The sequence below is a fragment of the Gasterosteus aculeatus genome, chromosome 15, assembly GCF_964276395.1.
Source record: "Gasterosteus aculeatus chromosome 15, fGasAcu3.hap1.1, whole genome shotgun sequence".
Classification (NCBI taxonomy): domain Eukaryota; kingdom Metazoa; phylum Chordata; class Actinopteri; order Perciformes; family Gasterosteidae; genus Gasterosteus; species Gasterosteus aculeatus.
Window position 1 is genome coordinate 12872828 of NC_135703.1, and position 245260 is coordinate 13118087.

A 245260-nucleotide genomic window follows, 5' to 3' on the forward strand; every position below is an offset into this window, starting at 1 on the left:
GTACATCTCAATATTAATGTGTATATGTGTACATCTCAATATTAATGATCTATGTGTACATCTCAATATTAATGTGTCTATGTGTACATCTCAATATTAATGATCTATGTGTACATCTCAATATTAATGTGTCTATGTGTACATCTCAATATTAATTATCTATGTGTACATCTCAATATTAATGTGTCTATGTGTACATCTCAATATTAATGATCTATGTGTACATCTAAATGTTAATGTGTGTATGTGTACATCTCAATATTAATGTGTCTGTGTACATCTAAATATTAATGATCTATGCGTACATCTCAATATTAATGTGTCTATGTGTACATCTCAATATTAATGATCTATGTGTACATCTCAATATTAATGTGTCTATGTGTACATCTCAATATTAATGATCTATGTGTACATCTCAATATTAATGTGTCTATGCGTACATCTCAATATTAATGTGTCTATGTGTACATCTCAATATTAATGATCTATGCGTACATCTCAATATTAATGTGTCTATGCGTAAACCTCAATATTAATGATCTATGTGTACATCTCAATATTAATGTGTCTATGTGTACATCTCAATACTAATGATCTATGTGTACATCTCAATATTAATGTGTCTATGTGTACATCTAAATATTAATGTGTCTATGTGTACATCTCAATATTAATGATCTATGTGTACATCTAAATATTAATGATCTATGTGTACATCTCAATATTAATAATCTTTGTGTATCTAAATATTAATGTGTTTATGTGTACATCTCAATATTATTGTGGCTATGTGTACATCTCAATATTAATGATCTATGTGTACATCTCAATATTAATGTGTGTATGTGTACATCTCAATATGAATGTGTCTATGCGTACATCTCAATATTAATGATCTATGTGTACATCTCAATATTAATCATCTATGTGTACATCTCAATATTAATGTGTCTATGCGTACATCTCAATATTAATGTGTCTATGCGTACATCTCAATATTAATGATCTATGTGTACATCTCAATATTAATGTGTCTATGTGTACATCTAAATATTAATGATCTATGTGTACATCTCAATATTAATAATCTTTGTGTATCTAAATATTAATGTGTTTATGTGTACATCTCAATATTATTGTCTCAATATAACATACTTCCAAAACTTATTTCTTAAAGTGCATTTCTCAACACATCTCATTTATCTATTTAATCACTCCTCTCTCTCCCCCTCCACACTCCAATGTATCCATGATGTATGGTAAACGTGTAACAGGACTAATATTGGAAAATAAGTGGACTTGTTTACAACACACAAAGGCTACAGGACTCTCATTCATCCGTCATGAGACAACAGCGGCGCGTCAATGAGGGTTTCCGGAAAAAATGCCTCAGTGGCTTAAAGCGTTTGCTTAGTTTCTACGTTCAAAGTCAAAACTGATTTTCTTATACCGGCTAGAAACACCTGCCGAGCCCCCAAAGGTTCCTACCCTATATAGGCTGACCCGCCCATCAATCAGATGCTGCCATACATCATAAATCGGCTCTTACAGGTAGTGTGTCTATGTATACATCTCAATATTAATGTGTCTATGTGTACATCTCAATATTAATGTGTCTATGTGTACATCTCAATATTAATGTGTATATGTGTACATCTCAATATTAATGATCTATGTGTACATCTCAATATTAATGTGTCTATGTGTACATCTCAATATTAATGATCTATGTGTACATCTCAATATTAATGTGTCTATGTGTACATCTCAATATTAATTATCTATGTGTACATCTCAATATTAATGTGTCTATGCGTACATCTCAATATTAATGTGTCTATGTATACATCTCAATATTAATGATCTATGTGTACATCTCAATATTAATGTGTCTATGTGTACATCTCAATATTAATTATCTATGCGTACATCTCAATATTAATGTGTCTATGCGTACATCTCAATATTAATGTGTCTATGTATACATCTCAATATTAATGATCTATGCGTACATCTCAATATTAATGTGTCTATGTGTACATCTCAATATTAATGATCTATGTGTACATCTCAATATTAATGTTTCTATGTGTAAATCTCAATATTAATGATCTATGCGTACATCTCAATATTAATGATTTATGCGTACATCTCAATATTAATGATCTATGTGTACATCTAAATGTTAATGTGTCTATGTGTACATCTCAATATGAATGTGTCTATGTGTACATCTCAATATTAATGTGTCTATGCGTACATCTCAATATTAATGTGTCTGTGTGTACATCTCAATATTAATGATCTATGCGTACATTTCAATATTAATGTGTATATGTGTACATCTCAATATTAATGATCTATGTGTACATCTCAATATTAATGATCTATGTGTACATCACAATATGAATGTGTCTATGTGTACATCTCAATATTAATGTGTCTATGTGTACATCTCAATATTAATGATCTATGTGTACATCTCAATATTAATGATCTATGCGTACATCTCAATATTAATGTGTCTATGCGTATATCTCAATATTAATGATCTATGTGTACATCTTAATATTAATGATCTATGTGTACATCACAATATGAATGTGTCTATGTGTACATCTCAATATTAATGATCTATGTGTACATCTCAATATTAATGATCTATGTGTACATCTCAATATTAATGTGTCTATGTGTACATCTCAATATTAATGATCTATGTGTACATCTCAATATTAATGATCTATGTGTACATCTCAATATTAATGTGTCTATGTGTACATCTCAATATTAATGATTTATGTGTACATCTCAATATTAATAATCTTTGTGTATCTAAATATTAATGATCTATGTGTACATCTCAATATTAATGTGTCTATGCGTACATCTCAATATTAATGATCTATGTGTACATCTCAATATTAATGATCTATGTGTACATCTAAATGTTAATGTGTCTATGTGTACATCTCAATATTAATGATTTATGTGTACATCTCAATATTAATAATCTTTGTGTATCTAAATATTAATGATCTATGTGTACATCTCAATATTAATGTGTCTATGTGTACATCTCAATATTAATGATCTATGTGTACATCTCAATATTAATGTGTCTATGTGTACATCTCAATATTAATGATCTATGTGTACATCTCAATATTAATGTGTCTATGTGTACATCTCAATAATAATGTGTCTATGTGTACATCTCAATATTAATGATTTATGTGTACATCTCAATATTAATAATCTTTGTGTATCTAAATATTAATAATCTTTGTGTATCTAAATATTAATGTGTCTATGTGTACATCTCAATATTAATGTGTCTATGTGTACATCTCAATATTAATGTGTCTATGCGTACATCTCAATATTAATGATCTATGTGTACATCTCAATATTAATGATCTATGTGTACATCTAAATGTTAATGTGTGTATGTGTACATCTAAATGTTAATGTGTGTATGTGTACATCTCAATATTAATGTGTCTATGTGTACATCTCAATATTAATAATCTTTGTGTATCTAAATATTAATGATCTATGTGTACATCTCAATATTAATGTGTCTATGTGTACATCTCAATATTAATGATCTATGTGTACATCTCAATATTAATGTGTCTATGTGTACATCTCAATATTAATGATCTATGTGTACATCTCAATATTAATGTGTCTATGTGTACATCTCAATAATAATGTGTCTATGTGTACATCTCAATATTAATGATTTATGTGTACATCTCAATATTAATAATCTTTGTGTATCTAAATATTAATAATCTTTGTGTATCTAAATATTAATGTGTCTATGTGTACATCTCAATATTAATGTGTCTATGTGTACATCTCAATATTAATGTGTCTATGCGTACATCTCAATATTAATGATCTATGTGTACATCTCAATATTAATGATCTATGTGTACATCTAAATGTTAATGTGTGTATGTGTACATCTCAATATTAATGTGTCTATGCGTACATCTCAATATTAATGATCTATGTGTACATCACAATATGAATGTGTCTATGTGTACATCTCAATATTAATGATCTATGTGTACATCTCAATATTAATGATCTATGTGTACATCTCAATATTAATGATCTATGCGTACATCTCAATATTAATGTGTCTATGCGTACATCTCAATATTAATGATCTATGTGTACATCTAAATATAAATGTTTCTATGCGTACATCTCAATATTAATGATCTATGTGTACATCTAAATATAAATGTTTCTATGCGTACATCTCAATATTAATGATCTATGTGTACATCTCAATATTAATGATCTATGTGTACATCTCAATATTAATGTGTATATGTGTACATCTCAATATTAATTATCTATGTGTACATCTCAATATTAATGTGTCTATGTGTACATCTCAATATTAATGTGTCTATGTGTACATCTCAATATTAATTATCTATGTGTACATCTCAATATTAATGTGTCTATGTGTACATCTCAATATTAATGTGTCTATGTGTACATCTCAATATTAATGATCCATGTGTACATCTCAATATTAATGATCTATGTGTACATCTCAATATTAATGTGTATATGTGTACATCTCAATATTAATTATCTATGTGTACATCTCAATATTAATGTGTCTATGTGTACATCTCAATATTAATGTGTCTATGTGTACATCTCAATATTAATGATCTATGTGTACATCTCAATATTAATGATCTATGTGTACATCTCAATATTAATGTGTATATGTGTACATCTCAATATTAATTATCTATGTGTACATCTCAATATTAATGTGTCTATGTGTACATCTCAATATTAATGTGTCTATGTGTACATCTCAATATTAATGATCTATGTGTACATCTAAATGTTAATGTGTCTATGTATACATCTCAATATTAATGTGTCTATGTGTACATCTCAATATTAATGATCTATGCGTACATCTCAATATTAATGATCTATGTGTACATCTCAATATTAATGATCTATGTGTACATCTCAATATTAATGATCTATGCGTACATCTCAATATTAATGTGTCTATGCGTACATCTCAATATTAATGTGTCTATGTATACATCTCAATATTAATGATCTATGTGTACATCTAAATGTTAATGTGTGTATGTGTACATCTCAATATTAATGTGTCTATGTGTACATCTCAATATTAATGATCTATGTGTACATCTCAATATTAATGTGTCTATGTGTACATCTAAATGTTAATGTGTCTATGTGTACATCTCAATATTAATGATCTATGTGTACATCTCAATATTAATGTGTATATGTGTACATCTCAATATTAATTATCTATGTGTGCATCTCAATATTAATGTGTCTATGTGTACATCTCAATATTAATGATCTATGTGTACATCTCAATATTAATTATCTATGTGTACATCTCAATATTAATGTGTCTATGTGTACATCTCAATATTAATGTGTCTATGTGTACATCTCAATATTAATGATCTATGTGTACATCTAAATGTTAATGTGTCTATGTGTACATCTCAATATTAATGATCTATGTGTACATCTCAATATTAATGATCTATGCGTACATCTCAATATTAATGATCTATGTGTACATCTCAATATTAATGTGTCTATGTATACATCTCAATATTAATGATCTATGTGTACATCTAAATGTTAATGTGTACATCTCAATATTAATTTGTCTATGTGTACATCTCAATATTAATGATCTATGTGTACATCTCAATATTAATGTGTCTATGTGTACATCTAAATGTTAATGTGTCTATGTGTACATCTCAATATTAATGATCTATGTGTACATCTCAATATTAATGATCTATATGTACATCTCAATATTAATGTGTATATGTGTACATCTCAATATTAATTATCTATGTGTACATCTCAATAATAATGTGTCTATGTGTACATCTCAATATTAATGATCTATGTGTACATCTCAATATTAATGTGTCTATGTGTACATCTCAATATTAATGATCTATGTGTACATCTCAATATTAATGATCTATGCGTACATCTCAATATTAATGTGTCTATGCGTAAACCTCAATATTAATGATCTATGTGTACATCTCAATATTAATGTGTCTATGTGTACATCTCAATATTAATGATCTATGTGTACATCTCAATATTAATGATCTATGCGTACATCTCAATATTAATGTGTCCATGCGTACATCTCAATAGTAATGTGTCTATGTATACATCTCAATATTAATGATCTATGTGTACATCTCAATATTAATGTGTATATGTGTACATCTCAATATTAATGATCTATGCGTACATCTCAATATTAATGTGTTTATGTGTACATCTCAATATTATTGTCTCAATATAACATACTTCCAAAACTTATTTCTTAAAGTGCATTTCTCAACACATCTCATTTATCTATTTAATTACTCCTCTCTCTCCCCCTCCACACTCCTATGTATCCCATGATGTATGGTAAACGTGTGACAGGACTAAAATTGGCAAATAATTGGACTTGTTTACAACAACAAAAAGGCTACAGGACTCTCATTCATCCGTCATGAGACAACAGCGGCGCGTCAATGAGGGTTTCCGGAAAAAATGCCTCAGTGGCTTAAAGCGTTTGCTTAGTCTCTACGTTCAAAGTCAAAACTGATTTTCTTATACCGGCTAGAAACACCTGCCGAGCCCCCAAAGGTTCCTACCCTATATAGGCTGACCCGCCCATCAATCAGATGCTGCCATACATCATCAATCGGCTCTTACAGGTAGTGTGTCTATGTGTACATCTCAATATTGATGATCTATGTGTACATCACAATATGAATGTGTCTATGTGTACATCTCAATATTAATGTGTCTATGTTTACATCTCAATATTAATGATCTATGTGTACATCTCAATATTAATAATCTTTGTGTATCTAAATATTAATAATCTATGTGTACATCTCAATATTAATGTGTCTATGCGTACATCTCAATATTAATGATCAATGCGTACATCTCAATATTAACGATCTATGCGTACATCTCAATATTAACGATCTATGCGTACATCTAAATATTAACGATCTATGTGTACATCTCAATATTAATGATCTATGTGTACATCTCAATATTAATGTGTCTATGTGTACATCTCAATATTAATGATCTATGTGTACATCTCAATATTAATGATCTATGTGTACATCTCAATATTAACGATCTATGCGTACATCTAAATATTAACGATCTATGTGTACATCTCAATATTAATGATCTATGTGTACATCTCAATATTAATGTGTCTATGTGTACATATAAATATTAATGATCTTTGTGTATCTAAATGTTAATGTGTGTCTAAATATTTATGATCTAAGGCCGGCTCCCAGCCGCCGTCCTCCTCTTCTTCATCAAATTCACCTTCCATTTAACAACAGTCAACCAGTTCGTATGTATTTTACCCGGGCAGACAGCTATGTTCTGAAAGTTTATACTAACCTTTCAGAGAAAATGTTTGTGTCCACGAGCTTATGTTAGCCTCGCAGAATTAATTTATGCTGAAAGTTTATACTAACCTTCCAGAGAAAATGTTTGTGTCCACGAGCTTATGTTAGCCTCGCAGAATTAATTTATGCCGAAAGTTTATACTAACCTTCCGGAGTCAATGCGTCTGTGAGTTTATGTTAACCTCTCAGACTCAATTATTAGGTCTGTCTGCCCTCCTTAGAACATACTTCCAAAACTTATTTCTCAAAGTGCATTTCTCAACACATCTCATTTATCTATTTAATCACTCCTCTCTCTCCCCCTCCACACTCCCATGTATCCCATGATGTATGGTAAACGTGTGACAGGACTAAAATTGGCAAATAAGTGGACTTGTTTACAACAACAAAAAGGCTACAGGACTCTCATTCATCCGTCATGAGACAACAGCGGCGCGTCAATGAGGGTTTCCGGAAAAAATGCCTCAGTGGCTTAAAGCGTTTGGTTAGTCTCTACGTTCAAAGTCAAAACTGATTTTCTTATACCGGCTAGAAACACCTGCCGAGCCCCCAAAGGTTCCTATCGTATATAGGCTGACCCGCCCATCAATCAGATGCTGCCATACATCATAAATCGGCTCTTACAGGTAGTGTGTCTATGTATACATCTCAATATTAATGTGTCTATGTGTACATCTCAATATTAATGTGTATATGTGTACATCTCAATATTAATGATCTATGTGTACATCTCAATATTAATGATCTATGTGTACATCTCAATATTAATGTGTCTATGTGTACATCTAAATATTAATCTGTATATGTGTACATATGTATATATATGTATGTATACATATGTGTAAAATTGGCAAATAAGTGGACTTGTTTACAACAACACAAAGGCTACAGGACTCTCATTCATCCGTCATGAGACAACAGCGGCGCGTCAACGAGGGTTTCTGGACAAAATGCCTCAGTGGCTTAAAGCGTTTGCTTAGCATCTACAGATTAGTGTGTCTTTGTGTACATCTACATGTTAGTTTGTCTCTGAGTACGTGTGTGTGTGTGTGTGTGTGTGTGTGTTGTCCGCTTATCTGAGTCATGCGTAGATCTGGAGCTGCTCCTGAGGGGGCGACTCTCAGCACGTCCTGATGGCGTCCTGATGGCGTCCTGATGACATGGCGTCCTGATGGCGTCCTGATGACGTCCTGATGGCGTCCTGATGGCGTCCTGATGGCGTCCTGATGGCGCCCTGATGGCGTCCTGATGACATGGCGTCCTGATGGCGTCCTGATGGCGTCCTGATGACATGGCGTCCTGATGGCGTCCTGGTGACGTCCTGATGGCGTCCTGATGGCGTCCTGATGGCGTCCTGTTGGTCTACAGAGACAAGGAGAAGAGACGTGAGGAGGAGCATCAGGATGTGAGACAACATTCATGAATCCAATTATTTTAATTTGATAAACCTTTTCAAAATTCTTTCATGTTTGTATTTGTGTGTGTAAGTGTACATTATATATTTGTGGTTTTTAAGGTGTATTTCTGTGTATGCTTTTCATGTTTAGTGAGTCAATACCAACACAGTGTAAGTGTGTTATATGTACTTTTGTATGTGTGTGCGTCTCTTAGTAAGTACTTTTATATGGTAAATGGTAAATGGACTGTACTTGTATAGCGCTTTTCTAGTCTTCTGACCACTCAAAGCGCTTTAACACTACATGACATCATTCACCCATTCACACCCATCATACACTGATGACAGGAGAACCACACACAGTGACACCTGCCATCAGTAACTAACATTCACACACTGTAGTCGCAGCTACAGGAGCAATGTTGGGTTAAGTGTCTTGCTCAAGGACACAACGACATGCGGGTTAGCCGGGCCTGGGATCGAACCGACAACCCTGTGTGTGTGTCTCTGTGTAAGTACTTTTATATGTGAGTGTGTGTCTCTGTGTAAGTACTTTTATATATGTGTGTGTGTGTGTCTCTGTGTAAGTACTTTTATATATGTGTGTGTGTGTCTCTGTGTAAGTACTTTTAAACGTGAGTGTCTCTGTGTAAGTACTTTTAAACGTGAGTGTCTCTGTGTAAGTACCTTTATACGTGAGTGTCTCTGTGTAAGTACTTTTAAACGTTAGTGTCTGTGTAAGTACCTTTATACGCTAGTGTCTCTGTGTAAGTCCCTTTATACGCTAGTGTCTCTGTGTAAGTACTTTTATACGCTAGTGTCTCTGTGTAAGTCCTTTTATACGCTAGTGTCTCTGTGTAAGTACTTTTATACGTGAGTGTCTCTGTGTAAATACCTTTATACGCTAGTGTCTCTGTGTAAGTACCATTATACGCTAGTGTCTCTGTGTACATGTACATGATAACAGCAGGAATCAGAGGTTTATCTGGAGGTACTAACTCTACGTCACAGCTTCCGTTAACCGATAGTACAAACACATGATTCACAGCAGTACGGCTGCAGTCTGTCTGGATTCCTCACTTACCTCGAGCTCTGTTGAGTGCAGCAGAACGCGTCTTCATCTCCTCTTCAGACTCCTGAGGCGTCACGATCGCTTTCTGCAGGTTTCTGTCCGGAAAACTTCAGTGTGTGTAGATGTGAAGTTTGAAACTAACTGACTAAATGTGCCTCAGACTGTGTTTCTAATGCTGTGGTGAATGGAGCATAGAACACGGAACATGGAGCATAGAACACGGAACATGGAGCATGGAACATGGAGCATGGAACATGGAACACGGAACATGGAACACGGAACATGGAGAAATCCTGATGTCACCTGTCTATGTTTACAGTGAAGCTATCTAGAATATAGAAATGAGCCTTTAAAGTAAACGTGTGTGTGGACGGTGTATTTGTATTGATGGAGCTCATCCACTTCACATGGTGCATAAAACACTTTGCTGTACCGTTTCTTTTTCTATGACCCGTTCATCTTGATCTTGAAAGCGAAGCTTTAAAGAATGAATAAAGAACGATTTTTGATTCTTGTCCATTGTTTCATCAAGTCAGAAATGTGTAAACTCTTTAATCTGAATTTTTAACACCTCTTTTGAGACCTGTTGCCTCCAGTTTTTAAGCTAAGCTAACCAGCTACCTGTAGTGGTGCTCAAGCACCTGCACTTTCGCCCTGGAAAGAAAAGTGCCCCTTCTGCTGGAGCACAATTGTTTCTTCATTCATCTTTAAGAATAACCATTACTCTCTCTGCCATCAATTACCCCCAAATATGTTTTGATATCTGACCGGCATTTATTTGAGTTCTTAATTTGCGGACATGCTCCGCGGCGCTCACAAGCCCCGCCCCTCCTCCTCCTCCTCCTCCCCAGTGCTGAGCGCCAAACGGCCGCAGCATCGGACACACGTGATGACGGTGTTTGTGCAAAACCCCGACGTTGTTTAGTGATAAATTAACCACAACATTTGCGCCGCTGAAAACATTACGTTGCAACTGTCCGACGTGTCCTAAAAAATAAACAAACCAAAAAGTCACCAAATCCGTGATTTTAAAGCCTTATTGTCCAGCTGTTTACTGACGTTTATCATGTTTAATGAAGAGAGAGATGCAGACAGACAGGCAGATAATATAAAGACAGTTTTACTGTTCTACAGATTAGACACAGTCACTAGTTCACTAGTTTTGTTTACAACTGTTGAAATGAAAGGTAGGTCTTAAGTTGAGCTACATGACCGTCTGGTGAGGGATGTTGTGGTATAGTATTAGTGTAATGCTGCTTATGCTTCAACAGAAAACAGTGCACACAGTGTGTGTGTGTGTGTGTGTGTGTGTGTGTGTTGTCAGCTTTTGATTATTATGCACAACATAAAACATTTGCAGCACCACCCACAGGCTTCTGGATGGTGGTTCTATCTGATGGTGGTGGTCCCTGCACCTGCTGCTTACTTCTCACAATTATTTGAATCATGTCTGTTATAGGAATTGAATGTGTTATACATCTTTTACATTGTTCATTCTGTACAGATGACCTCCATTGTAGTCTGTCCCCCCCGGGGGAGGAATCCTCCTCTGACGTTCTCACTAAAGCTTCTGCCCTTTTTCCCCCCATGGCAGGGTTTTCATTTCCTGGGCCGCTGTGAGCGTTTCGGGACAGAGGATGTCGTATGTGTACAGACGGTAAAGCACTGCAATTTTGGGCGCTACAAAATAAAATTAGTTGAATTGAAAGAAAAGAGAGACTCCAAAAGAAGGACAGGTAAAATATCCTGTGTTTTATTTATTTTACTAATTAGTATTTTTAATTTTATGAATAATTTTGGCGATGGGAGCCCTTTTGTTTTGGTTCGAGCAACTGCCCCCCAAAATGTCTGTGCACATGCCTGCATGTATAAAACTATAATGCATATTTTTTTGTGATAAATCTACACCATAATTTATTTTACTCGTTCGGTTATTTGTAATTAATTTAAATGTATTACCAACTAATTGGTCTTTCTAATTAGTTGATTCTGTATATGAGAATATGCTGAACACGGGTACATTCCTTCACAATTATGTCAGCCTTTAATTTGAAGATAGAATGTCAACATCCGGTTTTATGTTATCATTAGCTAACTTTGTAGATTTAGACGGATCTACATCAATGACATCATTTTTAGTATTCATTTTGACTTTATTAATGTATCAATTAACAATTAACGTTGAGAGCATACTTTATTGTAAAAAGAACCATGACGAATACCTCGAGTTTGACAGTTACAAATTAGACAAATTATAATAGTTTAAAAAACATTTGAACCTTTTTAATAATTTTTTGACCGTATCACTGAGTATATGTATTCTTTATATTTCCTGAATTTTCATCCATTTGATCATGGATTAGTTTTAGAGATTCAGCGGAAAGACGTCTCATTGTCTATAAATACAAATAAAAAAAAAGCATACAGCAGGTAGATCAAAATGCATTTTTAATACAGTAGGTGCTTGGATGTAAAACCCACAATATTTTACATCATTTATTAGTGCCTCTGATCTGCATTCTCTGGCACCCTGCACATATTCAGTCCCATTCAGCAACATGAACTGTATTTACAGAGCCACATACGGTCCCACACGGAGACGACTGCATGATAGAAGCACTGCAGACTGACAAATGTGAACACACACACACACACTTATTCATCCGTTCTATGGAAGTTAGGAGTTCCATGGTTGTGGCTAGTGCAAAAAACAAAAACATTGTCAACAACAACTCATTTGTCTAAAGAAAAACAACGTTTCATAACATTGAGCTTGCTCAAATAGATTTTCTGTATAAAGCTGTTGATTCTTCACACAAATTAACTGAATCATAACACAAATCAATTCATCGGCAGAAGGTGCAATGGGACTATTAGTACTGGCCTCATGAAACATTAGAACAATATCTGAAATGGCTGTGACATACAACAAAAATATTGCCGCATCTCTCAGAGTCAACGAGCTGCTCACCACATGTAATTTATCCAAGGAATGATTGAAACGAGTTACTCCTCCCCAGCGACCACATGACTTAAAATAAACCCTTAAAAAAGAAAAGACTTGGTGATACTTAAAAGCATATTTGGCTTTTTTCAAGAGGTCTGATAGTGTTTTTCTTACTTTAAGAGAATCCCATTTAAAGATCCATACCAACAAATTCATTAGTATTGTCCGACATATATTTGTGCAACGGAGTTCCACTGCTTTCCAAAAAGGGATAAAAAAATGCATCACTGAGCAGCACTGTTACACTGATTGACATGTTTCTAACACTGACGTTTATTTGGACTCAGTCACACTCGCCCTCACTCACCCTCCTGCTGCCCAGAGTACTGATTACAGCACAAAGTATGTATTATCCACAGCTGTAAATAGTCCCTCCCCACAATAATGCACAATTTACTGGTGTTTAAGCAACTTATAATTAGTTACAGTGCCCAACGGTTTCAGGAGACATTTTATAAAGTAAAACTAAATATTGTGTTTAGTGTATTTTTTCTTCATGTGTGCATTACGGTGGGTAAAGTTTTAATAAACAGAGGAACTAACTGTTGGTTTTGGCATTTTTAATGGCATTTGTTGACAATAAGAGAGAAAGATTATTGCCAGCAACATCCTTTAATTGAATGCGTTAATGGACGTATTGGGTTGATTTTCATTTTGATCCTCACGACCAAACACTGCTTTTAATAGACAGAAAAAAAAGGCACTCAGGTCATTTCCAAGACAGTGCATCACGTGAACTACCGGCCTCTTTCAGCACAGCAGGTTTGCCGCTCCTCTCACCACTGCAAGAGGTTGCAAAACGAAAAAAAACAAACTGTCGCCTCATACTTTTTCTTCTTCTCAAAAACACTGACGGACTGAACGTGCAGCAGGTTTCTGTCATGTTGACGCTCGGACAGATGTTCCACTCGGAGCCAGAGGTGCACAGAGGCCTGCGAAGGACTGAACACAGCGCGGCCTTTCAGCTCGCAAACGGACCCCGGAGTTGGAACAAGTCCCACTTGACCAAAGGGGATTCATTGTATTCTGTGTCCGGGGCCACCGTTTGCTTTCTGCCTGGGCAGCAGGAATAGATATAGAACCCTCCTCGTCCTCCGCACGGTCACAGGGTTAACGATGAAAAGGGAACCGTTGTGGTAAGAGATTCCTTTTGCAGAGGAAGGGTGTCGAGGAGCTACCGTTAAATCACGACATACACATGAACATGGGAAACTCATCAGCGACACGTTCCCCTACAAATTAAAAAAAGAAAATAACAGCGTTGATTGTTTGATCCCCCCCCTTTTCTTTTCTTTGGCCTTCAGCAAAGTTTTTGATCCTAAAACAGACGTTGGCTTTGTTAAAAGTGCTTCTTACGGAGCCGCATGAAGAGAACGGCACAGACAGCTACCACTGCGCCTAAAGCGACCAGTACTTCCAGAGAAGACACGGGAGGATTGGGCTCGGGTCGTGAGCCCGTCGGTCCATTGACGTGATTAGGAAACTGCAAGACACAGATATGAGAACAAGAAAGTTGGAGGTGATATTTATGTAGAAATACACTTGTAATCTTTTACAAATCCCAGTTGCAGGCGGAGTGGCGTCACCCATCCGTTTGGTTTATTACATTCTGGTGGAACTTAAATGTCGGACACGTTTTGGTTTCAATAGATCTCAGTATTCAGGCGGAGTGGATTCAAGTGGAGCTGAACGATGCGTGAACATGACCGTGCGCTCGATTTATTCTCAGCTTTATCATAGTGACTTTAATTATCTCTCATTGTTGTGAAATGTAATTGATGGCATTTCCTTAGTGTTTGTTTCACATCCGCATGTTGGTTCACTGCTTTTATGTTTTGGTGACAATTTTACATTGTGGTGCAAAATAAGGTAATATAATTTTTTTTTAAACCTCCCAATTGCTTAATAATGAATACAAAAGCACAGACAACAAACCACTCAATCATTTAAAAACAAGAGGAGGTATTTTTAAAGCATCACGCCTCCCACCTTTTTCAGAACTCGGAGCTCCACGTGCTCCCCGGCGGTCCTGAAGAGATCCACCGTGGCTCGGTGCGTCAGATTCTCAAGGGCCACTCCATTGATCTACACAAGACACGAAAAACAATGGATAAAAAAAAAAGAAGACAACGTGGATGTGCTTTGTCATTCACAGTCGCTTTAAATGAAATTACTTTTTTAAAGTGTTAAAGTTTAGAACATCGTGGGAAAAAGGCCCAGGGTCGTGAAGTCGAAGCGTTTGTTTGGTCTAAACTCAAGTCAAAACAACCGTTTCGCTTCACGACGGAGACAAAACAAGGGAACGGCAGGGACGTTCTCTGGGAAGATGACTGTCAAAAACGCTCATAATTTACTGTACTGTATCGGGCTACAATGCTGAGGTACTCTTACTTTTCTATCTTTTTTGGGGGGTAGCTTGAGTGTATCCCACATTATTGGCAGTATTATGTATTCACCCCTTTCTTCACTTTGTTTGAACTAAACTAAACAGGGTTGTGTTTTCACAGTCACTCGCACAGCCTCCTCCTCTGCACCCTCAGCAAGTCCACATTTACCGCGAGGATCTTGTCCCCCTCTTGGAGTCTCCCGTCCAGCGCCGCCGCTCCGTCCTCCTTCAGTTTGCTGACGTAGATGCCGTTGTCGTTCACGACGTACTGCTGGTCCACGCCCCCCACGATGTTAAACCCCAAACCTACAAACACACAGCGGCGTGACACGCAGGTATCAGGTGAATAGTCGATGGGTTGCAACTCACAACGGTTCACCTGGACAGAAGTTGCTGATTCGATCAGAACATGTGGGAGATTATCACAAAGGTCCAAAGTGCGCCATCAATCACGCCAACGCCGCACTGCCACTCGGACGGTTCGTACAATGTCGCATAACAGGTTTAAATTACATGTTGGGATGTCAAATAAAGCGAAATGAACTTCCATAACTATCCAGCTCCATCTGCTCCGATGGCATCCGACAGGCCCAAAGATATAAACACCGGCAAAGAGCGCAAACATTTCATAATAACGTGGCTTCCCAGAGCTCAGCGGGCCTCTAACGCCCACGTACCCTCCAAGTACCACACGAAAAGAACGAGGGGATGCGGCGAAGTTCCTTTATATCCGTGAATTAGCCATTAGCTTCGGGATACGCGCCAGCTTGACAGCGCAGCATTCTCTCGCGCCTGCTGCGCAGCTAAAGCAGCTAGCCGCTACGTGCTAACCGCGTCCCCCCGGCGCCGCTTACCCGCAGAGCCGCGCTTCAGCTTTATGTCCACCGTGCCGGGCGAAGGGTGCGCCGAGCCGTTCATTTTGCCAAGAACGTCTTCCGCGAAGAACGGACAAACTATTTATCCGAAGGTGAACTCATTGAGGAGTTTCGATTTGCTTCCTTCGGTTGCGGCCGGCGGTCTGTGGCCGTGCTGCCCCCTGCAGGGCCGAGGCGGAACCGCAGGCCGACCTCAGAGACGTAGAATAACTAAAGTTACAATAAGTTGGTCCCACGTCGATGTCGCGTTAAACCGTCCGTTCTACGTGTCGTGTGTGTTTCTAGACTAGAAACTGGGTCGCAAAGTTCCCTTGGGGACTCCGTGAGGGTTTGAGGCTCTCATGCAGCCTTCTTGGTCCTTTCCGCATTGGATGCAGACTTTGTCCAGGGGAATTACCCACAATTCATTGCAATGTGACGTTGAAAACCGGAAAAAAACGTGACAGCATGGAGACGTAACATGGTAAACAAGGAGGAGGGCACATATGTGTTCAGACATATTGAAATATAAACATTGACAGTAAGACAGAGTGGTGGCTTTCCCCGTGACGCCAGTCAAGTCCCGCGGGCTCGTTGTGATTGAGCAGTCAAGAGAAGTTACTTCTTTTGAAGGCCCGGGTTTTGATCAAGTGTATAACACATGCCTTTATCCATCTGGTTTATCTTTAATTATTAGTCTTATTTCAGTTTGAAATCAATTTTAAGTCAACTATACCTTTATCTAATGTTAGTTAGTATTTTTCTTACAAGCAATTTGGCAACGAATCCATTTCAATTTGGGATTAGGCTCAAATGCATAGAAGTGTATCCTTTAAATGAGGATAAGCTTTCTCCACTTTGGGGTAAAGTAAAGAACGGGAACAGGGAAACTAGTATTTATTATGTGCACAAGCAGAAAAGGGTACAATATTCTGAATCAAACAGCATTTTCAGTCATTACTTGTTTGTTGGCCTTTATTTCTAAGCATATCATTTCAAAATATTGTATCTTTGGCAACAAATCAGAAATCCCATCCCTCTCTTTTCCAAAGATCTATTTAATATTGAGCCTGACTTTTTACCATTACATTAGACTTCAACATGAAATCACACTTCGTAAAACACGACCCTCTCGTCAAAGAGCTCCAGAGGATTTATACTGAAGAAAGGAGGCGCTCAGAGTCTAGTCAAGTATATAAATACATTTTTGGAAACTCCATCATTAGCCTACAAAGGGTAACAGAGCAGTGAGCCGTGGGGCCTCAGCCGCCCTGAAGTGAGAAGGGGAAAAGGAGACCAAGTTGATATTCAGCATCACACTCCCATGCATTACGTAGGCTTATCAAGATGATGCTATAAAAAGCACAGGATAACACACATACCGTAAACGAGTTACAGCAAACTTGCAGATAATATATTCCACTTGGCCTTTAATGTTTTCATTAGGGATAAATCAGTATTTCCTTAAAACGCTTTTTCTCATTCACTATTGTTATGTTGTTAAATAGATTGGATTGTAAGGGGCAAAAAAAAAAGAGACTGATTAAATTGTGCAGACCTGGGTTAATCTGCCATTTGTTCTGTGATAGATAACAAAGGCAAGAGTTGCACCTTACGGACTATTGTGCCTCAAAAACACCATAAAAGGTATTTGAAAGGATTTCAAACGCGTGGGTCGAGTGTGACGGCGCGTCTCCAGCACAGCATGTGGTTGAGTGGCTGAGATTCAGATCATGTTTGGGGCTACGCTGTATAGGATGATGTCTCCAGTCACCCGCAGCAGGTTCACGTCCTCCAGCCCGCCGTCTCTGTGCTCGTACTCCAGCAGGTGGTTGCCGTCTACCGCCACTTTAAACGAGTCCTCCTCCACGAGGATCTTCAGCTGCATGCGGGGAGGGGAATCGGATGTTTATGTGTCGAGTCCCAACAAGGGAATCGGACTGCACAGTTCGATAACAAGTTGACCTGACTGAAAGGAACGCAAACAACGACTGGTTTTATAATGACAGTACGACTCCTGGAACATTTTACCTCAAAGCGGCGTCCGGGAGCAAATGGGAATGCTGCCTCCCGCTCCTCAGGCCCCCAACAGCCACCCAGGTTGGAGTTTCTGACAACTGCTTGCTCATGAAATCGAGGATTTAAATGAAAGACGACATCTTGACCTCTGATGAAGTCAACTTGGAATCTGAAAGAAAAAGATCAGGTCCGACAGCTCGTCATTTGTCTTCTGTCCACTTAACAGAATAAATATATGGCTTGACATGGTCTGGAGGATTAGAATGGATGCAAAGCGATGTTCCTCTAACAGGAAGCGTCACTCGCCGTAAGAATTAGAGGACGGATGTACCTGTCTGCACCGGGAACAGGCTCCGCCTCTATCGTGATTACAAGTCGTGGCATAATTCCAGCATGAAGTGGGAGATCATACGGCAACATCTGTGAGAAATATGCACATTTTTTAATTGTGACAGTACGTTTAGCACGCGGTCTTGAAATAAAGTTTAAAAGATGCATAATGACAAATCAGGATTTACTGTGTTTATTAAGGGAAAATACACAAAACAAATCATTGTCTAGGATATCCCCAGGAACAGAAATAGATTTGTTCACATTTTATCACCAATTGATTGATTAACAGCAAAGTACTAAATATCACAAACTAGCGAGATTTTTAGTTAAACATTATTCAAAACTTTGACCCTTGCCACATTCCAAATGAAACACCCCATTGAGTCATCATCCCCTTGACTCCTCCCAGTTAGTTAGACGCTTTTATGCCGCTCACAATGACTAGTCGAAACAAGAACCAAGTAAAAACACTTTAGCAGTTTTGAACACAGCAAAGGCATCAACAGTACAAACATTGACTTCTGAGAAAACCGACAGAAGACAAAAATAGACTTGAGTTATAAACATGTACAGAAGTGTGAATTCAGAGAATATAAATGTGTCTTCATTCATTTCATATGACTGCTGGGTAAATACGTCCTTGTAAATCATATTGCACTTAATTCAATGAATACACAGCTCAGGCAGTTTGAACACCTATCATAACTATATACTGCGTTTTTCCACACGCTCAGTCGCTCGCTTGATTCTGGAAGTGATGTCCTTGTCCGACTGAAAAGTTGAGTTCATGCTTTCAATTATATGGTGGATTATATCTGGGCTGAAAGACAAGAATACATTTTTGATGACTACTTCTGAAGAATTCTCAAGTCTGCGTTATGCTTTGCACCCCAGCAGAGCCCAAGACACAGAAGGAGATGCAGCACACAATCAAAATGTCCCATCATGCAGTAAATCCCAGCGAGGTGGCAAACTAGCAGTCTTTTCCACCGTCAGCAGTAACAGGAACACACCAAATATAACCCAACGCATTGAATATTCTAGAAGAAACCCTGTGCAAGAGTAGAACTCAATATCCACGTAAAGTTCGCCGGAGACCATCTAAAAAAAAAAAGGGGGGGGCCTGCAGTAATTTCCAGAACCTAAACCCCAAAGACACAACGATATAGACGCCCCCCTGCCCCCGAGAGCAAAAACTCATCAGCAAAGAAATGCAGAAAGCAAGCAACGTGTTATTTTTAAACAGGGTTAGTACTCACCAGCATGCCTCCTGGAGCGGCAGGCCCACCGTACGGACCCATAGGCCCGGGGCCAGGACCAAATGGGCCAGGGGCGGCAGGGAAGCCTCCACCTGCAGGTGGTCCCCATGACCCAGTGGGCAATGGGGGGAAGCCTCCAGTAGGGAATGCAGGGAAAGAACCAGGGCCAGCTGGAGGGGGGAATGCACCTGGACCACCAGGTCCGTACATGCCATTTCCTCCTCCTGGCTGACTTCCTGGGTAAGGCACATTCGGATAAGGCCCAGGGGGAGCTCCCGGGCCAGAAGGAAATGGACCAGGGCCTCCAGGTAGCTGTCCTGGAGCTCCTTCAGGGGGGAACTGCCCAGGGTACTGCCCAGGGTGTTGCCCGGGGTGCTGCTCGGGGAACTGGCCGGGGAACTGGCCGGGGAACTGCCCAGGGTGCTGCCCGGGTTGCTGCCCGGGGTGCTGCCCGGGGAACTGCCCGGGGAACTGCCCGGGGAACTGCCCGGGCGCTCCTGGGCTGGAGGGAAACTGCCCTGGAGCTCCTGGGGCGGGTGGGTATTGTGCAGATGGGTACTGTCCAGGTATCCCAGGACCAGGGGCGAAGCCACCAGGTGCTGAAGGAGGTCCCGGGTATTGCCCTGGTGCTCCAGGGCCAGAGGGATATGGGAACTGCCCTGGCGCCCCTGGGCCAGATGATCCACCAGCAAAGTTACCCGGGGCGGAGGGCTGGGTGGGGGCTCCTGGGGCCGCACCAGGCCATCCTGGATTTGCAGACGGTGGATGGTTACTGGCAGGGGCGGTTGGGTTAGTGTTTCCTATTTTATTTGCCTTGCCCGCAGAGTCGTCTCCTAAGGCATCTGACAGCTGGAGTAGAAGAGGAAGGCAGAGTGAGTCTCTAACCCAAGTGAAGCTCTGCTTTAACCACAAAAAACGTCTCGATCCGTTGTACTTACCGAGAAATCTGCCATGATCTAAACAAATAAACAAAAAAGTAAAACACAACTTTCATTAGTTTTATGAGGTAAAGTTGGTTCTAACGACAGATTGTTGCGAGCTGTCAAACACCGAGGGCATGACACACACACACACACAACAGTCATTGTTTCCATCCACGACTGGTAAACAACAAAACCCATTCGAGTCCACACATCTTGAATACCATTACACGACAAGCTGTACAGATGCTACGCTGAGACTAATATAGTAGTTGGCTGATGTTACATAGTTGGCTACCGAACTAGCTAACAGTAGCTAACTGTTAGCTGACGCTCAGCTGGTTAACTTAGCCTGTGTGGTTATTTTAGTTGCCCTGTGTCAAAGGAGAACAAGTACCGGTAGCAAAAAATGACATTTCATGCTACCTCAGCAGACGATAAACTCCTCTCAAACGATACGTGTGTTACAGCGATATTTTATCCGGTAGTTGATGCCAGTTAGCCAGCTAATTTAGCCCGCCGAGGAACACAACTACAAGCTAACGGCGAATCCGCTCTGTCTTAACTACAACTCCGGGCAGGGAGAGCAGGAAGCGCGGACACGCCCCTCAGTGATGACGCGTGTGCAAGTGTTCCGGAAGTGCAGGCAGACACACGAACACACACACAACCTAAAATGTGATGGGCCAGAAACAAAGAAGAAACATGAGTATTTGTGTTATTATCGGTGTGTTCACAGGTCTGTAAGAAGTAGATCAACAGACTGCAGCTGGAGTCCTCGAAGCCTCGTTGTTGAAAATGTAATAAACTTGCTTTTCCCTTCATACCTGTGACACCAATGTGCGTGACTTTAACATGGATGCGTGACAATGGGCTTCAGCCTCTGAGTGGCCCCTGTCTGTAGGATACGGGGCCGTTGGAACAAGAGAGGCCTACTGCTGAAATGACCAACGTGCACCAGCACCATGTTGTATATTATCAACTAATGTATTAAAATCAAAATCAAAAACAAACTTTCCAGTATTTGTCTTTATAACAATACATGTAGTACAGAAAAGGTGTACTTTCTAGTCTAGTTCATAGCCTACATATCAATATAGAGTGAGTTAGTAAACCTGAATTAGTAATTTGATAATTGGACTAAACAAAACATAACGCTAAACAACACAGTAAAAAGTTGAAGGTATTGAGCATTGATTCTTAGATATAAATGGAATTGAAGTTTTGCCTTTTGTACCGCTGGTATAGTTAGATAGTGATCCATGTACAAATCTAACATGTTCGGTTTTGTGGTCTTAACTTACCTTTTTCAGAAGTGTTAATATTCAGTAATAGAAAACGTTTACGAAATTCCTCTCTTTATTAGACTGAAAAAAAAGTTGTCAAGTTGCTCGTTACTTCGCTGCGTAGATGTATATTTACTAAATTATTTTGTATAATGACATACAAAATGATTTTTCCTGGCGCAAACAGTAACTTTAATATGGCTGAATTCTTAATAAAGTGATAACACAATGAGGCTGTGGGGCAGTAGACAGGAGAGGTTTATGACCCATGTTTTGGACAAAGGAGGCGCTTGTTTGATTGGTCCAACCAGTCACAAGATGATGTGAAGTAAGCAAAAAAAAACATTGTTGGCGTCTCTTCCATCCAGTGCAGCGGCTGCAGCTTCGGGCTCCTCTTTCTCACGATGGTAAGTTACTGGTGCAACAGAGCTGTGCTTCTCTACTGTTCTGCTTTTTAACTGTGTGCTCTTAACAAACGTGGAGCTCCGGACACCATGGAGGCAAAGTGAGGGCGCGGATGGATCGGCAGCAATAGCCCGCTAGCATAGCACGGGATCCATCCTCTGTCCGCTGGGTTACTGTCAATTTAACCAAAATAGAAACTTTGCTTATCCGGTTATGGATTTCACAATATAACGTCGCAAGGAGGAAATAAATGAGTGTGGTAAAAAACCCGTACCATTATCGTATTTGCTTTATTTATTTGCTCTGTATCACAACGTCTAGTGTATTTATATTGTGATATGATGTCAGTTTAGAAATATATTACACACAATTAGATAATGTGAAAGCATCTATGATATTTCAGGTAATGTCCATATGTTATTAGATGTCCGCATTCCAGTCAAAAGCAGTCCTGCTTTTTGAGAAAATAATAATTAAATAATGCTGTTTGTCGGGAAATAATTTAAAATGACATACTGTTCAAAGAAGAGTATGTCATTTCCCAATTGGGGAGAATAAGGCAACTAGAAAAATTGAATTCACTTAAAATACAGTTTTCAAAATACTTACTGACTAACTGTTATGATAAACATAGGTAGAAATCTAGAGTCTGACCTCACACACTACTTCAAAACAATGGTTTTTATGATCTTATATTGTATTTCAGTAGGCTAGTTTGTATATTTGTCAAAAAACTATTTTTTCTTGTGTGGTGATAGAAAAGATGGAAGAATTCTGAAAATGAGTCGCTGATTTCTCCTGATCGATCGATAATTCCGAGTATGATCCTCGCTCTACTTTTTTAGACGTCCCGTAGTGTGTGCTTTTATATTGAAGCCCATGCTGGAGGACGTCCGGTACCAGTGTAACGAAGCCTGGTTATCTTGTTGCCGCAGCAGTGACGTATTTCTTCTGGGGTTGGGGAGCTGCATCAATTTTAGCTCAATAGTTTATTGTGATGGACAATGATTTTATTTATTTTTGGCCAATCTAACATCAATGTCGAATAAGGGCTTGTTATTGTCGTATCTTCCCTTGCATCCTTTCGCCCAACTGTCTCGGCCCCCACCGCAAACACTGCAGCCTCCCCTTAATCTGTGCAGATCTCTCTCTGAGCTCAGTGCAAGCCAGACTCCCACCAGCCATCTGCTCAGGAAGGTGTAATTATAGAATCCAGAGACTCTTGAGGAGTTTGTGAGTCTGTGTGTGTGTGTGTGTGTGTGTGTGTGTGTGTGTGTGTGTGTGTGTGTGTGTGTGTGTGTGGATGGGACAGAGGTTCAGAACAAAGCGATTACTGGATTACAGCCAAATCTGTGGGTCAGATTAGTTTTCTGAAGAAATTATTCTTTTCTTTTTACTTTTGCAAAAGCAGAATACCAACATATTTCTTTACACTGAAGCAATAAAATGCATGAAAATCCCTTGAAGCTACAAGCTGTGACTCTGCAGCTGTCCGCCGTACACCTAAACCCTCTGCAAATATCCTCAAAAACATGCAGTTTACATACCATTTAAAATCTAAGATGACTAAATATTTATATTTTTCTAATTATGAGCAATAACAGCAGTTGAAATGCTCATTAGGTCCATCAGTTTGTATTGAATGTCTTGGGGCCTTATTACGTCTTGCTCCAGTTCTAATTGATCAGTTTATTCTTCAAGCAAGTCATGCATACTGAAATAAGATTTCTCCTGGGTTTCTTAGTTAAAGATAGTGCCAGAATTTATGTTGCATTAAGTTTCTTTTTTTTTTAGTAAACATGTGGATTGACTTGAGGGAATCTGAACCGTTTTAACATGGATCACATCCCGGCTCCTACAGGCCATGATCAATAAATTAAGGTTATTAATTAATAACGACCACAGAGAAATGGCTACGCCTCTCGGAAGCGGGTCGGTCAGTAACATCAGTTATGTAACCGTGGATTTGTGGGTTAGGAAGTGTGGGAATAACCAGGCAGCAGCATTAATACACACATTCTGTGTGTAGTAGATTCATACATTTTAAAGGGTGATTATGAGGACAAAACCTACTCAATAAATTACTCTTAAAACTAAACATTTGCTGAATCTGTGTACTAAGGTTTTTGTTCCTGAGTTTGACATATTAGTCCTTCCCGTCTTTTTCCAGAGTGAATCCCTGGTGGTGTGCGACGTGGACGAGGAGCTGGTTAAAAAGGTGAAGCAGTTCCGTTTGCGGAAGGAGACCGATAATGCGGCCATCGTCAGTGAGTATCTCAATTGGTTCTCAGGCCTGTTTCTTCATAATGTGTTACGATCCAACAGGAATGAATCCTCATCTCAAAATCAATGTTTATTATTTTTCAACGTCAACGATATTTTAACATTTTATTCACCGATTTGCAATACGTCAGTCAATACCCGTCCCTTAAATTCGAAAGCTTTTATGTGTCTTCAGGGCAGGGGTTAAAGAAGTGGCTAATTGAGACTTTCAAACGCGATATACAAATGTTCCGGTTCTTTGTGTCTGCAGGAAACTCTCGGCAGAATGCAGAGTTGTCAAAAGTTGTCACTTTCACTGTAACTCATTAGGTTAGGGAGCGACAGTATTTATCAGAGTTGCATCTTGATGCAGCAGCTGCTGAGCGAGTGTGGACTTGCATTTCTTTTAGAGTATCAAGCTAAGCTCCAGCTCCATCCTCCACTCACTGGATCAAAATGTCATTGCTGTTGCAGTTGGATTAACAGTGTGCCTGCATGCCGTGGAATCCAGCATACACACCGTTTGAACAAGTACATTTGCGATAGGAACTATGAGCTGAAATATCATACGACATGTTTGTTTCAGTATGCTTTCTTTCATTTCATTATTTTTCTATAAAAATATCTTCGAATACGTTACCTTTGTCCCTAACCTTCCCGACTAAACTCACTTAATGTTTTTTTGCCCCTCAGTGAAGATCGATGAAAAAAAGCAGCTGGTTATTCTTGAAGAGGAACATGTGGTAAAGTAGTTCTTTTAATGCGTCGCTTAATTGAACTGACTTTATTCTTGTGTCCGCGGATGATGCAGAACAAGTTAATGTCCAACGTTCACTTAAACAAACAATTCTGTGATGATAAATCGCGTTTTAAGTTCTTACAGTCAAATGTGTCTGTTGGCGTACAGCTGTTGAATATGAATTAATAATTGCTTTTCTTCATGAGACAACGTGTCTCAATGAACTGCTTATTGCGAATGTGTCTTTTTTTTCAGGATATTTCTCTTGATGATCTGAGGGATATCGTGCCCGAGAGACAGCCCAGATATCCTTTTGATTAAGGGACCATTCTTACTTAAATCCTACTAAAGTGCTTTTTCTATTGGATAATATCATACGTTTCGTTCAACATAGTATTTAAGCTGGATGTCTACTTGATACAGACCACTTAGTTTAAAATGTCTTGTAATCTAGTCCGTCTCACTAGAGCAGGCCGACGGTAAATACGTCCTTATCACCAGGAACATTTATCGTCTACAGTTATAAAAACCACCACGGTGACGGACGCATTTCCTACCCGCTGTGCTTCATCTTCTCCAGTCCAGTGGGTAAGAGCTCCTCCAGGGTCATCGCCTAATGAACGCTACGCAGCTCTTCTCTCGTCGCAGACGTACATGTTCATGTTGAGTGTTTGGGTTCACCAGGATGCAGACCAGATCAGCAGATGATGTACGCAGGAAGCAAAAACAAACTGGTGCAAACTGTCGGAATGTCCAAGGTTAGTGAGCTGGAACGCCGATGGGCGGCCGACTTGTAAATAATGAACTAACGCGACACTGTAATCAGGTCTGACGAAGTCTGCCAGACGAGTGCGCAAACATCTAATGACGTTCCCATCAGCTGTATATTGTGTTTAGTGCTGATTAGCAGCTGTTAGCACGCCAACATGCTAACTAACATTATACCTGCTGATGTGTCACTTTTTTCATAGGTGTATTGTGGAATTTTACTCAGATTTTTCTGATGGATTTATTTGTTTAGTGTTTTTGTGTATTTAGGTTCTGGGCTTTGTTCATGAATTGTGTGTATGTGCAGAGCTGCTCGCTTGGCTGTAGACTGTCAGCTGGTAACATCTAATGCGTCATCAACTCGTTCCAGAATTACACTGAACTGCATCATAAGACTGTCCACTTTTTGCCTTTGCTCCTTTTGTATGTTTTTACAGGTGTTTGAGATAAGAAACACGGAGGACCTCACGGAGGAATGGCTGAAAGAGAAACTCGGGATCTTTGGCTGAAGTGATCCGGTGGTCTGGGATGAGATGAGGACCCAGATTGCACAATCTCTGTTAATGTTTCCCTCCTCCCTGTACCGGACTGCTATAAGTAGTGTTTTGAAAATGCCTTCTGTACTTTTGGCCCCTTCATTAGAGTTCATGTAATGTATTACAATTCAGTGTGCAACTAACTAAACCTCACCCATCTGGCAGACGAAAACTTTAACCACTATTTGACGCGGGTCTGCTTCAGCTGCCCGTGAAAGCAACCAATGTGCCAGTCATGCATTCAATACTCCAGTAGCTCTTAAAGAGGACATACAGTGATAGTTCTCACTTCCTCAGCATGTTCTTCCAGGAGAAGGTAAAAGCATTGTATCCATCATTTCTGCTACCTTCAGTAGTTCACACTCTGTGTCTTTTGTAACTCTGAACCACTTTAGTTTCATATTTTTATGTTGTGGGAGTCTTACTTTTTTCCTTATGTGTTTAGGTTAAAGAATATACTTTATAGTAGTAATATCCTTTTTGTTGAGGAAAAAACAGACAACCATAGTTCCACCACAACCACAGAGAACAACATAGAGTTCAGTATTAATTTGTTAGGATATAATTTGGGGGGAAAACTGTAATCAGTCAATAACACTAAAACCAGTCCTGAAGGCTTCTATTTGACGTGGTGGACCTTCTCAAGGGCAGAAGCCCTCATGCTGCTTTTCACCCTACAGGCCCGACCGTCTTGAAAACACAGCACACATGAGAGGGGAGGGGGGGGGGGCACTTTGACCTATTGGGCTACATTGTTTAAGTGGGTAACTATCCTTATGGACATAGTTGATTACATGTTGGAGGTGGCAGCTTGGCAATGAGGTCTTGTGACTTCTCCAAATGTCAGTTGTGCTCAACATTTTGAGTTGGTATGTCATCTCCATCTTCCATGCAGAGGAGGGTTAGACCAGTGCACCTTTTGTGAAGGATAATATAACATATTTACGTATTGAATGTGCTCGCTGCTCGTATCTAACATCGGTTTATACAATTAACACAGACTGAGGTTAACAATGCACGTTTTAGCTCTTCATATTTGGAATCCAATGGGTTGGAGAAGAGTTGAAACAACAAGAAATGTCAATTTACAAGCTTTTGCGGCATCTACTGTGTGTACTTGAATATTTGTTGTGTCCGAAATAAACCGCTCTTAAATGTTTTCCACTGATGAGAAGAAGAAATAGCATTTAAAACAATAGAATGAACTAAAAGGTCAAAACAGTTGCTCTTAAACAGGGCAAGCGCTACAAAAAATAAAATCTGCAAAGAACTAATTGTACATTTGGTTCTCTAGGCAGATATTTGTGTGAGAGTGCAATTGGCCCTGTCTGTAACTAGTCTGACTCATAAAGAATAATAGGAACAAATGATGTCCACAAATTGCCCCTTGATGTCAGCTCTTATTGTGAAACTACTCCTTTGTAAAGTAGATGATAGTGTGTTCTGGCTAGTTTAATTGTGGAAAGCTTCTATAAAAGAAATGCATGCTTTGAGGTAAATCTGAACAGTTTTCCTAATGCTGCCCTATATTTTCGTTAATTGGATTTGACTGAATATATTTCCACACAAAATCTTTAAAAAGGGCTACATTTTTAACCTCCGGTCTCAACTGTGCTCTATGATGTTTTAATACCCATACTTCATTATTATCGAGCTGTGCTACTGCCGTTTTCTATAGAAATGGGTTTAAATGAACTGTTATGTATCAAATCAATCAAAAGCAATCCCCTCATTAAATGGTCTACTTAACTAAGGGTTCCTTTTAGAGCGTTGTAATGGTTGCGTCCCGTGGAGCCCAGTGTCCCTCCTGGTGAACCGGTTGTATATTTGGCTTCTTAAAGTATTTTACTTCGAACTTGCAAACATGTCGTTCGTCTCTTGGTGTCCTCTATAATCGAATGCTTACTATTTTATTTGCTTTCCTTTTTAATGAAAACACATCTGAGACGTGTATTTTTACCAGCTGCCTCATGGCATCAGTGAATCTTGAGATATTTGTATTTTACCATACTTTATAAAGTGTCTATTGTCCTATTGTTGAAATAAAATGGCAGTGGTGTTTACCCTTCACCAGTGGTTTGTGTTTATATGCATTGATCAAATGTTTCCAAAGCAACATTTTTCAGAATAAATAAATGAATGATAATGCATGCACATCAATGTGTAAATAGTAGATATTTTGCAAAAAGAGTGAGAAAATCGAATATGCATTCTGCAGCAGTGGTAGTAGTTTATTAGTAGTCATAAGGGTTCAATGATTGAACTGTCAAGGAACAGGAAAGTAAAGATGTGAAGATGACTAAATTAAAGAATATCTAAATAAATAAAATGAAATAGAAGATTGGATCATTGTCATTGTTTACAACTTTCCAAATAGAATGCACACAAAAATAAATATAGAACAAATTGATTTTAAAACGTGTAATCTGTGTTGTATGCTATTTTACTTGGTAAATAAATGTGATTGTAATTATCTGAGCAGCTTTAAGATCTTTTATTATTATTCATCACCATTTTCAAAGCAAACAGTCGACGTGAACCGAACATAGCCGTGTAAATATTACTATTTAAACCCAGTATAAGGCAGAGTTGGTGTAGTTGGTGTAATAAGGAGACTGAAGGACACGCGTTACTCCAGAAGGTGGCGGTAATGCGACGAAGCGGATCCCGGCCAGCGAGGAGGAGGAGAAGAAGAAGAAGACGAGCCGACAATCTCTAAACGGTTGCGAAGCTTCCCGCATCCTCTGCCGACCGAGCCAGGAACCGACGAGCGGAACCCGAGAAAAAATGGCGTTCACATTCGCGGCCTTTTGTTACATGCTCGCTCTGCTGCTCACGGCCGCGCTCATCTTCTTCGCTATCTGGCACGTAAGTACACGTCGCAGACCCCCGGGCCCGCCGCTCCAACGTTACATGGAGGAGAACGAGCGGTGAAGCTAACGCTAGGCCAGCTTTGTGGCTACATAGCGGGGACGTGTTGGGGGGGCGAGCGGAGGGGGTCGGAGGGGATAACGTCTGGACAGGACGTATCCATGCCAACTGCTCAGCACACGTACCGCGCAACGCATCCGTGCTACAAGGCATAACACACACACACACACACACACAACCGTCGGCTAGCAGATAAAGCTAGCTAACAACGCACCACAGTCACTAAAACACGTAACGCGTTGTCGTGTTATCGTCACCCTCCTCCATTGTTGATCGTTTTCGTTGGTCGTAGTCTGACTGTCGCAGATGTCAAATAATCTTATCGGGCTTGTCAAGCGAGAGGAGCGCAGCTACAAGCCGACCAGCGTGTTAGCAACTTTAGCTAACGTCCGATCCCGAAACGACAAGCCGCTCCGTTTTACGGCTTCCCCTCATTTCCCGACATGCATCATATCAACACATCCCGTTCATTACAAAGTGCAGAATGTAAACTATTATGAACCGCATTCATGTTTACCCCATAGGAAAACCCCTGGGCGCTATAGTTTTTGTATCATTCAGAATATTAGATTTTCTGACCATCTTTTCCAAGCACTCTTTGCGATGTGGGGACTTGCTGCTTGTGGTGTTTTATGTTCTGTTAGTCAAACAAAACATACCGTTTAAACGTCATTCTTGGATGTGGGAAATTATATTAAACATATCTTTTGTCCATTACAATTGTATGTTTTGCATGTTCATAAATTGAACATCAGCATTGCTGCTCTTTGTAGATGTTTTTAAATGGTGATCATCTTACCCCCCCCCCAGATAATAGCTTTTGATGAGCTGAAGACTGATTACAAGAATCCTATAGATCAGTGCAACACTTTAAATCCGGTAAGTGACCCCGCCAAACCTGACGCACCTTCCTTGCCTCTGACTGCATGCAGAAATGCTCTATCGAAAGGTCTCATTTATTTCAGGATAATTTTGTCCGCCTATCTGTCTTTTTCAAATCATTTCTCTGCACTGTTATGCTAAATAACCTGCCTGTTATTAATTCAGATATCTTGTTAGCTGTCAAACTCTAACGCTTTTTGTTTTGCTTTTTCCTAATCTGCTTTTTTTTGTGTACACTTGGTTAATGGGAAAAAGACAGTTGAAAAGGTCAAAAAGATTAAAAGAATCAAAATTGCAATAAAGGTTTGTACCAATCTTTAAAATGCCCGCTCAGTCCAACTCAGTTTGCAGTCTTGTCATTTTGCACGGAGAAGTGTTTGCAAACGTCTTTTCAGTTAACTAATCTCAGGAGTTGAAGGCAGTTTAATTTGGGATTGGAGAACATGCCACCTACGCCTCGGGTCATATAGTGTATTGTTTTTATACTTTTGCGAGCCTTCTGACTGTTGTGGATTTTTTTTATATATCCTATACCTTTTTTATAGTGCAGCCTGCAACTGGAATATAAATTTACCGCCTTGTGTCCTTTTTATAGCGTTCAGTAAAGGAGCCACGTTGCATCCAGTAGTGGACAGTATCAGCTGAGATGAGAAACCCAATGTTACTGAGTATTGGTGAAGTGTAGTCAACTGAAAAGACTTGCAAATGCTCAAAACATGCATGATCTTTATTAGAGCCTACCCCTTTGTTTGCAAATGGTGTCAAAGTTACTGGTACATTAAATTCCCAGTTAACTCAGTGGGAAAACATGGCTTAAGTATTAGACAACAGAAACATGACACCAGGCACATCAACACAACAGTATTCAGAGTAATTATGTAAAGTCCGATCAGGTACTTTAAGCTGTGGATCGTGGTTACGGAGGACTTTTTAAATTGACGTTTTCAAATTTTATTATTACGCAATTTCCCCCTTTTTTTCCTATGGACGCACAAGCTGCAGTTTCATATTCAGCAGTTAGCAGAACTGAGTCAGAGTGCATTAGCTCAGCGTTGGCGCTGACCCACGTCACCCGTGGTTTAGACCAGATGGCTGCAGAACCCGCACAATCCCGCTCAGCGATATTTGGGGAGCCTGGTTGGTTAGTGATACCAGGGGTAGGAGGAGTTATGATACAGCAGAGATTCTCCATCATGCACTTCACTGTATTACCTGTCAGGTTTAACTGTGGACATTCTTCTTACGTTTTTTTGTGCTGTGACCAGTTGTTTTATTTGGCAGCACAGTGCAGGGAGTCGACACATTATAGCCCCTCCTCCTAAACGCCACTCACCTTTCCATCTGTGGGCTGCCCCCCCACCCCTTCCCACGTCGCCAAAACCATTCCGCCCACTGCTCTTTTTTTTTTTTTTTGAATGCATGGCTTCCATGTGGTGCCTCCATCTGCCCCCGACCCCCGCCCCCCCCAACCCTCGTACCACACCGAGCCCTGTCAACCCGAGGCAGGCTGCTGCACCGACACTGCTCGTGGTCACAGCATGGTCGCACTCCGCCGTGGCTCACTTTGTCAGACTGGTATGATCTGTAAGTTTGCCCTCACTGCAAATGTGTTGAGACTTGCAGCTATTGTCCAGAGCAAGCCCCCCCCCCTCCCCCTCTTTTTATGATGATGCATGACTCACAACCAACGTGGGAAATTAACCTGCTTTAGACACAATGTGTAGTAAATTTCAACATCAATTCGCATGATTTACAGCAATAATAAGTTGGTGTTAAAAGCTCAATGGGACACATGATTTGACTACACGTTTTGCCGCGTTAGAGGACATCTCAAGGGACATTGGGACATTTAAGTGGGTCTTTCGCTCCTCAGTTTAGGAATCTTGGTGATGTAATCACTAGTTAATTATTCATCCTGTGTATTGTTCCATTGTGTCCGACCGGTGCACGATTACGGCTCATAGGGGGACATTTTACTGCACATGTCATAATGTGCAGCAATTGGACTTTAAACTGGGCCTGATAGTGTGCAACTGTTAATATTTGTATTTAGTAAATGCGCTGTAACGAGAAGAATCTCACTGTAGCTAATTAGTACTTCACTCCTGTCTTGGACTCCCATCGGAGCCAATGGCAATTTTGTGAGGTCGCTTTTTTAAATAGCTCAGATTTCTTTGCAAAGAGGCCGAATTGTCTGCTACTTGATGCTGTTTTTTTATTGTGAGCAGCTTAACTTTTACATGTACTCCATGTGGCTCCTTAAGTATTTTGTGTGGGCAGTTAAAGAATTATTCTGCAAACAGGCGTTAGACGGACCCGTGACTATTCTGATGCTCTCTATGCATTTTGTTCTTTTCAGCTGGTCCTCCCAGAATATCTCATCCATTTCTTCTTCTGTGTGATGTTCTTCTGTGCGGCCGAGTGGCTCACCCTGTGTCTCAACTTGCCACTGCTGGCTTATCACGTGTGGAGGTGAGTCGCTCACGTACACTCACAGTCCATGGGTGGAAATCTGTGTCGTGCGGAGTGATTTGAGTGAACGCGTTGCTGCTGTGATGCAGGTATATGAGCCGACCCGTGATGAGCTGCCCAGGACTCTACGACCCAACAACCATCATGAACGCCGACATCCTGGCGTTCTGTCAAAAAGAAGGCTGGTGCAAACTGGCTTTCTACCTGCTGTCATTCTTCTACTATCTCTATGGGTACAGACTCTTTATTTTTATTATAAGCAATCTAGTGTTAGTTGTAGGGGAAAAGGATTAAGTGGTAATAACCACTTGCCTCGGTTCTGCCAAAAGGGAACAAAATCCATCTGCTAGCATCCATTATGCTCACTTAATAACACATTCAATTTTATAACCAGTCAAGTGGATTTGAGAACTGTGTAACATCCGGTTTGCATCTAAACTATGCTGAGCCAACTGTCCCTTGGCTGTAACTTCTTTATTTACACGTGAAATATTGGCAAGAAAGTAAATAAGTGTTTCCTTCAAAATGCAGAACTTTTATTGAACTGTACTATGCGTTTTTATTACTGAAATTATTTAACCCGTCCTGCTTTCTGGTCCCGTTTCAAACAGGATGATTTATGTTCTGGTGAGCTCTTAAGCTGGAGATGAAGGAACGGGACCTGCGTGTACAGTCGACAACCAGACACTATGATCTTGGTACTGGGCCGGCTGGAGACCACCAATAAGCAACACGAGACGCCATCTCATGCGGACGAACACTAAACCCCCCCCCACCCCACACTTTGGAAACATTTAAGAGAATCTCAGCCTCTGCGGTCCTCAGCACTATTGTTTAAATTTGATAGAAAATGAGGAAAACTCTGAACGGACATTTTTTTTCTTCTTTTTTGCCTAATATTGTGATTTCAGATGCTTTGGATCTTTTCATCTTGACTCCCAAACTTGTGTTTACAATTTTCCGGTCTGCTTGATCTACAAGACTGAGTTGTGTGCTGAACTGCATTAGTTTTCCCTGTGAAGTAGATTCTGGGCTTTAAAGCTAGATCATTACCTGCAGCGTGTTTCATTATCACCAAAACTAGACTTCTGTTTTTGCCCACAGATTTAAAGGGTCTTTTAATGGATGGGTTGTTAGTGAAACGCGTTGCACAGGAACAATCGCTACCTGGTTTTAGAACTGATGGATTCTTTCCATACTTTTATCCATCGCATTTACTTGATGTAATCCTTGTTAAATCAAATATTTAAGTGTGAATCCAGAGTAGCCGTGTGTTTCTGTAGAATCAATAAATTAGACTCAACAGAAAATATCTTTAAGCTTAAAGGAAGCTTGTTATCCCTGTTGGTGAATATTGGGAGGAAAACGGTGACTGTCGAATGTACCTTTTAAAATGTAACTCCTTTGTGCATCTTGTCGTCTCCAAACCAAATATTCTGCAGCGATAGGAACTTTGTTTTATTCAATGATTTTGCATTTTTACTCCAGTCTCCAAGACAAACACTCCGTGTCGGCTCATTTCAACAGACAACTAGAGTATTTATTGCTATTTTAGAGTGTAGAAAGATCAGGGAAAGCTGTATAGTTATTTCCTCAGATAACAAGTTTAATGTATTAAATCATGTCACATCTAGGTAAAAAAACAACTTGATTATTGGAATCAAAATAAAAACTAACCCCCTCTTATTGACTAGAACGTTTTAACTCAACCTTTTTCAAAAGGTTTTTATTAGCCATGTAGCGAAGTGGCTAATGACATTTAAAAAATAAGGTGGAGCGGGAAAGGAGACTCATTTAACATCCTCAACCAGAACACCGCCATTATTCTTAAATGTAATATCAATGCTAACATGTGAGCTTGCTAATAAACATCCCACAAGAAAAAGCAATATACCAGAGTATTCTGTTAAAGTGCAATCATTGGAGAATACAATTACATATCACACACAATCAGGAGAGAAGCGCTGACTAATTACAATTAATATTTTCTGGGCTGACTGGTTGGGAGAGAAGTCACCGGGACACTGAGCGCTCGGCGGAAACCGCCACGCTCTCTTGGAAGGTCGTGTACTTTTCCCGGAACTCATGGAGGAAGTTGTATTGCTACGGAGAAAGTGAAATTAAAAAGCTTTAGCTTAGCAATCTCCTTAAAGTATCCACTATAACATATGAAAAAGAAAAGATGCTACTTCATTTACAATCTCTCAAATACCAGACTAAGATTTTGTTTTATAACAAAAGTATAAAGTAACAAGAACCACTCTAAAACGGTGCAGGATGCAGACTGTCAGACAGCAACGCTTCTCTCTGCAAGAGCTCAGGCAACGTGAACCAGAGCGTCTGGTTTGTCCCTTCTGGGCTGCTGTACAAACCTCGTGGTGTGTGTGTGTGTGAGAAAGGCTCATCAGTTTCTGGTGAATTTACACTTTGAAATATAATCTGTTATATTCCATTTCTTCTAATACAAACCCCACACGCTGGTCCGTTAATCAATGCATTCGATTAAAGGACCAGCGTGCACATAGAATTAAGGACATTTTACAGTTCCAACATGTTCACACTTTCCTGTGGCACAACTATGGAACACGGATACCATTTTCTAAATGACAGCAAAAAGCATTTGTATTCATTTATCAGCAGACCGTTACAGCATTTCAGATTCATCTGTGATAAAAGTTTCTCTTGAGTTCCATTTTCTAACAAATAAAAAAGAAACTAACTGCCGTTAGCTGGCTGGTGATCTAATGGAGGGTTTGATCCATGATTTGGATTTTGATGGTGGACCAGATTTATTATCGTGAAGAACAAACTGACAATCCAAATCGTTCAATAAATATCTCAATCCCCTGTTGAGTAAGGGAACAAGTATTCAGTTAAGTACAAGTAGAGTGCAGCCTAGTGCAGAGGAGCAGAAGTGAGCTCTCACCTTCACGGTTTGTATCGCTCCTCCTCCTCGGTGCTCCCTGAGGATTTCGATGGCTTTGTTCGCCGTCATTGTCAGAGAGAGCTGAAGCAGCAGACAGGCAGCGACTGCAGGACACATGCATGAGGTCAGAGCGGGGAGCGAAAGGGATCCGACTGTTCCCATCTCGCTCTTTCTAAAGGGTAAACTTTAACATAAACTGACGTATTGGAGAAAGAAAACATTGATATTGGTTGACGTGACAAAGTACACGAAGCACCACTTTCAAAGTTAAAGGAAAAGATAAATATTCTTACTCAATCCAGAGCGTCCCAGGCCTCCGTAACAGCTGAAGGGGGAAGGGAGAAAAACAACAGTATTAAAAGCGTAAAGCTGCACACGAGGGCTTCGTGGCGAGCGGTGCTCCGATCAACTGCTTCGCATTTACAGAGCCTCATACACGAGAGTCCAGTTCAACCAGTTTGTTCCTGTTGCCTGACGAGCAGCTTCTTCAGCTCCCTCTGGGATTCAAGAGCCTCCCGGGGGCCACGGCTCGTTTTACAAAGGGACGCTGAAGCAGCAGCTTTCCCGTGGAGGCTGCGGTCATGTATTTGAGGAGCGGGTGTTGTTGCCAACACGACACAACATTTGTTTGCATTAAGTCTGAATAGATAGAGTTAGAAATGTCACTCTTTTGCATTACTTTCTACTGCAAGGATCCTCTTCTCCATGTAGGTCGGCTGACTTGTGTTCGTGGTGTATGAATGCGATCTCTCAACAACAGTGACCTAAACACGCTTTGATTACCTTGATGACAGAAGCCAAGTGAATAGTTTCACAATGCAACTTTCTGAGACCTTCTTTGGATTCAGAACGTCCACAGGTGACTTACTGGATCACCGTCCTCCTGTTGTTCTGGAGGCTGACCTGCAGCTCGTCCAGGATCTGGCAGCACTGCTCCAGCTCGGGAGCGTCTCCGTCTGGAAAGGGCGTGTGGTGAACCGCGAAGCCCCGCTGCCGGTAGACCTCCAGCAGGGAGGGGACCCGGTACTTGTTGAGCTCCCCCCTGGTGCAGAAAATAAACACCTCCTGCACGCCCTGGTTCTGGAGCTCCTCTGTTGACGGGGAGGAAGCGAAGACGGACAACGGGAAGTCAAGGTTCTGGCATTTTTCTCTGACGAGGCGGGTTTCAAAGAGCGCTTTAAACGTCTCGTTTCTTGCAAACATGGCCTCGGACTGAGAAAAATACTTCCAGTAATTCTCTGTTTTATTTGCATCTTATTAAACACATACGGCATATTTTATGTCTGGAACTTAATCTGAAGCAGGTCAGACTAAAAAGCAGCTATTTGGTTTGACAATTACGGTTTTATTAAATCTTCCCACAAAAAACAAACGGTTTCTGGTTGTTGCTTCTTATTAAAGGACTTTTGTCTTATGTGACGGCAAAATAGTTTCCTTTGAATTGTAGACAAAACAAGCGATTGGTAGGAGCTAAAGGGCCTTTAGAGGTTTTGACAAATTTCCATTTTTCTAGAGATCAAATGATTCAACAACTAAAAGTGAATTGACAATCAAAATGAGTATCAGTTGCAGTATCAGCCGGCACAGTATGTTATTCTCTGAAATCTTACATTACATTCCCTGAATCCACTGGAATTGGCTTTTTCAAAAGAAAAGAAAAGGGTCAACTTACCAACATCTCTTTCTAGACTCCTGCGGGTGTCTTTGTATTTGCAACCTGAAGTTAGATGAGGAAACATATTTTAGTTTGCACAACATTACAATCAAGTAAAAACAGCAACATGCACGTATACGAAAGATAAAGTAGGACTTTACCTGGTAGTGCGCATATCCCAAGAAACTGCGAACACTCGACCATGGACAGAGGTAACCTAAAAGGCAATCAAAATATATAAACGTTTACATGTCACCATTTACAAGCTAACTGACTTTCACTGATGCACAAACCTTTTGGTGGCTCAACACCAAAGGAAAACTGCGAAAATCTCACCAGGAGATGTGGAAGGGCGTCAGCTGCTCGTCTCCAGCATCCTCCTCCTCAGATGAAGAGTCAAACTCGCTTGTCCTCATGGCTTCGGCCCAAAAGACTGTTGAGACACTGGGACGGTACAAAATGTTTGTTTATTATTTTCAAGTCTCTGTTGATTCTAAGTGAAAGACAGTGGAAGGCAACACAAACTACTGTACATGAAATCACAATGCAAAACATGTGAATCCTCCTGTCGTGAAGATGATAATGGTCAGTTCTTGTTGATTTACCTCTCGAAGTAGTGACGTTTTTTTGATTACTTAAAGCTTTTCCCCGGAAATGCACACAGTCTTTGTATGAGTTTCTACGTGTAATGAACCGCTGGAAGTACCTCGGCTATACACCTGTAAACTAACACACATGCTACGTTTAGCAGCCAGCTAAACGCCCTTTAACCAGCCATTTAACCAGCCATTAACTGAGGTATTACGATTCAGATTAAGGAAACATTTCATTCTAAATAATACATTTAGTGTGATGTTGCAAAGAGAGACCTTTGCTGCAGATAGCGATTAGCTAACGCTAGCTGTGCAACTTATCTGAGCGGATCAGCGACACGGAGAACAATGACCTGAAATCCTTGTTTAACCATTATTAGAAAACAAGATGGAGAGGTGTTTAGTATTACACAACTGTTCACGCGTGACTGCATTTACGATGTGTCTTTGTGTTATTTCTCACCAGTCACGGTCTCCTCCTGTCGGCTGTTTTGACAGCTCCGTCAGCTGCTGCTCCGATTTTAAAAACTCACTGAGACCAGCGACCAATCACATTTACGTACCGGCCGTTAGCCACGCCCCCCACTAAACAGATTACGCACGTGTGCGCTTGGTTTACTCTGCCGAATGACATGCAGGGGCGGAGTGATCGGCGACAGCATCTATTTGTAAAAGTAAGAAACAGATTTTGTATTGGGTTTTATTATGATATCTGATTGATTTGAACATTGAACACATGTATGAGGCCTAAATTCAAAATCAAATACATATAAAAAAGTATATGTATACATGTACTACATACACATATATATGTGTATACATGTATTCACGTCCACATGTTATTATATATTTAAAGTTGATATTTTATGCACGAGTCATTCATACATTGATTTGCATGAGACACTTCAATGCTAATGGCTACTGAATCAATGCAGTACTTTATTTTTCCCTTATCATTCATGTAATCACGGTATTGCAGTGTTTCAAATGTCATCTCTTATTTATTGTTTCTTTAAACTTGTAAATATTTCACTCCACAAGAAATGTTTGTAGAAAATCAAAAATCTTTTTAAAATGTTATGTCAACTAATTAAATAAATAAAAGAAAAACAATGTGTAAAATTACAGTGAAGCAGAATATCATTATAATGCAATCCTAAAGTTCTATAGAATTACTACAAATAGACCGTATACTTCCATTGGGGGGGCATGTGGTTTGTGTTGTTGGTCACAGAGCTGCTCACTGAGCGTCGTGCGGGACATCTGGTGTCCCCACAGAGCGGAGAGACACCACACACACGTCTCCAGGCACAGCGAATGAGTGGAATGAATGAAGTTTCTCCTCAGCAAAAGAAATACTGGAAATTTTAAGTCTTTTTGAATTGACTGGATCTTTTCAGATGTCCGACGCGCAACATTAAAGAGCTGCATCTGAGGTAAGGGGGGTCGTCGTGGCGCAGGGGTAGAGATTGGTTGGTGGTTCAGTGTCCCTGAGCAAGTCGCCTAACCCCTAATTGCTCCCCAGGCAAAAATGTAAAAAGCCACGGGTTAAAAATGTAATGCAAGTCGCTTTGGATAAAAGCGTCAGCTAAATGACCTGTAATGTAATGTAATGTAATGTAAGTGTCCTTCCTTTTCCTCCCTTTGCTACAGCACTCAAGGCTTTTCATGTTTTGTGTTTAACTCTTTCATAATCAGGAAACCGCTGAAAACATGATTTTACTTTGGAGATATTAATGCTTATGATCAAAAATGTATTTCATAATCTACAATAGAGATGCGATTTATTCTCATTTCTTGAGTGTTATAAAATGCTCTACAGATAACTGCTTTTAGTGGCTTCTGAACTGATTTTATATAATATATATTTGTAGTTTAAAAGCCCTCACACATTGTTTTATTTTATTTATCCTTTTGCTGATCCGTGCCTTCTGTCAGCACACTTAAAAGGAGGGATCTTGGCTGCTGCAGCCTTTTCCCCTGCAGGGCTGAGCTCTTTGGCTGGCTTGCCACTTCCTTAGCAGAGGGGCTGCTGGCAGGGGCAACATCTGAGCAGGTACCACGAACAAACAAGAATACGACACAAAAAACATTACATCTGGTTAAGAATGTTATTGCATCTCGTCTAGTAGCTAATCGTAAAGGCTTTAGGAAGAACAAATACGGTGCATTTGGTCAAGAAGATGTGAAAGATTCACAGAACAAAGACGCGGTGACCTTCCTGCTTCGTCTCGTTGTGTGAATGCTGATCTTTTTTCTCTGCATGGGGTCAATAACAAACTCAGCTGTGCTCGTCACAGTTCATACACAAACACGTAACTGTTTGTGAAGATATTATCGACTGGGTGTTTGCAAACAGCCTTGTTTGTGTGTCTCTCTGATCAGGTCATGAAGCCTCAAGAGGCCGAGCTCGTCACTGAAATCTCCAAGGTACCCTTCCCTCATCGAGCAGCCCGGCTCTGTTAAAGGGACAGTTAACGTGTTTTAACAGCTCTTATCATCCCAAAAGTATTAAGCTTCACCTCTGAAGCACAACCCTGCAATCCAGAATCCAAATAGTCTCGACCTTAACGTGACATGTCTCATATTCATATCCCTCTAGACGTGCAAACGGCAACAATGTCGTGGTCTTGTTAATGAACCTGATTGCTGTCCCCTCAGTTGCAATGCATGGTCTCGGAGCTGAAGACGGGGTTCACCAGCGCCCTGCAAGAGCTCAGCCAGATCCAACACGGAGACGCGTACCTGAGGGAGGAGCTGCAGGAGAACAGGAGGAGCTGCCAGAAGAAAGCTCTCCGGCTGGAGGCGCTGGTCGAGTCTCTGAGGGTGAGGCCTCAGGTCGGCTTCACTGGTGAGAGGATCTCATGGGAGAAGTTTGGTTGCACTTCCTTTGCGTCTTGTCGTCCTGCAGGAAGAACTGGGAGACATGAGGTGTCAGATCCTGCAGCTGTACAGCAGAAGGGAGACGCCTCAGCAGGACGGAAAGAGCTGCGCATCCAAACACAGAGAAAGGTGAAAAGCAAACATGTGTACAATACGCAGCTTTACACATAAGAAAATCAGGTATATGGTGTATTAAAAAAAAACATAGTTCAGAAGACAGGGAACAAACCTTTCTCTCAAAATGTTGTTAAATCTAACTTTTCCCCCTTTTTAATTCATAAGGGAAGGAAAACAGGCTCCCATTGGTTTTGTCGTTAGACTTCACTTCATTTGGTTGAGGCTGAAAGCTTTTGGCTCCTGTTAATTTCCCAGATGAAAAAGAAATATTGGAAATAACTAAATGCACGCGAGGGGGACAGCTCACACGTTAAGGACAAAAAGCAAATTAAATCAACTAATTTGCATTTCCTATGAACATTGCTCTCATACATCAGCACAACTCTCTGCTGGTTTGTGCTGCAAACTTCAGTCAAATCAGAGAATAGGACACAAAGGCCTTCTTCATGTTTGAATGTTCATATTGATGTCGTCACCGTTTTAAGTGGCGGACAGCAAACAACCGCTGTTCAGACGTCCTCCCGTCCGTCCACCGTGGCGCACTGCAGCGAGCCAGCAGGAGCAGCCTGTGGGCGGCGGTCCGCTCTGTCCAGAGGGAAGCTGCTCCTGCACTGTTTCCTGCAGGGCCTGAAAGCGGGGCTGAGCGAAGGCACAGGTGAGCCGCTGCAACACACCGGGAACGCAGCCGAATGAGAAGGAGCCTCACGAGATGTTTTCAAAGGCCACATTTGAAGCAAAGACTTGAGCGAGTTCTTTCGATTTGTGAGTTCAGCAGTCAGGAGATGCACGAATCATTTGCATCAATCGTGGTGCTATAAATATATTCATATTGCAATACTTGTTACTGTTTTAGACATGGATAGTAAACAGATTATCTGTATTTATATGAAAATCACTTTGCTTCAACTTCCGTTCAGAAACTGTCACATTATTTGCTGAAGCATGAACATTGAGGCGCGTCTTCTTTCTCGTACAGATGCACGACATCAGGTGGCGATGCAGCTTTTACATTCAGAGTGGGAGTACGTGTCAACCTTAAACCAGCTGTACGATAAATACAAGACACCACAAGCCCACCAGATGACCCTGGAGCTGTAGTAAGTGCAGAAAAAGCAGAGTCTTCAGACAGTTGAGCTGCAGAGATCGTTACTGGTTGCTTACACACGTTATTTGAACCAGGCTTTGAATATTTGGGCTTTGCCTTAAACTTGTATTTGCAATCAAAATCCTTGTTTTATTTGTGTCGTGATTCAGTCAGACATATCTGAAGTTTGTGGAGCAGCTGTTACAGCGACATCTGCTCTTCAGAAACACCCTGCAGGAGCGATTAACTGCTGAGCACTGGAAATCTGTGGTTGGCGACATCCTGGTGCAGCTCATCGGACAAAACGATGTAAGTTGGTGCGCTTTTAAAAGGAAACGCCGGGTGTCCATTTAACTGGAGAAAAAAAATCAAAGGTGCTGCTCACCGACTGCTTTGACTCGTCCAGACAGCGTTTTCGGATATGTACCTCGGATACACGACCACCCTGGCATCCTTCCTCTCGATGGAGTTCAACAGACTAAACCACTGTGAGAAAATGCAGGTATTTGAAGTCAAAAGCGGCAACAATATTCAGTCAGAAAGTCCCCGAGAGAGCAGACACGCTGATCTCCTGTCACCATTCAACAGACGGGCCAGATGGACAGGGAGGAAATGAGGCTGCTCTACCTGCTGCTGGCGCCGGTCTCTCGCATCCATGGATACCTGAGCCACATTCAGGTGAGTCAGCGGCTCGACGAGGTGCCACACTGCAGCCAGGAAGCTCTCAAAACGAGAAACACACCAGAACTGTGATCCAGAGCGGAACATAAACCACGGAGGATGTTCGCTGAAGGACAGTTGAAGGCCAGAGATTATTATAACATAAACTAAACCGTCAGAAAAATTAAAAGGCATATTTAGAAACGATCTAGTCAACAGTATTTATTTGAAATTAATTAAACTCACACTTGTTTCTTTATTATTTTCCTTCTCCAGAACCTGCTGCAGTGGACCGTTAAAGAGCATCCGGATTGCAGCCTCCTGCTGGGGGCCGAGCGAGCGCTGAGGAGCATTTTGTCCCGTTGTCATGTGATCCTGGAGGAAGACGTCCAGTGGGACGAGGGAGAAGGAGGAGGACAAAGGTCAGGGCATCAACAAAAGCAGTAGCAGATTCCGTAATAATTCACTATTTTATGTAGATTTGTATTGCTTTGGTTTCTGGCTCATTAATACATTCATATGGACATGACAGCAGCTGCCCCGATGCCGCTGCTGGTACTTCTTCTGCAAAGTGCTGCACGGGGAGCCCACGGACCAGAGAGTCTCTGTGTCGGCCCAACGCTGCAGCTCATGGGTGAGTGTCGCCCCCTGCTGGCTTCGGTCCGCACAGCCAGCAAGAGAATGTGGAAGGAGCACTCGATCAAAAGAGTTGGCATTTATGTCAAAGAACATCCTGCTACGATGACCCCCCACCCTCCTCCCCACAGAGAGGACCAGCGGGCCGTCAGTAATGGGGTCACCGGGGGTCACTCCATGCGCCTGGAGTGCTGGTCCTGCAGCCCGGTGAGGAGGAAGGACCTGAGCCTCCTGAACCAGCCGGCCCGAGACTGCGGACACGCCTGCTGCTCCCTCCTCACCCCCGACGCCGCAGCGTGGGGCGACAACAGCGACTCGGGCCAGGGCACCTACAGCCAGCTCACGGGCCAGGCCCCCAACGGGCCGGAGGCCCCTCAGGCCCACCGCGGCCCCGAGGACCGCGACACGGACCAGGACGACACCTCGGCCTTCGACTACTCCTCCGTCACCTCCTGCAGCCCGGACGCCACCCTGCGCAGGGAGACGACGGGCAGCGACACTGGCGAGGACGAGGAGGAGGAGGAGGAGGAGGACAGCGAGGTGCCGGTGCTGCTGAGGCCTTCGTACGGCCAGCAGCAGCAGCCCAAGGAGAGGACGGTGTGTCTGCGCTGGCAGATTCCCAGATTAACGCCTCACCCTCCTCTGAGAAACGCCGCGGGGGGGCGCGTGGACGGGCCGGCGCCGTGCCTCGGCAGCACCCGCGGGAAGAGGGTGGTCAATGTCAGGACGGGGTCACCTCCTTTACATCCAAAAAGTGCCTTCAGGCCCATCTGGGATGACCCCTCCAAGCAGGTATCGGTCTCCTTGTTACAGCGAGCTGTGCGCGTGTCACCGTCCCAGCATCCTTTGTGGCACCGTGAGAACATCACCCAGAAAGCAGAAGCGCCAGAGCTACTCAGACCTCCTAAATGTCTTAAATTAAAACCTTACTTCGGTCCTCGAAGCAGACCTGCACAGTAAAAAGCATTTTCAGAAACAAAGCACGGCGCGTCAGGGCATGAGAAAGATATCGGCATTAAAAGAAATCAGCAGTTTATTTTTATGAAAGCAACTAAACTGCAGCCGTCAACGGAGTTCAACATGCTTAATGTGAATTTGTTTTAGCGGTGAAGCCGATGTCTTCCTGTCAAATGGGTGCAGTGGTGTTAAATCCATTTGAAGCGGCTCTTGATTCATTGACTCCATGTAACAGGCCGATGCAGCTCCAGAGAAAGACAACAGACAGGGCTTCATACCGATTCAAACCCCCGTGAGGCAAAGACCGCCCAACTTCAACCCCAGTAGAGACAATCTGAGGTGAGGACCGTCGTGGAATTGCGACAGAGCTGGAGGGGCTTGCATCAATGCAGATACAATATACTCGTGAAGAGGACTTGATGAGCTAAATCTACTTTTACCCATTTCCTCTGTCATCTCTTTAGACCGGGCCCGTCCCAGCACAGAGGGAACCTCGCAGCAGGACTGTGGGAGGACAGTGAGGACAGCGAGGGTCCCTGCAGCACCGTTTGACCCCTGCAGACTCCAGACCATCGACGAAACGCAAACAAACGTTGAGGTTTCAAACAGGAGCCTGAATTTAGATAAAAGGGGCGATTGTGTGTATAAATGCAGCTATTTCTCCACTGAACGAACGTTAAGCTAACCAAATGCTAGTTGCATATGAATACACAGACAGCAAATACTTTATTTCACTTTATACTCAAACTACTGCTTTCAACTTACGAACAAAAGCTCTTGCAAAATGCGGAATTTTCAGTAAAATAAAAAACGAGGAGAGAAATGAGTAGTTCAGTACAAAATAAGACTGGGTGATTTATTAATCTCATGAAGACCATTAATACAAAGCAGTTAAAAGGCCACATACCATCAAATAAACCGACTGCTGGATCAAGCGGTTACAGTGCCACTGGAGGAAAACCAATGTGTTATTCTGTCGGGGCTGGGGTTAAAAACAACGACAATGACAAACAAACACAGTAAACAAAAAGATGAATTTGGCAAAAGGAACCCGACCACCAGTACTGGCTTGGGAGACTTGGAAAATGGACAGAACACGAGTGGAGACAGTGAAGTTATTTGAATTCAGCTGTCGAATGAAGTCATCCAACACTCCCCCTTTAACTGGAGTCAGATCAGACGTTTAATGATCCACCATTGTGCACAAAATACAGCGAGACAAAGAGGTAAAAGGGCACAAGATTATCTTCTAAATTTTGTGGAGTTCCTGTTTGCGGTTGTCTGATCCTCAGCCGTTTGCGTCTTGTGGATAAAAGAGAGGTGGTCGACGTGCTCGTGGAAAGGGAGTTTGAACAGTTGCATAGGACCATTTACAAACATGACCTATCAACTGTGGCTCTTCAACAGTACAGCCTAAAGTGCACAAAGTGTGTTTCCCAGAAAAGGAAAAAAAAAAAAGTCCAATTCTTCACTTTACTCAAATACTTGCAGCTGAATACAAGCATTTGTGTATTCAGCTGCAGGTTTAATACGATCCCAACCTGTTTACTGGACGTTGGCATTAACAAACCGTTCAAAAGGAGAAAAGGCAATTAGTAGGATGTACAAAGTGAAGCACACGTCTAAGTAAGTGCTTGGCATACTGAACTGTAGGTTTTTTTCATTGCTTTAAAACAGCTAAGGGGCGGGGGAGAAAATGGCTTTCCTCAGTTAATACTCCCAGTGTTTCAACTGGAGATTGTCTGTAAGTAAGTTAGTGACAGTGACCTGTTTTTTTCTGGTTTTGTTTTTTTTGTTTTTTTTATCCGACTGTAGCAGCATTGGATTATTAGGCAATATTTGACTGAACAGATGCGGATGAGGGTACAATACAACGGGGAAAAAACTTGCCACTTTATACAAATTATTTAGTTAGTGTATACATGTTATATATACACAGTATCCACAAACATGTACAATTTCATAGTGTATAGCTTTGTTCTAAACATTACAAAGGCAACTTTATTTTTTAGCATTTTAGACACCATTTGCTTATTTCTGTAAAGTAGAAAATAAAATAAAAAGGCACATCTGAGCATGATGCATGGATTATTTCAGTCTTTCCAAAGTGAAACAAAACGTTTTCAAGCAGAAAAAGAGACAGAAAGAAGAAGTTGGGTTAAAAAGTTCCTCTTTTTCATGTTTTTTTCAGTTTTTTTTCTTTAGGTATTTCGATGGGCCACTGGGGGGCGCTGCGCCAGCTCTGACAGGAGACTGCGTGCGTCCAGTGCCGAGTTGGTCAAGGGGGGCGTGGGGGGGGGTTTCGGAGAAGAGCACAGTGTCAAGACCGCAGCGCACGTCTGCAAGGGGATCGGTTAAGACATCAGCTCTGGAGGGCTGGAGGGAGACGGGCGTCCTCCCCGCTGAAGGACGGTTTCAATAGTCTGATCGAAACCTGCCGACTCGGCCCAAACTCGATGTGCAAATGGAGTGTTCTCGGCTCTCGCCGTCCCAGCCCCGGGGTCAGAGGTCACCGCTGTTGGATTCGTAAAGGCAAGAATTTGTGCCCGCGGGAGAGGCCGGTCTTCAGATTTAAAAACAAAAACTAAGAGTGGAGACAGTTGACCTGCGTCTATACAGTCACAGTGTACAGTGGAGATGCAAGGTGGGGGGGTTCAATGTCGCCTCCGCCTTGAGCTTCTTTTAATGTCACATTTGTTTAAAAAAAAAAAAAAAAATCCCTTTTCCCCCTGCATAAAATAAAGACTTTGGCAACTGTTTATTTATCAGTTCGTAGGAAAAACATATCAATGAAAACGGCCGAGTGACTCGTTGAGGAGACGGGCCGTAAACCTGTGAGCTGCAGCACGACTCACCACAGATGGTGTCAATGCCCAAAGAAACAAAGCATGACGTTTGACGCTACAAAGCCAAAAGCCCCCCCAAGCGCCGCCCCCACCCCCCCCTCACACACACACACACTGACAGAAGAGTGGGACGTGAGGTGCAAGTTAAGTGTGTGAAGGGTGAGAACTTCCAACAGGAGCAACAGTCCCGCTCCACAGGGAAGAAAAAGACACAAACACTCCACTCCTTGTTGTTTATTAGCTGGCACACCGGTGAGGGTTTCTCATTGGCACAGAGGGTTCATGATGAAGGCGGAGCTACTGATCCCCTGAGAGGCACAGCGGGGACTGGTGGATGCGGGTGGAGTAAAGAGCGCGTGGAGCAGTTATTCTTTCTGATCAGTAGCTTGAAGTCCACTGTGTTTGCATTTCAAGATTGTTTAAAAAAACAAAACAACGCAGACTCATTGGCTGCCGTCGGTGTTCTCCACCAATGAGAGGCCTTGGAGCGGCGGCGGCGGCTGCAGCAGCATCTCCCTTTTGTATGTCTTTGGAGGGAGTTTGGGGAGTTGGGGGCTGCAGTTGTGGCGCGGGGGGACCGGCGGGGCCATGAAGGAGACGGGCAGCGGGTACAGGCTGTTCTGGCTGGCGCTCAGCGGGCAGCTCCGCCGGGGGATGCGGGGCGACGGCGTGCTGGGCGGCGTGTTGGGCGAGCTGGGGGAGCTGCTGAAGTCCCAGTGGTATCGGCCCACGGGGGAAGGCTGCATGTTGAGGGGGTAGTTGATGAAGATCTCGGGGGGCCGCTGGGGCACCGGGGGAGGCGTGTCGGGCAGAGGGTCGCGGGGCGGCGGGGGCGGAGGAGGGGGGCTGGGCAGGGGGCCGTCCATGGGGGGGCCGTTGTAGACCAGCGGTCGAGGTTGGGTCCTCGGCAGATGGGGGGGCAGCCGGGGCGGGATGGCGGGGGGGCTGTCGGACCTGGAGCTCAGCTGAGGCAGAGAGACGGATGCAGATTAGCGTGGTGTCCAGAGAAAGACAACGCAGCATCATTCAACGCGTCTCCGCGCTCAGCGAAGGTTAACGCATCGTGCACGGCGGAGGACATTTATACAAACATTAATACCCGTTTCCTTCAGACTGAGGTGTCTAATTACGGGTATGACTGGTGGGGAGCGATTCCCCGATCTTACTTTGGCTTCAGACATGGCGTCCTTCCTTCGCGGCGGCAGAGGTGGAGGCTTCTGCGGCTCCTCCCCGAGATGGTGGAGGCTGCCACAGGACATAGACTGGAACTCTGAGAACAAGAGAGTTAAACAAGAAAAAAATAAATAAAAACGGTATGTATAAGGCCTTTAAGCTCTCTGTCACGGCACATTGATCACAAAGTGAGTGTAGGACAGATTCTCGGGAAAGAAAGCAATCAGGAAAAAAATAAAAAAATAATTCATTGACAACAGAAAAGCCACAACTCACTTGAAGGCGGAAGAAGGACAGGAGCAAATATGGAGTTGCTACCTGTAAAATTTAAAGACGGAGAAGATGATTGATTTCTGAAGAAAGGGGCCTGCTCTCAGGCAGAAACAGAACTGTCCATTTAGCCACAGTTAAACGTTCATTCTTTGCAATGCTAAAAACAGCCACGCCTCCATCACGCAGCCCACCGCAGCTAGAAGTCACGCAATGCATTCGGTCTGAAGCCAACGCTCAACTCACCGCCATACGAGCTGCTGAGGTCGTGATCAATGAAGACCGAGCTGAGGTCGGAGGAGGCCGACTGTGGGGGGGTCGGCGTGTTCGGGGAGGTGGGCACCGAGGCCGACGCCGGCAGCTCCGGCTCCGTCTCGGCGATGCTGCGGAAGGTGATCTTATGCGGGGGCTCCCTCTCCAGGGGGACGGGGTGGCACTTCAGGGTGCCGGAGGTAGACGTTCGCACGGGCCGGATCCCGGGGGACTTCAGTGGGTACACGGTCTTCCTGGGCTGCAGGACGAGGACACGGGGACGATTAGACGGCCGATGCAACGGACTCTCTTCCTCTTGCAAACTGCCCACTATAACCTTTGCCATTCTAAATGTCTCCTTGCGTCAAGCCAAATTGTTAAGACTGCAGCGGGCAAAAAAACAATGTACTCCGGGATGCCTGGTTTTATCACAAAGGAGTATCCTGTAGTCAGAGTGGTCAAACTAGAGAAACCAGAGCGGATTCTACCGCAAGTATTGAGTCTGAACAGCCTTTTGCATCACAAAGTGAAGCTTGATAATTCCTCATTTCAGCTCCGACAAATGATAATGCTGACGAATGTGTCAACAACACAGTACCAGTCAAACGTCTGTTTGACAAATTTGTCGTTTTTTTCCTTCTCCTCTCTGCGGTGACTGTGTATTCGGGACTCACTTCAGGGCACAGAAAAAATGCAGTATGGACACTTACAAATCGAGGAGCCTGCCTGCAATTCCGTGGCTCAATATCCAGAGACATTTTGAACAGGTAGTCGGAAAACTCCTTCTCGCTCCTGTTGTCCATCGGGTTCAGGTTCTCAAAGAACCTCTGTGCAAGAAAACGACAACATCAGAGAGGAGGATGTTTTAAGTTAAGGATTGGCGAGACCTTTTGGAGAGGGAAGATGACGGTAGCGAGCGCTCACCCTGATGTCGTGCTCCACCTTCAGACAGTAGGGCTGGTTCTGATACTGCTGGATCTCTCCTGTGATTTCGGCCACTTTCCTCCTCTTGCTGAAATTGATCAGCTCCTTGCCGTGGCGCTTGAGGAAGTCTGGGTTGCCCTCCTCCGTCTTCAGGATGTTGGTTAAATATATACCTAGACGAGTTATATGGTAGAACATGGTTCAAAATACAGGCATGAAGAAACCGGAGCCGCTTACAGGGGTGAACATAAATAAGGGTGACACTACTGTAGAAGACTTACCAAAAAAAGGCACACAGGGTGGGTTTATTGACTTGAGTTTAAGCAAGTATTTCTTAAAGTGGTCCTGGCTCAGTTCCACAGCCTCTTCCAGGATTTTCCTTTTCCTCTCTGGTATCGCCTGCGGGACAGAAGGGAGTAAAGGTCCCATGAATGATGGTCTGAGCAAGTTAACAGTTAAAATGCATGCCAAAACTATAAAGAGATATTTCTCAATAGCTAATTGAATAAGGTTGATATAAGGCGAAACAACAGCATCTCAACACAGCCAACAGTGTGCATGTTGTCAATAAACCCCCCCCCCCCCCAATAAAAACAAAGGCCGTTCTAAATGACTAAAAAAAAATGTGTGTTTCCTTTAAAAAGCCTCAGTAAATACAGATTATTATCCCTTTTGATTTAGGCTAAACATGGACTTTCCCATGTCCAAAAGGTCAAATGTTGTTTGTTTTTTGTCGTACCAGTCCCAAAGTAAAGATCTAAAAAAAGCTCATTGGTGGGATTTTATTATTCATCTCCAGCGGTTTAAAAGTATTAGTTAAATACATGTTTCTCCTGATGGCTCCAACAGTTTCCCTCACCTCGAAGGTGTGATCCAGCCTGTAGACTGGGACGGAGTTGATGGCACTGACCACCTCCAGCACGCCGTTAAAGTTGTTGAGCTCCTGGAAAACCTGCAGAATCTCAATGACGCGCGATAACACGGCCACCCGCTCTTCCAGGTTCATCGTCTCTACGATGCACCTGACAACGACACACACAGGTAGACAACACAAACGTTGTTTGACTTTAAAAACCAATTCGGCATGTGATCGTAAACAGGATGTTTGGATCCTGAGACTCACTTCTCGAACCACAGTGTGAGGTTGGTGGTGTGGCGGATCATGCGCAGCAGGTTCGGCGAGTTCTTCTCTTTGTCCTCTTTGGTCCAAACGCTGCCGACCAGCTCCGACGGCCGGACGGCTCTGATGAGGAACACAAATATTATTAAATTATCTAAGACGAGGAAACTATTTTGATCCAAAGATCAAACAAATATCTCATCTCCAGCAGAAGAAAACGCAAAAGTACAAGACCTAATTATGCCCACCTGTAAAGCTCGGACTCGAGCAGAGTCAGCTGCCGTGCGATCTCTATGGGATGAAGGGTCATGAGGTCAAACGTGTCCACGTGACCCACTCTGCAGATGTGCCACTCGATGGGAGGAGGCGGGCTCTCGAAGGTGATGTTGTGGCTAACGCCATTTGACTGCGTCTGCAGCTTCCTCCTGATGATCTTATTGATCGACTCCACCCACTTTCTCATGGACTTGCCTAAAAAGAAAACAAAGGGTTAAAATCTTGTCGAAGCAGGTGTTAACAAACCCAAATGAAGGTTGCTTAATTAATGTTGCATTCATTTTTTTCAAATTGAATAATGATTGGGGAGATTACCTCAAGCGTACAACACTTTATTGACACTCTAAATTGAGCAAAGTTAGTTAAGTAAGGTGTGTAGTTGTGACCTCTCAGCTGAATCTTGGTGGAGATGTACTCCTCCAGTCGACTTCTCAGCTCTGGATCGTTCTCAAAGTCGTAGAAGTGATGTTCGACCCACTGACGGAAAACGTTGAGAACCCTGCACGACAACACAATTACAGTATTAATGTATAAATTAATTAATATTAATATATATATATATATATATATATATATATATATATATATATATATATAATGTCCTCCTCCCCACGTGCAGTATGTCACACCTTCAGTTTGTAAAAGTAGTAGTTGTAAAAACTGTCGACGCCACAATATTTTCTGTAAAACTAAACGTAAATAAACATCCCCACCCCAAACGTTTTGTTGCAAAATTAGTTGTTCTCTCTTTTTGCCTTTATTGGACAGTTGGTGGGGAAAAGAATGAGGGATAAAAACATGTCATTGGCTGAGATTTTCAACATAGTTTAAAAACAAAACAAACAAACAACTAACTTCATAATGATTGTGAAACACACACACGCAGGATCAAAATGCCAACCGTGTGCCAGGTGCATCCACGGCAACCATTGCACATGCAGCGGAGCTCGAGCAACTGAATTGTTACTTTAGATTAATCAAAGAGTAGATGAGTGACAGAGCGCTTGGTGGAATTGACACAATTTGCAGACCTTGCAGTCCTTCATTTAACAGTTTTTGGCTGCTGGCCAGTGTTTACTCTTCACGCTGTCAGTTCACCATTTTACAGAGTGGGTATTTAAAAATAGAAACTTTATTTAAGAGGGCGAAAGCTTTGTCTGAAGAGTTATTTTCATGTGTGTTTAGTCTCCTGTATTTAAAGTAGACTGCTGAACCTCATTGTAACTGTTTGAATACAGAAAGATTATTATTATCAGAGTTATAGTGTCTGTTCTGAACGCAGCCTTATCACCGACTGCTATCTTTGGATGTGTTACAAAACCCGGGATGAAGAATACATGCAGACTTCACAATGTGAAACTGCTGTCTCGTGCTTCAACCGTTTCTATGACTAAAGTTGAAAGGAGTTTATTGCGTCTGCTCTCAATTGCAGCAGCGGTCTGATACCGAGAAGCTCGGAGTTTTTAATGGTACTTACGGGACTATTCCCGACGGTCGCTCCTTATAAGGACACAGAGCCTAATGCAAAAGTAATTCTGTGGCTCACTGAGAAGGTTCAGGCCTTAACAGGAGAATGTGAAAGAGCCAAACAACAACAGGAGACAAAAGAGAAACAAGCTCTTTTGTGCATTTTGAAAGGCCTTACCGGAAAATAGGAAGAAAGCAGCTGAGAACAACTTTTTACATTTAGTCTACACGTTTAGCGACGGGAATAGACTCGAGACAAAAACATTATTATGTAACAAATTGTGTAACTCCACCTGCAAAAGTAACTTTTCAAAACAAAACGCAATTCAAGTTGATCCCTGCAGATTTAAGATGAGGTGAGAAATAAACCCAACTCTACCACAGCCTTATTTTTCCTTGTCTCATGGCCCCCATTCGTTCTAAATATGCCTAACTTCTTCTTTACTTTCATATAATAAGTGGCCATTTCATAGGATTTATGAAATGTATCTTCAGAAATCTAATATAAAACTGAGAAGAAATGTTTTTATTAGTGTAAAAACCACAATCTTGGTCTTTTTCATTGCTTAGTCATCATATCTTCACCGGCGTCCGCCATGTTTAACCAAACACCAGCTCAAGTGGGCTCTCGTTAGATTAGCCAAATGTAAAAACCGCAGAGAAGTCAGCCACCGTCTGCGTTTTGTTGCCCCTGGGGTAGGCGAGCCAACGGTCCTGCTGATCAGTTATCACGTTTCTGCACTTGGCGGATCTCGTTTAGTTTGGGTTGGTTGCAATCCGCCTCCTAAATCCTACGCACCTGCCCTTCAATTAGCGACGAGGTATTTACAAATTCTATTCACTGCGCTTCTCGAAGTGGTTTTGTCTGACAATCAGCTGGGATCAGACGGTCGCCGTACCTGAGTTGGACTGGCTGCACGTACTCCTTGCGAAATCTCTGGAGCTCGGCCGCCATTGGCTGGTCGCCGTTCCAGAGAGCCTGGCGGTCCTCCTCAGTCGGTTCTGGCTCAGGGATCTCAATCCTAAAAAGGAAAAGAACCATCAGACGTGTGATATTTCAAGATGTCAGGGCACCCACACCACCACCTCTTTGACGGATACACTGTGCAGAAAGAGACAGTTTGACATATTCCTCTCTCAACAATAACAACAAACATCCACCGCAGTGAGCAGCGCACTGGTTAAATCATACCTGTCTATCAGCAGGGTGAGAAGCCCTTGTGGTTTGCAGAATGATCGGTATGTTGTAAGAAACGTGCGCACAAAGTTAGGATCTACAAACAGATGAAACAGATTAGATAGCAGACAAATGAAAACAACACAATTTATCCTTGCATAATTAAACATCCGAGTTGACAAAGTGTAAATATCTCAAATGACTGGGTGGTCTATTGCAGCAGCTTACCTGCATACATATGGTAGGTGAGTCTCTCTATAAGCTTGACCACCGTGCCGGCCTTAATGATGGGGATGCCCGTTTTGCTCTGCACTTTGTCCTCAAACACAATATTCTCCTCAGAGTCCTGCACGGCAAAGCGGTAAACCTCCGGCGAGGGCAGTCTTAAAGGGTGCGCCTGCTCCTCGTGCTGCAGCACCGTGTCCAACATGCGATCCAAAGTGGAGCGGTACTGCAGAGTCACCAGCCCCGCCATCCACGCCGCCTTGTCCTCCGCCGTCCGTGCGCAGAAAACGGCGCAGTTCTCATCCTTTCCTATCAGTTCAAAGGCGTGCCGCTGATCCCCAGAGTCCTCGCGATCCACGATGCGGATCTTCCTCAGCACAAACTTCTCCTTTAGGCGGTACTCCGCCCCGCTGCCCGAACCCGGAAGCCGTGAGCTCTGGTTGGCCTTGCAGCTTATCATCAGGCCGTCGAACAGGAAGTTGTGCCTCTCGTGCTTGGCGCCGGCTCGTACGAGCGGCCCCTCCAGGATGAACTCGCTGCAGCACTGACCGATGTCTTTCCCCTCCCAGCCGTCGATGCTCTTCTGGATCTCGTTCATGCGTTTGATGGCGAGCTGTTTGCTACGGACCTGCCTGCTGTACAGGCGGTACATGGGCTCCCTGTGAGGGATGAGCGAAGACCAAAAAGATCAATGCAAACATCAAACCACTGGAATATCACAGCTCTGTCTGAGGCCCTGCTGCTGCTTTCATGCGAGAACAGGTTTGCGATACAGCTGCTGAACTACAAAATCTACTTTCTGCCATTTGGTCATCGGCACATTCAATACCCGGTGGACAGAATGGATGGTGAGGCGTACCCGGGTTTGCGGCGAGGCTGGTGCTTGGCATATATGCGCTCCACGCTACATTGGAGATTAAGCAGCGCTGTGATCGCCTGTTTCAGACATTCGCGGTCATCTTGGTCTTGACTGCGCTCCTGAAGTTGCTGCAAAAATGCCAGACACACATAAAAAAAACCCACATAAGACATGTTGCTGCATTTTCATGATGCATCTAAAGGTGGGTCACAGCAGCGACTGCACGCGTGTTACTGATATTATCAGCAACGGACAACTTGGCTCAGCTAAATATCTTCTGGTTGAGAAAATGTGTCTGTGTGACATTCTTAACAGAGTTGGTAATTAGATTTTCTTTTGTTTTTAGCTTTGTTTATGGCTGGATCCTTGAGCAAACGCTTTGAATCAGGCATGATTATGCCACAAAATGTCCATCCAGAATGTTTACCATTAAAAGCTAAGCAGCATAATAATTAGCGAAAAAAAAAGAATGTATTGAAAACTAAAACAGCGAAAAGTAAAAATCTCCTGTTTGCGCAGCGCGAGTACCTGTAGCAGCTCAAAGTAGTGCATGCAGTGGTATACTGGGACCATCATCAGCTGTGGAAGGACGTACTGGACTGCCTCTTTGAAGCCATCTGCAACTGACTGGAGACACAGAAGAACTGTTAGTGATGGACACGGACATATTTGAACCAACCAGCATGCGGCAGAGAGTTTACTCGGTTAAAGGTCATGTTTTCGGTTCGATACGTTAGTCAACTTCTACTTCTGGTTGGATTATAATGAAGACTGTTGAGGGCTGCGGAAAATCCCATTTCAACGAGATTATGGATTATAATTACAGTCATATGAAATAATTCATTATTATTACTATATTATATAGAAAATGTAAAAAAGAATAACAATATTAACAATATCAGCCTGTACCTTTGTTTATTGTGCATTTTATCTCTGGTTTGCTAGATTAATTATCCTTGAAATGTTAATGTAGCGCAGTAGAAAGAGGGAGAATGTAAACAAAATTGTATACATATACAAAACATTATAATTAACACACACTATATATATATATATATATATATATATATATATATATATATATCCCTCTATATTATATCAGAACACCCCAAATCCAAAATCCTTGATTCGCACTCAAAAATGTTACGAATATACAAAATAAATCCAATCTATATGAAACGTCTCATGTTAAATCAGTGTATTTCCACCTGTGTCAGGTATTTGTGGCCTGTGAAGAAGCCATTACAGAGTTTGTTTTATTTACACGTTCACATGGTGCACAATGATGCCGCGACTAAGATGTGACCACAATGATAAAAAAAATAACCACAAAATACAGCTCCTCTTGATAGAATAAAAGAAATGTTGCAATACAGTAGTCCAACACACTGCACATGATAAAAGCAGAGCTGTGCACACAAGGTTATTGAAATGTGCACGTTTCATAACGTAAGAGAGTGAAGGAGGCTGCGGGGTGGCGAGCAAGGACGAGGGAGAGGCGGCTTCAGGGTAACCGGAGAGGAGGCCGTCACAGTATCCATTTAAACCTCCCGTTCCCCTGATAGACGACTCAGAATCAATACGCTGCCGCTACTCAGACGCCACAGCAGCGGCCGCGGGAGGGAATGAACAGAGGCCGTGTGCACGGAAAACAAAAGACAGACATCAGCTGGCCGACGCAGGCTGATGGACAGCCGGGGGAACAATGACCTAAGTTTAGAGGCGTTTTGATACATCAGCAACCTGCAGCTTCACAGACGGCATGCATGCTTTAGAGCGCCACAAGGTTTTTATATAGTTATACACTCAAGGAACTTGCGATTCACCTTAAATGTGAGACACAGGACATGTTGCTTCTAGCGTTTTCGCTAAGCTAACTGGCTTCTAGCTGTAGCTAAAATCAATAGTATTATTGACAATGGTGTTGATCTTCTCATCTGAATTAAACAAAAATGAATTTTCAAAAATGTCCGACTCTAGTTGGGATTGATTGAACAATGAATGAAAGTTTTGGTAGTAAAAAAAGATGAATTATTAGTATTATTATATAAAGTGTAGTGGGAAAGTCATGGTGGGTTTTTCTCCACAAAAATAGTCCAAAAAATGATATGCAGTGAAATATTAATGTGATATAAGTCACATTGTAAGCTTATTCTAAGCCACTTTGTATTAAATCATCTTTTTTCTTATAGGTTTTAACAGCTAAACTTAAAATGTATCCTTGACAAAAATGCTATTTGAGTACAAAATGCTTGATGAGCCAATGTAGCTTCTCAACCCAACACACGCATTTCAAAATGTCAAGACTGAGGGACCTCTGATCCGAGCAGATAGACTGGAAATGAAGTCGATACTGTGTTGGGTAACGTGTTGAGACGAGTCTCTGCAGGAGCACGCGTCACCGCGTCGGCAGCCCGACTACGAACACAAAGCGCGGTAAGAATACGGCGCAGAGCCACTCGGAGAACAACGCGTCCACGTCTCGCTCACGCCGCTGGTCTTTTGCCGTCTTAATCCACAGCTTATTTTCAACATGAAAAGCGCTGCGAGCCACCAGCCCCCTCCCCTCCTCTTCTTCTTCTTCTTCCACTTCTCCCTCCCCAGGAGAGAAATGGCCTGCAGTGTGGCAGCCTGTTCTATTTTTATAAAGGCGATGTAATTTACCCACAATGCCAGACGCTGTGGAGTTCAGGGGCTGAGTGCTCGACAGACACATCCATCTGACGGAGGGCCGGGGGGGGGGGGGCGGGGGGGGTCAGGAAGGATGGAGTGAGGAAGACGGAGCACACGCAATGAGACAAAAGCTGGAGAGGCCGAGCACAGGAGCCGAGGGTGATGCCACCCGGGGGTTCGATCTGAACCACCGCGTACGTGGGGATGTATGGGAGCAGTTACACCGGGTGGCGAGGAGGACAACGCGCATGAGACAATAGTATTTTCCGCACTATAAGGCGCATTTAAAAGCCTATAATTTTCTCAAAAAAACGACCCTGCGCCTTTATAATCCAGAGCGCCTTATATATATATATATATGGATCAATTGGTTAATGGGTTGATCCATGCTGGTTGTACACGGCGCGCAAGGCGCTCTGCCAAACATGCCAAAGCTCGGTCTACGACGGCGAGATGCTGAGCGGCGCTCAAGCGCGTGAGATATGGAGCTTGTTTCAGGGCGCGTCGGAGAAACAAAGCTGTCGTTCTCGTCGAGCACTTCATGAGATTAAAGAGCGAGAGACGGCGCCCTTTTCTCTACAGTAACTGAACCATCTTAACTTTATTCTAAAGGCTGGCGCATGTTTCTGCGTCGTTGCGTCGACGCACTTGTTTCAATTCATGGTTCTAAAAGTCTTGCGTGTGTTGCAGAGCGATTCACCGCCAGAACAACAGGTGGAGTAACGTGTTTTGTTGAAGACGACCTAGAGAGTCACGTCTTTGTGTGTGGAAGTCGATAGTTTGTTTATTTATTTATCATAGACTTTCGACCATCGAGCCAGAACGCAGAGTGAGAGGTGCTTAGGTAAGATGAACCAATCAGTGGGTGCAGCTTCTCAAATGTGGCGACTTGACGGCTTTCTCTGGTTTGCACGATAGTACATCGACCTTTGACCGGTTATACATTTCTAAAGGTTTCCTACAGAGATGATGTCATTGGTCAGTCCGCTGAAATCGATCGGCCCGTATCATGATGGCAGTGAATGAAGGTTTGATTTATGGATTGTCGTCCAGACGAAATAACCTTTTTGAAGATGAAGTCACTTTGGAAAATATGATGGCGTTTTTTTCTTTATTAATGGAGAAAACAATCAGCTTAGCAATCGCAATGATTGATGGTTAATTAAAGATACCAAGTTAATTAATATCTTCAAATAAGAAATGAATTCTACCATCATATGATTCAAAAGGAAACAACAGTCATAGGAAATTAATGTGAATTACCAAACAAATAATGTTTGGTAATTGTACCACCACCTAAAATAAGAGTACTATTGCCAATTACTTTTTTTCCAATAGATTAAGCTTTATAATCAGAGCTGAAACATTAATTTGCTGAAATACAAAATATTTTCATTATTAATTGTTTTTTCTGAGCAGGAACTTGGCGTATGAATCAATAAATGTTTTGCTTAAAAAAAACTGACTGTCCCACTTTCATAACTGTTGTTTTGATTATTTTCTGTCCATTAACTAATAAATTTATGATCCGTATCTAGAATAAGCATCGGTACTCAGACAACCCTGTGTGCAAGATAAGCGGTGTGAAGATGGATGAATGGACTCAAAGACGCGTTTCAGGTCACACGCTGTTCATAGAAAAACACCAAGTGAAACAATGTAAGGTGTTTTTAAACGAAAACCGCAGCGCAAAAATAAAGCTGTATTTTTAACTCCTGCGGCCTCCTCCCCCCCCCACTCGCGTACAATGAGTGTATGAAAATAAACAGTGGGCGTTGGCAATCGGAGGACAGTGCCATTGGCGTGTAGACTAGTGGTCCGAGGAGTGAGCGGCGAGACGCTCCATCGCCGGCAGCGCTTCTGCCGTGACCGGCACACGGCTAACCCCAACCCTAAGGTAAGACCAGGAACAGAAGAACTTAATATCCATCCGATAAAGTAGAAGATTGTTGTTGAGAAACTCGAGGAATGGCAACGGCAACGGCACCCCCCCCACTCGCACAATAAACGCAGTCTGAAACGGCGGCCCATGTGAACGGTGCGACTCGCTGGGCTCCGGCCTGAGAAAACACCAGAAAATATTTCATCTTCAAAAGGCGGCCGAGCTGCACCCCATTGAGCATAATTCAATGCTATTCTTGTGAAGAATGTCCAAATAAAACAATGCGGCAGCAGTGAATAAAGTGTACACAGGACGCTGGATATGTCATGACTTGCTCTCAGACGATTCCAGCAGGTCCCCTTCACAGCAAAACAGGAACATGTATTCACGCACCGTTTGAACACATGAATGACCCACTTTATATGATACGCCTTTATATTTAAAAAGGAAACTTCTCTTTTCAGGTTTATGGCATTTTGTTTGTTTTGTCTTTATAGAAAAGTTTGTGTTTGAGAATGACAGCAGCTGGACTCACAACGGCTGTAAAGGCTGGAAATTACAAGTCGTTGACATCGAAAAATAACTTAAAATATGTTTCAGTAACGCTGTTAACACTAAAATATGATGTACTATTTATAATACCAACCATTTATTAAAGTGTTAATTCCTTCCAACCACACATTAGAAAAGGATTCCTGTTACTACTTTCAAAATTGTGACATGCCGTAGTACATTATAGTCATTATTTGAATACTAATGAAACTTTTCTGCGTTGCGTTTGCTAGAAGAGTCCAGACCACCGAACACCTTACCTGGAAGTAGAGGCCGGCGGTTGACCGTGCCATCAGGTTGTTGAAGTGCTCGTGGAAATCCTTACTGAGGATATCCTGCGACAGGGTCTCGTAGGGGTCAAACGCCTGCTCCTATCGACGAGAAGGCAATGAGTCACCAGTTAGCGTCCACACCTGACGGTATTATTACGCTACGATGAGGAGGCCTCGATGCGAGCGCTACGTCAGATACCAGCGTGCATCACGTGCTCAACATTAGCTGCCTGTATTTGAACACGTATTAGTTATTAAGCTGCTAATTTACAGCAAGGCATTTTGCTTTTGATGGAACAAACAGTGAAGATGTTTTAAATCAGAAATGCAACTCTTAACACTTTTTTGTTTTTTTTAGCATCACAAACAGAACAAGTCCAACGGTTTTCAGGTCAGAAAAGGGTCGTACCTCTGCTAGATCCTCGAAGCAGCTTCCCACCAGCGGATGAGGGCTGCCATCCGCCGTCATCTCCACGGCGTCCTCGATCAGTCCGAGCAGCTTCACCGTCAGCTCGTGGATGTCCAGGATGTTGCTGAAGATCACCTCCACATCCTACACGACGAGCGGAAAGGTGATGAACAGGTTGGAGGGAAGAGAAAGGTCTGAATCTTTAAACCGGCTCGGAAAGTCTGCGGCTGGATTAATTACCCTACTTAAAAAGGGCATCTCCACTGATTTTACACATCAACGACTGTTTACAGGCAGATTTGAGTTGCATTGTGGGTAGTGTAGGTGCCAGGTTAAGGAATACATGAATTGGTATTTATCTATAAATCCGTTGGGATGGGGCGGGTGTCATCTTGCAATGGGTCATTGACCTTTGTTTTTTGCGTTAATAGCAATATTCTCCATTAAATCAATTAAATGTGCTCATTATTTATTAAGTGCAGCATTATTGTCAGTAACTTCACTTAAAGCTATCGCAGTAATTGGGCTGCTATTCTATCAAATAAGGCAAAATGATGCCTGGAGGTTGAGGTGGAACCACATCATGAATAATGAATGAATGAATGAATCTGTGAGACTGTAAATATACTCTTTGTACTAAATAAACTCTGACATCTGTGTATTACAAACCAACCCACATGCAGTCGCCTGGTGGCTTTAGTAGTCAATGAAAGGAATGTGTGTCAAAGAGGATGGCCATGATTCAAGTCTAGTCTTTTTAATTGAGTGTGCCGGTCTTCCTCACCTGAGGCGTAAAGATTTTGGGGTTGGAGAGGAAGTGCTGGCGGAACACCTTGATGATCAGGTCGAGCTCTCGCAGGTATTGCCGCTCCTCTGCGATTTCGAGCCTCACCAGGTCGTCGTACGTGAACTCCCCGGAGGACGACGGCTCCTCGGTGCACTGGGACATCAAGCCGATGTCCTCCTCCTGGTCGAACATGTCCATCAACACCTGGAAACGAAGACTCGAGAGTCAAAGCCATTTGTCCCACGTGAGGTTTCGCACGGGCCCAAAACCAGCATCCATCAGACTCTGCGTCAGCTGCTCTCCTCCTCGCATGTTCTCACCTTGTCTGCACACATGGACACCTTGATGTCCTGCTGGCTGATTTCATAGTGCCGAATGTTGCCCACGTAGTTTCCCGCCAGTTTCAGTATGTCTGCCGATATGTATTCAAGCACAGCCACGATGTACAGGGACACATTGTAGTCCACTTTATAGCCCAAAACCTCCTGTTGGGGAGAAACAACATAGTTAACAATATCAATGGAATTATTTTGCATGTATGGCGACAAAGACTTCAACATGCCGGCAGACCACATCCACACAGGGAATTTAGTTTAGTGCCGTGGATCTTGTGTTGGGTTGCAGAACTAATTGGTCATAAGAGCAGGCGGCTCGGTGGAGGTTGCGTTTTGCGGTGCTCAGACAATGCAGGACTGAAACGAGCCGCCAACACGAGTAAGGTAAAAATATTTCACAACAACTGGCGTCTAACAAGATGGTGAACCCGGATACTGTCCAGACTCCGTCTACTGAAATGTGCCTTTCAACCTAAACAGTTCCCTGAATGAGAAAAAAGTAGCAATGGGAATGCTTCATTTTGGAGTTGGGCGGAATCTTTACCCTGAGCAGAGGGTGAATCTTCTCCACAGGCAGAAGTAAAGGGTTTCTCCTCTTGCGTTTCTCAATCGCTGACTGGGCGTCGGCAATCGCCCACTTATCTATCGGATGGGGAAAGGTTTTCTGGACCCGTTCCTGAAAGAGAAAGTATATGACCAACTTGGAAGCTTACGGCGCTTGAAAGCTGCAAGTATTCAATTGGCTGAGTGGGATGCTGCCGTGGTAGCACGTGTTCTCCAAAATGGCCTTACATTTAGTCAATTTGCAACACTCTGAATATGCATTTAGACGCCCTCTTACTTCTACGTCATGCACGGAGCGAGGCTGGGCCACACACAGCATGTTGAGCAGCTGCAGGATCAGCTCCTCGATGTGCTGCAGGGCATCCTCCTTTGCCGTGAGGTTTGGGTGGACCTGCTTCTGCACCTGAGTGATAAGACACGTGAGGAGAGGTGAGACGTGAGCTCCTTTGACTTCGGAGGATAAGAACCTTTTCTGCACCGCTGACGTGTCCTCCACTGAAACTGTGTACTATGGCAACACCTGGCACGATGCACCTAAACGAGGCCAGGGTCACATTTAATGACGTCAAAGCAGCAAGTACAGGCAAAGACGGATGGAAAACTAACACTGCATATATTTGTTTCAGCTGCAACTACAAGTCATGCATCATTTTCATCACAGCTGGTCATTTTTTAGTGAGTAATAGCGGCTGCTTGGAATGCAGCAAAATAGAGAACATATGAAAGTTTTACGCTGCAATGTCGTAATATTAAGATTTCCACCTGCATCTTTGTGTAAAATCTGGCTGCACGCAACAGATGAATCTACTCAAAGCAATTATTCAAGCTCAAATTAAGCTGAAAGACACGTCAAATATCATCTGTGCATAAATGGAATGACATGCGCCTTTAAAATGGTCTCTTGTAGTGATTTCTCGAGGGGGACTCCTGAGGGTGGAACTGGTCGCACAGAAGATGTGGCTTTAGGTGGGAGAAAGTGGAGAGGGTGTGGCTTCACCAGGTCTACGAGAGGAGGACAAAAAACCACCCCCTCCCTCAGGCCGTGCCCTCCTGCAGGAATGCTGTCAGTTGGGACACTATTATAGCACCCAGAGCAGACTTGGAGGGGGAGAAAAAGAAAACGTCTGGGCGGGAAGGAGAGGAGGAGCGGTGGACAGAAGCACAGCCTAATATTTACTCTGCCGGCACAAACGCCAGGCCTGTTCACATGAGAGTGATGGAATTACGCTGGCGTATAGTAAAGTGGGGCAGTATGATGGCAGAACGTTGCCCCCTCCCGCCCCATGGTTTAGGAATGTAAGGAGAGTTAAAAGGTCAGCGCAGGCAGAGCTTTATGCATTCTTGTGCTCTGACACAACAGAGATGCAGAGACAGGCAGGATGTCCCCTCCGTCTCAAGTTTAAGTCCACTGGTTGAATTTGAAAGTGAAATTCTTCCCTGGGGGGATTATAAAATACCCCCTAGTTCTGCCAGATCTGTTTTGGATTCAAATTGCGATTCATTAACAACATTCAGATGCCCGTAGATTAAAAAAAAAGAGAAGAAAAAGCAGTAGCTGGAAAATGTGAAACCCCGGCTCTGGTCTCGTGCACGTCATTTCTGTTTTGATGCACACTCACAAGACCTAAGAGTTATAAATAAGCCGCATTGAATAAACCCTACATGGAAGGAAAACAAATTGCACATCAAAGCAGAAGTAGATTGCGGTCGAGAGAATATGCATCTCACAAATAGGCACTTGACCAAATTCCACAGGACACCAGGAGCGGTGAGTCACCACGCTGAAAGTACGGGGGTTTCCCTCGACTCCGTCTGCCAAATAGTTGGCCCGTTTGCGAGCGGCCCACATGCAACAAGTGTCGTCCCTCTGCAACAATGTCAGGATGAGACACAGAGAGAGACACTCATCTGAATGCCGTTTGAACCACAGGACCAATTGAAAGCGATTTCAAATACAACGCATGCAACCGTTCTAAGGGAACCAGGCGAGCTGCTGGATAGCAGCTGAGCCACAACCCAAGACGTGCTGGTGGAGCTGGAACATTAGTGGATTCATACGAGAACAATTATTTCCCGTTGCCTGAGGTCAATATTTTCCTTTGTTCCAGCTTCCAACGCGGCAATAAACTGAAAAGCTTCGGGATTCTGATTAAATAGACAGAGAAATTGAAGAGGGTAATGCAAATGCTGTACGGTTGTCTCAGACAACTTTTTTTTTCTGAAGAAAACAAATGATTGTCAAACTAAATCAAATACTCATTAGCTGTGTCCTCGTCCGCGCGGATCATAAATGAGTTAAACTTCCATAGGAGAAACATAATAAATCTATTTGACCGAGGGACGTTTGGAGAAGAGAAGATGCTGCCAGTGAATCTGAGTTCTGCTCGACGGAGGACTGAATGCGCAGCATGTGCAGGTGTGACTACGGCTCAGAGTATTTACAGTGCCACTGAAACCCGACTCTAATGGCCGATGGATGCAGCGTGGTCGGTACAGTTGGCGTCAGAGACTGAAGTAAGCGCTGGCAAAGTGAAAGCAACGGAGTGGAAAAAAAAAAAAAAGGGAATCACCATCACTGTGATTGTGCACCGACGGACGCTCGAGAGAACGGATTCACCGACACAAACACAGATTCATTTTACTTAGAATAAGAACACAAAGATTACAGCTGCTGGGAAACTCTCCAACAACAAGTCATGAATGGACTGCCAACGTTACCGCTAAAAGACAAAGCTTATTTTCTATTCTTATCATCCGGTAACTGAGTAACAATTGGTTACCGTTCCGGTTTACAATAGAAGGCAAATTCTGATGCAAATAGACTGTATATTTTCAAATTGTAACACAGGAAAAATCAATTAAGAAATAATTGTCAATTTGAAGTGCATATTTTGGCTAATCCAGCTAATGTCATTAATTAGTGCTCGTCGTTGTCTTTTTTGAGCACACAAGTTATATCCAAATATTTTCTAGCTTCTCAGTTTAAAAGATTTAGTGGTTGTTCTATTTAACAAGTAATGATGAACTGAATGTAGAATATTTAAAAACTTTGACATTTTACCAAAGATACGTTTTAAATCAAAAAACCTTCTGACCAAAGTTATTAATAATTAAAATGGTTGTTATTTGCTGATCATAATCGTTCAGTATTGACTTATTTATATTTGTATGTATGTAAAATTATCCCATGGTATAAATAATCAGCGGACGCCCAATTGTGAATTTAGTATTTCGATTTTTAGACAGACAAAAAAAACATTTCTAGAAATCATCTTGGGCTCTTTGGAAATTCTCTAGATGAAACAATTGATCAATCAAGCTGGATTTATATCTAACGCTTCCCGCTCTGCTACTGCACAGATTCGATTAGAACAAGCAGTATCTCGATCACATGTAAGCGTTCATGCACATGCTCCTGTTCCATGTTAAAGTGTTCAGTTTCATGGGTCAGCTCCATTAGGAAGAGAAAGGCTAGTGTACAGGAAGTTCCATTGCCCCCCCCCCGCTCTCTCCCCACATAGAGCAAAGCCCCCAGGGGGGAGTGGAGGGATCATAGCAGCAGACTGAGAGGTATCGATGTGCGTGTACGGGGAGGCGGACTGGAGCAGAGACAAAACCAAAGGAGGGAAAACCAGGATTCACCGTCAGACAAAAACAAGGTTGTAATCCGCATAGAGGCCGTAGGATATGCTGCATAAAGCGTCTGCAGAGAGGAGACCACCCAGCGGGCAGAAACTGATCCATCAATTACACTAACTGCCATTGTAATAGTTAAATTACACGCAAATGTCCCATAAAAAGAAATGGACCATCAGTAGTTAAACCAGTGCTGAAACAATGAGCTCATTAATTGATCTGCTGAGCTGGCGACGTCGGATAATTCACCATGTATGTAGTTGTTTGTTGTATTGTCTCTATTAAAGTATCAGTGGGCTGTATTTTGTGTTTTACGCCTGAAAATGTCTTAAATGCATATTGGCTACAGCTACCTGTCCTCGTTACCATCAGTTGCCTTTTATTTGAATGAAACATTGTCATTGTGCATCATCCCTCTCAAATAAATGATCTGATTAAAGATTAAAAAAAACTTTGTTCATTGTTGGCATAATCAAATAATTGTTGCAGCTTAAATTTTAAAAATTTCGGTTTTACATTTTTTTAACAAAGATCAGACAAAACGAGCATTTAAGAAATTAGTAGCACATTGATCTATATATAGAACAAAAAGAAAGCGGTCAACCAGGTTGCTGATATTTATCAGTTAAATTGCGGCTCAAAACGAGTGTCTCCATTTGAATGTCGTTTTCTAAAACTGATCCAAGAACTGAATAAAACCTTTAAAAAAAAAAGTTTAAAAAAAGTAAAACTAGTGTTGTTGCACCATCTAACCACGTATTAAACATAATATCACGCACATATTAACCTTCTTTGTGTTTTTATTGTTAGCGCTTACCAGTTTCATCATGTAGCACTTTGGGATTTGCTTAAATATAAAGTGCATTACAAATTCAATGTATTATTATTCTTATTTAATAAAAAGATATTTTAAAAAGTGTTTAAACTGATCTAAAGAACATCATTGTATTAGTTACATACCGTCTGTTCACTACGCTGAAACAATGAGCCCACAGAAAACAATGGAGCTCACAAGTGAGAGTTATGGGGCAAAACCTAGTCGTTCAAACGGAAAAAGCACACACAGCATTTCTCCAAATCTCCGAACCGTGGTCATTTGCCTCAGAAGAAGATTTTATTACCCCAAAAGTCCAACCTCATCAGAAGGGTTGGGCTAGTCATGGAAACTGTAGCAAAGAGCTGCTACGTGCACACGGAGATATGAACGAGTAGCTTAGAAACAGTGTCACTCATTGCGTTACTGCAGTGAAGAGATGCAGGTCACCGTCTTCACACACACACACACGGCGGCAAAGGAACAGAAAAGTTGGAGGTAATAATAGAGGCCGGGCGGTGTTGGTGCAGGGTTAACAATTCTAATTCAATTGATCATTCTCCGGGCGGTGTACGAGGGGCTGCATCAGGCTCAGGTTGCAGGTAATGTGGCTTTGTCGAGAGTATGTGCGTGTGCATTGTAAAGGTGGGGGTGGGGCTTGTTATTATACCCGAGCATGTGTCACTGTTTGTGATTCATGCCATGACATCATCTGCCATTACAACCAGACTGTCTGGGGAAGCATAGGCCAGCCAGAGATCAACGCTGAGACAACAGGCACACGCACAAACACACAAAGACAAAAGCCACATAAACATAGGTAATCTTTGGACACACACAAACAGGTACACACAAGTGGCAAGACATACAGCGGATGACAAAACTCGCATAACCACAACCAGGAAATTAAAAATCGGAACATTTAGACACAGGTGCACACATTTCACATCACACCATGAAGACAATGGCTGGTGGACGTGCCGTCGGCAGCACGTGGCCTGGTCGTGACCCCGGTGGCCTCTGCCTGCCTTCATCCACCCATCCTCCGTCTGAGGACAAACTGACGTCTGCAGACTTGATTCAATATTCTAGGAAGGGTGGAGAACACACGCACACATGTGCGTGTGTGTGTGATAATCGGCCTGACTGTGTAGCCGGCCCGGTGCACAGGAAGTGAAACCTGTTACCGCGAGCGTCTTGTCCAACACACACACATCTCATCTGAAGGACGTGACGCTGCACGAGACCGGCGAGCTGCCGTTAACGGCGCTTCCACGTTATTTAAAAGGAGGCGCTCGAGTCCTCACAGCAAAGCACCAACTGTCTCCCGCTGCTCTGCTTTCTAGTTGTTGTGTGTTCAGAATCTTAGCTGTGGTTTTTTTCTTCTTCAGAAAAGCCAGAGAAACACGTCACTGCGCCTTCATCGGGCGGAAAAAACACATCACCAATAAACCGGTGAAACGCAAAGGTCACTCTGACAATCACCTGTCTGAAGGCTGTATTTGGGCATCACATCAGGCCTGATGTCTTCATCCCGTCATTTCCTGCTACCTCTCATCAATGCAGAACAATGAAATGCAAATAAAACATTAAATACTACTGTGCTCAAAACACGCATTCAGTAAAAGGTGAACTGAAAGTCGCTGCGGAAATGTGGAAGGGTTCCCAACTATTATAACAGCCCCCCCCCCCCCCTCTAAAAATGTCTAATAAAAAAGGAAGAAAAAAAGCACGGCAGTTCCGCCACGACACGTGCGTGTCATGAATACACTTCAAGCTCTTGCTGCAGAACCTCATACGGTGGAGAGCCACAGCAGAGGCTTGTAATAAGTCCACCCGTCTAATTGTGAAGTGACAACAGCTCGGTGCAGCCTGGATGAAAGTGGAGGCGAGACCGACTGACTAAAATAAAACAAGACCTCAGCAGGAAGCTTCGGCCTGTTGTGGATTCACCCGGTCAGAATTTTAAGCAACTACTCCAAAGATGAAAGAAAGAACGCGCCCGCTTGTAACCCGACCAATCTCGGCTTTAAAAGTTGGCCAGTGAGGCCCTGTGAACTCTGCAGCTAACTGGACATGCAACGGGATGAAACGGTCGCTGGCAAAGCCTCGGCCCTCCTCCTCCTCCTCCTCGCCAGTGGAACAGCAGACCAGGGGAATGCTCAGTGATTGTCGCCACGGGCGCGTCAGCAGGTCGCGGGCGGAGCGATGCTCCTGCGTGTCGCCCAGCGCGAGCCGCAGCGATCAGGAACAGCAGAGGAAAACATCGAAATGTTGCGTCCCTTAATAGGCACAAAGATACCGGAGATGACAGCAAACAAGCACGGACATTGTGGTTAACGGTCAATGAATTAGCCGACTACACCTTCTAGTCTCAGGTGCTTCACATCTAGAGACGACTACGACCTGTTCCGATAGCTGCTACGAGGACTAAACGTGCTTGTGAATCAGACAGCGATCGATGTCTACGATCAGATTTCTCATCAACAAGTTCATCATTCCAGATGTGCCGTTAAGGTCACCTTTATCAAAACGTAAAGATATGACAGCGCTAACGGCGTGTCGTCCGATTTCAGCGATAATGCTGTGTAATTTATGCTGCAATTCTTGGTGACCCCACCGTCAGCTGAAGGTTTCACCTCTTAAATTATCAGCCTGGGTGATCAAAGTTACTCCCCTAATCCGCCTCTCCGGAGCAGCCGCTTATCAACAGGTGCCTCCTTAATCTTGCCTCTAAACAATAATCCAAAATCAGTTTCAGGGACAGAGTCACCCACTGATGATTCCTTCAAACAAGGACCCCCTCCCCCCCGGCTGTCCCCCCACCAGTGGACAGCTGTGAAAAACAGCGAGTCACAGTCTGTCAAAACCATAACAAACCTCTCTTGCGTCATCCTGACAGGCTTTCCCTGCGGCAGTTGTGTAACAAGTTGAGACAATGAAAGCGCGGCACCTCGGCCCACCACTTGCTGGCTCAGTTTCACCTGGTTCACCACCTCTACAGGAGGTACGGACAACGGGCCGAGAAAAGGAAATTAAAACTAAATGCATCAACGGTTATGTGTTGTAATTGACTACGAAGGAGGAGAAGATCGTCAGCACCAAAACGTGACCTCAGAGCAAAAGTCGAAAGTCAACATTCAAGTTCCATAGTACTGCATAAAGAGCCATATGTAGTATAAGCAACTTACAGGTAAAACCGTGCTAAATAAACATTGCATGTTCTGGTGTTTTCTTTTTTACTCCAAGAGAGTTTTAGACATAAAATGATGCATCATAAATGGAGAAACGTGAATGTCTACGTGAACATATGATGGAATCTTGTGAGTTTACGTACAGGCCGATTTCAACATGCAGAGTCTCTAAACAGTGATGCTCTCGGCATTTAACGTATGGAACAGCCAAACAAACACATTTAAAATGAAACAAAAATGGCGCTTTTTTGCGTTCAGTTGGCAGAGACAGAAAATGAACCTGGTCATGACAGGGAGAAGCCAAGATGATGCAAGAAGAGAGAAAAACGCTTAAGTCCCGCTGACCAAGGACATCAAAATATTTCATGTGCTGAAAGTTGTAATTCGATTCATGAGAATTAAATGCCATGTCTTTGTAAAAACCAAAAAGGAAATTTGAAATGTAAGCAGCATAAAAAAAATTGTCTGAAGTCTGTTCGCAGCAAGAATGTGAAAATGAGGAACAAATAAAAGGGTTTGACAAAGACTTCCAGTTAGAGGCAGCGGTTTCAAGGAAGTTTCGGTTCTTTTGAACTTAGAGGTAACATCAGCATCCTGACGTCTGTTTACCCTCAAAACTATGAAACACAAACACATATAAACACTATGCAAACTGATCAAGTTCATTCAAACGCATCATTAAAACCCCACAACAACGACATTGTCTGCTTATTGCACCAATAGATGGTTGAATTGCTCGTCATACTACCAACGACATGAACATTTACACTTTGTAGGGCTGTTGATCGGACCAGGTTAGAAACGTGGGACCAAAGTTGGATCCAGTGAGGAAACAGCAACGTCGCCTGCACAACGCAAGTGAACGTGGATGTATGGAAACGCGTGTTTGGAAAAGGCATCTGCGGGACTTTGTGAGGACTAGTACGCGTAGTAATCGCGTCGTTACCTTCCGCAGCGCTTGCACGAAGAGGCCTCTCCATTTGTGACTGTTCTCGTCACTCGAAAAGTCGTATATCTGCTGGGGCTGCATCGCTGTAGCGGCTCCTGGCGTTGCCGTGGTCCGGGCTGAACTGTCAGCATCGGCCCCGGGTAGATAGTCCTTGTGGGTGGGTCAGTCCGGGGCAGGAACGGCGGAGGGAAAAACAAGTCGAACCGTCTCGCTTGCAAAAATACGTAAGAGTCTCGCTGGACCGCGCTGGAGGTCCGCGGTCGAGTCGAGTCAAACAGCGAATAACGAGCCACAACGTTAAAATAAGCACATGTAGCTTGCAAAGTTAACTCGCTAGCTCGGTGGCTAGCGGGGCTAGCCTAGCCGCGGCTGTAAACACGGGACAGCGGCTAACTAAAAAGCTAGCGGCTAACAACAAGCTTGCTAAGTGTCATACCTGCTACTTGGCGTTTGCTAAAAAGCTTATAACGCGCACGTCGAGTTCAGCGGTGAGTCGCGACCCGCGGGCTCGGCGTGTTGCCAGCTAACTGCAGGTGCGACTTATGTTTGGTTATTTGCTGCCCAAACACCTGTGACGTTAGCAGGCTAGCGTTAGCCGGCTAGCTAACTGTCGCTACAGGCTGCTACTGGCCTTTGATGCGCTCCGAGTTTTCTGTCGGGGCGCACGACCCGTTCCGCTCAAAACAAGGCACACTTTCTCCTACGCGGTTTACTTCTCGCTCGGGCGTCTTCGTCCGCGGGGATCGGACGCTAAATCCAACGCGAGCCGCCTCTCCGAAGGGCAGCGACGAGTCCGGGCCATTTCTGTGGAGCGGCGCAGCTGAGGAGCAGTCGAGGTGTTTTTGGTTTGAGAAGTCGAAGATGTTCGTACCAACTCCACTGCCTGTGTGTCTGTCTGACTGCCTGTCTGTCTGTCTGTCCGTCTGTCTGCTGCTCTCTGTGCGTCCGCTGTCATACACGCACGCTGCGTAATTTCACATTTTATTGGACCGAAGGAAAAAACAAAAACAGGCCGGACTTCTTATGACACATCGAGATAGTGTTAAGAATATAGATATATTTATATAGAGATAATATGATAAACTATGGCAACTGTCCTAGTGTAACAGACTAAACAAAAGCGTGTTATAAAACCAGTTGATGCAAAAAATATCCGCTATTCGTATAACTTCTCTATATTTTCAGGAGAAACAATTAGCGTAGGCAATACCATTAAATTAATACATGTTTTGATGACACTGAGGCTCGCAGTGCGTTTGTTGTAGTGATTCTGCCTCCTTGTGGACAGACGGAATAAGTGCTTCTTGCAGGAATTAATGCAACTGCTCAGTCAGTCCCCAAAAGGTACAAAGGTGAGGTACACAGGAATCTCAATAAGGTTTTCTTTGCACCATTTAACTAAAAAGTGTAATGACAAATCCCCTCTCTGGTAATATTAGAAAATCAAAAATTATAAGGTGAGTAAAACATTCACAAGTGCATTATTTAGAGCCAATATGTGAAGCCTCTGAAGCAGTTAAAAAGAGCAGCAGAATTAGATCAAAGAAACAACTTATTAACATCGGTGTTCTGTTTACTTCCATGTTCGCGTGGGACAAACATCAGCTGTTGATTTTATTTTTTGAATGCTCAAATGATTTGGCAGACAAGTCTGTCCAAAGTAAAAAAAATAATTAAAAAAACACTTCATAAACTACATACTTTGAGTTTCAAAAATGTTGTAGGAAAAAAATTAAATAAAAATAACACCCAGTCTTCTCAGATGGATTCATGCATAGACAATCAATTCACTTTCTTTTGGTCACATACATTCAGGGGATAGATTTCATTTTGTAGATTTATTTCTCAAAAGATTGTGACACATTGAACTGAAACCAGGAGACGTTACAATACTCAAACAAAAAAGACAAATTTCTCTCATATAGTTGAAAAAGAGACAATGGATTCCAAAGTACAAAGGACCAAGGCACTTAACCCGCTAATGTCTCCTTGCTGGTAAGAAGTCAGAGTCCTGATTGTGTCCCGTCATCACTGTAAGAAATAGTATGAATGATGACATGTCGTGTTAAAGCGCTCAGAGTGGTTGGAAGACTAGAAAATACAGGTCCATTTATTATAAAATCTCTCATTTAAAAAGAAAATCTTTAAGTTTGCTTAAATTACAACCAGTGTGTCCAAAATATAACGGTAGCTGAACCTTTTTGTCCACAACAATTTCACTAGTAACATGGGAGTTTTTTTAAACATGTAGACAAAAAAAAAAACATTACTTGAAATTTGGCATTATAGAAACAAGTAAAATAAAACTGTAAAATGTAATCGAGCCAAAGATGTTGCTTTTACCCCCCTAATTTAATGCTGGACCTGAAATAAAAAGTCCCCATGACGACGGTGATGCGGAGGAAGTGACAGTTTAACAGCACATTCACCCAGCCACCTCCAGCTGCAATATTTGGAGTTACTCTCTTGCTTTCTGCGTTGCCATGTTGCTCTACAGCGCGAAGCGACTCTCCACCTCGTCTGCAACCATTTCAGCGATGGCGAGCGAGGAGGTGGCCGCTGGCGAGGGAGCGTTACGCACGTGGAGCACCCGACTTCCCACGTCCCCGACGCCGCCGTCGAACACAAAGTCGTCCACGAGGTTTCCGTCGCGGTCCAGAGCCTGAGCTCGAACTCCTGCAGGACCCCTGCAGAGGAAACAGCCAGGATTACAGAAAAACTGCATCGAACCTTTTAATTCTTCCTCTTATCTGATGCACCCAGTGTAATGTTGATGCACTTTTGGGGTCTTGCATTGTTGCACTACCTGAGCACGTCGCTCAGCGAGAGTTCAGGGATGTACTTCTGCAGGATTTTAACTTGCGCACCAATGAAAAACCCTCTATACATTTCTCCAATCCCATAGGTCACGTTCTTCATTACCAGCTTCTGAAGGCCCCTGCAGATAGAAAACACAGATTGAACACTCATACATCACCCATTGCTGCACTTTAATTGGAAGATCTCACAAATATCGGTGTCTTTGAAATTAAAAAACAAACAAAACAGTTGCAGGACAATACACAAAGAAGATCAGATCAAGCGCTCTGTGGTACCTGAATGAGAGTGCATCTGCAAAGTCTCGAACATTGAAGTCGTACACTTTGTAGCCCTCCCTCTTGAAGGCGAGTACTGCGTTCGGGCCAAGCCAAACACTTCCATCCATCCTCGGGGTGAAGTGAACTCCGAGGAAGGGGAAACGAGGGTCGGGGACCTAAACAGTTTACAGAAGCAAAACGAAGCATCTATGCATTATTTATTCAGTCCAATGACAGCGTCTTGTTTCTACATTATAATACGGGTAGATTAAATCCGGCGCTCTGATTGGTTGAGTGTGAGTCACGGGGTGTGCGTTACTCAGCAATAATGTATAGTTGCTGTTCACATTGACCCCAGCGCTCCATATCACTGCGCACTCAAAGTGACCGGTTAGATTTTGCGTGACCGTTAGTTACAGCTTTTAGCTCAGTGGCGACTCCCGAAAAAGGACGGGAAATCCCACAAATGATCGGTCTGGGGCAATGCGAGCTTTCGGAACCGGACAATTCAGGTGGACGTCATGAGCGATGTGAATGAATGAGATGGTGACAGATCTTGCAAGGAGACCCAATGCCGTTTACATGGACGTACGGGGACTATTTTTCTCCAGACTATTGAAATGCGATACACAACGTTTGGTGGCTGATACTATTTTGTGCTGAAGGGCAGCGATTTACTTACTATTTATAATTTTTCTGGTGACCATATTATGAAAGCAATAAAAAGGTACTTGAGGCAGTACTTTATCGAACACTTTGAACACATGCTCTCAATGTCATTTAGACCGAAGTTCTTGATTCCCTGACTGTGGTTTTAAACTATGAGCTTTTTTGATAAGAGCAATATCATCTCATACTTTTTAAATCTCTGGGGGAAGTTCTTTGTCTGAGCTTGCTGCGAGGTCAGAGGTCTGAATTTGTGGAGTTCTTGAATTCTGTCAACGCTTTTAAAAAGAACAGCTCAAATAATAATTTAGGCACTGGAGGCTTCAACAATTTGAGGTCACGTAGCACAGCTGGAATGTTATGAGAAACATCTGCAGGTCACATGATTTATGCGGGGGGGTTACACTGATTTTGACCTGCGTTTCTTCAGCAGACTCACAGGATAGATATTCCCCTTGACCAGATAGTGTTTCTCTGGCTTCAACACCAAGTAATCTCCTCTGAAGGGGACGATCCGAGGCTCCGGACTGCATCCCGATATCTGGGACAGGCGGTCGGAGTACAGGCCGCCACATGTCAGGACGTAACGGCAGCGGACCTCATTGCCCTGCAGAAATGACACAATCCAAAACGTTGGACACGACACAAATCAATCCAAAACGTTGGGCCGCTTTTATCTGCACGCGAGTCACCTTTTTGTCTCTGACTGCAATTGGATACTTCATTCCTGCAAAGTAAACAACATACTTATCGAGTTGAGCGTCAAATAACTGAAGGTCTTGTTTAAATTGGGACTTTGTCTTCCACATTGTTGTGCAGAGGCTCGTCATTACCGTCAGCACTCCCGGCCGGGCTCTCGGTAACCGTGGTAATGTCGTCGACCTCAGCATCCGTAACCACCGTGCCGCCTGCCTCCTCAAAGTCTTGCCCGTACCGGAGAGCCACCATCCTCCAGTCCACGATGCCGGTGTACGGCGAGTCTAAGGCCATTAAACCCTGCAAGGACCACGTGTGGACTGTGACTACAGTCCGTCGCAGCCACCTTTTATTTTGTAGGAACAAACCGCAGCCTCTCCCGAGACGCTCACCCTGCAGAATGGCTCTCGTTCTCGGATTCCCTTGGCGTCGATTATGCTGAGGTCCCGCACGTTGTTTTTCATGCCGCGCTCGTACAGAGCTTGCAGTCTGGGTATCTCCTCATGCTCCAAAGCCACGATGAGCTGCAGAAACACACAAGTAGTAGAACACAATACAACAATGCAAAAAAAAAACTGCCGTTAAGCGGCCGGTATTTCACTCGGTCAAAGCGCTAAGACGGACCTTTCCACATTTCTTGTAAGGGAGTCCTTTCTTCTCGCAGTACTCGTAGGCTAAAGTGGCTCCTCGAACACACAGGCGGGCCTTCAGTGACCCCGGCGTGTAGTAGATCCCGCTGTGAATGACTCCACTGTTGTGCCCACTCTGGTGCACAGCTGGCGAGACAGAAAGTCACAAGAAAATGAAGGAACAAGAACAACGAGGACGGGAATATCATCAGGTTTCCCCACTTTCTTTCATCCACCTGTAACATCCAACGTACACAAAGGAGGATTTTTCTCTTTGCTTCGTCCAAGCTACTCTTGTTTAGGACAGACATGTGCAAAATCAAGAGAAACGGTGATATGTTGGATTAAAAGCTACAATGTGGAACTAACTTTACAACTCACATTGTTATATTAGTCCTCTAACAAAGACAATTGTCCGTCTCTCTCAGCATCGGAACAAGGTCCGAGGGCGTTAGCGTACGCTCAACGGTCCACCAGAGCAGCACAAATAGGAACAATTCCTGATCTGAAATTAGAGCTGCTTGGCACGCCACCCTCAAAGTCCTTGTTTCGGTTAACGGGGTAGAAACCAAACACATTGAGGTCTTCCTTCGCAGGCACAACGTTCAAGACTGCACCCACCGAGCTCCTTTTCCTTCTCCAGCAGAACGAAGCTGAGGGACGGGTGTCGCAGAATTAGCTCTCTGACCGTCGCCAGGCCGACGATGCCGCCCCCCACCACGGCCACATCATACGTGCTGAAATACGAACGACAACAAAAGGTCACCGACATTTCAAATTCAAAGTGGTTACTGATAAAGAAGCCAGATTTAGAGGTTGCAAAATGTAGAAACCACAACAGAACATTTAGGGTCAACGGTTCGACGTCCAAGTAAGCGTGATTGTGTTTAGGAGCCGATGGACCTTTGGGACTGATCACTGCCGTCGTGACTACTTGTGCAGATCAATATCCACCTCGGACTACTCAAACCACTCTCGTGGGGGGGTTCAGAGTTCAAACGGCAGTTCCAGAATGTCAACATTTCGCCAAAAAGAGTTCACATAACTCGGAGAGCTTGAAAGAATGCAACTCTCAAGCCTCGGAGAACAGTTTTAAGTGGCCACAAGGGGAGAAGGAAACATCTTGTTTTCATTTCAGAAACCTGCAGCCAGGAAAATGTTTTTTAAAAGCTCCACATTCAGGAGATAAGAATTAAAAAAAAAAAAGATATTTGTAACCGATCGGTGATCAAACAGGGTTCTGCTATCTGGGTGGACTCCTTTAACAAAAGAGAAGTCCTCCAGTTGTTACGGAACATCTGTTATTCAGTTAGTTGGACGGGAGAGGGGCTCTGTTGCATAAGACGAGGGGCCACTCCTCCAGAGCAGCCTGCACAGCCAGCCGGTAATCGGTTACACACGCAGCGGCACGGCCTTTCCCAGAAGGAGCAGCTCGCACGGAACTAGTGGCTGACTAAAGTCACACTATTAGGCGCTTTGACGATGTTCCAAAGGCCTGCGAGTGCGACCAGAGCGCGTTGTGTGTGTGTGTGTGTGTGTGTGTGTGTGTGTGTGTGTGTGCGTGTGCGTGTGTGTGTGTGTGCGTGTGTGCATTGGGCACGTGGAGGCGTGGAGTGCGGGTCAGGTTGCAGGTTGTGCAATGTGACTCCTGCGTGCACAACGTCCTTGGCAATGACTGGGATCAACGCGAAGTTGTTGAACTGACCCCCCCCCCTCCTTTTATTCTTAATTCATCAGCCTGTGGTGAGCGTAGTTAACACCGGTTAACATTCATTTTAACCCAGGAGCCGCCCGTGTGTGTCGTGGGAGTCTCACCTGTGCAGCCGCCTGGTTGCAAAGTCCTTCGCCGCCCCGGAAGCCCTGAAGGACAAACCGCTCAGTGTCCGGATCATCGTCGCCGCGTTTCAAAGCCCCTTCGCGTTCACCTCTTCATCGCGCAAAAGGTCCGCGGGACTCGTTGGGAGTTGCGCGCTGTCACTTCCTCCCGTCCAGCTGCGCCGCCGTAAAGAGAGGCGGGCGCCCCCTCTGTGGCGCTCCAGCGCAGCCAATGAGAGGGCGCGTTTTCTCCACGTCACCGGGTCAAAGGTTACAGCGACCGACGGCGTTACGTGTGTAAACATTCCTGCGTTGGGGGGCGGGGCGGTAATAACGCCGCTGCGTCACAGCGGCTGACGGTGGTTCACCGACATCGCGAGCAGCTCGCCCGGCGTCCTTCACGTCTTCTTCGTGTGCCTTTCGGACATGAGGCTTCTGTCGAGGGCGGCGCGGTCCGCCGCGGGTCCGAGCGAGCAGGGCCGCCGGCGCTTCTGGGGCTGGCTCAACGCCGTCTTCAACAAGTGAGCGCGCGTTCAGTGAAGCGGCGTCGCGTTAGTTCGCTGCCGTTGCTGCTAATGGCTAATAAGCTCCGCGTGCGCCTCGTCCGCCGCTAACGCTGCTTCCCTTTACGGTGATTACAAACGGGAATGCAATCAATGGTGTCTCCATCAAGGGCTTCGTGTTCGGTTTGTTTTTCTGCATCATTTGCATGGTTTCTAAGAGCTCTTATCATTAATATAAATATGCTGTGCATCCCATTTATAACAATACCGCGCAGATGTTTTGTTTTCTTAGTAATTTATAAGTCAATTATTTAATTCAGGCTGTAGTTATGTATTACTATTAAATCATTTAGTAAACAAAGTGATCTCAAGATCAAGATGCGTTACAACTTTTTTTCGCTAAATAACCATTAATTAATTTGGTGTGAGAGCAAGTAGAAGATCCATTCATCATTTGACTGTAATGTTTAACCCTGCTGTTTGTTGCCTTTACAACTAGAAAAGGACGTTCAGGTTATAGAATATGATAAACATTATCTGCCATTCACAATACAGATGTCTTTACCATCTCTGTTGCTGTGATGTCAGAATTACAGGTTTTTGTGACCTAAGATATAAAATGATAAATGAAGTAAAATTATTTCTTCTATACTTTGGTCCATAAAGTGTCAAAAAATGCCCATTCATTAAGTGGCACCCAGGCATTATTTTGTTTTCCATGTACTAAATTGTGGGTGATGAGCTCCGGTGCATTCCCCTTGTTCCCTTTTGTGTGACCCGCGTCATGAACCTCCTTCATGCGGAGTGTCCGTGGTGTTCTTCATCTTCAGGGTGGACTATGAAAGAATCAAAGCCGTTGGTCCGGACCGAGCCGCAGCGGAGTGGCTGCTCAGATGCGGTGCCAAAGTGAGGTTTCAAGGTTTTGATCGCTGGCAGCACGACTACAACGGGCTGCCAACTGGGGTTCTGGGCAAATACAAGATCCAGGCGATCGACGCCACCGAGTCCTGCATCATGTTCCGAGGGTTTGACCACCTGGGTGAGTGTCAGTGTGTGGAAGGTTCTCCTCCTCTCGTTTACATTTCCCTCCGTTTGGTCATAGATTTAAGGAGACATTTCCAAGTTTAGCCTCTCAAGTTAATCTTATAGCTACATTGTCAGATTTAGATTCAAGTCCTTTTTGTGCAACTAGCTTCATCAACATCTTAACATGACACCATAAATAAACGTCAACATTTTACAGCTGACCTAATCAGCATTCAAGAGCCGGTTTAAATGACTAATTGTACAGTGTTTCAGACAAGTGCCTAACGGTGGCTTTATCATGACAGCATACTGGGTTTCCTGATTCATTTTGTGATATCTTAAAATAAGGTATCTACAAAATCCACTTTTCATTAAACAAATGTTCAGTGTCTGCAGCTTTAAAAAAAACAAGCATGATCAAACATTGTTTTAGAACCAAAAAGTGTACATTTTAAATAAAGTATGTTAACATGAGCTCGACTGTTTACCTGAAAGCGATTCCCCTCGGCGCTGAAAGTACATCTCTGCCACACTAATTATCCAAAAGTGACGCAAGCGAGCGGGGTGTTTTACACCGAGCCGTCACTGACTACACACACGCTCTGGTGTCAGAGTCCGCCCCGATTTATTTGAGTCTCTATGCAAATGTAATCAGCAAAGAGGTAACAGATCTTGCGCTTTTCTTTTTTCATTTTTTTTTTTCAAGATGGTTTGAAACACGTGGAGGAAATCAAGTTCAACAAGAGCATGTACATCGAGGACACCTGCCTGGAGAGGTTGAGCTCCATAGAGAACCTGCAGGAGAGTTTGAACACGATGGAGGTGGTGTCGTGTGGAAATGTGACCGACAAGGGCCTCATCGCCCTGCACAGGCTCAAGTGAATTAAACATCCTTTATTTATTTATTTCATCATTTAAACAAAATCCATTTGTTGATTTGATGCTTCGACCCCGCGCAGGAATCTGGAGCATCTGTTCCTCAGCGACCTCCCGGGCATCAAAGACCGACAGACGACGGTTGACCGACTACAGACGGCGCTCCCGCGTCTGGATCTCTCACTCGATCTGGACTGATGTGCAAACAACGTCCTCAACGGTAGAATACGGAAGGCTCGTTGAACGGACGCCGGCGCTGAAGGGCTCGCGTGTGTTTATGTTGTGAATGATTTAGTCGTTGGGAGTTGTGTCACCTTTCTGCTTGATACAATCGAGCTTTAATGAGGAAACAGGCCGGAACAAAGGAAAGTTAAAGCACTTTAAAATGTGGTCAGCAGTTTGTTTTTGCAATGGATGGAACTGTTCTGTAGTTTATTTATGCATTAAAGGTGAATCCATGTGGGTACAAAGAGGAAAACAATTTATAAAAATGTAAAAAGACTTTGGCTCTTTTCAAATCATTTATCTTTAGATTCATTTGGCATTTGTACTCCATCTTCAAAGAGGTTGATGGCTTTGAAGATCTTTAGCACCTGTGTGTGTGTGTGTTGTGCTAGTGACTGTGGGTTAAAGGAATATTCACTCATGCCAATAAATAGTTTCAGAAATGCTCAAGAGCCAAAGTGTCCTACATTGCAACTTACTCATCACTAAAAACATGTCACTTTTTTTTTTAAATAGTACATTGCTAAATAAAAACATTTGGCAGAGCAGTAACGTTGTTTTCCCTTCAGACTACGAGCGGAGCATCGCTCCTTGTCTTTATAGAAGCAGGCCTCATGCATGGAGTCCGCGTGTTATGAAGTACTGCAAAGACCGACATCAGTATCGTGAGACACGCGACAAAGTGGTCGATTCCAGTCCAAAACCAGTTGTCAGGAAAACTGTGGGTTTGATCCGGCCTAGATGTTCGGTAGATGATAGTTGAATTTGCGCAGGTTGTTGTAGTACTTCTTATTGTCCAAAACTGGGAAGATACTGCTGCTGGTGAGCTGCGGCAAATACTGCATGAAGGATAAATAAACACTTTCAGTGTGGATTTTCGGAGCATTTTGACATTATGTGGACAACTCTTAGACAATCTAGGGGTCCCTCTCAATGTGTAACATAACATGTTATGAAGGATTATTTCACGCTCGGTGCCGCCGGTCTACTGACCCCAGGAGGGAGGTGTTTGCGAGGTAACCGCGTCCTCCGGTGGCCGGAGCGGTCGTGCTCCCGGGAGGCGCCGGAGCTCTTTTCTCGCAGGCTGTCGAAGTACGGCTGCTGGAGGAGCTGCTCACAGGTCAGCCGCTCCGACGGGTCCATCCTCAGGCAGCCCTAAACCATCAAAGCCATCAGCAGGAGACAAGGCAACGCCACGCGCTCCCTCAACCACCAGCAGCTGCCGACATTATACCAGTAACTAAGCGTCATATGTCCTCTGGTGATTTGGGAACACAGAGCACTTTGCACAGTTTCTGATTTGTCTCTTAATTATTTAGTTTAAACAAACATGGGGCTTTTAAAATCCTAATTTCAATAGATTAAATCCAAACTATTGAGTCTATTAAAACAAGCACAAAAAAGAAATGCGTTATATTACTGCAGGGGCGACGTCGTTACCTTCATGAGACTCCGAGCTTGATGCGAGAGATTTGGATATTTTTTCTCCAAAGGCTCCTACAGGAGGAAAAATAAAAGACAAAGATACAGTACGTTTTATGATATGTTCACTTGTCTAGCAATCCCTAACACGGGGATTCATATAAAGAACCTTTAGAACACAGAGAATGTTGATCAATGCTTAATCACCATGTCTTGTGGCTCTGGGATGGAAACTCCACAGAAGAACTGGTTGTTGCTGAAGACCTGCTGGTGTCGAGGTGTCAGATCTCCTGCAGAGGACGAGAAAGATGAACAGAACTCAAGTTACACCTGTGGATGCTTTCAAGGATCGAAATGATTGAGACATAAGATACACGTTACAATTTCACCCTGTCCTTTAAAACAGGACACGATGTAAATGACTGAGGGAAGATGTTTTTCATTAAGTTTTATTCCCTGAAGTACTTTACGTATATATTGTATCTTTTAACGTTTGGTATTTCAAATATGCAATCAAGCTTAAAGTTTGTGGTTGATTCACTGAAATAAAGCGTTTTCATTATAAGGCCTAAAGATTGGATTTACCAGTTTAATTGTGTGAATTGTCATTATATCACACTTTAATGCAAGTGAAAGGCAAAACACAACAATGTTATCATTAAACAAATACTTTCACTGTACAGCCGACTGATTGATTGATTTACCGAGAGTCTTTCTGATCAGATACAGCTGATCCATGTCAGACTTCCCGGGCCACAGCGGCGTCCCCGACAGCAGCTCAGCGAACACACAACCGATCGCCCACACGTCCACCGGGGGGCCGTACCGAGTGTCCCCCACCAGCAGCTCGGGGGCCCGGTACCAACGGGTCGCCACGTAGTCCGTGTAGTAGTCACATGGGCCGGCTGGAGGCGGGAAACACACACACACGACATTAGGTGTGTGCGTTTGTATTGAAGCATCAAAGGTACGTGTGACATACGGTTTAGTATTGGTTGAGGTACTTTAGTTATACGTCAAGTGTCTGTGGTGTGGTAAATAAGTGGGGCCCAATCCCATTGGTCGAAAGGAAAACAAACCCTTGTATCCGGGTACACATGACAAAGTCAACAAAGAGGGTGGATTCCCTTCACATTGTTGCTTCTGAATATTCCCTTCTAGCTTAGAGAGGTTAAACTGTTACATATTTCCTAGAAAATGTCAGGGCAGAAAATAATAATAAATACTTGCACACTCACACCTGAAGCACGCAGAGTGTAATGACAGAGGCTGTAAATACGACAGACACCCACACACACACACACAAAAAGACAACGTGTCCACCAGGTGGCGCCGTTTAAGAAAAGTTCAGCGGGTCTTAAAACTTACTGAGAATCCGTGCGAACCCAAAGTCACAGAGCTTGATGACTCGGTGTTTGGTGATGAGAATGTTTTCCGGCTTGACGTCTCTGTGGATGCACTGCGGGGACACGAGAAGGTCCAGTTAGACTGAGCGCTCACATCCTGGTGAGATGCGGAGGATGAAAGGGGGCCACGTGAGGGGCGGTGGAAGGAGGCGGTGCCGTTAAACGGGGGCCCTTGTAGCATTTGTTGTGTCTAGGTGATACATTAACTGCTGCTCAGCCAGGGGAAAGGAATTCTTGTTGTAAAAAGAGTCACAAAGCAGAAGGCTTGGTGGGAGGAGACCGGAGGAGTTGAAAAACAAGCCGAGGGGAAGCTTCTTTACGACTGAAACACACACACACACACACACACACACACACACACACACACACACCATGAAGCTCCATGACGAACAAGAAGAATCACCACTTACATTCTGCTTGTGACAGAAGTTGACAGCTTGAAGTGTCTGCCAGGTTATACTTCTAACAAGGTGCTCTGGGACCCTGGAAGACAAGAAGGACGTCAATGTGTCGGACTGCTTGATAAATCGCTGAACTCATCAGTAGAAAATTATTTTAAATTCTGTGTTGACTTTGGAAATGTAGCCAGTGAGCAAACAACGGATTATTCTCCTTCACAGTCTATTGATGAAGGCCATGAGATGGTTTAGTTTTTAATCAAGATGTAAATGCAGAATGAATTAAACATTTTCCTAAAAAACAAAATGCATGGATCAAAATAAACCAGATAAATCGGAACCTTTGACCCACATCAGGCGTGTTGCACAGACCACAACCCTCCGCCACTATTTCCCCTCTGCGGCCTCGTTCAGCCCCGTAAGAGGAGAACGCGAAGGTCCACGTTTCAAGGCAATCCATCCAACGGCTGTGGAGCCATTTCACTGAACGGCAGATATCAACATCACGGTGGTGCAAGAGCAAAACAACCAGAGGATCCCTACAGCCTACAGGTGGGATTCAACATGAACATGCAACACTTGGGGGGACATTTCAGCGAGGACGACACTTGTGTCATCTTCAGTCTTCCACTCATCTGCTCTCCCGCAGAGGGCTCTGTCGAGGACAGCGGTCAGTCCCGTCTCCGACGTTCAACACTGAGGCTTTTGTTGGTTCAGGGACGTCATCGGCCCGCGTTGCCGGGGAAATGGCTAAATCGAGCCTTGTGACCGGCAATTAATGACACTCCCTCCCCGTCGCCTCACTTTGTTGTCTCTTCTTTTGAACCCTCCGTGCTCCCGGAGGCGACGGGCCGGGACCAGATTGGGGGAAATCGGACAGCGAAAACACTCCATATGAAATGTGGCCGAGCCTAAAGAGTGCCGCCGGCTCCCCGCCAGCAATGCATTCTGGGTGAGCATCTCTGTAAACATTCCACAGCGAGCAGGTCAGCTGCCCGAGAGACAGGCGGCGTGCCCGTCGCGGCCGGACAAGGCGCGGTGTACGGCGAGGTATCGATGTAACAGAGAGCGCGCAGCGCTTTGCTAAATCAGGATCAGCCGCTCTCATCATCTCGGGGTTTGTATGAGCAGTAAACGGATACGTTCCACACAAGAACGAGTCCTCCAGTGGCTAAATGTGTCGTTTCTGTTACATTGCAGGTTCCTGAACATGCTTTATGCTTTATAATGAAACGTTGAGCTGAGCAGGTGAAATCATTTATTTTACATTAGTTAAGACTTTGATGACTCGTCATGTCAGCAATGCAGGACAGAGATATAATCTGCTTCTATTGCTGTATAATTAGTGTTACAAGCACTCGTTAATACTCATAATAATATGTCACAATAATTATGTGTTATTATTGTTGGTCGTGCGTGTTTTAATGATACGATCGCACTTATAACCAGCTTGTAATGTAATGAATCTCAGAAATGTCACTACTTCACTTGTGCACTCAATGACCACCTAGAACAATCAAGATGCTTTACAGTGATCGTAATGCATTTAAAACTATGAACACAGTATCACACTATGATGTGTAAGTCACGAGCAAGTGTCTTGACCGTATACGTCACTATAAAATGTATTATAAGTATTGCTATAAAGCATTATGAATATCTATGAGATTATCTTTATTAGACCATTTCTTTTAATATCAACAATCGGTTATTTCTGGACGGGAATGTACGTTAATAATATTCTTCATATTTAAAGTACTTTTTACTTGGACTGTTTTGATCAGACAAAGTCCTTGTTCATGCATTCAAGCATTAAATGGTTGCAGCTTTCAAAGTGGGAACGCCTTGAGTTCTGGCTAATTGTGAAGCCACTTCTCACCGTTTTACTAAATGTTTTGCTTTTTCATTAAAGCATCAGTTAATTCTAATCCAATATAATCATTTGGAAAGCGTGATTGGTGCTTGTAACCTATTGGAAAGAGTAAAACAAGGGAAGCCTTTAACTTGAGGAGCCACACTCACCCTCTGGGGTGTCGGTCCAGCTCGTTGAGCACCGTGTGGTCGCAGTACTCGAACACGAGGTGGAGCTTCCGCTTACGCCGAAACACCTCGATCAGATTCACCAGGTTGCCGTGTTTCAGTTGCTGCAGAGAAACGAAAAACGCAGAAGACGACGTGTCAGAGTGACGCCCACACAAACACACCAGCAAAGCCGCTGCTTAGAGATCTGCCCCCATCTGTGGCTTGCCCTTATCAAAACACACTAAACTCTAACCACATGGTAATAAACCATGCGGTTGCCCGTGACAACCCGTCCCCATCCGGTCCTATTTATGAGCTCCTGGTGTCCAGCAGGCCACTAACTCTCCCTCCCAGTGCATGACTAATTACACCAGCAACAAGCGCGTCGTTGATTATCATTAGGCAGCATTAAACCAACAGGCTTCAGCCTTTGGCATGAATGAAAACTATTTAAAGAGACTAAGAGTTTACGGTCTCTGATCTTTCTGTTGTTTATTTTCAAGTGGATTAATTCTCTAATAATGTCATGATTTAAAGGGAATTCATTCACATAAATATTTATCTTGCATCCAAAACCAGCTAAAAAAAAACACTGACAAACCAGAACAAATTTGCTAACCTCGTGATTTTCATCTCCTCATTTCCTGCTAATTTGACAGATAGTTTGCATCTTAGTCGAAGTACTTGGTGGGTCCGGACCCTTGCAGAGCTTTTGCTTCATTTAATTACAAGACTGTGAACCTCTTTTGAGCGCTGCTCTTTTCTCTGTGCAGCTCAACAACAAAAATGCTTCCCCTCCGTCTGCAGGATTAACCGCGCGCTGTCCCTCCTGCAGACTCTTGGCACACTAGGAAGACACTAAAACCTGGATCTGCATCTTTAAAAAGGTCAAAATATGGTATTTCATCATGTAAATACAGTACGCTTTTTGTTTAGCTGTTCGTTGTAGAATCTCCAGGATAAAATATACACTGGTAGCAAAAAAAAAATGATAACAGACTGAAATCTGATGAGGACAAAGAATAAAAACATAAAAGGTTGTTTGTTAGACATTCATGTTATTTTAGTATAAAATAATTGGATTAGTTTACGTTTGGATTAGTTGGCATTAATTAAAAGTATGATAACAAACAGGTATGGAATTAAAAAGAAAATAGAGTTTCAACTTTTCAATTGTTTACTATTTCATCGCTTTGGTTATGGTCTTAACTTGATCTCACACCACCATTTCATTCCATTTCACTATTTTTGCCAACATTTGTGTACTATCTTGAAATTTCACCAACAAAGTCTCAATCTTTGACACAAGTGTAACATATATTGGGCCTTACATCCTGAGTAAACCCTTGCTGGCAGGAACGTGCTTCCATAGTCTACTGCTTCATAAATGTGAGGTCAGGGACAAGATGAAGAGGTTGTCACCGTGCGGTTACCTTAAGCATTCTGATCTCCCTCAGTGCAATCTTTTTTATAATGGGATCGTCCTCTGACTCCACAAACTTCTTGATGGCGACGACCTGCCCGGTGTCTTTGTTTCTGCACTTGAAGACGACGCCGTAGGAGCCCTCCCCGATTTTTGCAATCTTCTCATACTTCTCCATCCTCAGACTGGACCAGCAGACACCCGAATGTATGATACTCTGCCGGGTAGATCCAAGGAGGTAGGATGGTCCGTGCAGCCTTTAAAGGAGGCACAGGAGGTTCTCAGCGAGGATGCAGAGAGGAGGAGGCACAACGTGCCGTCTTTAGCACCAGCTCACTCAACGAAAGCTGGAATAAATCCAGTATGGGCAGCCGAATTAAGTCATTTGTAGGATGGATATTTTCTTGAAAAGACACAATAATGCCTCTTGTAAATCTACATTTGGGTTGCTTTTCAGGTTGTGATAATTATTCAAATATTTTGATTGACATCTGCATCATAATAATGAATAACAAGCGTAATTATCTGAACATAATAAAAAGTGCCAAGACGTTTACATGCATCGACGTATATTTAATCAAAACTAATTAATAAATTCAGTATTCAAGATAGAGGAACCAAAATGTTAAGATGAATCCCATAAACTGATCTGATTGCTTAAACACATTACACCCGTCTTCCAGCAGCTCGACCGCATCACAAAAACATTTGCATTGCAAAGTGTATTAGGTCATTTGGCCAAGGGGGATAGGGAGCGAAAACACAAAACAAAGACAGTAAAGCCAGGGGAATAAAATCAAAGCGCTGCACTTATTACCACGAAAATCTAGAATATAAAAAAGCGTGAATAAACAGCTCAAGCTGCATGTTTGTTTGTGGTGAAAAGAGTTAATCATCTTGCAGCATCAGCACATGTTTCCTCATTAAAAAAGCAGATCATAAAAGTGGGTAAGTTAAATAATTATATATATATATATTTTATATATAAAATGTAAACCGAAAATATAAATATATACATATAAAAAGACGTATAAATAACAAGATATAAAAAACACAAATTTTAAATGTGAAAACTTACTCGGTGGAAAATTGTTGTCAGATGTTGGTCCGTTCTTCCAAACACGACGAGGTGGACCACCACAAGACGAACTGTCTCTGCAGGCACAAGGACCGCCGCTTTTAAAGAGTAAAAAAAAAACGGAATAAAGACATCCGGCCATACCTTTCAAAATAAAACCAAATGAGCAACCATCCCCGTCAATTCATTGACTCAAAGGATTAATCCAAGTTTAAATGTAGTTTCTGGGCCATGGTAACACGCCATCACATGTTTTTATTCTCTTGTTCTGCAGGCGATCAAATTACTGGTTTTATTTTGAAGGTGAAATCAAGTGACATCCGTTACTAACTACCAGTTCTTGACTTGACGCACTTCTACCGCCGACCCCTAAATTCACCAAGAAACAGCAGATTACCTCCACCTCCATAATAAAAAGGAAAAGCATGCAGTTGTTTTATTTTTATGTATATTATATATATATATATATATATGAACACCTGATAGTGTAGAATCTATTTTAAGACAATCGAGGCAGGTAAATGACAGCCTCCACCACTGGGGTTACAATCAGGGAAAACACTTTCTCTCAGAGGAGGAATTCACCAATGCTCCCGTCTGAAGAAAACTCAAATCATAAAGTTGGCAGTAAATAACTTTACGCTGCATAATTCTATCCTATTTTTTTCTTACACCGTTGAGTCCCTTTTACGTTTTTGATTGAGATCACATCAAACTGATCTGACCTCATTAGTCAAAGTTAACATGTTGTCCTGTTGCACTGAGACTAATTAGTGCAGGTTTGAGGAGTCGGAGGACTGTCAGACTGAACGGGGAAATAATGGAAACTAACACTCACCTGTAATCCTCCTTTCCGCTCATCAGACCTCCGTAACTCTGCAATCATGAGCTCTGTTGCATCGATCCAATCTCAACACGGACAATAAACCAGAGCCCATCCAGGTATCTCGTTAACAGCTTTTTTATTACAAAAAAGACAGCATACATTAAACATTTTGCGAAGGGAATGCAAAGCTGTTAGCAAAACCTAGCATTGTCCCTCATTTTGTCATTTTATTTTAAATAAAAAAATGTACAAAAGTGCTTACATGGTGCAAATAATGAGAAGTAAAAGACCTATAAAAGAGGAAGATGAAGAAAAAAAATGTACATTATATGTAGACTTCTAAAAACGCAGGAGAGAGGAGACTATATTACATGGCAAGAAACAACCCAAAGCTTCTGAACATCTGTTCCTTAGGTTAGTCCTCACACAGCAGGACTGCCACCATCGGTTAACACGGCCAGTAAATGTTAATAAATATTGTTAAATTCCCCACAAGGCTCAGGGTTTCTGTTTAAAGTGAGCTATTTGTTTGACTACCGAGCTTGTGAAAGCTCCTCTCAAGCTATTGGCAGAGATGAGTGACATGGAACCCACAATAAATCTCCCACTGTTTCGCTAATACAAATTACACAAGTTGAATTTTAATGGCACTTTTATTAATAATACCTGGAGATCATTTGTAACTCAGTCCACGTGCCCGTCTCACTGGCTCTCCCGTTGCAGCTCGTAATGGTTTCCTTGTCGTTTGAGATGAGCGGCGCCACGGGGAACGTGTTGCTGGTGTAAGGCTACTCATGAATCCACCTCAAGAGCCTTCTCTCTTTACCGACCTGTCGATCCCGCCATCAGTAACAAAAGCTCCCAATAACGGTTTTAAACTAGACCTTCCCCTCGAAGCGCATGGGGTGAAGGTCTGGAGTTTCCCTCCCAAAAAGACTCGCATCTCATCCTCCTTTCTCTCGGGGAGGCTCAGTAACTGTTCTCATGACCTGCCAGGATGTAGAGGTTGCTGAGGGCCGTGGGGTTGTCAGTGGGTCGGCTCTGCAAAACCACCACCCTACAAAAAACACACAGACACCACAGTTAGAACATTGCACAGAAATACTAAATGATGTCTGCAACTCAACTTAATCGTCAACTGGGAGGCGGAAGTCTTTCTTTTATCATTTGTCATAAATCCCATGTACATTAAGGAACATTTCAACATATTGGAATATAAACCTATTCTATAGAGAATGATTGAGAACACCCAAATACGGTGGGGCACTGATGGCCTGTCAGTCAGATCGGGACGTCTTCTTGTGGTGGTGACAGCTGAGCAGGGAAGCTGCAGTCCACACGGTCCGTTCCATCAGATGGAATTACAGAGTCACGGAGACACTCAAACCAGGCTGGCAGTGCCCCGGCGCCGGTGAATAAAACATGCCGGGGTGGTGGGGGCTCGTAAATAGATTCTATTAGTTAAAGATAATAACCAGAAGGTGCAGATTTGCCGTTTTGCTCATGCTTCAAGTTTTGGAATATTCGTCAGACGACACAAATTTGATGTCATCTATCTGGATATATCAATATATCGAAGTTATCATCCTCCAACCGTAGACAAAAGGACTGTTGCATTAATCTCTGAATAGATTAATCAGTGATAAAAGGAATTGAAAACGGCTAAAGTAATTTGACAAGCAAAAATTCCAAACACGGTTTGATTTTTCAAGATTCATACGATTATATATATATATATATATATATATATTTTATATCTCGAGATGTTCTTCGAGGATGACGTCAGGGGGGGAATTCCGGAACACTTGGGCTAAGAGTCCTCAGAAAGTCAAAACTAATTACAAGAACAGATGCAAAGGGGTTTAAGCGAGGGGAGGCAGGCAAAGACCGGCGCAGGGAGAGATGCACGCTGTGGACTCACAACGCAGCAGGTGAGCGGCTGGTTTGGTGATTTCCAGGTAACAAGACCTGAGGGAGGAGCGCCGTGGTACCAAGCGACTGATGCAGGGAGCTCACGGGGTCAATTAAAATATACTAACAGCGGCCGGGACGTAAAGACGGAAAAACTAAACGTGTGTGAGAGGAGGGGGAGTGAGATCTGTTATGCGGTTTGTTTGTGACGAGATGCGTTGTGTCGTGTCGTAGGAGCCCTTTGTGTTGCACATCCTCTCGATGCGTTCGATGCGCTGACGTCGCTCGGCAAAAATCTCTGCACCAACCTGTCGGATCCCAGGAGACGGAAGACTCTGCTCGGATCACAAATCTCCTGGGTCACCTGGGAAATGAAAAAACACAAGCTGACAACTGGCTTTCAGTGTATCTGATGTAGTGGTGGTGCTGAGGAGGCATTTAGGACTCAGACGACAAGCATCGTCACACTGAAGTCCTCACAAAGATACTACTAAATATCCAATTGAAAAAATTCTATGATAACTTTTTGTTTTCTCTGTACAAGTGTACTATGAAAGCAAGAAGACGCAGAAAGCTAGGAAGATACAGTGCGTCTGGAAAGTATTCACAACGCTTCACTTTTACACATTTTGTTGTGTCTTATTCAAAAATTGATTACTCAAAATTCTACATACACCAAGTGAAAAAAAGCTTTTTTCCCCCAAATCTATTAAAAATAAAGAACTAAAATATATCATGTAAATAAGTATTCACAGCCATAGCTCAATACCTGAGTATGATGCTACTCGCCCTTTCTGGGCCATTCTTCTTTGCAGGACCTCTCAAATTTCTCTCAACAATTCTGCTTAATCTATTCAGTGTTTGTCCAGCTTAGAGACAATTGCAACCAAGTGTGTTCTTCTATGTGTACAGTTTATCAAAAATAATGCACAAGTCATTTTAGTTGATTTTAACTTAAGAATTAACCTTAATTATAAACAGCCTGCAGCTAACAAACAAACATTACAGACAAGAACCTTTATTAGCATCACAAAATATCACTATTATTACTTGTTGTCAAGTGCCCGTATGAATGTTGAAAGAGTTGCCGGCCTGCGTTTTGCGTTCCGGTTGAAAGGGGACGTTGTGCGTTGGGATCACTCATTGTGTCAACAGCAAAATGTCCTAATGTCTCTGCACAGACTAAAGGAAACCGTCTCCGCGTTCAATCCCGGGGGCTCACATGCCCCGGTCGCCAGGTGCAGCCCGACACTTTGCGTCACAGAGAACACGCATCCCTTCAGAACGCACTGGTGCGCGTCGACAGATGCGCGATAGTGGGCGGGTGACACCTGCTAGGTGTAAGTCCTTGGCCTCAGGAGGGATCCGATCTGTTGGAGTCTAAACGAGAACACTGTCTCGGGTGTTCGGAGAAGCACCCACCGAAGCGGGCACGGATCAACAGGCCTGCCCCCCCCCAGAGGAATCCTAACGAGCCAGAGGATGCATTATTTAGTGCTGCTCCCTGTCGTTTATGATTGAGCATGAATTTTGCATGGCAGCTGACATTTAAAAAAAAAAAAACTGGCGGTGGGAGTGCGGACTTGTCGGGCGAGACCTTCTGTACGTTCGGAGCGCGGCGAGCTTTTAAGCCGGTGGCCCGCATCCCCGTATCACTTTTCATGAAAACAGAATGCTTCACCTCCCCGTGATCTCTTGAACTTCCAATCCGCTGGCGGGCGCCGCTTGTGATCCGGTTAACATGGAATCCCTCCGTGAAAGGAGGACAAATTCATTACCTCGGCCCGATACAAAGGCACTTTGTCTGGCTCCACCTGAGGTCTAATCTCCCGGGATCAGCTCCAGCATGTCGGCACGCGGAGACACTCAGGGTCTTTGTGTTAAGAGCCAGAGGTGTTCTCATGTGTAGAACAAACACCATTGTATTTAGGGACAACATACAAAATACGCATTGAGGTGTTTATTTTTGTACCGCGTTCATTTGCGTCCGTGGGCATCTCCTAAATTCACCAGAGGTTATAATTAGGTGCCTTTATATGGTCAGATGTTTCTTTACCTCGTTTGACTTGAAGCTCTTTCCTTGCATGCCGTGTTTCCAGAAGGCCAGGACGCTGTCCTGAAGGCACACTGTCACAAACAAAAGATGAGACGCCATGTGGCGGTGCACAAGACGTCAAGGAAGCCACTGAAACACTGCCAGGTTCATTAAGAGGAACAATGCAATTCATTGAGTTTACAAAAAGCTCATTGTAAATGTAACATGTAACCTTGCTGGATATAAAATCAGCCTTTTCTGTAGACCTGCAATGCTGGGAGTATAATTCCCACAAGTTTTGCTGTAAGGTACTACACACGGTCATTAGTCGCTCCATTTCTCTACGCGGAGTGGAATATTTAATATTCGAGTTGTGTGTGGAAAATCTCACCAACTGATCCGATGCAGAAATCAAAGCTGAGCTCAGATGCCAGCTTCTTGTTGGACTTCAGTCTGCCCTGGAGATTTACAATCTTCAAGTTTTCTGGGGAGAGAAACAATAACAGGCTGTAAAAAATGATGTGGTAGAACGTAGATACATCCAGACCGTAAATAAGTCACTTGTCTAGATTGTGGTGCAAGTTGATGTAGAGAGATTGTACTTACGGTCTAAACACACCAACACTGTGTCTCTCTCCAGCTGGGTGACATGGATTGCATCCACCTGCTGAAGAGCTGCGAGGTGGAAAGGTACAGCTTGAATAACAGATCATCCACATACCACAAAAAATATGTATTACTGGTGATTCAAATCATTTATACATATGTGATATACATTAGTTTTTTGATACTACCTCTTTATTACTATACAAGTTGTTTTTTTATGTAAAGAAATGCAGCCTTATTTTGGCTTCTGCGTGTTGTTTAGGAGCAGAAACATGCTTTAGAAATTCTAGACCTACTTGTTCCAATCTCTGTGAACCAGGAGGAGCAGGAGTTAAGGTTGATGGTCTCGAAGCGGACCACCTGGCCCGGCTCGCTGGCTTGGCTGATGGCCACACACACCAGAGGATACTCCTGCTCCGGGACCACCAGCATCTCAAACACTTTCAGTGGACTGGGAAGGGGGAAGTCGAAGTGCTGCAGCAGAAAGAGGACAGAGAGGGGTTTGCGTCAGTGGAGTTCTGGTGTGTGTTGTGTTGCTTTATTCTGCAGGGTAGAGCAAGTTGCAGCATTTCAGCGTTGTCGCCTATAAAACAATCCACGGGTACATGAATAATTGGCATTTCGGAGTACAGAAGCAACGGACATTTCTACTTAAGATTTAAAAATGGAACTACAGACATGTGTGGAGGGTCATTTAAGTTTAAGGCGTACCTTGATAAGCATAAACCTCTGCATGGGCTCATACCACTGCAACAAGACAATCCCCGACTGCAGCGCTCCACACAGGTACTTGTGGCCTGTATACGGATTTCTCACTGAGAAGTAGAGACTACTGTCACAAAGTGTGGCTTGATTGTGTGTATACAGATTAACAGTTTAAAATCAGAACATGTTGATTAAAAGATATAGTCTACAAAAAGTTATTGATATTTCACAATATGAAAAGTCACGAGGACTGCACAAACATTGCAGGAGAGCTACGAGCCGAGATGTCAGCCGTGTATTGACACACTGTAATATGATGGAAAGGTGAGGAAATAAAACAGGGCTGGAAGGCAAAGGCCACTCACCGATGCAGCACTTGTGACAGCCCTTTGTGTCGGGGATCTTAGTCGTCAAGGCAAACCTCCTGAGGAGAAAAAAAAACCATTCAAGTCGTTTGGACCTAAAAGAGCCAATGACGTCTAGAATGAGGGGACGATGGTCAAATAGATTGCTCAGCACGAGCGTGCAAAAATAGCCGAGTTGTGACCTTATCACAGAAGCGTCAGGATTGTGTGGGGAGAAAATGCTATGTTGGGAACCAGAAACTGTCAGACATGTTCTAACCTGGGTAAGATTTTGTCTGGGAAGCGATGTGTCTGGAACTGCGCGGCCAGGCCGGGCTTCTTCAGCTGCTCAAACAGCCCGATGAGATTGTGCGAATACAGCTGGAAGGTTCTCCCTGCAGCAGAGAAAAGTACATTCAGTGTAAAGCTGCATGAGTAAAGGCCGTCAGTAGCGTCGCAGTGATCAGAGACAGGAGTTCAAATAAATTCATTTTAAGAGAGAACTCTGCCAAACTAAATTTCTCGGCTCGTCATTTCAAAGAGCACTTTCTGATATTCCTTTCCAACATTGTAGAAGCACAAAGCAACTTTCACTTGTAGAAAGGTTAGATGGGAGCAGGAGTAAAATAATAAAAATAAAAAAGTGTGACGACGAGGATGTGAAGCATGATTACCTTCTGATGAAGCCAGTTAGTAGAATATCAAATCAAGCCAGGCGAGAGAGGAGGATGGACAGTGGCCAAAGGAGGAGGAGAACAGAACAGAAGTTAGGTCGACCAAGGGGCAAACAGCTGGATGTAACACCAAAACTTTCTAATCTCATCCTCAACTGTAAAGATGAATACAGTGGATAGATGATTGGACTTTTCACTTCCGTTTTAATACATGAAACGAACCGCTCTTGCCAGTGTTGACATTATACGTCGTAAACTACAGACACCAACATATCTGAGTGCAACAGGCTGCAAAGCCAGATGTGCCACTCATGAGCCACAAGGACAAAGTCCATAGAAGCTCCAATGCAGCGGGGCAACACAGAGCAAAGAGGCAGCAGGTTATGACAGTGGTCAGTAAAGCAGCAGGCGGCGACGAGTCCGTCACTCACCAGACAGAGACATCAGGTTGTTGTTGATAATGTACAGCCAGGTGCACTTCCTCGGGAACAGCTGAATGAGGAATTGAACAAAAGTGGTACAATCACCAAATAGAGGGACACCGCATCTCGACGACAAGAGCAAGAGAGGGAGAAGGGACATCTATTGGCTGATCGCTCCCCTCCTCTGAACAGCAATTATCCAATCACAGCTCAGCCTCTGCACGCGCTCACGGTCGAGACGCAGATCCAAGGAGTTTGGAGGGGGGAGTCTTTTTTTCACGACTCTTTGAAAATCCAAATCACAAGCTTCAAAGTATAAATACTGGATAAAAAGTGAGGTTATCTGCTTCAACGTGAACCATGATCCTGTCCGTCTATCTGGTTTACTACTACTAAGTTCTTAAAACAGGTCAAAGAGTGCATCATTTACTAACTACATTATTTTGTGGGACTACACAAGTCTTGAAACAATAAAATCAATAACATAAGCAAACAATATATTGCTCCCAAACAAAGTAAGTCATTCCTTAAACGTATCTGGGTTTATGATCACTGTTTTTGGACTGATTTGAGCTCCTATTACCTGCTCCATTGTGGCTTCATGCAGCTCATTGAGGTTCAGCGTATAGATGCCATCCTCCGTACCAAAGATTAGGTACTGGTCTGGAAAGAAGCATTTACAAAACATTACGGTTTGGCCTAAATAAAACCGGTTTGTGTCACACGGCGGTTACGAAAGGAGTTGTACCTTTGGTGTCTGGATGAATCCAGGATGTGGCACAGTTGATTTTCAGTGGACAGCCGTCAAACACTTTAGAGAAACAGGCTCCCATCTGAAATGGAAAAGAAGCACCATGGCTCAGAACAGGCAGCCTCCGGTTCAGTGAAGCGTTGACATGTCAGTTTAGTGAGCTGAAGCTGAGCTCAAGCAAACACAAAGCTCTGCAGAAACTAAATATCTAGACAACACGCGGCAGCAGCTCAGACAAGAGTTTAATGACAATGCCTGAGAAACCAGGACAACGCAGAGGATTCACTCACCAATACTTTAGGAGTGGGTGGAAGACCGTTGATGGCTGGTTTCTAACGAGGAGCAGAGGAAACAATATAAAGAACTCAATAATGCAGACGCAGAACACACAGAGAACACGGCAACAATCATTCATTCATCTTCAGCCTCAACAATGAGCCGAACAAACATGGAGCGTGTTCTTTTCTGGGCGTTTTGTCAACAATGAATCCATGTTCGACATGAGTGGAGGACAAAATCCTCTGGACTCACAGGGAACTCCTTTTTCTCCTTCCGGTGCTGTTGGTTGGGGGGCATCTGTGGACTGCCTCCATTCACACTGTCATCCGAATCGTTATCTGTCATGAGAGAGCAGCTACAATAAATTTACATTTCTTTTACAGCCATAATCATTGAAACGGTCGAACACGCATTGACATGAGGAGCCCTTACCTTTACATTCAGATTTACTGAGAGCTTGTAAGAGATCAAATACATTATTTTATTTAGACACCTGCTTGATTTAAGACACCAATGGAAGATGTTTGAGCGGTTATGACGCGTGAGTGTTTGAATTAAGACACTGAGACTCACCAGGATCAGATGCGTGAGACAAAAGGCTGGGGCTGCTGACGCTGACGGAGAGGAAATCCGGAGGAGAGTTCTCCACCTTGTTGCCCAGGTGCTCCGGTGTGCTCTGCATGCGGACCACCTGGCTCGGCCCGTTCTCAGAGTTTGGGAACCTCCGAACCGTCGTAGACCCTTCGTCGTTGAGGCCAAGCTCCTCTGGCGAGCTGTTTAATCGTGGCTGAGAAGTGAAGGTTTCGGTGAATGCAGAGCTCTACAGGCTCAACACGCTTCTAATTGCACAAATATGTAGGGCTCACCTTCGGAGGCAGAGGAGGAGGAACCCCGGGCTTCAGAGTGGACCTATAATGGAGGTGATTATTTTTAGAATGATGTAAACTGTAGCAGCGAATGTTGTGGTCGGACCTTCCATGACACCCATTTCTATAATGCATTACAAACCTACTCATGTCTGGGACGATTATACCGCATATGGGGTTATAATGTAGGAAAACTATGGGAATTACAATACATAACTTCCAAAAGTGATATATTATGCCTTATGCCAAGCTGTGGGATAAAAGGCATTTTGAATATTCATGACTGCTTATAATTTGTATTATACAGAACTGTAAACATAGTGTCTATAATGCATTATCTAAATTGGGCGTCATAGGAAGTGTTAGCCATGTTTTAGTGTAAATCTTTACACAGTCAAAACACTCACAGCTCCACATCTTCAAAAGCATCTTCAAGATGTGCGATGTGTCCACTGCAGGAAACAAAGACAGCGATCATTGTAGAAAACAACACTCAGGAATGGTGTCAATGGTGAAAAGATTTTCCTAAAATCCTTCCTCAGAGGTAGAGAGTGATGACTTTAAGGAAATTAAGTGGGGCGTATTTGTTCAAACCCGAGGGAGTTTCTATTTTCCAACAAAAAAGACGTCTGTCATCACTTCATTAGGTTTATGATGGTGATTTACGTAATGCAGTCTCCAGAGTTCTTTGGATAGTTAAAGTGGAGTGTATGACTGTTCTACATGCCTGGTTTTCTCAAACTATATCTCAAGCTATCATCACACCACGCATGTTGAATGGTGATGGTGGGGGGGGGGGGGCACTACAAAAAAAAGGACAGGGACCAAGCGAGAGGTGGAGTGGATGACGCAGGTGGGGGTACTACAGCACACACAGTTAGTGTTACCGTTGGAACAATTCGTCCTCAACGCTTTTGAGAAGGCTCCTTGGTGGGGAAAAAGAGAGAGAGAGAGAGAGAGAGAGAGCCCGACAGCCACAGGAGGACAAAGATAAAGTGGAAGGAGAAACAGTCAAAGCACATTCAACACGTGAGACGGAGATTACAGGCCAAAGCAACATTACAAACGAGGAGAGTGAGCTCATGCACAGACAATCATTGGCTCTGTTAAATAAGTAGGTCCATGCACGAGTGAATTAGAACTCAAATTAAATAGCATGATTTATATGCATTTTCATCAGAAGTCTTTCAACTGTACAATGCTCCCCGACACGGCAACCAGCATTTAGATGTACAGTTGAAAGGATGTGATCCAAAAAGGCACAACAATAACAAGCTTTCTTTCTCTGAATTAATGTAGGGATGCATCCATCTAAGAAATAAGAAATAATAGTGTGAAAGAGAGAAGAGGAGGTAAACAGGAGCAGTTCCCGTGACAACAGTTTCCATGGATTACCTGGTTGTTATTCCTCCCTCTGCAAAGGGACTCCAGGGGGAAGGGAAGTCATTATCTTTACTCACATCCTGTGGAAGGACACATATGCAAACAAAAAGGATTTATAAAAAACGCATTTCTTCGTTTGTAGATATTGTTTTTCTATATGCACTTAAAATGTTTTTCTTTTACAAACATAAAGACATGATTATCACCATTTCAGAATGAGCCTCAGTTTCCTTCCGGAGCGGTGGTTCAAACTGGAGCTTATCAACTGTAAATGACAAAAAATGTGTTCAGCTTAGTGGGGAGGGGGGGGGGGTTGTTGTCTTACACACACCTTTGGCACTAGGGGGCATCGGTGCCCAAGACTTCAAAACACACAAAGCCCTGCGAGTAGTACAGATGTGTAAAACTAGCGAGAGCCTTAGAAATTACTCAGGGCAGAAACCAACCGCAGATGAGCTGCTTCCGTTAGATTGTACCTGCCGAAACACCACTGAAGTCGTTCACCAATATATTACGATTCAATGGGAATATTTGCTCTGGAGCCTAAAAACTTGCCAGAGACCAAAACATATTACATTTGACCAGATTTATTCCCTTTAGGGACATATTGGTGATATCATGGAGCAGATCGCTGTCAAATATGTCAAATATCGCTGTCATATCAAGTATGAAGGCAAACGAAATTGACCAACATGCCAATATACATACAGTTCCAGTCGAAAGTATGGACACACTACTCAAACTGTACTCTGACACGATTGGCTTCTCGTTAACAAAGAAATCGAGACGTAGGACCACCGATATTTATTTCCGTTAGTGTTTCTTCGCACGAGGTATGCTGTGAGAGGTGAGACAAGCTCAACTTCCTTGTTAGAATCCGATTAGTCATCCACACTGTCATTTCATTGTGGTTGGTCTGACAGGAACCAGGAAGATATCACAATGTCCAAACTTTATTGAAACAGAAGAAACACAAAGTAGCTACCACGTGCAGATCAACTCACCTTATTAGTGCCACTTTAATCTCGAACACAAGGTTCTGTTATTAGCATTAGCCTAATTCTCAGGGGGTTCTTGGGCGGGAGCTAAGGGAATCGGGCAAACACACACCGACTCGCTACACTGTCACTGACCTGCATCCCCCCTGTGTTCCACAGTGAAGCTAGGACTTGAGCCTGGACCTCCTTGGTCTTTCCCATTGTTTGCTTCATGTAGGAGGGAAAGTCAGACGCAATTGTGAGAAATATAGACACAACTAAACAGAAAGTGCATCTGGTAGAATCACAGTACGAACAAGCGCAGAGCACAGTGAAGCACGGCACGCGTGGCTGCAGACAAGGACACTTCTCTTACCACTCAACTGTTACTACATCCACCCAAAATGAAGAATGGACAAGATGAGACACAGCGGTTGACTCCATCTACAAACAACCACTGACGACAACACAGACACACAACAACTTCCCTGAAGGGTCGCAAATTGTTGCGTTTGCAGAATCTATGCAGCTGGAGGCCAAATCCAGCATCAACGCATGTTGATTCAGAACCAAATTCCAAAAGAAACCGTCATGACCCCTTCAGACAAGCCATTTCGCATTATTCCTAGGAATGAGCGATGGTCATGGTGAACTTGATGGTCTCTGCCACACCCACTTTCTCTGCCGTGAATCCCTGGCCTATTATCACACACGCTTCCATGCGGTGGTCTGGCAAAGAGCCAGCTAGTCCTGCAGGATTAGAGGGATGACCGCCTCTGACAGGCGGCGGGGCCTCCATCAACCTACATAGGCAGGCTGACCAATGACAGGTCAGATGCACGGAAGCCGCTCAGCCTCCATCTCAGTGATGCGTTTGGGGCTTTGTGTTTACTTACAGTTGATCTCCGAGCGCGTCCTCTCAGCTCGGGCTTGTTTATTAGTGGAGCGGATGGTGTGTCTGACTGCAGAGAGAGGCTGAGGCAGAGAGTGAGAGAAACACACGTTTAAAAAGATAAGAAACTCAGTTTCAGAGGCGGGAGCAGCACTTGACAAGCGAGTCGGGCAAAAACACGGTCAAAAAATTAGCAGGAACTAATACGTGAAACTAGCAGGTGGAGCTTAATGAGAACTGAGAGCTAGAGCTCTCTAGATCTTTTTGTGCTGCGTCCATGCGTCGCCACATTATTATGCATCCCAGAGACTGGTTGTCTGCAACCAGCTCCAATTCTGGCAGTCAATAGCCCTGAGGGTGTTTTTTTCATTCAGGGTGGCCGAGACAGTGCTACTGCTGTCAGGGGGAGAAAGGCACAATGGCCTTTCAAAAGGCAGTCGTACCATTGCTTTGGCTGCCACGTAGATGTGGTGTTGATTCCAAGTGGAATAATGTCAGTGGAGAGAATCAAGAAGAGGGGGAAGGGAGCCTCAGGGAGACACGAAAACAGACTTGAGCCAAGATCACCTTTTTACCGTGTCGCTGAAAAAACATGTGCTAATATTTACTTTCCCCGCTGATGGAGACGGAGTGTTTGCATGAAAGTCTGTTACAACATGATCTAGTGAAATTGGACATGGAGTTGTTTTTTTCACAGTTTTTCCTTTTTATTCTTCTTATTAGCACAGCCAGACAGTCCCAAACGTCAAACGGTTGGGGCGTATTTTTTGAGTACATATTTTGTAAGTCGTCTATGTGTTTAAATCACTTATTTATAGGCTGTGCAGATTTAGCATATCCAGTTTTTAGATGGGACAAAATAGGTCATTACCTCAAGGTCGTCATCGTCCACCTCGCTGTAATGCTCGTGGTTGTCTGGGTTGTTCATTTTATCGAGGAGATCAACAGCGAGCCTCCTTGTCAAACCTATCTGGGCTACATACACGTGCTGCGGGAAAGAATGTTTAAAAGAAAAGGAATTATAAACTTGTGCATCATTCGAGAAAAATAGTTTATACTTGTGGTCCTTAATCCCACGCACAAGGTCCATGCTAACAGGAACATCAGAGGCCCTGCAGAAATGGTACTAAAAGTTAACTGAATAAATGAATAATCAGCTTCAGGCCCCGTTAGGACGAGACACTTCTCCTCAAAGACAAACAGCTAGTTAATGACAATATATTTTAGGAAGCAGCCGCCCCGTGGGCTTCTTCAAAGATAGTATGTGTTTGAATTTGCACGCAGGCCGGAGCACCGGCCTTCTTCCTCTGGACCGAGGCTTGTTGACGTTATTTCAGAATGTAATAGCTAATAGTTTAAACCCCGCAGGCCGTGATCGGACTCTGACCCACAAAGCTAGAAATTCAGCCAAAGCAAACAGGAGCTCACTGGGACAACCAACACGCTCTACTTCTTTGTTTCGCTTTCAGGATTCATAATGGCAACTTTAAACTGGAATGGACAAAAGACTGACTGGACCAACATATTACATCTTCACTGTGAAAAACTGCACCACATTCCTTATTGCCAACATTCTTCTATATAATATTTAATATACAGCACGACTACGCGGCCAATAAGAAACATTACCGATAGAAGTTTTTCTGCAGTGGGCCTCTTCTTTGGGTTCTTTGTTAGAGACACTTTGACAAAGTTATGGAAGGCGGTGGACCTGGGGAACAAGAGGAGTTTATTGTAATGTAATATTATCCTCCTAAAGTTTAAGGTACCATAAAGCACACTGAATATTCTAAGCTACTCACCATTTGTTTTTGTCTTTTAGCTTTGGAGGCTGGAAGCTGCTCTTGGACATCAAAAACAGGGCTCTAAGGAAAAACCCAAAACTTGAATTAGGAGAGGCTTTGAGAGGCTTAAAGACAGAAACATACTTATGAAACCTTGCCCCATTCAAATGATGTATGCTCAATTAAAAGAGTAGGACCATTTAAGTAAAGAAAAGAGTCATGGATTGTCACAGGAGACCTAAAAGGAGAAAAGTAGCTAAAGAATCATGATCTTTTTTTCTTTTCATGAGGGAAGACATGCCTCATCGGGTGCAGGTCAAACATTGGCGGCTGCAGCTCGGCCAGCTCTATGGACGTTATGCCTACAGCCCAAATGTCACACAGCTGGTTGTAGCCACCGTTCTTCTCCACTGCTGCTACTTCTGGAGCCATCCTACATAAGCATAAGGATGAAAGGTTGGTTTGGGGTGCCTCTCTGAAGTGAAAACACAACGTTGGTGCAAATCATGAGAAGCCCTGGTGATTTTGCGACGGAAAACTATTGTTTACTTTCTTCATTTGACAGCGTGTTCAAAGGTCAGGGTCAGTGACGGAACAACGGCCATGGAGCTGTTGGCACTTTTACGTCTTACTCAAAAACACTTTGGCTGCTGTGAGAATTCGTTCTCATGTCCGTTGGGGGAAGCATCTATCGAACCATCAGCACATGTTCTCACCACAAATTAGACTATGATAGATTTGACAAAAACAGTTGACCAGAAGATGTTCTGCGATTGAAAGGGTCTAATCAATACATACAAATAAAACCTCCCACAGTTCTTATTGAATGATGGTGACACACTCACCAATAAGGTGTTCCAATGAAGGACTTCCTTTTGGCAATGGTGGCTGTTATTTTGGCTGCAACTCCAAAGTCAGCTGTAACAAGGATTGACATGTTCTTTCTCCAGATTACGCAATCCACATTATGTGAAAGCTTCCAAGGCATCAAGTCCTTTAGAACTAAGAGGCTAAAGAGCAACTTACCTAACTTCACATCGCCGTTGTCTGACAGAAGTATGTTCGCACCCTGTTCAAAAACAATGTCAACATGAGCTGCAGAGTTGCCAAACTGGTTCAGAACACAAGTGTCAATCATGAGCTACACAGTCTCAGTAACATCTGGTCCAGTTGAAACACTGACTACTGGTGCACCCGTATCACAGCTCTTTGACAGTCATTCTGTTGCCGGTGACTGACTGGCTCTCTGGTTGCATCCTGCAGGGAGAGCAGGGGAAACAGGAAGTGCTCGCTGCGTAGAGAGAGGTAAAGATAATAGGTCCAACCCTGACCTTCTGTGATAACACGCAAAACTGAGGCTCCATTCAGTGTGTGCACACACCCGGCGTGACCGACCTCACACCTCTTCCTCTGCAGCGCGGCTGCATCGGGACGAGGGAGGGCCTTTGGACTGCTCGAGGGCCAACCGGTGCTTTTAATGTGATTGATTTCAGACGCCGTTTCTTTTTGTCAGTCTCACACCTCTCATTTTGTTTTTTTCTCTTCCTGTTCTCTCGTGTTACGAGACATTTCGGGGGGTTTCTGGCCTTTTTCCCCCTTACTATTATATCAGGTGGGGCCCCCAAAATTTCCCCCATGCACAACCATTCTGCACCGACACCAAGGCAAATATGTCTGTGTATGCGCGCACGTGGCACTCGCACCAGCGGACAGACCCCCCCCCTGTCAAGGGAAAACACTGTTCCTTCTGTGTTGTCGAGGGGCAAATTGTGTGTATGTGGCACATAAGAATGGGCTTGATCGGGATCTTTTACGAGAATTAATTAATTTAAAGACTAAAAGAAAAGGTATGATACCTTAATGTCACGGTGCATCTTGCCCTTGCTGTGTAGATATCCCAAACCCTGTAAACAGAATGAATGTTTTCAGTAATACAGTTCAACTGAAATATAAAAACATTTTTTTCTTTTTAAAGATATACATGAAGGCAGAGTTACCTGTAAGGTCTCTCTGCTGACGTAGGCTATCTGAAGCTCGGAGAGAGGTCCGGTCACTATTGCAACACAATTTCATTACGTTTTTGCAGGGTGAGGATTTCACAATGTACACATAGTTCTAAAAAACATTTAAAGACTGCGTCTTATATGAAAAACGCTTACCGTGATAAATGTCCTGCAGAGATCCTCCACCACAGTACTCCATACATATCCAAAGTTTCTCTCGACTGATGACCACAGAGAAAAGGATTCATTTAGGAATGGCTGCTCTGCTTGTTCGTTATATAAATCTGTGTCTCGTTAACTATCCAAATATTGTAACGAGTTAAACACAATTAAGCAGCAAACTACTACAAAAAGGTTGAAGTTAAGCAAACCTTTCTGAAACAACTCAGGCAAACACATGTTAACCAACGTTCAGACGAAAGGGGGAAAAATAAGCAAGGATTAGAGCGAAGTGGAGAACTAAGTAGAAAGATAATGTCACTCTGTGGATAAAAGCTAAAAATACCAGCAGTGTGACTGTGATCAATCTGTGCCACTTGGCCACTGGAGACAAGAACACTGGACAGGGACCTGATTGCAGGCCAGGAAACCGGTCTGAGCGGAAACTTGAATTTCCCCCAAATAAAACCGTGGCTCTGCTAATGCAATTAATCTCATTTTATAACAATCCATGCACGGTGGGTCGCTCATTAACTTTTTACAGAAAACCATTTCTGCTCTATGTGGCGAGACTGTACAACACATGCCCGCTGTGATAAGACGTGCATCTCTTTGCACCAGCAGCCATATAAAAACACATCAGAGGCTCATTTTTCCAGTTAAACCTGCTGGAAGTCGGCGGTGGGCGGGTCGGCTTTACTTCCTCTCAGAATGCAGCTACAAAGCATAAGCTCAGTCAGCACCGGAGCGCTGCGTCCCAGCACCGAAGGGCTTAGTCAGCACCAGTCGAAAGGTTTGAGTCACACTTTGACACTCCGGTGTGACTAAGCAGTTAAATATATCTCAGGTGACTTTCAGGCGGCGGCTCATTAAAAGGCATTTTGACAGTTGTGTTATGACAGTTGTGAATTTCACAAATGTTATACCTTGAACGGGCTGCGGGAGAGGAGGAAATAAGAGTGTGAAACGACAAAGCAGGAGTATTTTAAGCTGGCTCTTACCAGAGGTAGCTCCCAAAGTAGGCCACAATATTGTGGTGCATGCATTCCTTCACCATGAAGATTTCCTGCTGTATGATGGAAAAGTCATCTCCTGGACAGAGGGAGAAATCACATATGGACAAAAACATTGCGTTTTATTTTCAATAGACAAAATGACATGTTTGGGTCACGATTCATTTACAGAATGAAATGTGTGTTTTGGACCCGAGAAAAGCCCTTGAATTTGAAGTGTCTGGGAGATTATACAAAAGGATGTGGACACCATAAATATTAAAAACACTTTCCACGCCCGTTTGCCAAACTCAAAAAACCCTGAACAAAATCTTCCCATATTTCCGTACTATATTGTTCAACCCTTTATCTTCGGGTTCAGCACATTATTAATCAGCTCAAAACCGATAGAAGGAACACCGTGTATTTTTAAAACGTATTGTAGTATCCAGGCTGCTTTTGAGTTCATCAAAGGACCAACTGGATGGAAGTAAAAGGAATAGAACGTGTAAGGCCAGCTGCTCCCAATCATTCAGAGTTTTCCCTGGAATTAATTAACAGGAGGTTGGGATGCGGCAGCCTCAGCGCTGCATCAACAGACTGTCAGCAAAGCAGGTCAGATTAAACTCATTTAATGGATACTATCAACGCCCCCCCAAAAAATGCTGTACATTACTTGTAGTGGAAAATACCCACAACGCGCGTGATCAAGTCTGAAGACAATAAAAAGGTATTTTGACAGCTAAATTCTGTTAGAGGAATCAGCTGTCTCGAGAGGCTTGGGCAGCCCCCACCAGCTGTGGGCTGAAGACAAGGGGACGTTGTTGACCGGCACGTTACTACGACACACGGCTCCAGGCGCTGTGCGGGGGGGCTCGCCGTCTCGCTGCCTGATTCAAGTGATACAGGGGCATTTCAACTCAGGAGGAAAACATCTCTGGAGCATCTTGGACCCGAGGCATTTTCTGGAGCAACAAAACAACGTTTTTATCAGTAAAGAAGAGCAGTGTTGTTTTGTTGTCTGTGTGGGGGGGGGGGGGGGGGTCAGACCCTCTCAATGGAGTGTGTGAATTAAAGAGGTTGAAATGCCAACGCGTGCATAACTATCCAGCTGATCAACTATCCAGTCTCCACCCACTGTGTTTGAACTTACCTACACCTACTAATTTGGGTATTTAGTTCCGTTAGAAGGCTTGAGATATTGTCCGGATGCGTCGTCTAAACTAAACAACAGAACAAGAACCGGTGTATGACTGCACTGCTTGAAAGTGTAAAGTTAGACGTCACATGAAGAAGACTCCTCATGCGGTGTCAGCTTGTTCAATCATGGAAAAACAAAAGAAAAGGAATGTAGATAACCAAATCTTTAAATCAAGGGAAGGAGACATGAACCAACTGGTGTCATTGAGCAAAAGGAAGGGCAAAGTCACGTGTTACTACATGAGCTGTATAAAGACTTTATTTCATGGTAGCTTGAAATGCTTCTATTAATACAGAAAATTGAATAGTATGACTACATTTCTTAGTCAAATCTTCTATTTGCTCAGGAACCCGCCACAATGATCACGTGACATTATTTTTGAATCAGTCATGGATCACACCTCCCAACCAAAGAGGTGGAATTAGCTTGCGTTGCGTCGCTCAACACAGCCATGTACATACAAAACATAGAAACCAACGTCACTCATGATAAACATAAACATAATAAACATATTCACGTGAAAGGAGTAACTTCGTGAAATGAGATTGATTATTCTTGCTTGACAAAAGATGTCAAGATGTTATCGGAGGCGACGTTAGGAAGGCAATCAAGGCCTCACTTTAATCTGCTAGATTAAAATTGTGTTTCACCGCTTTGTGTCTTCCTGCATTATAATAATGGCAGTAATGAATGGATAAGTACTCCAACGCACAACTATAGTGATGAACATGGAAATCATTTTTAATCTCTTGCCACATGCTAGAGCAATCTCACAATTTTGTGAAGTCAATCCGGTTACAATGATCCTATTTTTAATGGCAGTGTTGTTCAACACTGTGTTATTTTCAAACATTTGATAACAGAGCAAAACTGAAATAACCCTTGCTCAAATTTTTGTGGCTCTTTGAGTCGGTGAACGCACAGAAGACTTGGTCAGAAAAAAAATAACAGAACACGACAATCGTCTCTTCTAGGCGAGTTGAGGCTTAAGACTGTAGCCACTTCCTCTCAGAGCGAGCGCTTCCCTCTGAATACACACACCCTCGCTTCGTGCTGCGGCACTTATCTGGTGTCAGGCCAATTTTACTCTTAAATCATTTGTCAGGCATAGAAAAAAATAGCTTATCTTTTAATTAAAAATTAAATCACAAAAAAACCCCACTACAGCTGAGTTTCTAATGGAAACTATGATGTTGGTGCAAATACCTCAGGGGAAATGAACATCAAAAAAGACAAAAAGGAAGTATCGTAACCTAGAAGTGTTACATTTTTTTTTTTTTTTTTTTAAGTCATTTGATTGATCTGCTCTGTGCCCATTGGCCCCTGAGGGCCTCACCACTCCCGCCTCCCCATGGGCCCCTTATGTAAAGGCAGCGTCACTCCTCCTGGTCAAACCGGTTTGTTTCTGTGAGCCGCCCAAAGCTGTTTACCCAAAGCACAGTTTTATTTAGTTTTAACTGGAAGTCCTGAGCTGGGTTCATTTTGAAAAAAAGAAAAAGAAGATATGAACACGGCCGATGTGAGATGGTGTTTGAAGATGCTGGTGGGGAAACCTTGCAGGTTTATAGAACAGACCATCTTAACCTATGAAGTCGCGTGTTAAGCTTTAACACCGCTCTTAACCAATGTAACACGACCAAGCCCTGTTTTCACTCCTGATCCCTGTGTTACTTCTGTACTATTCACCTAAATTGTATTAACTAGGAACCTAGATCAGTGAGTGCCTTTAAATAATTGCTCATGTGACTTTTCAAACAAGAGGCTTGTATCTTTCTCAGTTTTTCTGAGGATTTTTAAGGATTTCATTTTTGGGCTTACAACTTGGGGGCATTTTTTTGTGGACATTTTAAAAAAAGAGAAAATAACTGCTTATGAAAATGGGCTGATTCATTGAGACTGCAGCCCAAGAGTGCAGATTTTCTTAAGATGTATTTATATTTAGTCTAAAAAGATTTATTTCTATTCTCATGTCAAAATGTCAAGAAGGCCCCGCTTTCCCTCTCCTGACTATTTCTCCCAACATACAGCAAAGCCCCCGATCTTCTGCTACATACAAAGACACACAAACTAATCCTCCTATTTTCCAGCAGAAGAAATCTATGTCTTACATAAAAGCCCAAAACCTCTACAGGGTTATCAGGTTGTTCGTGACAGAAGCCTCTCAGGGCAGTAATTTGGAAATAAACACTTTGATACGATGAGATACCCAAAAAAATTATTTCATTTTAAAACAACACCTGGAGAACAACACAACACGTACGTGGCATACAAAAAAAAACAACCACATCCTCTTGCAACGACTAATCACAAAAGGAGCGGGGCCATGGTGCCTGAAAGAGAAAACAGACTTCCCTGACTGGTAATCATCTGAGCTCAGTCTGGTCGCTGGTGGTACAAAGCCCTCATTGTAATCCCACTAATCTGGATCGCACTAGCTCCCCACTAGGTCATCTCCACACACACCAGAGCCGGGAACAGTCAGGACTCCCTCGCCCCGATCATCTCCCATCACAACGCTCTTCACATTGCTTCAAGGCTTTCCGCTAAAGAATTGAGAGTTCTAGACATTTTGCCAATATTGAGCAAAAATCCGTTAGAATGGCACTTCCACGTTGTTAGGAAATAATATATTGTTGTTGCATCAGTTAGTTTGCATGTGCATCCATTTGCAGTCATCTGTATCAGCAGTGTACTGCAATATTTTCCTTTGTGGTCATTCTTTAGCTTTGGTAACAGAGAGAACGCGATCATCAGTCTTACCTGGCTCCAACTTGATGATCTTCACAGCAGCAAGGTCCCCAGTTTGTATGTTTCGAGCCTGAAAGACACAATATCAAGACGCACTTAATACGCACACTTTAAGAGCTTGATTCTGCATTTCATATATTTTTGTTTTTGCAGTCAGTCTTGACTAAATCTCGGACAGTTTATGATTTTATTAATAGTGGAATATGTAGTCAGCAGGGCCTAGTTGTACAAAACAAGCAACCTGCAGGTAAGCTCTCACAACAAAACAACACACAAAAAGCAATATCTTAAGCTAAAATGAAATGAGTCAACCTTGAATATTACATAACATGAGACCGTATTCTGTTGGGAGATCAGACCGTTTTGGCCCACGCCAACATTAAACCAATAATGACATTTGTATGATGCTTTGTGCACTGAGAGGAAACACTCTACTGTGCACAACCCCCCACCTCCAGCCGTCATATTCCACATCATTACACCCGGGAGTACAATCAAACAAGCACCAACAGCAGACGTCTTGCTGGACAGTAGAACCCTATTAATAAGCCTGATGCAACTGACCAAAGACTTGGTCAACCTTAATCACTCTGGACATCCTTTGATTAAACTAAGAAACCCATGCATCCATTTGTTAAAAATGTTTTCTTAAAGTAGGTTGCACTGACTCTCAGAACCAGGTCAAGAGGGGATGCTCCTTAATCTGTGGAAGTGCAAGCGAAGGGGCAAGCAGCTAAATCAACCGTAAACCATAAAACTGTGTTGGTGACAAACACTAAACACACACACACAAACTATACTTGTTCTGCAGCTGATACCGCAAGTACATACACAGAAACAAAAATACCAAGAAGTGTTCTAAAAAAAAAAAAAAAACGTTTTTCACACGGTGTTCTTCTGCTTTAAAGCCTGTTTAGGTAGCGAACAAATACTTGTTGGTAAACCCATGAGGTAAACGCAGAAAGAGGAAGTCTGTCACCGACCGCTCGGTTATGTAATGGAGCAGATCCAATGTCTTAACAGACACATTGAGAGACCGGCAGTGTGCAGGATTCATTGGTACCTTCTGTGCCATCAAAACAATGCATCTATCAATGCACTGACCTACATTTGTAGTTACTGTTAGCGGCATTGCGTCGACTTCTTTCCTTGTAGAAACAATTCCAGTAGGATTTTTGCACATAACGTTGACTAAACCTATGAGAAGTACTGATTTCAGACAAAATTCCAGCGCATAAAATCACACCAACAGCTGAGTGTTTGACATTGTATTGCAGACACATTAACACCAGCAATAACAAAGAGGGTTTCTGTGTCCATTAAAAATAAATCAACAGAGACCACCAGGCCGAGGGGGGACGTTTCTCAGTTTGAGGTGTTTCTGCCGTTAGTGCCGCCCAAAGCACACCCAGCAAAGCGCGTGTTTAGACAGGGGCCTGATCGTATTTCAGCGCGCCGCAGCCCTCCGCCTGCGAGCTGCGGGAGAATATCAGGCGCAGCATTCCACCGGTGGCCCGTCTGGGGGTGGGGGCTGGTCGCAGAAGCTTTGTATGAACGACGGGCTGCCTGAACTACTACGGTGCAGTTTGACTCGTGAATGATTCATAGCGCGTTTCAGTAGCAGACCGTAAATGAAAAAACGATGGCATTCCCACCGAGTTTCACCTGAGTCAACTAACAACGATTCCGCGAAAGCAGTAAAACCGGAATGGGTTCCTTCTCTTAAACATCCTATTGATGCTGTATGTTACAGCGTCTCAACAGATTATGTAATAATTTGTAATAGTGTAATATAATTAAATCTCCTCAATAACAGATCGTAGGCCAATATGCATTTGGACTAAATACTACTCCTTTAATACTGTTGCTTTGGACTATGGAAGGGTAGCGTAGTCTCCATTGACAAAATAAAAAGTGATTATTGGACAAGCACGTACAGGCATTCACCATTAGTCTCACCCAGTCAACCACGAAAACCGGTTGAGGGAATTGTTTCAGTTAACTGTATTGCAGCTTGGAAAAGGAAAACCATACAGCTCATCACACCGTCTCATGCGTCTTCAAATCGCATGTTTTATATGACCAACAGTCCAAAAACCTACAATGTTTATTATACATATCCACAGAGAAATGCATCGAATCCTCACATTTGATATGCTAGAACAAGCAAATGAGTATTTCTGCAGATTCATTTGCTTTCTATCTACTAATTGATTGATCAACAAATAGTTGTCTTACGTTTCACAATGAATACATCATCATCTATTATTAACTAAAGCAATACAGACTGCAGATATTCCTGCCATTAAGAGTATTTTAGTATCTGGAGAGAAACTAGAGGAACGTTGCTGATAAATGTGTTGGTGACATGTTAGTATGACTTGAAAAAAACTAAACAAAACTCTGGCTTTAGCTGAAGAAGTCGTGTGACGGTACACAGAGACATCTCCAGCAGTAACGGCGGGCTGTGGGAACCAGTAAGTTCTTCTCCATACCTTGTACACGTCTCCATATGTGCCACTTCCCACCCTCTGGATGAGCTCGAAGTCGTGCTGAGGGTTCCTCCTCTGGATTTCACCGCTTGGCCGGGGAAAGATCTCCATGGTAGCTTGAAGCAAAAGACCCTTTACATTTAAGTAAATAGATCCAATCTAGTGGCGGAGGTCGGATGAAGGGACGGTCCTGAATATATTTATAGGCCGATCGCTTTTACTCAGAAGGTCCTCCCTCGGGCTCCATGTCCTGATGGAGAAACATCAGAAAAATAACTTTGTGTTACGTTATGTGGGTGTAACGTTCGATATTAACGTTAAATCGGGATTAACATTTCTTCCAAGTTAACGTGAGGTGTGGCACAAGCAAAACAACAGATGCGACATCTGTCACCCAACACCAACAGCTCGAGCCATTTCATTTCTCTCTTACTTTCAAACAGAGTTAAAGTTCCTCTGAGCTGGTTCTGGCCGCTGGAATAGCACTGACGTTAAGCGTTAGCGTGTACGGCGAGGTCACTCCAGAAAATAGCCAGGGCCCGGTCTATCGTTGCTATTTAACGGGGTGACTTAGTGGGGGGGGGGGGGGGCATCGCACCAAGGCAAGGGAGCTAACAGCTAATGCTAACTAGCGAACGTTCGCCTAGCTTCGCCGCTGGTTCTAGCTAACTTCAACAGTGCCTAACTTACCTTTTACAACCCGAACGCCGTCGATGAATACATCTTGCATTTTAAATACTTTTACGAATGACGTCGAGTAATGGCCCCAAGAAAAGAAGGAGAGCGTCCCCCTTTGTTGTCGACGTAACAGTAGTAAACTTGGGGTCGGCTGTCGGCGTTCACTCCGTCTCCTTCAGCGCGGACGTTGTAGCCGAGTTGGGTTCGAGAGCGAGAAGTTGCGCCGTTGACATTTCATTTCTCTCCGCTGACAGTTCAAGCGGAACCTAAACACTCACGTGTGGACCGCTAACGCCAAACTACGTGAGTAATGTTACTCGTGAATGTAACTCCCCCCACAAACAAAATCCATCGAAAAAAAAAGCAACAGTCTGTTGCTAATCTCTGTGGATTCGCAGTTACAGGATCCCGATGCCGCCTTCAGGAGCTCCCTCGGAAAATCTGAAACTCAGCAGTGAAAGAAAACAACACAATAAAAAAAGGTTATGTGGCAGTGAAATAATTACAACAGGGAGCACATCGTAAAGGAAGGTATTTCAATACATTGCGATCATCAGTATAACAAGGGTAGCATTTCAAGTGTATTAAATGCTTTCGAACCAACTTGTTTGCAACAATTTTGTTGTGGTGCAGAGTAACTAACTACATTTACTTCAGTACTATGATTAGATCCGGTACTGATAGATGACTCAAGTACAAGTACATCCACATCCACATCCACAGTACCACCCGAATTCATGTGAATTAGGCCCAATCTGAATCTGTATATCAGAAGGCTGCTCACATGTGACGTATCAGTAACAGTGAGTAAAATCTAACTTTATCTTGAGTGCATAGTTGGTACTTCTTCTGTGGTGTTATTATAGTAAAGCATTTGAATAAGGAGCTTTTAGTTGTAAAGCTGTACTTTTTCTTCAACCACTTTTTAGGGTCTTGTATCTCCAAATATTTATGACGGTCGGTGAAGGCAGCACTTGTTCCATTTTCTGTGTATGTACCGCCCCCTACCGATAGAAACTGCACGCTCATTTTCGTAACACCCTCAATGAGAGAGGCTCAAAGTAAATATTTCAGGAATCGCACTCTTACAATGTCCGCTGAACCACGGGCATTGTCTCGCATTATTAAGCTGCTACGCTACACTGAGTGGGAGTAGCAGACAACAGCGCCCCCAGGCCGTGGACCTTAGTCCCGCATCACGACTGCGGTCATGTGGACCGCATTTCAAAATGAAATGCACCACTACTCAAGGCGTTACGGCAAATGGCCTTGTACAGCTCAGAAGGCACTAATTCATATACACATCTTTAAACTGTTAAAGTGGCAGTAAAATACTGTAAAACCATTTCACAGTAATTTACTGTGTATTCAGTCAAACATTACACTAGTCAATAATGTACTATGGAAATCACAGTAACAAGTTGTGCACTGTATAAAACACAGTAAATATGAAAAGTACTGTAGAACATCACAGTAGCAAAAAAGGTACTGTAGAAAATCACAGTAAGTAAAAATTACTCTAGTAAATCACAGCAACATATTGTGTACTGTATAAAAAAATGTGAATATTTTGTGAAAATGTACATAGGGTTAGAGGAGGCCAACTTAAATAAGGAAGAAGTGACAGTGTTACCTTTTATGGATCTGGTTAAAAGGGAGTTCAAAGATTGAGAATTGACAAATATCATGTCATTCTTACTGACTTCATCTTTAATTTTCTTACAACCTGTACAGTAATATTAATGAAAATGTATATGCATACGACAAGACAATTTGTGCCTTTTGAGCTGTACAAGGCCATTTACCGTAACGCCCTGAGTAGTGGTGCATTTCATTTTGAAATGCGGTCCACATGACCGCAGTTGCATCACGCTGGGAATAAAAGCTCCATCATCCTCCCTGCGATCCGCGCATCGTTTGGGTGGCGCTAGGGCATCCACCCAACCCTTCGACACTCATGACTACCGACTAGGGTCGCTCATTAACGGACATACGGAGGGATATCAGGATAGTGTTATGGCGAAGCACCGTAAAGAAAGAGACAGCTGGGGTGAGTGTACGTACACTATTTGATATTTCACGCCGTCCTTGACGCATATGCATATTTTTTTGTGTGTCGGGGCGAGGGAGTAAACAATGCAGCCAATTAGATGTTTGTCCCATCGAGAAAGGGCTTGTTATTTTTCTGTCGACAATATTGTGTGTGTGTGTATTTCGTTCCTCATCGTATTTCTCTATCGATAATATTGTGTGCGTGTGTGTGTGTGTGTGTGTGTGTGTGTGTGTGTGTGTGTGTGTGTGTGTGTGTGTGTGTGTTGTCCACAGTGTGTATTTCGTTCCTTATTGTATCCAATGTTACTGGTGGTGAAAAATATACATTTTTTTTCTATTTGCCACTGCATCGATGTCGGCCACTGAAGCATCAGCGAACATTTATTTTTAGCATTAAATAAAAAAAATGTTACAGAAAATATTCATTTAGGGCGTTGCAGGCCCCATAAAGACCTGGAAATAACCTTCTAATATTTTTGTCTTGTTGTCAAACTGAGCCTCTTGTGATGCTCTTAGAGGCATCTGACATACAATTATGTCTTATAATATTGCATCAGTTAATAGCTTGCCAACCATATAACCATCGTCTTTATAGCAATCATTGCGGCTATCATCGTTATCATCTCCACTAATATGATTGTGTTGATAACCAGCCTCCTAATTGTTACTGATATGCCTCTATGGCAGAGAAAAGGCACTTCATGACTGTTTTAGGGGTTGTAAAAGGAAAGGGAGGGGGTGTATGTCATTTGAGAGTTCATCTGGTTTGACCCACTTTAAGCAGACACTACTTATGACGTCTTCAGTTCCTTTTAAGAGCAGCAGATGCAAGATCGGGTTAACCAGGCGACGGCTTGTGCCGGGCCCGAGTGAGGCCTCTGCAGGAGACGTAAAGTCAAACTGACTCAGGTCTTAGCTGATTCTTCCTTGAATAATTCACCGTGCATTCTTGGCAACCTGCATTCATCTTTTAGCATCTGTTAGATTGCATTGGATGACTTGTGTGGTGGATTTTCTTCATTTAAAAACAAAAATCCTTTTATGCTTTGCTGAACATACATGGTCTGACACAAGTTTGTTGTAGCTTCATGCAGCATAGATTACATAAGTGGGAGTTGGAAGCCCAGATCTGTTCGTCGGGATGGTGGTGCAGCTCGCACGCGCTACATGAGGCAGCAGGGATTGGAAACACACTGAGTCACTGCCAGGAACAGCTCTCCATGCACACATCCTCATTGCCACGTTAACACATGGGATGGATGGCATGGCACGATTCATTATTAGGACCACCAAGCTTGCAGGCGTTGTTGTTGATCCGCTGCTAACAGGAAGGAATAATGGCCTTTCCTGTTGCCTCGCCTTAATGGAGCACCAAGCTTCCTTCTCACCGCGGTGAAAAACGTCCTGGCTGATGACTCGCTCACGACATACTCAAAGATGAAAACACGTTTATGTAATGTTCATGTTTCCATTTCACAGGGTCCTTTTTGCTAGAGCGCTACTGCATTATCAGAATCTCCCCCCCTCTGCCCCGTCCTCCAGGGTCCCTCAGTGACAAAAATGTCTACGACTGGAGCTCAGAGGAGGAGGAGCCGGATGGGCGCGCCCGACCCATACAGGTGCTGCTGGTCAAAGACGACCACACCTTCGAGCTGGACGAGGCGGCACTGAGCCGCATCCTGCTGGCGGAGGAGGTCAGGGACCGAGAGGTGGTGGCCATCTCTGTGGCGGGAGCTTTCCGCAAGGGCAAGTCCTTCCTCATGGACTTCATGCTGCGTTACATGTACAACCACGTAAGTGTCTGGGTCTGTGCATTCTGACTCTGAAGTGGCACGCGTTCATTTGTGTTGTCTGCAGTTGAAAGGTCAACTTAGAAGGTAGAAAGCGGTGGTTGGATGTTTGCATCCTAAAGCAGCCATTTTCCACTAAGGCTGCCAATATCTGGTATTTAGCTAAAATCCTATTTTCATGGAAAATGTAACATTCATTATTTTCTCGAAGCACTTCCCTCTTGCTATTTTGGGAAAGTCTGGCCTTTGGCTCATGATTGTTTTTCGGAAAAGCACATGAACTCAGACTTGACATACTTTACACTTAATTTGTCATTTAAAGACAAACAAAAGAAAAAGTTAATAAATTAAGAAAAAGAGCTCATGTCAGCTTAACAAAATCAGTCGGCCCCGTACTTAGCAACCACCCCAAACTCCATTGGAAACAATATTTGTGAAACCCTCCGTGCTCAGGCATCCGAAGGCTGGCTCGGAGAGGCAGAGGAGCCTCTGACCGGCTTCTCCTGGAGGGGGGGCTCAGAGAGGGAGACCACCGGCATCCAGATCTGGAGTGAGGTCTTCCTGGTGGACAAGCCCGATGGAACAAAGGTGAAGTCCCGTGAACGTGTACCCGTCTTTATTATTACAGAAAAGGGTTTCTCGCTTCCACCTATACATATTTAAAAGTCATTTTGACATCAAGCCCAGTGATATTATATATATATATATATATATATATATAGTAGAAAGATCATTGAATATGACTGACATGCGCACAGACAGGGTGATGCTGGTTGTCGTCTTTACATTAAATCACTAATTTACTGCTGGTCTGTTTCCTTTCACAGGTGGCTGTTTTGTTAATGGACACACAAGGAACGTTTGACAGCCAGTCGACGCTGAGGGATTCCGCCACTGTGTTTGCACTCAGCACCATGATAAGCTCCATGCAGGTACTTTCACAGATCTGCTCCAGTGAGGAGTGTGTGTTTGTGTGCGGATAGAGGAGTGCAGGTCTGAAGTATCTTCAGTCCGGGCCGGACAGGGAATCTTAACGACACCATGAAGTTGACATTTGTAGCTTTGAATTGAATATATATAATATAGCTATTAGATGAATTTCTATGGAATTCGGTAACGATACTGCAGACTCAATGAGAACTTTCTAAAAACGTTATGGCTCACTGCTGTCCTCAACTTACAGCACGGTATTTGGTAAAGACCAAGGTTTTTTCAAATGACCCTTTTGAACTCACTATTGTCAGATGTCCTGGCCCACACATCATATTTAGACTTTAGAAAACATCTTTGTAAAAGTATGTATGTATATAATGTTTTGCAATACACATTTTAATAATGGTGTAAAAATGATAATTTCCTCTTATAGTATCACAATTGCAATTTCAGTGTTTTATAGAATTGCTCAGCCCATCTTGATACACATATTCATTCCCTCTTTTAGGGGTTAGATCTAAACTGTAGATTCCTTTATTTTCCTGTTAATTCCATCTTCAGGTTCACATTTAAATGTGTCCAATACTTTGGTTTATAACCAAATATCTGCAAAACTAATGCTATTCCCATCAGTCTTGCTAGATGGTGCTAATTGGTGCTAAACGTCAGCGCTTCATTGTCTGTGTGAGCACGTTAGCATGCTATTGTTAGCGTTTAGCCCAAAGGTACAGACTCAAAGTTCTGTTCTGGGACTGTTTTGTTGCTGTGGTTTTTATTGAATAGATGTACTATGTGAAACGAATTATATGATAAATCAAGGATCTTTTTTTCAGGTTTACAACATCTCCCAGAATGTACAAGAGGATGACCTTCAGCACTTGCAGGTAACAACGTCGACAGCGTCGACTCTAATGAGAGCTGGAGGAGAGAGTCCAGATGTTAAAGCAGTCCATCATGATGCATGTTACTTTTAGTTGAGGTGCCTTTTCCTCACTGCGGAAACATAAACCTGCGAAAGAAAAACCCTCGGACCCAAGTTGTGGATGAATGTGCTCCCATATTTCTTTTTAGCATCCCAGACCTCCAAGTATTCCTGTTTTTTATATGAATGATCAGAGTTCACATCCTCACTCGTTTGTCTTCTCTGCCTTTTGTCAGCTTTTCACTGAGTACGGCAGGCTGGCCATGGAGGAGACGTTCCTCAAACCTTTCCAGGTAACGTAAGCTGCATTAGATTTAAGCCTGTTATGTAAGAGGGGAACTGCTCCACTTGTGAATTATTTAAAAATTCTATAAAAACAATTAACAGCGCAATATTTTACTGGCAAAAGTTTTTTGTTGTTGTCTTAGTCCATGATTTTCCTCGTCCGAGACTGGAGCTTTCCGTACGAGTTCCCCTACGGACAAGAAGGAGGCATGAAGTTCCTTGAGAAGAGACTCAAGGTCAGTTGCAACCGATCCACGTGAGGCTGAACGGACCCAACTAGCACCCGTCTGAGAGCTGACCCGTGTGGCCGTGTCTTCCGGTACAGATCTCAGAGAACCAGCACGAAGAGCTGCAGAACGTGCGTAAACACATCCACTCCTGCTTCACCAACATCTCCTGCTTCCTGATGCCTCACCCCGGCCTCAAAGTGGCCACCAACCCACTCTTTGATGGAAGGATTCTAGGTGCACACACTCGCTCTCGTCTTACAGCATGTGACCATTTCATTCAGTGTTTCAGAATCGCAGCGGTTCTGGTCCAGCGTTTGCTGTTAAATCGCTCCCACTTATTTCCCGGAGTACCGCACACTTCCAACAGAGCAAACAATGTTGAACTTCGGCACATACCGTGAACTCTTCTCTTCTTCCACCGTCTAGAGATTGACGGCGAGTTCATAAACAACCTGAAGGTTCTGGTCCCGTGGCTCCTCAGTCCTCTAAGCATCGACGTGAAGGAGATCAACGGCAGCAAAATCACCTGCAGAGGCCTGGTGGAGTACTTCAAGGTCATCATGTGAAAAACACCAACCAAACACACTTTCTTTTCAATATTGTCTTTGCTTTTACAGCTAAAACTCTGCGTTCTCACTGCTGGCTTAGATCAAACTAAACTGTATTATCCCAGTTTACTTTCATATTCACTTTTTTATTTTTTTTATGTCAGTAAGAATTAAACTTTTTGTAGATCCAACATATTTATTTTATTTAATTCCTCCACTGTTTATGCTTTTTGTCATCCATTTCAGGCATATATCAAAATTTACCAAGGTGAGGAGCTTCCACATCCAAAGTCCATGCTGCAGGTACGTTGCCACCAGCGTCTTAAAGGGCCAGTGTGTGTGCAGGACATTCCATAGAAACGGATTACTATGTATTTATGAAACATTAAAGTAGAACCAGCTCAAACTAAGATGTGTGGACAGCAGTTCCTCTTCATTGAGTCCGCCATGTTTCTACAGCAGCATAAATCAAACAGTGGCTCTGCAGAGCATCTTTTTAGTAGTAGTAGTCCTCCAACGCACCTGTCGAACTGCGTTAGCTTAGCCAAGCACCCGCACGACTCGCCACCTGCTAGTTCATCTATATAGTATTACGGCTCTATTATCATATTTGTTCAAGTCCTACGTCTGTGTTTCTATGTTTCCCAGTGGCAATAATAACAATAAAAAATGTTAAAATAAATGATCTCCATGTCCTCGCCTGCTTCCTCTCAGGCCACAGCGGAGGCGAATAATCTGGCCGCGGTAGCAGCCGCGAAAGATCTGTACAACAAGAAAATGGAAGAGGTAGGTGAGAGCAGCTGGTCCGAGTGCACCTCAAACGCTCCAACCCATCCGCATTGAACATCTCCTTTCTGCCCCCCCAGGTCTGCGGGGGGGACCGGCCTTTCCTGGCTCCCGGCGAGCTGCAGGCCCGGCACGGCGCCATCAGAGAGGAGGCCCTGCAGGTGTTTCGCGGCGTGAAGAAGATGGGGGGCGAGGAGTTCAGCCGCCGCTACCTGCAGCAGCTGGAGGGGGAAGTCGACGAGGTGTTCGTCCAGTACATCAAGCACAATGACTCCAAGAACATTTTCCACGCGGCGCGGACGCCGGCCACCCTGTTCGTGGTCATCTTCATCATGTACGTGGCGGCGGGCATCACGGGCTTCGTGGGCGTGGACATCATCGCCAGCTTGTGCAACATGATCCTGGGCCTGGCGCTGATCACGCTCTGCACCTGGGCCTACATCCGCTACTCCGGGGAGTACCGAGAACTCGGCGCCGTCATCGACCAGGTGGCCGGTGCGCTGTGGGACCAGGTGAGTCGTCCTTGGATGGCGGTGTTTAGGAGTCTGGCTGCCTGACTTCGTCGGTGCGTGAGTTCAGGCTCACTTTGGGCATAATTTGAAACAGAAATCTGATTTTACAGACTGATTTTAAAACCTCTTGAACCTGAAGAGGTTCTTTAGTTACACAAACGTGACGTCAACAGAAAAAAGCGGCAAAATCAGCTCTGGTTTGAATTGGGAGCTAAAAACAAACAAGTGCCCGGTCCTGAGTCTGGGAGATGTATATTAAACTACACAAAAAGTTTCAAGTTGCCGTAAAAGGAAACAATTATCGGTTCTGCATGTACATTTGTGGCTAACAGTGATTTTCCTGTTTCCCATTGATGGATTCACTCGTGAAGTGGAATCAAATACTGCTGATAAATTGTAAATTGTACTACTTATAAATTAAATAATAGAACCGTTAAATTAAGTCAAGAATTTTGAAATGACTTTTTATTTATCACTATTTCCAAAAATGTTACAGTAGGAACAGTTATAGAAGATTAAAAGACGAGTAAATCTTTTTCGATTGAGAGGCTCACAACAGTGTCCCTTTACTATTCATTCAATTTGATTACGTTCTCTTACTTTACTCAGCGATCTATAAATATAAAGCAGAAGGGCCTAATGCCGTTCACATCTTCATCTTCATTAATAAATTAGGTGATACAGAACCTTCTAACCACCAGAGGGCAACGATCCCCTTCAGATGAGTGACAGACACTCAGTTACTCAAATCCATGTAACTGCCTCAGCGTGTTTACATGATGGTATAATTCGAATGAAAGGCCCGTTCACAGAAATAATGCCTCCTATTGGGTCGTGTTTTATGTGACGTGTGTTTTATCTTTTCATGCCTCTGCAGGGAAGCACAAATGAGGTAAGTGGAGCAATCAAAGTGAATATTTACAAGAAACAAGCAGGAGCTTATTTTGGGAGAGCATTGTCAGGCTCAAACGTATGGATCATTCATTTAGATAATCTCAGTAACGTATTCAAATAAATATCATGCTAAATATTTCAATGTTTGCCCTTTGTTATATTTGAGACGCCTCATATTGCTGACAGACGTCCCTTTCTGAGAGGGAACTGAAGCTGTTGTCCCGTGATTTGATTTCACACGAAATAGCTTCAGCTTCCCGTCGGACAGGACCGTCTGACGGCAGAATCCTCCGCCCGTAATGTTCTCATCTCTCCCCACACAGGCTCTCTACAAGCTGTACAACGTAGCTGCCAACCACCGGCACCTGTACCACCACGCCTTCCCCGGCGGGCCTCGGCCGGAGGACGTGCCCGAGGAGGAGGACAAGAAGAGAGACTGATTCGCTGAGACGGAGTACGGCAGGGACTTCCTGGTGATGGACAGGAGGAGGAGGAGGAGGAGGGACATCCTCGCCCATCAAGCACTCTTTCTTTTGGTTGTTGGCTGGTGCGCCCCCCCCCCCGACACATCCACTACCTTTAACTAGGGGGCTGTGCACTTTGCGTAGAGCGTCAGAGCATCTCCTCAACGGATGTCTCTCTTCAGGCGACGGATGACTTTTGGCTTTGTCCCTCACTCAGATATCACCTGTACAGTCATTGCAGGCTCCGCATATCCAAACTCATCGGCTGATCTCAGAAGGGTTTTTTATTTGTTGTTCATCATTGATTGTTAAAGTACAGCCAGATCTGTTGAATCCCCCCCATTTGTGACAATTGTTCCGTTCTTTGAAGTTTAGTGCTGTTTATAAGAAACAATATCTATGATCTGCAACGTTTGAAAGCCAAAACATGTACTGTATGTTAAATGATGAAGCGTTACACGCGTCATCGGCATGGTAAGTGGTTAATGTCCGTCATCTTTAAGCTCCAGATCAGGTATGATTTGTAAAAAAGAAGAAAAAAACTTTGAATAGTTGTGACCGAGTGGTGTTGTGCCATAATAACATGTACCAATGGTTTCTCATCTCCTGCAGCCGGGCTACACACAGACACGCGGTTATTAGTCGCGTGCTTTTGTTTCAGAGGGAGGAGTTTGTGCCGGTGGAACGGCAAAAGCAGAGGTCTGAAGTTTACACGACACAGCTGACCTTTATGTCTCACTCTGTATTCGGCTTGCAGTGTTGTAACCCCGCGCTCGGTCTCTGGAGGTGGAGGCGAAAGCGCCCGTTTGGTTTTCATTGTGACGTAGAGGTGGCGGGTCAAAAAGCACTGTTGTGTTTCTCACTGAATGTTGGAGCAAATCCCAGGAATGTAAACTGCTCTGTGGCCACTGAGGAATCAAACATGTTGTTATCAGGCGGTGCAACAGGACCACTCTGGGAAAAAAAAGAAAAAAAGATTCCTCATTCCACATCTTTTCATCTTCACACTTACGTTGGTCCATCTGTGGAAGAAGCCCGGCACGGATCTTTTCCTTTCAGCTTGCATTAGTAAAACAAAAGGCTTTCAAGGTGACGGTCAGCGTGCATTTGTAGACCTGCGGGCGTCGTTTGTAGCTCACGGAATGAGAGTCACAGAGCTCACTGTGAAACATCTGCTCACATACAGCTGCACCATTGAAGGGTCTTTTTATTTTGTAATTTCTCTTTAATCTCTGGTCACAGGAACACGGTCATGCATTTAGCATTTTGTGCTTGGGTTTGACCTCGGGAGCTGGAAAGGTAAAGGCCCTGCAGCAGCAGAGCGGCGTGTGGAGCCTTCCACATCATCATCAGGCCTTCACGCAGAGAGCCATCCAAGTCCAGTTCAAGACTCCTGAGATTTATTCTCCGCTGTCGCCATTCAGGAAAAGTAGCATTATTGTGTTGCGTTAACGCTCTAAACAATAAATGGAAAAAGACAAATGTATCCCATTCATTCCTGAGGACGTCCCCGCGGACATTAAACCAGCTGTGGACGTCGTGGGAGCCCGAGTGTACTGAAAGAAGTCAACACCGATAAGATCCCACGCTCTCATTGCAAATTTGCAGTTAAATAAAAAATAAAGGTGGACCAAATTAATAAGTTTGAGATGACGTCTTTCTTTGAAAATTTCTCATGATTGTCAAGATTTCTTTTTTTAATAAGAAGTATTTCCAGTTTTACGATAGCAGCCTCAAAGTGAAGGTAAACAGGGACAGAGGCCACAACACGTCCAGAATGTTTTTTTCTTCACTGCAGACTTTATTGCTTATGTTCTGTATTTGCAATCCACAAAATCAGATATGTACAAAAGGGATGAGCCCATGTGAAAAGACGTGATTGAGACCTTCTTGCATAACGAAGGACTTGAAGAGACGTTCTTTCAAACGTTTCCCGCTGCGGACTCATCAGAAATCTTTCGAGGACATCCAGAAATGTTTGGATATGTGATCACCGTCGTAAACAGATCCCCCATTGAAACATTTTAAATTATTTTTTTAATAAAAATAGTACTAAGCAAAACCTCCACCATAAAGACATTTCTTAGTATCTTAAAACGGTTTGCGCTGATAATAAGCGATCAAAACGACCTGCATTTCTTCCACAGAAGAGACGCGTCTGTCTATACAAATAAGACCATACGAAGGCAAGAAACATCCCAACAGAACAGAACATGGACAAGCTCAATTGCACTTGTTTGGCAAACTTGGTTGTGTAAAGTTCTAGTAGCTTATTTGTTTTATCACACACACACACGAGTATTCCTGACCTACAGAAATGCAAAGAGCCACAGGAAGCTCAGAGCACTGCATCAAATGTCATCCAGCAAAACGCCTTTAAATGAAGACGGGTTTCACATCAAAAATGAAATAGCTGAGGAGTGTTTTGGTGGATTGTCTTACATGGATAAGTCATGAAAAAAAGAAGGAAAAGAAATGTAGTTTTTGTGTTACAATGTGGTTTTAGTTTATAAAGTTATCAAAGAAAAGAAATATATTTCATATAAGAACAAATTCGATTTAACTGCCTGGCATTTTGTCCAACAGGTAATAATGACAGAGTAACTTATTAAAATTGCTGCATTTTATTTTTTTTTAAAATAAGAAAAAGGCACAATCAGGATGTTTTTTAACAAAAGTCTGTCCTGAGTCTTAAAAGCAGAATTCACTTCAGCGGTTCAGTTCTCTGGGCTGCAAATGGCACCACAACTTCCCCAGCTGTAGTACATTATATGTTATTCTTCTTCATTGGAGCTTTTTTCAGTCACATGGTCACTCTGGTGGGAGGGGAACGGGCCCCTCGAATGTGTGTCTTGACTTCCTGGCTGATATATTTGGATCAAGCGAAGGCACAGATGTGTTTGGTGAAGAAGCAATTAAGAGTCCATTGTGATTTCAAAAAGGAAAACCCTGACCACTCCCAAGCTGTGGCGACCTCAGGGAGGAGTGGCAGCGCGACGTCCCCTGCTGCACACACGCACCCACGCACACACTCACATGTTCCCAACGAAGTTCTTGCTGGGCTGCTGGGCGTACCACTGCTGCCGCTGTTTGCGAGCCTCCACCTCTGACAGCAGCGCCTGCCGGTACGCCTCGTAGGATTTGACGATGTGTTCCAGCTCCTTCATGAAAAGCAGCTTCAGCATGCCCTGATACGTGTCCAGGTCTGCCAGCTGGAACAACTCCCACTTCAAGATGTGGTCATACCTGACGTAGAGGGGAAGATATTTGTGTGACCATAACAGGTATTTGAGAGGTGTTGGACAACACATTATTTCTACTTCTCCCGTTACCAACTAACCGCAGCTCTAAGCACTCGTTGGCTTTGCTGCTGGTCAAACAACCATAAAAGTGAAGCCATTTCTCTCCTGCGTCTCGGGGAGCAGAGTAGCTGACGCACCGGGCTGCGTTACCACCACCCATGAGTACTCACTTGAGCGGGGCGCGGGCGTACACCTGCAGCCAGTCGGGTATCTCGGCTGTGTGGTACGGGTTTGCTGGCACCAGGACCGGCTGGTTCCTGTCCACAGGGCGCGGCTGATAGGTCACAGGCGGAGGCAGCGGCGGAGGCTGATCATAGCGAGGCACACTGGAACAAAGAGGTTATGTAGCATTCATACCACATTTTAAACGCGTGAAACCATTTTAGTCGTGCTGGTGATCCGGGAGAAACTTGTTCATGTCAAGAGCCGCGAGGGACGAATAAAGAGGCACGGGACATCCGTCTCTCGCCAGCCTGATGACGTACCTCGGAGCACAGGGGTGTCGATACTGAGCCCTCTTGTTGATGTGATCCACGTAGTAGACCCCGAACTCGGCCGACTCCACCTTCTCCCATCCCGGGGGGAGCCCTTCCCTCTCCAGAGGGTGGCTCCAGTGCGTAGTGTTTGTGTTGTGGTCAATGTAGTACTTCCTGCCACGAATGGTCCAGTCAACGGTCCAGCCGCCCGGAAGGGGCATGTCCTCCCCCGTCAGATTGGAGAGGTTCCCCAGGGACTTGGCCTGTATTCGACCTATGCCTGAGGAAAAGCAAACATTTCTCTTTTAGAAACCAAGAGGGAGAGATTCTGACCAGAAGAGTTACAGCTCAGCAGCTGTGAGCCAACAGCGCGCTGGGAATGAAGGAAAAATGCGTGGGAAAAGGTCATTTTAAGGGAAGGGGATGTACAGCATCTAAAACACTGAATGTCAGTCAAACGGGGGAAAGTGAGCGTTGATGAGAAATGCAGTGAAATCACGTTACGTATGATGCGGTTACTAAGGACTACCGTGATGGGGACACGGGTGCTCCATCGCTTTCAGCATCTCATTCAGACGGAGGTTGGTAGATGAATACTAGGAAATGAGCTTTGTTAGGTTTGGACAGGAAGGCAGAGATCTCTGCGTGGCCAAACACACACTAGGAAGAGAACAAACCACCGAACTCCCAAACTCCCTCAGTACAAGCGGACGGCAGAGCGGGTTCATTCGACAGGACCAGTACGTCAAATGAATGAGTAACGCCAGCGAGGAATGTTGAGCAAACAGCTGTGTGGGTGAGTTGGACTGATGAGCCCGGCGGAGCCTCGCGAGGGCTGAAAACGCAGAAGAATGCGCAGCGAGAAAAGTATCTGAGCAAAATGGCGGCTACGATCTGATAAATTCTGCATGAGTGTGACAGCAGCAGAGCTGGAGCTCTTTGCCAGCTGCTGAGTGAAGGGACGGAATGTGCGAGCGCTCCGCAGAAATGCACTCCTCCACCTCATCATCATCATCATCATCGCTGACTGCAGACCTAAACCTTCATGCATTACAGGAATTTCACTAAATACAGTCGAGGGCAGAGCACTCATTTTATAACTGGGAATGGGGAGGTTTTAGTTATATTATTATATTAAGGTACACACAAAAAGCATGAAAACGAATGAATCATCAACCACATCTTTTGATAATATTAGTGGTTTTCTGATTATATAGTTACAAACTTCTTAAATAAACACGTATCGTTTCATTTTGTGTTTATGAAAGGACCAGTTTGCTGTCTATTGCATTTAGTGTTTCTCTGCATCCCAGTTACTGTAATCTGTGTTTTTATGAAACCGGGGAACACAGGAAAAAAAACGGGGGCGAAGATACACATGAGATGCTGACGATGTATCATAAATGCTCATGACTAACAACAAAAGTGCAACTGCTGAAACAGCCCGAAAAACTATTACAGAAAGTATCGCTTCAAACTGCATCTTATACACTTTCATGCAAGATTCCAATGTTTTTTGTAGAAAAAAATGACATTCCTGTTAAAAGACGGACTTCCAAACAGCTCTGCTTGCTGCTCCTGCATTAACCTCACGTGTGCTGTTTAAACATACAGAACACGGTGCTGACGGACACGACGACTCATGGAACTGCGCAGTGCGAAGCGGAGACATTTGACCGGGGGAGGTCTGCAAATTGCTAGTTTGTTGGCGGAAGGATTCCGCAAACAAAGCGGGGAAAAATGCAGAGCGCCTAAAGCTTGTTTAACTTCCCTCCAAACACGGCTCTGTGATATGCGATAGGCGTGCCGGACTTACTGCTGCACCATATACACAACGCTGACAAGGCAGCCACATAATAAAAGGTTCGCTATAGCTTGGAGTGGGTTGGAAAATTCACCCGACCCCATAAACATTTAATCTTGTTGAAATTACACACTTATATCGTGTTCACAACGTAGAGGAAAATTTAAAAATATTCCATTGCTGAGGAAACTTGAATAAAATTGCTCTTTCGAGCTCATTAGTAACAAGCAACGGCTTGCATTCTTATGCTATGTTCCAAAACCGATCCATTATACTGCGATGCTGCAAAATAACAATCATACAGACGCAAAGCTACTTAGTTTTTGTTGGGACCTTTTCTTGAAATCTTGCTCAACAGACATATTTGAAACTTTAGAAACAGAGTGTTGTGTTTTCACTCATTCTTAAAAATGACTAGTTTGGAGAAGAAAGCCACGGTATTTTTATCCTTCAAGAGAATTACATTAGTTAATTTAGCGGACGCTTTTATCCAAAGCGACTTAAATTGCATTTTAACCCGTGGCTTTTTTTTTTGTTAATACATTTTTGCCCAGGGAGCAATTAGGGGTTAGGGGTCTTGCTCAGGGACACTTTGACGTGGAGCAGCCGAGGCTCAAACCCGCCAACCTTGCGGTCCCGGCGCACCCTCTCTACTCCATGCGCCACCGTCAACCCACTAAAAACTGATTGGCACCAATGGGACTCGAACCCGGGCCTGTTGCGTCCCGAGCGAAATGCCTCATCACTGGACTCACGGCCCTGCAGAATGTCTGCCCGCCCCGAACTTTCCACAACAGCATGTACCTCCTATTTCCTGTTGCTGCCGCTTGTTTTCTTCTCTGTGAAGAGGAACTAGCAAAACGAATACTGTCAAAAGTGAGAGGCAAAAATGTTTACCTGACGGCGGTCTGCTTGGCGCTGGGGGAGTGTGTTGTCGTGGAAGTCTTTGGAAGTTATGTTCATTGTGCTCATAGTATCTATAGTCCTCAGGAAAGCGGTCCGGGACCCTCATGGGCTGCCGGTGCTGCTGCTGCTGCTGCTGCTGGTGTTGTTGCTGTTGCTGTTGTTGTTGGTGCTGCTGGTTGTCATAGTAAGGTTCAGAGGCGTAGTAATACCGGGCAGCGTCGCCATTCTCAGACATGGGGCTCACGTCTGTGAGAAAGGACTGTGAGGAGCCTGCGTATTCGTGAGGCAGGTCTCCCAGACTGCGAGGCAGGTACGGCGGGGCAGACATCCGGTGGCTCTCTCTGCGGGCCACCTCTTGTGGAGGCCTCTGCACGGGGGCACGGAGGAAACTCTTGTTGCGGGACACAGCGGGTTCCCGGGCAGGGGGCACCGGGTAGGAAGAAGGCCCCATATCTGGCAGAGGGACCTCTGTACGTCTGGGAATAGTGGGTCCATGGCGGATGAATGATGGCATAAGACCTGCAATTAGGTAAACAAGGCGAGAGCATCCATCAGTATCAGTTCATTCAATAGCACAGTATCAAAACTAGTATCAAAAGCCACTGAAATAATGGAAAGTATTATGGGGAAGTGATCAAACTACTCTGCTCATGTACAGTTTAAGGATACTAAAAATAAATATTAAAAATAAACGATCATGTAGAATATAATGTATTGTCAAAGTGTATATGTAATTACCAAACAATACATAATGCAGAGTAGTTCAAAACCTCCACCTAGAACAACAATACTAAAACACATTGCTACACGGACCAGACTGTCTGCATGACAAGACTAAAGTGTGCATAAATATACAGACAATTATTCAAAATATGGGCCATCCCTTTTAATTGGGTGTTTTACAGCTAAGTAAATAAATAAACAAATCGGACTTTTTAGACTAAGCCTCCGTGGCGCTAGAAAACGGTTACAAATGATGGTAAAAGTCAAATACATTTCCCAGTACGTAGATTTACTAAGTCATTATCAATATGACTCGTTATTGTTACCGCGAAACTTTTCTATGACACTTCAGCTGATATTAACGAAGCTAACGTTAGCTAGCACTCCAACTGCCAGGTTAACCGAACGCGAAGCTTTTTGTTTAAAAAAGCAGTTTAAAGAAACCGGATTAAGCGGTCGGTTACTCGATACTGATCCCCGTTGCCGTGACTCTGTGTTTCCTCACGTTGTGCTCGTTAGTTATTAGTATTACGCTTGCTAGTTACAGGCAAAACGAATGTGTCAAACGATGCTAACGCTACATGCTAGCGGGCTAACTTCGAAGCTAGCTGGCTACTTGTTGCGCTTACTTCTGAGGAGCGGCGACGTTTCCTTCTTCACATATTTCCCGTGTACCTCGGCTGGTTTCGACGCTTCTTTTTTACTTTTCTTTCGTGAGAGCATAACTCAAGGCTCGGCGGACATCAACAGCGAATGTCATGGCACAACCAGTCAACCGTGCAGCCACCCCGTTCCGTTAGCGAGGCGCGGAGAGCGAACATGTCGTTGCGTAAAGCTTCAGATTAGCTAGCAGCTAGCTAGCCAGCTAACTTGCGCTCCTGGATCTTTCCTCCGTGGCTCCGGTCCGCTTTGGGGCAGCGCGCCACTCCCACCGCGCGTCCTCCCCGGGGACGGGGGACCGTGCGGTCCTGCCCACCCGGCGGGCGGCCGCGCACGCACACACAGTGGCAAATATGCTCATTTTGCCCTTTTAAGTGGGATTTGAACAGGAGAGACGGATTCTTTTCTATAGAAAATTGCTTTTTTGTTGTAGTTAATTTTTGTTAACTTAAATTGACTAAGCAACAGGGGAAACAATATTCAAAATATTGCCGAAAAATGTATTATCTTTACTTTAATTATATGTAGGCAGAAGATTAACATTGTAGATTATGGTGTTGGACATGAATGAACATTTCTTTAATGTGTTGGTGTGAAATGCCTTAAAATTGCACTAAAATACAGTGGTAATGGTATAAACACACTTTTCTATTACCATAAATAAGCTAATGGTCAAAACAGACAATAAATTACGCCAGTGAGAAATTAATATCAGACTTGAGCCGTGTATTTAATTTTGTTCCACAAAACATTACCCTGTTTTCATCAGTGTGTATGCTTCACTACAAAGACACTTGATTTGATATAAAACATTCATAATGGCACAGCTTATAGGAAACTTCACATATTGCAACGGTTTGTGGGCAAATGTATAGAAATAGCAAGAGTTGGCACATTAACTTCAGTGACGACAGGTTGTGTTACATGAAAGGAAACCCTGAAAAGATCAACAGATTATTTGACTGTTCTATACACATGGTTTTACAACAGAGGTTTGTTTTTACTTTACATAAGGGCTTAAGATTCAAAGGAGTGACAGATATACATAATTCCGTTCATTGACCATATTGACAAAGGAACCGGTTACATAAAAAGTGCACATCGCGGTTGCCTTTTCTCTCTCTCAAAAAGACTAGATAACTACTACTGCTTTAAAATATATTTTAAAATGATAAATTAGTGTCAAATAACATGTTCTCTATAGTCTAAAGACACTTTTGGTTCTTCATAGGTCCAACACAACCAAAACTTATAAAAAACAACGTATACAAAATACTGCATATTCAAACAATAAAATGCTTTAAAAAATAATAAAACACTGCCAGGGGAAATGCAACTGAAATACATTTCCTGTGCATCTGACTCCATCTATTGCACAAGGGTCGCACTGGTTTTTATTTTTTAAATATATATAAAAAAGAATAAGTAAATAAACTGATCTGCCGTTATTATCCGGACAACCTGTAAGCGTTCCATTGGACCCATCATGTGCATTTGTAGTGATACGGTAGCGATGGAAGCGGCGAGGGGTTTAAGTCACGCACTATCTTGTTGAGGCTGGAGATCTTCTCTTCCAGCAGGTAGTTCTTTTTCTCTGTGATTTTCTGCCGCTGCTCCGTTATCTGCAGAGCTTTCAGCAGCTCGGTGTTCTCCTCATACAGGTCTTTGATCAATACGTCTGCTTTGCCATTCTTGTGCAGCTAGAAAAGTCAGGAGAAAGCACACGCTGAGAGGCTTTGTTTCATAATTCATCTCATTTGATGAGATCGACACATATCGAATGTCAGCTAGAAAACACATATACATCGCAATACAAAAGGCCAAAGATGTGTCACCAGTAATTCAGAAACAATGTCACCACCACGGAAAAAAAAATCTCACAAATCTTTGTCAATGGAAGTATTGTGCAGTTTTCTCTGGCTATAGAAAAGTTCCTCCTGCTCGTCGCATTAGAAAAATGTTTTGCTCAATGATATTTTGTCTGTATACACACATTCTAATAAGTTTCAGTGTTTAATGGGAATTGGTTGTCTTGTGAATAACCATTTTCCTTTATGGGTGGAATTGTTAATTAAGATATAAATGTAATTCATGCCAGTGAGGTTTATTTGAATAATTTGGAATAGAAGACGATCACGATAACGTACTTCTCAGACGGGAAACTTTCTAGATCCACGTTTTACTCCGAACACCATTGTAATTATTGGGATTCTTTGTGGGGTAATCAAATTTTATTTCCTCTTTAAAGACACACTTTCAAATATTGTATTCTTTGAGTTAAAAGTTAAATTTAACTTTCAAAATATTTTTATTTCGGTTTGATATTTCAACGCATTGTTTATTTAACGGTTTTATTTTAATTATTTCTCCTTGGTTTTTACAACCGGTGGCATTAGAACAAAGAAATCTTTAGTCTACTCGGGGAATTTGATGCAGGACGGAGGTCCGTGAGATGTCGTGCCTTTAATGAACTCTGAATACAGTGCGTTTGAGATGTTGTTTTTAAATGTTTCATTAAAAGTTAACAGTTTAGATCTCATCAGATTAAAAAAGAAAATATCCCCCTAAAAAGCCCTAAAACACAACTTGCTTTTTGTCTATTTTAAGAATAAAACAGACTTGTGGACATTTGTGAAATCCATTTTTCAGAAGCTGATTTTTGCCCTCTTAAAAACATTGAGACAACACCCGTGGTGATTGATGGAGCTTTTTGAACTTACCTGGTCTTTCAGCTGAACAACCTTCTCTTTTAGCAGCATCTTGACGTTGCGCAGCGACAGTTCAATTTCCCTCATACGCGCCTCCATAGTCTTCATCTTCCTCTCCCTTTCGTCCTGGTGAGAAGACAGTGAGGGGTGGAAACACATTTTCCGTAAACGCGTTGAGCAGATTTAGATTTGCCTTACTGAGCTGATGTAAAATAAAAATAAATCAAAAAATCAGACCACATTCTTAAGAGTCGGAACCTTTATTTTATCTTAATTCAGCATTGAAAGATTTTGGGTACATTTTTAAAAAAGAAACTACGATACACTAAAAAAATAAAAATAAAATAAATAAAATTACGCCGTGTATTCCAGATACCGCTACAAAAATAATTTAATACATAAATAAAATAATTCTTCCTATCAAAATAAATAAAACACATTTGAGTCTATACATGGTGCAAAGCAGAAAGACCCACTAAAAGACATTAAAAGACATTAGAATGCATTTAATTATTTCACTACTGAGGACAAACAATGATTGGTTTATAATAAGAATAATAACCCCCTAAAAGTGATGTGTCATTGTTTAGGAAATAAACAACAGAAAAACAAAGATGTTATTCACTTTGGTTGTGCAGACACACACACGTAGGTTGAAGAAACATTCAACAATGTGTTAAATAAGAAATACAGACGTCAACATCAAAAGACAAAGAGTGAAAGCGCAGAATCAGGAAATCTCATACTGGACTCAGGCCGCGCCGCCGCCCGGCAAATTACACCACTGATTGTTGAAAAAAAGGCCCAGAAAAAGGCACCAATCTGACCTCAACAGTCCTCGATGATCATAAGGCAATATTCAGCCTCTAAGGACGTGTACTCCCCGTCTCAGACAACAGCAAATGGAACAAGTGAACAACAAAACATTCCAAGAAAACCCATCGTGCGTTAAAAAGACTCCCTGTATCAAAACCACAATACACTTTTTAATGCACAAAAGGATTGGACCCTTATAAAAGTCAAATACGGTCAACAAACAGCTCTGCGTTTGTCGTCGTTACATTGGATATGGCGTGTCTGACAAGCCTTCAAATTCATGTCTTAAAAAACATCCCATTGGGAGAAACTCTGCTTTCCTGCCCCCTGGCAGCGGGGAAACACAGTTACACATTCACGCCTTTACACTCAGGCACCGCATTTGTTCACAGATCTCCTATAAGAGAGGAAGGGGGGGGGCGCTGGCATCGGGCACCACAGTGAGACTTTGGATCCAAACATAGCAGAGGAAGGGCAGCGGGGTTAGGAAAGCAGGAGCGCTCTTTGAGGTGAGAGGAGATGTTAAAGTGGAGAGCGGGGGAAAGACGCCGGCGTTAGAGGCCACCGATCCGCCGGTAGCTGTCTGCATGAGCCGCCCGCTGCTCCGGCATCGGCCCCTGGAGAGAGAAGGCAGGTACACTTCACCACGGCTGCACCCTCGGCTCCGACCGCACGCGGGCCACTGAACACACTAAATACAACCGTAGAAATGTAAAAAAACGCTTCTTTTCACACACAAAAACTATATCCAATAAGTTTCAAAGTCGCTTTCATATATGAGCAGACTCAATTTACTGGTTATATCACTATTTAATCAATCTTAGTTACCCAATACGGATACAAATGTCTCCCATCGTTACTCCAGCCAGTGACTCAGAGAGGAGAGTAAACTATGATCCTCACAAAGCACCATGAACACTAACAATCCAACTTCATGTAACAGTTGTGTAAACTATTCATACATATTGTTTTAAGTCTTCTGTTGCTGCAGGATTGGAGACTTATTCATAACAAACCATGCGGTACAAACCCTTTTATTGATTTTACATTTTCAGAACTGACTTTTTCCAATACTGAATGAAATGAACTGAATCAGACAAATGAAATGTGTTTATACAGTATTGGTATGTTTGTGCGATAGTATTGATCATCATGTCAGCTGTTCAAATTTGTCAATATGTATATATGATTAATAAATTATGTATGAAACCAGATATTACAATACAACTAAGAAACTGAGTTGAAACTTAACCTCATAAATAAATAAATAAATAAATAAATAGTGTACACAACTGTATTAGATGGTTCCTCTTTTCTAGCCACTGATAACATAACAATTACAACAAAATATCAAATGCTATTAAAACACACCATCTGTGAGATGACACCTCCTACAGATGAACTGTAACCAGCTACATCTATCTGGTCGGGGTGAGACGACGGATTGTGCAATAAGACAAATGAAAAAAAAAAGCCACTAGGACCACACCCAGATGTTCAGAACCACTGCAGCTCCTCAAGTCCCCAAATGGAGAATTAAATAAACGACACACACACACAAACGCCACGGGCTAAACACCAAACCCAAAAAGTAAACACTACACACACGACACAGGGAGGTGAAGACAGACAAGTGTTGACATGGATCCGTGACAAGCATCGAAAGGGAAATGCAAACAAAAAGGTCACGAAAAACAGATGATACTGAGGTGAAATTACACTTTAAAAGCGAAAACACAGGTTAACACCTTAATATCTGTTTAAGTGCTGCTGAACATCGACAGATCAATGTGTATCTCCTGCCAAATAAATAGAACACATTTTAAGGCCCCCAAATTGAGTGATTTCTTTGAGCAGTTTCTAAACCAAAGTAACAGAGAAAGAAATACTATTATAATACTATGGCTATGTTTATATTTAACTCCCATTACATCCAAAAAAGCTCTCACATGAGATTTAGCTCCCATCTTACAGCTAATGATGATGCATGTATGGTAACGGCAACAGATGGCAGTAAAGGGACAAACAGACAAAAAGGAATGAAAAGAAAGGAGATAAATGTAAAACCAAACCGTGCAATGGCCCCAAACCCTCAGGAGCTAAACATCATAAACACATACAATCTGAAAGCAGACTCTAGGGAAATGTAGTTTGGGAAAGATCCATTTGTAAACAGTCTGCTTTCCAGGAAGGTTCACGTTGTAACGTACCTGCATGTTGTCCGGTTCTTCGCCTCGGTGCTGTCCCCGAGGCATCCTGTGAGGGGACGGAGGCACAAGTCCCCCCAAATGAAGGTGATACGCCTGAACAAAGTAGAAGAATACAATAACAGGTTGAGAACAGAAATACGTTACTTCAAAAACAGTATGGGGGTCATTTTATTCAAGGATAATCCAACGACAACTCTAACTCCATATTTCCAAAATAAACCTGCCCTTTATAATTGTTTAACCAAAACAGAGAGACTGAAAGTGAAATAAAACATGACGGCTCTTTGCAAAACAACAATGAACAGACACTGAAACTACATTTTAGTTTTGGTCTCTCAGTTTGCAGTTATTCATCTCTTCTTCATGACACATGGAGCACGAGGCGACGACCCACATTCATTTTGATGTCATGTATTCTAACATTCTACCATTTACAGCAACTGCTAATCACGGCTTTAAAACTAAACGTAAACCAGCAAAGTTCTCAAAATAAAAATACAACTTCTCCTAAATCAAAAACAGTAAGCAAAGACTTTTTCAAACTACAATAACTAGTACACAAGTTGCAACCAGAAACGGATTTAAGAAAGCAAAGCACAAGTTCTCCTTGTATATAGAAATATATCATATTAATATATATATATATATATATATATATATATATAATAGAAATGTTGGTACCGCTATCAGCTGCGTGGACAGCTGAAACGTTCGGACTTTGAGCGACTCGTTTTCCTGTTGCAGGACCTCCAGCCCCGAGTGTCCTAGTCCTGCTCCGCCGTCCTGAAACACACAACGCACATAGAAGAAGAACGTAAGACTTTATCAACATGCTTGGAAAACCCCCCCCAAAAAAAGGTAGTTGGATGCTTGCGGTTTACCTTGGCGAGCTCCTTTTGTGCCTGGAGCTCGTGCTTCAGCAAGGCGTTCTCCTGCTCCAAGGCCGTCACCAGGGAGGCCTGAATGTGTTTGTGCTGCTTCAGGGACACGAGGGAAGCGTCAAGCTGGCGGACCTGCACACGTGGGATATACAGGGATTATAGATTTCACCACTGGACGGCAAACTGGGCTCCCGTGACAGCGTGGCACGGGACCGGGCTCACCTTTTCTCTGCAATGAGCCAGGTCTGCTTTGGCGTTGAGGACGTCAGCGTGAAGCCTTTCGTTTTCCTGCCTCAGCAGTTGCTGCTCCTGGTCCACCAGCCGGGACATCTCCTCTCTGTACAGCTTCTTGCTTTTACTCTGGAGGCCGCTCGAGTGCAAGGCCATCTCCAAAACGCGGTTCTGGGACAAAGAAACGGTGAAACGGTCACGTCGACTGGAAGATATTAAATAAATGTGCGTTGTGAGGAGTCTGCTTTTTAAAATCAAACACTCGCAAAATGAGCAGAATAATCTTCGCATTAATTGTTTTAGAATGAAGTTAAGATAGACATAAAAATCTGTGTTGATACATTCAAATCAATATCAGTTATCAGTTTAGCGATATTCATAAATCAGAGAGCCCTTTGACGTCAGCAGTCATTGATGTCAAAAAACTTCATTGAAAAGTTTGCTCGTTTATGTCAGTGTGTGACTTACCATGGTCACAAAATAACACAAGCTAGTGAATAAAACATTAAAAAACAACAACTAAATCTTACTTTATCATTAACATTCTGCAGCTTCTTGTGCACAACGTCCACTTCGTGTTGAAGGGAATCCCTCTCCTGCTGCGAAACACGGAGGTCTGACTTGAGGCGAGCGCTTTGATGGTTCACAGCCTGAAGAGTTTCATCCACTGTCCTCACCTGGAGGAGACGCGAGCATTAGTTCCTGAGTTCAACGTCTTCATGGACAAACCGGACTCCAAATCCGTTCCATTACTATGAATAGTAATTGATGCGGAGGACTCTCACCCTCTCTTGAGCGGCGGCCAGCTGGCTGCAGAGGCTCAGCGTCTCCTTATCCACACTTATCCGCTCCTCCACCAGGTGGCTGAGCTCACTCTCCATGGAGTCCACCTGGACCGCCTGACAAACCAAAGACAACGGCCGCTGTAATTAAACGGCCCTCAATGCGTTGTGTCAACGCTACAGTTAGCCCATTAAAGTATTGTTGTTTAAAGTATTCTTCTAGCTGTATTCACTCATTGAGTCATTTCATGTTGTCTTCATGCTTTTTAACTTTGTGCCCGTGTCACGCTCTAATGGCTCCCATTAACCCCGTCAAAGAGTCGGCGGCCCGGTGCTCACCTTCCCTCTGAGGACAGAGAGCTGCTGTGACAGCTGGACGCTGCGCTGCTCCAGCTGTGCAGAGTCCTGCAGAGCTTTGGTCAGCTCTGCCTCCAGAGCAAACACACACGCTGCCAGCTAACACATAACAGCCACTGATCAGCTACCAGCTACGACGACCATCTTCATCAGCATCATCATCATCCATCCCTGAACTCCGCTTACCTTGTTCTTCTCCTTAGTGGCGAGCACCTCCCTGCTCTCGTTCTCCTTTGTCAGCTCTGCCAGCTGCTGTCGGAGATTCTCAATGTCAGAAATGTTTTGGGCATTTTTCTCCAACAGCATCACTTTCTCATCCTCGAGTCGCTGGCTTTGCAGCTGCAGCTTTGAAATCTGCAAATGGGGATAACGTAGATTATTGGCTGCTTTTAGGATAGAAAAATAGTTTGGACTTGGTCCATCTCTTAAAATAATCAACAAATGTAAAACAAACCCTCATGACTTGTGATTCCTCTGGTTGATCCTTTTTATAAACAGAAACTACTGGATGCATTGCTATGAAATGGGTAAAGACACTGATGCCCCCCTCAGAACCAACGAGCCTCAGCTGCCCTCAGCATTCAAGTTACTTCCGTACCTGTTTCTCAAAATTCTCTGCCGCCTTTTGATCCTCAATCTTCCCATTTTTCATGTGCTGCAGCGTGCGTCTAAACGTCAAACATGAGCAGACGGTGTTCGTTTGTACGTCAGATTAACAACGGTTAGTGTCTTAGTGTTTCAATTAAATGATTTGTTTCTTACATCAGCTCCTCCTGGACCGCTTTCAGGTCTTCTTCCTTCAAGGCAGCAATCTTCTGTCTGAGCACGTGGTTCTCGTCAGCTAGACGACTGGCCTCAGAACTACAGGCAGAACAGACAGAACCACGTGAACAAACTGCTTTCTAGCACTTCAGGATGCACATTCTACAGTTCAATGTGTTTGTACAACACGCACATTGAACTTGCAATTCTTTTTTTGTTGCTATTCCACTTGTGATCTACAGGGATCAAAGCAGCACTAGAGGTGAGGACCTGTTCCATCTTCCAGGAGCCTCATCACGGGATGGAGGAAAAAGGACGGCGTCGAGGTCGGGAGGGAACGAACCACCACAGGGACGAGGGATCGAGAAGCCACGGAGGGACGGGATCCTAGTTCTTGTCCACGTTACCTATGAGCCTGCGTCGTTGCATTTAACCACTGCGACTTGCCCTGCAGCGCCGCGATGGCTCTGCGAAGTTTGGTGTTCTGGTCCTCAAACTCCTCGCAGCTGTCCTCCAGACTAGTCACAGTCCGAAGGTCCCGCGGGAGAGACGCCGCCGATTGGACGGTCGTCGAAAGGATCTCACGGCGCCTCTCCAGCTCGCCGAACAACATGGACAGCTCGGCGTTCTCCGCTCTCATCCGGCTGATCTCGTCCACCAGCGCCATCTGCTGGTCTTGGAATTCGTGGATAATGTTTACTCGACTTTCAAGGCTCCAAACTCTCTTTGCAAGTTCACCGTTTTGGTCCTTCAGTTTGGCATTCTCACACAGGCAGTCTTCATACCTGATCTGAACGCCGGTCGTCTTTGAGGCCTCGACCTCCAGCTCCTTGACGTGCTCCATCAGAAGTAGCATCTTGACTTTGAGGCCATAGTTTTCTTCCAGTATCTGGTGGGCAGTTTTGATCTTTTCAGCGTTATAAGCCAGAAGGTTCTCTAGTATCTCAGTCTTCTGTTGAAGCAGAGAAATCTTCTCATGCAGAAGGATGTTCTCGTGGCAGGTGGTGTTATACAAAGCTTTCAGTTTAAGGTCCTCACAATCGGCATCTTCATTCAGACAATAATGTGCGCATTGATCCTCTTCTTTAGCGGTTAAATGTTCCCATTCTGGGTCTGAAACGAGTTCAATTTCCTGTGTGCCGTGATGAGAGTCATCTGTTGAACACCTGACCTCAGCGTCCGCTGGCGACCCCTCAGCCGTCTCCTCCAGCGGCGAGGGATCCACCGCGGTCTCATGACACGGCTCGTCTCCCCGGGGAGGGTCTTCACTGATCCAAGTAGGAACAACAACACACGCGTCTTTATTCTCACCGTCTCCATGAGCATCGACACCTCCAAACGCCTCGGGGGAGGAGATCAGCTCACAAGGCATCTGCGGGGAAACTGGGGCCTTGTTCTTGTATTCAACCGTTGAATGATTTCCTATGTGAACGTCTGAGCGGAGGCCAGTACGAGACATTGATTCAGGGCCTTCATGTTCAATCCCTGCACAGCAACGGTCTACTTCAGGGTCTCCTTCAGCTTCCCTGAGATTTGAATCTCCAGAAAGAGCTCGATGGACTTCGGGCAGGTCTCGATAATCAATGGTATCGTTTTCATCGTTGTGACCAGCGGTCTTGATCCCCCCATCGAGGGCTTCACTGGTCTCTAAATCAACGTCATCATTTTTGTTTGATTCATTAATTGCTTCTTCCTTAGCCTTTCCTGCAGAAGATGTGACCTGATTGAAAAGCAACTCTAGCTCTTTAATTCTGATTTTAAGCACATCTCTTTCTGCAAGCAGCCCCTCTCTGTCGTCCTCTCGGTTGTTTTCCGACTTTTCCTCAAGGATGGACGCGTGTTCCTGCAGCTCCTTCCTCTCGAGCTCAAAGTCCACGGCCGCCTGTCTGAGCAGCGTCTCCAGCTCCTCGATCGCCATCCTCAAATCGTCGCGCTCGGTTAACAGTTCGATCCGCTCCGTAATCTGCCCCTCGGAGATGGAAAGCAACTCTGCGTATTTTGCCTGAAGTTCGGACTGGCTGCTCAGGAGTTCCTCCCTCTCCTGTTTGAAATCCTCCACGGTTTGACTCAGCAGGAGCTCAGCCTCCAGCGCTTTCCTCTCAAGCTGAGCCACGTGCTGGTCTTTGGTTTCCAGGCTCCCTTGAAGCCGGTTGTGGAGGTCATTCAGCTGCCTGCTCAGCGCGATCTCTTTGCTCTGAGCTGAACTGACAAAGTCATCTAGCTCACTCTGCAGCCGCCAGGTTGTCATCACAAGTTCCTCCGTTTCCTTTTCATGGAGACTTTCTATGTCATGTAGTTCATCTGTCCACTCCTGGTGCAGCGTCTTCTTTTCTTGCTCCACAGCCTCCTGCATCATTCTTATTTGTTCCCCTGCGTTCTCCAGCGCCTCGTGTACTTGTGCCTCCCAGTGGGACTTCTGCTCGACATGCTTCTCAGAAAGAGCCTTCAGCTCACTTTGGTAGTGCTGTTCAAGTTTCAAAAGATCAGCCTGAAAACGTTCTGCAGCCGACTGTTGATCACCTGAGAAACGACTCTCCACTTCCTCGATTCTCTGGCCGAAGCTGATCTCGATTTTCCTCCTGCGTCACGTAATTATTGTTACAGCAACTGTGTTCACCTCTTTATAGCACAAGTTAAAAACACAAACATGTTCTTGGCATTTGAGATCATTTACAACAATGAGGGCAAAGCCAATGACATTGATAAAGACGTTACAGTAACTATAATCTCTAAAAGCCAGATATCTCACCTCTCCTGAGCGATGTCGTCTCGTAGTTTATCCAGCATGCAGTGGAGAGCGTCCCTCTCTGCGGTGTGCTTACCCGACAGCTCCCTCATGGCCTCACGGTGGCTCTCCTCTAGACGAGCCCTCTCCTCTGCCATTAAGCGTTGGCCTCGCTGCTCCTCCTCCTGCTTCTCGGTTTCAAACTTCTCCCTCTCTTCCTTCAGCCTCTCCTGCAGCATCCCTTCGTAATCCTCCTCCAGCTGCAGCCTCTGCCTCTCCCACTCCTCCCTCAGCCTTTTCTCCCGCTGCTCAAACTTCTCTTGCACCTGTGACTTTTCTTGACGTATTCTGTTGAGCAGGGCCTCCTCCTGACGCTCCTCGAGCTGGGCCCGTTCGCTCTCCCACCGCTCCCTGAGGTTGCCCTCCTTCTCCTCTTGTTCCCTGACAAGTCTCAACATCTCTTCTTCCAGCAGCACCTGCAGAGACTCATTATTCTGCTCGTCCAGCTGAGCCCTCTGTGTCTGCCACTGCTCCGTCAGCCTCTGAACAGTCTCCTCGCGCTCTTCCTCAAACCTCCCCTTTGCCTCCTCTAGTCTGGCGTTCAGCTCTTCCTCGTGTCTTTGCTGCGATAGCTCCTTTTCCCTTTCGCAATTACCCAACAATCTCTTAACCAACTCAGCCTGTTCTTCCTGCACTCTCTTTCCCTCCTCTTCCAGTCTTGCTTCAAAAAGCTCATCCTGCTCCTCCAGCAGCTTCTTGATCTCAACGGCGTGTTGTTTCCTCAGCTCGTCCATTCCTTTCACAAGATGTTCATCCGCCTCGGCCTGCTTGGCGTTGAGGGTCTTCAGCTGCTCCTCCAGGTCTGCAGAGTAGGTGTGAGACTCGAGCAGTTGTTGTCTGAGATTCCCCACTTCCTCCTTCTGCAGATCCAGCTCTTCCCTCTCCTCGACCTGCTTCTGCTGCAGAAAGGTCCGCTCCAGCTCTGCCTGCTCCAGCTGGCTCTGGAGTTCCTGCCTGTGGCTCTGAACGCTGGCCATCTCCTCCCTCAGGGCCTGGACCTCCTGCTGGTACTGGAGGGCTGCAGCTCTCTGGTCCTCGTTGGTCTTCCCCTGCTTTCCTTCCAACTCGTCAAATGCATTGATCTGTGGTGATATTAAAAGAAGAATTAAATGAATAGGTCAATAACAATACTTTCAAACCATCTAAATCTCTCAATTCTTCCCAGCTATATTTTTATTACAAAGCCAATAATACACTCTAATATAAAAAGATGTTCACTACACTAACCTTGCTTTCCAGCTGGTTTTGCAAATCCCCCATTTCCTGGAGGTGTCTCTCCTTCAACTGCTCCAACATCATCTCTGCCTCAAGGCTCACGCTGAAGGGCTGAACATCCTCTGAACCGATTCCTGCAAAAAGTCAAGACGGACACAGGGTTTCTTTTTGTTTGTTTCTATGCAAAATGTCCATGTTTGGATTGTTGCCATGGACAGATGTAGTTGTGGCTCTGCAGGGACCACATGTTTTACCTGGATCAGACTCCATGCCGGGGCTTTTGCTCTCCAGCTCTTCAGAGAGGGGCTTGTGGCAGGTCAAATTAACTCGTCCAAGACTGTGGAACTCCTGCAACTCTGACTGCAGCTCGTCAATACGATCCTGCAGCTCCTACCAAGTCAGAGAGCTACGAGTTAAACGCCTACATGGAGGTGAAGGCAATATGACCAACACCACTTACATGGATCTGCATGAACTGGAAATTTGGAAAAAGGCAGGCAGTTTGTGATTCAGATGCAATTACCCTGTACTGAGCTTCGTAGCCTCTGCGTAGTTCTTTAATACGCTCCTCGTGGAGTAAGATGTCTGCACTGCCGGGATCCAAGTCTCCCAACTAAAGAAAATAGATCACAAGTTAAGTTTGTCTGCTCAGAAATCCTGAAATAACCAAAACGGCACACAAAAAACAGCAAGAACACAGACATGTTTCTGTACCTTTTCTTTCATAACGTTGTCCAAAAAAGTCTGGAGTTTTGTATTTTGGCTTTGTGCCTCCACTAGTTTTTCAGTACTGTCCAACAACTCCATTTCAAGGCGTCTGTTTTCCTAAAAACAACACAGAACAACTTAGTTAGCCCCTGTATTAATTAGTGGTTTGTGCCTTAATAAATTTAAAAAACACATTGGAAAAGAAAAAAGCGGGTACCTTCACAGAAATGGAGAGGTGGTCTCGGAGAAAGGATTCCTCCTCCTTGATCTTGTCCACCTCTGCTTCCAGTTTCTCGCGCTGCAGGCCGGCCTGCACCTGCATCTGATCCATCTCCGTCATCAGCTCAGATCGTACCGCTGCGAGCTTCTCTTTGTGCTCCTGTTCAAGCTTCCTGAGGACATTTAGGTTTCGTGGTTAAAACAAATACAATCAACTATTTTTGTCATTATAACACACTTTATATCTACGCTGTGGCAACATTGTCAATTTTATTCCAATGTGAAGAAAAAAAAAACTGTTGAACATTAAATCAAATTATTCTGAACAAGGAAACATTTATCTAACAGATAAACCACCTGAGATTGAGGTTGTTCGTATGTTCAATCGCAGCGTGACGTTCATCCACCTCAGTGGCGAGCTGAGTCTTTAGTTTCTCGGCTTTTTCCAAGTCTGATCGTATTTTCTCTTTCTCACCGAGTTCTCTGTCTACGCTCTCTCTGAGAAGAGGAGAAGAACAACAGGGACAATAACTGCACAAAGATTCACAAATGACATGAAAAGACAAACAAATCAATCAATAATCACACCAAAAGATTCAAAGTGTATTAATTGAATATGACCAGTATTACGTCCTGAATGAGCTGAATTATAGTCCCGACTTTTACTCACAGAAGATGTCTGATCTCAGCTTTGAAGCTGGCCAGTGCCGCCTGGTGGATCCCGTTCTTAGTGAGGAGGAGCTCATTCTCAAGTGCCATGGTGAGATCGCAAAGGCTCAGTTTGCCATCTAGGCTGAAGTTCAAGGCCTTGACAAATAATTTCATAATTATACATACACCCCTGTTGTGAATATGTTAGATGGCATTTTTGTTAAAGATATAAAATCACAGAGCAATACGACATTCGTACACTAGTCTGACTTCACGTCATTAGTTGTCGGACACGACTCGTGGCCAATAAGTACCTGCAGGATTTCAGTGCTGTTTTCTATTCCCTCATCCATCCAGGCATCCAAAATGTATTCCACTGGAGTGAAACCGGTACCGTCATCAAGGGTGGAGAAGAGACGCATGCCGATGGTGCTAGTCAGAGCAGAAGAAGTGGTGGTCCTCCGACCTCCCTCGTCAAAGGGCTGTACAAAATCAACCCCAAAATTCCACTTTATGCATTTTAAAAACTCCAAACACAAGATCTAGCTTTAAATGACTCAATTAAAGAGGAAACATAAAGGAAAAATGTTGTCAACTAACAATTTCCTCTTCATCATGCATTATAGCTATTTTCTTTAACAAAAGGCAAGGAAGATGACACAAGACAAATGACAAAACAGATGAATTGACGACAAGGGAATAAGCCTCATAGTGCTCGACTAACCTGGGTGGAGTGGTGTCGTTTGAGCTGTCTGTAGGGCGTGGAGGAGGCCGGCGTGGGGGGTTTGTTGGGGTTCAAAACTCTGGAGACAAACTCCTGAACATCCATCACTCCGTCGCTGGTTAGATTCTGGAGCACATCCAAATGTGGCTGAAAAATAAATGCATGTTCCTTTGTTGCAACACGTATTTTGTTGACACAGTGTGAAAATGTGTTTATTTTATCCTTTGATTTTCTCTGGTTAATTTCCTATGAGAAAACGCACTCAAGCCAAATAGTTTACAACTATCTCATAATTAATAATCAGCAAAAAATTCAAGCATCGTGGATTTAGAAAGGAATCCTCTGGGCAGAGGGGGATTTAAGTATAGGCGAGACTCACCGTCCTGTGTTAATAACCATTTTGTTTTGCATTTATAGAGAAATCTCACCTCCAGCCTCAGGTGCTCACAGAGCGCATGGAGTTCCGAGTAACCGGCACATCCGTCCCACGGTATCTGCAGCTCGTCGCAGGCGTCGCGCAGTCTCTCCTCTAAACCGGGGGACCGAGGCTGGACGGCCCCCCGAGGCGTGCTCGGCTCATCGGGGTTCCAGAGATGCATCTGGCCTGAAAACAAGGCACAAGAGGCCGCGGTCACTTGGGGACGACATCTTTTGGATCGAGTTCTCCAATATGCTGCGTCTTTGTCGAACCTTCTGCCTCGTACTCCTCTGTGCTTGTTTCGTGAGCATTCCAGCGCTGTTAAGAGACAAAAACACACAGAAAATGGGATTAATATCACAAAATCTACTTTTTATACTACCACAAAAAATAGACCAAAGAAGTTCTGGCAGATTGTGTGCTGTGACAATCAGCCCTTTATAAGTACAAACATGTTTCTAAATTAGGAGGTCTGGCTGCTGGGAGAACCTATAAAGGAGCTTTTGTGAAGGAACGAAGGAATCCGCGATGGTCATTGTGCAAATAGGGAATAGTAGTAGTAACAGATGTGATGCCCACTATTCTTTGTACATGTTAACAGTGTGTTTATCATGCCAGTTCACCACATTTAAAATGTTTGAATCAGCTGATTGTGAAAAGGTTTCTGAAACTGAAAGTGCTGACTTAAGCAAAAAATCAGCACACTTCACAGTTTGAACTCCAAAAGGACTTTTCCTCTTAAACATGATCACAAAAACACATTTGCCTCTTTTTGTGGTTGTTGGGGAATCCGCGTGGAGGGAGGAGGGCTTTATGTGGGAGGAGCCGAGCGTGACCATCTATTGTCTGAGGAGCAACCAGCGAGGAAACGAAGAGCAGATGGGGTTCTGCCAGTGGCGTTTTGATACATGGTGTATAGGCATCCACGGGGGGGGGCGCTCATTGTTCCTCTGTCCCAGTCCTACACCCTCCTCGTCCTCCTCCCCCGGCCTGCAGGCTCTGTGCAGAGCCCCCGTGACCCGTCCCCATCTGCTGGTCCCCAGGACGGACACTGTAGCAGCGCAGATTAAAGCAAAGACGCGCTTCCGTCCGGTGTCTCCAACGGGGATTTTGGCGGCGGCGGCAGGCGTCTGGGGTGGAGTCAGGAACGCCGACAACACGCAGAATACGGACACAAGCATCGCGGCGCCAGCTGGACAGGCTCTCATTAGAGCATCCTGGTAACCGGTCGGGTGCTTTTCCTTGTGGGCCGTTTATTCTGCTGCAGCACATCCACGCTTAAACATTAGAATGGGAGATCAACCTGATGTCAAAGGTCACGGCAGTTAGTAGACACGTAGACGTATGGCTGCATCGAACCATGATTTTGGATTGATTAAATGTCTGGATACATTCTTCAAACGATCCCATCATCATTTGGTCTGTAAGATGTCAGAGTATAATGATGAGTGTCTAACAGCTCATGGTGGCGTCTCAGGTTTGTTTGTTTTATGCAACCAAATAGTTCCAAGTTCAAAGATATTGAATAAAAACCAAGACAACTGCATTCTTGTTTTACACTTGAGAAGCTGGCACTGTTGATATTTAGCAGCCTCTTTGATAAATTACATAGACTAAAGGTTCAGGTTATAAAACAGGCCTTGGACATACTAAGTGCAAGTTGTGACCTGCGTACAAATGTCAAACAACTCTGAGTCAGCAGAGGAAGCTGGATAATCCACGAAAAGGATCTAGAAGCTCGGCCAGATCTTCAGCGCGCTCAGCTGTGCGTGACCCGACTGACGCGGACGCATGTCGCATTCAAGCCACCACGGCCGCGTGCGCGGACAATAGATCTTAAATAATGAAAAGGGTCTCGACAGGAGATGTAGAAGAAACATAAAAAGCCAACGAACGGCTCCCGTCTCTTATGGCGATGTGTTTGGAGACGCTGCCCTGACAACCAAATCCCATCCTGCACACACACACTCGGGGCAAAGTTCACCCCTCACCGACTCTCATCACGACACATCAGACTGACCACGCTGAATGACATCGCAGTTAAATCTCGACCGCGGGAGGCGGTTTGAGCAACGATTATGATCACAGTCTTATTTACAGTCAGAGCTCGTGTGCCCTGCGTTTAGTTTGTCCATGTTACATTTCAGGATCTGCCCAGCATGCCGCTAAGCTGATTAGCTAAGAATAACGCGCTGGCCGGCGGCCCGCGGCTGCCAAGGAACAAAGCACGTGCGAGGGCAGAAGGCGAGGAGGACGAGGTCGGAGCGGCCGGCGCTTCAGAGCGCTGCTCAGGGAACATCGTTACCTCACGCTTCCGGGGAACCGCCGAGTCATATTTGTCCTCCGGATCTTCCTCCGCCGCCGTGTTTGCGTCCGTGACCTCAGAGAAGCCCGCGATGGGCTCTGTGAACTCCGGCGTGGAGCGGCGGCCGTAACGTTTGCTGCCCTTCACGAACTTCGGTTTGATCTCAGGAGATTCTACGGGGGGGGTCACAATAAAAAAAATAAAAATAAAAAAAAGAGGAGGATCAATGATTTATATGTGCAGCAACATTCCCGCGCCGAGCTGCCGTGCAGGGCCGGCTCGTTCGGATCGAAGGGTCGACCTCCTGCGACACAGACAAACCTGCACTTTCTTTTTAGACAGACGACATTTGAAAAAGACGTGGTATTTGGAGATGGAGACTTCTCATACCGCGATGCGGCAGTTACCTGGTTTTGACACGGTCTCCTGTTCTTCTTGTCGGGGCTCAAGAGTCGATGACAACACCAAAATCAGCGCATCCTTGAACTGGTCAAAGTCAACCTGAAAAAAGGGAAAAGTTACCGTCGCATAAAAGCGAGAGAACGCCAGCAATGCTCGGTATGTGAAGCGCATTAAATACAGAAGCAAAAGTGCATGGAATTCCTCAGACTGGATGTAATGGTGCGCTGGTGGAGGCTGGATGTCCCTGGGTGTCTGGGTGGAGGCAGGGTTTGCTGAGCAGGAGCGGCGAGGTCACACTTCAACAGCTGCTGACCCTGAATATGTTGATTTTCTTTATGCTTCGGGCCTGGCGGCTGCCTGCTTTACATTTTTCTTCTTTTCTTCTCTGGACTTTATTGTTGGATGCCAATGGGTAAGAATTCAATCCACTTGCTGCCCCCCCCCCCCCCCCCCGTCCACCCAAACATGCAAGACAATAGACACCAGTCTGTCCACACGCTTATATACAAACACGACCTGATGGTGCGGACGTTAGCAATAAACAATAATCAATGAAATTGTATTCTGCTACTTCAGGGTGGAGGAACATGCAAACTAAAGGTCAATTACAGAGATTTCATACATTTTCACATGGAGGCCCTCTTTAAGAAACGCATTTGTCAATGTTGATTAACCAGCTTGGTTGTTGTCCTGGCGACCGGCACCTGGAATAAGGGGCCGATGGGGGGGGGGGGGGGGGGGGCACTTTCTCCTCAACGAGACAGCTAACAAAAGCACCAGAAAAAGCCTGGTGACACAAAGACCTGGAGGGCTCTGCCACATGAGCCCAAAGGCCGAGAGCCACAGGTGCATCCCAAAGGAACCGTATTAGTACTGAAGATATGACCTCTCTGAACCAATGACTTGTAAGACATCAAAAGTCCACAGAAGAGGCATGAACGTACCCGGGCAGCGAGGCGGTCCTGGCTCTGCAGCAACGTGTGGAGAAGAGCAGGAGTTGCATCATCCAGCTGCAGCGACAGGCAGAGGTCGGCGAGCTCCTCCGGGCTCAGAGAGCCGGAGCCGCTGGCATCAAAACTGTTAAAGACTTCTTTTAGGCGCTCCTCGTACTGGTCCTGCTCCTGGGTGTCATCCATCCCACAGGACAGCACCCGGCCCTGAGAGAAGAGGAAGGAACCAGCAGCACTTTACATCCCATCACAGAAACCCACAAACAGGGCGGATCGTTACAGCAAGCGTTCCCGGCGGCGCCTTCCTCCCAGAAGGCCGCTGAGCGACTGAGCTAGCTGCACGCGCCGCGCCCTTTGTGGCGGAGGCTTTGGCCAATCCAATTAGACTGATCAGACAATCAGGTAAATCGATGGACGCGGGCCAAGTCCGACGCGGCTCTTCCATAACCGTCGGGCCGAGCTGTTTCGTGACTCGTGTATTTCGACCTAATGGGCAAAGCCCCTTGAAGACACGATTGAATAACGTTTAAACACAAGCAGTGTTGTGATGGTGACCTGGTATCAACATGTAAGGGGGTCTGATTTTGCGAGAGCTGAAACAAACTAAAAACCATAAAGTTAATAATAGTTGATGTGATGTTTCTTTTGATTAGAGCAACTACATAAATCATAGACCTAACAGACCAGGTCATGACCTGAGGCCTTGATGGAGGTAAATGACAGTTAACAGGATTAATAATAGCAATGCAGCGCCGATCAGAGTAAAATATAAATCTACTCTTTAGAAATGACTTCCACAAATGTTACGTATTAGAAGCAGCACGTTTTACGTTTTTAAAGGACTAAATACTTCTTCAAAATACTTCAAACTGGTGATAAAGATGAAGGACAAAAGCAGCAGAGTGGCTCTGAACCAACCGGTTACAGTAAAAGCCTTCTGACTTCTCTCAAACGTTTACTGAGGAGCATCATTACGCAGACAGTGACAAAGAAGTTTTACTTCGTAATCAAATGACAGAACAATCAGAACCGACAAGGCCACAGACGTCCTGCTTGTGCACCCATACAAGAGTCTGGGGTTCAGTTCGGAATGATTGAACCATGCCTGCCTTATGAAATAATAGAAATGCAAACAGTGGCTCTTGAGTAATTATTTAGGAAGCGGTTAATTCATTTCAACGTGAGATGTAAGCAAGTCGACTAGCACCAAATCAACCGGAATATTCCTGCACATTTAACTGCCCTTCGGTTGCTTTATCGTAAAGTTTTGCACACTATAAAATGAAGAGCACGCTTCGAATCCAATAAGTTGAAACTTCCCAGTTTGTGCCTCAATGTCTGCACAAAGAAATTCCTTCTGACCCCCGACTTTCCAGCTGCTCATCAAGAGCTCTGCCAGGTGTCCCCTAAAGCCCGGACTCGGGGCCATTCAGCACACACAAAAGAGACAAAAAAAATCAGTATTCTGCATCTGCACAATTGAGCTGCTTATGAGAGAGAGAAAAGCACTGCTCGGCAGTACGGCAGCTCGCCTTGAACTGTGGCGTCTTGTATATTCCTAACAGAAATAACACACACACACGTCGCTTGTGTTGTCACAAGCTGCCCCCGGGGCCACCCTGCTCGGCCACAGGGGCCGACGATGGCCGAGAATCCCTCAAGACCAGGTCACGGGGCACAATAAGTCACCTATTGTCTCTGTGCAGAGAAAATCCAATCATGGAGATATATCAGCCTCAGCAGTTAGCACCGGCTGATGAATAAAGAGTTATCTTGGCAAAGGAGGTTATCAAGGGAATGATTTGGAAATATTTAAGAATATAATTCATTTGGCACATATTTTTCATATGCATTGTGTCACCAAAACCACCATAGCGCTGCACAATTTTTGCACAAGCAAACACGGAGCAGACATTTTTCAGAAGAATGGACACAAACTGGGAACCAAGAAAGTCCAAAAGTTTCAAATAAACCACTTTCAGTGTTTTCACTAACTTTTTAGGGTTTTCAAAAGCAGCTTGGACCAGGAAACTGACACGTAGCTAAACCTCGAGTTACAACGTGCACACATACAACCAGTTACTTAACTAACTAAACTAAATGTCCATTTGGCATCACCGAAGGGACAGACTGACAACCGCTTAGCGATAGCGTCATTGCGTTAAAGTCGATGGTGTGAAGTGCTCGTGCACATGGGGCGCGTGCACAGGCCGGCACGCGGGTGGGGGGGACGGCTCCAACATTCGAAGCCCAAAGTTTGTTTTTAGGTGTGAGAGAAGGCCGGAGAAGAAGCAACAGGTAAGAAACACGCACTCACCGAGCTCTCCGGACTTAAAGGACAGTTGTTCCCCTTTTCTCTCACTCAAACAGTTAATCAACTCGCGCTGGTAGAAGATGCAACTTTTACGGCGTTTCCACCGTCGTGTCGCCGTGTCCTCTCAGGTGAGATACAATATATTATTATATATATACACATATATATCCAGAAAGATGAAGGAGCCTTTAGCTTCCCGTTGGAGACGGGCGCAGGAGGGTGAAGCGGCGGCTTTGTGAGCTCAGCGGAGTGACATCCTCCTCCGCCCGGTGGCGGGGTTTGAAAAGCGGCCGAAGAGGAAGGGGCGGTCACCACGGCAAGCCCCGCCCCCACGCTCCCGTCCCCTGGTTAAATTCAAACTCCGTCCGTCGATAACAAGAAGTAGCTTCAGCAGAGGAACGAGTACTGTGTTCTCTTTTTAAAAACTACGCATTGCGCATGTGGATTAAAGAAACGTGTCTTAAAGTTTCAAAAGTAGTATGAAGGTGTTTGAATCGGAGTGCAACTAATGATTGGTTTGAAAACATTGACAAAATAGGAAAGACTAATAAGAAAGTTCAAAGGGAGACCTTTAACAATGCTGGTTTTGTCAAACCATATCTGCATTTGCGTAATTAAAAGGTAAAGCAGCAACATTCACATAGAACTGGATTCATGGAACCTTTTTGAATGAGCAATAATTAGCGATGAAAAGACTCAAAAAAAGAAATGATTTTTAAAAGTACCTAAAACTGGAAATTAACTGTACACTACTTGAGTATTTGAACAATTCCACCACTGATAGTTTCCCGTTTTGCACTTTGATAAACAAGAAGAGGGGGGAAATTACGTGGTCCCAAGAAAACACTGTTTACTCTTTTAACAAGTCTGTCAAAGAAACCTGAAGACTCAAACCATTACTCAATGCACATATTTTGGGATAGTGCTGACATATCTTTGAAAAGGTTTTAACAACTTATAACTAACCTCAACCTCTTTAAAATTTATGCCCCTCGTCACTGCTTCATAATCTGCCATGACATGGATAAAAATTACATGGATTAAATTGCTCATTAGAAAGATCAGAAGAAATATAAATAAAGGATATATTAACATGTTATTAACGATAGCATCAAATATAACATAACACAATAAAGGGCCACTCTGAATTAAGAATACCTTCATTTTTTTAATTTTCGGTGTTTCTGTTACAGGAGGACAACAGCGCATTTTTACATCCGCTATCACTGCGACACTGTGTTCAGAGAACTGCAACACCCACAATGCCTTGCAGCGCGGCTCTGACCCTGTCAAGTGGGCGTGTTCCGTTTTGACACCCAATGTGTCAAACGTGAAGCTTTAGCATCAGACGCAAATGTTTTAGCTTCAATTGAACGGCGTGTCCTCCTCGTCCTCCCCCCCCGCAGCTCTCAGCGTGCGGGACCGAACCCTCCGCGGGACCGAACCCCTCAGTCCGGACCCCCGCGGGCACGAGGACGAGCACGCGCGCTGACCTCGCTGCTGCTGCTGCGGCGAGCGCGCACTTCCTCCCGACGCAGGAATGAAGAGAGCTGCGCTGTTCGTGGTCGCTGCCTACGCATCAGCGCCCGTCCTCCTCTACCTCTTCCCGTGGATACTGGGCCATATCATCTATTCGCACTTGTGTGAGTAGTGCGTGTTTTGGGTCTCCGCGTGATCAATAGAAACAAAAAGCCTCGTGCTGGAGCGCCGCAATGCTGCGTAGAACAATATGGGTCAGACACGGTTTTTATTATTCTTACGTACACACAGTGTGTTCAACTGGAAGGGATTAAAGTTATGTGTTTTGGTTGCAGTGTAAATGAGGTCACTCACACACTACTGCACGCCATTGTGTGTGTGTGTGTGTGTGTGTGTGTGCTAAAGTCCATTTACTATGCTCATGGAAATTGTACTAATAATAATGTGTTACGGTTCAATAGACAGTAAAACATACACATGTTCACTTTTTGATTTTCTATATTACACCGCAGTCACAAATTTATATTTTAAACATAGCTAGACAAAGGGGTGGCCTGATTGGTCAAATGTATGACTAATAAAATGTGATACAATAATGCACAATGCAATATGACATGACTTCATTTCATCCAATGGAATGTGATACTATGCGTTAATACACGATCCGATACAATACAATCTGAAACTATTCGATACAACGTGATTCAATACGACCCAATAAAAAAACGTAATAATTCAATACAAAGAAACACTACAATCTCATATGGTTTGGTACGACATGAATCAATGCGATTCAATCTGATGCAATGTGATAATATACAATGCAACACAATACAAAACAACATCGCTAGAATGATAACACAATGCACGTTTACGCGATACACTTCGATGGGATATGACAAAATACCACCTGGGTACAAAAACCCTACTGACCTTGTGTGCTCTTGCCTGCTGCAGTGAGGTTTCCATTCTTTGTGGACCTTGGCCGACCCGAAGCCGTGCTCAACCACACATGCAACTTCTACCTGGACACGGAGGCGGGCGTCTCAGTGGGTGTCTGGTAGGTCATTTGAGGATTCCGGTTTTATCCTTTGAAGTCCGCCAGTACTGGAGAATACCACGAGCATGTGCATATTTTGGTACAGGTGGCTCCCGAGTGAATGGAACGACAATCCACTCATTAATCTGCACAAGACAACTGGAAATACAACAAGAGGCCGTGTGTTTGAAAGCACGAGCGTTTTTGTTTTTCAATCTCCTCCCTCGCTCTCCACCTTTGTCTCACAGGCATACACTCCCTGCCAGCCAATGGGACGAGGCCATGGGGAGAGGCCCTGAGTGGTACCAGGAAACTCTGGGAGACGGCCGCCCTGTTATTATCTATCTCCATGGCAACCTGGGGACCAGGTGGGATGAGAACGGCAGCATAGGGACCCTTGAAGGGATCCTAATGGGTTTAGTGGGTGTCACATGACCGCCCGGGCCCCCGGGCTCCTCCTCAGGCACAATAAACACAACGCAGAAATGAGTCCCAAAGCCACTCGTTTGTTTGTATTCACTGCTCTCGTGTCATTTCTGCAGGGCCATACATCACAGAGTGGAACTGGTGAAGGTGCGGTTGCTTTTTCAGTTTTGATCCCTTTCGACTCTCCAGTTTGGATCAAATTCTGATTTTTGTGTGTTGCAGATTTTAAGTGCTGCAGGGTATCATGTCCTATCTTTAGACTACAGAGGTGAGTGCTGATCGTTGCTCCTCACACGGTTGTGTTTTTGCTCAATAACAAACAAGAACATGATTGACTCATTACTTTCAGCTTTAAAACACGATTATCCTTCTTCATATTATACATCTGATTGGTACTGACATGGTTTTCTATGCAGGATTATCCCTCCCAAATCCCAAATTAGAGCACATTTTTATGTTTTTATAACAGTTTGATCATAAGATTCCTAAAAGGGAGGAACTGACACCAAACATACTTCGACATAAATTGATAAATATGTTATAGTATTTATATTATTTCCTTTCTGGGTGTAATAACACCACTATGGATTAATTTCTGTATGTTTTCACCTTCACCAAATGGGTAACCCAACCATAACATGGTTACCAGGAGAAAAAGAGAGAGAGAAATGCAGTCCTATTAGTACACAATAGTTCATTTAGGTCTGAATCAAATGACACGGGGCGGTATCGATGTCTTGTCCTCCTGATTCTGAAAGTTTTATCTCTGACAATAAAGGTTTTGGAGACTCCACTGGGGAGCCCAGTGAAGCTGGCTTGACCAGTGACGCCCTCTTCCTGTTCAACTGGGTGAAGAAACACGGCCGAGGGGGGCCTGTCTGCCTGTGGGGACACTCACTTGGCACCGGGTCAGTAGCCGTTGAGCAACGTCGCCGGTCCGTCACCTGAAAAGAATAGAAATGTGAAAGAAATGTTCTTTTCTTTTGAAGGGTGGCAACCAATACTGCAGTGAAAATCCAAGAAGAAGGTGGGTTAAAGACTTCAAAGGTCACAGTGGACCCACACGGGGGATTTGAATCATTCTCACTGATTAGACATCTGCGGTCCATCTGGGCCAGGATATGAGTCACAAACCGTACACTACATTTCATGTGTAAATATTGTCTGAGGAAGCTGAGGAAAATTGACTTTGCAAGCCTCACAGTTTTGAATTTATTGCATATCTTTATTTTATCAGGTTACTGATCATTTGTGTCTCTTAAACACGCCAGGGTCTGCTGTTGATGCTTTAATCCTTGAAGCTCCGTTCACAACGATGGGAGACGTTGTAGTCAACTACCCGCTCACTAAGGTGAGCCGCTCAGCGTCTACGACTCCACGAAAACACACAATCTCGTTTCCGAGGCTTTTGTAATTAGAGAAAAGTCAGAGGGCTGGATTTGAAGTTTGATTTATAGGTAATATTTAGATACCAATATGTTTACAATGTGATCACCTATTTGGAATGATTCAGTTTATCTACAGCCATAAAGTTGACTGTTAAAGTACGGAACTATCGCTGTGGTGCAGGTGTTTGTTATTACAGTACACAGGAAATTGCTAAATGCTTCTACCCACTTTGTACCCCGTGTTGCTCCAGATTTACATGTTCCTTCCAGGATTTGAGAGCTTGCTCAGGAGCATCGTGGAAATGAACAACATTGTGTTTGCAAGCGATGAAAAGTAAGTCCACTTTAGAGAAAATTAAAAGCCTGGAATTGCTTTGTTTGTTTAGGGTTTCCAATATTTGGCTTTTTTTTTAATTAAATAGAGAGCAGCCTGAAAAGCGCACCAGATTTTATTCAGATAAGACAATCTGACTGAATGCTCATTTAACCCCGACATGTCCCCAGTGTAAAGACCCTGACCGGCCCGCTACTCATCCTGCACTCAGAGGACGATGATATTGTACCTTATCACATGGGTCAGAAGGTACACCAGCTCCTTACGGATGCTTCCTTTGACTAACTACGTCATTTCCTAGTGGGTGTTGCTGCTTCCTTTAGTTACTTTCTCCCCCCCATTCCTGCTTACAGCTGCACGAGCTCTCGCTCCAGGCGAAGAAAGAATACAACACAGATGTTCAGGTTGAAATGATCTCCTACAATGCAAATCTTGGATTCTCCCACAACAACATCTACTTGGATCCAAATCTGTCAAATGTGGTCAGGTGAGTGTCTTGCATTAGTTATGCTGGTGTGAAAAAGTACGAAACAATGAGTCTTCCATTAACTTTTACTGTTTTTATTTCTTGTAAACCTTTCACATTAACAAACATCCCACACCAGGAAATGAAAGCCACATTGTGTTTTGGTTGCAGGAAATTCCTTCAAAACCTGAGACAGTAGATCATCTCTCCCGCCCCCGAAGAAGTAAATAATAGATTTCAGATGTCACAAAATGCCTGCGTGTGATCTAAATCAAAAAGCACTGATTCACATATCCTATGTCACAATATGCTTTAATTAAAACACTGGAACGGAATACTGCAGATCACAAATTAGGTTTGTTTGTCCCCTTCATTACTCAAGTTGTGCAGATAGACTCACGTACACGGCGTCAGTCCGCCTGCAGCACAGACCGTCCCTCTGCAGCATGAAATGTCATTATTAATCGGTTTAGTCAGCTGCTGTGTTACTGGCAGCCCACAATTCCTGAGATGTCAAATATAAAGGAATGATTAAACCTCCACACTGACTCTTGGTTCTCTTTGTGTCGATGCTGAACTGTAACAGACATTTTTTATAATACAAGTAATTTGACTCGGGTGTTTTGACAAAAAAAAAAAGGTGTTCTAGGAAAGAAGGTTCAGTGATGTGACTTGTAGGTGAAGAGCCAGAGAGGAAGGAGACTAAATGACGGGTAAACATGAAGGCAACAGCCTCACATTTTCTTCAGCGCCCGGGCGGTTTTTTCGATGGCCTCTCTCGGCTCATTCGGAGGCGGGATCTTCAGGTCGGTGGGCTTGACGCCCCAAACCTCGGTGGCGTACTGCGTGATGGTCCGGTCGCTGGAGAACTTCCCCGTGGCAGCGATGTTCCGGATCACCATCTTCGTCCACTCCTTTGGATTCTTTTAGGGAAATGTAGAACATTTTTAACCAGAGGTTTTCATGTTATATTTCTTCTGCAGGTTTGTTACTTTAAGTTAATAATTTTCTTCTGATACAACTATGAAAGGCCGCATAAAAAAAACAAAAAACTTTTTAGATACAAGGATTGGCAACGAAAACACAAAAAAAAAAAAAAAAAAAAAAAAAAGGGAAAAGGAAAAGGACTAAATGTTACACGAAGTAAATATTCCGCTTGAAGTTGCTTACCTCATTTTAGAGGACCAAGTTATAACTAATCAGGATTCTGTATTTCATTTCAAAGTGAAACAAGCAATTGTTTTTGCTGACCTATACAAAGTCTGCTCACTACTTGTGACCTTATGTGAATTCAGTACTTGTGTCCATACACGTTAGGTTACCATGGCGAGTAACCCCAGTTTAAAGTGAGCCGGCCAACCCGTTAATCCAGCTTTGACAAACCGGTCTGCCAGAGGGAAATATTACCTGATAGAGCTTGCTGACTTTCTCCTGACATTTGATGTAATCCTCAAAGTCTGCAAACACTTTGAAACTGAGGACAGACAAGGGAGAATAAATGTATCTGGCGACTTGAACTCTTACCTCACATATAAAATGCATTCTAAACGTGGAACTGCTCCAACTGGAGGGGAAAGTGAAGAATATATAAAGTGCTCACCGGTCAAATTTGAAGAGCATGTCGGTGAGTTCTTTGAAAAGGTCTGGATTCTTGGGGCTGAAAAATCCACTTGTGATCTGATCCATCACATGTTTCAGCTCTGGGATCCTCTTGTAGTACAACATGGCATCATATCTAAAAAATGGACACAAGTCAATATCATTTTGGCAACAAAAAAAAATCAAATCATATAAAATGCACAAAAACAGACTGTTACCCAGATTTATCCAGTTCAGCCACATCCGCCACTCTCATGCCGAAGATGAACAGGTTCTCCTCCCCGGCCTCCTCGGCCATCTCCACGTTGGCGCCGTCCATGGTGCCGATGGTCAGAGCCCCGTTCAGCATGAACTTCATGTTTCCGGTTCCCGAAGCTTCGGTGCCGGCAGTGGAGATCTGCTCTGACAGATCCGTGGCAGGAATCACTGAGGGAGAGCAGATCATCAAGCGTTGCGGTGAACTATCCCTGTTTTTTAAATAAATACCTTCCATCGAGCAGAATTGTACAGTTCTTGCAGGTGTAAATAAATGTACCTTTCTCTGCTAGAGAGACTCTGTAGTTTTCCAGGAAGATGACCTTCAGCTTGTTTCCCACCACAGGGTCATTGTTCACCACATCAGCCACTGAGGTGATGAGCCGGATGATCATCTTGGCCATGTGATACCCAGGAGCCGCCTGCAGGGGGCGACAGGAGACGGACTTACTGGAAAAACTGAACAATCACACCACTCTCACGTGACTGGAATGTTCTGTTCCTGAGCCGGTACCTTTCCCCCGATGATCACTGTCCGCGGGACAAAAGGTGCGGTGGGGTTCATTCTGATGCCTTGGGAAACAAAACAAACAAAAAAAGGGAAATATTCACACAGTGATATGTAGTCCATGCAGAGACCTATGTGTCAGGGGATTGATTTTGACATATTTGCCATTTCTCAAATTCATTTTGGGGGATACAGAACACCAGGAAGTGGCACTTTGTGCAGGCGTTCATGGTCTACAGATGAATCCTACTCACTTTTCACCACCAGCAGTTTGACATTTGGGTTTTGGTGATTTTATTTAGCAATGTGATTCAAGTTAAAACTTTTTTGTAACCAGATCAACTAACTGCATTGTCATCTTCATCCAGCAATTGTTAGCATGCTAAACTTGGATGTAAATGTGGCAAAGAATTCCTGCCTCACATCAGCATGTGAGCATTGCCACGGTGAGGCCGTGTGTGCAGTGATACATCGACTGTTTTCCTATAACCATTTCTCCCACATCAGGACATGTCAGAATGTGTCATGTAATTTAGCGCAGGGTTTCTTAGGAATGAATCATCCACGTACGGTTGTACATGGTGATGATGTGCAGGCAGTTGAGGACCTGCCGCTTGTACTCGTGGATTCTCTTCACGTGTACGTCGAACATGGAGGACGGGTTTATTTTCACCCTGTACTCCCTCTCCAGGTACTGGGCGAATTTCACCTTGTTGTCCTGAGAGAAAGATCAGAAATATGTGACTTGACAACAAAATAGGCTGTTCACTGAGGGGAAGCTGCTGATTTACGAGGTGGAGCCTGTGCGAACACGCGCCCACGCAAAAGCTGCTCTGCAAAAATGAATCAGATTGTAATCCCTTTGCATGCAACAACAAGCAGGACTGACAAACAATCATGTGAACGGGTGTACTGCACACGGAAATGGCCCCAGATTATTCCTGTTGAATTGTGTGGATTCACAGTGTGACAGGACATTTAAGACAAAGCCTCCACTATGCATGCATGACAGCATTGTGCAATAATTAGCTCTGTAAAAACAGGAACCCCTATGCAACACACCTGTTTCACTCTGGAGACATCTCGGATGAGGGCGGCATCGTCAACAAAGTCGTTCAGCTTCTTCAGCTGGCCGAGGTCCTTCACATAATCCTCCCCGATGACCTGACAGGGACATTAAAGGTTGCAAAAATGTGGGCAAAACAAACTGACAATGTTTACAACACTAGATATACGGTGTATATACGAAGATAGATGTATGGAAAGTTGACTGTGAAAGATCAGCCAGGACTCAAGCACACGACAGCTGCAGCATGCATCATTGAGGATTTGCGGCAGCATCTCTTGGCGCCAGCAGCTCAAACAGACCTCAGCTATGAGCTCAGCCAGTCCGGGGTTGCACAGCAGCAGCCAGCGTCTGGGAGTGATGCCGTTGGTTTTGTTCTGAAACTTCTCCGGTTCTAGTTCACTGAAATCACGGAATCTGTAGGAGAAGAAGGAAGCGAAATGTTCTTGAAGAATAAAATGATAAAAAAATAAAAATAAAAAATAAAAAGTCTAGAAACGCGTTTTAAAAATTAAATTTTTCCCCAGGTCAGTCTGAATATACCCGTATTCACCCCCGTTTGAATTACTTCTTTTTGGAGCGTTTCAAGGCAATTGCGTTGCTAGGAAACAGCTTGGGCCCCATGTTTAATTACGATCAGTGGATGTCATTCACATTCCCTGTTACTAGGTACAAACGGAGATGAATATAGAACGTTTACTTTACAGCTGAAATGGCGTATGTACTGTACATTTCTGACATCACAACTGCATAGAAATCTTTGTGGATCTTTCGTTTGAGTATTTCGCACAATAAAACCTTTAATTTGGTTTGTGACCAAATGGTTTGTGACGATGACCAAATCATCAAGCAATATTTCTACATTTCGCAGGTGTGGGAGTTATCTGCTATGTCTTGGTTTCCCAACAAAGATCCTGCATTTCCGGCTCCCTTGTTCACTTCATGCTGTGATTATCTATGAGGCCACACTCACGTGCGAGTCACTCGGTCTATCGGAGCGACCTCTGGTTCCTTAAGTTGCTGCATTGTACACAGATGTATGTTGAGAAGTGGTGTGTGTGTGTAATAACTTACACGTCTGTCTTGATGATGTTGGAGTGTATCTCGGCGACTCCGTTGACAGCGTGAGATCCCACGATGCACAGGTGCGCCATGTTCACCCTCTTGCAGCCGTCCTCTTCTATCAGAGACATTTTCCTCAACTTCTCCATGTCTTTTGGAAAGAGAGCTGCAATCCTCTGCAGTAATAAAAGCAGACTGGAGATCAGATTAAAAAATAAAAAAAGCGATGCCTCACCGGTGTGTTAGACGGATAAAAACGGTCTTGGTCGCCAGAGCTGCACGTACATCAAGGTGGACCTGGTTGATGTGGTAGATGATCTGCAGGTGTCTGGGCAGCAGCTTCTCCAGAAGCGCCACAGGCCAGCGCTCCAGAGCCTCGGGGAGGACAGTGTGGTTGGTGTAGGCGAAGGTGCGCCTGGTGAGGTCCCAGGCCTTGCAGAAGAGGAGGAAGTTTTATTTTGATCTGATTACACAACATCACAGTTTGACTACTTGCAGCCTAATCTAGCGGTTACCCGATATAACCTCCCATCCCTTGTCTGAGCGATTTTACACCACAAATGTTGCATGAATAAACTACTTGGGTTTCCCTTCTCAACCTGCCCGACTGCTCCTCTTCCCCCATTGCACATGGACATCGGTTTCCCTCGTCCTGCTCTGTGGGCTTCACATCCTTTGTGGTACCTGCTAGGACTTCCTTGTTTATTCCGGCTGCAGTTGACTCGCACTGATAATAAAAAATAAAAAAAAGTTCAAATCTACCAAATCTGACTCTCTCACCCACCGTGTCCCAGTCGAGTTTCTCAATGTCAACAAAGATCCTCATCAGCTCGGGGATGGCCATGGCCGGATGGGTGTCATTCAACTGGACAGCGACCTGAAACAGCAGCTTGTCATTGATTTGACCACAGCAGTGGCCGAATAACGTGAAACACTGAAGGCAACAGCAGGCGTTTAGAAATCAGAAATACTTTTGTACAAAAGTTACAATAGTTAATCTGTAAGGTTTCTCCTTTGGCGCTACAACACATTTTTGCTTTCAGACGACAAAAAGGTGTGCAAATAATATGCTACCTTTCAATGCGACCTATTATCTCTTTGTAGAAGCTTCTGTTGGGTTAGTTAGTAAAAAGCAATTTCCGTGTTTGAATAAGTCACAGGCCTTAAATCCGGAAGTTGTGCTGCAATTTTGTACAAGGGGAACAAAAAAGATGTCTAGATCTTGTCGCAATTGCCAACAGTTTACCGCTTGCCAATAGTTAAGTAACATGCCCGGTTTCCATATTCTTGACCTCCTCTGCTCTTTGCTCTGGCATTCTTTAATAAATATTTTAGCGTACTTTCTCTGGGAAGCTCTCGAAGGAGGTTCTGGCGGCGTCGCCTCTCTTGCTGGTCTTGAAGCGGCGGATGATGTCTTGGAGTGTGGCTGCCACAACAAAGTACTCCTGCTTCAGACGAAGTTCTTTTCCTTCAAAGAACTAGAACATATAAAAAGAGACAGGGCCTTGGCTTTAGTACAACGGACAGTGTTTTGGGCCGATTTTCAATCCGTCAAACAATAGAGAAGATGATCTTGTGCTTCAAAATATTCAGGCGTCAATTGACACACATCAGTAAAACCAGTAAAATCATGTATTTTGCATGAACACATAAATATGCTGTATTTGCTTCATGAGGAAATATTCAACCTACATTGTCATTGGGATAAAGAACACGGGTGATGTTCTCCGCTAGATTCCTGTCCAGCACGGCCTCGATGTAATCTCCGACATTAACTACAGACAGATGAGAGATTTCATTTCATCGTTTCTATAATCTACATTTTATATATTAGATGATTATATGTATGCAAATAAAAAACACAACAGGAAAACTACAACATTTGAGTTATTTGGAAACAAAGACTTCTTTATGCAAGGCGCCAATGTTGCAGCAGCTTCCCGCTTCCTTGAAGGTGTTCCTGTGTAAAACGAAGAGGAAACAAGACGGTTTTGCGAAAGTGGGTTTTACGCCAGGAATCAGCACTCACAGTCCCTCAAGTTAAAGTCGTTGGGGGCACGGGCGGACCACAGCCTCATGGTGTTTACGGTGTTGTTCATGTAGCCGGGGATGGGCGTGTCGTAGGGCATCGCCAGCACTACCTGCAGGAATAAAAGGGAAAACAGTGCAACACACAGCAGAGTAAAAACCTGTCATCTCAGAGGCCACTTTTGATTGGAATAAAAATAAATAACAATAGATGTGAGATCCCTGGAGATGATAAAAAATAAAAAAAACCTTTTAAAGGAATTCTGAGATTAAATAATATCAATGCAGAGCTGCTATTTATTATAATCAAAATAGCTTAAAGCCAATAACCGGGTTGGACAACAGGCGCCGTGTAGAATGAGATCATCGTTTGGCTCTTTTGGGTCATTTTTCTTCGAAGATGCTACGTCCCTTCTTGGGGTTGCTTGGCATCTCTGTGGATATTTGTGACTCTGTCGTCATTTTTGTGGTCATCCAAACTCATCTCGAGTACCTGAGTGTCGACCCATTTGGAACCACCTCTCGTCTCCTCTACCCGTCCATAGAAGTGAACGGGCAACATGTACTCTGGACGGGCTTTCTCCCACGGGTTTCCATGCCTCAGCCAGTCATCCGCCTCCTCCACCTACAAAAAGGTCAGACAGGAAAGGATCAAAATGATTCACACATACAACATGTTGGGAGAGCTGGTGTCCAGATAGAATGAAGAGGCAGTTCTCAAAACAGTAATAATGGTGAATAATAGTGTGTATCGTATCAGACCGGTTCATGCAGCACGTTGAGGTAAGAAAAACTAATGGGAATGAACCAAGTTACAGGAGGTAAATACAGCCCAATCAGGATTATTGGGTTTATATTGCTAAATATATGTGCTAAAAAAACAACAAAAAAAACCCCCGTAAACTTAATGTCCACTAGCAGCAGGGATGAAACAGGTTCATCCACCCTAGTAAGAAAAACAGAGCTTCAATCCAGTTCAGAAGTTCATATTTACACTCAGGTTCTGAACAGCAAACAACCAGGAGAAACCAAAAGGGCTAAAGTCTTTAGTTTGGGGGGTCTGTTATCACGAGATACGCAATATGCATTTCGGCTTGTCATCTGCAACCAACCAGCCGCGGCTCTTGCACCACTGCAGTGTGTGCAAGTTCCTGTTAATGATCATCTTGTAATGTAGTCCGACCTCATTCATGTCTACTTTGGCCCCGCTGCACTCGACAACACGGGTCAACAGCAGAATCCTGAATTTCAAAGTTAAAGATAAGAATGGATCTATGCACTGGGGAGATAACTGGTCATGTTACTTCAAAACAAAGCTTTTGTCTTTTAAAAAGGTCAAAGAGTTGCTAAATAGCAGACGGCCTTTGAATTAACTGACATTTGCAGAAAAATATATCGGTGTCTGCGGTTACCTGCCAGCCGTCTCTTATCTTCTGGTTAAAGATTCCATATTCATATCGAATGCCGTAACCGTACGCTGCAAGACCCAAGGTGGCCATGGAGTCCAAGAAGCATGCTGTGTGCAAAACCAAGAAAAAATAATAATAATGTAATGTAATTGACATAAAAACAAAAAGACGCTGATGTGAAAGACTGAATGACAGTTAGTGGCGTAATGCCCGTTTTGTTGCAACATTTCTGTGGCTGCCTGTTGCTTTAAACAGGCGACCGCAGAGGTATTTGATGGAGAACTGCCAAAATATAATAGGAAATGATGATAATGGAGTATTGTGTGAGAAAAAGTGTTTTCCTTTTCGTATTTGTTGTTGACCAATTTACTGTCAGTTTGAAAGCTTTTCCATTTCTTTCCCTCTGCAACTTTGAATCGTGTTAGAGAGGTGAAATAAAATAAAAAGATAATCTCTATCGGTCTCCCTCAGGTACAAATATCTGTTAGTATCCCGTTGTACCTGCGAGCCGGCCCAGGCCTCCGTTCCCCAGACCTGCATCCTCCTCCATCTCCTCCAGCTCCTCCATGTCCAGGCCGAGCTGCAGCACGGGGGAACACACAGGCCTACTGTTGACGCGGTTATGAACACTAGCACAGTCATTAGGAGTATTAAATATGGGGGTTGTGTTTGCAGATCGCCCTCGTTTCCCCTAAACGGGAGTCTGACCTGGTAGATGGCCTCATCGCAGGCGTTCTGCAGCCCCAGGTTGATCATGGTGTTTTGGAGCGTCCTGCCCATGTAGAACTCCAGAGACAGATAATACACCCTCTGAACATGAGGAGAAAAGGGAAGAAAATAGCTTCATGTGCACGAGCTTCCTCTTTTCAGAGATTTTTGGGATCCAGAACAAATATTTGTGTTATACGTTGTGAAGGTGCAGAAAAAGCGGTAAATAGATGAAAATGGAAGGAGCAAACATTTCCCTGGCAGAGTAAACATGATGCAATGACCCCACAAAGAGCCTCTCGAACCACAGAAGAACATTGCTCAAGACTACTTTCAAAATGTTTTAAATGAATAAAATATATACAAAATGTATGCAAGGACCCTCCTTAGAATAAATGTGTTGTTTTTCATCCAAGACAAAGTAGATACGACCTAAACTGCAGTGAGCAGAATTTATTCCATTTGTATTTTAAATTATTATTTTTTTTTTTAAACATTGCAAACGTTATCTACATGTGAAACATTCACATGTCTGGTGGGTATTGACCGTCTGAAATAAATACCAAAGGCTCGCCCATGTAAGATACATTTCCTGCGCTCCAAATTCCGGGATGTGCCAAACTTTTTCTGCATCTGAAGAGCAGCGCGGCGGGAACCTTTACCTTCGGGTCCGTCTCATAGTAGAACTGCTGCGTTCGGATCCATCGGCCCACCAGGTGGTCCCTCACCGTGTGCGCCAGGGCGAAGTAGTAATCCCGGGGGGTCGCGATGTTTCGGTCTTTCACCAGAGTGAAGTGCAGGTGGCGATTGAAGCCCTTCTTCAGCTCTGCAACATTCTCCACTCCCACGATCCCCCTGATGCTGATCTGCTTGCGCTTCTCCTGGTCGGTGAGTGGGGTCGCCATGCTCGGGCCGGCAGCTCTGTCCTCGGGAGAGAGGGGGGTCTCAAAAGGCGTCTAGTCCCGGCTGGAAGTGAAGTTTCGGCGTGAGATGGTGGCACGTTTTCACGCAGCAGTCTCCTCCTTTTGTGGCTTTTCATTGGTGAGTGGGTGGGGAGGGGGGAGGGCGTTTCAGCCGGCCGGCCCCCTGCTGAGCAGCGCGAGGCGGCGCACGTAGACAGATGGGAAGGACGGCACCGGTTTAACAGGTGAATATTTAGACGTGCAGGCAGAGGCCCACCTGCACCTGCAGCCCCCCTGCTTGACCCACAAAAAATAATAAAAAAATAGGTCAACATTTGTGTTTTTTGAAATATGGAATGTACCGTGTGATATTTGTAAAGATGATTTCCTTTACTGAACATTCTCTTCACTTGCATGTGTCAGCAAGTCATGAAGCACTTTGGCCAATTTAAGCTAATTAAGATTCAGAACTATTGTTTTGAATAAAATGTGTATTGTCATTCTTCATTCTTCTATATATATATAATTTTATTTTTCATTTTCAGATTTTCAGATTCAAATCTTATTTTTTCACTTTCAGGGGGTGTGACATCACCTGAAAAGGGGCGTGTAATCATGAGTGACAGTTTAAGGCCAAAAAACATCCTCTGCCGTGTTGCCTTCAGGAAACGTAGGAACACATTTATACATATATACAGGGGTCGTCGTGGTGCAGGGGGTAGAGTGGGTGCACTGGGAACCGCAAGGTTGGTGGCTTGAGTCCCGACTGCCCAATGTCTCAAGTCGAAGTGTCCCTTCGACAATTTCCCATCTACTTCTGAATGTCTGAAAATGGGGATGATTGAATAAAAATGGCTGTAATTCAGAAACCTTTAATTGGGTGGTTTTGTATCTATTAAATTAAAGCTGAGAGTCAACACTTCAATCAAATATTGTGCGCTTCAGTTCAAATCAAAGGGGGGACACTTAAAGAGGCAACCATTTAAAAAACAGTGTCATGGTCCAAATACTTGTTGCTCTGATTGTACATCTATCGTTAGATGAAACACAGGTAAATAGATTTATACATAGACACTAGTTTCATATATACATGCAATGATGGCTTGAGAGGACCTTTTAATGGGACACCTAAAACATTTTACGTGATTTTGCCCCATAATTAGACAAATACCAGCATGTAAAAGGGGTTTTATATGATCTCCACATTGTGTACTTTGATTCACTGTCGTGAGACAGTAAAGTACAGACAGACAAAATGGGACCTTGTTGACACCTATTTATTGAATATATACACATACAAAAAAACACAGAGGCTCATTTTACACTTCATTTCATCATAAGAATAGCAGTAATATGGTAATGATGGACGTATAATCGTGACAATCATAACAATTCTACTGGGTTAAAATCAAATATGTAACAATGTTAATTTCATGTTCATAATTATCCAGAGAAATATTTCACCATCATTGTAAATAATAACAGCAGAATGACATTCCACCTCAGATCAAACAGGTCAGAAAGAATTACTTTGGAGGTAAAATTTAAAATAACACGCACGCACGCACGCACGCACACACACACACACACACACACACACACACACACACACACACACACACACACACACACACACACACACACACACACACACATTTGTGTATGTACATTTGGATATATAACACCCAGTGTCGCCCAGCGACTGTGTGTCCTTAATTAATTCATAAAATTCTGACGAGGCCGTATGATGGACTGTGAATTATCCAAGTTTAATATCCATAAAGTGTATTTGGCTGGTTTAGAAATAATAAATGTTACAATCACATACTTTGTAAAATAATCCCCCTCATATGTCCAGTAAAGAAACACACAATTACATGTCAAAAAATATGACTACTTATTCAACCCAAAAAATGTTCAACGAGAATATATTTGTTTGTTGAAAAGAAACAGACGTGTGTCATCTCCTACTGGACATTGTTTGGATGAATTAAACCCATTTTGTTTATTTGACCTGGAATCTGGGGTTGTGTAATGCTGCGATAATGGCTGCACTCGTCTCTGCATGACTCAAAGTTCAGTGAGCTTCTGCTCAATGGGCTGCTTTTGTAGTTTATTATTATAATGAGGACCGGACAAAAGGCCTCCCTTCAAAAACCACCAATTAAATATTGCATAAACCAAAGCTTGAATCCAGCCTTCAGCAAAGGCCGGGCAACTTGGTGAAGGCTGAATTAGTTTGGTTTATTACCGTCAGAACACATGCGCATATCATACCGAAAAATATAAAGTTTACTGTGTGCAGCCATTTTAGCAATCATACATCAATAATAGATTATTTACAATCACTATTAATCCAGGCGAAATACAATCACAGAGGATTCATGAAGTTAAGAAAGACACCTGACCGTAATCTTCCCTCCGGTACTGCGGTTATTATATCCACTATAAACATGGTTATTGTTGACTTTGCCCTTTTGCCGTTAGAAAAAACACATAGCAGCAAGTGAAGTCAGGCATCGCAGATGTTACAGTTGCCTCTGCTGAAGCAATGGATCTAGTTTGTAGCAAAGTTTTCATAACTCTTGTTGGTACCAAAGAGGGGAAAAGGCACATCCATGAAGCTCACACAGAAGAGCCCCTCGTGTGCTCGACATGTACGGTACTTCCCAGGGAGACGATGCACTGGGAAACGTTTCAGGGCTTCTTGGAGGGCAACAGTTCCCTCAAACTGACTTATAACATTCTGACTACTTTTTCCATGTTGATGGGTCGGTCCACCACTTTGGTCCAGTCATGAATATCTCAAAAACGATATTCATGGTGCCCAGAGGATGAATTTTCTCATTTCTTCTCCAGCGTCACCAAGACTCAAGCATTTTTGGTTTTAGGTGACAACTATCTAATGAATTGACAGGCTGCTTTGCAGTGACTATCATTGCTCCTACAGGATGAATCCTACAGGCTTTTACTCACTTATCCTGAGAAATGTCCCAACGACGACTCAACCAATCAGCTAAAAATGTTCCACTGACATTCATGCTCCACAGAGGATGAACCACAGTGACTTTGGTGATCGCCTGACTTTTACTCTCGTGTTAACGTGATGGTCACGATTGTGGTTTTGAGTGAAATGTCTCATAACTGTTGGCTGGATTGCGATGCCATTCGGTTTGCTCACTCGCGCCCCCCACAGGTTGTAAGTGGGGATACATTTCATTCAATTTAAATACTTTATCACTAAACTACCTGCAAAACCTAAGACACTCCCCAAAACAGCCTGGCTGTATTTTGCGTGCAATGCAAATTGGCAAATGTTAGCATACTAACATGCTAAACTAAAATGATGGCAGAAGTAAACATTATGGACGTCAAAGGACAGCATCACAGAGCCGCCTGCATCGCTGAGTTGTTGCCTGTTGAGGAGGCTGTTGCTCAAACGTATCGCCACAACAGCATCCCAGTACATCATCACCTTCCTGCTGCTTTACAACCTGCTCTCAGAACCAACTCACACTACATTGTCAAAGCAACACAAGTCTTTCCTTCTCTAATAACTATACATCAAACAAAAGAACAAGGATGACTTCTCATTGGAAAAAGTCTAAACATCTATAACTTACTGAGCTATACACCTCTTTGCAATAGATCATTTAAATAACTTACAAAACTACCAGGATTCAGTCACCCACAGTAAAAAAGCTAGAATGAAGCGAAGCTGCTCTCATTCAAAGAGCTTCACAGTCATCACCCTTAAACCATTTACAACACACTTCAACGCACAGAATCGCCTCTTTTTATGACCCACTACACCAAAATCCATTCCTTCTGTCTTTAGAGCTGCACTGCAGAGAAAGGCGGCATGTTTATTTTTTTTTACCGATGATACGCAAGGATCACACGAGCGGAGCCACTAAGAGAAGCGACTCACACGCGGACGAGGACACGACAGGGCTGGGAGTTGGTGATCGTTGCAGCTGCTGAGCAGTCCGGACACATCTGTCTGGGCCTCTCGCACGAACACGGAGGAGACGGCGTCTCACGGCCTCTGTGGCGCTTTAAATGTGGGAGAATTGATGGCAGGAACAGCAACATACAGGAAATTGTGATGAAATAAAAAGAAGAATAAGATGCGTGTTGATCGTCTGATGGGGGGCTTCTTTGTCTAAATCAACATGTTAAACATGAAGCCGTAGCTGACAGGCAGCTTAGCTCCGCTAAATCGCTACAAACCGACTGGAACAGCTGATCTGGCTTCCTCCAAAGGTAATAAAATCCATCTCCCAGCATTCCTAAAGCTTACAAATGAACACATTATATTTAGTTTGTTAAAAATCTAAATGTAAAAATGGGACGTTATGGCTTTATTAGCTGTTACGTGACTAGTTTGTACCCTTAAAGCCACAACATATTGTTTGTACACTTCCCTTGAACTTTTAACTCACTGCTTCCCCCGGTTCCCATTCTTCATGCTCACGGACTAACGGTTGCCTCACATGTAGCCTACAAACACCACAGAGGTGTCAACCTTCTCATCTAACTCTCAAACCCCCATTTATGAAACTTCAAACTAAAGTAGATATTAACTCTGGACATAGATCAGGAACTATGAGGAGGACTCAACGGGACATCAACCCTACGGATTATCCGTAAAACGTCGAAATACAAGTTACAGATCCCTAAGCAGGGCCCGTGTTTGTTGTGCGGGTGGTCCAAGTGTCCACGGTTTAGGCATCTTAAAGGCATGGCTCAGCACTGGATGGACTGCAGAGAGTGGTGGGGTCAGAGGGTCGGGGGGACCAGAGGAGTGTGATGGTGGGATCATAGTCATTGACAGGCAGCATGGACCCTGGGTGATCCTGCAGAGGTTTTAGCACACGGAGCCAGTGGGATCTGCCTCCCCGGCGGTGTAGAAATCAGGGATGGGAAGACCAGTGTGCAGTGTGATCTGAAGAAAAACACATGGACATATAAATCATGGTAAACAGGTATGTTTCTGTCCACAGGTGGAGCTGCTGAGCTATTTTCTCAAAGAGTGAAATGTTTTCACTAGCTGAGAGCAATAAGAAATGCAAAGATACTAAATGTTCTTGTGTCTTTGAGGCGTCCTCTTTCACAGTTTAATCTTCCGAGCCCATATTTGTATTACTCGGGGAACATGTCTTATGAATAATAACTGCAGTAATTTCTCTACGAGTAAAAACCTCTGTTTTGGCCTGCAGCACCGCTCCAGGAGGGAGAGCCAGGGACAGCTAAGAAACTGCACCCCTGGAGCAAAGACTAATACAAAAACAAGTACAAGTTTAAAAAAGAAGACATGTTGCCATTCTGTGCAGGACTCTCTTATGGGACACAATCTGCAGTCTCCGCTTGTTGCCAGCAAACGGGTCCCGGCTAAGAGATGCTCTGCTGGCTCCACGCACAGTTTCTTAACTCCAGTCTGTCTTTACAGTGTTAATGCTAAGCTAGGCTAACAAACATAGACATGAGAGTGGAATCAATCTTTATAAGTAATCTATTCCTTTACGTGAGGGACAAGAAAAGCAGAAATTAGGATGTTATGTAATTAATTTCTCAATCGTACTGTTCTGGTATGGAAGTGTAGCCACAGTCCATATAAATAGAATATTAAATCCGCACCTGGACGTTTCGGTTGAGGCTGATAGCGGGGTAATAGACGCCCTCCAAGGCTTCAAAAGCCACCGGACCCTGCTGCTCATCGTTGATAAGGAAGATGAGGATCCCGCGTGTGAAATCCAGCAGAATTCCTATTGTAGCTCCTTTACCGATGCCGCCGTCCGTCCTGCACACAGAGAAAAGACTAGTGTTTCTAAAGTAATATCCTGCAAATATTTAACCTGCCATCCTCAAATGGCAATCAGCGTGTTTGTGGCGCTGACAATAAGGTAATAGCAAATGAGATAATATTTAGGGTAATTATAAGTTATTGCTTTTGCAATACATCTACTTAAAATAATAAATAATGATAATTTGTGTATTTTGTTAAGTCGATGGCTACTTTTCAGATTACCATAAGATTTAAAAATATACAAACATCTTCTGAAATAATAAAACATTGTTAATGATTGCCAACCTCCGACAACACATTAAAAAAAGCTGTGTCATGTGTTAGATGTTTATGAGTTAACAGTTACACCAAAGAGACAATGACCCTCTTAACCTCTCATATGATTTCATTTAAATACCTTTTAAGAGTACAAAATAAAAATGGGGAGCGGAACGTTCTTTTCATCTCACAGTCATGAAGTGACCCTTTGGACCCCGAGGTCGGACATGACTGGACAAAACTATGAAACTCCGGATCAAAGAGCTGCAAAAGTAACATGCACATTAAGTTGTTGTAGCTTATTGGTTGTTTTACTTGCAGGTTTGTGCTTTTGACGAAATGATTAGTTTGGATCAGTTCAACCAAAACACAAAAAGAAAAATATGTCATTCAACTTTATTTGTGATGATTGAATTAATCATTTGGAAAAGAAGAAAAGAAGAAAGAAAAGTTTAAGCTGAGTAGCTGTTTCTGGAGCTTCCATCTGCCTCCAACGGTCTTTATTGGTGGACCACAAACACAAATATTCCCATGTGATTAGTTGAATGATGAACCTTCATTGGTGATGGAGTATTCCTAAACTGTTGGACTGGTGCTTTAATAAAAGATCTGATTAATTTTCCGAGCACTGTGACGTTTCGCACGCCTCTCAAAACACGCCGGCGAACGCTGTGTTCGTGCTGGACGAGGACGCGCGTCCCAGTGGACCAGTTACCTGTTGGTGTGCGAGTTGTTGTGCATGAACCAGGAGCGGTTGTTGTCCACGTACATGGCCCAGGCCTTGTCGTCCTTCCCCAGCATCACGTCCTTCAGCACGTCGCCCCTAGCGAGGCCGAAGGCCGGATCCGGGTGGTTGTCATAGCGATCGACGGTCATTTCCCAGTAATGGACGCCGCGGGAGAAAGCAGAGTTACCCATAACCACTCTGTCGTCGTAGCTGTTGCAGGACACCGTCAGGTTGTCGTTGGAGAGGATGATGTCCTGGTGAGCGGATGCCGGGTCAAAGGTGAACCAAGCGACTGTTCACACAAACACATGGGAAGCGTTACTCGCGCTGTCGTTGAGCATCAGTGACGTCACTGACTGCAACACCTGATGATCGTGACTTTACAAAGGTGACATGGATCTACGGGCTGGAGGTCGGATGAGTTGGAACTACAACTAAGAACTGGAGCAGGGAAAAGATTACTATTACTATTAAGATTAACAATTCTTAGTATCATACTCTATAACTTAATCTATGACTTAAACACTAAAACCTTAATAATTTGTATTATAAAATCCAACCTGTGTCAGACAGTCTGCAAATGATTAATGACGAATGATCTGTTTTCACCGGCTTGGAGAACCACACGGGCGAGACAACGGTTTTTACTCATCTAGATAATCAGAATCAGTTCAGCCAAAATACAAAACTCAAAATGCAGCTTGTTCACCACATGAACTTAATAGGATGCTAATATCTTAACGTTGTGCTATCCCAAAGTAGCAAACAACAACAACCAAGAAACATTTGATACAAACAAAATCAATTTCATGTTAATTAAACATGTTACCCTTTAACTTCCCGTGCGCTCTTGCAACACATCACACTACAAGCCGGTAGATCAAAGTCTAATTAGTTTGCCAACTGTTTGACTCAGTTAATTTAAAAGCTCTATACTGTACCCAGAGAAATATGGGAGCCGAACAGATGAGAGGTTTGTGCTCGCTGTATGTGGGCTGCACATGACTTGCTTGCTTCACTATGTGCAGTAGACATTCATTACATAGCTTTATTTCCCAACGGGAATAAAAGAAAAGACATTTATTAGAAGCCTGTATTGACCGTGCAGCCCACGGAGCAACAAACCGCCCACCTGCTGGTTCGACAGTGAAGGACTGAACTGATGACACAGGCAACGGCAGCGAGGGGGTCAGAGTGGAAACAGGCGCCCATACCTGTGCCTATAGACTGAATATCACATGGAGGGAGTCCAGCTGAAACGTGAAATGAAGAGGAAAAAGAGGGGAGGAGGAGAATGTAGCGAATCAGTGAAGCAGAGTGCAGAGCGGGTCGGGGAGGGATGGAGGAGAGAGTAAAAAGCAGGTTTCATCAGGGAAGCTGCTTCAACTCAACGGCCAAAACACCACAGAGGCTGAAGTCCAGAGCGGGGAGATCCTAGAAACAGGGTAAAAAATAACAAGCATGGCAACAAAGATGACGGAGGAAGGTTCCAGTCCGCGTGAAAGGTGTCACATCTCTGCAAAAACATGCGAGTGGTTAGATCTGAGCAGAAAGCTGCTGAGTGCTCCGTCTGGGCCTTTCAGGTCCACTTACAGGAGACAAGCGCCCCTGTGTGCAGAGCAGCATTGAACTAATGGGAAAGCGAGCACACAAGTGGATTATACACCACGCAGCTGCTGCGGGACGCACCTGGTTTAAAAGCATCAGCACATCTTCAAACAGAATTCACATCCTGCTTTTGAGTTAAAACACTGCAAGTGACACATTAGAGGCTTTTACGGTTATTATTTTTGTGTTACATCAGAGGGAAAAGTGGGCGAGGAGGTTTCATGTCGGGTCGTTGAAATCCTTTTGAAACACATAATTAAAAGCTCAAATGCATAGTTTAAAATTTGAAATAGCAAAATAATGGAGCAAGCAACTTCCTCTAAATATCCTATAAAGATTTTTTTTGTTCAAGGCATTTTGACTTTTTAAGATCAAATCAAGATTTATTTTATGTCTGTGATCTCATTAAGTGCCAATAACTACAGAACTATATTACTAATGTCTGTTGTACCCGGGATGAAATACCTGCCAGCTGTTTGCCAAAACACAACATGTTGGAATCATCACAAAACAAAAGGGTTGAAACAAGCTGTGAAACACATGAAACATTAGCAAACACGTGGCAGACATTTGGAGAAGAAAGAGACATAAAACACAACAAAGTGCTTTTAGAGTTGACAGTAGAGATGTTGATCCAGCTGCGTTCTTCTTTTGTGATAGTTTTATAATATTTAATATGCTATAGTGCTGCTGACATGTCAACATAACCGCTGTAGTTATATAGCGTGTTGTCGTGACATGCAACGTGATTCTCATTACTTTAAGGTGAGGAATAATCATAATGATAATATATGCAATGGTTATAAATCTTATACCATTAAAACCGTATCAACGATATCCCTATTTTTTAAATGTCTTTTATTATGAAGCTAAAATGTGTCCCGAACATTAAAATAGTTATTTATTGTGGCTGGATCATTTTTTCTTTGTGAACGTTGAAAGTAATAGAAGTTGACCAGTACTGGGCTTTTGATGCCAATTGGACGAAAGTTTGATCGTCTTCATTTTGAGGAAATTTATTTTCTCCCAGATTACGTTTGTTTTTGGCATTTCACAAATAAAATGATGGTCATAGTTTAAGCAGGGGTGAGGACTGCAGGTAGAAGGTCAGAGACACACGGATTGTCCCCCAAGTGACCACTGTTCAAGTCCTGTGTGAAACCAAACATCAATGTCACCTCATACAACACAACAAATACGATTGTATAATGTTAAATTAAAACGTTTTCACTACCACACAACCAAGTAGTTTTGTTATAATTTACAATGTTAACCACATGCTTCTTTAACCCAAGAGAAAATATATTCTTATTTGTACATGAATGCCATTTTCTATGGGACATGGTTGTGAATTACACGTCTAGATAATAAAGAAGCCTGTTGAATCATTTCTTAGATAAACAACTTACTTTCCTCGTATTTCTTATTTCAAAGAGTTTTGACTGAGTTTAATTCCCCTAATTCCCCTTATTCTGGATTCCAAATTTGTGGAAGCTGACAATCTTATTCCCAATACTGAGTGAAGATCCGTTGAATAAATGGCTGCGTTCTTCCTCACTGGCAAACAGTAATTAGCAGCAGGAGGAGAGGAGCTGATGCTTGACGTACTCTCAGAGGTCTGCATGATCAGCGTCTTGCTGTACTGGCCCACTCCGCTGCCATTGAAGGCCTTCACCCTGGACTTGTACGTGCTGTTGAAGTGGAGCCCGTCCACCGTGCAGATGGTCTCCGTCCCCACGTACACCTCCTGTAAAGACACGCAATGCTTCCTGTTAAGCGGGCAGATACATCAAACTCGGGAATTATGACATTATGAGGGATCTGCTTCCTTTTCAACCCGCACAGCTCTGCCCCCGAAGGAGCGTCCCCGCTGGGATTCGATCGCGGCGAGCGTAACGAGCGGCAGCGCGGGTTTGAACAACTGAGCGTGGGCGCGGCGGCCCACGCCAGGGTATAAATAGACACGGGGGACATGCAACTCGCCAAGCTCAGTGTGGCGCTGCGTGGGCGAGCCCCAGTGAGTCACAGGAGAAATAGAAAACCTCCCTCGCAATTTGGAAAGCCAATGGCCGCTTGGCCAAAAGTAGCCGGGGATAAACAGTTGTGATTGAGACGAGGGCGTGAAGGCCCTCTCAAACTGGCAGCATGCGTTACAGACGAGAGACTGAAGGTCAATGGCTGCTTTTTCTAAATGAAAACACCGGCTGTCTGTACGAACAGCTGCTGGACCGCTCCCTCCCAGCAGGAGCGCATTCAGCGGATGCTCGGAGTTTAGAAGAGTTCGCCTCTGTTCCTGCTAATTTAGCATCACACTGCACAAGTGGACATTCTACAGATCTATCACGTTTAACAAGACGTGGTGGTTGCCCCTGCAGTGGTCCTGCTGTGCGCCTGGCTTACTACTCACAGTTACTTGAATCATTTCTGTCATAGGAATTGCATGTATTATACATTGTTCATTCTGTACCCATGGCATCCATTGTAGTCTGTCCATCCCGGGAGTGGGATCCCTCCTCTGACGTTCTCCCTAAGGTTTCTTCCCTTTTTTCCCTCTTGGAAGGGTTTTTTCATTTTTGGGGGAGTTTTTCCTGTGCCGATGGAGGGTTTCGGGGCAGAGGATGTTGTATGTGTACAGACTGTAAAGCCCTCTGAGGCAAATTTGTAATTTGCGATTATGGGCTATACAAAATAAAATGACTTGAATTGAATTGAATTGAAAAGTTTAAAAGTGAATAAGTCCAATATTCAAACAGAACTGTCTCCACCAAAAACCAAATAGTCCAATAGTTTGATTATTATCTAAAGGTTTGGTTGTCTTTTAGCGAAAGGACCCGGTTACTACTTTTAGACGCATGTCTGTGTGTGTGTTCTTGTGTCTGTGTGTGTGTTGTCTTGAGTGTTCACATGATGTCGACCAATTTAATTATGTGTCACCAGCAGTTTACAAGGAACTGATGGCGATGTTAATGAGCTTTGAGAAGATGGAAACCACTTGGGAGACGACAGAGATTGAAAGCGGCTCAATTGGGATTTTGTTGGGCTTCATTAGCCCTTTAAAACCCAAACTGTTCTTCTGAGATTACCTAAACTTCAGAAAGTGGTGAGATCTTCCACATTGATTGTTGTGAGAGGACGCAGGCCAGCTGGTGTGCGTGTCTGTCGCGGTCTGACACAAGGAGGTTCGGGGGGGTTTAAGTTGCCGTTACAACAAAGCAGCGGCCTCGATGTATAGAGAACGGGGGTCTCGGGTGGATTACACGCTGAACCTCTGAGGGAGTATAAATACGGCTTTTGATCCCAGATCACACTTCCTGTGGGAGCATCCCCGCTGAACGCCGCATCACAGACCCTTTCTCCCAGCGCCGTGTCACTCGATGCCTCGCCACAGTGTGTCACATGACCGGCCCTCATGCCACTCAGAGCCATACGAGAGCGCAATCGAGGGGTTTCGGGGACAAAGCGTTGCTTTCACATTCCCCGGGCTGAGCCGGCGTCCTCCCCGGCGCCAATGAAGGCGTCTTTGTTGAGAAAGACGCGGGCGCTGCTCCGTAAAGGTGAATTATCACTCTAACTGGTGCGTTTTTTGTGTCTTTTAATCTAAATGGGAATCCAACAAAGGCCCCCTGTTGAACTTTCACGTGTAAAAAGTTGGTCTTTGAATAAAGTCGGCGTATAAATCCCCCACCGGAGGAGACAAACGGGTACCTGCGGAGGGGAACCTACCCTGAAAGGCCCCATGTTTCCATCGTCCAGCTCCAGGATGTATCCCTCCACGGCGATGGTGGTGAGCGGTGGCTGTTTCCATGACAATGTGGCGCTGTTGTTCTGGGTGCAGCATTCCTCCAGCTGGAGCATGGGAGCAGCTGGGACTGAGGAGGGGAGAAGCACGGCACCATCACAGTACATCTCTACCAAAACACACACACGTGACATCACGTGCACCGACGCCTGCTCCACATTTGTAAAAAATACCAGTGTACAGAAATACATTTTAGAAAGCTACTGTCTTTATCAGGATCAGGAATCAGGAAACATTTATTGCCAAAATATGTCATACATACAAGGAATTTGACTTGGCGGTTGGTGCGTGAGTAATAAAATAAAATAAAATAAAATGCTAATGCTAAGGGTTAGTAGAATAAGACTATGGGTTAGTTTAAAATAAAATAGTAAAGTTAGAAATATTTAAAAATAAAAAAATAAAATGCACTAGCGAACAGGAAGTGACAAAAGTGACGAGTGAAAAGTGACAATCACAGGTTTTACCATTAACATTTAAACAATTTTCATAGTGAAACCAAAGACACGAGGGCTCTGCTCTTGTATAAATTCCTCAGATATCTCCTCGGTTATACCTTTCATCTGGACAAAGTCCAGCTGGTGGATGGTCTGCAGGAGGGGTCCGCTGTCCAGGGTGAGGTCGAAGTCGCTGTTCATCCTCGGGGTGAGGGTTCCCTTCCCCCACTGGCCCTCCGTCACGTGAACCCTCCGGATCAAAGCATCGGAGATCTACAAACAAATGGACTAAGTGTTGCTCACCAGTGACAACAACTGTACAGGGAACCAGAAAACACCATAGATTTCCCCCCAAAAATGGAAATAAATGCGGATCAGCTGGAGGAGCAAAGCTGGGAGTGAAGATGTAAAGATGTGTGCAACCAAGCAAATAATCCAATTCATGTAAAGAATAACATCTAGTGAGGATTAGCACCTTTTATTCAATGTCTTTTTCCAGGAAACTTCCATGGAAATGACAATGGAATTATTAAGAAACCTCATTCAACCTGTTTAAATATACATTAGTGACATAAATACCAAACCTGTATTTCTGCCATAAATATTAAATAACAACGTCAATTGTTTAAATGTGATTCTTAAAGGTCTCTGAACGTAAGCACATACATTGATGTACTGTGATACTGTGTTTGCTCATCCTTTCATCAGATTCAGTCACAAAGTAAACACAGAAGTCATACAACTATTGAAGGTTTGAAGATGTCAAGTAAGTTTCATTCTAACGAGCAGAAATTGCTCAGCGGAGGCTGTGAAAACGTCTTCCGTCAACAGAGCGGATCTTCGGCTGATGGGCCATAAATGTTCAAATCGAAGCGTTAAAACATTTATTTCATTGTGATCTGCTTTATTCATGCAAATTGAGACATGAAAGGCTCAAGTTGGCAGAACGAGTAAGTTGTTGTGCATCGTACCTGCAGGAAACCACTGGGGTCATTCTCCTTGATGACCTCCAGGCAGTACTCCATCAGCCCCGTGGTCTGACGCAGCTTCACCGTGCAGTGGGAGATCTGATCCCGAACCACCTGGGGACAAAAAGAAAAGAGAGGATGATGGAGAAGAAGAGTAGAAACACCCACGAGAAAATACAGTTTGGCAAATGGAATGCAACAACAATAACAAGCATATACTGGAGATAATCATATGCTAATTATAACCCTTTCTGTGTAATCACTCTCAAATGGAACATGAAGAAAATGCACAGAGCGGGTTTAATAAAGTGCGCAAGATGGAGATGCAGAGGGGAGCAATTATGCAGAAGGTGTCAGAAATGTTGATGAATCTGGAAAGGAAGGAGACAACGGAGAGTAGTGGAAAAGATGGATGGATGCTTGAGGCAACTAAATATGACAACAATGTAGACAGAGAAAGAAAAGATGGAGGACGGAAGGAGGGGTCTGGAGAACACAGATTAAAAGGTTGTTACGGGATGAAGAGAAGCCGAGTGGGCCGAGCACCAGGAATACCAATAATGAGATTAGCAGCAGGATTGACTCATTTTTCCCTCCTGAGACTTCGCACACGGATTGAGGGAGGAAGAGGAGGCCGAAGGGACGTCTGCGACCTGTTGTTGACGTCAACGGAAGGAGAGTGACATGTTGTTTTCACGCGCTCAAGAGGGTTGTGAGCGATGTCGGCGGCGACATGAGAGAGGAGGAGACGCTCTGAAATCCTGTATGAGCAGCGACACACTAAAAACATGCACAGTTCTGGAATTCCCTGCTGTCAGTCGTACATCTTCTGCCTCAGGGAAGTCGGTCCTTCAATCATTTGTTCCAGCAGCCCGCCCCCATATTCATGATGAATCTTCCCATAAACTGATCTGAACGAAAGGGAGCAGCTTCAAATCAATAAGTGAGATGCTCTTTATTGCACATGAACCAGCGTATCGTATTGATTTGATTGGATATTAGATGCATAGATACTCCTCTCTACTGGCGACTCCCCACAGAGCTCTGTAGCTCTACAGTGTCAAACAAACAGAGGTGCTGGACCAAGGGTTGCTAGGTAACAGAAACTTCACTGTTGCTATCCGAGGGGCTGAATGGAGAGGAAAATCCTGTTTCTGCAAACCGAAAGTACACGAAGATGATTTTGTGATGACTGCAGTCACAGCATCAATATGCAGGTCTTGCACCACTGACACTCAACAAACAGTAAAGACTTTTATGCAGTAATAGATTATTAAGTGTATTGTATGTAGCATTACTGTAAGATGCATGTAGCAGGGAGGGCTGCAGCAAGGCTGCAAACAGATGAAAGAAATAGAAGTGGGCAATATAGATAAAACCCTCTATGAGTTTTGTGTTGCAGGAGCTTTATATAATATTAATCATTCAATCAGGAGACCCATTTTGGGCTTGAGACTGAAACCTTGACGAATCCCTTTCCCCTCATAAATCTATACGGCAGTTTTGCGTACTGAATATAAACGTGTGCACATTTTGATTGCGGGCAAACTGGCAGCATCATCTTTCATCTAGCGGTGACACCGACACAGCGATGCATCATTTAACCAGGTAACATTCAGTTTACTTTCATCTCAAATGACCTTTTGGGCTTTGCAGCAAGAGTCTGTGACGAGCTGGAATAATCACTTTGCTTTTTCCGTTTACAGTTGAGGGCACAACATCATGTTTAAGGTGCTTCATTCAAACCTCAGAGAATTGAACCACCTCGGTTCCCGGTTTGGTTTGTTTGGGAGGCGGACTGTTTTAACTGACCGCAGGCGCTTTCCAACCAACTTGAAAATAAAGATTTTTACTTCTGAACCACTGTTGTTTACTCATCTCCTCCTCATGTGTGTTCATGCGCTCATATCTGCTGGAAAACCAGGGACGGTTTGCAAACTAATGTTGCACGGTGCATCGATAGCGAAAAGGTGCCGCCGTACCAGTACGTTAAAAACGATAAATATATAATAATATCATAAGGTCATATAATCAATCTTACGATGCCAACATGTCGTTTTCATTAATATCTTATAATACTGATATAATACTGATATTTGTTAACCGTTCAAAAAGCTGGGCAGGAAAAAGCTGGTAAAGAGGGAAGTATGCAGATGATTTTTTTATTACTATTATAGATGAATATAACATTATTGTATTAATACTGTATCAGGTATTACGATATTTATGGCAGGGATTGTATCGACGTCATTATTTTAGTACCGTGACCCGACTACAAACGAGTCAATCCAGTTTTTTAAAGTTACAACCTGGACCGCAAAAAGCAGACTTTCAAGTAAATGAATATTTACAGAGACACGGCAAATCATTTTGTAATTATTCCCGCTTTTAGTGCTGTAATCAATCAGAGCAGGAGCGTGCTTAAGCACTCTTCCTACAGTGAGGGGAAGAAATCAAATTCCCCCCTCTGATGATTAAGTTTATGTTTCTCTGGCTGGGGGCGAAACCCTCCCTGCTGTGTCAATCCACAGCCCTGCAGTGGAGTTTCTCACTGCCGTCGCCGCCTGTTTAACAATCAGACCTCTCTGCACGCAGCTGGAATCTCAATCTCTCCATTCGTAGAGGACAATGTGCACGCGGGGATTTTGCAGTACATCTTTTATATCAAATCTTGTCCTTTTCCCTGTTCCTCCCGTCAACACTCAGTGCCTACTGAGCGGCTTCTCTCAGCGTTCCACGCATCTTCTCCTGAAATCTGCTCTTATTTCAGCTCCGGAAGAAGATTAAAAAAACGGACGATCGGTTCACCTGAATGAAACACAAAAGGAAAAGGACGGCAGCAGCTTGAGGTGGGAGGAGGAAACTAAGCATCCTGAGAGAGGGGACAAGTGGGGGGGGTGAATTGAAAGGACAGCGGTAGAGGGCAGAGCGGGCCGTGCAAGTGGGCCACAGAACCTGCAGAGAGGAACGGAGTCGCGTGACTCCTGTGGCTGTCATGGAACGGCGAGTAAACACGGCGTCACAGAAGCTCGACAGCAAAACAAAAACCATCCCAGACAAGTGCTGAAATAATCGTTTTCTTTACAAATATTATTCATGTTAGAAAAAGCAGGTTCTTCCTCCATGTGTGTATATTTTTTAGTGTCAAAGGGACGGTCGCTCAAACGTTTCTTCACCCACTGAGAACAGACTGAGATGTCCATTCTTACCAATGGACCATGTTTCTGCTTTGCTTAAAAAGAAGCTGCTAAAAGATGACAACATGTTCAATAATGATAATTATTCTATTCAAAACATACAATACATTGTTTGGGGGGGAGGTGGACACCACATTGACACGCTATCAACATTTAATGATCTGGCAAACCTATTAGCAAAAAAGAGCAACATGACCTTTCACCTTATCCAATATTTAATCTCCTTTTAGTTAATCTCTTCGGTCTCCGCCCCCTACGGAGGAACATATCTGACCCTTTAGCAACCAAACGCTCCACTGTGTTCGCCAGCTGGTCTGTTTACCGTACCAGTTGATTCACAGGGGGGGTTTAGGTCTTCACCCACTAAACACGGTGGCCTGCATGGTGTCAAAAGCCCCCTGAGACTTAACACAGACTTTAGTTGGGGGTCATAAATTCTAAAATGGTTAATCAAATGTGTGCACCGTCACTGACAGCAGCCAAACGTGGCCGAATATTTAAAAAATCAGCCAAGATTATACATTGTTATTGATTATCTGTTTCTGTTTCAATTCTTAGGCCACTGTGGCACATTTGGCCTTAAGATCCTGAGGCATCAGGCGCCTGACCTGAGCTTCACCTCAGCAGCACCTTCTGGTTTACAGTCAGTCAGGACCCTGGTGAAAGATGCACGAGACTTTGACATTATGTGCATGGGGAGGATTCGACGTGATGAAACTGACACGTTGTGACAGAAGGAGAGCGAGGGAAGAGAAAGATGAGGAGCCAAATGGATGGAGGCAAAAGAGGAGAGAATGAAAGGAGGACGAGTAAAGAGACAAATAGGAAGACAAGAGGGATTGTGATGGGAAACGTGAAATCAAACTGTCACCAGATGAAAGGCCGACGAGCAACGGGATTAAAATCGCGTCCTGCTTTGTGGCCGATGTTACACGCTGCACAGACGGTCAGAGAAAGTGACTTAACGCTGAGCCGCCAGCGAGGACGCAGAGGCTTCCTGTTGGCCACTAATGTGTCTCTAATGTGACGGATGCACAGAAAATGCAACAGAAAAATGATCATACAAATGTGTCTTTTTTCCATTTTCCATCACTCTAAGTTAACTGTCTCGTTTCTATCTTGTTTTAATAGTTTAAATACATTCTATGTACCATAATACAAAACAAATTGTATACGCCTAAACTAGCTCAATAAAAAATACATATGATGATTCATTATTAATCAATGATGTAGATGTATCTTCACATTATTTATGGATCCACAAAAAGTATTTTATAAAAAGCAGAAATACTGATAAATAATATCCATACTGATGCATTCTTAATATCTCACGCTCATCCTCTCAAACCCACAGCAGCCATAAACACGGCTGTTTTTTAAATATTTGCCACTCAAAGGCTCCTTGCCGTGTGATTGAAAGAGGAGTAATGTGGGTAGCAGGGACCCCCTGGAGCAACACATGTAGTCACATGACGAGGAGTCAACGGGGAGGTCAGCAAACCACTACAGTGGAAATAAAAATAGCCTCGATGCAGCTGTACTCATTAAACAAGCCGAGCCGGGCGTGCAGAGGACAGATCATCGGGTGGCAAACCCAGAAGAACTTTGTTCTTCTCTAATGAGAAGACTTTCTAAACTAAACTAAACTGTAAAACAACCTCGATGCTCGATTTCAGATATTCATCTGAAAACAATGAGAGATTGGTCACATGTAATCCCCAGAAGATATTGGTCCGGTTCGCCGTGGCTATAAAGTGCAAGACGCCGCTGCACTGATGCTTGAGCGAAGGAGCTCAGTGTGACAAACTGACATGAAACCACCTTCCTCCTCTGCTGAACAAACACGGGTCAGTCCTCCTGATGTGCGGCACCAAAACAGAGGCTGACTCATGTCATTAAAGGCACTCGCCTCCACAGCCTTCAAACAACGCGCTCAGCGCCACCCGGTTTCCCGTGGCGACCGGGCTTTGTCGTCGGCGTGGATTGGAGTAGAGCGACATGAAAAGAGAAAAGTGACTGCGGCTCACTTTTCTCTTTCTCTTTTTAGTTCGAATTGTTATTTATTTTGATTTGTTTTAATGGTTTCCTCACGCAAAAAGAGCTGTGCGTGCTCAGTCAGCAAGATCAGTCAGAGCGCTTCATTAGTTCGTTAATTGGACGCGTACAAGATGCGTTGCATGCATTTTCTTTTTATGCAACAATCTGCTTTTCATATGTAAATACATCCCTCCTGTGATGTTGCAGAAAGGGCTGCATTAACACCAGGGGTGCAACAGAACAGAATTGTGTCTCGTTTAATTACGGCTGCAGGACGACTTCCTGCAACTGAGCCGCATGCTGATGAAGCAGAAAGCGTCCCGTCGACTGGCCACGTCCGATTCCCGGAGCTGCTCTCCAGAGCAACAAGTGATGCCTGCTGCCCCTAAAATCGACTTCAAATGATCCCCCGCTGCCCTCCAGCAGCACGGAACGGGTGAAAAGGAGAGTTTCTGGCATCGTCGGCTCTGTGGGAAACTCCCGCGGCCTCGAGTGAGTGAGCGGCTCGGTAAGAAGAGGGTAGCAGACATTAGCATTCAGCGAGCGACGCACGGCGGCGCTGATCTGTCGGCTGACGGGAGGGATCGGATCTACGCTGAGCAACCTTAACATTCTGTGTCCGATGCCCCACATTAAGCACCCATCCATCACTTAACAGCCAATCAATCGTTTCAATCAAGACCAAAATGGCGTGCAAAATTTCATATTTCTAACCTGCAGTTCACTGCTCAGAGTGCCTCAATATTTTAATTTACCAAACAACTTGTGCTGGTATATTTTGCAGATTGAATAGTTAGTTGTGGAATGGAGATCAATAATGAGTCTAGATGACACTTTGAGGCCCAATTGTCTGATGGTACTAAGCCAGAAGAAGCTTTTGGGATATACACCAATTTGCTTTCTTGCGAGTGTGTTAGATGGACTCTCATATCTGCACTCCCACACGACACGGAGACTGGACGGCTCTGTCCTCATAGAATCTAAATGTGAGTTGCATCAAAACGTGTTTTTCAGTGGTTTATGAGGCACCTCAGATCTTAATATATCGTTTATGTGGAGAAAAGATCACAAAAAGTGTTTGAATGCACGAGCGTGCTCACATGAAGACATGCACAGGCTGCGTTTCTCAAACCACCTACACGTGGGAAACCCTGATTCTACAGAGCGTCCAAGCGTGAAATTGGATGGTGTACAGCACAAATGTATCTCTCCCTCCGCCTCCACCTCCTCTGCTGTTGACACCCGTTTACTTATATCCCCCCATTCAATGTGTTGAAGACAAAATGTTGTAGCCTAAATCACCGGAATCCAGTTTCACGCAAGTGCATTTAAATCTTATAAATGCATTGAGGAAATCTTCAAAATGAGTTGCTGAAACATCTTAAAATGTAGAAAAAACACAACATAACACTAATATGTATGTTCAGTTGTGTCCTCAGGTAGCAAACGCTCCGTTCAGAAGCCACCCGATGTCCAAAATACCTCATTCATCCCAAATATTGTTAATCTTGGTCGCCCACCTTCAGTTTGTGTTCGTGCTCCTTGTTTACTCGAGCCAACAGCTGGGCCTTGCGCCGGTTCAGGGCGTCGATGAGGGCGTCGCACTGCGCCACCAAACAGGCTTCAAACTCCACTCCGTTCTCCTGCAACACAACAGCCACAGGCTGAAAAGAATAACGCATCTAATAGGCAGAATGTAAATGTATAGCGTACAGTTTGCGAGCAGAGGTGAACCTCTCCCTCAACGCAATGTAATAGCAGCACGCTGAGATTAATAGAGATTTACAGGTCATTCAATGCATCTTTATTCACGCGTTGTCCTCCATTAGCTCGTCATCGAGCGCGGTGAAATCCCGGTGAAGCATAGTGACGTAGAGACCATCCCCCCCCTCCACCCCCACCCCCCCATCCTCCGCCTGCGCTGTCCTGCATCTCCCACCAAGCCTCGTCTGACTGTCGATAATCAACGAGGGCTTTTAATCCCACCTCTCTCCTCTAATCGGCGCCTGAAGCTGACGGCATGCAGCTTTCGTCCTCACACACGGCAGGAGGTTGTCAGGCATGTTGATCTATATTCCTGGTCAATGTATTGTGCTTACACTAAGTACTGTACGTGTGACGCCACTAAATGCACACTCAAGTCCAAACATCCTCGCTCACAGAGGAGCGAAACCCGCAGCCGAGAAATGCCCCGCTGCTGTTACTATGGTGATACATCACTTCATTGATTAAAGAGTTCTTTTCATCCCCACTGACAGACTCTGCATACTAAATCATTTTCACCATAAAAACATTTAGTGCAACTTTATAATTGATGCTTCATGAACACATCGATAAATAGTTGATCACCAAACCGGTTCATTTGTTATAAATCCACATAAAAACGACCGACTGTAGATGTAAATATGGTCATTCTCCACATGTTGTTTGCAGCACTATTGATGGACACTGACTAAATACAATAAGTCTTTTTGTTTCTGTTGATTACTGCAGCAGGTTGGGATCACATGGGGGGGTAATAAAGGTCCCGGGGGTCATGGAGCCCCTGTCGTCTGCATGTGTTTGTGTGTATTGAAGTACCTGGATGTGTTGCACCATGTTTCTCAGCTGGATGAGGAACTCTTTGGCCTCGGTGGCTCGGTCTGACAGGCCGTTGAGGGCTTGAGACAGCTGACCCTGCAGAGAGCATGGAGAGAGATTATACGAGTTATACGGGTCTGTACTGCATTTACATCATCATAAATCAACACACTTTACATAAAAATAGGTGCTGAATCCTCAGAAACCAACATGATAAAACATAAAAGTCACAATAGTGTTTGTCAGGCTATGTGACGTGCGGCCGTAGGAATACAGCCAACAGGAAGTTACATTTTCAGTTAATAACAAATGAACTCTAATTACTTTCTTATTATATTATTATTGAAAAACAAGTCAGGTACATATTAAAATACTGAATCTAATGAAAAGTATTATATATGTTCAAAAGACTATTAATTACATTAGTCATTCAAGATAATAATCTAAAAATAAATTGATAAAATGCTGAATGACTGCAGCCACAGTCTTTATTAGCAACCCTTCGTACGTGGTGATGAAGGTTTTTGTAGTTCGGACTATTTGACTGTTAAGAGTTTAAGATCTCCCAAATGAATCCTCCATCTTGTATCATGCATGTTTAAGAAATAGTTATCAAACAGGACCTTTGGAGGAAAGACACGTGGAGGCAGCACAGTCGGGCCTTTAAAGCCGCTTAAGTTATCGTCGAAGCAGATTCCCAGACCAATGGGGCCGGTTAACTTTAAAATGTATAAACAACTTCCATACAGCCACTATGCTGTGAAGATCTTGCCAGTTTCTTGAAGTTTTGGGTGAACTCAAATTCACAGACAAAGCTGCTTTTCTTTCAACATTTCTAAGAGTCCAACTTTTCCCCCCTGAGACACAATGGACTCTAAGCTTCATTCTCACACACAAAATGACATTTCCAGCTGAAGCTAAGATGATTTATGTACAACAAAGCTCTTGACTTGTGAACTGTTTTATTATTGGATTTTAGTCCCTGGTCATGTGGACGGGAGCTCTGCGCATGTGACGGGAAATACAGATTCTTTGCACGAGTGCAATGACACACAAATGCTCATGTGTGGATAGCGGGGAAAAGAGAGAGTGCGTTTGTGTACGTGAAGCGTGGTTGTGTGAACAAAGGGGCGCCGGAGCGAGAGGACGCGGCCTGACCCTGTGGGAACCACGTATGCTTGAGTTAACAACCGTCAACTTGGGGAGGGTATTGTCTCCTAAAGAGGGAAAGAGGGTCCCGGATCTCTCTCCCACTCTGGAAAAGAGCAATACAGCCTGGAAGTAGCTGATACAGTAAAAAACGCTGCGAAAACAACTGTGTCAATGCCGCTCTGACTGGTCAAACGGGAATCTGTCTGCAGGGGACCAACAGCTGACCTTTGACCTTGGAGTTTGGGAAGCCGTGACAGCTGCCGCTAACATGAGTCTGCTGCACCAAAGGGACCGGCGGGGGCCGGTCACAGCTGAGCAAAGACCGAAATGTAAACTTTTCAGTATCAAACTTCCTCTTTGTTAACTTGGGACTATTTCAACATCTCCAGAGACGCGTTCTGAAGATAGTTTGTTTGGCATAAGAAAGTCTCCAAAAGCCTTATGTACATCCTTCAGAGGACAAACTGGCTTTTAAGGAGTGGCATTTTTAAAGCTGCATCTGATCTTCCTTATAAAATAATGCAAAGGGGAAAATAATGATGGAAAATGTTTGCCACAAGTTCTGGAGCTCAGGTGTCTTTTTATTTCTTATGGAGTTTGACCAACCTTGTAAAACTAAAAGGCATTCAGTTTAAAGAAAGATAAAACTGATCGATGAAGAAGTTACTTCAGCAAAGCAGAAATGTTTCACTGTGTGCTTATTTGTTCCCTTAACGCAAACGGAAAAGCGACTTAGGGACTTTTTTGAAGAAGGAGACGTAATAAATGCAGACAAACTGAGATGTGATAATGTGAGCCGGTTTAAACGTCTGCCTGTTTTCAGTCTTTGTGCTAAGCTACGCTAACTGGCTGCAGGCTTCATATTTAAATTAAAGAGTGGCAACTATCTTCTCATCTAACCTCCGGCAACCAGGCAAATAAGTGCATTTTTCAAAACATCCCACTATTCTTTAAAGGTATTTCTATTTTACTTAAGTTGATGAACGGAAGGTGAATGGAAGGCATTTTAAAAGCACACAGGTCGCATCCTTGTTGGCTCCCGGTCGGCCTCGAATTCTCCATTTCACTTTATTATTCTACCATCCGGCCGATAAAAATCAAGCCATCCAAAACGTTCCCTCAGACTCCGGCGGTTTCATTACATCAGCCGAGTCACTCACACCTGCCCTCTTAGTCCTAAATTGGAGTTCATTTTCTCATTCAGCGTTCTCATTTTCCTCTCTGTGATACAGCGATGGACGTCGAGGGAGCTCCGGGCCTCGCGCCGCCCAGTCAGCAGTCAGCTTACGGGCCGGGACCGAGCCGATGAAATGAAAAAGCTCTCGATTGTCTGGAGGCGTTTTTCCAGATCTGTTTGAGATCCTGCGGAGCTCCGTCCTCAAAACCCGGCCAATCTGTGCCGTGAAGACAGAGGCTGTTTTGTTTCTGCACAGCTTGCGGCTACTTCTCGCCTGGAGGAGACAACGGGGCCACGGCCAGCAGGTCAGCACATGGGAAGACAGACCCCAGCAACAAATGGGATTCAAATCTGCATGGAATAAACGGCAAAAGCTTCACGCTTTGACTGATTTGACAATTCACCTCAACTAGAAAATCAAGCTCCTCCTTACTCCTCCATTAAAACTGCATTTCTTGTGTACAGTCCAAGGAATAATACTTTTATTTATCTCTTATTATAGCGTTCTTGTATTTATGTCTAACATACATACGTCTGTGTATTGGGAGCTGAGGTAAAGCAGGTCGTTGGCAGATCGATCGCAAAGTCCGACCTCCGCTTTGAGGGAAGTCAATGCGTAATAGAAAATCAGATTCCCCCACCAGCTGTTGTGGTTCTGCAAAAAAGACGTCCTATTTTATGGAGGAATTGACCCTACTGCTGAATGATGTTTATTTAGGAAATGATGGTTCATTTTGGACTAAAATGGACCATATTGCGGAGTCCGTTTAGGGCGGCTTTATTGTGTTGGCCATAATCCAAGATGGCACCTGTCAAATAGACCAAATAGGGGCAAAGGGGCATCAATCCAAAGCACATTCAAGCCTGTTGAGGGACGTTCAAACTAAGAGCATCGTGCAACATTGGGCTGTAAGTTGGATGCTGGAATGTTTGCAATGAGCTGTGGAGGATGCGTTGGGGGGGGGGGGGGGGGGGGGGGGTGGGGGGTTCGGGATGTCGCTGCTATTTGGGAGCACTAATCATCCCAGTAATTAATCCAAGTGGGAGCACATGCATGGCATGAATAATTTACCAGCGCCTCCAGGGCCATTCGGCGTGTTTCCATTTTCTCTCTGCAGCCGAGCGAACTCACCAATCTGTCCCAGGAAAGCGCGGATGTCAGAGAGGCATCATAGCCAATTTGGATTAAAGCCCCCACTAGGAAGTGGGAAGTGTGGAGAGAGAGAGAGAGAGAGAGAGAGAGAGAGAGAGAGAGAGAGAGAGAGAGGGAGGGAGAGAGAGAGGGAGGTGTAATGTCACTGCTAAGCTCTTAAAGCTGCAGCGGAGGAAAAGCATCGCTCCTCAAGCTAATTAAAAAACATATATATATAAATATATATCAAATGTGTCCACGGCAAAAAGAGACACTGAGAGTTCCCATAACCTACTTTCAAAACTCTTGAGTTACCTGGTTTTAATGTTTTAAGCACCCTGCTCTTTTGTTAAAGGCTTTCTCGCGCCTCTTCAGCCTCGTTTGATCCCGCGTGCAGCCTTTGGGGGCCGTGAACGCCGCGAACCGGCGCCCACGGAGGCCGAGGTCAACGTCTGGTGACAGAAGGAATCAAACACACTCAAACGCTGCGATCAAATAAAACTCAAATGTTAATTAGCACGGCTTGACAACTTGTTTTGTTTGCCCTCCAGTTACGAGTAACCAGAGACTCCAACATGAAAGGTTGCGCTTGTTTACACACTGCCGCTGCCCTCAGAGAACACAGTTTGAAATATTAAGCAGGCGACTGACTGTTGTTAAAAAGTTAAGCTCTTGCTTCCTCCAACTTGCTGGAAGTTACGATTCGGGCGGATTCTGACACGCCGCCGTGTTTAACAAGTTCCCAAGTGAAACCCGTCTTACACAAGCAGAACCTAAGTGGCCGGTGCATTATTCATCGCTTAAATCTGCCGTCATCAATAATGCAGGAGGAGCCGTTAACTATCCCCACACGCACACATCGGAGAAGCCACTGAAACGAGGGTATTAGAAAGTTTTTTTTCATGTCAGAGACAAGAGTCCTTATTCTGCGGACGCTCGGGACGGCGCAGCAGGATGTGGGGCAGCGGGGATCTATTCTCGTCGCCAACCGGATTCATTCAGAAGCGTCTCCTGCAGACCGCTTGCTTGTCTGTACACGCTGATCTCGTCTCAAAACAGAATAAATTGAGTAAGGAGAAAGATTATAGTGTGTGTTGGTAGACGTGTGGGAGAGGAAGAGGGAGGACGACCTACAGGTCAGTCTCCTCCTCTTTGAACGGAGCCTTTATTTAGTGGAAACAACAATCCTGGGCGGCGGTTTTGCGTCGCTCATCTGTTGATTGATAGAGTTTTAGTAATGTTATGTTTTTTTTTGACAAACATCATTTTAAAACTCAACATTTGGGCTTTACACCTTTTCATTTCTGTAATCCTCGTCATGAATCCATTAAACGTTTGTGCTTATTTGGTCTGCTGGGGAGGACATTACATTATGCTTTTACATTATTACGTCCTCTGTCTCCCACACAGCTGGACCCGGTTTTTAATGGAGGCTGCTTTGAATCACACACGGTCAGACTAGATGGACGATAAAGAGGAGAGGACCAGTTATTGCCTTGTTTTAGTGGTGATACGTTGTGTTAAAAACAGGTGCAACAGGAGCCGTCGATGACGTGCTGTATGTTCGTGCCCACGCAGATCAGAGAAAAGGTCTAATCAGGCAACATAAGTGAAAACACCTCTGTGTGTGTGTGTGTGTGTGTGTGTGTGTGTGTGTGTGTGTGTGCTTTGTAGGTCTGAGACTGAACCAATTTAAAAATGAGGGGTTACGCAATTCCGGACATGGATTGATTGAATGTGGATATTAATAGCAGAGTAAGTTAAATGTGCTGCTTCTACCAGGCGGCGTGCGACAGTCACACACAACCTCAATCATTGACGGGCCGTCACTGATATTCATGTTGGTAAGGAAAGAATGATCAAGCTGATGATCAGAATCCATCTTCATGCTAAAACCGTGATCAGTTCTGTCTAAACTAAAGAAAGCTGACAAATACATGACCATGACCTGCAACTATGACAACTAAATGTATTGTTTAATAAGGTAAATTGTGTCTAAATTGTTGCTATGGATACCGGCAGTCAAATACAAAAGGAGGCGGGGGGGTTCTTAGACTGTCAATCTGACCCACTCTTCATTATGTCATTCAATCGTTTATGTGGTATCCCAGACATGGACGTCACCCACCAACATTAACCCAATAAGATGAATTTGGCTCAGATTAACGGCTCTTTATTAAGTCACAAATGCTGAGAAGAGACTGAGGAGGATGACATCAGTTTCCGTTCTTATCATCTAAACAATGTTACTGATATCATGATGATAATTATGACGACGATGAAAACAGGGTCCTCATCATCTGCGGCCCAGATTCCAGGTTGAGCCTGATTTCTTACTTTATGTCCTCATTTAATGTGGGCTGACTGTGTCAGGGCAGCGTAATGAATCATTACGTGTTGAAATCCTCCAACTAATCTGATAAATTAGTACAAACCATAAGTAAGTTAAGTGGAGAAAATATAAGACCGAAAGCACCTTTTTTTGTTCTGTATCTTGAAATATTCAGCTGGTCTGTGTTCCCATCCAGAAAATAATGATATAAATATGAAGACGTTTTCGGTTTTCTGATGACAAACCTTCTGCTCCTCCCGCAAACTGCACACGAGGTTCAGCATTGCTCAGCCTTTGTTTCCTGATCACTTCAAGATATTCCGGGACAGTCGGTCGCTCTCATTTTCTTTCTTTATTTCTTTCTTTATCTTCCTCTTCCGATAACATTTACACAGCTAATCTCGCCACGTGGCAGCTCGAGGGGTAAACAGCCCCGCCTGTAATGGAGCAGCCTCAACCTAAATGGCTTTGAGACCCCACTGTGAAATTTCGTTCTCTGCAGACCTCTGTCCTGCCTCCGTCCTTGTCTCATCCCCATCAGCGAATCACAGCGTGCCGTCACAGACAAACGAGAAAACAAGCCTTTTATCTTTACATTTTTTAGAAACTAAATTTTATTTGTAAAATTAGTATCATCTGAATGCATTTGGGACTCACTTAGGTGTGATTAAAGCACAATGAGTGAAAGCCAAAAGAGATTTGGACAAACATCTCAAAGCTGAAGAGAGACCCGGTGACTTCTTCCTCCTTATTGTTTGATTTGGTCAATGTAGAACCTGGTCTGCAAAGCTTGGGAATGTCTTATTTGAGCAAAGACGTTATACTGTAAAGATGAAGGCCGCTGAGCGACTCGCACTCTGCAAACGCAAACCAAGCATCACGACTGGCTGCTCAGAGCACATCATTCAGTCCGTGTAACTGTACGCACATTCTGAATATGTTAACATCCTTATTTACTCAGGTAGTGTATACATCTTGCTTCGGTAAACTGAGAATAGCAACAAAAACAATATCAACAGTTGATCAACTGCTGTCAAAAAAAGTCCAGGATCCTTTCTTGTTCCTACTGTCATTAATCAGGAAAAAGACATCAGACCAAGCCAACGTTTAGCAAAGAAGTGTGAAATGAAAATATTGTTTTATTTATTACCATGGTGGAGAATGCAATACATTTGATCCACTGGCCACCACCAGTGCATCATATCGTCCATTAAAAATCCCGTCCGACAAAGCAGCATTAACATATCTATTGGCCATTTAAGGACAGCGGAACAAGCTGTAAACACAACATGCACACGTTCATCACCTCACACCAAATGCAATATTCACTCCCCTTATTGCTCTGGGCTTGTCAAATTTAATATCAGAGGCAACATCCGTCTCTTCAGCCACTAAAAGCTCCTTTTTGTAAGCTGGTCGCTAACTGTCTCTGCCTGCTGTGCGGTCGGTTTATCGAAGCTAAACAGGACAGAATCATTGAAAGCGTTGATGCTGACTGCTGCTTTGTTTGGTTTGAAGTTGCCGTAACTCACCTGCGAAGCTAACAGCTAACATTAGCATTATTACTTTGGTCATCCACATAATCTCAGTATCTGCAAATGGCAGCTCTACTCTTAATCCCCAAACTCTCCCAATTCCTTTGAGAAAGAAGTAGTTTTTCACGCTCGTCGTTGTCATGCAGTTTTGAATGGTAGTTTAAGCCTGGACCATATTGAGCCGATGAGGTTCATCACTCCTCTGTACCGTGGAGATGGATGGATCCGGGCCGACAGCTATCCTCATTAGCACTAGCAGGCGGGAGTTAAAGCGGGATAGAAGGACGGGGATCACGCCGCCCCCGTCTGGCTCTTCGGGGCTTCGCCTTCGCCACTCGCACGGAGCTGAAACCAGACGCCGGCGGCCTCGGGGATCGAGTCTCTTTAACGGCCGTCCCAGCGACTGCCGCCGGTCCTCGTTAGCCCGCTTTTTTGGGGGGGGCATCACGACCGAGAACATCTGTCTGTGTTGACCGGGTGTCCCGGTGTGCAGGGCGTCTGTTTGTGTCAGGATGGCACACGCACGTCTTGTGCGTGCTGCGAGGGAGAAGTTCTTTAAAAGGACTCGCTTCTTCAGGCTTTTTGTTCTGCCGTTGCAGTGTCAAGAGATCAGATCTGCTCTGCTAATTTTCTGCTGCAATCTGCTCCTTATTTTCTGCACACACTCGGATCGTGTACGTAAGCTGTGATAAGTCGCCTTTAATTGCCTCTAAACACACTGAGGCGACAGAGGAAGACCTGGATTGATTCAGGGTCCCTGTGACATCCGTGAAGAGCCGAGGACCAGTCACCATGTCGAGGTTTAACGCTCTGACGAGGCCCCTTATTCTCCTTTTAATGTGATTTACAGAGATTAACACAGACACCCTGTCACCACATAAAACCCTCTGACACAAATCTGAAGAGGCAGACGAGGCAAGGCGTGATACACACCGTGGGGCGCTCACATTTCGACTTGTTTTAATCGGGACTGAAATTGACTTTGGAGACATGAAATTGATTCTGTTCGCAGTTCGGACACGGTCATGCAATCCAAAAGGAAGGGTCATAGATAAAACATGGTAGTTTGTATCGCCTGTGAGAGAACACCAGTTTAATGATCTGTAGCCACGTCCATTTAGACACAAAAGTACTGTCGAGGGAGGAGGGGACGGCTGTAAAGCATCCGGGACGGATCCCTCATGGGGTCCCGTATCTTGGAGACCTCCGCTGCTCTGCACAACATCAAGAGGGATTTGGTTGCCATGGCGGCAGGTGGTTTGACTCGGTCTCCGTAAAGAGAGAAATGTTTCACAGAGATAGAGGGAGAGCACGGTTTGTCCAGGCGGAACAAGACGATCATTGGCGGTGTGGATTATAAAACCTTGAGGCGAGACATTCTAGATGGCAAAAAGAAGAGATTTTATTAAATCACATCGGCCAGCGAGTCTTCTGCTGGCAAATGTAAACACCGCAGGTGTGGATTTATGGGCATGTCGCAAAGTAACCAGCTTCTGAGTGTTCTACTTTCTGCATCACCGTTAGACAGGGATGCTGAAACATGCTGCAGGCCTGTCACAGGATAAAACAGCCAACAGCTTTGATCAGTTTTAAAGGGGAAAACCAAGATATTGGTGTTTATTTTGCACTCATTTTCTGGTCGTCTGTCAGAGAAAGTCTTTCAGAATACCATTTAGCTTTTGCATATGTCTAGAGCCCAAACTTAAACCTGCTTTATTTTTCATTCAGCTCATTACATTACATTACAGGTCATTTAGCAGACGCTTTTTATCCAAAGCGACTTACATTACACTTTAAACCCGTGGCTTTTTCACATTTTTGCCCGGGGAGCAATTAGGGGTTAGGTGTCTTGCTCAGGGACACTTTGACATGGAACATGGGGCAGCCTGGAATCGAACCGCCAACCTTGTGCTTCCCAGCACACCTTCTCTAACCCCTGCGCCACGACGACCCCCGACGAGCTCATGATTTTACTGTTTTTTTTAACCCTCATCGCTTGCATCAATTCTATGACACAGTTTGATGACACAGTTAGCGACCAGCTAGTGGGCAAAGTGGATCATTTGACAGATAACTAGCCAGTCAGTGTTTGTATTCCTCAGGAGGTTGGAGGACACACGAGAGAGCTGAAAGAAACCTGTGTGATGAACAGATCTACAATCGATGGACTGATAACCCATTTGGAAAAACAACAACCCGCATCATTTAAATGTCGAGCAGAGTTGCCTTCCAAGGATCCGAGAACCATCTGTGACCAAAGTGAGATTTCTGAGGAAGCCACTTTCTCGAGTTTGTGCACGTGACAGTCTATAGTGTATCTGCAGGATATGGAAAACATTTCTCCCCACATGAATTATGAGGAACACCCTGAAGCTCTGAAAGATGCCCATCCTCTTTGCTGCCAGCAAACCCAAAGCCATCTGTTCCAGTTCTGCAGGCAGCAGCTTCAGATAAGAGGTCAGAAGTAAGCAGGTGCCGTGATGGAAGCCAAAGAACAGGACCACGGGCCACATATTGGCACCAATATCACCGGCGCTTTCGATTGGTTTCTAAAAATGCACCTTTTTTTCCCGACAGTTTGTATCCAGGAAAGATGAAGCAGTACAGGGTCAGCAACTTCTGAAGTGATGGAAATTTGACGGGAGTGAAATGATGAACCCCCTGTGATTTTTCCATCAATTTCACAATAGCCTCGTACGTCCGAGTTGACACGCTAGCTTCACCACCGCCGAGGACAGATGATTGCACTGGAGGTCTGTTATATGGCGGTTTTGGAGCCATACAACACCAATGTTGACTGCAAATGAGAGCTGATGTCTGCAGGGAGGAAAAGCTGAGTGGGTTTCTCGAACACAAAAAAACTCACCATATTTTCTGGTTTTCCCATGGAAACCGCAGCATCGCCATCACTGCACATCACCCTTCCTGTGTGTGTGTTTGTGTCAGAGTATCGAAGACTATATCTAGCTCCACGTCCTCCCTGGCCACTGGAAAGCTGAGGAGTGTGCAGGAGAGGTTTGCAGCTGCAGAGGCGTAGATGCACTGCAGCCCTCTCAAACGCCTCCCTGCCCACAACAACTCGGATTCCAAAATAGCACCTCGATCCACATCGCAGGCCTGCTGCGTCTGTGCTTCACGGCCGCCATCTATTAAAGCGTGACTCCAATATTAGCCGTACCCAATGATCTCTGTGGCCTAATGGTCTCTGTGGCGCCTGTTGAGCTGTCAGAGCACAGAGAGGGGAGTGTACACACACACACACACACACACACACACACACACACACACACACACACACACACACACACACACACACAGTGAAGGAATCTGCTAGTGGAAGCTCAAGAGAAAAAAGGTCGTTAGCTAAAATCATGCCAGAATCACGGCACGTGTACATTAATTCATTGTAAGGATTTTAGAAGGAGTTTCCAGTTGCCAAAGGAGGCCTGCTCTTTGATGTCCACACGTGAACTGAATTTCCAATAGAGCTGCTTTCCGACACCTTTGCGCACCGACACGCAGCACCCAGTTTGGAGACGTGCGCATTTTATAAAATCTGACTGAAATGTGAGATGCAGTATTGTGGAGGAGGGCAAATTAATCTAAATAACGTATTATGTTTTGTTCACCTAAACCCACAGAGAGAATACATCCCCATCGTTCTGTGAATCTACTGGAGGCGAAGCGCAACTGACAAGATGCAGCGCACATTATTTGCAAGGCGGACTTGTTGCTCAGCGGATGAATCATCGTGAAGAAAAGCTACATACACACACAGACACACACAAACATACAGAGTTGCACTGGCGTATTAAGGTTTTGGCGCTATCTTTATATTTTACGCACGTACCTTGTGCAGTTTCCACATCGCGCCCAAAGCTTTGACTTCGTGCGTGCCGTGTTTGCCCTCCTCCAAACACTGGTAACACACGGGCATCTTACACTGCACACAGTACATGCTTAGATTCTCCAGTTCGTGCTCCGTGCACGTGGAGGTCTTGCGGGGACTCGCGCGGCGACTTATCCGGCCCTGCGCCGGCGGCACCAGGCGATGCTTGGCGAGGGGACCGCGGGGAGGGTGGCACCGCAGGCGGCACGGGTCGCAGTAGAAGACGTCGCACTGCTCGCACATCACGGTGGCCTCCTTGGGGCTCTTCTCGCACAGCTGGCACTTGAGCGCGGCCGCTTTGCTCTGCTGATACCGGTCCACGACCCCCTCCAGCACCCGGTTCTTAGCGAATCCGCGAAGCCCCCGCTCGTCCAGGATGAGGCTGCGGTGACACTGCGGGCAGGTGATGCAGGAGTTGCGGGGGATCGGGGGCAGAGAGCCGGGCTGCGGCAGCAGGTGCTGTTGCGGGGCGGGCTGCGGGGCGGCTGGGGGGAAAACCCGCACCCCGTTTGGTGATTTTTGACACGGGGTGGTCGGGGCGCTGACGAAGCCCCCGTAGGAGCCGTACCCGCTGTCCGCCTCGCTGTACAAGCTCATTTTGTCCAGATCCAGATAGTCGTAGTCGGAGACGCCGGACCCGGAGGCTCGGCTGCTCCGCGGGGACTCCGCGTCGGGGGTCTGCACGAGGATATTCCGGGCACACGCCAGGCAGATGTTGTGGGAGCACGGCAGTATGATGGGCTCCCGGAAAAAAGAGCCGCACACGGGGCATTTCAACTCTTCCTCCATCTCATCCATGGCGGCTCCCTGGCGGGTGAGAGATTCCACGGCGGGATGTGAACGCAGGCGGGGGAAGAAGTTCCGGCCGAATTGAGGCTCTGCTGCTGTCTGCGCGTCAACGGAGCTCCGGTCGCGTCCTACTGCTGATTCTCACCGCCGGCGCAACCTTGACCGGAGGAAAACGCATCAGGCTGAACGATGCGCGCGGGCGCCTCCGCCAATCAGCGACCGGTGTCGGCTCAGAGCGGGCCGCCATTGGCTGAGCAGTGGATTCCAAGCAGCCATTGGAGGGCGGAGCTGTCAGTCAGGAGAGGTTAGTGCGCTTTAGGGAGGTGACAATAGATCTGTACACATAAACCAACATGGGACCTAATTGTTTTAGGGGATTAGAAAGAGGAGAATGTGAAACTATCCGGTCAATGCAGAGCATGCAAATATAATAATACATCATTTAGACTTAGCATCTTATTAATGAACCGTGATTTGTTGTTTTGTGGGTGGAATGTAAAAATGTCAATCACAAAATGTAGTGTTAAAATCGAAATGTAAAATTAAGATGGTCATTTTATGTTTAGGTTATAAAAGAGAGAAATTAGCAGCAAATTTCCATCAGAGAAGCTGGAGTCAGTGTTTTTTTGATATTTTGTTTGATAAATTACTGAATGACTTTAACTGAATGACTTTTGCTATTTTCAAAACAGACAAATGTATCACATTTCTGCATTACAGAGCTGTCAAATAAATAGATTGCAGTAAAAAGAACAATATCTAAAGATAAAAATGCGCTCTTTAGGTACCAATATGCAAAACTCTACTTTCCCCATATTTGACTGACAAAAGGGACAAACGATTTTTAGTTTTTTGTTAAGCCAGGATCTGAATAATAAAACCTGTGCAGCTTTGCAGAGCGGCTGCACTGTATATAAACTTGAAGGATTTGTTCTGTTTGTTATTTGAAATAGCTTCTCCTCCCAGCTGCTGAGGGAGCAAAGATCACTCCTGGGGGAGATTGAAAACATGGAAACTGACACCTTGTGAGATAAGATAAAGCAGCGGCTCTCAAAAGAGGTTCTTCTTTCAGTATCCAGAGCCGCTCCATTTCTATGGCCAAATACCTCCGTCTTCTCCCAGAGATCCATGGCAACGTGAGCTTCCAGCGAGGCCGTTGACGGGGAAATCGAAGGAAACAATCTCATTTCACAGAAGGCTTTCTCAGAGCCACAGAGGGCAACGTGAGGCCACTCGATTGATGACATTTGCATATTTGTGTGGAGCAGTTTGAGAATGGGTTTCAGTGGTTTGGACGTCTTTGTCTAATGAAGATAATCACTGCATCAGATTGTAAGCTGACTGATAAACATCTCAAGTGGAAATGCAAAACATCTCATTGAGATCTCCTAATCAAAGCAAATGAAGGAATTTGATAATCTGGTAACAGGCGTTGGTATTTATCAATGCATGATCCTTGTGCATGCGTTCACATTCCCACCATCATTAGATATAATAATCATCTATAAACATGCTGTGCTCCTGATTCTTAATTCTGCAACATAATATGAGAATTAGGCGTTTCATTTCTATCAGAGCAGTCTGTGCTGACAATCCTTCTGCTCCTAATTCTGTTAAGATTTGAGGAAATATAAAACAAATGGCAGGTTTATCCCTGTAAATATTCCCCCGGATTTAGCTGAATAAAGCGTTGATGCAAACCAAATGTTTGTAACGAGACCATCAGCTATTTTTGGATGCGCGCTAGCTGGCGCCTGCAGCAGGATGACATTGTTCTCTGTGTAATCTCCTCAGTTTGGGGCCACACTGCGTGATGTTTCTTTTTCCTGTTTACCGCCTTCGAGTGGAAAAGTGGCCCATTCTACTGAATCTGTATTTCTATCATAGTATCTGTATCTTTTTGTGTTAGTTTTTATAAGTGCCGACTCTCCAGGGCAGACACACAGGCGGCACTGAGCTGAAAATCTTTACAGATTTCTCTTTGCTTTCCCGTGATCACATCCCGGAATGCTCCGCAGGTCTGTGGCGAGTTGGTTTTTGGTGCACAAACATGGAAGAGACGTTATGGGGACAAATGTATCAGTAAACACAGAAAGTCTGTGGGGAAAATCCTTAGTGGTTCATATTCATGTCACATAATACCATTTATGGTATATAAATCTATTACACATGATATTTTTCATAGATATTACATTATGATCTGATATGGAAACACTACTATAAAAGCAGAAAGTGTCATCCTTCTAAAGCTATATTGTGCAATCAAAATGTATTTCATAATGACAAGTTAAAACAACTTTAAAATAACCTTGAGTTTATACATCAACATTAGCTCCACAATAACCACTTTTACTGATACTGATAAGACTTGAATGCAAGATAGTATCGTTTCTATAAAACGTCAATAGTTGCACATGTCTACTATGTTCCTGTGAAAAAACTTTAGTTTACAGAAATATATCTGCACTTGAAATGCTCACGAAGGCCTCACAGAACCTTGGATACCCGTGTGTCTTACACGCCAGAGGGAAAGTGTCAGTAGGAGCAGTATTCAACCCTCCGCTCGATCTCACCTGATTTATGGGAGTCCTCCGCTCCATCGAAAAGAGATCTCTGTGTGTTGCACTGAGTCTATTAACTGAAAGAACAGACCTCCTCTGCAGCCCAAGAGGCATCAGCCTGCTTGTGTAAAGAAGTGCACAGACTGCAGGAGCTTTGCAGCACACGACTCCGGCTCGATATGAATCTCCCCGGGACACGGCGCTGATATCGCAGAGACACGGACAGAAAATGTTTTTTGTTTCTGAGCTTCGCCTGAAGAAAAGTTGTGGTTCTGTAACTCTCTGAAGGACAAAGCCGCTGTAATATTGAAGATTGGTTGGTTATAGAGGGTCCAAAATCCCCGGAGAAAGGAAAAGTACTTTCTCGCCGATCTGTGATGTTTCTTTTGTTTTGAATTAAGATAAAGAAGTTGAATTTAAATGACTTTTTAGTAAATGAGAACTGCCAGCAGCATCCTGCTACGAATGCATGTTAATTCTTTGCAGAAAAGGTTTTTTACGTCTTCTCACTGACCACGGCAATAAAGTATAGATACGGCTTGTGGCAAACAACAGTTGTTGATGCTCGTAAGAACGAATCACAGGAAAACAATATGAACGTAAACATTTGTGTGTTATGTAGACTGAAGCTCTCCATGAAGATATCATGATAGAGGTTCAGGTTACAAAACAGAACACCTTGGTTATGATTTGTTATAATTAACAAAAGACTTGCCACACGTCCATCAAACAACTAAAGTACAACTTTACTTTTTTCATTGGACAGCTGATGTGCAGCATCATACACACGACCCCCAAGGATATTGTGCTATTTATATAGTTTTTGCAGTTGACAGAGTTCATTGCTTTATGCAACCTTCAGAAAGTAATTAATCGTTGAAAGAACATCACATGCGCATTCACCTCGCGTAACCTTTCCTTAAACAGTTCTCACGTTATCACCATCTGCTATTACCGCTCTCTGCTAACAAAGGCCCAAAGTCACTCTGCTGACTTCCTGACGGCATCTTGCAAAACCTTAAATTAACTTGTGTTTATAATTCAGCACCATCTGTGTCCTTCACAGTGACCCGAAATATGCATTTTACTCCTGCAATATTTGTAAATTGGGCCTTCAGGGCGAAATTGAGAGAGGTGGCTTGTAATTTTAAGTTATTATTTCTTAATTCAATGCGCTCCAGAATGAATTTCAGGGAGAGGGTCCTACTCTTGTAGGGGAAACACTGGGAGTGTGTTGAAGATAGTGTTTTGGCCTGTTTTTGGCCTGTTATTGCCGTCTTGTAGAGGAGATCTGCATATGAAGAATCCCAGAATGGTGCGTTTCTCAGCCTCTGACTACCTCTCTGTGCCATGTTGTCAGCGAAGATACACAAAGCAGCTGAAATACATTCAAGTGCTGTAATGTGTGCTGGCCGTCTCTCTCCCCCTCCTTCTCTCCGCACACAGCCCCCTCATAAGAGCGACCAGGGCCCAGAAAACAAGCCAGAGAACAGCTAATAGAGAGCAGCCTTAACAAAAGAGCAATCGTCCTTTTATGCATTTGCGGGCTGAAGAGACATGTGAGCAGGGACGGTCCTCCACATGCAGAGTCACCGTCAAGCTCTGCAGGGAATCTACTGCAATTAATTGTACACGAGTAGGATTCACTAAAGTTCAGCTTTGCTGGGGACTCGCACAATGGTCTCCTAAGTGTTTGACATAGAATGTTGACGCTAAAGGAGTGGTGTCCTCTCTAGGCTAAACACAAAGTCAGCATCGCACTGATGTTTCCATAGCCTTAGCCTTATTCTACTAACCCATTGCATTAGCATTTCATTCCACTTTATTTTATTACTTGTGCACTGTTGTCTTGTCTGTCTACTGTCGCGCACTAACCGCCAAGACAAATTCCTTGTATGTTTGACATATTTTGGCTAATAAATGTTTCCTGATTCCTGATTCCTGATTGAATTTGGGATCATTATTATTGCAGGAAATATGCTTCATTGGCAAAGAAAAGATACTTTTTATCCAGAAAGATAATTGTTTGAAGTGTAACTATGAACCAACGCTTTGGTCTTATTTTAGCTGCTTGTTAGCAATCAACCATTTTCAGACATGGAGCTTCAAAACCTGGCAGGTTTTTAACCGTAGAATACATTCAAATATTTTGGCCATTCAACAAAAATAAATAAAGAGACACTCTGCCTTTAAGTCCTCATATGCTGCCTCATTCTTTTAGGTCTTATTCCTGCTGTTTCCAGTGACACGCATTCACTTAGCTTAAAGCTCCAGTGGGATAAAGCATACATTGGTAATTAAATTAGTGGAGCTACACTGAAATTCATCTTGAATAATATTGCTGTCCAGCTCAAGACATCATTATAGAGCCATTTGCATTGACCAGCTCCACCACTCCCCATCTCCTCCAAAGACTTAATGTGACTCAATAAGCTAGAAATGTCGAGTAGTTATAGCGTTGGGAAATGGATTCCTTATTGTTGCTTCACGGGCCTCCATCCATACATTCAGTCCCCATCCCGACCCCCCCACCCGACTGACAGAGGCCTCTCTTGGTACTGTGGTCTTTGTTCCTGGCTTGAGGACTGTTTACCTCTGATTGAAACTAGGACAGGTGCAGAAAAAGGAGGCCAAATAACTGAAAGAAAACCCTGTGTGATGTTACAGCCAAGAAACATGCCGGTCTACTGGAGGAGGTACGGTGGGTCTGCCTTTACAGTGCGTGATTAAAAAAAAGAGATTACACATTCATGGTCTAATAAAAGTCCCATAACGACTTCCATCAGTGGTCATAAAGCACGCTAAGTCCCTCGGGAGGTGTGGAGAGCGAAGCAACGGCCCTCAAGCCACGGGCCGAAAGCCGAGACATTCAAACCCATCAAACATCTTATACCAAATATAATGAGCCTTCTCACAGCAGCCAGTGAAAGACGACTCCCTTCTTTCTCCCCGTGGTAAAACCTCAGGGGTAACGACTCATGAGCCTCTGATGTAATTTCAAAAGAGCGATGGGGGAAGTCATGTAATGTAACAGCGCCTGAGGGGGAAACCTCAGCTACAGCTGATAACGTTGTTGTGAAAACATTGATTGACCGATTCGGGTGAATGAAGTTTAAGCGGAAGTTTATTTAGGAAGAGTCTTTTTACTCCTAATCTACTCTGTTTAGTCAAAATAGAAAATAATGATTTTTCTTTATAATATCATGATTCGTGTATTTTCCCAATCCAGCCTCCCGGTGCCTTGGTTCCTCTTACTTTCATCCGTCATTAAATTCCTCGCCACGGCGGGGCGTTCCCGTGGATGCCATCGGGAGTTGACCTCTCACAGGCACTAGAGGTCGGCTTGGTGACCATTGATCCAGCAGTGTGCTCATTTATGCCTCCCCCAATCTCAGCAGCAGCAGCCCCCCCCGGGGGGCAATAAGAGGCTCGCTGGTGAACACTACCGCCGACAGCAGAGGACATTAGAAAGCCGACAATCAGGCCCAGACATGGACCCCGCCGGATAAATCCTGCTGAAGGGTTCTGATTGAATGCTTGTATTTGCATTTCATGGGAAGCATTTGCTTCATGCACATGCACACAGAAAAAAACACATTCTGAGTGCATGAAGACACATTAATCATCTCACAATCAAGTTTTGAGCATTAAATCCAGTGCCATGTTATTCGTTTATTTTTATTTCCCTGGAGCAGCTTTTCCGGCACTCCGAGATAAAATCTGAACAACATACAGAGGTTGAAAATTACCGAATGATGCTTTTAAAGCAATGAGCCACAGAGGTTCACCGTTCACCGTTTGGAGAGGTAGAATGTTCAAATATATACGCACAGTACATCAGAAAAACTCTCCTTTAATGTACTTCACACTGCAACACAGACGGTCACTGAAAGCTTTAAAATGTCAGCCAGTCCCTCAGCAGCGGACTGGGATCAGGTGTAGGAAGAGGCCCACCTGGAGATGTTCTCCTCATCAGGGCGATGAAGAAAGGTCAGTCAGGGGAGCGGCCACTATATCATGAGTCATCCGAGCTGTGCTGTTACACAGTATGCGTTCATTCTGAAGGCCGAGGACCTGAGGTCTCGTCTGACAGAAGTAAACTATTCTCATTGATATTTCATTCTAGCGGTTTATTTTTTATCGTGCTTCAATGTTAACCAAAAGAAAAGTGTGAAGAAACCAGTTAATTTGACTTGTGGAGCTCTGTACATGTGTAAACAGCAGCTTTCGATCCCAAGTTCAGTACTAAACAACAAAACCACATTTGGACAGCATCAAAAAGCAAAGTGATTCACCAAAAGACGCCCTGACAAGTGCTTTTTTTAACCAACAGGTTTGAGTATCAGAATTGCAACAGATTGCAGCAAAAAAGAGAAAAAAGTGCACAGCTTCTTTTTGGCTTTGGCTCAAACATTGCAAGCTTTTTGGAAGGGAAAAAGCACATGATTTTTGTGGCCCACTAGATTGTATTTAAGTTCAGACTGCAGGGTGCAATAATTGGTGTAAAAACTACAGCGTGCCCACAATCGTTGGTGACTCTTGGTGACATGAGCACAATTTTCATTCAAGAAAAATGGAAATGGAAATCTCTACAATTGGATGGTATTAAAAAACCAAGGTTGTGAAGTCTGAAGCCACTCCTCAGGCGGCATCTGTTAACCTTCCTGTTGAAACGGGGCAGCGCTCTTCCTTTGACACATCGTGGCATAACAGTGGGCGATATATTGTAAGTGTAGAGTTGGGAAGCACCGGCAGTCTCGTCTGTTTTTTGGTTTTCATGAATTATTTCTGAGGCTTTTGATACGAGCCCATGATTAATTTGGAAGCTGACTGCCTCATTTCAAAGCATTAAATGGATTTTCTGAAAGGCCTGTGGAGAAAAAACAAACATGCCGTTCTTTTCCCCCACAAAGCCGCCGTCTTCCAGCGACTTACTCGCTTCAGGCATCTTGACAGCGATGTTGACGCTCAGCACGTTACACAATGCAAAGTGAAACCTTTTACGTCACGTCAGAAAGACGTGTCTGTGTCATGTTTATTTCTGTGAGGGAGTCGGATACACTCATGTAGCATCGCTCCGGGCAGGAAACTGGTTACATAAATATATTTTTAAAGGTTTCCGATGAGTGTGTGTGTGCGTGGGCGTCCATCTGTTTATGATAAGCCATTGAGTGCCTCCTACCTCTTGCTTTTCAGCCTGTTTCCTCACACTTCTCTGTCCTGTCCTCCCACTGCTTCCGACGGCCGAGTCCTGCTCGAGCATCACTTGTCTGCGAGTCATGAATGATTTCACTTACATGGGCATCGGGCATTCTTAGCTTGACAAGGAAATCCACCTTATGTAAGTGCCTCGTCCTGGTTATAGATGAATATAGATGAATAATATAGATGAATGTGAGCACGGTTGATGGTATTTTAGCAGCACAGGCCTGCAGGGGAAACAAATAACGTAAGAGAGGGCACAGAGATCCGAGTGCAGTATTTATAGTGAATAGAATCTGAGTCCAAGTCCTTTCCTGCTACATTTTAGAAGTGGGGTAAAAGCTGCTTTATTCCCCTCTGAAACGTTAATAACAGGTACTTGAGTAAATGTACTTCCCAGCATTGATTACAAAATGAATTGAAAAGAAATTAAGATTTAATCCTCAAATATAATTCACTCCAGGATAGAAAAGTACATTAGATCTCCGTATATAAATGTCGGACCAATCAAATAACCTGACAGCAGCCGCAATGTAGATAAAGCCAACAGCTTCTGTGCTGCAATGAACACGTTACAATAATCCTTCACAGACTGGAAGCAGCATCTGGTCTTAAACCTAATTTGAAGGGGCACTGAGTTTGTCAGCTCCATTACGCCTCGGCAGACAGAACAGTCCTCCCTCTGTTGTCGACGCAACGTCTTTAAAAACGCCGTTAGCGCCAAATGAGGTACCAGAAGAAGCCATTTGTTTCACTGATTATGAAGGTGTCACACATGTTCAACGCGTCTCGCCTTCACCTTCAGACGGGCACAGAGGAGGCCTCTGTTAATGTGTCCTCCTCGGGGCTCACGCCGTTGACACGTCTGAAAAGAAGATTTCAGGAGGCGAATTTCTGTTTGCCTGCTTTTAAATTATATTGGATGAATGTTAAGGTACTTAAGGTTCTTTTATGTTTTGCTGCATCTTTCCTCACAAACAACACTGTGCTCTGGAGGTAGTAAAGAGTGCTATACTTTTATGTATGTTGTTCTTGTTCATTGTGGGAATCAAAATGTTTTGAAGGGAACCCGAATAACCACATGTGAGGCTGTACGTTCTGCTAACATTAGCACGCTAACATGCTGATGTTTGCCGTTGGTGAAATAATATTTACCAGGTTTTCCATTTTAGTTTAGCGTTTTGACGCTAGCATTGTGCTAACTACCACTTAGACAGCATGTCATTACTTCTGAAGGTTTCGGTCATAAAACAAAGTTCTGCGCCTGTTGATGGCGCTACAGAAACATCCAAGTTCTTAAATGGATATCTGTACCAAACGTAATGACCATTTATTAAATAGCTGTTGTTTTTGTTGTTTGAATTGTGGGACGGAATTATCTCCTTGCCTATTGTAAAAGGAAGGTCCAGTGATGCTAAGGGAGCTAAGTGAGGAACCATGGAAGCTCCTTCCTCAGCATTCAGAGAATTCAAACAGCCTTTATCATGGCGGCCATCACTTAAATACTTCTGTGGCATTTCCCTCAGTTAGGAACCTTGCAAAGCAAAAAGGACTATTCGGACGCAGCCCGGCCCTTCTTTCACACCTGCAAATCCAATTAGAGGAACTAGAAGAGTTGGCTTTGCCCCGCTGCTGCCTGACACATTTACAAAGCCTCATAAAGATGCATCCAAGGCGGCACACTGTTAACAACCAACGCTCCTGAACTAATCGACAGCATGCAAAACCCCAGTGAGCATGTCCCTGCTGCTCTGCAAACAACACTACGTGCAAACAAACGCATGTGTGCTGTTCATTAGATGTCAATATATCATTGCAGATATTCTTTGAATTAAGCATACTGGCTCTATCTTTAGATCTTGTGCCCTCCTGATAAACATGTTGGTATACTGCTATAACAGTTTTAGGCTTTAAAAAAAGCAAAGCAAATCATCAGATGATACAAGCTGTCAAACATAATGGAATTAAAGTCAATCCTGGGAAACGGACACGTCATTACTGCTGAAGCAGTTATTAATGGCATTCAGGGCCTAAGTGGAAGTCATCAATTGTCAATAAAGATTAGGCCTCTTGAATCTGAATACTCTTTTCTCCCGTGATGAGTCAAGACTGTGCGAATGTGCGTCCCAGTGACCCACTGTCCGACTGGTCCAGTTTCAACCACCTTCACATCACCTCCTCTCACGTCGCTCAATGCGTCCCCTCCTCCCGTTGCTCACCGCGAGACAAAGCGTCCTTGCTGCCCACAGACCTCTGAGCTCCTCAGTGACGAGCTGGGAGAATCGCTTATTACACAGCCGCACTGGATTCAGACACACACGTACACAACGAAAAGCAACACAAAAGAACCACTTCTAAAAATGTTAACAAAAGAAGATGACCATGTGGGAAAAGCTTGAGACGAATGCACACGTGCAAACAGACAAAGGGAGATTCTAAGACGCGTGAGAAAATGCCTCACATGACCCACATTTTCCACCATGAGACAGATGCATTCACTTCTGTCGAGGAGGATTAAAGTAACTTCAGGAAAGTAAACTTGAACTTCAGGGAATATCAAATACAACACTGACCTAAGCTCAGCAGTGGCAGTGACCTTCAGTGAAGACGTTCTAATCTAAAGTGATGTTAGTGGTAAAACTTGTGGCTGATGGATGGATTCCACAATCCCTGCCTGGGAGGGAAATATAAATCCATTTCACATATAGCACTGCCACGTTCACACTGCCGTGGTTCTCTGGCTCCTGAATTTATGAACGTGAATCAAGTTTAGGTACTTTTGTTTTTTACTGCAGATTGGGTTACACCAGCAAATCCATCCTTAAGATCGAGCCTCAAGTCCTCCCCAAGTTCTTAACTATAAAAAAAGGATTTACTAAAGTAAGTTGAAGATCAGGAATGTAAATACCGATATAGGACTAATACTGTCTCAAATAGCTGGGTTGGATAACTATTTAATGCAATTGTGTCTTTATCCATTAAATCCATTATATAGACACTTTTTTGTATCCATAGGTTGATTTGTGATTCGTTTTATTCCTATTATTCAAATAATATTTCAGCATAACTCTATCTCTGTATTGATTTGTTACCTTTTTGTTAATGTTTAAGTCAAACCCGATGTTGCCTTAAATTGCCTTAAATAAATGATCTCAGTCAATTCCCAACAAGGTATTTAGCGTGATAATTACGCACTGGTCAAGCTCATATTGTCATTCGTACGAGGGCTGAAAAGGTCCTTATTGTGCATTTAACTGTTAGCACAGTTTAAATCAAGCATTATTAATTTGCTGTATTTGAGACGCTTGAGGCATTGATGAATTCTGCTTTTTTCTGTGTAATCACTTGTGTCTAAGTCTCTATCTGGTGTGCATCATTAATGCAGACTATCAGGAAACAAACCATCGCAACACATCCAAACGTGGCGTGTGGGTTGAATCCAGCGTCGTCCCCTCAGGTGACTCCGACTGGAAAACAAAGGACAACTCAGTGGTGCCTTGAGGAGGACTGAGGGAGGAGGGGGGGCCTCATTAATCAGTGGCCACGGGGTTCAATAGATTGACACGACCGCAGGCTGCTGAGCTGAAGACTGCAGATACGGTTTGGGCCAACTTCACAAATGAGAAAAGGAATTATGTGGCAGAATCCCTAATGTGGAGACGGGGGCGCAGAGTGATTTATAGTTTTTATGAGACATAAAGGAGGTCAATTACTGAAGTTTGGATTTTACACCTGAGACAAAACCCATAGCAGCGTAATGTAGAGGGAGAAAAGATGGTAGAAAGCAATAACATGCTGAACATTTTAGATTAACTTTTTACATCCTTACACTCAGCTCACCTTTCACACTTTGCTCACTCAATGTGACGCACAGGTTCACAAACACAATCTTGCAAGCTTGTAAAGTCAAATTACTTAAATTATTTAAAGCGTCAATCTAAATCTGGATTTACTGTTTAAGGATTTGGATTTGAAAACAATTTCAATTTTTACGGTGAAAGGTTGCTGCAGACTGTCAGGGATGTTGGGAACGTGGGGAAAAAGGCAGGACTCAAACGCTCAAACAAAAAAAAGAGTTTTAACAAAAAAACGACTTTAATAGTCCAAAAGGCAACAAAACAAAAAGGCCAACGGGCAAAAACACACACACACACACACACACACACACACACACACACACACACACACACACACACACACACACACACACACACACACACACACACGAACAGGGGGCAAAAAGGCAGGCAGGAACGAGGAACATCCAGGACGAAAGACAATGACGCAACAAGTGACAACAGACACACGGCTTGAATACATTAAGGAGGTGCAGGTGATTGGACACAGGTGGAAACAATCATGACACGACAGACAATCACAGGGGAAGACAGGACAAGGCAGGAAGTGACGTGACCCAGGGAGAACAGAGGCAAGAAACTACAAAATAAAACTAGACATTAACCCAAACCGTGACACAGACATATTATCACATCATTTGTATCAAATTGAGTTATCCGCGCTGAATGGTGTTATGATGCTACGCGTTACAGCAGCAGATGGACGGCAAACGGAAGCTTGTAATGTGCGAGCAGATGCCAGTGAATCTCTCCGGAGCGTCTCATTGTGAGAAAGCGTTGCTGTGTGACAGGACACAGGACCGAACGTGTGAAATCTCCCAGGAGACGAAGGACCGCTCCGGTGGCTCCAGATGTTGACGGGGAACCTGAAACAGCTGGTGTTTAGCTCTTGTTGCCACACCAGGCTTTCGGTGCGGTTCGTCGCCGCGTTGGGGAAACATCTTGTCTGCGTCACTCAGGTTCTGCTGACACAACACCTTCTCTTCACGGTGCCCTCGGTGCATCATGGCGATGACATTTAACAGACAACAGAGAGCAATGCAGCAATGGAAAACTGGTCATCACAAGCACATGCTCCAAACTTTATCTGTGCAAGTTGATATCGGAAGCTGCATGAATCCATTTCTGGCCATTAAGGCCACTATTAAGATGTTATGGGTAATGTGCTACAGACGTATGTTCAACGTATGCAAACGGTCCACTCCCCTCGGGCCTAAGCCCCCACACTCTGCATGCTAGAAACACTATGTTGAGTTTAATAGAGATGAATCATTCAGCCGCAACTGCCTGCTGCTGGTGGAAATGAGGCTGATCTTATCACTTCTTATCATCCTATCAACAAAAAGAACATGAAGCTGTATGTTTTACAGAAAGCCAATGAGATAAAGAGAGACAAGCAGAGTGGTTACATTTAAACGCTCTTACTTTCTATAGTATCACTACAGTATGTGTGTCTAAGGGAGCGATCAGGGAGCAAATGAAAGAGAAAGTGACTGTAGAGTGTTGTGTTGTGCAGGCCCAGTTTGCCTCCTCACTCCCACGTTGTGCCACTTCTCACTCATCACTCTTGAAATAACAATCAGCTGTCACGTGGATGCTAACGGCCTCCGAGAGCAGTACGACTGTGTGATGGTCTTCACATACTGCACATGCATCACGTGCAGCTTTAGAACAATCAAAGAGGATTCATGTTTAAGTGGAAATGTTCATTGCTGTTGGATACATTTTATTCATATGAAGCCAAAATTTTATAGTAGGCCTACAATAGTTTTGGATTTACGATCTGCAACTTGAATACTTTGGTTCAGTTTCTGGCGTGTCGTTGACAGTGCTGCAAATGAACCTCCACCCCCCAGTAAAGATGTGCACATCATACTTACAAAAGAGTCAATGATTCAACATCCATGTTTTCCCGCAGGTGCCTTTACTCTCCTGCAGCTCATACAACCGCACACACACACACACACACACACACACACACACACACACACACACACACACACACACACACACACACACACACACAAAATGATTTGTAATTCAGTGTATTCACGGCACAAAATAGAACTTTGGATTTGCCGTTGTTGTTGTTGTTGTTGTTGGGAGGAACCAGCTTGTGTGCCTGCTTTAAAGGCGAATCAACACTGCTGCGTTCCAGGAGTACAACAACGCTGCTGCGCTGCTCCGTTTTAAAGCAGTCTGGCTTCAGTTTAATCAGAAAAGTCTCAACGGACAAATGGAAAACACCTGCGGTGGCAACGATGAGGCGAGACAACACTATTCTCTACTTGTGCTGCTCTAAAGACCCTTGCTATACTTTGTGTGTCGACAATGATTGCCCTGATGGATTTTATTTGGCAGTAATTACTGTGAATCTCAACATTATCCTAATCATGGCTAAACACCAGAGCGGAACTCAGTGTCATAAGTGGAATTATTATATTCTCCACTATAGTGAAGATCTTTCTTTGAATTTCCTCTAGTGACGTTTCTACATTCTCCTTCCTTTTTGTCTTCTCGGAGAGAGATTCAGCTGGATGTTGTATGTGATTTTTGTTTCACTTGATTTGAAACTGGACTGTTATATATTTGATCATATTACAAGTTCAGGTTGAAAGAACAATCTTAACATTGGAAAAAGCAGTTTTACTCTCTTGCATGAGTTGCTACAATTTTGCCCAAAAGCAATCAGCTGCTTACAACAGAAATTGATGGCAGCAAGATGAGCTGCAACGGACCTTCTAAAAGTATATATTTAGGGGCCAGGCTAAATACTAAACTCACTTGAAGATCTTCTATAAATCGGAATCCGGCATATTGTAACTTTAAGCAACGTATAAACTCGCACTCAAAGAGAAACGATTAAAAACAACAAATAGTTACACATTTCTGTCTGTCACTGCCAGCCACAGGCGGCACTGTAGCCCAAAAGTAACCATGGCAACAATCTGACTCTGGCCGGCCGTCGCCAGCTTAATCAGCAAATTAAAATTAGAAAGAATCTTCAACAGCTTCTTAGTTGATGGGAGCATCTTCACACATCAAATACAGAACTGTAAATATCTGTTCCGAAAATGATCAAGATGGTCGAGATGTTTGTTTTTCCCTTTGGGCCTAGATGTTGGACCGACTGATTGACAAAACAATGTGACAGTTGTCCAGCTTGCAGCGGCAGCCTGAGCACAGCAATGGAGTTTGAAAGAACAACACGTAACTGCCAACCTGCCACTTACTTTCCTGGCTGCCACATTATGTTGAAGGAGGAGAGCAGATGACTGCCGCGCAGGAAGGAGATTCATTCCGCGCTGTAAGTGGAGCAGAGCTGATGGCTGGAGAAAGGGGGCGATGGTAGGGGCACAAAAGGATGTCATCTGCAGGGTATTTTTAGAGTGTGAGGTGCACTGATAACCGGCTGCCATCGCAATCTGCCTGCAGGTCCCCGGCAATAAGAAGCGCTCCCATTCTGCAGATCCACTCCGAGGGAAACCTTCTTATGCAGAGAAACGCAGGCTCCCTCCCTCTCTCTCTCACACACACACACACACACACACACACACACACACACACACACACACACACACACACACACTGTGCACACAAACATATGCAAGTCCATGAGTGAAAACGTGAGGACCAAAACTAATCAAGCTCTCAACCTGCAAGTGAAGATACGAGAGGGAACAACAGATTTGTAGGTAGACAGAATGTTTTTCTATAAAAAAAGGAACCTGAGATACCCGGAGACCCCACTGAGGAAGAAGAGTATTGAGGTTTTCAGACAGTTGAAGTTTTGTCCGTCAGTTATGTTCAAGATCCTTTTCATGTTCAAGATCCTTTTTATGTTCAAGATAAAGGCTTTTTACAGGATAACTGTGATGCCCCTGAGGTCAAAGGCTCCCAGCCTCTGGGTCAGGACCTCTGATTCTGGTTTTCTTCATTTTGATTATTTGCTGATTGTAAACATTAATATTAATGAAACAAGGGAAAAAATAATCTCTGATGCAAATAGCAGACATTTGCAACTAATGAGAGGGTTTGCAAGTAGCTTTTTTAAGGTTTTATGGGGTCACAAGCCAGAGAAATTGTAAAGCACGGGGTCAAAGGACAGGTTAAGATCCACATGCTTGGATTGATGGATGGATCTTAACAGTTAAGTTAACATGAGACAAAAAATGCTGAGGGGAATATAGCTTGACATTACTTAGAAAGTAGGGTCTTAATAGGATTGCACTGCACCTCTAGGTCAAATGAAATGGATTTCACTCTGCACTCAGTGGGGGTTTTGCATGTGCAGATGCAAAATGCAAAACACTTTGATCATGCAGCTTTGAAGATAGTGAAAGAGGATTCGGTTCGTCGTGGATTAAATCATTGATGACTGCTTGTTATCAGGATTTCTCCGGAGTTAAAACCAATTACTAAGCGCTTTGAAGTCTTTACTTCCAGATTGATTAATTGATTTGCTCAATTTCTTTGAGTAAAAATTCTAGTTACATCTTCCCAAATGTATATTATCAGATTATGCATATTGAATACATTTGAATGTTAATCATTTTCCTTGTAAAATAGTACATCAACAGTGTAGTATTGCAACGTAGGTAAAAATACCTGAATACGTTTCCATCATTTTCCATAATGCTTCCTTCCATTCATCGGGGCCCGAGGCCTCTCTGGACTATTCTAGAAGCGACAGTACCATCTGCTGGTCATACACGTGTACAATAAATAAGAATAAAAAGTCTAACATTACTTCTTATTTCATTGACTTGACAATGTCCGTCACTTTACTTTGCTGTGTTTGTTTAGTTGTGAACAGGAAACCCGTCAATGCGCACGTCTCATATCAGCTAGCGTCACTTTGCAAACCTTTATGCTAACAGATGCAACTCCAACTTAACAATTCGTTAACTGCTCATTGCGAATCTTTTTATTCTCTAAATATTTGACCGCGCGTTCCCTGCGGTCAACGTTGGTCACTAACGGGCCTCCGTCCGTCGCGCGCGCGTGCGCGTGAGGGCGCGCAGCGGAAGTGGGAGGAGTCGCCTCCCACCGATCGGACCGACACGGCGTGTCTGCTGGCTAGTGGCAACATGGGCTCCTCGATGTGGTTTTCGACACGGCAAACAAAACGCTGTTCGTGGATATGCGGTTTTTTTCTGGTGGCCGTTTTAACGTCACCGCCGGTCTCGGCAAAACCGGACAGCCTCAGAGAAGTGACCGACGGGACGTGGGAGGAAATCCTGACCGGGGAGTGGATGATTGAATTGTCAGTTCGACGCTAATGGCTAACCGGATAGCTAGCTTGTCAGTTGCTTTAACATTAACGTTAGCTGGTTTGAGCAGGTAGAAACGGGGCTCGTTGCAGGTGTCCGGTCATGTTCAAGCCGCGATGGCCTCTCTGATCTGATGATGTTATCGAGCTCATTTCAGTCCCCGGACGTTGCGAAACGTCTAAGTTAAGCTAACAGCTGCCATCTTTACTTAGCTAGCGTTACCGTTAGGTTTACCAGCTTACAACCAGCCCGTTAAGGAGCTCGTAATAAAGCGCACAGTCGGGTCATCGGTACACTTTACCGTGTACTTCTAAACTGATCTCATACGGTGCTGCGAAGTGAGCGTGCAGTTTGTTCTCCGTTTGTTTACTGGTGCCTCTTGATTCCCCGCAGCTACGCACCCTGGTGTCCGGCGTGTCAGCACCTCCAGCCGGTGTGGAAGCAGTTCGCGGACTGGGGGGAGGACATGGGGGTGAACATAGCCAAGGTGGACGTGACGGAACAGCCCGGTAGGCTTCAATGACCTCTGCCAGCGGACGTCTAACCTGCATGCAACACAAGGCAGAGCTGCCACTCCAGTAGGCCTCCGGCGGGGTTACACAAAAGCAGAAGGAGCTAACGCGTCTCTGCGGGGAACGACACACGGATGTAGCCTGTTAGCCTGTTAGCCTGTGATGCTCTCCTGCTGCTTTGCATTCCACTGTATATGAGCAGGTGTTTCTAATAAGAAAGTAGACTAATCTAAGTCTCTAAAGTGGACCTCTGGCTGAGTCAAGACATAAATCCAAAGGCTTTGCTCTGAACTTTATGCAAAGGTGTGATTCAGGGGAGAGATGCAGACTTAATAAACCGCCAACTTGCTAAAGATAAACCATCACTTGCATGCTCAAATCAACAATGTCCTGCTCGTTGATTTTGCATCTTCAATTATGCCAGAAGTATAATAATATAAGGGACAGTCCTAAAGGTAAATAATGCCAGTATGCTTCGAGTGTTCGATATAATCCCACTTACTGAGGGACTAAAGGATAGTTGTTACTATTCATTGTTGAATTGTCGGAAAATACCCGAAGATGGTCACATGCTGACCCAATATATGGTTAACGCAGCAAATGACATCCTTGATAATGACGTCTTTGGAGCGATCTGAATGATTTATTCCTGGTGGTAGTGGAGCTGCTGTCAAACATAAATTCTGCCAGGTCTGAATTTGCTCTCACTTTAGTTTTCAGTGAAACGGTTCCTTCCTGCGCACTGACTTCACTCTGTCTCCCCTCTCTGTAAGGTCTGAGCGGGCGATTCATCATCACATCACTTCCTACCATCTACCAGTAGGTTCTTAGTAATCTTGTGTGGTTTTCTTTGCTTCCTCTTCTTGTGGTGTATTAAACACGGATGTGCAGCGGCCTTGTGGGTTGAGCTGAGTTTGGAGCCTCGTGTACTTTTAGCTCATCAGATGGCAAATTGCGATTAACAAAACTTCATATGGTTGTTTGGTTTGACTCAAACGTTGAGAGAAAAGGGAGTCATTTGTGTACAAATCTTAGAAATCTTAGAGTACAAATGCATTTCTAAAATATATGCGAGCAAAATGTGTATATATATATATATATATATATATATATATCACTCATTCTCATTCAATGGGCGAAGCTTGTCTCTATTGAGTCATCTATCGATTAGTTATAATGATTAAACATGGGTGTTGTGACATGATGATAATTAACAAGTGCAAACTAAAAAGAGTCTTGACGTGGTGGTGGTGGTTACGTCGGCCCTTCACGGTCATCTCGTTCAGCTGATGTGGGTCAGAACAAGTTCCTAAATGGTTTGTGTCGTTGACTGTGTTCCAGCTGTAAAGACGGCGTCTTCAGGAAGTACCAGGGAGCTCGCACCAAGGAGGACTTCCTCAGCTTCGTCGACGAGCAGAAATGGAAAGCCGTGGAGCCGATTTCCTCTTGGTTCGGTCCATCTTCGTTTCTGTGAGTATTCCGTTAGTTCTGTTTTGCTTGAGAACAGAACCATAAACAGCCAACAAGCTGGTCGCAGCTTGTTGGTCCAGCGAGTCATTTTTTCCATTCGGCTTTGTAGAGAAGTTACACTTTGACAAATCCGTGTTCAATGACGTGCTGTCGTTTTTTCTCCTCTTTTGCGCAGAATGAATTCAATGTCTGCTTTGTTCAAGCTCTCCATGTTTATCCGGGTAAGTGAGGATTTTACTCCTGTCTGTCATCATTTAGGTTGTTGTACGAGGGACGATGTTTATTTAATTACCCACAATCCTTTCTAAGACTGTTGTGCAGCTCAGTGTGAAATTGCATGAGGAAATGAGACTGGCTTTTATAGATACATTAATAGATACGATTACCTGTAATTGGTCTCACATTTAAGAAGACAACACCTGACATTGTTTAAAAGAAGAGTAAAACTTCCAGGGAACAAAGCTGTTAAAATGAATCGTGACTTTATTTTTTATCTATTTAATTATTTTTTTCTCCTGCGGATTTAACACCCATTTTGTTGTCAAGCACCTGAATGATGTACGTGAGATACAAAATCAACTACTGCACAGATGTTCATCCTCATAATGAACAAACACCTCTGCGACTTACTGCTGTGTTTTTGCCGTTGTTGAGTGTCCAGTCTCGGGCAATTTCTTTTTATTTTCCAGCGTTGTCACAACTACATGACGGAGCAGCTGGGGATTCCTGTTTGGGGGTCTTACGTTATCTTTGGCTTGGCTACTCTGTTCTCTGGCCTGGCTTTGGGTCTGGTGAGTACTTTTAGAAACAGGGAAACTGATGATGCGTTTCCAGTGAAATGATGCTTATGGTGGTTTTGTCTCTGCAGTTACTGGTCTTCATAGCAGATTTTGCCTTCCCATCACGACGCTTCTCCTCCTCCGATTACTACCAGAGTGAGTTCAACTAAACACAGTTTTACATAAATTCCGTGAATACAGGTGACGGCCACTGACTGTTCTTAATGCTGTTCTGCAGAAAAACAAACCATGGAGCAGGCGAGGTTAATCCAACAACAAGAGGACCACGAGCACGAGGCGGACGGCGAGGAAGACGACGATGAAGACGAGGAAGACGACGAGGACCAGGATGAGGTCTGGAGACGGAGGAGGAGAGGGTCCCCAGAGGGCCGCCCAGAACCCAAAGGACAGGGATTCTCTGACAAGGCTCTGAGGAAAAGGGTAGTGGAGAAACGTGAGGAGGAGGAGGAGGATGAGGATGAAGAGGACAACTAGAGAGTCTGATAGTTTCTACTCCCAAAGAGAAGAGCACTGCGGCGTCGGTGGAGTTGGAGGAGCTTCTGTCCCCCCCCCTGGTTTTTAAACAGGAGCGCTTTAGACTCTCTCAGCCTGAGCGGCAAGCTCCACCTGGAAAAAGCTAAACGAATAAAAAAAACACTCCTACGCCTCTTTCCAAATGGCCCAGCGGAGCTTTAAGTGTGAAGTGCAGTAGAGCTCGATTTTGCCTTTTGTTGTTTATGCTATGCATCCTTTTTTTTTCTTTTTAAAGATCTATGTTTATTACGTCTCTTAGAATTATCGTACCAGGCTTGTGTTTGAGGCTTATTTTGTTCATTTTTCCCCACAGCTCATGTATGCATCTTATTTTACGTTCATTACGTACATTCATGTTTATTTTACAAACCCTGACAATTCAACCTAACGTACCAATGTTCACGCACACACACACACACACGCACACACACACACACATTTCACGAAAAGGAAAACGTCTCCCACGTTATCCTCAAGATTTCACTCCTGGTTCGTGCGGCCACACCAAGGGTTACCGTGGCAACAGAAATCACAACTTGTTGCTACTACCTGATACACTTAAAACGGATCCATTAGTGGAACATTTAAAAATAGGAAGTAATTGTCTTATTTTTCTAGATCCATTTTTTTGAACGATGGCTGACAGAAAGCAACAAAAGCTTGGTGAATATTCTGTGTTCCCCGTGATGTGTCGCGCAATCAGCCAGTGGGATGTCCTATTGTATTTTGTTTTACTAATGTCCATTTGTTCTCAAATCATTAAGAGCCGTTTACTTAAATAACCCAGCTGTGTTCAGCAGGTCTACAGAACAGTGTTTGTATGTTGTAATATAATCCAAGTGAGGAACAATTCGAACTTCACTTGTGTTAATTGTTGAAACGGGGCGAATCTGTCGTCACGCTGCGTCTTCCTCCTGTTTTGGACTTTCAGGCTCAAATTAAACTAAACTAATTAAAAAAGGAACTTTTGAGGGACATTTTGTGAACATTGTTTCTCATTGACATCTTGAGAACATGAATCATTCTTATAGTTATTGCCGCTCATTCTGTATCCGTTTCAGTTTTGTAAAGCAAAAAGGTGTGTGTGTGAGACCTGTTTTTAACAGACATTTTGCTCTGATGGTTTGATCCGGTTTCACAATGACTGGTAGTAACGTTGATGTATTTCTTTGTTACTGTTTATAAAAAAAAAAAAGCTTTTTTCTCATTTTGATGACAGATGAAACAGATTGACGTTATTTTAACGCAACTAATATTAACGGCTTGTAGCATCCACTCTTTCCTCGGAGCCACCTGCGCTCCTCTTATTGTTTGAACGTTTCTTTTGAATAAAACGATAACTCTGAAAAAAGTCTCACTTGGGTTGCTTACCATAGTTATCCTCCAAAAAAAAAACCTGAATCAAACATTTTGAGAATCACTGGCCAAAAAATGTCACAGTAGTACACAGAATTTATTGCGTCATTGATGGGAGAAGTATTCAAATCCTTTACCATGAAAATAATACAGCAATGTAACAGTTCTCCAAGTAGTTCTTATTTCATTACTAATACGAGTAAAAGTTCTGCAATCAGATCCTACTTCAGTAAAAGAATGTAAGATTAATATCCTTTAAATATCAAAAGTAGAAGCACTGCCATAATACATATGTATTTTTAAATATAACAATCTACGCTTCATTACATTAGATTGTATCTATCTCGTGTAGGCATCGTTTTACTGTTAGTAAATAAAAAAAATTCAGATTTAGAGGAGAGTAAAGATTATGTACATTATATAGTCATATTGACAAAAACTCAACTAGAATGTGAACCCAAGGACAGTCTGTGCCAGCAGATGTCCCTCTTGCGCTCTTTTTTTAGAACGCATTCAAACTAGAAGGTTTGTTGGTTTGCAAGTTTCAACAACAAAGCCATTCAAGGTTCTTCTACATAAGACATGAAGAATAACATGGAGGGAATAAACATCTGGCAGTATAAAAATACATCCAAATAGGATTTAAAAGAGTAGAATAAAATAGAAGATTAAAAAACAGAACAAGACATCTCCGGGGCCACCAGTTTATCACTTCATGGAGCAGACTTACAGTCACTGGTGGGGGAGCTACAGCTCCTTTGTTCTGCTGGGGGTTTGTTCCTGTGTGGGACTTACACCACCCTCCTGAGTGGTGTCACAGTGGAGCCGATCTCTGCAGTGGATCTCTATTCCGGCCCTCCGCTCTGTTTAACGAGGTTTCCGCCCTGCAGAGATTCCCGCCCGCAGGCCCTTATGATGGTGTGTGTGTGTGTGTGTGTGTGTGTGTGTGTGTGTGTGAGCATTTGCAGCCTGGCTTTGATTTATCAGGTGCACAGACTGGACGGCCAGTCGGCTGTTTTTATGTTCCTCAGTATAAAGTGAACGCAGATGTTCATTTAGCTCCATCGTCTTTGTTCGTGCTAAAATGCTGGATTTCTGTCCAACATTTTAGCAAATTAACCCTAATTGTAGCAAATTTAATTTCCGTTAGCCTTGCTAACTCAGCTTTGTGGATATTGGTCCCCTTCTTTGGTCCATAATGAAATATTTCAAATACTTTTGTTCAGACGTACATTCATGGATACCGAACAACGAATCACGTGCACTATAAACCGATCCACTTACATAAACTGCAAAGGTATTTGCTGCTGCAGATTGTCTCAAGCCAACTGGCACGCGGTCCTGCAGAGCGCTGGGTCTCATTATTTTCCTTCACTCACCTTCCTGCCGGAGTCCAACTCAATCATCTGCTGTTGTTCTGATCCTCACCGTGGAAACATGTAGCTGCATGCTGACATTTCACGATATACATTCAGGTTTGACCAAAGAGAGTTTGATTACTGCAAATGGTTTGGGACAAGCATGTCATCCAAAAGCATGTCATTCTAATATAATAATAAACCCCGTACCTGAAGAACGTATTTGCAATATTATATATTTGATCCTGGTTTCCAAAGTGATCAAATATGTCCTGAATTTTGTGAAAATGTCTGTAAGGCGATGAAGAATATTCATTTGATGGAATGGTGCTGCAATACAAGAAGTGTCTTGGGGTGTAAATGTATTTCACTTGCTTCCAGTTGATGAAGAATAATAAATACCATATGATTTATTTGAACAACTTTTAAGCTGGGGAAGCAATAAAAGAAAACTTTCTGCATGATGAGGAGTTAAGAATTCCTCGAGGCGCGACAGAGGAGCTCGATGACAATCACAGGTACAAGAGTGGAAGAAGGATTCGCATCCTTTACTTATTGCAGATACTGGATACCACCTTTTCTAAGCTCCCATCAGTGGGCTTCTTTACCTGTGCGGATGTGATCAGCTCCATAACGGTGACGATGGCTCCGCCCCCTGAAGTAAATTATCAGTGAGCAGCAGCAACAGGAATCAGTTGAAAGTGGCATAATTCATCTTTTTAAATTGAACCTATCATGATGCTAAAAATGTATAAATGGCGCATTTCTTTATTTGTGAAATTAAGGAAACTAGCTGTGTGTAGATTTAACTAAATGTAGAATCGTGTTGATGTTACTCATGTCTCATGTTTTGTGTTATTTATTTGTTGTAATGTACACAAGAAACTGTTGTTTTGTGTATGAGCATTAAATCTAAAGAGTAAAATATTCATCTTTGAGCTGTTGATTCCTCTTGTTTGTTTTTTTAATGCATTTTATGATCCTTAAAAATGTTCTCTGAATGGAAAATCTTAATATCAAAAGGAACAATAGCGATGCATACCTTTTGTATTTATCTACAAATGTAGAAGTAGAAGCACAAAGTAGCATAAAACTCAAGTCCCGTAAACTGGACTAATGTGCAGTATAACAGTGGTATGTTGTCACTGTCTGTGCTAGAAATGACCTGAGAGTCTCCTTATCTGCTCAGCGGCTTGTAGCCGGCTTTCCCACACTCCTGTTTCCAATCCCAACTATTTCTCAGGCTAAAACAATTGAAATTCCATTTTGGCCACAACATGTTTTGTTAAATCTCATAATGTCGCTTTTCTACTTGAAGGTTTCATTATACAACAATTTAGCAACTCTTTAAAATGCTGGCACAGAGTATTTTTTTATTTTTATTATTTAAATCCCTGGAAAGACTTTTGCTCAAACCACAAAAAATCCTGAGAAAACCAAGGCGGCGTTATATGATCCCGCCTCGCTCAGCCAGCCGCTGGACGCCAGCGAGGTGCGAGCTGCAGCGTCTAACAAGGCAGCACTTGTTCTCTGAGCTGCTGCGTCCCCTCAGTGTCCTCCGTGTGGTCAGACCTTTCCAATCCATCAAGGAGATGAAGAGATTGAGATTCCTCTGTTTGGACTTGTAATGACGATTTATTCATCACTCTGCTGCTGGAGATAATCAGCACACTGAGACACTGAGAGTTTTCCTCTGTTTTGCCTTCTTCCCTCCTTAAAACTTTCCATCTCATGAAAAATGACTCACAACATTTTGGTCTCAAATTATGAAGCAACAACAAACTTAATGTTCCAGATCAAAACCTAGAAAACTAATTAAATACTAAATATGTTCAGTAGATCTGGAAGTAGATCCAAAATATCAAAGGAGAATCTTTCACAGACTGTAAACAAATAAAAGCAAATTAACCCCCGCATATTAAGACGCTTCAGTGCATATGTTCATGACTCTTAAGATGCTTCAGTCCATATGTTTATGACTCTTAAGACGCTTCAGTGCATATGTTTATGACTCTTAAGACGCTTCAGTGCATATGTTCATGACTCTTAAGATGCTTCAGTCCATATGTTTATGACTCTTAAGATGCTTCAGTGCATATGTTTATGACTCTTAAGATGCTTCAGTGCATATGTTTATGACTCTTAAGACGCTTCAGTGCATATGTTCATGACTCTTAAGACGCTTCAGTCCATATGTTTATGACTCTTAAGATGCTTCAGTGCATATGTTTATGACTCTTAAGATGCTTCAGTGCATATGTTTATGACTCTTAAGATGCTTCAGTGCATATGTTTATGACTCTTAAGATGCTTCAGTGCATATGTTTATGACTCTTAAGACGCTTCAGTGCATATGTTTATGACTCTTAAGATGCTTCAGTGCATATGTTCATGACTCTTAAGACGCTTCAGTGCATATGTTTATGACTCTTAAGATGCTTCAGTGCATATGTTTATGACTCTTAAGATGCTTCAGTGCATATGTTTATGACTCTTAAGATGCTTCAGTGCATATGTTTATGACTCTTAAGATGCTTCAGTCCATATGTTTATGACTCTTAAGATGTTTCAGTCCATAAGTTCATGACTCCTAAGACGCTTCAGTCCATATGTTTATGACTCTTAAGACGCTTCAGTCCATGTGTTCATGACTCTTAAGACGCTTCAGTGCATATGTTTATGACTCTTAAGACGCTTCAGTCCATATGTTTATGACTCTTAAGATGCTTCAGTGCATATGTTTATGACTCTTAAGACGCTTCAGTGCATATGTTCATGACTCTTAAGACGCTTCAGTCCATATGTTTATGACTCTTAAGATGCTTCAGTGCATATGTTTATGAGTCTTAAGACGCTTCAGTCCATATGTTTATGACTCTTAAGACGCTTCAGTCCATATGTTTATGACTCTTAAGATGCTTCAGTGCATATGTTTATGACTCTTAAGATGCTTCAGTGCATATGTTTATGACTCTTAAGACGCTTCAGTGCATATGTTTATGACTCTTAAGACGCTTCAGTCCATATGTTTATGACTCTTAAGACGCTTCAGTCCATATGTTTATGACTCTTAAGATGCTTCAGTGCATATGTTTATGACTCTTAAGATGCTTCAGTGCATATGTTTATGACTCTTAAGATGCTTCAGTGCATATGTTTATGACTCTTAAGACGCTTCAGTGCATATGTTTATGACTCTTAAGACGCTTCAGTCCATATGTTTATGACTCTTAAGATGCTTCAGTGCATATGTTTATGACTTTTAAGATGCTTCAGTGCATATGTTTATGACTCTTAAGACGCTTCAGTCCATATGTTTATGACTCTTAAGATGCTTCAGTGCATATGTTTATGACTCTTAAGACGCTTCAGTGCATATGTTCATGACTCTTAAGACGCTTCAGTCCATATGTTTATGACTCTTAAGATGCTTCAGTGCATATGTTTATGACTCTTAAGATGCTTCAGTGCATATGTTTATGACTCTTAAGACGCTTCAGTCCATATGTTTATGACTCTTAAGATGCTTCAGTGCATATGTTCATGACTCTTAAGACGCTTCAGTCCATATGTTTATGACTCTTAAGATGCTTCAGTGCATATGTTTATGACTCTTAAGATGCTTCAGTGCATATGTTTATGACTCTTAAGATGCTTCAGTGCATATGTTTATGACTCTTAAGATGCTTCAGTGCATATGTTTATGACTCTTAAGACGCTTCAGTCCATATGTTTATGACTCTTAAGACGCTTCAGTCCATAAGTTCATGACTCTTAAGACGCTTCAGTCCATGTGTTCATGACTCTTAAGACGCTTCAGTGCATAAGTTCACGACTCTTAAGACGCTTCAGTCCATATGTTTATGACTCTTAAGATGTTTCAGTCCATAAGTTCATGACTCCTAAGACGCTTCAGTCCATATGTTTATGACTCTTAAGACGCTTCAGTCCATAAGTTCATGACTCTTAAGACGCTTCAGTCCATGTGTTCATGACTCTTAAGACGCTTCAGTGCATATGTTTATGACTCTTAAGACGCTTCAGTCCATATGTTTATGACTCTTAAGATGCTTCAGTGCATATGTTTATGACTCTTAAGATGCTTCAGTGCATATGTTTATGACTCTTAAGACGCTTCAGTGCATATGTTTATGACTCTTAAGACGCTTCAGTCCATATGTTTATGACTCTTAAGACGCTTCAGTGCATATGTTTATGACTCTTAAGATGCTTCAGTGCATATGTTTATGACTCTTAAGATGCTTCAGTGCATATGTTTATGACTCTTAAGACGCTTCAGTGCATATGTTTATGACTCTTAAGACGCTTCAGTCCATATGTTTATGACTCTTAAGATGCTTCAGTGCATATGTTTATGACTCTTAAGATGCTTCAGTGCATATGTTTATGACTCTTAAGACGCTTCAGTCCATATGTTTATGACTCTTAAGATGCTTCAGTGCATATGTTTATGACTCTTAAGACGCTTCAGTGCATATGTTCATGACTCTTAAGACGCTTCAGTCCATATGTTTATGACTCTTAAGATGCTTCAGTGCATATGTTTATGACTCTTAAGACGCTTCAGTCCATATGTTTATGAGTCTTAAGACGCTTCAGTGCATATGTTTATGACTCTTAAGACGCTTCAGTCCATATGTTTATGACTCTTAAGATGCTTCAGTGCATATGTTTATGACTCTTAAGATGCTTCAGTGCATATGTTTATGACTCTTAAGACGCTTCAGTGCATATGTTTATGACTCTTAAGACGCTTCAGTCCATATGTTTATGACTCTTAAGATGCTTCAGTGCATATGTTTATGACTCTTAAGATGCTTCAGTGCATATGTTTATGACTCTTAAGATGCTTCAGTGCATATGTTTATGACTCGTAATGTTCCCGCCTTTCACGCTGTGTCATTGAATTTTATTCATTAATTTAAATGTAGTTTTCTTGTATTTGTCGTGGTTGCTTTGTATATGGACCCGTGTTTCTGAAAATAAAGTTCAATATTGCATCGGGCCCACTAATGTGTGTTGATCAATTGTATTTCACCAAATGTATTTCAAAGCATCAGACTTAGCAGAACAGTTGAGTCCCATTCACAGTGATTCATAAAAAAACAGTTTTTGTTACCTGAAAAAAATTGTAAATCCATTGAATCCACTTTTTTTTTTTTACCTTCATGACTAATGTTGACGTCTGGCGCCATATTGCGTCTCTCGCCGTGTCCATCCATCAGACTGTGACTGTTGAGTGACTAATTGTTTCTCCGCCATGATTACAGTCCACAAAAAGGATTTTCTCTCTGTCACAAACGCCGCCCTCTGCTTACCCCTATTTACATCCACGGGCCGCGTGTCACTTCCTCCCAGGTCAGATAATTACATGGTGGCTCAAACAAATGAATGAACACAAAGGTTTGCTGTCGCGTCAGGTACATCTTCAGGAAACCGCTGTGGTCGTGGCAGAGAGAAGAAAACCCATCGCCTGAATGCGGACGTCTTTCTTTAACCGTGTGCAGGAATGTAAAATAGCAGCGCTGCTCCTTTACAAATGAACATGTGAGAGAGTACTGGGTTTGCAGTGTGTCGGCTCGTTCAGGATAAGAGCCGAAGCATCGAGAGATCCCAACAGAGCAACGCAGATAAAGCAGGTCCATGCTAAAGAGTAATGCATTACATATTTGACTCGTGCTAAAGGATAACTAAACTTAGAAAGCTTTCCTCATTCTTTTATAAAACCATCAAAAAAGAGCCTGCTTTCAACCAAAAATGTAATAATGATATCTGCATGAATAAGCTCTAAAAAGGGGATTTTACATCTTGCTTCATCGAGCTGCTCCTGAAAAAAAACAAAAGTTAAGTGTGTGAAATGGAATATCAATGTCATATAGGTTAAGAGATGTTGTTGCACTCCTGCGTGTGCTTTGACACAAGTCCTTTTCTCAAATCTCAAAACTCACAGTCCCATTAACACTGAACTTATGAAGTGGTGCATCTGTCGGGTTTGTTTTGGACGGCGTCACCTCGTGCCAAACAGACCTCCGATCCTAAAAAGTCCCTAAACTACCACATGGAACCCACCCACCACTTTGAACATGATCTCAGGTCAGTAGAATGAGGCCTGGAGAGTGTGTGTGTGTGTGTGTGTGTGAGTGTGTGTGTGTGTGTGTGTGTGTGTGTGTGTGTGTGTGTTTGTGTGTGTGTGTGTGTGTGTGTGTGTGTGTGTGTGTGTGGCTGTGTTTAGATCATTTGAGATTTGGGCATTTTTGGACGTATTAAACCTCCTCAGGAAATGGATGAATGGAAGAAGGAAGGGACAGAATGTGGGTTTGCCAACTGAGACTGAAATGTGACGAGCGATAACTTTAAGCTGCAAATGAATTCGTATGTGCAAAATAAATACACTATTCACTCTGAAACGCTTGTACTGAAGTACATGGGTGGAATAAATATTCCAGTCTGTAACAAACCATCATAATATAAAGGCTGATTATATATCTTTTGAGTTAAATAATGATACATCCTTCAGCTCTCAGAAAGATGTAGTGGAGTAGAAAGTACAACACTACAACAAAGTACAAATGTAGTGGAAGTATAATGTGGCAGAAAATGGAAATTGTACAGTACTTGGTTACGTTGCCTCTTGGTTGAGGTCAAGTCAGATTTCAGAGAGTCTTCAAAGCTGATTTAGAGACTGACACTGGGTCAGTTTGACAGAAGCTGCGTTTCCAGCTGGTATCTGAGGCTCTTGAAGAAGTGCAACCAGACAACAGCAACGAGCCTGCCGCTCAGGGCTACATGGCTCCCATAACGCTGACTTTATAAGCGTTGGGCTGTGTGTAGTGGATAATCATCCAGTAATCGAAACAAACTCACTGCAGAAACACAATTTCACTGTGTGGATTATTGTTATTTGTTATCAGTTACATAATACGGGAAATAAATGCGATGCCTCAAGGTACTTTGCATAATCGGCGTGCGTGTGGCGGCGTTGAGGTTGCAGTCGGGTGTGACATCAAAGCGTTTCCTCTAACCAGTTGCGACAGGTTATTTTAGCCTTTAGCTGGTGACATTACAATTAACTTGCCATGAATAAGAGGAATAAATAAAAATTAAATAATGCAGCTCGGCAGCCCAGTTCCAACAGATTAGTCTGGGCTTTGTGAACCGTGTGGCTCAACAGCTAGTTGACTGATGACCGTGCTAGTTAGCTTGTTGAGTAATAGTTTGAACTTTTTGTCCTCAGTTCGATGGAACATAATTCCATTAGATGAAGAGTTTTTGAGGAAGGAAAAGGGTTCTTTGTGCGAGCTTGTCAGCTGTCAGCCAACAAATGCGTAAACTCACCAGCTAACACGACTGTAAACATTTCACAGTTTATTCAAAAAATGTATTTCTCTTTCCATGTCATGTTTTGTCTATATAAGCCACAGACGTCTTTTGTAAAGGTTTAATGTCAAAATGTAAAGTTTTCTCTTGCATATTTTCTTGAGATGTGTTTAGAATTGGGATGGAAACCTGGCTAATGTGTCCATCGCTAGCTAGCTACAGCTAATGTCTGCACAACTGGTAAGTCGCACGTTTAGGTCGATTAAACAGAGTACACAGACAGTCTAGTGTTCAAATGTCTGCCAACATGAACATCTGAAGAGGATCTGAACACACCTTAAGTTTACTCAAACAGGTCATGTGTACATGTACTGGACTCGTCCCATTACATGTGGAAGATCACTCGTTTAGGGTGAAAAGAGTAACCTTCCACATCAAACCGCCTCTGTAACCTGCTGCTGCAACAAATATCGATCAGGTCGGTGCAGGGACAACTTGTCTCTATAGATGATGTTCAAAATAATAAAACACTAAAACAACATCTCCACTCAACATCGTGTTGAACCGCCAAGGCCCCTGATCCCAACCTCGAGACACTTCCCCTCGCCTTCACAACGTACTTCCTGGCACAGTTTCTGGCATGCAGCTCCTACTTCCTGTTTACGCTTGAGACAAAGCGCCAGGAAGAGGGTCGCGTCGCAGAACAAGATCATGACTCCGGGGGTCCCTGGAGAGGTGCAGCTGTTGGAGGAGGAGGAGGAGGAGGACTGTTTCTGCACAGCCTTCTGACACCCTTACCTCATCACCATGAGGTAATTACAAGGTTTATATGACAGGGAGACAATTACTGAACTTTGTCAGCAGCAGCCACTGTGTCTCAGAGGCCTCTAATTGCAGCCTTGTGATGTTTGTCAACGTGTATTTTAGTGGAAGGTTCAGGAACAACAGAGCGGTTCTTGTGCTTCATCGCATGTTTAAAATCCATAATTTGTTAATCCCGTGCGCACCATAAAACACACGCCTGTGTCCTTTTCTGTCACTGCCGTGATTATTTAGCAGATAGTCAGCAGAACCGAGGTCAGATAATGTGACCTCAGATGGGCTCATGCATATAGAGTACTTCATGGGAACCAGAAGCACTCGACGCTGGGTCACTTGAAAGGCAACACAAAGATCTGTCACCGGTCAAAAATTTGATTTAAAGTCAACTTTAAGACCGGACACAACATTGACACATTTGCGATTTGTACTTCCTTTTTTCCATCATGGTTTTATCTGATCTTTGTTTTAACTTTCAGTTTGTCATTGACTCGAATGTCTCCCATTTCTTCATTGATACATTTTAATTCATTCTTTATTACATTTTTTCTCTATGAAAGGACCTTAGTATTGCTAATGTTATTATTATTAATATTACTATCATAGTAATATATTTGCCTGCGCTCATGGAGACCATGAGATGCCGTTTTGAGATCTGGGAATCGTTGGTTAATGATCAACATTTTTTTTTCAACCTACAGGCCACAAATGTTAATACACAAAACAACAGGATAATATCAGAAGTTTAAGCCGTGGTGAGTCTAAACAGGATGCTGTGGATAGTTTCCACCGACCGACAAGCTGAGACTTTCTGACTGTTGGAGTCCACAGAAGACAAAAAGGACATCAGGAATCAGTCGCCCTTGACCACGAGGAACATTTTTATGACCTCCTTATTGTAATTCAAGGGACGAACACGAGCCTTAACTCACCCCAGTAATGAACTTATCAGAGGCTGCGCACACGTTTCATCTTGTCAGCTGCTGAATATAAAAAAGAACCCAATCTGTTTTATGAAATGTTCATTACTTTCCAACCATCAATTATGGATCGAATCCGGTACGACCAGCAGAACGGGTCGCGCCGCTGTCTTTAAATCTTTCGAGTCATATTTGTTCCCTGGAGGACGCAGCGTCTCTTAGTTAATCACTCATTAGATGTCCAGAACCAATGTCCTTTGGAGGATCCTATCAATCGAGCTACACGATTATTCAAAAGTAAAAGTCGAAATGTAATCAAAAGTCAAACAAGTCGTCGTGCTGTGATGCTTTAGTACAGTGGTTCCTCCCTGAGGGGTCAAATTACTCATTCACAGACAAAGTATTATGCATGAAATTGCATGAATAATTACTACTACTGAATAATCATTAATAAATGAAATGCTGTTATGAAATGTATCTTGTTAGTCCAGCTTTAAAAAAAAAAAAAGTAAGAATAATGTTTTTGTCTGACATGTGGAAGAGAAAAAGTATGAGGTCACAAAAAAGCTAATTCTTGAGTAAAGTTGAAATACCTCTAACGTGGTCCTAAATACACTACTTGAGTAAATGTACTTTCCACTATTATGACAGCTTCGGGGAAATGATCCAGCCAAACAGTATGAATGATATGACTCGGCAGCACACCGTGCAGGCCGTGCCTTTGAGGGATGTGAGAACACAATGTGTCTGCATTGAGTCTCCTTTTTCTAAAAAAGTCTCTATGTACTTTTCCTGTTGTTTGTCTCTTGTCTTGTGGTCGACTCAAGTGATTTACGGTGTTAAGTCAGTGTTTAAATGCTCACACTCAGCTGTCAGCTGCTTTCTTCTCTCACCACAGCGCCGGTCGTGTCTTTGTGAGGGGATGTGTCGAAATGCATTCTTTAGGTGCCATTTTTCACCAGATTCCAACCTGCATATTCGATTATTTGTGTCTCTCAGCGCAACCAGCTGTGTGTGTTTTGAACCATACATACTTGACACGGGGAACCTCTTAGAGAATAATGGCTTTCCTTGTAGCTCTGGTTTTGGACCCCACCATCACCCGAGTGGAACATCAGGAAGTGCACAGCAGTTTTTGGTCTCTGAAAGTAGCTTCCTGTTGGTGTTTGAGTGCATTCAGCTGCGTTTCTGCAGGAGAACTTTTCTTTCTTTTTTGTTATTCATGAAGTGGAGCCACGCTGCTTCAAAGGTTTTGCACACAGAGATTATGAAATGTGACACCAACACGTTGTCTGGGCTGCAGGCACCGCTGACACTGATCCCACTGTGCAGCACATCAAACGGGGCCCGTTTTGTTGTCCTGTGAAGTTCGCGGTCTCTCCACTTTAAATTCCAGCCACTGTTCTAATATGAACAAAACTGCTTTAGTCTGAGGGTGATAAAACTCTGCCATGATGCTCGATCTGGTTTATAAGGTGTTTTATGTAACACCTACATGTATTTCATCAGGTCCATTCATTTATACTCTCGTACATTTGACTTATGGACACATACTTAAAGAACAAAACTGTTCCAGACAGATGTTAAATCGTACAGATAATATTTCCCTGCAGCTTACAATAAAAACTGTTTTCATGTTTTTTAGTTGCATTTAGCAGCTTGGATGGATGATGGTTATCATTTGCATATGGGATGGAATATTCCAATAACTAACTGTGACTCCACTTTCTAGTCATCAGCGTGAGCTATTGGGAGGCTGGCAGCTGGCCTGCGATACAAGTTAATGACACTTAACATCCACTTCCAACTGAGGGGGAAAAACTACAGACTGTGGAAAAAAATCCAGAAGGTGGATTTTTACAGCTGCTGAAAACCGAACCCAAGCGGGGAACCTCATTGATTTGTCTGTCACTTGCAAGAAAGACACATCGAACATCTTCCTATTCTCTGCTGGAGGCGTCTGCAGATGCATTTAGGAGGGGTTGACGCCTCCAATGAAAAAGACTGAAGGGAATTTCACAGGTGCCTGGATTCCTAAACTCCCACGGGGAAGCTCCGGACTGTCTGGACCGTGACATTCCTCCAACAGCATGTGGAAGATTAATTTCTCTTGACTCAAGGGGTTCGCCTCCAGCGCTGTGGTACCACAATCGGCTCCACAGCAGCCACGGAGGGTCAGTCGGGGGGGCCGCGGGTACCAAGCAGCCGAGGTCAGGAGGGTTCACGCCACGACGGCGGCTCGCTCGCCTCCTCGAAGGCTTCCCTTCCTTTATGACGGAGAGCGACTTTTACACTGAATCTGTCACCAAGGTTCATAAACGGGATATAAAACGTATTGTGTGATGTTATTTATATTCATAATGTCGATGGAATGTGAATGTTTTGTAGACCCAGCAAAGAAAGAAAAACATACATTGAACATCGAAATGTGGTTTCACAAAATACTCCCGACTCAAAGTCAACTTTATAGTTTTTTCCAATTTTCAACCTCAACTGTGGAACAGTTTTCTTTGATTAAAAGACAAAACAAAAGTAGAAATGATAATGCAGGCTTTAACTTAAAAATCTGTTTTAAAATGTGTTCTACTATATTATACTTTACATTGGTTACTTCACTGTAATGATTGATTTACTTCCACATATAGAATACAGTTTATTGGGCTTTTTATTACAAGGTTTCCTGATGAAATACGTCTATTAGTTTGGTTTTGTGATTCAAAATGATCTGCTCCGTGTTTGTACTACAGATTGAGATCTTGTGGAACGTTTTGCATTGTTTGTTTCCCGCCTGGTAAATGTATTACTTCTTTGGGAATAAATGCATTAATTGTAATACAGTTTTGTTATTGTTGGCTGTTAATGCTATGAATTATTAACATAATCTCTTATGCCATTTCAAGAGAAAGCAGCATGTGAACACGGGATTTAAGTCCTACGTAAATCACAATTTGTTTTGTAAAATGAAATCCTATGAAGCTATTACCCAACTGGTAGTATTTATGTGGTGAAACTCTGTATATAGTGTATATATATATATATAGCATATATCTGCTTATGAAACTGTAAAGGTTTTTAGTGGAATCTTGGAGTCTGAACGAATCACTGCCTGAATCTTTGAGAAACATCTGTTCAAAACCTCATCTGTTTATCGTTCTCTACCTGGAATGTAACTACCACAGTCACAATATTCGTTCTAAAAAACTTAAATTTGAGCTCTTCCCGCAGCACCAATCCAGACCTTTTCTTCGTCTTTCGGTCGTCTTGTTTGAGCTTAGATGGCAGATTGCGTTGCAGTGATTTCACGCTCTACGTGGGACATTCCTTCACGTCGGGTTACGGCCTGTCCGCTCTAAATGCAGGACAGGCCGTAACCTGTTCACAGCTCTCCTGACATCCTTCTCCCGGGCTCACGGCAGCGTAACCCGATCACCCACCGCTGCTCTTTCTTCTAACAAATAAAGCAAGAGGACCTTCAGACGATTTTGTCAGAACACGTTTTGATGTCTACGTTGGACCGTTCACATGTGTCTTGTTTCTTTATATTTATTCTATATTTGGCTTAGTTTACAAAACAGAGGCCTGCAAAACAAAGGCCTACAGGTCTTCATTGTCCTCCAACATTATGAATCTAAATAAACCTTCAACATTCCTCTTTTGAGCTTTGACCTTTTATCTTTTAGCAAAACCCTGTTTTTGTTTGTCTTTTACCCTCGTGAACGATCGCTACAGCGAGCACGGGTTACCCAACGGGTTTGTCAGAGTGCCGGTGTTTTAAGGATGCGGCTTCGTCCATTCCTCCGGTAGAAGTCACCCACAGGCCCGGACACGTCGAGCGAACATACAGGTTAAACAGCACGCCGGATTTGAAAGATGCACTTTGACAACAGTGATTCTTTTGTAGGACAAATACCAGTCGTATTGTCACTGTGTCAGCATACCCGTGTCACTGACCGTTTTCTCACGTCTTTGCACAAACATTTTGCATTTAGTGCACAGGAAATGTTGATCTTGGGTCAACTGGAATGTTCCTCCAGGGTAAGAAGGTTGTTGGTAACTTGTGCATCACTTCAGCCAGCAGCAGAGATCTTTATTGCATCGTAATGCTTCATTAAAGGAAAGGTGTCAACAAAGTTGATAGATATATTTCTTTGCTGCACATGAAAGTAAACTTCACTGTGTTCCAGTTACTTTAGAATGAGCTTTTTATATCTAGAGGCCGGCTGCTATGTCTACTGCGTCCCAAAACAGAAAAAACAACCTGCTTCGACTGCGGACGAGGAGCATTTGTTGTTTTGTGGGTGCAGCTTCGAATGCTGGATGAGACCAGCCTGCTTCAAATCATCACCCATGACCTAACTGCACATTCCACATTGGCTGTGCTATTCTCTAAAAGGCGTTTTTGTGTTGGTAACCGTGGTTCTCCTACATGCTGGCCCTTCACGTTACAGGCAAACCAAATAAAAAAAACTCCAGTTACAGGACGTCTTCTGGTAAAACATCCCACCTGAACAACTCAGATAAACATCCTTCTCACACTAAATATAAAAACAAATCTTCCTTTGCTGACCACTTTGTTTTTACCCTGGGATATGTTTACGTGCATTACCACACTAAATGACATGTGGGAAGTTCCCACTGCTGCGTCTCCTCAGCGCAGTGCAAATTTAAACACATCATCTACTTTAACAGCACTCTATTTTGAGGAAAGGAATCTGTTTCTCTCTGCGGGCGACGCAGAAACTATCAGAGCCTCAGCATGAACGACAGATGCATGAGATGTTTGGGGCGCCAACCAACTCGTGTTGCTTTTGTTGTTTTGAGGCCCGTTATTTGAAGATTTTCGACGCCAGCTTGCTTGGTTGGAGTTTTTATCGCAGCGCAGTGTGTTTTGTGCAGGGCTAATTATTTGGCATCCGATTTGCATTCTCGGCTCTTGGCTGATGACGGACATGGCTGTGGTGGGGGACAAAGTCTGGACCCCTCTTGATGTGGGACGATGTACAGTGTGGGCAGTGCCGCCGGGATATTACTTCCCTTGAGCGTTGTCGCTGGTGGGAGAAATTAGGGAGGACAAATGGAGGACAGCGTTGAAACTGAGGGAGGCTCACATTTCTTCACTGCACTTGCTCGGCTTGGATTCTCTATCTGACACAAGATACGCCATCAAAAGCTGATTTTCCACAGTTACCATAACCAGAGTTTGTCCTTCCCTTGCATTGATTTGGTTTCTCACTTCCTGGAAACTCGTAAAGTGGTGGAATGGTTACAAGTTTTCCAGGCTTCTATCTCCATTCGGAAACATCTGTACTTAATACACAAGTTCAGTAGGAAGTCTGAGTCTGTGAAGTGAAAGCAAACAATGTTTACTTTGTTCTAAAGTGGCAAGTGTGGCTAAATATGATATTACTGGATAATTGTATAATTTTAAATCAGTTAGTCTGCAGATAAAATGTGTACCACAGATCCTATTGCACAGACCTTAATCGACCTTAAAGACAATTGGATGTTTCCTTTGGATTTTTGATTATTGCTCAAAATAAGTTATGTTGCAAAAAAAATGTTTTCGGTTCTTATCATCATGATAATCTTGAGATCGAGAGCCAATCTTAAAATTTTGAACATTTTGCCAGAATTAAAAATCGAACTCAACACAACTTGATGGCAAAAGCATTTTTAACACATACATTTTTTGTACACATAAAAAATAAAAAAATAAAAAATATATGTATTTTTTGTAATTTTACGTTGTACAACGCTAAAATCACTTTAACATGAGAAAAAATATTTAAAGAAACACATTTTTCAGGTTTCAAGTCGCCTCCAATACAGCGTGATGTTCGTTGAGACAATCATGGTCCATTTAGAGTAGCCGGGTATGCTTGAGGGCGGGGCCACCATGTGATTGACAGGTTGCTACAGAGGAGACCTGGGAGCTGTTGATGTCAGGGTTCTTACAACTTAGCCATTCTACAGTGTTTTCAGTTGATGACAGTTAACTGTTATATTTACTTAGCTCCACCCTCTCATGTCCCTTCTGGTTTCAGAAAACCAGGGGGCGGGACCAAAACATGACAAATTTAAGGCTTTAAAACACAAACCATCGGGTGACGTCCACTTATATCTACAATATTTTAGAGGGAGTGAATGGGAACAATGTTTTCCATTTATCCATATGGCGGAAATATACCAAACCGAAAAAGGAAAATATGAACAAGATTGCCACAGAGCCGCATGGATGAGTCACAGGGTTCGGCTTTTACGGAGAATTGATTCTTCATCATTTACTGTACCATGACAAAGCTAAAGTACGTTTTTCCTTTTTTTTTCACTGTAACTCAAATGGAATTCTCTACCACAAGCACAAATGAACGGCTTCATTTGGAGTCTAATAGATAGTCTGTGGGTTCGGAGGCTGAGGTTCGACCAGCGGAAAGTGCTGTGTATGTAGTTAGAATCAGTATGTCCATACGCTGCTTTCCAACCCACCGCTTGTGTAACAGCAAGCTTGAAGCTCGATGTCAATTTGAAGGGAATGGAAGCGGTTTCCTCCCAAACAACGAAGGTGGATCCACTCAAGTCTCTGCAAACCGGATGCTTGCTTTATTTCAAAACTTCATCCTGCTAACAGTAAAAATAAAACGGAACCAAACAGAACACAGATTCCACCTACGGGGAAAATAATTAGCATTATCTAATAACCCGAGCTCGGAACCATGCTGATGAACAAACGATGCTGCGGAATGTCAAAATCTGTTGTTTTCAGTGAAAACATAAACAGGCTATAAAAACTAATCCCACCACGTTGCTGCCTCTCCAAACTTCCCCAGCCCAAGTCTTGAGTTACTACAAAAGTTTCCCCTGCCAAGAAAGCCATCAAGGTTTCCATCTCAAAGTGTGTGAAGCTCCATTAGAGCGTCACAGTCCTACAAAATATCATGGGCCTTGTTGTCTCATGCATAGTAATCTTCCAAAAGAAAGTCTTACGTCAACATTTTCAACATTGTACTATAATACATACCTCCAGATCTTTTGACATTCCCAACAGCCACAGTTATACTTTTTTACACGTCGTAATTAGCAAATGTCATCATGCTAACACGCTCAACTCAGAAGATGAGTATTGTAAACCTCCTGCCTTCTCCAGCTGTTAGCATCGCGAGCATGTTAGCATTTAGCTGAACGCGCCCCTGTGCCTGACTGAGCATGCTGGTAGACATTTAGTCTCGTTTCTTTCATTTGTGCACAGGTTATAATCTCAGTTTGCCGTCCAGCAAATATGCTGGCCAAAGTAAAAATAATCATTTGAGACCGCAGCTGAGGCCGCTGACCGGCTAAAAGCGAGCCTTCTTACGCACTTCTACCGAAGCAACACACCCTCTAGTCACCGGGTCACTTGAAAGAAACCACTTCAGCGTTAATATTCCCTTAATTAAATGCATGCATTGCAGCGTAAAGGGCCTCAGAACGAGGATAGTTGCTCCTTTGAGGCACAGGAAACGACCTGTTGAGTTTGGGCCTGGAGCTGAAGCTGGTTCGCCTCGGTGACGCTGGGGAGCGGCCCAACCCAGAGCCGCTCCATAGCTGAGGGGAACATCTGGTTCTGTTTAGGGGCAGTGTTTATTCCACGTGTCGTTCCAGGGGGATGTTTGTAAGGCGGTAGGGTTCATGTGACTGTAGAGTCGGCGAGGATAGTCCATGCGCCTGGGTTGAAATTAATCTAATCTTGCTTTCTACCCTCAGCCTGCAGTTCATCCTTATTGTCTTGTGGCTGTGTTTGGCCTTAAGAGCAGGTAGTTTTGTTCTGCATTTAGACGGGGAATTTCCTCATTCAGCCAAGCAATCAGGACCACTGGGGGATAACACTGCCATTTAAAAGCAGGCAAAATTGCACCTTTAAAGCCCTGAAATAGAAAGTGACAGCGTGACACATCCTTTTCTCAAAGCCCGTTTTCTGTTGCTACGGAAAAATAAAGTTCCAAAGCCATAAAAATAGATATTTTCAAGCGTTGTTGCTGAAATGAACAGAAAGGAAAGGAAACCAGCAACATTGTCAATGCTACTAACACCAACTCCATCATCATTTCCCCCTTCAGGCCCGGCCATATTCCCAGTCTCCACTCAGAACCCCCAGTCCACCAGTTTCCTGAACTGGTTTATCAGCACTACCACACTGATCTCCCTGACAAGCAGGAGGAAGTGGAGGACCTCAGCCGGCTTCAAATCCGCCATTGTGACCTACGGGCCGATTATCAGGAGCAGCGGGATACAATGAAGAGGTTTTTTTAGGAAAAGCTGTAAACAAATCTACAGGCGAGGATTGTTTGCAGAAGCCTGAAGCCTCCAGATTTGGTGCCAGACTGGCTGAAGTAAAACAGGCAGACCTCAGCTGGTGTTGCCTGGAGCGAAGCCTTCTCTTTGCATATTAAGTGTCTGCAACTGCTCAGCTAAACTGGTGAGAGATTCAAGGAGCTGTAATGTTCCAATAAACTACCAGAAATATCCTGGATGGAAGAATGTAATCTGGTAGCCTACTTTTTTTTTTTTTGTTTAATTGGAAAACCTCTAATTTATTCATTCCAATTAATTACTGGCAAGAGTCTTATGTTTGGAGCGTAGCACAGCAATGAGTTTAACACAAATACCTTCTTCTTCTTTGCCTCTTTAACTGATCTGCCATTATGCAAATTCTAAATGAGAAGCTAAATGTCGCACTTCTTCACGTCGAGTACTTTAAGGTTGTGTATTTCATTTTACTGCTTACATGTGCATTTGAACGCATGACCTTTATTTATAAGGGATGGTCTTCTACATGTGTTAAACATTCATTGAAAAGTAATTGTGAAAAACTTCTTTCCAGGTTTGGAACCTTTTACTTGGAGAATAAACTAACGCGAGACCAAAGGTAGCACAGACAAAGGCTGACCTCACACGCTCTGGTAGAATCAAAAAGAGAAGAGGGCCTGGCAACGAAGTAAAAACAAGATAACCAAGAACAACACTGGGAATTTCTGACGACAAACATGCACCTCTGGGAAAGACCAAAGATATCCTGACACAGAGAAGTGGGGGGAACTGAGGCTTAAATGCAGGTGGAGGTGATTGCAAACTAAACTCAGCTGTGGGGAGAATCGAAGGGTGAGAAATTAGATACAGGAAGTGCCGTGGTTACAAAAATAAAAACAGGAAGTTAATCTTCACCGTCTCTTCGAGTCGTCACAGTAATTAAAAGTACACTTTGAGGAACTGTTTAGGCGTTACAGTGGATTGGTTATTTTGATCAGACATGAAAGGTTCTCATTAGTAGGCACTGGTAAAAGAAAAGAGTCTGTCAGCCCGCAGGAATCGGTTCTCAGTGGGGACTGATGTGGTCGTGTGGAGGAGGGAGTTGGTCCACAGGTGCTTTGAAGCCAAAGGTTTGATCACTGAAGCAGCCGGAGGTGAAGTCGCTCCCAGACAAGAAGTTAATCATTTCCTGATGAGTAAAAAGAGGAGGAACCGCAACCGGCCCCTCAATTTTGTATTCATTTCAATCATCGAGTAGCTAGTGATTAAGATTTATTTGACAACGTAAGCGTCATTAATCAACCCATTAACTCAGAGATGGTTCTCTTCTTATAATAATAGAATAGTTAACTAACTAGCATTACTTACAGGACATTGGCAATTTGAAACAAAAACAAAATCTACATTAATACATAAATTCGTAAACATAACATATTCTGTTATATTTGTATGGCTTGTATTTCAAATAAAAAAATACTTGAAGAAAAGTAGCATTAATACGATCTCCTGTCCTTAAATGAAAGCAGATTATTTTGGAATGTTTTCCCAGCGGTTTGTTCAACGTCATTAACGTCTTTAAAAAAGTCTTTGAAGAACACCTCAGAACATCTACGACAGCTGAGGCTCACACAAGGTGGGTGGCTTCTCCTGCCGGTTGCTATTCTCCTTAATTAGCCCATTACTAGATGACAGAGGAACAACAGGCCGACCCGCGGGGGCTTTACAGCTCACAAAATCCCCTTTGTTGATCTTTTCATCCCACCAACAACCACCTTGCCAGATTCCGTAAAGCACTTTTACAATGGAGGACAAAGCCGTGAAGAAAACAAGTGCTCAAAATGAAATAAACAGTTAGCGGGACTGTAATTGCAGCCTGCCTCCCATTTAAGTGAGGGTCTGTGGTGTGACGTTGTAGGCGCTTGCTTAAGAAGCATCAGCGAAGCGGGTAAACATCCTGGCTGCTCCATCAGACTGCAATCGATGCAGGAGGGGCGGATTCAGGTTGAGTAAAAATACAAATGCGTTGTCTTCTCGTGTCTTGTCACGTTGATATTAAGTCAGAGGAAGGACACTCAAAGCAGCGTCACTGGTTCCTGGCTTTGGATTGGAGGACCAATCCAAAGCCAGGTGATGAACACCTGACGAGCCTGCAGCACTGACTCAACGCCAGGATGCTGTTTAATCACGTTGGTGGAATGTCCCCTCAGGTGTGTTTTTTATTATCAAAACCTTCCTTTTGTGTTTTGCTTCCTCATAAGTCGTGTGCCGGGGTTTGTCCCAAAGTTTGCACTTGTTTTAATGAGAAAGCAAAGGATTTACAACTGTAATAAACTCGTAGAAAGTGCTGAAGCCTGAGAGCACGGCTCTAAGAGAACTAATGACTCCATGGCTTTTTGATATACAAGTTAGTTTTTTGCAAGTTAGTTAATAAAGCACTAGAAGAACACATAGAATATAAGGACATATTTTTATCATGTGTTTGTTGTAATGTTTGCTTTCTTGTTCTCTTCTCTCTTTGTTTGATGGGAACCGAGTCCCATTTATACACATTATCACCTACATATTTATATTTATTTATCTCTGTGGAGGCCTCTTCTTGTGGCCTTTCTGGGCTGCCGTAGAAACGGTGCGACATGTCTGACTCCATACGGCGTAGACTCCGATCTACGCCGTATGTTACCGTATGTTGATATGAAGGGCTTAGTTAACAAAACACAAGTATTATTTGAAGGTGATTATGTACTAAAGAAAACATTCAAAAATGATATTCTGTAACTTTCAACTGTCCCCTTTAATGCAAAATTGGCCCTTTAAGAGAAACAACATGGAGTCAAAGAGTTCTTAGCCATTATTTGCGTGACGCTCAAATCAGGGGGTGACCTGCACTAATTAGTAAGACGTTTCTAAACCTCCTCTGTGGATAAATGCTTCCTTTAAACCCGTTTGTGCTCTGAACATGTAACAGGCCCTCTGCAGAGACTCAGTCAGCAGTTATTGGAAAGTCGGAGCTGATCTGCAGCACGACAACACGTCTTCCTCGTGGATTTTACAAAGCTAAGCAGTTTGTGGTCGACGTACACTTGTTATGGATGTTGTTTAGACAGAGAGACGAGCAGCTGCTTCGCCTCCTGCTGCTTTCACTTATGGAGTCTCAGCGTGAGTCACGCAGCACTCGTTTCATTCACTCGGAGAATCATAACTCTTCACTTTGCTCATTGCGTCCGACCAGCCGCCAGGAAACTTCAGCTCACGAGGCTCTTCATTTCGCTCTGATGTCACGAGCTTCTCCTCTCTGGTCGCATGAAGCCTGTTACTGGTTTGTATGAAGGCCGTGAGAGATCAAGGCGACCGCTGGGAAAGACTTCAGATGTGACGTGACATTGACTTTTTTGGGGCCTTTTTTGGGGAAATTTGTGTAAACGGGGGTTTAAACCAGTGGCTTGAAAAACAGTCCGGATTCATTTCTGAAGCACTTTAAACTAACAACAACAATGTACAAAGGGTGCCAATAGAGACAAAGACCAACAATGAAACCACAAGACAGGACAAGACTGTCTCAAATTCTCTGCTCGGAAAACCCAGTGTGTGTGTGAGTGTGTGTGTGTGTGAGTGAGAGAGAGAGAGAGAGAGAGAGAGAGAAAAAGACTCTAAATGAAAGAAAATGCAATCTTCTCCAATCTTTAGCTCCGGTTTATTTCTGTTCTAATAGAGAGCATCCGGTGACGTGAATGCAGATTTAACAGGGGTTTCTATCTGTGAAGGCAATGGCAGGTGAAATGAGAATGGAGGACAACATCGTCCCGCGTAGAGACGCAGAGCACCCGAAGCAAAGTAAGGACGCCGTTCTCCTATAAGTACATATTATTTTCCTCTTTATTTATAGTATTTTGTCCTATTTTGTCCTAATGTTTTATACTGTTTGCTTTCTTGTTCTCTTCTCTCTTTGTTTGGTGGGAACCGAGTCCCATTTATACACATTAATCTATCATCTACCTACATATTTATATTTATTTATCTCTCTAGGCTTCTTCTTTTGGCCTTTCTGGGCTGCCGTAGAAACGGTGCGATATGGCTGACTACTTCCTGCATCTCCACCATTTTGATTTCCCAAAAGCCTAAAGAGGCTTCTGAAAGCTGACTATCAATCATTCAAAAAGCTATTCCTGATTCTAGTAGTTTGATTGTTATTTATTATAAGCAAACTCAATTATCTGCCCACACTGAACCACATAAAACTAATTGAAGGACAAAAATAGGATGATGAATGGATTCATTTGCTCAAAAATGTCAAAAAAGAGCATCCCTGTGGAAAAATAACCATAAAAGTAATGATGAAGAGGAAAAAGCTGTTTGCCGCTCACAGCAGAATAACTTTGCAATCTAACAATTAGCAAGTGCAGCGTTTGGCTCACAGTGGAGCTCCGGTCTGACTTAATGCATCAACAATGCTGTTCATGCTTCATTCTGTTCCTGCAAAAAAAAATCCCCACTTCATTGTTTGGTCTGATAGTCGGTGTTTCTCTAATTAATATAATGCTGGGGAGGGAAAAAGCACTACTACTATGTTACAACTCGTCACGAGCAAACAGAGTGCATCTCTCAATACTTGCACACCAAACCCCTTCAGCGTGAACCGTTTGTTCACACGGAGGACAAAAATCTGTCAAGACGGACCACAAATATGCAGCTTCATGCCCACTGATGTGGTTTTAGCCGAGCTAGCGGCGAGATCAAGACGGATGTATCTCAACATCTATTTCCTGCAAAACGTTGCTCAGACATTCATGATCCCCACAGGACGAAGCCGACGCCGCTGAGAAACACTTCGCAGGATGATTTGAGCTCCCGACTAAATAAGTGAACTTGGCCTGGAAAAAAAAACAGGCTGAAAACAATGTGAGCAACGTGGTTGAAGCTGGACTCCTTGAAGCTGGTGGACTGCAGCGCTTCTTTCCCTCTTAGGACCACTCTGTGT

At 43.5% G+C, this 245260-nt stretch overlaps 18 protein-coding genes across 50 annotated transcripts; 7 read left to right on the top strand and 11 right to left on the bottom strand.

Moving 5' to 3' along the window:
- Positions 1 to 12419: 12419 nt before the first annotated feature.
- On the bottom strand, positions 12420 to 16678 carry synj2bp (synaptojanin 2 binding protein). Its single transcript, XM_040199962.2, has 4 exons — positions 16236 to 16678; positions 15551 to 15687; positions 14985 to 15080; positions 12420 to 14478 (listed from the first exon to the last, which is right to left on the bottom strand). The coding sequence occupies exons 1-4, from the start codon at positions 16297 to 16299 to the stop codon at positions 14335 to 14337; spliced, it is 441 nt and encodes a 146-aa protein (XP_040055896.1). The 5' UTR covers positions 16300 to 16678; the 3' UTR covers positions 12420 to 14334.
- Positions 16679 to 17115: 437 nt separating this feature from the next.
- Positions 17116 to 21341, bottom strand: lgals3a (lectin, galactoside binding soluble 3a). 2 transcript variants are annotated; one of them, XM_040199279.2, is made up of 6 exons: positions 21193 to 21341; positions 20785 to 20802; positions 19847 to 20695; positions 18586 to 18674; positions 18267 to 18423; positions 17116 to 18117 (listed from the first exon to the last, which is right to left on the bottom strand). In XM_040199279.2, exons 2-6 carry the CDS (start codon positions 20797 to 20799, stop codon positions 17962 to 17964), a joined length of 1266 nt encoding a protein of 421 aa, XP_040055213.2. In that variant the 5' UTR covers positions 20800 to 20802; positions 21193 to 21341; the 3' UTR covers positions 17116 to 17961. The 2 variants fall into 2 exon arrangements, with proteins under 2 accessions (XP_040055213.2, XP_040055214.2); XM_040199280.2 differs by lacking the exons at positions 17116 to 18117; positions 18267 to 18423; positions 18586 to 18674 and adding an exon at positions 18762 to 19407 and having other exon boundaries at positions 21193 to 21335.
- A 958-nt stretch (positions 21342 to 22299) lies between these two features.
- On the top strand, positions 22300 to 28832 carry gmfb (glia maturation factor, beta). Its single transcript, XM_040199287.2, has 7 exons — positions 22300 to 22459; positions 24628 to 24724; positions 25413 to 25462; positions 25714 to 25763; positions 25964 to 26046; positions 26143 to 26216; positions 26664 to 28832. The coding sequence occupies exons 1-7, from the start codon at positions 22457 to 22459 to the stop codon at positions 26733 to 26735; spliced, it is 429 nt and encodes a 142-aa protein (XP_040055221.1). The 5' UTR covers positions 22300 to 22456; the 3' UTR covers positions 26736 to 28832.
- A 466-nt stretch (positions 28833 to 29298) lies between these two features.
- On the top strand, positions 29299 to 34357 carry cnih1 (cornichon family member 1). 2 transcript variants are annotated; one of them, XM_040199285.2, is made up of 6 exons: positions 29338 to 29630; positions 30504 to 30572; positions 30831 to 30878; positions 32935 to 33047; positions 33137 to 33280; positions 33659 to 34357. In XM_040199285.2, the coding sequence occupies exons 1-6, from the start codon at positions 29550 to 29552 to the stop codon at positions 33684 to 33686; spliced, it is 483 nt and encodes a 160-aa protein (XP_040055219.1). In that variant the 5' UTR covers positions 29338 to 29549; the 3' UTR covers positions 33687 to 34357. The 2 variants fall into 2 exon arrangements, with proteins under 2 accessions (XP_040055220.1, XP_040055219.1); XM_040199286.2 differs by lacking the exon at positions 30831 to 30878 and having other exon boundaries at positions 29299 to 29630.
- Positions 34358 to 34629: 272 nt separating this feature from the next.
- Positions 34630 to 38827, bottom strand: cdkn3 (cyclin dependent kinase inhibitor 3). 2 transcript variants are annotated; one of them, XM_040199282.2, is made up of 8 exons: positions 38684 to 38827; positions 37964 to 38071; positions 37789 to 37844; positions 37646 to 37690; positions 36842 to 37064; positions 36267 to 36298; positions 35974 to 36077; positions 34630 to 35150 (listed from the first exon to the last, which is right to left on the bottom strand). In XM_040199282.2, the coding sequence occupies exons 2-8, from the start codon at positions 38041 to 38043 to the stop codon at positions 35061 to 35063; spliced, it is 630 nt and encodes a 209-aa protein (XP_040055216.1). In that variant the 5' UTR covers positions 38044 to 38071; positions 38684 to 38827; the 3' UTR covers positions 34630 to 35060. The 2 variants fall into 2 exon arrangements, with proteins under 2 accessions (XP_040055216.1, XP_040055217.1); XM_040199283.2 differs by lacking the exon at positions 38684 to 38827 and adding an exon at positions 38233 to 38679.
- A 638-nt stretch (positions 38828 to 39465) lies between these two features.
- si:ch211-67f24.7 (uncharacterized) lies at positions 39466 to 46624 on the top strand. Of its 4 annotated transcripts, none has more exons than XM_040199272.2 (15): positions 39466 to 39656; positions 40159 to 40276; positions 40606 to 40650; positions 40882 to 41046; positions 41132 to 41232; positions 41706 to 41875; positions 42197 to 42317; positions 42475 to 42613; positions 42711 to 42806; positions 42893 to 42982; positions 43241 to 43386; positions 43497 to 43598; positions 43732 to 44392; positions 44793 to 44896; positions 45022 to 46624. In XM_040199272.2, exons 3-15 carry the CDS (start codon positions 40609 to 40611, stop codon positions 45107 to 45109), a joined length of 2025 nt encoding a protein of 674 aa, XP_040055206.2. In that variant the 5' UTR covers positions 39466 to 39656; positions 40159 to 40276; positions 40606 to 40608; the 3' UTR covers positions 45110 to 46624. The 4 variants fall into 4 exon arrangements, with proteins under 4 accessions (XP_040055206.2, XP_040055209.2, XP_040055207.2 ...); XM_040199275.2 differs by having other exon boundaries at positions 43500 to 43598; positions 45022 to 45399; XM_040199273.2 differs by having other exon boundaries at positions 39518 to 39656; positions 40192 to 40276.
- On the bottom strand, positions 45388 to 72161 carry sos2 (son of sevenless homolog 2 (Drosophila)). Of its 2 annotated transcripts, XM_040199270.2 has the most exons (23): positions 71211 to 72161; positions 62898 to 63023; positions 62601 to 62732; positions 62042 to 62206; positions 61719 to 61925; positions 60935 to 61078; positions 60514 to 60624; positions 55675 to 55773; positions 55147 to 55274; positions 54291 to 54946; positions 54078 to 54159; positions 53785 to 53907; positions 51805 to 51917; positions 51391 to 51613; positions 51146 to 51265; positions 50882 to 51044; positions 50304 to 50421; positions 50023 to 50195; positions 49809 to 49925; positions 49093 to 49357; positions 48853 to 48894; positions 48570 to 48673; positions 45388 to 48368 (listed from the first exon to the last, which is right to left on the bottom strand). In XM_040199270.2, exons 1-23 carry the CDS (start codon positions 71292 to 71294, stop codon positions 47847 to 47849), a joined length of 4017 nt encoding a protein of 1338 aa, XP_040055204.1. In that variant the 5' UTR covers positions 71295 to 72161; the 3' UTR covers positions 45388 to 47846. The 2 variants fall into 2 exon arrangements, with proteins under 2 accessions (XP_040055204.1, XP_040055205.1); XM_040199271.2 differs by lacking the exon at positions 48853 to 48894 and having other exon boundaries at positions 71211 to 72139.
- An 875-nt stretch (positions 72162 to 73036) lies between these two features.
- On the bottom strand, positions 73037 to 78378 carry l2hgdh (L-2-hydroxyglutarate dehydrogenase). Its single transcript, XM_040199278.2, has 10 exons — positions 78097 to 78378; positions 76903 to 77018; positions 76277 to 76428; positions 76045 to 76176; positions 75790 to 75952; positions 75649 to 75683; positions 75396 to 75563; positions 74309 to 74466; positions 74020 to 74151; positions 73037 to 73900 (listed from the first exon to the last, which is right to left on the bottom strand). The coding sequence occupies exons 1-10, from the start codon at positions 78171 to 78173 to the stop codon at positions 73705 to 73707; spliced, it is 1329 nt and encodes a 442-aa protein (XP_040055212.2). The 5' UTR covers positions 78174 to 78378; the 3' UTR covers positions 73037 to 73704.
- dmac2l (distal membrane arm assembly component 2 like) lies at positions 78345 to 81171 on the top strand. Its single transcript, XM_040199284.2, has 4 exons — positions 78345 to 78617; positions 79430 to 79638; positions 80332 to 80503; positions 80585 to 81171. Exons 1-4 carry the CDS (start codon positions 78523 to 78525, stop codon positions 80697 to 80699), a joined length of 591 nt encoding a protein of 196 aa, XP_040055218.2. The 5' UTR covers positions 78345 to 78522; the 3' UTR covers positions 80700 to 81171.
- On the bottom strand, positions 80900 to 88570 carry cdkl1 (cyclin dependent kinase like 1 (CDC2 related kinase)). Of its 2 annotated transcripts, XM_040199281.2 has the most exons (10): positions 88476 to 88570; positions 87408 to 87654; positions 85975 to 86096; positions 83965 to 84037; positions 83517 to 83607; positions 82853 to 83053; positions 82356 to 82438; positions 82167 to 82223; positions 81720 to 81881; positions 80900 to 81565 (listed from the first exon to the last, which is right to left on the bottom strand). In XM_040199281.2, the coding sequence occupies exons 2-10, from the start codon at positions 87573 to 87575 to the stop codon at positions 81464 to 81466; spliced, it is 1059 nt and encodes a 352-aa protein (XP_040055215.1). In that variant the 5' UTR covers positions 87576 to 87654; positions 88476 to 88570; the 3' UTR covers positions 80900 to 81463. The 2 variants fall into 2 exon arrangements, with proteins under 2 accessions (XP_040055215.1, XP_077945860.1); XM_078089734.1 differs by lacking the exon at positions 88476 to 88570 and having other exon boundaries at positions 87408 to 88365.
- An 850-nt stretch (positions 88571 to 89420) lies between these two features.
- map4k5 (mitogen-activated protein kinase kinase kinase kinase 5) lies at positions 89421 to 113685 on the bottom strand. Of its 8 annotated transcripts, XM_078089736.1 has the most exons (36): positions 113216 to 113659; positions 112529 to 112775; positions 110046 to 110103; positions 106094 to 106184; positions 105090 to 105154; positions 104928 to 104983; positions 104787 to 104834; positions 103957 to 103999; positions 103776 to 103848; positions 103232 to 103363; positions 102949 to 103011; positions 102776 to 102857; positions 102018 to 102134; positions 101151 to 101229; positions 100411 to 100482; positions 99484 to 99542; positions 99290 to 99357; positions 98782 to 98820; positions 98302 to 98346; positions 97895 to 97937; positions 97602 to 97815; positions 97461 to 97484; positions 97281 to 97366; positions 97040 to 97081; positions 96747 to 96831; positions 96582 to 96661; positions 96008 to 96068; positions 95183 to 95297; positions 94924 to 94982; positions 94565 to 94668; positions 94150 to 94327; positions 93854 to 93922; positions 93639 to 93731; positions 93269 to 93339; positions 91521 to 91576; positions 89421 to 90358 (listed from the first exon to the last, which is right to left on the bottom strand). In XM_078089736.1, the coding sequence occupies exons 2-36, from the start codon at positions 112634 to 112636 to the stop codon at positions 90271 to 90273; spliced, it is 2766 nt and encodes a 921-aa protein (XP_077945862.1). In that variant the 5' UTR covers positions 112637 to 112775; positions 113216 to 113659; the 3' UTR covers positions 89421 to 90270. The 8 variants fall into 8 exon arrangements, with proteins under 8 accessions (XP_077945862.1, XP_077945866.1, XP_077945864.1 ...); XM_078089740.1 differs by lacking the exon at positions 100411 to 100482; XM_078089738.1 differs by lacking the exon at positions 98782 to 98820.
- A 1354-nt stretch (positions 113686 to 115039) lies between these two features.
- On the top strand, positions 115040 to 124258 carry atl1 (atlastin GTPase 1). 4 transcript variants are annotated; one of them, XM_040200399.2, is made up of 14 exons: positions 115040 to 115253; positions 116798 to 117048; positions 117499 to 117633; positions 117873 to 117977; positions 118812 to 118862; positions 119137 to 119193; positions 119329 to 119421; positions 119511 to 119649; positions 119842 to 119969; positions 120210 to 120266; positions 120678 to 120749; positions 120830 to 121261; positions 122139 to 122153; positions 122479 to 124258. In XM_040200399.2, exons 1-14 carry the CDS (start codon positions 115220 to 115222, stop codon positions 122593 to 122595), a joined length of 1686 nt encoding a protein of 561 aa, XP_040056333.1. In that variant the 5' UTR covers positions 115040 to 115219; the 3' UTR covers positions 122596 to 124258. The 4 variants fall into 4 exon arrangements, with proteins under 4 accessions (XP_040056333.1, XP_077945875.1, XP_077945873.1 ...); XM_078089747.1 differs by having other exon boundaries at positions 115070 to 115259; XM_078089749.1 differs by lacking the exon at positions 122139 to 122153 and having other exon boundaries at positions 115043 to 115253.
- Positions 124259 to 124399: 141 nt separating this feature from the next.
- On the bottom strand, positions 124400 to 130949 carry sav1 (salvador family WW domain containing protein 1). The gene is made up of 5 exons (XM_040200400.2): positions 130460 to 130949; positions 129099 to 129626; positions 126407 to 126677; positions 126092 to 126247; positions 124400 to 125865 (listed from the first exon to the last, which is right to left on the bottom strand). Exons 1-5 carry the CDS (start codon positions 130551 to 130553, stop codon positions 125652 to 125654), a joined length of 1263 nt encoding a protein of 420 aa, XP_040056334.2. The 5' UTR covers positions 130554 to 130949; the 3' UTR covers positions 124400 to 125651.
- Positions 130950 to 131199: 250 nt separating this feature from the next.
- On the bottom strand, positions 131200 to 154450 carry nin (ninein (GSK3B interacting protein)). 8 transcript variants are annotated; one of them, XM_040200393.2, is made up of 29 exons: positions 154341 to 154450; positions 149609 to 149821; positions 148670 to 148763; positions 148263 to 148435; positions 146230 to 146275; positions 145968 to 146143; positions 145540 to 145686; positions 145130 to 145297; positions 144835 to 144971; positions 144522 to 144662; positions 144163 to 144337; positions 143952 to 144062; positions 143761 to 143850; positions 143492 to 143627; positions 143250 to 143371; positions 141987 to 143104; positions 139645 to 141816; positions 139238 to 139336; positions 139074 to 139143; positions 138662 to 138829; positions 138458 to 138574; positions 138122 to 138235; positions 137867 to 138013; positions 137328 to 137507; positions 137106 to 137237; positions 136906 to 137007; positions 136225 to 136317; positions 133211 to 133324; positions 131200 to 132190 (listed from the first exon to the last, which is right to left on the bottom strand). In XM_040200393.2, the coding sequence occupies exons 1-29, from the start codon at positions 154374 to 154376 to the stop codon at positions 131975 to 131977; spliced, it is 6807 nt and encodes a 2268-aa protein (XP_040056327.2). In that variant the 5' UTR covers positions 154377 to 154450; the 3' UTR covers positions 131200 to 131974. The 8 variants fall into 8 exon arrangements, with proteins under 8 accessions (XP_040056327.2, XP_040056328.2, XP_040056331.2 ...); XM_040200394.2 differs by lacking the exon at positions 154341 to 154450 and adding an exon at positions 151932 to 152197; XM_040200397.2 differs by lacking the exon at positions 139645 to 141816.
- On the top strand, positions 153165 to 157602 carry LOC120833358 (lysophosphatidylserine lipase ABHD12). Its single transcript, XM_040200401.2, has 12 exons — positions 153165 to 153571; positions 154365 to 154467; positions 154695 to 154814; positions 154989 to 155019; positions 155095 to 155140; positions 155651 to 155780; positions 155862 to 155899; positions 156144 to 156223; positions 156512 to 156594; positions 156765 to 156843; positions 156948 to 157081; positions 157232 to 157602. The coding sequence occupies exons 1-12, from the start codon at positions 153469 to 153471 to the stop codon at positions 157257 to 157259; spliced, it is 975 nt and encodes a 324-aa protein (XP_040056335.1). The 5' UTR covers positions 153165 to 153468; the 3' UTR covers positions 157260 to 157602.
- On the bottom strand, positions 157140 to 166742 carry pygl (phosphorylase, glycogen, liver). The gene is made up of 20 exons (XM_040200398.2): positions 166358 to 166742; positions 165696 to 165797; positions 165489 to 165567; positions 164991 to 165094; positions 164072 to 164203; positions 163580 to 163691; positions 163243 to 163325; positions 162891 to 163028; positions 162335 to 162427; positions 161836 to 161982; positions 161563 to 161726; positions 160791 to 160905; positions 160485 to 160586; positions 159993 to 160140; positions 159429 to 159487; positions 159195 to 159336; positions 158878 to 159085; positions 158661 to 158795; positions 158468 to 158534; positions 157140 to 157983 (listed from the first exon to the last, which is right to left on the bottom strand). The coding sequence occupies exons 1-20, from the start codon at positions 166598 to 166600 to the stop codon at positions 157795 to 157797; spliced, it is 2562 nt and encodes an 853-aa protein (XP_040056332.1). The 5' UTR covers positions 166601 to 166742; the 3' UTR covers positions 157140 to 157794.
- A 1116-nt stretch (positions 166743 to 167858) lies between these two features.
- trim9 (tripartite motif containing 9) lies at positions 167859 to 201477 on the bottom strand. Of its 8 annotated transcripts, none has more exons than XM_040199573.2 (11): positions 199196 to 201477; positions 188018 to 188113; positions 186958 to 187080; positions 180207 to 180317; positions 179355 to 179508; positions 178723 to 178868; positions 176608 to 176746; positions 174606 to 174644; positions 173380 to 173683; positions 172238 to 172400; positions 167859 to 171545 (listed from the first exon to the last, which is right to left on the bottom strand). In XM_040199573.2, the coding sequence occupies exons 1-11, from the start codon at positions 200030 to 200032 to the stop codon at positions 171468 to 171470; spliced, it is 2190 nt and encodes a 729-aa protein (XP_040055507.2). In that variant the 5' UTR covers positions 200033 to 201477; the 3' UTR covers positions 167859 to 171467. The 8 variants fall into 8 exon arrangements, with proteins under 8 accessions (XP_040055507.2, XP_040055506.2, XP_040055505.2 ...); XM_040199572.2 differs by having other exon boundaries at positions 172238 to 172418; XM_040199571.2 differs by having other exon boundaries at positions 186958 to 187101.
- A 14970-nt stretch (positions 201478 to 216447) lies between these two features.
- On the top strand, positions 216448 to 221562 carry tmx1 (thioredoxin-related transmembrane protein 1). The gene is made up of 8 exons (XM_040199871.2): positions 216448 to 216909; positions 217310 to 217425; positions 218202 to 218247; positions 218770 to 218898; positions 219074 to 219119; positions 219588 to 219689; positions 219767 to 219833; positions 219916 to 221562. Exons 1-8 carry the CDS (start codon positions 216734 to 216736, stop codon positions 220170 to 220172), a joined length of 939 nt encoding a protein of 312 aa, XP_040055805.2. The 5' UTR covers positions 216448 to 216733; the 3' UTR covers positions 220173 to 221562.
- The last annotated feature ends 23698 nt before the right edge of the window (positions 221563 to 245260 follow it).

Bases quoted from the DNA above. Each gene is read 5' to 3' on its own strand.
- synj2bp (XM_040199962.2), bottom strand. From the start codon at position 16,299: ATGAACGGCTCGGCGCACCCTTCGCCCGGCACGGTGGACATAAAGCTG. The intron at 15,081-15,550 runs GTAAATGTGGAC...TGTCTTGTGTAG, and splicing joins AGGGGGACAAGATCCTCGCG to ATCAATGGAGTGGCCCTTGA. The intron at 14,479-14,984 runs GTGGGAGGCGTG...TGTGTCTTGCAG, and splicing joins AGCTCCGAGTTCTGAAAAAG to TTTCCTAATCACGTCAATGG.
- lgals3a (XM_040199279.2), bottom strand. The intron at 18,424-18,585 runs GTACATCCGTCC...TTTTTCTTTCAG, and splicing joins CCTGTTCCCGGTGCAGACAG to ATTCCAAGTTGACTTCATCA. The intron at 18,118-18,266 runs GTAAAATGTTCC...CCCCGCATGCAG, and splicing joins CTCCCGGACGCCGCTTTGAG to CTGAAGATCCTCGTGGAGGA.
- gmfb (XM_040199287.2), top strand. The intron at 25,764-25,963 runs ATATCCTTTTGA...ATCACCAGGAAC, and splicing joins GTGCCCGAGAGACAGCCCAG to ATTTATCGTCTACAGTTATA. The intron at 26,047-26,142 runs GTAAGAGCTCCT...TGGGTTCACCAG, and splicing joins CATCTTCTCCAGTCCAGTGG to GATGCAGACCAGATCAGCAG.
- cnih1 (XM_040199285.2), top strand. From the start codon at position 29,550: ATGGCGTTCACATTCGCGGCCTTTTGTTACATGCTCGCTCTGCTGCTC. The intron at 29,631-30,503 runs GTAAGTACACGT...CCCCCCCCCCAG, and splicing joins TCTTCTTCGCTATCTGGCAC to ATAATAGCTTTTGATGAGCT. The intron at 33,048-33,136 runs GTGAGTCGCTCA...GCTGTGATGCAG, and splicing joins CTGGCTTATCACGTGTGGAG to GTATATGAGCCGACCCGTGA.
- cdkn3 (XM_040199282.2), bottom strand. From the start codon at position 38,043: ATGAGGACAAGCGAGTTTGACTCTTCATCTGAGGAGGAGGATGCTGGA. The intron at 36,078-36,266 runs GTAAGAATATTT...TGTGTCCTGCAG, and splicing joins CCTGGGACGCTCTGGATTGA to TCGCTGCCTGTCTGCTGCTT. The intron at 35,151-35,973 runs GTGAGAGCTCAC...CTTTCTCCGTAG, and splicing joins GAGCGATACAAACCGTGAAG to CAATACAACTTCCTCCATGA.
- si:ch211-67f24.7 (XM_040199272.2), top strand. From the start codon at position 40,609: ATGAAGCCTCAAGAGGCCGAGCTCGTCACTGAAATCTCCAAG. The intron at 41,233-41,705 runs GTGAAAAGCAAA...CACCGTTTTAAG, and splicing joins GCATCCAAACACAGAGAAAG to TGGCGGACAGCAAACAACCG. The intron at 42,614-42,710 runs GTAAGTTGGTGC...TGACTCGTCCAG, and splicing joins AGCTCATCGGACAAAACGAT to ACAGCGTTTTCGGATATGTA.
- sos2 (XM_040199270.2), bottom strand. From the start codon at position 71,294: ATGCAGCCCCAGCAGATATACGACTTTTCGAGTGACGAGAACAGTCAC. The intron at 61,079-61,718 runs GTGAGGAAGACC...CTCGTCGTGTAG, and splicing joins CCAAAATCTTTACGCCTCAG to GATGTGGAGGTGATCTTCAG. The intron at 50,422-50,881 runs GTGAGGGAAACT...TCTGTCCCGCAG, and splicing joins GGCTGGATCACACCTTCGAG to GCGATACCAGAGAGGAAAAG.
- l2hgdh (XM_040199278.2), bottom strand. From the start codon at position 78,173: ATGATCCGGACACTGAGCGGTTTGTCCTTCAGGGCTTCCGGGGCGGCG. The intron at 75,953-76,044 runs GTGAGCGTCTCG...TGGTCCTTGCAG, and splicing joins AACGAGAGCCATTCTGCAGG to GGTTTAATGGCCTTAGACTC. The intron at 74,467-75,395 runs GTGAGTCTGCTG...TAAACTGTTTAG, and splicing joins TCAAGGGGAATATCTATCCT to GTCCCCGACCCTCGTTTCCC.
- dmac2l (XM_040199284.2), top strand. From the start codon at position 78,523: ATGAGGCTTCTGTCGAGGGCGGCGCGGTCCGCCGCGGGTCCGAGCGAG. The intron at 78,618-79,429 runs GTGAGCGCGCGT...CTTCATCTTCAG, and splicing joins CTCAACGCCGTCTTCAACAA to GGTGGACTATGAAAGAATCA. The intron at 80,504-80,584 runs GTGAATTAAACA...GACCCCGCGCAG, and splicing joins ATCGCCCTGCACAGGCTCAA to GAATCTGGAGCATCTGTTCC.
- cdkl1 (XM_040199281.2), bottom strand. From the start codon at position 87,575: ATGGAGAAGTATGAGAAGATTGCAAAAATCGGGGAGGGCTCCTACGGC. The intron at 81,882-82,166 runs GTAACGACGTCG...TTGATGGTTTAG, and splicing joins AAGCTCGGAGTCTCATGAAG to GGCTGCCTGAGGATGGACCC. The intron at 81,566-81,719 runs GTCAGTAGACCG...TCCTTCATGCAG, and splicing joins GCAAACACCTCCCTCCTGGG to TATTTGCCGCAGCTCACCAG.
- map4k5 (XM_078089736.1), bottom strand. From the start codon at position 112,636: ATGGAGATCTTTCCCCGGCCAAGCGGTGAAATCCAGAGGAGGAACCCT. The intron at 99,358-99,483 runs GTGATAATCATG...GTCCTTCCACAG, and splicing joins CTGAGGCTCATTCTGAAATG to GATGTGAGTAAAGATAATGA. The intron at 96,832-97,039 runs GTGAGTGAATCC...TTTCCATTTCAG, and splicing joins CACCCACTCCTAAAGTATTG to ATGGGAGCCTGTTTCTCTAA.
- atl1 (XM_078089747.1), top strand. From the start codon at position 115,220: ATGGCGAAGCACCGTAAAGAAAGAGACAGCTGGGGTGAGT. The intron at 117,978-118,811 runs GTACTTTCACAG...TCTTTTTTTCAG, and splicing joins CCATGATAAGCTCCATGCAG to GTTTACAACATCTCCCAGAA. The intron at 120,267-120,677 runs GTACGTTGCCAC...GCTTCCTCTCAG, and splicing joins ATCCAAAGTCCATGCTGCAG to GCCACAGCGGAGGCGAATAA.
- sav1 (XM_040200400.2), bottom strand. From the start codon at position 130,553: ATGCTCTCACGAAAGAAAAGTAAAAAAGAAGCGTCGAAACCAGCCGAG. The intron at 126,678-129,098 runs GTAAACATTTTT...GCTTTTCCTCAG, and splicing joins GCCAAGCAGACCGCCGTCAG to GCATAGGTCGAATACAGGCC. The intron at 125,866-126,091 runs GTGAGTACTCAT...CCTCTACGTCAG, and splicing joins TACGCCCGCGCCCCGCTCAA to GTATGACCACATCTTGAAGT.
- LOC120833358 (XM_040200401.2), top strand. From the start codon at position 153,469: ATGAAGAGAGCTGCGCTGTTCGTGGTCGCTGCCTACGCATCAGCGCCC. The intron at 155,020-155,094 runs GTGCGGTTGCTT...TGTGTGTTGCAG, and splicing joins ACAGAGTGGAACTGGTGAAG to ATTTTAAGTGCTGCAGGGTA. The intron at 155,781-155,861 runs GTCAGTAGCCGT...TTTCTTTTGAAG, and splicing joins GGACACTCACTTGGCACCGG to GGTGGCAACCAATACTGCAG.
- nin (XM_040200393.2), bottom strand. From the start codon at position 154,376: ATGGAAACCTCACTGCAGCAGGCAAGAGCACACAAG. The intron at 146,276-148,262 runs GTAACGATGTTC...GTCTCTTAACAG, and splicing joins CGGTTCCCCGGAAGCGTGAG to CGCTGGAATGCTCACGAAAC. The intron at 138,830-139,073 runs GTACGGAAGTAA...CCCCATTTGCAG, and splicing joins CAGAGAATTTTGAGAAACAG to ATTTCAAAGCTGCAGCTGCA.
- pygl (XM_040200398.2), bottom strand. From the start codon at position 166,600: ATGGCGACCCCACTCACCGACCAGGAGAAGCGCAAGCAGATCAGCATC. The intron at 164,204-164,990 runs GTAACCGCAGAC...ACCTTTTTGTAG, and splicing joins AGATAAGAGACGGCTGGCAG to GTGGAGGAGGCGGATGACTG. The intron at 162,428-162,890 runs GTACGCTAAAAT...CTGCTGTTTCAG, and splicing joins TCGAGAGCTTCCCAGAGAAA to GTCGCTGTCCAGTTGAATGA.
- trim9 (XM_040199570.2), bottom strand. From the start codon at position 200,032: ATGGATGAGATGGAGGAAGAGTTGAAATGCCCCGTGTGCGGCTCTTTT. The intron at 178,869-179,354 runs GTATAACCGAGG...TCCCCTCCTCAG, and splicing joins GGACTTTGTCCAGATGAAAG to TCCCAGCTGCTCCCATGCTC. The intron at 173,684-174,605 runs GTATGGGCGCCT...TTGTGTGAACAG, and splicing joins TATTCAGTCTATAGGCACAG to TCGCTTGGTTCACCTTTGAC.
- tmx1 (XM_040199871.2), top strand. From the start codon at position 216,734: ATGGGCTCCTCGATGTGGTTTTCGACACGGCAAACAAAACGCTGTTCG. The intron at 218,248-218,769 runs GTAGGTTCTTAG...ACTGTGTTCCAG, and splicing joins TCACTTCCTACCATCTACCA to CTGTAAAGACGGCGTCTTCA. The intron at 218,899-219,073 runs GTGAGTATTCCG...TCTTTTGCGCAG, and splicing joins TTCGGTCCATCTTCGTTTCT to AATGAATTCAATGTCTGCTT.